General features: G+C 53.0%; 60 protein-coding genes across 60 annotated transcripts; 31 read left to right on the top strand and 29 right to left on the bottom strand.

The window, feature by feature from the left end:
* Positions 1-2,095: 2,095 nt before the first annotated feature.
* Positions 2,096-2,406, top strand: CGCS363_v009514 (uncharacterized protein; the record flags this gene model as incomplete). The annotated part of the gene is made up of 2 exons (XM_036641363.1): positions 2,096-2,146; positions 2,224-2,406. 2 exons carry the CDS (start codon positions 2,096-2,098, stop codon positions 2,404-2,406), a joined length of 234 nt encoding a protein of 77 aa, XP_036493091.1.
* A 1,962-nt stretch (positions 2,407-4,368) lies between these two features.
* sin4 (Mediator of RNA polymerase II transcription subunit 16) lies at positions 4,369-7,701 on the bottom strand (the record flags this gene model as incomplete). The annotated part of the gene is made up of 8 exons (XM_036641362.1): positions 4,369-5,615; positions 5,666-5,779; positions 5,835-5,954; positions 6,008-6,233; positions 6,285-6,724; positions 6,774-7,023; positions 7,078-7,432; positions 7,496-7,701. 8 exons carry the CDS (start codon positions 7,699-7,701, stop codon positions 4,369-4,371), a joined length of 2,958 nt encoding a protein of 985 aa, XP_036492713.1.
* A 2,684-nt stretch (positions 7,702-10,385) lies between these two features.
* On the top strand, positions 10,386-12,440 carry CGCS363_v009512 (NAD-dependent protein deacetylase hst4; the record flags this gene model as incomplete). The annotated part of the gene is made up of 1 exon (XM_036641361.1): positions 10,386-12,440. The coding sequence occupies one exon, from the start codon at positions 10,386-10,388 to the stop codon at positions 12,438-12,440; it is 2,055 nt and encodes a 684-aa protein (XP_036492714.1).
* Positions 12,441-13,889: 1,449 nt separating this feature from the next.
* Positions 13,890-18,935, bottom strand: hrp3 (Chromodomain helicase hrp3; the record flags this gene model as incomplete). The annotated part of the gene is made up of 5 exons (XM_036641360.1): positions 13,890-14,052; positions 14,108-18,227; positions 18,290-18,383; positions 18,442-18,468; positions 18,522-18,935. The coding sequence occupies 5 exons, from the start codon at positions 18,933-18,935 to the stop codon at positions 13,890-13,892; spliced, it is 4,818 nt and encodes a 1,605-aa protein (XP_036492715.1).
* Positions 18,936-21,356: 2,421 nt separating this feature from the next.
* Positions 21,357-23,292, top strand: RLI1 (Translation initiation factor RLI1; the record flags this gene model as incomplete). The annotated part of the gene is made up of 3 exons (XM_036641359.1): positions 21,357-21,816; positions 21,873-23,203; positions 23,260-23,292. 3 exons carry the CDS (start codon positions 21,357-21,359, stop codon positions 23,290-23,292), a joined length of 1,824 nt encoding a protein of 607 aa, XP_036492716.1.
* A 784-nt stretch (positions 23,293-24,076) lies between these two features.
* prp40 (Pre-mRNA-processing protein prp40) lies at positions 24,077-26,779 on the bottom strand (the record flags this gene model as incomplete). Its single annotated transcript, XM_036641358.1, has 6 exons — positions 24,077-24,262; positions 24,325-25,092; positions 25,144-25,260; positions 25,314-26,388; positions 26,437-26,585; positions 26,636-26,779. 6 exons carry the CDS (start codon positions 26,777-26,779, stop codon positions 24,077-24,079), a joined length of 2,439 nt encoding a protein of 812 aa, XP_036493424.1.
* A 614-nt stretch (positions 26,780-27,393) lies between these two features.
* CGCS363_v009508 (uncharacterized protein) lies at positions 27,394-29,349 on the top strand (the record flags this gene model as incomplete). Its single annotated transcript, XM_036641357.1, has 2 exons — positions 27,394-27,571; positions 27,626-29,349. 2 exons carry the CDS (start codon positions 27,394-27,396, stop codon positions 29,347-29,349), a joined length of 1,902 nt encoding a protein of 633 aa, XP_036493423.1.
* Positions 29,350-29,648: 299 nt separating this feature from the next.
* Positions 29,649-32,641, bottom strand: CGCS363_v009507 (uncharacterized protein; the record flags this gene model as incomplete). Its single annotated transcript, XM_036641356.1, has 6 exons — positions 29,649-30,229; positions 30,281-30,789; positions 30,839-31,557; positions 31,611-32,292; positions 32,357-32,387; positions 32,437-32,641. 6 exons carry the CDS (start codon positions 32,639-32,641, stop codon positions 29,649-29,651), a joined length of 2,727 nt encoding a protein of 908 aa, XP_036493514.1.
* A 26,243-nt stretch (positions 32,642-58,884) lies between these two features.
* Positions 58,885-60,032, top strand: CGCS363_v009506 (uncharacterized protein; the record flags this gene model as incomplete). The annotated part of the gene is made up of 3 exons (XM_036641355.1): positions 58,885-59,215; positions 59,477-59,718; positions 59,823-60,032. 3 exons carry the CDS (start codon positions 58,885-58,887, stop codon positions 60,030-60,032), a joined length of 783 nt encoding a protein of 260 aa, XP_036493418.1.
* Positions 60,033-60,108: 76 nt separating this feature from the next.
* On the top strand, positions 60,109-60,942 carry CGCS363_v009505 (uncharacterized protein; the record flags this gene model as incomplete). Its single annotated transcript, XM_036641354.1, has 1 exon — positions 60,109-60,942. One exon carries the CDS (start codon positions 60,109-60,111, stop codon positions 60,940-60,942), a length of 834 nt encoding a protein of 277 aa, XP_036493417.1.
* Positions 60,943-63,977: 3,035 nt separating this feature from the next.
* dpb4 (DNA polymerase epsilon subunit D) lies at positions 63,978-65,453 on the top strand (the record flags this gene model as incomplete). The annotated part of the gene is made up of 5 exons (XM_036641353.1): positions 63,978-64,301; positions 64,395-64,528; positions 64,655-64,773; positions 64,911-65,325; positions 65,381-65,453. The coding sequence occupies 5 exons, from the start codon at positions 63,978-63,980 to the stop codon at positions 65,451-65,453; spliced, it is 1,065 nt and encodes a 354-aa protein (XP_036493416.1).
* A 3,959-nt stretch (positions 65,454-69,412) lies between these two features.
* CGCS363_v009503 (Chromatin structure-remodeling complex subunit rsc7) lies at positions 69,413-71,077 on the bottom strand (the record flags this gene model as incomplete). The annotated part of the gene is made up of 1 exon (XM_036641352.1): positions 69,413-71,077. One exon carries the CDS (start codon positions 71,075-71,077, stop codon positions 69,413-69,415), a length of 1,665 nt encoding a protein of 554 aa, XP_036493422.1.
* A 14,558-nt stretch (positions 71,078-85,635) lies between these two features.
* dis3 (Exosome complex exonuclease dis3) lies at positions 85,636-88,641 on the top strand (the record flags this gene model as incomplete). The annotated part of the gene is made up of 2 exons (XM_036641351.1): positions 85,636-85,831; positions 85,886-88,641. 2 exons carry the CDS (start codon positions 85,636-85,638, stop codon positions 88,639-88,641), a joined length of 2,952 nt encoding a protein of 983 aa, XP_036493421.1.
* Positions 88,642-89,734: 1,093 nt separating this feature from the next.
* On the bottom strand, positions 89,735-91,431 carry NUG1 (Nuclear GTP-binding protein NUG1; the record flags this gene model as incomplete). The annotated part of the gene is made up of 2 exons (XM_036641350.1): positions 89,735-91,353; positions 91,404-91,431. The coding sequence occupies 2 exons, from the start codon at positions 91,429-91,431 to the stop codon at positions 89,735-89,737; spliced, it is 1,647 nt and encodes a 548-aa protein (XP_036493420.1).
* A 696-nt stretch (positions 91,432-92,127) lies between these two features.
* On the top strand, positions 92,128-93,134 carry GPP2 (Glycerol-1-phosphate phosphohydrolase 2; the record flags this gene model as incomplete). Its single annotated transcript, XM_036641349.1, has 3 exons — positions 92,128-92,234; positions 92,355-92,464; positions 92,632-93,134. 3 exons carry the CDS (start codon positions 92,128-92,130, stop codon positions 93,132-93,134), a joined length of 720 nt encoding a protein of 239 aa, XP_036493419.1.
* A 13,113-nt stretch (positions 93,135-106,247) lies between these two features.
* On the top strand, positions 106,248-108,102 carry ceh-14 (Homeobox protein ceh-14; the record flags this gene model as incomplete). The annotated part of the gene is made up of 2 exons (XM_036641348.1): positions 106,248-106,550; positions 106,603-108,102. The coding sequence occupies 2 exons, from the start codon at positions 106,248-106,250 to the stop codon at positions 108,100-108,102; spliced, it is 1,803 nt and encodes a 600-aa protein (XP_036492641.1).
* Positions 108,103-109,092: 990 nt separating this feature from the next.
* CGCS363_v009498 (uncharacterized protein) lies at positions 109,093-109,860 on the top strand (the record flags this gene model as incomplete). Its single annotated transcript, XM_036641347.1, has 2 exons — positions 109,093-109,205; positions 109,278-109,860. The coding sequence occupies 2 exons, from the start codon at positions 109,093-109,095 to the stop codon at positions 109,858-109,860; spliced, it is 696 nt and encodes a 231-aa protein (XP_036492640.1).
* A 193-nt stretch (positions 109,861-110,053) lies between these two features.
* LIP1-7 (Lipase 1) lies at positions 110,054-112,325 on the top strand (the record flags this gene model as incomplete). Its single annotated transcript, XM_036641346.1, has 7 exons — positions 110,054-110,365; positions 110,423-110,638; positions 110,700-110,866; positions 110,919-111,052; positions 111,107-111,728; positions 111,783-111,912; positions 112,014-112,325. The coding sequence occupies 7 exons, from the start codon at positions 110,054-110,056 to the stop codon at positions 112,323-112,325; spliced, it is 1,893 nt and encodes a 630-aa protein (XP_036492831.1).
* Positions 112,326-113,461: 1,136 nt separating this feature from the next.
* CGCS363_v009496 (putative carboxypeptidase) lies at positions 113,462-114,688 on the top strand (the record flags this gene model as incomplete). The annotated part of the gene is made up of 1 exon (XM_036641345.1): positions 113,462-114,688. One exon carries the CDS (start codon positions 113,462-113,464, stop codon positions 114,686-114,688), a length of 1,227 nt encoding a protein of 408 aa, XP_036492799.1.
* A 587-nt stretch (positions 114,689-115,275) lies between these two features.
* On the bottom strand, positions 115,276-119,392 carry wis4 (MAP kinase kinase kinase wis4; the record flags this gene model as incomplete). The annotated part of the gene is made up of 2 exons (XM_036641344.1): positions 115,276-115,805; positions 115,852-119,392. 2 exons carry the CDS (start codon positions 119,390-119,392, stop codon positions 115,276-115,278), a joined length of 4,071 nt encoding a protein of 1,356 aa, XP_036492800.1.
* A 2,643-nt stretch (positions 119,393-122,035) lies between these two features.
* Positions 122,036-123,457, top strand: CGCS363_v009494 (putative aminomethyltransferase; the record flags this gene model as incomplete). Its single annotated transcript, XM_036641343.1, has 1 exon — positions 122,036-123,457. The coding sequence occupies one exon, from the start codon at positions 122,036-122,038 to the stop codon at positions 123,455-123,457; it is 1,422 nt and encodes a 473-aa protein (XP_036492832.1).
* Positions 123,458-126,472: 3,015 nt separating this feature from the next.
* Positions 126,473-128,659, top strand: epp-1 (Endopolyphosphatase; the record flags this gene model as incomplete). Its single annotated transcript, XM_036641342.1, has 2 exons — positions 126,473-126,662; positions 126,747-128,659. 2 exons carry the CDS (start codon positions 126,473-126,475, stop codon positions 128,657-128,659), a joined length of 2,103 nt encoding a protein of 700 aa, XP_036492797.1.
* A 436-nt stretch (positions 128,660-129,095) lies between these two features.
* On the bottom strand, positions 129,096-131,120 carry ofd1 (Prolyl 3,4-dihydroxylase ofd1; the record flags this gene model as incomplete). Its single annotated transcript, XM_036641341.1, has 2 exons — positions 129,096-130,993; positions 131,057-131,120. The coding sequence occupies 2 exons, from the start codon at positions 131,118-131,120 to the stop codon at positions 129,096-129,098; spliced, it is 1,962 nt and encodes a 653-aa protein (XP_036492796.1).
* A 1,088-nt stretch (positions 131,121-132,208) lies between these two features.
* ustD (Cysteine desulfurase-like protein ustD) lies at positions 132,209-133,577 on the top strand (the record flags this gene model as incomplete). The annotated part of the gene is made up of 4 exons (XM_036641340.1): positions 132,209-132,324; positions 132,379-132,512; positions 132,559-133,464; positions 133,519-133,577. The coding sequence occupies 4 exons, from the start codon at positions 132,209-132,211 to the stop codon at positions 133,575-133,577; spliced, it is 1,215 nt and encodes a 404-aa protein (XP_036492652.1).
* A 228-nt stretch (positions 133,578-133,805) lies between these two features.
* On the bottom strand, positions 133,806-134,860 carry RPE1 (Ribulose-phosphate 3-epimerase; the record flags this gene model as incomplete). Its single annotated transcript, XM_036641339.1, has 4 exons — positions 133,806-134,072; positions 134,157-134,402; positions 134,494-134,620; positions 134,745-134,860. 4 exons carry the CDS (start codon positions 134,858-134,860, stop codon positions 133,806-133,808), a joined length of 756 nt encoding a protein of 251 aa, XP_036492830.1.
* A 1,049-nt stretch (positions 134,861-135,909) lies between these two features.
* Positions 135,910-137,556, bottom strand: vma13 (V-type proton ATPase subunit H; the record flags this gene model as incomplete). Its single annotated transcript, XM_036641338.1, has 3 exons — positions 135,910-136,522; positions 136,572-137,100; positions 137,259-137,556. 3 exons carry the CDS (start codon positions 137,554-137,556, stop codon positions 135,910-135,912), a joined length of 1,440 nt encoding a protein of 479 aa, XP_036492801.1.
* Positions 137,557-139,752: 2,196 nt separating this feature from the next.
* CGCS363_v009488 (uncharacterized protein) lies at positions 139,753-140,948 on the top strand (the record flags this gene model as incomplete). The annotated part of the gene is made up of 2 exons (XM_036641337.1): positions 139,753-140,809; positions 140,941-140,948. The coding sequence occupies 2 exons, from the start codon at positions 139,753-139,755 to the stop codon at positions 140,946-140,948; spliced, it is 1,065 nt and encodes a 354-aa protein (XP_036492804.1).
* A 1,118-nt stretch (positions 140,949-142,066) lies between these two features.
* On the bottom strand, positions 142,067-143,260 carry RPL9B (60S ribosomal protein L9-B; the record flags this gene model as incomplete). Its single annotated transcript, XM_036641336.1, has 5 exons — positions 142,067-142,120; positions 142,178-142,355; positions 142,411-142,666; positions 142,803-142,850; positions 143,215-143,260. 5 exons carry the CDS (start codon positions 143,258-143,260, stop codon positions 142,067-142,069), a joined length of 582 nt encoding a protein of 193 aa, XP_036492704.1.
* A 644-nt stretch (positions 143,261-143,904) lies between these two features.
* On the top strand, positions 143,905-145,060 carry vps26 (Vacuolar protein sorting-associated protein 26; the record flags this gene model as incomplete). The annotated part of the gene is made up of 4 exons (XM_036641335.1): positions 143,905-144,121; positions 144,199-144,671; positions 144,730-144,871; positions 144,927-145,060. 4 exons carry the CDS (start codon positions 143,905-143,907, stop codon positions 145,058-145,060), a joined length of 966 nt encoding a protein of 321 aa, XP_036492705.1.
* A 274-nt stretch (positions 145,061-145,334) lies between these two features.
* CGCS363_v009485 (Nucleoporin NUP120) lies at positions 145,335-147,707 on the bottom strand (the record flags this gene model as incomplete). Its single annotated transcript, XM_036641334.1, has 2 exons — positions 145,335-146,170; positions 146,222-147,707. The coding sequence occupies 2 exons, from the start codon at positions 147,705-147,707 to the stop codon at positions 145,335-145,337; spliced, it is 2,322 nt and encodes a 773-aa protein (XP_036492729.1).
* A 220-nt stretch (positions 147,708-147,927) lies between these two features.
* Positions 147,928-148,975, bottom strand: CGCS363_v009484 (Nucleoporin NUP120; the record flags this gene model as incomplete). Its single annotated transcript, XM_036641333.1, has 2 exons — positions 147,928-148,274; positions 148,327-148,975. The coding sequence occupies 2 exons, from the start codon at positions 148,973-148,975 to the stop codon at positions 147,928-147,930; spliced, it is 996 nt and encodes a 331-aa protein (XP_036493681.1).
* A 579-nt stretch (positions 148,976-149,554) lies between these two features.
* rhp51 (DNA repair protein rhp51) lies at positions 149,555-150,716 on the bottom strand (the record flags this gene model as incomplete). Its single annotated transcript, XM_036641332.1, has 3 exons — positions 149,555-150,366; positions 150,420-150,567; positions 150,624-150,716. The coding sequence occupies 3 exons, from the start codon at positions 150,714-150,716 to the stop codon at positions 149,555-149,557; spliced, it is 1,053 nt and encodes a 350-aa protein (XP_036492708.1).
* A 683-nt stretch (positions 150,717-151,399) lies between these two features.
* Positions 151,400-152,077, bottom strand: hsp30 (30 kDa heat shock protein; the record flags this gene model as incomplete). Its single annotated transcript, XM_036641331.1, has 1 exon — positions 151,400-152,077. One exon carries the CDS (start codon positions 152,075-152,077, stop codon positions 151,400-151,402), a length of 678 nt encoding a protein of 225 aa, XP_036492709.1.
* A 2,115-nt stretch (positions 152,078-154,192) lies between these two features.
* Positions 154,193-156,171, bottom strand: CGCS363_v009481 (Zinc finger CCCH domain-containing protein 45; the record flags this gene model as incomplete). The annotated part of the gene is made up of 4 exons (XM_036641330.1): positions 154,193-154,801; positions 154,855-155,369; positions 155,427-155,486; positions 155,541-156,171. The coding sequence occupies 4 exons, from the start codon at positions 156,169-156,171 to the stop codon at positions 154,193-154,195; spliced, it is 1,815 nt and encodes a 604-aa protein (XP_036492706.1).
* Positions 156,172-165,905: 9,734 nt separating this feature from the next.
* PRE7 (Proteasome subunit beta type-6) lies at positions 165,906-166,779 on the bottom strand (the record flags this gene model as incomplete). Its single annotated transcript, XM_036641329.1, has 2 exons — positions 165,906-166,593; positions 166,673-166,779. 2 exons carry the CDS (start codon positions 166,777-166,779, stop codon positions 165,906-165,908), a joined length of 795 nt encoding a protein of 264 aa, XP_036492707.1.
* Positions 166,780-167,361: 582 nt separating this feature from the next.
* STT4 (Phosphatidylinositol 4-kinase STT4) lies at positions 167,362-173,428 on the top strand (the record flags this gene model as incomplete). Its single annotated transcript, XM_036641328.1, has 6 exons — positions 167,362-167,544; positions 167,616-170,926; positions 170,975-171,593; positions 171,640-171,846; positions 171,897-172,184; positions 172,235-173,428. 6 exons carry the CDS (start codon positions 167,362-167,364, stop codon positions 173,426-173,428), a joined length of 5,802 nt encoding a protein of 1,933 aa, XP_036493641.1.
* Positions 173,429-174,221: 793 nt separating this feature from the next.
* On the bottom strand, positions 174,222-176,688 carry MTP7-0 (Metal tolerance protein 7; the record flags this gene model as incomplete). The annotated part of the gene is made up of 6 exons (XM_036641327.1): positions 174,222-174,466; positions 174,736-174,941; positions 175,042-175,140; positions 175,218-175,331; positions 175,436-176,086; positions 176,267-176,688. 6 exons carry the CDS (start codon positions 176,686-176,688, stop codon positions 174,222-174,224), a joined length of 1,737 nt encoding a protein of 578 aa, XP_036493640.1.
* A 2,774-nt stretch (positions 176,689-179,462) lies between these two features.
* On the bottom strand, positions 179,463-180,515 carry ade5 (Phosphoribosylglycinamide formyltransferase; the record flags this gene model as incomplete). Its single annotated transcript, XM_036641326.1, has 7 exons — positions 179,463-179,553; positions 179,610-179,708; positions 179,766-179,828; positions 179,885-179,906; positions 179,985-179,999; positions 180,052-180,113; positions 180,178-180,515. The coding sequence occupies 7 exons, from the start codon at positions 180,513-180,515 to the stop codon at positions 179,463-179,465; spliced, it is 690 nt and encodes a 229-aa protein (XP_036493645.1).
* A 6,542-nt stretch (positions 180,516-187,057) lies between these two features.
* Positions 187,058-190,279, top strand: CGCS363_v009476 (uncharacterized protein; the record flags this gene model as incomplete). The annotated part of the gene is made up of 2 exons (XM_036641325.1): positions 187,058-187,320; positions 187,654-190,279. 2 exons carry the CDS (start codon positions 187,058-187,060, stop codon positions 190,277-190,279), a joined length of 2,889 nt encoding a protein of 962 aa, XP_036493644.1.
* A 610-nt stretch (positions 190,280-190,889) lies between these two features.
* Positions 190,890-191,621, bottom strand: CGCS363_v009475 (6,7-dimethyl-8-ribityllumazine synthase; the record flags this gene model as incomplete). The annotated part of the gene is made up of 2 exons (XM_036641324.1): positions 190,890-191,283; positions 191,416-191,621. The coding sequence occupies 2 exons, from the start codon at positions 191,619-191,621 to the stop codon at positions 190,890-190,892; spliced, it is 600 nt and encodes a 199-aa protein (XP_036493643.1).
* An 814-nt stretch (positions 191,622-192,435) lies between these two features.
* Positions 192,436-193,128, top strand: CGCS363_v009474 (PMS1 protein-like protein 1; the record flags this gene model as incomplete). The annotated part of the gene is made up of 1 exon (XM_036641323.1): positions 192,436-193,128. One exon carries the CDS (start codon positions 192,436-192,438, stop codon positions 193,126-193,128), a length of 693 nt encoding a protein of 230 aa, XP_036493642.1.
* A 7,192-nt stretch (positions 193,129-200,320) lies between these two features.
* CGCS363_v009473 (uncharacterized protein) lies at positions 200,321-203,848 on the top strand (the record flags this gene model as incomplete). The annotated part of the gene is made up of 2 exons (XM_036641322.1): positions 200,321-200,841; positions 200,893-203,848. 2 exons carry the CDS (start codon positions 200,321-200,323, stop codon positions 203,846-203,848), a joined length of 3,477 nt encoding a protein of 1,158 aa, XP_036493649.1.
* Positions 203,849-204,683: 835 nt separating this feature from the next.
* CGCS363_v009472 (putative assembly chaperone of rpl4) lies at positions 204,684-205,808 on the top strand (the record flags this gene model as incomplete). Its single annotated transcript, XM_036641321.1, has 1 exon — positions 204,684-205,808. One exon carries the CDS (start codon positions 204,684-204,686, stop codon positions 205,806-205,808), a length of 1,125 nt encoding a protein of 374 aa, XP_036493648.1.
* A 268-nt stretch (positions 205,809-206,076) lies between these two features.
* CGCS363_v009471 (RWD domain-containing protein) lies at positions 206,077-206,821 on the bottom strand (the record flags this gene model as incomplete). Its single annotated transcript, XM_036641320.1, has 2 exons — positions 206,077-206,690; positions 206,755-206,821. The coding sequence occupies 2 exons, from the start codon at positions 206,819-206,821 to the stop codon at positions 206,077-206,079; spliced, it is 681 nt and encodes a 226-aa protein (XP_036493647.1).
* A 351-nt stretch (positions 206,822-207,172) lies between these two features.
* CGCS363_v009470 (Pumilio-like proteiny domain family member 6) lies at positions 207,173-209,328 on the top strand (the record flags this gene model as incomplete). Its single annotated transcript, XM_036641319.1, has 2 exons — positions 207,173-207,443; positions 207,503-209,328. 2 exons carry the CDS (start codon positions 207,173-207,175, stop codon positions 209,326-209,328), a joined length of 2,097 nt encoding a protein of 698 aa, XP_036493646.1.
* A 3,104-nt stretch (positions 209,329-212,432) lies between these two features.
* Positions 212,433-213,022, bottom strand: rpb4 (DNA-directed RNA polymerase II subunit rpb4; the record flags this gene model as incomplete). The annotated part of the gene is made up of 3 exons (XM_036641318.1): positions 212,433-212,554; positions 212,616-212,743; positions 212,838-213,022. 3 exons carry the CDS (start codon positions 213,020-213,022, stop codon positions 212,433-212,435), a joined length of 435 nt encoding a protein of 144 aa, XP_036492950.1.
* Positions 213,023-213,268: 246 nt separating this feature from the next.
* Positions 213,269-214,121, top strand: trs23 (Transport protein particle subunit trs23; the record flags this gene model as incomplete). Its single annotated transcript, XM_036641317.1, has 3 exons — positions 213,269-213,288; positions 213,590-213,715; positions 213,770-214,121. 3 exons carry the CDS (start codon positions 213,269-213,271, stop codon positions 214,119-214,121), a joined length of 498 nt encoding a protein of 165 aa, XP_036492951.1.
* A 207-nt stretch (positions 214,122-214,328) lies between these two features.
* Positions 214,329-215,286, bottom strand: CGCS363_v009467 (26S proteasome non-ATPase regulatory subunit 4-like protein; the record flags this gene model as incomplete). The annotated part of the gene is made up of 2 exons (XM_036641316.1): positions 214,329-214,919; positions 214,996-215,286. 2 exons carry the CDS (start codon positions 215,284-215,286, stop codon positions 214,329-214,331), a joined length of 882 nt encoding a protein of 293 aa, XP_036492952.1.
* An 823-nt stretch (positions 215,287-216,109) lies between these two features.
* CGCS363_v009466 (uncharacterized protein) lies at positions 216,110-217,289 on the top strand (the record flags this gene model as incomplete). Its single annotated transcript, XM_036641315.1, has 3 exons — positions 216,110-216,296; positions 216,353-216,611; positions 216,668-217,289. 3 exons carry the CDS (start codon positions 216,110-216,112, stop codon positions 217,287-217,289), a joined length of 1,068 nt encoding a protein of 355 aa, XP_036492953.1.
* A 192-nt stretch (positions 217,290-217,481) lies between these two features.
* TMA22 (Translation machinery-associated protein 22) lies at positions 217,482-218,259 on the bottom strand (the record flags this gene model as incomplete). Its single annotated transcript, XM_036641314.1, has 4 exons — positions 217,482-217,891; positions 217,953-218,040; positions 218,106-218,125; positions 218,193-218,259. 4 exons carry the CDS (start codon positions 218,257-218,259, stop codon positions 217,482-217,484), a joined length of 585 nt encoding a protein of 194 aa, XP_036492954.1.
* Positions 218,260-220,025: 1,766 nt separating this feature from the next.
* CGCS363_v009464 (uncharacterized protein) lies at positions 220,026-222,728 on the top strand (the record flags this gene model as incomplete). Its single annotated transcript, XM_036641313.1, has 1 exon — positions 220,026-222,728. The coding sequence occupies one exon, from the start codon at positions 220,026-220,028 to the stop codon at positions 222,726-222,728; it is 2,703 nt and encodes a 900-aa protein (XP_036492955.1).
* Positions 222,729-223,315: 587 nt separating this feature from the next.
* Positions 223,316-226,999, bottom strand: RME1 (Zinc finger protein RME1; the record flags this gene model as incomplete). The annotated part of the gene is made up of 5 exons (XM_036641312.1): positions 223,316-225,711; positions 225,762-225,885; positions 225,940-226,580; positions 226,647-226,742; positions 226,807-226,999. 5 exons carry the CDS (start codon positions 226,997-226,999, stop codon positions 223,316-223,318), a joined length of 3,450 nt encoding a protein of 1,149 aa, XP_036492956.1.
* A 7,320-nt stretch (positions 227,000-234,319) lies between these two features.
* Positions 234,320-235,648, bottom strand: etnk (putative ethanolamine kinase; the record flags this gene model as incomplete). The annotated part of the gene is made up of 2 exons (XM_036641311.1): positions 234,320-234,841; positions 234,905-235,648. The coding sequence occupies 2 exons, from the start codon at positions 235,646-235,648 to the stop codon at positions 234,320-234,322; spliced, it is 1,266 nt and encodes a 421-aa protein (XP_036492957.1).
* Positions 235,649-237,913: 2,265 nt separating this feature from the next.
* On the top strand, positions 237,914-240,177 carry NPR3 (Nitrogen permease regulator 3; the record flags this gene model as incomplete). The annotated part of the gene is made up of 3 exons (XM_036641310.1): positions 237,914-238,733; positions 238,787-239,183; positions 239,247-240,177. The coding sequence occupies 3 exons, from the start codon at positions 237,914-237,916 to the stop codon at positions 240,175-240,177; spliced, it is 2,148 nt and encodes a 715-aa protein (XP_036492958.1).
* A 789-nt stretch (positions 240,178-240,966) lies between these two features.
* CGCS363_v009460 (uncharacterized protein) lies at positions 240,967-242,565 on the bottom strand (the record flags this gene model as incomplete). The annotated part of the gene is made up of 1 exon (XM_036641309.1): positions 240,967-242,565. The coding sequence occupies one exon, from the start codon at positions 242,563-242,565 to the stop codon at positions 240,967-240,969; it is 1,599 nt and encodes a 532-aa protein (XP_036492959.1).
* An 11,326-nt stretch (positions 242,566-253,891) lies between these two features.
* CGCS363_v009459 (putative HTH La-type RNA-binding protein) lies at positions 253,892-256,258 on the top strand (the record flags this gene model as incomplete). The annotated part of the gene is made up of 2 exons (XM_036641308.1): positions 253,892-255,166; positions 255,230-256,258. The coding sequence occupies 2 exons, from the start codon at positions 253,892-253,894 to the stop codon at positions 256,256-256,258; spliced, it is 2,304 nt and encodes a 767-aa protein (XP_036492995.1).
* Positions 256,259-258,056: 1,798 nt separating this feature from the next.
* CGCS363_v009458 (uncharacterized protein) lies at positions 258,057-259,111 on the bottom strand (the record flags this gene model as incomplete). Its single annotated transcript, XM_036641307.1, has 4 exons — positions 258,057-258,267; positions 258,329-258,597; positions 258,699-258,918; positions 259,035-259,111. 4 exons carry the CDS (start codon positions 259,109-259,111, stop codon positions 258,057-258,059), a joined length of 777 nt encoding a protein of 258 aa, XP_036493680.1.
* Positions 259,112-262,330: 3,219 nt separating this feature from the next.
* CGCS363_v009457 (uncharacterized protein) lies at positions 262,331-264,448 on the top strand (the record flags this gene model as incomplete). The annotated part of the gene is made up of 1 exon (XM_036641306.1): positions 262,331-264,448. The coding sequence occupies one exon, from the start codon at positions 262,331-262,333 to the stop codon at positions 264,446-264,448; it is 2,118 nt and encodes a 705-aa protein (XP_036493747.1).
* A 2,089-nt stretch (positions 264,449-266,537) lies between these two features.
* Positions 266,538-268,615, bottom strand: clf1 (Pre-mRNA-splicing factor clf1; the record flags this gene model as incomplete). Its single annotated transcript, XM_036641305.1, has 2 exons — positions 266,538-268,207; positions 268,267-268,615. The coding sequence occupies 2 exons, from the start codon at positions 268,613-268,615 to the stop codon at positions 266,538-266,540; spliced, it is 2,019 nt and encodes a 672-aa protein (XP_036493746.1).
* Positions 268,616-269,347: 732 nt separating this feature from the next.
* Positions 269,348-271,273, top strand: prp31 (Pre-mRNA-processing factor 31; the record flags this gene model as incomplete). The annotated part of the gene is made up of 1 exon (XM_036641304.1): positions 269,348-271,273. One exon carries the CDS (start codon positions 269,348-269,350, stop codon positions 271,271-271,273), a length of 1,926 nt encoding a protein of 641 aa, XP_036493749.1.
* Positions 271,274-273,255: the final 1,982 nt, after the last annotated feature.

Raw genomic sequence — 273,255 nt, 5'->3', positions numbered from 1 at the left:
CCAAGGCTTGCCGGACTAGGGACTAGGGTGTGGCCAAAGTTTTCTTTCGAGGAGGTTACGGGTGTGGGAGGTCGTCTCTCACGCTCTCACTCTCTCACTCACTCACTCACCCACCCACACTCTCCCACCTTCATCTTTCATACTCACCAATGCAGGCCTTGCAGGGTTTCCAGCAGGGTTCCATTTCCAGCAGGGCCAATCGGCAGGGGGGAGGCACGGGGGCGGAGGCTTATCGATTGCGACGTACCTATCCGTGGATCTATTCTAGTGCCTCTGCCGTCAGGGGTTTGGAAGGGGGATTGGATGAGTGGTCCAGGGGACAGACGAAGATGCGATACATTCCTAGCCGACGGCTTTTAACCTCCTACAGTATGTGAGGTCTGCCAACACAGCGATGCAGTCGGAGGGAAAAGCAACCTCAGACGACTACCTACGAAAGAAGAAGAAGACGGGTCGCCGTGTTTGGTTAGTGCGTATCTCGTCCAGGACTCCAGACCGAGACTAATCTTGGTGACTTGATCCAACCTGGCATCAGACGGCCTTGTTGGACGACGGCATGCAGAGCTCTTGAGAACAATTTCCATCAGCCCAAGGCCTTCCTTCGTTCGAATGCAGGTCACAATGGATGAAAAATGCATGTACTTCGTTAATTTGACCACGCCCCCTCCCTGCTGTATTACAAGGGTCCGGATTCCCATTGACTGGCAGAGAATCAATGGGGAAGCACCTGCCAGCCGCTGCTGTTATCAAAAGCAAGGGTTCCGGGTGTCTAGCGCGGCATAGATAACGGTCAGAGAAGCTACCTACAGTCGATGCCTCATATTCTCAGCTGTCGATTTGTACGTGCCGTTTCTCCTGTTCTCCGAGTAGCCGACACGCCATGTGTATGATGTGGTCATTGCAGTCCCGAATAAAGACGACAATGGCCAGAACATCTCCTTAGTCGCTACGGGCGCAGAGTTGGACAGATCCGGGGAGGCACAGCGACATCTCCTAGAACCCTGAGACGACGCACCAGCGGGCGAAGCGCTGTTTGCAGCCGGATGGACTTCCTTGCCAAGTACACTGCGAGGGCACCGTTTCGCTGGTCTGGCCATGGCGGCAACTGTGAGGAGCGCGACGGCATCGGCACGAGAGACAAACACATTTCGGGTAGGGCTTCGGTTCGGGATGGGTATTCACTATTCAGGGACAGACGGGAGACGAAAAATAGGCTTTAGGAGATGCATGGAAAGTGAACCGTGTTGTGTATGACCATGTTTCTTGAGACGAAATATGGAAAAGTCGGCCGTCGTCTGGTGTCTGCCTGAAACGGGCGGAAGTTGAGCAATCTCATCACTGTCATGATTCGCCCAGTGTCTGAGTCCTCCATCATCTCCGTTCATCTCGTCCGCCTGCCGTATTCGAGATGGCACTGAGCAGAGCAGACCAAAGCAGAGAATCAGAAGAGCAATATCCATAACCACCCAAGGTAGTGTAAGGACCTACGCAGTAGGCAAAGCTCCCCAGCTCTTAGCTTTGCAGCTTCCCATCTGGACATGGAGCCCATAACGCCGGTTTGGGGAAGTGGACAAGGATGACAAGGCAACCTTCCCGCCGCTACCAACCTGATGGGAGACCGAAGGCAGCCTACGACAAAAGAAGGCAGGGGCACCGGCCGAAGTGCCCGAGTAACTGCACTTTGTCATGATAAGCCATCCGCGGCTGATTGGACGATACCGCTCCGATGAGAACGCGGCAGGTGCCCCGGTGCGTGACAGTGGGGGCCGGCCAGCTTCCAGTGGCATTCACCTTCGAACCTTCTTTGCTTTTCCTGGACCCCTGCCCATCCACGTCCCATCCATGCTCCGCCCCTGCTTTCAACATCACTTCCTCCAGTGTCTTTCTCCTCTCCTCCTTCTGCTGCGCTGCTGCGAGTCACAATGTCCGTCAGTCTGTCTCTCCTGCCCACCCAATCAAGGCGCGCAGGACTTGACTTTAACAGCGCGCTCTCTCGCCGTTGAACCGCGCACGAGACAGACTTCATGCCGTGGGACAACCAAAAACATATTCACTCGGCATCAACCGACTTTTCCACGCGGATTAGTCTCCGTACATGAACCAGCCCGCCGGCCAGCGTCTCAATCTCTCTAATGCTACGCCAGAGGTAGGTTTGCTTGAAACAGAAATGCTCCGGCGCCAACAGCGCCCTGTCTTGATTATCCATCTCACCGAAATCACCAGTGCTTCATCTCGGCCTGCAGGGATATCAACCCGCCCTACCACCTGTCCCACACGGACTCAAGGACCGTCGGCTGCACCAAGCCTCCCGGGCTTTTGTCCTGCTCTCCTCCTACTGGCATCAGTGCTGGCCACTCTCTTTCCAGAACAGGCATCTTGAGTGGTTCCTCGCCCTCGTTGTCGTAGGCACCTGTTGACCCAGCCAACTAGCGTTGCGCTGTGCCTGGCATACGATATGTACTACGTATGGGGGCTGTGGATAGCGCAATATTGGCTACTACTCTTCGCAAGTGCTGCCACAGTCAGCTCAGAGGCCGTGCGCATGTTGGGCTTGACCATCCCCCACGGCCAACTTTGATCTGCCACTGCAGAAGGTTTGATAGAAGACTGGCGTGAGCCATCACTATCATCTGTCGGCAGGGGAGATCGAACGGCCCCCTTGTCAGATCATGGAATTTCTCTCACTTTCTAGTCATACAGTCATCTCCAAGGGTGTTTATCTCCCCAGAGTTAAGGGGGCCAAATCCTACCTCCAGGAACCATCTCCGAGCCTGCCGTCACGTCATTCCACCGCGGCTTATGATCCGCGCCAGCAAATGCTCGCGACTCCGCCTCCCCAGGTGCTTGGCCATATCAACACCCCTCTGCTTCCTCGCGAGCCAGCCCTTGACCATCTCGTCAGCTACGATATAAGTTACGGGGACACGCGAAGTGTATGCGTCTCTGGTTGTCGACGACTGTCCCTCATAAACTGGTTGTAATCTGAAGATGGCGTTACTCAGAGAAGCGCTAGATGGCCGCATCTACAAGCACCAAAATTTGAGAATTCCTGAAGATACGCCAAATAACCAGCCGCTTCTCGAGATGGTATTACTATTATCGGTTTACATGCAGTTCGTCACTGCCACCACTGTGCGGGCACGGCCAGAACGTTAGATTGGAACACGAGAGCCACAAAGTCTTGAATACTTCCTCAAACAGAAGGCGGGTAGGCCCCAGTCATGCCGCCCCTGAATCCCAGAGCAAGTCTTGGAAATGGTTGGAAATGGGTAAACCTCCATCATCGACAGCAGTGTTGGATCTGGGCTTCGGCAGCTACCTTGCCTGCTCGATGAGCCGCTGCTGAACGGCACCTCGGAGTCGGCTAGGCCCGATGGAGTCTTGCAGACTTCCATCAGTCTGGCCCTTGCAGCTAGCTCGAACGCGCGCGTTGTAACCCCCCAGCAAATGCTTCGCAAGCAGTGTCGAATCTAGCCTTGTCCCGCCGACGAAGCTTGGTGGCCAACCTCGGACGGCGAGCAAGTTATCTCGGTGCTTACGATAATACTAACAAGGGGTTCTGTTGAAACGTTCTCGTCCATGTCGCCTGCATCAACCGCATTTCACGCGGAAGCGCGGGAGAAAGCCGCGTAATTGTGCTTACAGGTGAGAGCTAGCAGGATTTCGTAGACGATAGAACAATCCGGCCCTGAATCTAAGCTTCTTCTCTACTCTGCACTGTGGTTTGTGACATGGTTCATTTTACCCCTTTATGGCTACCCGTTTGCCAAAAGTATGACTGGCGAGTAACGAAGTCAAATTGCAGCTATGCAAGCATTAATCGAGCTGAGCCATAATGCCAGACGATATGTATCATTCTCTCCACCGACTGTACTATATCAGTTTGGGTAGGAGACCCTTACCTTCTTCTATATATTTGTGCACATGTATTTGGGCCGCATTGGAGAAACCCCCATCATTGCGGAAGGGTGAAGCGTCCGGCTTGAAATAATGGGTTATGCATTCTGTTGCTCAGCTCCATCTCTACCGAGGCTACCAAAAGTTGCTTATCGTCGCCATGTCAGTCTTGCACGGTGATGTTCGCATTATTTGCCCGTGGTCGGCTGTGTTCAGCATTGACAAGCGGTCCTCTGGCGCAGTGTCTTCCGTAGACAGATGGAACGATGTATGACGGCCACGACGAAAATCACCTCTCGTGAGCCCGACAAGTAAAGAATCTATCTAGTACATTGAGTAAACCTAGGCTACCCCTCGCTGACTGTATTATCTCTTAGACACTCCGGCTCCCAATGACTGCGATCAGACACCTGCCGACAGAGAGCCTGCCAAACAGGTAGAACCAACCACATTGACAACCCTTCCTCCAACTTAGCTAATCAAAGCCCCTCGCGGGAGCAATGCCCAGTGTCCACCACAGGAGCACTTCCGCTGCTGCGCCAGGACGAACGTGAAGCCGGGTCTCGAGCCAGAGGCATCTTCCATAATAGCAGCGCACCGTACACAACGCCTCCACTGCGGCGTCTTCGCCTCCTCGAGCTCCTTGGCGCCTCTGACCGGCGGACCGACCAGCTCGACGCGCTTGAATGCGTCGATGTACTGGCCCCGCGCCTTCCTGGCTGACAGAGAGCGGCGGTCGTCGTCAATCTCGAGGAGGTCAAAGTCTGCAAAGAAGAGCTTGGACGGGTCGGTCTGTGCGCGGTAGTTCTTGAGGTCTGTGTTGAAAAACTTGAGAAGGACTTGGAGGAACGATGGGGGTGGAGAGGAGGCTAGAAGCATGTTGAGCTCGCAGTGGAACTGAGCGCCCTTGATCTGTTGCTCGATGGCTTTTGGGTTCCCCTGAGCGCCGGCGGGGTTCTTGTTCGCTAATGCCGCGAGAGACGTCTGATAGGCCGAGCGGATATCGTTATTGAGCACGGTGAGGAGGCGGTCGAACTCTTGTACTTTTATGAGGCTACTTGATGTAACGCGCTGCATCTTTTGGTATGCCTTGTAAAGGACCGTGTGGAGGTTCTTGGATGTCGCGGCGTTGGGGTCGTTGGCGTTTGAAATCGCAGCTCGACGCTCGTAGAACTCGATGGCTCTGTTGGAGAGGATCTCGAGGTGAAGTATGCGGCGGCAAACGGCAGAGAGGAAGCCACGTGTAGAAGAGCAGAGGAGGAGATGGAGCGAAACGTCAGAGCGGGACTGTAGGTAGGCGCTCATTTCTGAAAAACGCTGCGGGGTGAGGAGAGCGAGGAACTGCGGATCGTCCAGAAGGGCGAAAAGAGAATCAGTGAGCCACGAGAGCAGGTCGAGAGACCACTTCGCGCATCCCGAGAGGGCATCGACGACTTCGTGCTCGTCCAAGGGGCTAAGCTTCTCGCGGATGTTGACCGGTGTGTTACTGGCGATTGTGATGAGGATGACGACATTGCGCGCGTTGAGAGCTAGCATCGCAAATTTGCTGCCAAAGGAGCGTGGCTGGAACATTCCCTTGTATCCCAAGTGATTGAGAATGCTCAGACACATTTGAAGTGAGCTGTTCCGGACGAGACTATCGTGATGGGTGTCTTCAGAGTAATCCACGGGAATCTTGAGCATGCGAACAATCTCGTTCATCCAGTCGAAGGTGAAGCCTGTTCAAGTCAGATGGCTCGGCAGGAGAAAGGAGAAAAGGCCCACGCACGCTTCTTTTCTGCATATGGCCTTGCAACGGCTAGGATATCGTCGTAGTTGATACTGTTGAAAGTCGCTGTTGACGCAGCTACTGTCAGGCCCGCCAGAACTGCGGAGTATTGGGCTGTCATACATCAGTCAGGGCTACAATGACAATATCAATGGCTAGATATCATTACCCTCTTGGTTGGAGTTTCCGATATCCCCCAATGGATAGTGCAATCTTGTCCATTTCACTTTCCCGTCGTCCTGTATCTTGACCAGGGAACAGTTGGTTGGGGACAGGGCTGCTTGTAGACCTGTAGGGTTGTGTAAGCCGAGGTTGCAAATAGGAAAAAGAGTCTGGGCTCACAAGGGGAATCATCCTGAAAAGTGAAGCCGACTTGGTGGAGAGACATGATGCGCTCCAGGTTCATTTCGTTGTAGATTTCCTGTAATGTGAAGCGGTCGCGGTACTCCACAGAGCCGTCACTAAACGCCAGACAGACGACTCTGCCGTATTGTAGACTATGGACACCGATGATTGCTTTGTTAATTACCACGGGGTCGTATTTCTTGAGGCGAGATGTGGGCTTGGGCTGTGCCGGGATTTAGCATTAGTCACTTTTCGTGTATGGCTCTATGCTTACTGTGGGCGCCGAGCCCGTGCTATTTCTCCGGTTTCCCAGCTGCTCAAAGGCAGGATGCAGACTTTGGGGTTGGTCGTTGATGACCTCCCATTTGTCAATGATGCTCTGTGTTTCTTGGTACGGGGTATTCGGGGTTGGCAAGTAAGTGCGGACAGCGAGAATGACGAGAGGAGCCCATCCCTGGCCAGTCAAATCCATAGTCGATGGCAAGATCTCCAGGTGTGTTAACTGTGTCATGGCGGAGTCAATCGGCGACGTACTTGATCCGCCAGGCAACCAGCTGGAGATGGCGACGTGCTTTTCTTGCATTGTCGGGTTCAGCGGCTGGCTCCCTGGGGGTGGCTTGTTGTCTGATTGTGACTGCGGTAGACCCCAGTGTATGCCCACCCTCACAACTTTCAGTTGCTTGGATGCAGTAGCCAGAACCACCCACAATGAGCCTGCATAAAACGTTAACGACTGCGGTGGTTATGATGCCGAGTTACTCACTCTTGTCGCTGTGAAGGGCAGCATGTGTGATCAAGTCGTCAGATGAGTTGATGCTCTCGAGCTCCAAGGTTGTCTCTTCAATCTTGTTGTTGTTCTGGGCCCAGAACATCTTCAAATTACCGTTTGCTGTGACGCACAGCAAAGCACTTTTTGACTGATTGGGGTGCCAAGGGCCATACGCATGGACGAAAGAGCTCTCGTATCGATACTGATTTCCATCCTTGACGGCTGGTCCATGACACACGTAGTACTGAGCATGAGCAGGACGTTAGCGGGGGAAAAGATGATGCTTCGAACTACTAACCTGCTTGCTTTGAGGGGCCAAGGCAAGCCAGTAACAACCAACGACAGCGTGAAGGTCGTCGCATGGCTCGTGGTCCCATTTCCGAGTGGCAAAGGGTCGGTTTAGGTTGATGGAGTAGGTCAGTATTGAAACCCGCCCTGTTGCGTCGATGACAGCCAGCTCGGGGCTCGCGGTCGATGCCCAAGCAAGATGAACAATAGGGCTCGATGGATTCGTGCTGACGAGTTCAACCTTTGTAGGCTCGCTGAGGCCCCATTCGCCATTGTCGGGGTGAGAACGCAGAAACCTGGTTTCCAGCGACCTGCCATCTGGAGAGACGGAGGCGATGGCGCCAGATCTCGACCAGGCTACTCCCCTAGTATTTCAGTAAGTACAAGGCTCATAGTTGTTACGAAAGTGTGTATAAGAGGGTGCTCACTGGCAACAGCCACGAGTTCGCAGTTCATCTATCCTCTGGCGCAGCTGCTTGGAGGGGGGGCGGGCGGTTTGGAGAGACAGGCCAACGCCAACGCCAACTCCTACGCCGACGCCGACGCCGACCCCGTCGCCGAACAGGTCATCGACGTCGAGCTGATCAACTTGCATGGGACCACCGTTCATGGCATTGTCCAGCATAAGAGGCATCTTTGCTTCAGTCATGAGGGCCTTTAGTCCCAATATTGACGTTTACGAATGCTTGTGCGTATCCAATCCAAAAATCCAACGTCGTCAACCACTAAGATTCGTCTCAGTAAGGCTGTAGGGTTGAGTTCAGGGCGACGACTTTACAAGCCGGCTGGAGGTCATCTTCCGGAGCAGTTGAGTGATAGAAAGTTTACCCTACCAGTTAGACTGGAACCGAAAATGCTGCCCGGAAAGTATGGACAGGCAGGCTGGATGTCGTCGTTTTGTGAGGTGGCTTCGAATTGGATGGGTAAGGTAGGTTGGCACGTTGGTAGGTCGAGTCGACAATCAGTGATTTGTTGGAACCAATGGGCGTAACGATTGACATGAACACACGCTGGACCCTCTACAGTGCAGAGGACCTTCCAGGTTGGCTGCTGGGTGGAAGGTACGCCAGCGGATCCTTACCTCAGCCTCAAATTCTCAGGATGGTAGAGTGGAGACGCGTCTTGCTTCCCACGGGATTGAAAGCTTACCTCAGCCAGCCACATGTCTGGTTGAGCCACATATGTGTCAGCCACAGTGAGGCTGAAGTCTACTCTCTAAGGTAAGATTTGAGGTGCGGTGCGCCCTGAGTGATGTGCATTGCGGCAGTCCACACAATCTCAACGCCGTGGGGAAACAGCGACCCGTGACGTCCGTCCGATGATCCCTGCAGGAAAGGGCCGGGCCCCCAATCGATTGTGACAGGGAAGGGCAGACGGACAGACGTGGACACGGGGGCGAGCAATGTTTCCGAGCAACGGGCGTCCACTCACAGTTCCCTCCAGGCTCCGGTTCGCCTGCCTTGTGGCCCTGTGGGCTGCGGTAAAGTACCTACTTAGACACTAAAAGGTACCTACGAATACCACCGCAGTCTGAACCGGTACTTCACAATGTGTTGTCACTTTTCGTGGCGCCCGCGACTCGGCCGCGTTTCAGCCGACCATGGCCGCCGCTTGCATTGTGTGATGACGGTTGAAGGACGAGAGTGCTCTGTGCATGGCACCGTCATATCTTACCAACTTACCCAGGGCCATCAAGAGACATGGAAAGAGTCTTCATACCATACACTCAATCATCACTGCCTAGACTGAAGCATGTTGGCAAATCTCATGCTCAGCCCATGAACGGATGACGTAGTGCTGGCCAACTATGTTCTGCGCGACTTTGCACGCGAGCATTGTTTACCCTGGCATTTGCGCCCAATTGATGGAGTTGAAAAATCTTGAGAGATCACGTCCGCGCATATAGCCACCTTCCACACACACGGAGGCTGAAAGGGACTTGTAAGACCTGGGCTGTTGTGCACTGGAGTAGCCAGCTGCATCTCACCGCTGGATCGACAGGCCACTTGTGACGGCCCCATACATGGCTGGTTGAGAGAGAAGATGTAGGAGAAAGGTCGAGTACGGGATCGAGTCATTTTCGACCAGCAGCTAGAAATACCTAAGCGGCGGGGTTGCTCGTCAGCAGCCGGATGTCGCATGATTCCCAAGGAACAAAACGAAGTAAGTGTAGGTATAGCAGTTGAGGGAAGAGGGGAACGGCTCAATAACAAGAGGGGAAGGGCGGTTGGGACTTAGCACAGAAGCAGGGTGTTTTGCAGATGGCGATGTATCTCTTCTGCAGATTGACGCAGAACGGTACCACGGACCAACGACCGGAAGGTGGAGTCGCTGTTAGATCTTTTTTCCTCAGTGTTTTTTTTTCTTCCCACCTCCAACATCAGAGGCGAGAACCAATGGGAAATTAAGCGACACTCTCGCTGGAGGCCGGAACCAAAACAAAAGGCACCTACCTTAGGTAGCTAACGTGCCGCAGACTGTAGTGGGAGCGTGCGCGAACAAGAAGAAGCGTGGCACCGAACCCAGCCAGAACCGCCAACGCGCACTAGCCACCGGACGGGTACTCCTGCCCGCCCGCATCCCCATCTGCTACGGCGCCGTCGCCGGCTCTTGTTCCTCGTTCCTCGTTCCTCTCGACTTTTGCTTTTCCCTTTGCCTTTCTGATTGCTTGTGTGATCTGAATCTGACAGTCATTCTGATGGTCGGGCTCGACCCTCTAACACCCCCCTTTTCCTCCACACTCTGCCTCACCGTAACTGCCCTCACCTCTGTTCTGCCCTCTCTGTCTCTCTCTCTCTCTCTTTCCGGCTCTTCCTAGCTTACTGGCCGGCCACCTTACTCAGTACCCATCGCACCCAACAAGATTGTTGTTATTGACGGCACCTCGCTGCGCTGCTTGCCCTACTTTATCTGCCCTGCCCAAGGTTCCAAGTCATCAGCCGCTCTCATTCCCGCCGCCGCTGCCCAGGTCCCAAAGGCCCCTTCCTTCCCTCCTCCCCCCTCCACCCCCCCTTCTCCCTCCGTGCCCCATCCATGTACGTCTGCGTACAGGTTGTACGGACAGGTACTTGTTAAGGTACCCTCGCCCGGATCCTCTCTCCACACCTTGTCTTTCTTCAACGACACTTCTCATCTCCCGTGGACAGCGAAAACCCTTTCAACCCTACCTTGTTGGAGAAAGGACTATTCAACCAGCATACACCTTTACAATCGCCATGGTATAGAACATTCTTGCTCATGACTTTCTTTGCTTTTATCAACCGTCTTCTCTCCTCCAATTCCTTGTCTCCGACCACCGATACCGACACCGACACCGAAATGGACGCACCTTCCTCCCCTTCAAATATGGGTGTCGACGCGCATCAAAACACCTCATCTCCCTCCGACTCGCCCCTTTCATCGCCCCTGTCGCTTCTCTCAAAGTCGCCCTCAATACCGTCATCCCCTGAAGCCGATCTCGACGCGTCAAAACGTTACCCTTCCCCGACCTCCTCCATGCCTTCGGGTGCTCAGTCACCAGTCAAGCTAGAGACCGCCGATGAATCCGTCCCCGCCATCAAGCTCGATGACCCTTCCGACTCTATTAACGTGAACTCGAGCGACGCCAACGAAGGCCAGCCTCCCCGAAAGCGTCGCAAGATCACACCTCCCAAAGAGCGCACTACCGAGCATCTTGACTTGGAGAGCTGCAGCGAGAATGACGAGAAATTGGCCCGCCTGGTCTCCGCATTGAAGAAGAGGAAGAAGATTGTCGTCATCGCCGGTGCTGGGATTTCCGTGTCCGCAGGCATCCCCGATTTCCGGTCCAAGAAGGGTCTTTTCGCAACTTTGCCCAACGATCACAAAATGAAGGGGTCCGGCAAGCATCTTTTCGACGCGTCTGTCTACAAACACGACTCTTCCACCGAAAAGTTCCACAAGATGATTTGCGATCTGTCCAACATGGTCAAGGCCGCCGAGCCGACGCCCTTCCATCACCTACTAGCCTCACTTGCCCACGAAAAGCGATTATTACGACTCTACAGCCAGAATGTCGACTGCATCGATACCAGCATGGAGCCTTTGAAGACGGCTGTTCCTCTCAACACGAAGGGACCCTGGCCAACGACCATTCAACTGCACGGCAGCGTTGAACATATGGTATGCTCCAAATGCGCCGACATCAAGCCTTTGAAAACAGAGCTTTTCGTGGGTCACGAGGCCCCACTATGCGAGGAGTGTGTTATGATTGACACACTCCGAACTCAGTATGAGCAGAGGAGGAGCCACGGCATCGGTCGCTTGCGACCCAGAATGGTACTCTATAACGAGTTTAATCCTGATGAAGAGGCCATTGGAAAGGTTTCCAGCGTCGACCTGAAGTCGCGTCCAGATGCCGTGATTGTTGTCGGCACTAGCCTGAAAATCCCTGGCGTCAGACGACTCGTCAAGGAGCTGTGTCAGGTGACCCGCAGCCGCAGGGATGGGTTTACCGCATGGATCAACACCGACTCGGAACCTCAACACAACGATTTCAAGGACTGCTGGGACCTGGTTGTCCGAGGAAAGTGCGACGATGTCGCTCATTGGGTCAGCTTGCCACGGTTCGATGAGCCTCAGAGCGGGGATAGCCCTTATCTTAGTGAGGAGGATGAGCAGCAACGTCGGGCTAGGCTTTTGAGAGACAACTTGCTGGTAACTCTCCCCGGGTCGCCCACCAAATCCGACTCTGGATCTGCAACCGAAAACAAGAAGCGCAAGCTTGTTGACCCCATCCAGAGTATTCCTACTCCAACAGCCAGTCCTAGAATCAAGGCAGCCGAGACTGGGAAGAAAGGACCCAAATCAAAACAGAGCAAGCTCTCGTTCGGTGGCCATCAAGTCGCATCAGACACCGATGTGTCAGCCAAGAAGGTCAAGAAGACAACGGTCAAGAAACCTCGCAAATCCAACGGCAAGAAATCTAACGAGCCGCCCAAGAATGCGCTCAGCCAGACCTTCAAGACTCAGAAGAATCGCGAACTTGCCGATATGCCTCAAGAGACACTCGCCGGCAAACTGGACAATCAGCATTACAAATTTGCAGAGGACAAGCTTGCTTCTCTGCTGCCACCTCTGCGACCCGAAGCCCAGAAGCCGGCCAAGAACATTTACTACCCTCAAAAGCCAGCCGCGGAATCTGCTCACGATGACAAGACACCGTCATCAAAGTCATTTGAGAACATCACACGGCCCGCCTTGACAGAGCGTCCGAAGTCATCGCCTGCCACCAGCAGCACGCTGGAAGGTATGCAGAGCGACATGCGGCCGGCAACACCCATGCATGAGCGACGTAAATCCGAGACCATTTCGCCTCAGTCTATTCCTAGGGGGATGGAGCAGCTGATGGACTGAAGACGAAAACAACGCCCACCTTATAGGTGCAGCCAATATTGATATTTGTTTACATTTTATGCATAGAGGACGGATTCGTCATGCTGGTACCGAAGCGTTCGGGCCACAACCAACGATCATTGGGATGCTGTTATTTTTATGAGAGGAGTTGGCCTGGAATATTATTACGCCGTTTTCTAGCTATGTACATAACGTCGACTCCTTGTACAAAGGCGCCCCTGCAGTTGAGGTACGAGCCATTATGATCTGGGTAGGACAGGCGGAGGCTTTCTCAGGCGGGCTCTCATAACCCTACCGACGTACAAAGAGGCGCAGAGAGCATGGACCAAAATAACGGAATAGAAGGCGTTGTGTCTCCGGCTGCGAGACAATATCGTTAATATATCACTTGATATGCACCTGGCCTTTGGGCGCTTTTCCGAGTTAATTCATATGCAGTCTGGTTTTGTTGGGTTCCCAATGGTCACACAGCACGGAGATGGAGATACTGCCCAGCAACAAGGGCTCTTCGTTGTCGAATATGCCCGGGGCGTGCGGTACGCTACATACGCCAACAGGTCTTTCTTTGCGCGTTCTGCGGATGTCGGCCTCAGGTGATACCTGACAACATCAGCGACTCTCCCAATTGCGTTGTTCTTCTGTTCCTTCATCCGACGACAGACGAACATGGCCATCTTCTCACGTTCACATTCGCAATGCAGATTCAACGAGAAGTATTAAATAGATTTGTAAGGCGGAGTATTCCGCCATCTCTTCGTGGGGGCTCTGCGCGATCGCGGGGCGTCTTTTCCACCGCCGACCCCGTCGTAGGGGTCCGCGCACACCCAATCTTGTTCACGAATCAGGGCTCTTTTGGCCGTCAAGATACCTAAACACATGCAGGTCCCTTATTTTTGTGCTCTCTGACTCCCCTCGCTGCTTGTAAATACTCTAATGATGAGGACATATGCTCTTTCCATGGGCTCGACAGGTCCAGCGTGACTCACGGCGAGTTCCGCTCTGGGCCCAACCGACAAGAAGCCGAGCCATGTGGGCACGCGAGCCCACGTCCAGTCGAACACGGCTGACAAGGCTGCTCACCGAGCAGAGACAAGGCCAACGTCATGTGACCGCGACCTCGACGCCTCTGATGCTTCTTCCGCGAATCAACGTTGTCACCTGGTCCACACGGTAGATGTGCCTTTCTCTCGTCTGCCCCCTATGAGACCAAAGAGCAGGAGAAAAGACACGATGCTTTCGCAAAACTCCAAAACGGGTCGTCCTGTACCATGCAAGTCCGGGTATGTTGTAGTTTATCATTCCCTCGCCTCGACAAAGATGCCTTCCTCCCTAAGTACCGAAACGCCGGGCCAATGCTGAAATAAACACGAATCATGACTTGATCGAAACTCTGCAGAAGGAAAATGCCATCCGCTTTTCTGTGTTGTTTTATCATGCGAGATCTTGCACCTAGGAGGCGGCAGCCGTGCCATTCGCCGCCACGGCAACTGGCTTGTCTCCGTTTTGCTTCTTCGCTTCTCTGTCCCGCAGGACTCTATACATGGCGCTCAATCGGTCGCCTGTCACCTCATTGCTAGTGCTGTCGACAGGCCAAAGATTCGCCAAGAATTCCCTATGATTCTGTTAGTATGTAGTGACTTGAAAAGCATCGTGTCGATGTCTCATACCAGAAGCGGTTCTTCAGCGAGTCATCGCGTTCCTTGACGAATTCGCGATCCAAAAAATTGCCAATGACAATCAACTCTTCGCCGAAAATCTTGGCCCGCTCCTTGCTAGACTTGACTCTTTCCTTTGTCGTACACAGGATAGCCTCAAAGTTTGCTCGAACTGGCTTAAGCAGATACCATAGCATGGCATCTGCATCCGTCTCCCGCTCCTCCTTGTTGTCTCCCATCCTGCGCAGCTGGTCCAACCGACGCAGGGCCTGGTTACGGCGATCGCTGTCGGGCTGATTAGTTCTTGGGGTGTTGCTCGAACGGCGGCGGTCATCGCCATGCCGGTTGTCGTCAGGTCGGCGAATCTTTTGGCTGCGTTCACCATCATCACGGTGTCTGCGCTGATCAGCCCTCGGAGATTGTTGCTCATCGCCATTATTCTTAGTACGGCGAGTCTCGTCCATTCTCCGATGCTTGGGAATGCGGCCTTCGTCATGCCCGGAGTGCTTCCGCTTTGAATCAGGTCGCGGCGTTCCTCGCTCTTCGGCATTGCTGCGGCTGCGATGGTGCTCGCCGTGGCTGCGTTCTCGATCCCTGTAAGAGCTGCTCTTCTTTAAAGCCGGTGGTGCAGGGGACGCGGCGGCGCTACCCACGTCACTGCGCCGGTGCCCGTTTGTCAATCGCTTGTTATTGCGATGGTGATTTTCGACAGTTCGGTGGGCCAGTGGGTCTGTAGAGTGCTTGGCCTGGAGCACAGAGAGCAGGTACTCCGAACGGCGCACCAGATGAACAGCACCAGGGGAGCTGACGCCCTTGTCGGAGGCCTTGTTCCGCTCTTCCTTCTTCTCAATACGGTGTTCTTCGAGGAAGAACTTGTCCCCCATGTCCAGCTGAGGGTCGTCTCGGATCTGCGTCCACGCGCCAAAACCATACCGGTCAATGCCAACAAGCAGCATGCCATCCTCTCGTGCGCCCCACTCGCAAGTGTAATGGGCAGCCTTAGTCGCGTCGGCGAGGCGAAAAGTCTTAAAGTCATCATTCTTCTGCAAGATTTGACGAAGAAGTCGAAGTTGCTGCGGCCGCTCTATTGCGGTTTCGGCGTTCATCTTGCGAACTTCGCCGAAGTCCACCAAAACTGCCTTTTTGTCCTTCTTGGTCAGGGACTTCCCGAGCTTCCTTTCGTCATCCATTAGGCGTGCGCTGTTCTCGTCGAGTGCGTCGCCACATCTCTTGGTGAAGTCATCCAGAATGGATTTGAGGAAGTCGCGGTCACGTCCTCCAAGTCTTGCTTCTTGAATGATCTCATCGCCGCGGTCTTCCATTGAGCCGTACCGAAAGAAGGCCTTGAGAAGATTGCGGGTTTCCTTTTCATTGAGTGGCCGCTTCGGGTCTGACAGTAAAGCACGTTGCTCTTCGGCCTCCTGCCGTTGTTGTTCTTCTCTCTGGCGCTTCTTTGCGAGGCGGTCCGAACGGTCCGTCTCGCCTCCATGCCGGTTTTTGATCGTAGCCCTCCGTGGTGCACTCTCAGCAGCGACCTTTGCGAGATACTCCTCATTCTTCCGATGGTCCTCCTCGGCTTTGATGACGGCAAGTTCCTCTGCAGGAATAATCTGGTCCCAGTCCAGTGTGAGATCGTCCACCTTTACGTCAGTGTACTGCATGAAATTGTCCCAGTCGATGCCACCGCTGCTCAGGTTCATCTTGTCGTCAACCTTGGTCTTAGTGACTTCAGCGTTCTCCAAGATGGAGTCAATGTCCAGCTGTTCAAGTCGTTCCTGGTTTCCGGTCTGCTCGAACATCTTCTGAGAGCGCATCTTGAGGATCCATTGAATATCTTCCGCAGAATTGGGGCCGTCGACCCTAATGCCTTTCTTGTTCATCTCGTCGCGGAAAGCTTTTCCATCATCGGTGACGCCAGCCTGAATAGTGAGATATTCAAGAAGTAGCTTGTTGCGGGCTCGCTCAAGGACTTCTTCCTCGACAGTTTCTTTTGACACAAGGCGGTAGATGCTGACTGGTTTCTTTTGGCCAATTCGGTGAGCACGGCCCATCGCTTGCAGATCAGCTTGCGGGTTCCAGTCAGAGTCGAAGATGACGACGGTGTCTGCAGTCATCAGGTTGATACCGAGACCACCAGCTCTGGTAGATAAGAGGAAGCAGAAATCCTCGCTGTCCTCGGCATTGAAGTGATTGATCGCCAGGCGCCTGGGGCCTGCGGCAATGGTTCCATCAAGACGCTGAAATTTATACCCTCTCAAGACCATGTAGTCGCTCAGGATATCCAGCATTTTAACCATCTGACTGAAGATCAGGACTCGGTGGCCGTCCTTCCTGAGCTTTGTCAACAGCTGGTCGAGAAGCATCATCTTTCCACTGCTGGCAATCAAACCCTTGATCTGGTCTTCACGACGGGTACTGCCGGCCAGCACTCTGTCTTCGGCACCGGCAAACATGTACGGATGGTTGCTGACTTTTTTCAACTCCATCATGATATTCAATAACGAGTTCTTCTGGCCGGTCGCGTCGGAGAGAGCAGCATAGTTTCTGGTCAAGATGTTCTTGTAGTACTCCAGCTGGACATCGGAAAGCTCAACGCGAATAATCTTTTCAGTCTTCGGCGGCAAGTCTGATTCGACAGTCTCTTTGGTACGGCGGAGGATGTAAGGAGCGATGGATTTATGCAAGTCTTGCAGCTTCTCCTGTGCGTCATTTCCTGCCAAGCTCTCGAGCTCCTCGTCAATGATGACTTTGCCAGGGTTCAAGAAGTCCATGAGTGCCGAAAGTTCAGCAAGATTGTTTTGAATGGGTGTGCCGGTGATCAAGATTTTGCAAGGAATTCCGAAGCTCACAAGTCTTTGATACAACTGCGATTCCTTATTCTTCAGACGGTGAGCTTCATCGACGAGGAGGGCCTGCCATTTGATTGTCGAGAGGAATTGCCAGTCTTGGAGAATCATCTCGTAGGAGGTAATCAGAGCGTTGAACTTGGGCTTTTTAGGGTTGCCGTTGACGATGAGTTCGTTTTCACGAATGGTATTGCGAGCAGTCTCGTTTCCGAGATACACGACATAGTTCATGTCTGGAGACCAATTGTCGAAGGTATCTCCCCATGCTGGAATGACACTGAGGGGAGCAACAATCAGGAAGGGGCCCTCTTGCTCCCGTTCATTGCGGAGCCAGCTGAGGAAAGAGACACTTTGAACGGTCTTTCCAAGACCCATTTCATCGGCGAGGATGACGTTGTTGGCGCGGGTCCAGTTGAGGCAGAGGAAATTCAAGCCCCTCAGTTGAAAAGAGCGCAGCTCGCCGCCTTTGATGTAATCAGGCTGCGCTTCCAGCTTCGTCATTCTTGTTCGCGTATCCGGATTCGACTCTTTCCGGTCCGATACCCATGAGCGCGAGGATCGGTCCAGATACTGGTCGATCTTGTCTTGGAACTCTGCGTTGATAGCAGATGCGGCTTCCCACGTACACTCGTCGTAGTAGCAACCCTTCCACTTGACGAGATATTCGTCGCCGTCATCGCCGTCTCGCACTGCGACAACTCTGTCTACTTTGGTAAAATCCTCCAACGCCTCTTCTTTTCGCTCGCGCTCCAAGAAGAATTGTTCCTTATTTTCGGGTGCGATGTCATCACCGAATCGGATGTAAAGTTCGTGTTCTACGACGGCTCTGTAGTAATTTTCGATCCTGCGGTAGCCTCGCAGACCGCGAAGTGTGTCTGTGGTCTCCCAAGTGTCGTGCATATGCGATTTCCCTTGCCACTTAATGTAGTATTCGAAGTCGTCTTTGCCGGAACTCCATGAGAGGTCGAGGTCGTCTTTTAGCTTATGCTTCAGGACCTTGTCGATGTAGGGAGAATCGTCAACGACGTCTGCAGCATAGTAATTGGGTGTGAGCTCGGACGCGTCTTCATCCTCATCGTCAACGTCGCTCTCTTCGTATGCTCCTTGCTGCACTTGGGCGGCCCGCCTACTGGACCAACGCTTCTCAGCGAAGACCACGTTTGGCTGGGCTTCTCGCTGGCGCCGTGCCTTCTTTTGCAGGCTTTTTGCGCGTGCACCGCCGTAGTTATCAGAATCGGAATCGGAGTCGACGGACGGCTGTCGCGCGGGAGTACCTCTTTTCGAAGCTGTCATGCCGAAGTCAGTCTAACGGTGCGGAAGGCATCGATGAGGAGGAGGGGCGTTTTACATTGTCTTGAGGTTTCTACACGTCTTCTCTTGATAGTCCTTCGGTTAGTAGGAACGACGTCGGAATCATCATCAGAGTCGTCGGAAGAATCGACCTAACATGGTGAAATCGTCAAGAACAGCCATCGAGGCGGGGCAGATTGAGGCACTCACCATCTTGCGCTGCTGTGTTGGGCGAGACTGAAGCAGTGGTTAGTGGAGAGACTCGTCTCATGGATCGCGAATCAACGTACGCTTCTTCTCAAGCCATACAGCTCTGGATTTGCTTTGATGTATTCGTCTTCTCTTGCGGCGACCTTGCGCTTTGACGGACGTTGAGAGTCGTTGGAGCTTGAATGAGCATCGCCAGCTCCGTCACTCTGGACAATGGATGCCGCGTCATCATCCATGTCAAAGTCTGCGTCATCAGAAGCATTATTATCATCACCGGAGCTGTCGCTCTCGGCAAAGTCGGGTGCTCCGTTGATGTATCCAGTCGAGTCGTTGGGATCCGGCGACGGCGACGATGAAACAGGTACTGCGGCATTATCGTGCACATCAGAGAGGTCACTATCGCTCTGGTGACCACGGGCGACTATTGGAGAGGGAGAACCGCCCTGCGGCGACCGGAACCCGTTTGTGGGACCGGGTTCGAGGGGGCTAGACATGACGATGGTCTAAGTCGAGGCTGCCTGCTATAGATGGAACGGCATTAGCCATGTGCCATAACGGTGAGAGGCATGGGCGCAGAAATAGCATAATGAGCCAGCTCTGGCGACAGGATATGTCATCATAGAACGGGGGAAAGCGCAATATTGATGGAGGAGGCACCCTCGTCGCATCGCAAAGACGCGATCGATGGAGACGAGGCTGAAAGTTGATGGCGGTGCCATTGTGCCCATCAGACGTAATAGATGCGCCGTGGCATGACTCCAGGGCATCAGAATCAGTCATGGGCGCCATCTTCATCAACCAAAACGATTCCAATGGCCACTAAGGTCATGGCCGATATGGATATCAAGATGCGAGCGCGCCAGCTCGAGGCTGAGATGATGGTTCGCGACGGGGATTTGGGCCGGCCGTTGCAAGGCCAGTATGGTGGGTGAAGAGGCAACTTACAAGTCATTAACATGTGGCCCCCAGGCAGCAAGTACCATTGATCTGTATCAGATGAGGTATTGAAGAAGGATATGGACAAGTGACGTTGCGTGGGTTGTCCAGAGCCTGGCGGGTGAAGGGTGGTGGTGGATGGAAAATGTACTGGTGGAGAGGCAGGAAAGAATTGAGGTGGATGCACGGGTGAGGTACAGGTGGTTGTAGCGCTAGCCGCACTGAATCACCCCCGAGAAAAGTGTCGCACATGGTGGCCTCAGGCACCGATCCGCTTGGGAGCCTTCAGCGAGCGGGCGACCCAGCCGGAGGGCAAGACCGGCAGTACGTACCTCGTTGCTATCGATAAGGTAAGCGTAGTCCGACTCTCGCCGGTGAATGAGCGAATGAGCGACAGGGGGTGGGAGAATGGGGGCCACGACCTCCAGCCTCAGCATCTGGGCTTCTATCAGCTCCATCAGCGCATCCCAGGCCTGTCAACCGCAACCACAGGCGCACGCGCCGCCGCGAGCGGGCATAGTTCACCGAGACTCGGAACCCCGCTAGCGCCGCGATTTCACCGCTCCCGTCTCGTTTCCCCACTCTCAACATCGCAACTCCGTTACTGCCGATCTGATAAACATGAGAGGCGGGATCGGACAACATTAAGGATCGGCTAGCTATCAGATTTACTTGCCGAGAGTAGAACAGACGTACTGACTCTAGTCTACGCTGTGACTTGATCGGTTGATGCCCACTGGATACCGATTTTCGAGCCTTCGCCCAAGATCAAATCCTAATGTCAGAAAGGTTTTTAGTACCTAGGCAGACAGTCGTAGAATCTGCCCTGGTATGCTGATAAGTAAGCTAAAGCAAAGTTTCAACTGGAAGGTTTGGTTAAGTTCTGAACAGAAATTAGTGTTTCGATGTGTTCAGAATCTGGAAAACGAAGAAGCGAAGACTGCGCATTGATCATACGACTTTCTCTTTCGCGTTTGTCTTTCTTTTTCTTACGGGTCACTTGTTTCTTCCTGCATGTGTTCGTTGTGTTCTACGAAATTCTTCTACGAAATTCTTGCTAAGCAAACAAAAACCGCCCTAGGAGACTGGAATGCAATGGCGGGCGTCTGCGCAGTCATCTTGGACAACCTAGTCGCTATGCCCTCGGTTGGCCAGGGTTTGGTGGACAGCTGCCAGATGGAGCGACGGAGGCTTCAGAAAGCACGTCTTCCGGCAGAAGCTCCAGACTACAGAGACTCGAGGCAATCGAGTGGATACGTTCTCCATGGTTCGATCGAACACGCACAGTTGGAGAGTGCATACATAAGGTATTCTGGCAGGTATTAGTTGGCAAATAGGTAAACAAGCGGTCAACGGTCTTTTGGACGAGTGCGAGTGCATAGGCACATTCTAAACAAGATTGGTGGATGGCACTTGCAGTGGTTGCTGAGCGCACTCTAGGCCTGGGAAGCCGGGCGTTTGGCCTCACCCAGCACAGTGATGCCAGGTGTTTCCAAAGTAGCGCAAGGTGCTGTTTCTCGCAATTTTGGTGTCCGATTACTTGGACAGGACCCAAGAACCCTCACTGGCGGGGTAGTGTGGCAGGTAGGGTATCGAAAAGTGCCCCGCCAAAAATTGGGCGATTCACACCAGTGACGGCGCACACAAATTGGATGACCGACTGCTTTTCGCTGCCGCAACCGTGTTTCTCGTCTCCGACACTTCGCAACAACACCAAAAATTCTCTTCTTCCGTCATCTCCAGAAGGCCAGGTCGCGACGCCTCGACAATCCTCGCCGCTTTGCCCGGTCCTGCAAATTTAATCCCGTCTCCTCCCAACTCGACCGACCGAACTTTCCCGCATTGCCTCGCTGCGCTACGCTCCCGACCTCCCCTCCTCTTTTTTTTTATTTTTATTTCCTTCGCGCGCAGAAAAAAGACTGCCCCACCAACCCTCCCATCGTTAACCCCGCCTCGACGAGTCGGGCACCATCATCACCATGTCGGACAAGCTCACCCGTGTCGCTATCGTCAACAGCGATAAGTGCAAGCCCAAGAAGTGTCGCCAGGAGTGCAAAAAGTCTTGTCCTGTCGTTCGCTCCGGCAAGCTCTGCATCGAAGTCAGCCCCGAATCCCGCATCGCCTTCCTGTCCGAGTCGCTATGCATCGGTTGTGGTATTTGCCCCAAGAAGTGCCCCTTCGGCGCCATCACCATCATCAACCTGCCCACGAACCTCGAGACCCAGGTCACCCACCGTTATTCCGCCAACAGCTTCAAGCTCCATCGTCTGCCCATGCCCCGACCAGGAAATGTGTTGGGTCTCGTCGGTACCAACGGTATTGGAAAGAGTACCGCTCTGAAGATTCTCTCCGGCAAACTTAAGCCCAACTTGGGTCGCTACGACAACCCTCCTGACTGGGAAGATGTCATCAAGTACTTCCGTGGTTCTGAGCTCCAGAGTGCGTGAACCGAGCTCCAGAAACTTGGCCTATCACATGCTGACCCCTTTCTACAGACTACTTCACCAAGCTCTTGGAGGATGACCTCAAGGCTGTCGTCAAGCCGCAATACGTCGACCAGATTCCCCGTGCCGTCAAGGGCCCCCAGAAATCCGTCAAGGCTTTGATCGACGCCCAGAGCTCCCTCGACAACAAGAAGGAGGTTTGCGACGTTCTTGAGCTCAACCATATTATGGACCGTGAGATCAACCTCCTGTCTGGTGGAGAACTGCAGCGTTTTGCCATCGGAACCGTCTGTGTTCGCAAGGCCGACGTTTACATGTTCGACGAGCCGTCTTCCTACCTCGATGTCAAGCAGAGATTGGCCGCCGCCCGTATCATCCGCTCTCTCCTCCGTGACGACGACTACGTCATCGTCGTCGAGCACGATTTGTCTGTCCTGGACTACCTCTCCGACTTCATTTGCGTTCTGTACGGTCGTCCTGCTGTTTACGGTGTCGTCACCCTTCCTCAGTCCGTGCGTGAAGGTATCAATATCTTCCTCGACGGCCACATCCCCACCGAGAACCTGCGTTTCCGCGACGAATCCTTGACCTTTAAGCTGGCCGAGGCTGCCGATGAGTTCGCTGCTGAGAAGTCCCGTGCCTTCAAGTATCCCAAGATGGAGAAGACATTGGGCAACTTCAAGCTGAAAATCGACTCTGGCGACTTCACTGACTCTGAGATCATTGTCATGATGGGAGAGAACGGAACCGGAAAGACCACCTTCTGCCGCATGCTTGCGGGCGCACTCAAGCCCGATAACAAGGCCTCAGTCCCTGAGATGAAGATCTCCATGAAGCCCCAGACCATCACTCCCAAATTCGAGGGCACTGTTCGTCAGCTCTTCTTCAAGAAGATCAGGGCCGCTTTCCTGTCCCCTCAATTCCAGACCGATGTCGTCAAGCCCCTGAAGCTGGATGACTTCATTGACCAGGAAGTCAAGAACTTGTCCGGTGGTGAATTGCAGCGTGTCGCCATCGTTCTGTCTCTGGGTATGCCTGCCGACATCTACCTCATCGACGAGCCTTCTGCCTACCTCGATTCCGAGCAGCGTATCATTGCTTCTCGTGTCATCAAGCGTTTCATTATGCACGCCAAGAAGACCGCCTTCATCGTCGAGCACGATTTCATCATGGCCACTTATCTCGCCGACCGAGTCATTGTCTTCGACGGCAAGCCCGGTATCGATGCGCATGCGAACAAGCCCGAGTCTTTGCTGACCGGTTGCAACACTTTCCTCAAGAACCTTGATGTCACCTTCCGTCGCGATCCCACCAACTACCGTCCCCGTATCAACAAGCTGAACTCTCAGCTCGACCAGGAGCAGAAGTTGGGTGGCAACTACGTAAGTTTCATCGTAAAAGAGCGTGGCTCAACCACATTTACTAACTGCGCATGTAGTTCTTCCTGGACGACGGAGACAAGACGAGTTAAAGAGGGCATCCACAAGGATGTTTTTTTCCCTCTGCGTCACAATGCATTCTTTGACACAGGCGTTAAGGGCGTTCAAAAGGGGCATAAGCGGCAGCTGGGGAGGCGCGCTTCCGGCGGTCAGGATCACGGTTTGGGTTTAGAGGAGGCCGGCGCGTCCGAGGACGATGACGCCGAAGGCTAACAACGGCGACGGCAGTCTATCCCCTGTTGTCTGGTCCTACGGAGAATGACGTGAGTTGATCCCGCTGCGTAGGGAAATCCCTCATTCGGGTCCGAGCCACTTCTTCCTCGGCCGGCACATTCATTTGGGACACCCAGACTCTGTAGATTGAGGGACAATGGATCAAGCAGGATGACTGCCGTCAGTCTTGTCATCAGCAATGTGCTGTGGCAAGACTCGTGCATATTTAGAACATGGCAAGATATATATCACGTAGCAAAATAAGAGGGAACAAAAGACCGTTGTTAAAAAAGCTAAGTATGTTTTTTATGCTATCCGAGAAGTGCGCACCTGCAGTTAGGTCAAACAAGAGATATACATACAGACTAAACAAATGCCGGGAATGCCCACTCCTGATGGTGGTAGCGGATGAAACACGCGAAGGGCGCACGGCAGAAGAGAAATGCCCGACGAACAGCGCGCCGGGAAATGCAGGGAAGAACAGGTGTGTCTGTAGGCGCAGCAGTCATCACGCTCTCACTGACGGCTGGTGATTTCCGATACGTACTCGAAAGTCACTTCTCACGCTGGTTAATTCCTCCTCCGACCCTCGTCGTGACTGGCTCAATCTTCCTCGATTTCGCCTTCCTCGGAGCCAGAGTGGACCCCAACGTCGTCCTTGTTATTCTTGCCCTTTTCTTCGTTGCTGCTCGCAGCAGCGGGGGCTGCGGCCGGGGGCGGAGTCCTGTTTTTGGTGCGTGTATCACGTTGGGGGGTGCGCTCACGGGGTGTTCTTTCTCTCCTCACTCTCTGAACCAAGGTTAGCGAGTCGTTCCAAGGAAGAACAAGCTTGCCCAACACAGGCGACGTACCTTTGAATCTCTGGAATCGCGACGGTCATCCTCATCTTCCTCGCGGCGACGCCGAGATCCAGATGGGCGCTCGTCCCCATAAGGGAGCTCATCGTACGATCCCATTCGTCGTCGGTAAAGCCTCTCGCGCTCCTCTTCCCTGTCCCTCCTTTCGCGGTCGTAGTGGCCATCATCATCGCGGCGGGAACGATGACGGTCATAGTCGCGGTCTCGGTCGCGCTCGCGATCTCTGTCCCGCTCACGCTCACGCTCCCTCTCGCGGCGGGGTGGTGGCGACAAGCGGCGGTCGCGATCCGAAAGAAGGCTCTCGGCCATGGTCGACTTGCGGTGGTTGCGCTCGCGCTCTGCAATGGCTTTACGCCTATCCGCCTCGTACGCGTCTGGCTCTGGGCTACGACTTCGCCTAGTAGCACGGCCACTGCTACGATGAGATCGCTCACCTCTAGATCGGGGTCTCTCACGGTACAGATCGCGTTCGCTAGAGTCGCGGCCACGGCGCCGGCGGCGGTCGCGATCAGCCTCTTCCTCCTTCTCACGGAGTCGTTTCATGTGCCTGTCAAAGGCTGAGATGCGCGCCTCTTCCGAGGTGACTGCCAGGAAGGCAGGGATATCCGCAAGGCGAGATTTGACCTTCTCGTACGTGTCATCCAATGTGATGGGGGGATCCATACGTTTAAAGTATGTCCGGAGATCATCGGCCGCTCTCCGCTGTTGTCGCTCGGACTGGCGCTCCTCCTCGAACCGCTTGGAGGACCGTCTCTCCTTGATCTGCACAAACATCAGCTGCGGCGATAAACGATTGGTTTGAGACAGCCTTACCCGTTCGAAAATAACCATAAGCGTTTCACGATCAATGTTAGCAGTTCGTCGATTCTTTTTGATAACGGCGTGGAACTCCTCAAAAGTAGTCTTGGGGGTGACATCAAACTGCTCATCCTGTGAAAAGGTTAGTGGGCCGCACACAAAAACGGAAGACACGGGCAACATACTTCAAGGACATCCCCGACATCATTCTTGGCACCGCGGATGGCTTTTTCCTCCTCTTCAACGAGGTCCCAAAATAGTTCCTGGGGTGTAGAGCCGCCTTGGCCGGCCATGTTCTTGTAGCGATCGTCGTTCTCAACGAGGGGGTGAATCAGGCGCCACTTTGTGCCGGCATTGATCTTGCCGTCTCTCCTGAGCTCATTAAGGAGCGAAAGGAAGGCGTCACGAGCCTTGCGCTCTTTACGGAACTTCTTGTTCTTCTGCTCCTGCTTAGAGTCGTTGAAAGCACGTTCCAAAGCCTTCATGTGGTTTTGGAATGCAATCAGGATGTCAAACTTGCTCAGGGTCATGTACTTCTCATCATTTTGGAACGGTGCCGTGGATGAAATAAGCCCTTGGGCGTCCGACCAGCGTGTGTAAGGCTCCAGGTTGAGCTTTGGGAGCAAATCAATCAAGCCGTCCATAGCGGTCTTGCGCATGGCGGCCTGGTTCTCCGTGTGCGCCTTCTTGAGTTCGATGATGTACTCCTCGAAGAGCTGACGGCGCTCGGATTCGTTATTGGTAGACCGGAAAATGGTCTCGCCTTCGATCATGGGTCGTGCCGTCTTCCACCGGGTGTAGTGCTTGATCTCGGGATGACGCTTAAGCATGGTCTCGAAGTCAGTACGAAGCTTCGTCAGTCTCTCCTTTGCGCGCTCCTTGTCTTGGACGATCATGTCATCGCAGTACTTCTCGAACGCTGCCTTGCGATCCTTCGGATCCTTTATCGCCCGGTACTGAGGGTCCTTCGCAATGGCTCGCAGAGTCTGCTCCCATGTCCAGTCGGGTTGAACACCACTACGCTTCAGCAGCTTAGTGAAAGCAGCTTCGGCTTCCTCCTGTGTGGCAAATTCGGGCTCATTGCTGGCGGGAACGAACGCCTTTGCATTTGTGTCGTTTTCATACGTCAACTGGCGCGATTCGGGGAATGTTTCACGATCACGGTCGCGATCGCGATGGTCGCCACGGTAAGAGTCATATCCGGAGTTGGAGTACCCACCAGAAGGTCCTCCTCGGTCGTAACCTCGATCATTCGTGGGGCTGCGCTTGTTAGCTAGCGAAGTGCATGGGGGTGGTTAATTTGCGTACGCAGATGTGGCCGGACCATTGGTAGCTCCCAAAGCCGCCTTATACGCCTCGGGCATCTCCCATGAGCTCGTCTTCGTCTCGGTGTTGTACCAGTACTTGCGACCGCCTTCGGCAGTATACTCCTTCCACGGCTGATTGGCAAGCGCTCTCTGTAGATCAATTAGCGATGGTCACACGTGTCGCAGGTCAATTCTGATACCTCAGCAGGCGTCATCATGTCTTCGGGTTTGGTCCATTGCGTGACCTTCGTCGCAGGGTTGTAGTAGTAGGCTCTGCCGTCAGGCGTGCGATGCTCCTGCCACGCCGCGGGCGGCTGGCCGTACGGGCTACCGGAGCCGTTCATGGCGAAATTGTCGTCCGTGGCTGATCCGTACAGGATCAGTGCGAAGCTCGACAGCTTCTTGTGTCGATTTTGATGAAGGAATGGGTTTGGAGATGATCTGGCAAGTGTCTCGAGGAAAAGAACCAGCAGGTCGTCACGCGGCAGGTACGAGAGAAAAGGCTGCGAACAATTTGCGAATGCACGGAATGCGCAATTTGGTTCGGGGCACGGACTGGGGTAGCTTGGAGAGTGAGGGATCCACTGCCCGTCCAGCTTGCTCCGTGTCCCCGCTGAGGTAAGCCAAACAGGGGACCTCCAATCCCATTCAGAGCCAATCAACGCTCTCAGTGAGACCGGCTGCCAGCACCTCACCTCGATACATCGGAGCTTTCACCGAGACCCTTTACCGCACTGCAACGATACTTGCGAGGCAACACCTCAACCGACTGTCTATCTTCTAATCGTAAGGAGTAAATCGTGAAGCTACTGCCGTTCAACACCGGAGCTTGACTAAGCAGCCTGTCCGGGCGTCTCCTATACCTCTTTATGCGGACACAGTTGTGAAACTGACCCTCACCAACGTTCCACGATTGAGCATGAGAAGCTACGTCTCACAGCACATAAGGTAGCCCGGCATGGCTACGAATGAACACAGGCGAGAGCCTCCCGAGGTGGAAGAATTCATCGAAAACGCCTTTCTCACATACATCATTCCTAAGGCAACCAATTTGAATCTCGAGGAAGCTTTCAAGGACGTTGACGACACCCAAGCTCTATTTGACTCCATTGAGCGAAGGGAAAATCTCTTCTTCGGTGTGTTTCTCTTTTTACAGATTGCAAAGGACTTGGAATACTAACTCGTTCAAGACGAAACGGTCGATGTGCTTCTCGTGCTTAGGGCACCTCTTGTCGACGAAAAGACACTGCGATCTCACTTCAATCGGCTAGCCATCTCACTCGAAACCCAAATCGTCAACAGTCACGCCGCAGATCGGGACCACCCGTCGACAGACATCATCTTCCAAGGCACAATCGAGGACACTTCGGATCCGTTCATCGTCGTTGATGAACCTGACGAGGGAAGCGAGAACAGTAGCAAGGAAGAGACCGAGGCCGATAACAAAGCAGAGGCCAGAAACAGGCCGTCGCATATCTACGCCGTCTGGAAGCTCCCTGTCTTCCTAGCTCGACCTCGTATCCGCCTCCAGGGCCCCTTTGCGGTGTTCAGCGCCTCCGCCGGCCTCAAGCCCGCCTCGGCAGCCGCGTCGGGGACCTCCACGCCGGAACGCACAGCAGGCCGCAAGAATGGCAGTGCGTATCTTCAGTCCGGTGTACCTTCGGGTCTCAATCTCCTGGAACCATTCAGCAGTGATCCGGGCTTGGGCGGCGTCGTTCCACGACTCTCAGCCCTGCGCGTCTCCCGAGTTGCCCCAGTCACTCAGCCCAAGGACCAGACGCGACCCCTTCGCGCCCTCAACAGCGTTCGTGTGCGCATCTTCCCGGCAGTTCATACTCGCGTGCGATTCTCCCGTCCAAACACAATGCCCACTTCTCCAGCACTCATCGCCCTCCTCGAAGTTGACTTCACATCTTACTTCGACTGCCCCGTCGAGCTGACAAGCATTCGCCTCTCGGTCGCAGATGGCGGCATGGTCGAGGACCTCAATGCTTCAGACACCTCTGGTCTTTCTCTTCCCATGTCTTGCGTGCCACACGACCACGTAACCTTCCTCTACCGCCTCTCGCCACCACAGCAGCTCGATCTTCCGTCATCCAAGAACCCAAGCCGCGATCTCGACATCCACATTGAGGCCACCGTCCAGAGACAACCTGGCCTATGCACTCCCCGCCTAACCATGACGTGGTCCACAACCCTCGATTTCACCCTCCCCGTCAACCCAGGCTTCAACGCGGCAATGCAACCGATGCAGCCCATCCAGCGTTCACACCGGCCTTCCCAGCTCTCCATCAACGGAATAGAGGCGGCGCAGTCCCTGGTCGCACCGGCAGTCAGCAGACCCGACTCCCTTCCGTCTCTCGAAGCAGCGACACGCTCAATCGAAGCACCTCTGCCGGAGCTGGGCATCACCATGACCTTTTGCGGTCCTGAAGGTCCCATTTACGCTGGCGAGGTCTTCTCATGGACGGTCTTCGTTGTAAACCGTAGCGCAGAGAAGGCAAACGTCCCGGCGGCCCCCCCACGCAAGCTGGCGCTCGTCGCGATCCCGAAGCGCAGACGCAACGAGGTCCGGCTCATGCGCCCGCCCTCAACCAGCGGTCGGGGCAAGACGGCATCCGATGCCAAGGAACTCGCCGACGCGGTGCTTGACGAGAACGTACTTCACGCGATGCAGCGGAACTCCGTCGTCGAATCGACAGAGGTTGTTTGCCTGACCGCCGACTCTCGTGTTGGCCCTCTGGCTCCTGGCGCATGCCACGTCGTGGAGATCAAGTTCTTACCCCTGAAGGAGGGCATCGTGGGCATTGAAGCCGTCAGGGTCATTGACCTTGGGTCTCAAGAGCACGTAGATGTGAGAGACCTGCCCATCATGTTCGTAGAGAAGCGACCGGAGGGACAAAAAACGGTATAAACAGACGAGGAACGGACATTTTCGATTAAGAGCAGCGAATCCGTTTTCCTCTTAACCCTAATCTAACCCCGATGATTGCTACGTGCCATCCTCTCGGGGGAAATGCAATGCAATGCTACCCGAATGCAAAAACCTTGGCTCCAAGTGATGCTATGGTATGTCATGTTTGTTCGTCAAGCTGATCCGATCCATCTTTCTTTCCCATTCCATCCACGACCCGGCAAAACGTTTCAAACCCACTTGGTATCTGTTTGCCTGATGATTCCATACACGCCTAAGAATGCAAATGCAAATGCAAATCATAACAAGTCGTCAAAGTCATCATCCCATCCTAGTCTTTCGTATATTGACTTCGGCTTCTCTTGCCGCGGCGGCGATGGTGGCGGGATAGTCGTCGCTGCATTGACCATTGGAGTCGCCGCCACCTCATCGTCTATTACATCTCTGGTTCTTTGGTTGCATGGCGTCGCCGGCAGGCCAACGTCCGGCGACTGTGACCGTACTGGATCAGGCCGCTCACGAATCACACTGGCGGGCACGCTAAAATGCTGAGACCTCGCAGGCTTCCTCATCATCAGTGGCGATGAAGGCGGAATGGCGTACTCATCATCACGCGAAGGTCCTGCAAATATGCCACCACGCTTGACTGGTGTGGCCTGGATAGCCGAAGACGGTGTGCTGCCCAAAATATTGATATGACCTCTTCGCGGCCCAGTCGAGGGAATTCTCGACGCGCTAGAGGGGGGAATGCTCGACATCGGTATCGACATGTTACTAGCATTTTTTGATTCCGCCAAGGCATCTCGAAAGCGGTGATTCGCCGGTGTAACCTTAACCTGAACTGTATCAAATAGAGGATGTCTTGTCGGTTTCTTGGATTCTAGGAAGAGTCAGCAGTGTAGAGAATCAGCTAGTAGAGGACAGAGCGTACTCTTAATCGAAGACAAACCACCCGAGGTTCGTTTCTCTGCGTCCTCCACTATGGCCTTGCCCGCTAGCTCACGGTTGGGCTTTCTGAGAGCTGTGATGGCATCCTTGAGCTCGGCCTCCACCATAGCCTTCTTTTGCGCCTTGGCATCATCCAAGGCGGTCAAGCTGTTACTCCTAGAAAGTAGGCCAATTCTTTCGACTGAGGGTCGTCGATCAATGTCGCTATTCTCGCGCTTGAGTCCCGGGAGATTGGCTGCGGTTGCGGATCTCAATAACGCAATCGCATTGCTAGGGCCCCTGGAAACGCTGCGACGAGACTGTTCTTTGAACAAGGCCTTCTCGATATTCTTTGACGCAGCCTTCAGAGTTGGCCGCTTCGCAACTGCACCAGGCTTCGCATCCGACTTGCTGGATGAGGGCTTTGTCTTGGGTTTTGGTGGAGCAATAATGACGGGGCCACCAAGCTTGCGATTGATCGAGTCACAAATACCAGGCAGTCGGGCCGCGAAGCTACGGGCGTTAGCATAGAAATCGGCGATGCTGTTCCACGAGGACTTACAAGGGCATAATGATATCGGTGCAGAAGTCCTTTAACGGGTCAGCGGACGCCTTCTGAGCCGGTGCGCCGTCAGCAGCCACAGACACCTGAGAATCCTCAAGAAGTCTCATCTCATCAGAGGCTGTCGACTGCCAGATGCACAGGCGGTCGGCGTGAACATCGGCCAGCACGGGGAAGTTATGCTTGCTGCGCTTCTTGGGCTGCGCCTCAGGAGCGTTCTCGGCCTCCTCCATCGGCAAGCCTGGTAACTGACTCTCTCCCTCTCCGTCAGCTGCTCGCAGCGGTTCCAAGGCAAGGATCTCAAGAATAAGGATCATTTGCAGCTGCGTCTCACGGGTCCTGAGAAGGGAAACATGAGACTTGATCTGAGCCGGAGTAATGGTTGCATCGTCGTTTTGAAGCTCCGGTTTGCTCGAGTCCCACCACTTGCGGACGTGGTCATCCTCGCCAGGGTACATGCCATCTTTGCCCAGTTTCATCTTTTTGGTTCTTCTTTTCTTGGACTTGCCTCCTTCATCAGAGCTGTCGACGTGGGTCTTCATCTTGGAAATTATTTCAGGTACTGTCTCACGGTACTTCTTGTCAATTTGAACCGTAGTCATGACCAGACTCTTGAGAAAGTCTATGAGGTCGTTCATATTCATGGTACCGTCGCAGTCGAGATGGAATGCGGCACGCGCTCGAGATAACGGCCCCTTTGCAAAATACGCCAGAGATCCCTGTGCCAGGTCAGCAATGTATCCGTCAGGTGGCGTCCAAGGACTTCGCCTACCATCGACTTGTAAAGTGCTTCCATGTATTGCGTCCTGACGTTCTCCATGATCTCGCCGGCCGTCTGCGTGGCGTTGAGCTCCCTAACCGGCTGCGGGATCGCTTCGACTGCGTCCAGGTGTGTCCCAATCCACTCGGCAGGCTCCGGCTTCGTCTCGACCATCTGGACTGAATTCATGCTTGGGTTCAGAACGCTGGGCGTCTGCGGCCGCGAGGCATTGTCGTCATCGGACCTAGTCCTCTTCTCCGCCCTCGTAGCTTCGTCAAAGGTCGACACGGACTGCGAGCGGCCTCTCTTGCGCACAATTGACTGCAGCGCCTCGATCGCCATCCTCTTCTCTTTATGACCTTTGTGTGTCCCGGGAGTCGTAGTCGGCAGCTCCTGTTGTGCCTGGAGCAACTGGGTCTGCCGCGCCTCCTCTGCCTGCCGCATGTGCGCGATGTGTTTTCCTGTTACAGTTGCGTTCTCGGCCAGCGCCAATAGGTCCGCCCGTGAACTGAGCTTGAAAATCGCGTACAGCGCATTTCCAGCGTTGGCAGCGCGTTCAATCGCGTAGAGGGATTTGGATGCATCGTTTCGTGCAATCAGGAGGCTCGGTCTGTCGGCGACTCGGTCTTCGAGGTCAAGGATCTTGATATGTGACTCGTAAAATTGGCTGGGGGGCAATTCGCCATGGGGTGCGCTAAAGTTGAGGCATGATAGAGGGAGACATTCGCGAGGGAGCAGCATGAGCGGTTGCAAGGTACATGGCTTCGACGTCATGCTCGACGGGTGCGCCTACACGCGACGGTCAGCCATTTACACGACGCGACGATACGCAACCCACGCAGACTGCAACTTGCCTTTATAGCAATGGTAGCCTTGAGCAAGTCGCCCATTGCATGAGAGGCACTACGCTTCCTCTGCACACTTGGCTTGGGCTGCGGCGTGGTTCCATGCTTGGAGTTCAAAGAGCCATCGGAACTGGGTGTGAGGATTCCCGATCTTTGACGCGACGCGTCTGAGGGCGGGAACAGCTTGGAGGAAGACATGAATTCATGGAAGGGGTATTGAGATAATAAACTTTTGAAAAGGTGCTCTTTAAAAAGACATTGAACTTAAGCAGAGATCTGTACGCCTGACGGATCGTGGAGTAAGTGAATTTGCAGCGCGCGCAGATTAATTGTGTACCTTACGAGAATGACATGGGGCGGACGGACAAGCACAGAGAAATTGATTGCGCCAGCCCCAGGCGGGAATGTGTGTGTGGCGCACTCATTTGCGTTTGCCCTTGCTGAAACCCCTGCAAATGTGGGATTTTTGGGTTTTAGCTACACTACTACCCTAAACGTTAATTAGTATTATTTTTTCGTTATTTTCTGTTATTTCTGCTATTATTAATTAATTATAGATAATATATAATAATTATATAGTATTATAAACTTAAATTAATACTATTATTAATATAGTTATATATCTTTTATAATAGATCTTATTAACGCTATATTTCTAGTTATATCTAAGTTTATAAATTATAAAGTTAAACTATTCCTATTAAAATTAAATATAGGTTTAATTATTAATTAAAGTAGTTTTAGATAGATAAAGTAATACTTTTATATTTATACTTTTTATAGTATATAGTATATAAATATAATAGAGAGCTATAGCTATAATTATAATATATACTAATAATATAATATAAATAGCTTAAGTTTAGCTAATATATTATAGCTTTTATTCTTCCTTATTAATTTTATTATATACTAATATATTAATATTAAGATAAAGAGATATAAATTAGTTAAATAAATAATTTATATATACTAAATAATATTATTACCCTTTAGTATAGAGTAAAGAGCTCTACTTAAAGAGCTTCTATTAGTTAAATTCTTTAATATTATAGCTATAATAAATATAGTTTAATATATAGAACGTACTATTTAGTATTATTATACTTTATTTATTACTATAGGGGATATACTAAAGCTATATTAACTAAAAAGTTCTAATAACTATAAGTTAATATTATTATATAAAGAAGTAATACTTAAGCTATTATATAATAAGTTAAATATCTATCTTAATAAGCTATAGATATTTCTTATTAATAAGTTTAATCTAGAGGTATTAATCTCTGTAATTTTATAATACCTAAAGGTGATATAATAGTAGAAGAAGAAGATTAGATATATTACTTTATAGAGAGATAATAAGAAATACTTAAAATATTAATAAGATATCTATAATATTAGAGCTAACTAGTTTATTTTTATTAATAAAAGTAGTGTTAATTACTATAATAGAGCTAGAAGAATAATATAATTACTAAGAGGTTTTTAATTTTTAAAGAGAAATATATTAAAGTAGGGAGAATAGTATTATATACTATTAGTACTTACTCTTAATAGTATTTTTTACTATATTATATATCTTAGCTATATAAACTAAGAAAGCTTCTTATATTAGATTAAATATTTAGTATTACTACTTATAAACTTATTCCTAAGGTGAAATTTAGTTTTAATTATAGATAATATAAGTTAGTATTATATATTAAAGCTTTAGATAGTATATAATACTACTAGTATTTATCTATTATACTTACCCCTATATTTATTAAATTATAACCCTATAGAGGTGTTTTTTAGTAACTTAAAGGTATATCTATAGTATTATTTTATATATTATAAGTAAGTAGATATAATAGATATATTCTTTAAGTAGTTTCTCTATAAAGTAGTTACTATTATTAGTTTATACTTAGAGTAAATTATAAGCTATTTTTAATATTATAGGATTAATATACTAAAAGAGGATTCCTCTAGTAATAAGGGAAGTAAAACCTAAATATAAAATATTATAAAGTTATAAACTTATAGGCTTAATAATAGTTTTATTTCTAAGGTATTTACTAAATAATAAGCTAAATATAGTAATAGTTTTATATAAATAGAAGAATATAATATAGCTATATATTATTAAAGTTATACTTCTATTAGCTTAACTATATATATATCTCTCTATTTAAATTATATTTAAGCGTAATAATTATATAGTAATAAGGCATATTAATGCTTATATACCTATTAATAATATTTATTATAGAGGTTATAGCTAGTATCTTTTTAGGTGTACTTAACTTAATAATATTGCTATAGCTAGAGGAGAAACCTATAATTATAAGAACTAGAGGAAAAGCTAATAATTATAGTTAAAGATAGTAGATAACTATATATAGTTTATATATTTATATATTATAGGGAGCTATTAATTAATAATATATAAAAAGGTATTAAATATAATAGATTTATATTATATAGTAATTATTTTTACTATTTAGCTTCTAGCTAATAGGATTTAGTAGTTAATAGTAGGAATAATTCCCTAAATAGCTTAGCTTATTAATAATATTAAGCCTAAAAGTCTGCTTCTATATAGCTTATTTACTAATAGTCTGCTAGTAAATAGTATATATCTATAGTTTATTTATAATTAATATATTAAGAGAGGTATTAGATGAGGATAATAATATAAACCTAATAGTTTTATAGTAGTTAGTTTACTTATAGAGGTATTACTAACCTAGCTAGTTATTTTATCTTATACTAATTAACTAGTAAAAAGTCTATATTATTATTATAAGAGACTAAGATAATATTTATTAGGGAATAAAAAAAGAGACCTATAGTGTAGCTTTATATATCTACTTAGTATACGTTTTATATAGCTCTAAGTAATATAAAAGTATACTAAAAAGCTTAATATAGTTCCTTAGGGTAAATATATTATTAGTTAAAAAGATCTACTTATAAGCTTAGTTTAGTGATAATATTAAGCTTAAAAGTTTACTACTATATAGATTATATCTATTTAATAATAGTTTGCTAGTAAATAGTATATATCTATAGTTTATATACTATAGATATATTAAGAGAGATATTAGATAGAGATTATAATAGTTATCTAATATATATATAATAGTTATTCTACTTTTAGATATATAATAAGCCTTAGGCTAATCCTTTCTGCTTATTAAGAGGTACTAAAAGTGTTTAATTATAATTATATAAAACTACTAGTTTATTTAAAGATTAGGGAAGAAGATACTTATAGGATAGTATTATATATATATATAGTATATATTTTATATAGTTTTAGTTAATATAAAAGTATACTAAATACTTAATATTTCCCCTTAAGGTAAATATAGGCGTACTATATAAGTAAGTTAATATACTTATAAGGTAAAAGGATAACCTTATATAACTAAGTAACTGCTTTTTATAATGATTTATTAAATATTCTTAATAAAGTTAATAATATTAATAATATATCACTCTTTATATCTCCCTATTTCTATATATATATTAGCTAGTTAAATATGCTATATATAAACTTAGTTGTTAAAAATAGTAAATAAATAAATAAAATAAATCTAAATTATATATGTTGGTCTTATAGGACTAGCTAGCTGGTAGGGTACTGTGGGTAGCAAATATCGTATTATATTAACTGCGTTAGTAGTAATATATATAAGGTTAACTGCGTTAGAGGTAGCAGCTGCAATTACAGCGTTGATCGCAGAGGCTAGTGCCTTACATAATCGCTAATTACGTAAGGCGCGCCTAGCTTAATTAACGCTACGATAGGCTGGCGTTACTAACACTAATAACTTTCTCTTTTTACTAGTATTAATATAGTTAATAGTAACTATAGTATAATTCAAAAAGAAGTTATTAAATAATATATAACATAAAAAGTAGTAATTACTAATAATTATAGTAATTACCTATAATTACTTATAACTTCTACTATAATAATTACTCTATAACTATTACTTAATCTTACTTTAGGCTAGCGCTAGTAATTAGCGCTACTTAGGCCTATATAACCTATCTCTCTATCTATATTATTACTAAGTTTATATTAAAGAAGTATATAAGGTATTAGTTAGGTTTCATTTTAGTAAAGGTGTTAGTAAGGTTATTATTACTATTAATCTAGTGTATTTTATATAGCTTATAGCGTTTATATAACTATTATAGAGCTATAATATTAATTATTAAATACTTCTCTTTTATAATACTTAGCTTAATAAGGTATTTATATAGTAAGTATAAGTTAGTATAGATAATAATAAGTATTAGAGGTAAGTTAAGCTATTTAGTGATTATTTAGAGGGTTATAGAGATAGTATAAGCTATATTAATACTAATAACTATACTATAGACTTTAGAGGTTAATATGCTTTAAGTAACTTATTTGCTCTTTATTAAACTGAAGTAGATAATATTACTATTAATTATAAACTTATTCTTATTAGAAGGGGTCTTATTAGTGAGAATAATAGTAAAACTAAGCTATGATGTTAGGTTAGTATTATTAGTAAATAAGCTATTAATAAAGATAAAGAGTTTAGTAGTTAATAAGTTAATAGGTATAAATATTAACCTTTATGCTAGTAAGGCTATCTGCTACTATAGTTATGCGTTAAAGGCCTTAATATTATTAGGTAAGGGGTCTTAGTATTAGGTAGTAGTTAATAGATTATAATATGCTTTAAGCTAGTAGATTAATATAATATATACTCTATATATATGTTATTTAACATATTACTTTTTAATAGTGTTAGGGGTAGTATTAGTATTAATAAAGGTAAGCTTCTTACTTTAACCTTTCTAGTAAAGGATAATAGTTTCTAACTTATTAATACTAATAATACTATTATTAAATATTAATAGTTAGTTAATAATAAGTTATTACTTAGCTTTTATTATAAATAAAGCTTTAGTTAAAGCTTTATCCTTATAAGCTGAGAAATTAGTATTAGTGAGGCTTAAAGTGTTATTAGTTTATATATTAATAACTATGAAGTTAAGGTTAATAGTAGAAAGGACTAAAAGGTAAGGATTATAGCTTAAAGTAACTATTTAAAGAATTTCTCTATAGTAATAGCTATATATAGCTTATTAGTAGGTATTAGCTTTAGTAATATTATAGAGCAGCTTAATAACTCTTATAATAATGCTTTCTAAGTATTAATTATAAATCTAAGTAGGTAAGTATATAAGGATTATTCTATTAAGCTTTATTACTAATTAGATATATACTTATATTATATTATAAAGCTATAAGATCTTATTAAAAAGTAATAACTATAAAGTAATAGTGAGGATAAAGTGTTAGCTTATATATTATATTATTAGAGATTATATTAAAATCACTTTTTTACTATTATTAGTATATCTTTAGATAATAAGGTAGGACTTCTTATAAGGCTTATTAATGTTCTTACTTTTAATCTTATTAACTATTTATAATTAGAAGATATAGATATTTATATGCTTAATAGGGTTATATATAACTATCTTAAAGATATTTTAATTAATAAGTCCCTTAATTTCAGCCTTATTAGATTACTTAAAGGGGTAGCTAGGCGTATTAATCTTACCTGCCTTATAGAGCTATATAGCTAAGTTAAGGTTAGTATATTCCTTATTAGTTATAAAGATTTTATTAGTAGTAAAGAATATAGTAGTAATGTTAATATTATTAACCTTTAGTGTGAAGTTAATATTAAGGGTAAGGTTAATATTAACTATTTTTGCTATAAGTATCTATTTTTATAAACTTTAGCGTAGCTTACTTAGAGGTAGTTTTAGGCGTTCTTCTCTCTTATAAGGTTAGCTATATTAGCGTAGTAATAGTAATACTAATACTAGTAATCCTCTTTAGTCTTTTTTTACTAGTATTATTAGTGCTTTAGAGGCGTTTAGTAGAGAGTTAGCGTTAATAATATCTTTATCTAAGTTATTATAAAAGGGCTTAATATAGGTTAATTAAAATATTCTTAGCTTATAAGGTAGGTTAAGTATATAATCCTCCTTATTAATAGAGAGAAGCTTATATAGGCTAGCTTAACTTTTATTCTCATGCTATATAAGAATATCTAATTATAGTAGGAAGGCTAGTATTAATAATATATTTAGGCTATTATAGAGGGTGAGAGTATTAGAGATTTAACGCTTAGTATATATATAGTAGAGTTTATTAGTAGCCTTTTATATAGCTTCTTAATACTTAGTAATACCTAGAGATAATGCTAAATCTTTAGTTACTTAAAGGTAGGCGCTAAAGATAAGTAGGGTTAAGATTAAACTATTAGGCTTAATAGTATTATTAATAGTCTTAATAATTATCTATAGGGCTTATTTATAAGGGATAGAAAGGTCTTTAGTATAGATAATATTATAAGTATAGTGTAGGGTAGTATAGTAACGTTTAACCTTACTGATATTATAGTAAGCCTTAATAGGGACTTCTTTAATAATAATCGCTAAAGTGTAGGTAGTACGCTTAAATTTATAGCTATAGAAGTTAGTGCTAATATTTATAGTAATAAAATCTAGAAGGCTTTAGTATATATTAATCTAATATATATATAGAGCCTCTTAAGTGTGCTAAGCTGATAGATCTTTAAGGAAATAAGCTATATTAAAGCTAGTAGTATTATTAATAATATAGAGTATTAATCTATTACTATTAAGATATATAATATCTATAAAGATCTTATAGTTAAACTTATAGTTATTATAAAAAGTGAATCTAAACTTTTTAGGTTAATTAGTATAGAGTTAATAATACTAATAAACCTTAGTTAAATAGGTAAAAAGGTTTTTATTAACTTTATACTTAGCTTTAGTAAGGATATATTAAAGTTTAGTAACTAATAAGTAGCTAAAATAGTAATAGAGTTATTAAAGTTTAACTTTACTGAGGTAATAATAGGTAATTAATTATTCTTATTAGAGAAATATTTAAGGATACCTTTATTTATAGATAACTAGAACTTTAAGGTCTTTTTACTTTATAATATTATTAAGGTTATTAAATATAACTTCTATCTTATTTATATTATAAAAGTAGTATAAGAAGGGTGTATTTATTAATATAATATAGAAGGTAATAAAACTAAGTAGTATAGGGATTTTAATAGATCTTAATAAGTAGATAGGGTTACTAAGGCTAAATCTAATAGTAGCTACTCTTATAATATTAACTTTAAGGTTTAGTATTAATTATTGAAGTATAAGGACTTAAGGTTAGCCTGCTGTTAAATATTTAGAGGTATTAGTATTAAGTAGGATACCTTAGAAGATTATTAACTTATACCTTCCCTTAAGAGAGAACTATAAGGTATGTTCTCTAGGCTTAACTATAGTATATTAATCCTACTTAGTGATAGTATAGAAAATAGTGTTATTACTTAATATATTAGTGATTTTAAAGCTATTAAAAGTAATATTAGTAAAGCAAGGAGTGAGAAATTATTAATTTTTATTATCTAAGCTTTCTGATCTATACTAGCTATTTTTAGTATTAAAGTTATTAATATTAAGAGTGCTAAAGTAGTTTAATATATCTTTATTATAGCTATTAATAGGAAAGTTATTAATATTTTTAATACCTTTATACTATACTAGAAAGTAATTAAAAGTAGGGGTAGAAATATCCTTATTAATATATATCTACTTAAAGTAGTTAAAAACTTTATAGTAATCTTTAGTAAAGTGCTTTATTAACTAGCAGCCTATTTTGCTATAAATATAGCACTTCTTTTTAGATTTAAGAAATATAAGTTAAAGGTAATATTAATTATAAGGTGCATATAGATAATAACTAAATTAAGAGCTATAGCTATAGCTATTATATTAGTAATTAGTTTAGTATTAATTATTAACTAGAGCTAGATTTATTATAAAGTACTTATAAGCTTAGCTTTATATTATAATGCTAATAGATAATTTAAGCTAGTTAGTAATGCTTTTATAGTCCTTAGTAGGGTTTATAAGAGCATAATTATACTTAAGTATATTTTAGTAAGTATTAAGGACTTAGTTATAGAGGGTATTATTAGAATAATAGATAGTAGAGAGGGTATACTAAATAGTAATAAGTTTATTAAAAACTATCTTAAGGTACTTTATTTTAGTTTTATTAAAGTTCTTAAGGATTATATAGTTAAGAGTAATACTACACTACTTAGAGAGATATACTTAATATAACTCTTTAGTTTTAAAATAAGCTTTAATTTTAGTAACTAATCTAATAAAGTTAATAGGTATATTATTATTATAAAGCTTATTATAGTAGTAATTAAGTGCTTTACTTTTAAGTATAATAGAGAAGGTACTTAAGGTTTAAAACTAATTAATACTAGCTTTAATATAAGAGTCCTTAAAAATTAAAAGCTTAGAGTTAAGGATATTATATATATTACTTCTAAATTATATACTATTATTATATAACTTTATAAGATCTATAAGTTAATAAGGGGATAGCTAATTAAGTATAGTGAGGTTAAGTATATTACTTTTATTAAAGTTAATATTAAAGCTTCTTAGATAAGTAAAAGTAGTTAACTAATAGGTTCTAGTAGAGCTTAATCTATATTAGATTAGTCTAAAAGATAGGGCTATATATAAAGAGGTGTAGCTAAAAGATACTAATAGCTCTAGCTTAATACTTTTAATATTATTAAAGAAGTTAATATCCTTAATAGCTTTCTTAAGAGAGGGAAACTTAGCTATTTTATTATTAATATCCTTATTAGATTAGTAGTAGAAGTTTTAATAAAAGGTAGTATAGATATTAGAAGTAATAGATTTACTATTTTATATAATATAGACTTTATTAGCGATAAAGAAGTTTTTAAATTCCTTTATAGTAGCTTTATTATAATAGTTAAAAGTGGATTCTAGTATATCTTTAAAATTAGTAAAAGCTTAACTTTAGAAAGTAGAACTAATAAAGCTATTAAGTTAGTAATACTTTATATTAAATAAGAAGTATAAAGCTACTTAACTTTAAGTAGTAATATTTAATTTTATATTAATATTACTAAGCTTACCCTAAATACTATAGTTAATTATACTATAAACTCTAATAGGGATAGAGATAAAGTAGTTATTAGCTAGAGGTATTAGAGGGGCTAAGGGAGCTAGAAAGTTACCTAGAGGGTTTCCTAGAAGGGCTATAGTAAATAATTTAGATATAGTTAAAGAGGCTTAATAATAGTTATTTAAGAAGTTATATAGGTTATTAAAGGTATAGAGGGGTAGGTATTAATATTCTTAATAGAGTAAAGTACTAAGTTAAATTATAGGTAAGGATTACTATACTATAGTTATAAAAAGCTTATTAGGCACTATAGTAGCTAAGGCTTATTTATTTAATAGATAATTTATTACTTTATTACTTTTATTTAACTTAATATAGCTTAATAGTAGTTAAAGATAGAGGTATAGGAGTTAGGAAGGATCTCTATAATAGATTAGGGGTTAGTTAACTATATAGAAAAGAGTACTAAAGGTAAGTATTAATAAGAAGGTAGGTAGGTTTAATAAGTAATATTATTAATAAAGTAGTAGAGTCTTAAGGATAAGGAGATAGCATAATAGTATTATAAAAGAAGTAAAAAAGCTATATAATAATATTATAGAAGGAGTATAAGTTATTAAGGGTAAAAGATAGTGAAAAATTCTCTTATAGCTAGTAGTTAGTAGTTAGCGTTTAGTGGTTAAATAATAGGAAAATCTTATAATAAGGTATATTATATGCTATATATATAGGTAGTTATTATTAAATAGGCTTAAAGTAGCTGTTTACTATTAATATTAACTTAGTAAAGAAGAAGGTAGTTAAAAGCTATTAAAAGTAGGGTAATCTCTTATTTACTTATTTAGTATGAAAACTCTACTTATAAGGGGTAGGAGGCTAAGTAAGGTAGTTAAGAGTAAGGTAGGTAATTAACTCTACTATTAATTATAAGTTAATAGGCTGAAGTTAATATTAAGAGTTAAGTATATAATAAATACTTTTTAAGTAAGAAGGAAGAGTAATTACTAAGAGCGTTTTAAGTAAAATAAACTATCCTTTAGGTTATATTATAACTACTTCTATTAAGTATAGGATTAAAAACTATAAAGGCTATTATTATGATCTTATTATTATTAATACTATAGGGAGATATTACTTAATCCTACTAGTATTAGTAATATTAGTATTAATATACTCTTCTTAGAAACTAGAGGAAGGTAAGTTTAAAGTAGCTTAAGTAATATAAGCTATCTTTTCTTAAAGTTATAACTGCCTTATTAGTATAAATTAATTAATTAAGCGTTTCTAAGTAGAATAGATCTAAATAAATATTAATAAGACTACCTCTTCTAGAGCCTTACTAATCTACAGTTAATTAATATATTATATAGTAGTAACTATAAAGTTAACTACTAATTAGTGTTAGTCTTATAGGACTAGCTAGCTAGTAGGGCACTATAGGTAGCAAATATTATATTATATTAACTGCATTAGTAGTGATATATATAAGGTTAACTGCGTTAGAGGCAGTAGCTGCGATTGTAGCGTTAATTATAGAGGCTAGTGCCTTATATAATCGCTGATTATATAAGGCGCGCCTAGCTCGATTAATGCTGCGATGGGCTGGCGTTGCTGATAATATACTACTAACTTTATTATTAAAGTTTTTACTCTCTTAATCTATTATTCTTAAGTATTTACTCTTTATCTTTATAAATTAAGCTACTTCTTAGTTTATATTAAAAGTTTATATATAAATATATTAGTTAAATCCCCTTATATAGCTATACTTAACTTACTAAACTTAGATATAAAATTAATAAGTTACTTTATAACCTCTATATTACTTAAGAACTATTTAATCTTATTTTTAATTATAAATATAAAACTTAATAGAACTTTAAGGTTTTTAAACTATTCTATATCTAATTCTTAAAGTTAATAAATATTAACTATTTTATCCTTAATATTTATTAATAACTAGTAGAAAGCTATATCCTATTTTATAATACTAAGTAGTATATTCTTCTATAACTATTTAAAGTACTATAAGATAAGATTAAAAGTAAACCTATCTCTAAGTATAACTAGTAATAATAATAGAATTAATACTTTAAAATAAGGTGTAGCTAGAGGAGTATTAGCTTTTATTAGTAGTAATATTAGAGCCTCTATAGAGAGCTTTATAAAAATAGATAGTAAAACTAGTAGAAGAGGTTAATAATATAGCTATAGATATTAATACTATATATATAGTATATAAAGTAGTAGTATATTAATTTAATTTATAAAGTAAAATCTACTTTTAGCTAATAATACCTAAAAAGTATTATTTTAAGTTACTTAACTACTTAATATTATACTTAATACTACTTTACTTATTAATATAGTCTTTTTTGCTATTTTCCTCTTATTAGCTAAGGTTTTAATTATTTTAAGCATTAAAGTTAATAGTTTTTTAATAGTAATATTACTACTTATAATCTCTAATACCTATTTAGCTATAATATCCTTAGATATTTAATAATACTTAAGGTTTACTCCCCTATTAGTATAGTAGTAATACTTATTATTACTATTTAAGTAGGAGTTATACTTAGAGGTAAGTAAATACTTCTACTTATATTATAGTTCTAGATAAGTAGCTTATACTTACTACTCTTATATATAAAGTTCTATTAGTATTAAGTTAGGTTATTAAACTAATATAGATTATATACTATATTACTTAAGCTGCGCCTTAGATAGTATTAGTTAATCTAATATAATATTATAGTTATTATTATCTATTTATACTACTTATAAAGTTAATATTATAAAGTAAAGTATATTAAATATAAATTAAGGCGTTTTAAGTATAGAGGATATTACTTATTAAACTAAAGTGCTTTACTTAATTATAGAATATATAAAGTGTTAAGATAGTAATATAAAGTATTAAAATAGTAATATTAATAGTATTTTAGCTTACTATTAATAAGTAATTATAATAGATATATAATCTTATAATAGACGCCTTAAATTATTTATACTTATTAATAGCTTTAGTTATTTCTTTAACTTAGTATTTTTAGTAATAATACTAATAAATTAATCTTAGTATATAAAGTATTATTAATAAGTTAATAGGTATTACTTAAAACTTTTTTTTAAAACTACTTCTTATCTAAACTTATAAAATAAGTTTATATCCTTAATAATAACCTAATAATCTTTATATAAATAATTAAACTTCTTTAGTAGTTATTTTATAATATTATAATTAAACTATATTATAAGCTTAATAGTAAGATTATAGGTCTTAAATATATAAGTATAAATATTAAAGCTAAACTTTAACTTAAAGCTAAGAGGAAATATAACCTTAAGTTAAATAGGAATCTTAAATTAATAAATTTTAAGTAGTAAGATAAGTTCCTTAAGGTTAAAAAGTTTATTAGTAATATTAAAAGTAAGCCTCTCTTAGTATAGTTTAACTTTCTCTTCTTCTATAAATCTAATATCTTTAAAGTCTTCTAAGTTTATTATATTAATTATCTTATACTAAATAGATATTTCCTCTTTTTTAGCTTTATTATTAACCTCTTCTTTTTAATCTATATTATCTTCTATATTAATATTATTTATATTATTTAGCGTTTTAGTTAGGGGGGTATTTAAAGCTTAGTTTATAAAAACTATATATAATCTACCTAAAAGTATATAAGCTTAAGTTTTAGTTAGCTTATAAATATTACTACCTCTTTAGGTATAACTATATAAGTTTATATTTATTCTTATTAGTAATAAGTCTATAAAACTCTTACTATATAAAGATATATTTTTATATTTATTTCTAATAGTTATTAACTTTATAGATAACTTTATAGATATTAGTAACTAAAACTAACTTAATTCCTTAAAAGTAATATATTTTAAGTTTAATTAAGTATATTAAGGTATTATAAACTTTAGCTTAATCTCTCTAAAGGCTAATAAAAGAAGGAATAACTTCTTTATAGCTATTATATAATTAATTATATATTATACTAATATATATATATTATACCTTTATACTATATTAGATCTTATAATATATATAATAAATTTTAAGCTTATAAGGACCTATAAGCTAGTACTATTATATATAATAAGATCTTACCTCTAAATATATATATTATGCTTTATATAGTTCTTAGAGCTATAGATAATGTTAAGATATAAATAAATTAATATAAATAGTATTAATTACTAGTAAACTGATTAAAAACGACGAAAATAATAATATTAATTAACGTTTAGGGTGGTAGTGTGGCTGAAACCTAAAAATCCCGTATTTGCAGGGGTTTCGGCAAGGGCAAACGCAAATGAGTGCGTCACGCGTCGCACGGTAAGGTACCTATTACAGTGCATCTCCAGCGCGTTTGTGGCCCGTGTGGAGCGCGGGAAGCGGCCGGGGCTAAAATGGAGGGGCACGAAGAACCCCACCTCGTCATCAACACTAACAACAACGACGACCACTTCACGATATGCCTGTATTCCACATACAGCAATAGCAAAGGCCAGTTCTTAATGCCGGACGGTCGTAGGTTCTAGACCTTGAACACCTCTTGAATTATTTACTCTTCATATAGCTACATCTTTTCAAGTCACGCATTGGTCCATTCTCAGTTTACAGAGAATCCCGAACATACTTAGGCATCTCTGGAGCCGCAATTGCCCTATGCCTTGATCGCAGAAGTCGCAGCTACTCTCAATCTTTATAGTCCGAATTATACGCTCTCAATGCCTCTTTAAAGCTCCATATTTAGTTCGGGTTTGCCTTCAATTTAGCCTCAGTACTTAGCTGCATAAGAGATTAGCCTCAAGAATGCTCATAATTTAGCCTCAATTTTCCCTGTCCCAAAGATATATAAGTCTGTGACTTATCCCTCTCATCTTCCGGAATTCTTCTTTTCTTCTTCACCAGCTTCTTTAGCCTCAGGCTAAGATCAAGTGTAGTATCTGTTCTTTTCAGTTTAGCCGCTGATACGTCTCTAAGGGGGACATCTTGCCAACCAGTTAACCAATTTTTCTCTTCCAGAGCAGATGGGTCTCTGTACTTGTGCAGGACAGTTTGTTCATTGTGTTCCCGGTATTACACTGCATCCGGGCGACGCGAATTACTTCCTCATCCTCTGCTTCCTCATCGCGCCTTCTCTAGCTCCGTCTAGGGACGTGAAGAGGGACTCGCCGCATGAATCGTTCATTCGGCCCACCTCCGTCGGTTCCAGCAGCCGAACACACCTTCTTTACACGGTTCTCTTAGACGACTTGGCGCGGAATCCGTAAGGCTGTGGCGGTTGAGCCCGCCGAAAGATTCCTACTTGATGTTCATCAGCCTTAGCCGCCCTAGCGTTGAAGGATGCCAGCAGAGCTGGTTGTCGAGAAGAGCTGGTTGTCGAACCTTACATGGCCTTGGCTGAGTGACACCTGTCGCGCTTGCAAGACTCACAATGATCCATCACCAAAACTCAACCGACTTCCGACACGTCAATGATTCATTCTTTCCCTCGGCTCGGGGCCGATAGAGCCGACGCATCGCCGGACCTGTAACACGACATCCGTAACCATCTTCTGACTAACACAGCCCACGCATCTCAGACAGCTGAATCAGAACCCAGGGGCGGGGGCAAAGCTTTAGGTCGGTAAATCAATCATCCCGAGAAACATGTCCCGTTTAACAGCCTAGGCAATTGACTTGGATAGTCGTGTGTGAGCCTCTCTCAGTCCACATTCGCCTACATCCCAGCCCGCACAGCCATCACGACGCCCCCGGTCCAGCCCTAAAACACTCTGCTCGGGATGAGGTGCCCGCCCGAGGTTTCCCACCAACCCGTTAATCTATTTTTCGCGGCGTTTGGAGCTTTGTATCTGTCAAACCGGAATCCACATCTTGGACCTTCCTCATCTCATGGACAGGTGAAACGACCAAGACCCATACCGATGGTCGAACAAACACGGTGTTTTCCCCCCTCATACCTGTCTCGAGGGCAAAACATCTTCGCAAAAAAGAGAACTGGATCGTGCAGAAATGTAAAGCTCGAGCCCCTTCCTATTCTCACATGGTCTGTTCTTCCCCAACCTCCGCCGCCCACACATGATGCATATGCATGCAGAAGGACAGGAATAGGCTCTCGCAGCCACTATGACACGATGCTTTGACGACGGGTACTTTAAATGGCAAGCGGCAGAGTATCCCACTTTCGGCCGGGTCATCAGGACCTTGGACTCGGAGCCGGTGACTTTCCCCCCCCCCCTGATGGCGAGCTGGTGGTGCCCTCGATAGTTTGAAGATTGACTGCTCCCTAGGGCATAATGTAGTATAATGGCGACATTATCGTTCCAAGATTGTAATCTTTTCATCACATCTTACGAAGAGAAGTGGAAAGGTTTCATACGCCATTTTCCCATGCTTCGTCGTCGGCATCCCCAGGGTTCGCCACCGTTTTACGAATCACCTCATCATTCGCCTCTCCAGGTTTGACTGTTCGATAAAACACCTTGCTGTGTCTCGAATCTCAGGCTTCTCCAGGGTTTTCGCAGACGTGTTGTGATCTTAGATTCGCGGGCTCTGACGCCTCCACCAGACAGGCATGTATGTACGTTGCCAAGAAACACATGCCTGATAGAACAGATCAGCTTGGTTCTGCCTTGAGATGTAATAAAGTTCCTTCTATTATAGTCATGTCTCCGAACTTGTCTACACGTTCCCGTTCTTTACCCTCCTCAGATGGGCGGGGATGCCCTTTGTCTCTTTTTCGCCCGAGCCATTCCACCATGGCTCCCGTCCACGACGGCCTCCTCTTTGCATAAATCACAGTAATCATGAGTGGCGGGGTGTTCCTTACGCATGTTCCAGAGATTATCCATCATAACCCGCTCAGTTGCCGTAGAGCAATATGTGCACAATCTTATCGTTCATGACAAGAATATCAAAGGGATTGTCACTGCTCAACAGGTCAATGTGAGCTGCACTGATGGATGCTGTTGGAATAGCCATGTGATCAGAACCGCAATCCAAACCCTGGAAATGTCGGCAGTCAATAGCAGACAAGCCGAGGCGGTGACATTTAGACGCCCATGAGACGTCATCTGTCGGCCCCGGGTCTTCAGCCGTTGACTAGCCGATCTTCTGTGGGCGCAGCCATCACCGCATCGTCAGCTGTGCAAGGTCTTTTTGCACTCGCGGATCGAGGAAAATCTTGAGACGACAGGACGACACGCCCAAGCAGACCACCACAATGAGGAGCTGCGCCGCTAGATATGAAACGCCAAAGAAGGATGGCACGGCGAGACCAGTGTTTCGAACTGTCAAGTTGAACCAGACGTCGTCTTTACTTCGCGGAGCCAAAAAAAAGCAAGCGGCTTTGGCTGAAGTTCACAAAGCATTGATTTCACGTTTGGGCGGTGGCCCAGGCGCAAAAGAGTCAGCGAGGGATCATTGTGTGGACAATTCCGTAGCAGGGATTTTCTCGGACGGACGACGTAGCTGAGTGCTAAGTTGGGGAGGAACAAAAACAAAAGTCAACAGCAGCATGGAGGCGGGATCTTTGGCTTCCGTCAATAAACTTAACGAAAACGAGAAGGTGGATTGGAAGCTTAACCATCTGGTTTCGTCCACCAAAATGACATATGGACGAACTCGACGATTTGTTTGCTCGGAAATATCTTGGGCGCAACCAGGGATCGAGCAAGCCTGGGAGCAGGAAAGCCGCGGGGCCGACCCGCCGGCAACACTCCCCTTTACCGTTCGCTCAAGCTGCCGTCGAGAATGTTGCTGGCATCTTGATTCATAACGGGCGTCCGCGAGAACTCGCCATTGGCCACGCCTCGGACACTTGTATCCCGGGCAAGTTGGGTCTGTAGAGGTTTTGTGTGTTTTTCCTTTTTCGCAGATCGAAACAATACCAGGCGCGATCATCACAGTGTCGAGTCATTTCTTTTTTTCCGACATCGAAGACACTTTTCTCATCTTCGGGAATCAACGGCGAGCTCCGCGATACCTCATGATATAGTCATACTGATGACAAGCTTCCGAGGCACCCATTGCGGAGCGTGGTTTCCGCAACCGTGACTCTGACATTTGATACGAGGAGAGCGGATTTCTTTCAGGAGCTCGTTGTGCTTGGGAGGGTGAAAGTGTTGACGTCAGATTTCTCTGGTGACTTTCCGCCCCCAGCCCGGCAGGAACCGTGGCATATGAGTATCACTGCGTTTATCTATATTCAAACATGGACAGTTTGGCTTGAGATCATCAACCTTCAACTGCCGTGCGCTCTGCGGATTGACTGAAGTCGGGACAAAAGTTCACGATGCCTCCAAGAGCCGGTGATCGGCTTGGACTACACCCGAGATCTGGATATAATGAGGGTGAACTCTCAGACGTAGGTGCCGCCGGTTCGGTAGCTTTGTCTGTTGCGATGGCAAATATCAAACATTAAGACGCCGTATTAAGTGTGCAGCCAAATATGAGATTCAATTATAGGTGTCATCGCCTCTTGACAATGTGACATCCGGAAAAAATTGGTTTGGATACCGCGGAGGTTTGATCAAGCCAGCCACTTACTTGCCAGAAACACGGAAAGGCTAGTCCAGATGACATCTTTCCAGCCCGCGTTTTGAATTCCTCTCTACCATCTGCAAGCATCTGATGTTCCCCACATCACAACCTTGTTCCTGGCTTTGCGAAAGAAAAAAAAAAGACAAAGAGCCAGGAGTATCCCGTCCTACTTGGCGATCCGAGTCAAATGCAGGAACAACACATCATTTCTAAATCCAGGGCAGTTCGAGTCATGATGCCCTCACTTTGTCGCTCGTCGTTGCGCACATAAGTCGCACTGAGACAACGCATCTCATGGGACCCATCTGCGTTAGATCGCCTGCCCTTCGCAAGCGCCCGCGCCTTAGCCTGCCCAGGATGTTGGTTGAAAGTCGGAGAGACACGTGGAGAGCTTCCGTACCGAGACAAAGACTTCTCACCGGCGGTAAGGGCACCTCCCCGGCGAATCAACGGGTCGCATTGGCCGTTCCGTTCGATCGCGGGGTGCACGGTCGAGGTCGAGCCTTTTGTGGTTCACAGCAGACGGTGAGCACGGAAGATAGCGACAGATCTGGCTATGGAATTTTCTGTAGTGAGAACGATTAAATCAACACGGGTGCACGAGCGAAGTTTTGATCAAAAATAGCAGGCAGTGTGATGTGCGCTGTCAGAGCAAGCCACTGCTTGAGTACGGCCGGCCGGAAGCTAGAAGCAAGCAATGTTCGAGTTCCAGCCGGTGGCCAGATTAGAAACACCGGTCTCGCTACCATCCCGGCGGTAGCTGGCGGTAGCCCGTAGTTTGGTTCGACGCGATTGAAAGTGCGCCTGCCTGTCCGTGGGCCACGCCGTTGTCGTTGCTGGCGTCAGTTCTGTCGACGGGTTGCGGTCATTGTCGTAGAAAGCGCCATGAGCACAGATGATGAGGCGGTGAAGGGCACTGTTGAACTAACAGCATCCACGTTTGTGATACAAGGCGGCGAAGTAAGGAAGAAGATACCTCATCTATTAGAATTCAAACAACCGGTATATGTGTTGGTTCAAGAGCACGAGGTATATGTCGATCTGTAAGGAGTATTGATGCAAAGCATAATGGGCGCCGCTGGGGGAGCGGGCGCCGTTCGCCATGCACTCTACCCCTGCGCGTCTGCATGTGCTGCAAGTCATTGCGTTGCGTGCGCATGGAGAGGGGTGACTCCAGGCCTCACAATTGTCACGAAATAGTCTTGTTGGCGCTGTCGTCAGCAAGAGAGAGAGAGAGAAAAAAAAAAAAGAAGGTGACTGCTCGGTGCCTTGCAGTAACTTGCAGTGCGCATCCTCTTTGCCGGGCTGGACCATGGATGATAATGATGGCCGAACGAGGGGAACCTAATGCAGGGAGCGAGGAAGCCAGACGGAGCCTGTGACGATGACAGCGAATCGATTCCCGGTGAAAGAGCGGTGAATTGGAGTTACTGCACACCATGAGTCTGACCCTCCACTTGCCCAAGCCGCAAAATGGTCAGCAGATAGCTTCAGAAAAGCCGCTAGAAGAGGCAGCAAGCAACGGGGCCGTTCCCAGTACTTGACAGCCCGAGAGCGATTCTTTCACGACGTGTCTGTGGATCGGTGAACACGAAGTCGGCACGGGGTCCACAGGGCAGAGAACAGAACAATCAGTCCAGCGAGTAGCGTCGATCCGAGCATGGGTGAGCCATGATGAGACGACAGCGACGGACCAGGTATTGGGGGCTATTTACGATGGGACTGACAACGGGATCTCCGCACTCTGCCGCAACACAACAAATCTGCAAGTGCCTCACTACGAATACTCACTCGCTCGGCTGGAGGTGGACACCGGTTTCAACATAGGGTCCCCATGGTAATTAGGTATTTGGAGTGTACCTGACGGCGCGGGCGGACATCTGACATATGCACAAGTCCACTGCGTATGAAGAGCTCAGGAGTGGATTTGGCTGCCATGGCCGGGTAGCATTCGTTTGCTCGGGTGGTGGTGATCCGATGCGCCGCTATCGTTACAGCGCACAGAAGGATTTGCACTGGTCCCAGGCAGGAATGCCCAGCATGGAGCTCGCCGCGCGCGCGGGAGGGGCAGTGAGGGACATGTTGATGGATGTGAGGTCCTCTGGATGAAACTTGACGGCCAGAGGGGGGTCGCCAGGAATGAGGGGAGGGGCAGGGCACTTACTATCGATGGCGCGTTTGGTTTATCGATAATTGTCCAGGGCTGATTGAGGCAAGGAGGTTATCCGTAAACGGCCTTGTCGCGGGAGGAGGGGAAAATCCCTTGGCTAGCATGGGCGAGGTGACACCAGGCGCCAAATCGACCAGTCGTGATGGGGGATTGTCATGTACTCGAAACCCTCCTGTTGGCCGGTGTCTGGTCTGCTTTGAGGCATCTCAGCAAGGCTCTGAAGGACCAGACTAAACCGGCAGCCAAGTACGAAGACCGGCCTCAGTCTGACCAGACTTGAGCTGAAGGGAGGACGGCCAGTAGGCTTTCATGATATCTCATGGAACCTCGACTGAGAGTGAATCCATCGAAGAGGTTTCGGCCGAACAATCTAGGTGACAGAAGTTGTCTTCCAACGGTGACCTTGAGCGGACGCTGATCAGTGCCCGCGCACGCACCCACCTAGGTACCTAGGGAGCCATCCATGGATGTCTTTAACGCTCACCGTTCACCGTACCCAAGGCTTGTGAGGGGCTCCTACCGCTTCTAGTGCCGTGTAGCGCACCGGTTACCGCTGGCCGGCTCCAATTGTGGCTTGGTCCATCTCTTCGATGTGCTCGGTGGCGTCTGCCTTCGACGTTGAATCGTTTTAACGAACTGATCACCTGTCCCTTCTCCCCCATCTTCAGCAGCGTATGTGTGTGCTAGTGTGCGATAGTTTCAGCAGACTTGTTTCTCCCAGCTCGACAAGTCCATGGCGTTCGTCTTCTCGTGAGCGCAGATCGAAAAGCAGGTACTTGGTGAGACCTTTTGCAAAAGAAAATTCGCTGCAAGCCAGTTCCAACGGCACAAAACCAGCCAATCCGCTTGTTTGATCTCGGTGCGGGAGACGAGCCCAGTGGGGGAGGGTATCATGGATAGACCCTCGACTTAAGCGTCAGTCAGTGCGCGACACATCTGGTATGCAAGGTACCAGGGGTAAAGAAGGTATGAGATGGGAGGACTGCCCGGGGATTCAGAACTAAGACAAAAGGCCTCGACGTAACGAACGAGAACTGATGACGGGGCGGCGAAAAAAGAAACCACCTTGGAGACAAGTTTGAGAAAGGAGCATCTGACCGCTGCTGCCGCTGCCATCAGCTGGTTATTACTTGATTGTGATGAGCCTTCAGAACCACACAAAGGCAGACGGCCATCGAACCGTTCCGTTTGTACCCGTGGGCAGCTCGAACTGAACCGAAACAGAACAGACAAACGAGATGGTCCTCGCTTTCCTTGGTCGCTTGCCAGAGTGCAAAGATGGACCGGCCCTCGGTCGGGCAACAAGTCGCTTAGCTCAGTTTGGGATCGATCTTCATAATTCTCCTCGAGGATAATACTCCGAGACTCAGCGGGAAGCTTCCGATCCTTGTGCTTCGCGCTGATACGCACTGTACGTGTGCCGGAGACTTTACCGGCACGGTCACAGTGCCGCATGTCGCGCACACTATCAACCGCCAGCGCCCAGGTATCGACAACGGTCATGGTCGCATCTTCCCGGCTTTGCCATCGCCAGCTTCAGCCCAGATTGGCAACTCGGTGGTCTGCGGTGCATGGCCAGAGAAAGCAAGTGACAGATTAGCTAGCGGTCATCATCTCCATCTTCATTCGTTAGTCCATCTACCGACCCAACTTCTGGCTTGCCCTGGTACGCCACGCCGGGCTTGCTTGCGAACTATCAAGTTCAAGACGATCCATGGTGGAGGAAGTGTGCGCGTCGTGGGACCGGACTATTGCTCGATTGAGATGTTGTCCGGTTCTGGCCGGGATTCGCAACTCGTGAGGACTCCAAGTCGGGGCCCGACTGTGAACTCCCCAGGCCAGACTCAGTTTGGTAGTACAGTGTCGTGGTTGATAGATGGCCCATCTGCCATGCCCCTTGCATGAGACCCGATGAGGGGCCTGATAGCGTTGAAGCGCGGCCAATCAGTTACCACCACGCCGAGGAGCGGAGAGTTGTTTCAGCGCAGCTCCTTGGGGCGAGGACGGCATGTCTAATTGGACTGCATACATGCTGCGTTGCGCCTCTCAGAGTGGCGCCGTGCAGCGATGTGCTGATTTCCCCGCGATGCGTTGTTTTTTGCTTTTTCTTTGCCCGTCGTCTCTCTGTTCCCGTCGCCTGACAGTGAGGTCGTGCTGGTACTGGTGCTGGTGGTGACGGAGGGAAACCGAACGGTTATCGAGGCTTGCTGACAGGATCAAGCATACGGATGCTAAAAACGAGTCGGAAATCCATTGAGCCGGCGCAGCGAAACGGTCGCAAGCTACACACACACACACACACACAATTAACGTCCACACCACGACGCTTGTAGACATGGCTGCTAGGCCATGCCATCCCATCCCGTTCCAGGCCAGCTCCCGAGCCCAGACCCAGCCCTCGGGCGGGTTCGTGTGTGGTGTGTATGGCTGGCGTCTATTCGTAGTGTCGTCTGGTGTGTGCCAGCCCTTCCTTGACTCGCTCACCGCTTCGGGAGTAAGACGTGGGGGACCCAGGCTACTTGAGTTAGGCGCCCCAAGTCGAGTAGCGACCGGCGCGATAGTTGACCGGTCACAAGTCTAGGTACTGCGCAGCCTCGCAATTGAGTTCCTGAAGCGATCGCGACGTCCAGTTCGCCATAGCCTGGGTGTAAAGAAAGCATCGAGGGATATTCAGTGGTTGGTCTCTAGCTTTGGTGTCATTATTCTCGGGTTTTGCAACACCGGAATTGGCAATGGGCGGGCGTAGTAGACAACCCAATGCATGCCGCTTCACTGCATTGCAGGACAAGCGCGGTACAGCCTCTGATGTGTGTATCCGGGCAGACTCTGCAGGACAGACAGCACGAGCTGTCATGATGTCGTGTCTCGTCAGATGGCTGCGACGTGCCTGATGGGTTGTATGGTGGTTGTGCGTGCGTTGCGGCGGACAGGACAGCAGGCAAGGAAACGTGCTGCGGGGAACCCGACAAGGGCCCTGGCGACAGACAAATTGCTTGCATGGAAGCGAGGGGTCGAGGAAGGGATTCGCGCAAAACGAGAGGTTCATGTTGCTTTGCGTTGTCCTGCAGGCGGAGAGCGTTGGTTCCAGTGAGGGGCGAGGTCAAGGCGAGGGGTTGCAGTTGCGGTTGCAGTCGCCGTTGTCACAATCGGAGTCGCCATCTGCACCGTTGCGTGCCATGGATCGAGCGGGCAGGTAGTCAGTCGTCCAGCGGCTTTTGGCCATCACGGGATGTTCCCGGCCATCCTCACCTTGCGGTCGGTGGCTAAGACGATTCCATTGCGCTGGTGTTGGACTTGTGAATGAATGGCCCGGCACAAAGGCAAGAAAGACGGCGTGCCACAGGTAAGGCAGGGCGAGGTACGTATTTGGGGGGGCGGGCGATGGATGACACGGGCGTTGAAGACGACGACCTTACCGCAAGTTGACGAGTGCGAGGTCTGTGGTAGGTATTGGGTTTGGACGGATCGTGGAATGGAATGTGGCTTTGCGGTCGGTGGGCGAGTGAGGTCAGACGTTGGATACGAAGTACGTAGTTGGTAGTGTTCGTCGAAGTAGAAGTGGAAGTCGAAGCCCGGGCCTGGAAGGGCAAGGAACCTATGCCGTACGGATGAGAAAGCGGAGTGGACGGGAAGCTGAGTAAGGTACCTCTACGCAGGGAGTTCCCAGCAAAGATACCTTACCCTTCAGATACCTAAGTCGAGCAGGGGTACAACATCCCAGCCTCCCACTGGTGACTGACTGCCTTACCTTTTTTTTTTTTTTTTTTTTTTTTTTTTTTGCCTTGCGCTTTTCCATACTTGAGATGTTTGACATGGCTTTGGCGCCGTTTGCCGGCCAGGGCGTCCTGACCGTCTTTCCCTCTTTTTATTCATCCTTCGCGGCAAGGCCTGTCAGGAACGTTTATCGTCCGAGTAAGGTTACTCAGGCCAAGACTCTTGTTTTGTTCCTCGGCACCGCTTCCTGGATTCCGTTGTTTTCTCTGTGTTCCCGTCTCGGCCTCCAACACACACAATGGAGTCTTTCAACAGATGGACCAAACTGTGCGCATGCAGGCCAGTGTGCTATTGAGCCCGAATTAGCATCATCCAATGCTGCCGTCGCCGGACCGAGCGGCGGCGCACTGCAAGTTGGGTTGGGTCGGGTTGGGATGGGACTTGATGGGCCTTACCTTACGGATACACGTTGTTGCATGCTGCATGGTCTGTCCTTGGCTGCAACTGCGCATAGAAATCTGCACGAGATCTATCTTTTTCACGTTGCTGCTGGGGAGGGCCGAGAGCTGGGCGGCGACGACGGGATTGCCTCTTTTCCGTCCAGCTTTCTTTTCTTGCGCCATTGTTCGTTAAACGGTTACATGCGCAACCATTGCTTTTTGGGCTGCTGTCATGCATGTTCATCACCACCACCACCACCACCACCACCACCTCCTCCTCCTCCTCCAGCAGCCTGCTTCACGTTCTGGCCCTGCTTTAGCTCTGTCCGGAGAAGGGGGGCTTAGGGCCTGTCATTGGCTGATCTGTTTAAACGCCATCGCTGTACCTTGCGTAGGAGCGGCCTTCAACATGCCGTCAGAAATCAGCAAAAGACCACATGGCACCATCCAGGCCATGCCATTGCGCTGTACCCAAGTATCTCCCAGCCTGAACAGCCTCACATCACCAATTCGGCCTCATTCAGGGTTGAAGATAAGGCAAACAAGATTTCTGTTGGGCGAAACTTGGCTGCCGTCTAGAATGATGTCTGGTTAGGCTCTTCATTTGACTCGAGTGCCTGTCGTGCACCTCACCTCGTTCTCGTCATCGGCATCCAGGCGGTAGCTGTATCGTGGGACCAAAATGCCAAACGGCGACAGCAGGGAACATGGCTTTGAGAAATATAGCCGAGCTGAGGGCGGAAGGGAAGGCTGATGGTTTGGTTTTGTCACCGAGGCTGCATCGCTGCCATCCACGTCCGTCCAGTCCAGTGAGTCCGTCACCCAAGTCGAAAATTAGAAACATGACCCGTCTGCCAATGGCCTCCCGTAGCAGCTCAGGTACAGCAAAACGCTATTCCCCTCCTCACCCCCTCTTTCTCCAACTCGCACCCCTGTTCTTGTGTCCTGTGTCCTGTGTCCTGTGGCCTGTGCCTGTGCCTGTACCTGTGCCTGAGTGCGCAAAGCCAGGCTTTTCCACGGGCTGCTTACGGCGTAGGTGTGTTGCTCAACTCTCACGGATAGAGGCGGGCGGGCGGCGGATTCTTTCAACAGCACACCAACTGTGACAAGACCAAGCAGCTTAGCACAGCTCCCACCCCCCTGCCTCCCCCCTCCCTCACCCCTCCTGGTCAAGAACCCCGACACATCTCAACCTCCGATGGCCCGCTTTGGATCCACGTCTCCACTGCCTTGAACTCCACGTCGCTTCGTGCAGTGCAGTGCGGTTCGTTCGTTTCTCACTTCCTCTAACCACGGACCACTTTCTCTTCCAATGACCACAGACACGACACACCTGGGGACAGAACCAGGAACAGAAACAGGAACAGGAACAAGAACCCGCAACTGACCACCACCACCACCACCACCACCACCATCATCATGTTGCCCCCCTCCACCCACCCACTGCTGCCGCCCGCCGCCCGCTCCGCTTCAGAATCTGCCAGACCGAGAGAAGGCCTCTGTTTCTCCGTCTGCAAGAGCTCTCTTCTGGCACTCTGTTTCTTCCTCATACTCGCTACCTTATTCTGAGGGCCTGCGCCATGGGAGCCCCCAGATGAGTCCGCCGAATATGTCTCCTGCGGGATTATTCAACACACATGCCGTCCTCCAAGCGGGTGCACGGGTGTACAGCTTATCCCTACAGAGAATTCGTACTCTGTACCCTGCCCTGTCATGTTTCCCTCTTGCTGGCTGTCCACGCCGCCATCTGCAGCCCAAGCCAAGGCCATACAAAATAGGGCGCCATTGTGAGTGTACAAGTGCACATACATGCCTGGATCGTCTGTCTACCCTGCCTAGGTACGCAGCAAGTGGTTGGGTGGACGGCTGCGGAGTGGTCCAAGGTGTCACCTCCCACCACCACACACACACACACCACACCACACCACAGTACCTACTTGCTGAGGTACTATGGTACAAGTCCTCCCCATGTTAGTGCTGCCGCAAGTGCCGCATCCAAGGAACCATGGATGTACCCTTTTCACATCTTTTCTACACCGCGCAGCTGCACTTCGTACATAACCCGGGGTCTCGTCCACCACTCTCCCCTTTGGTCTCTCTGCGCGAGCCTCCTCTCTCGTCTCCAGCCCTTTCCTTTCCGTTTTCTTTTGAAGGTCTCCAGCACTAACCGGCTCCAAGTGTCCTGCTTGGAGTTGTGGAACCTCACTCATTTCACCCAAATCCTCATCTTGACCTGGTCCCAAGGTCAACCCGCCTGAACCGTTTGTTACCCTCTCCTTCTTATTTCCTAGCTGTTTATTTCTATTTCCTTCTACTTCTCTCGCCCAAGTGGTCTTATTTCGCCTCACTCGACAAGGGAGAGTTCAGTACTCGACGTTGGGGACTTGTCCATGGCATAGGCGTTTACTTGCCACGCTGGAACGTAATCTTGTGTGCAGTGATATTCGAGAAAACGGAGATTCTACCGGGCTGGCCCATACAATACACGGAGGGACGAATGTTAATATGTCGACAATGAGATATCTTTTGGTTACGGCATGGCTCGCGAGTCGCTCAACTCCAAGCAGAGCATCCTTGCTCAACGCAGACGAGGGTATCGACAGCACCATTAACGATGAAGATGAACGACTTGGCAAGGGGAAGGGCAAGGGAAAAGGGAAAGGCAAGGGTAAAAGCAGAGACCAAGGTCCGTCTGTAAACCCAGAGCTGGAGCTTGCACCCGGCGCCAACACCGAACCCTTGCCCGCCGTACTTGGACCGGGCCGAGTTGGCGCACCTACCGACGGAACCATCAACAACGGCTTGGAAGAAGCCAAAGGTGGCGGAGGAACAGAAGGTGCGGTCTTGGAAAGAGCACCCAGTATCCAACACACAGCACAGCACAGCACAGCACGGAGCACAGAGCTTTCAATGTTTACTCTCAAGCGGCCGCTACACCTGTGTTTTATGTTGCTCTCACCTCAGTGAACGACCTCCGATCGCCTCAGAACAAACACATCTTTACTACATTACCCACTCTTCGGATTCCTCTGGACATTTCCTAACGTCTTTCATCTCATTTACGTGTATCGAACTTTGATGCTAACTCAACTCACAGGCGTGACAGCTGAGGAACCACCACCACCTCCCCCGCCGCCAGAGGAGCCTCCCCATCAAGAGCCTCCTCCGCCTCCTCCACCTCCTGAGGAGCCGCCGCCACCTCCACCACCTCCTCCCCCGGAGCAACCACAACCTCCTCCACCACCACCACCCCCTCCTCCGCAGACCACTCCCCAGGCGCCCCCTCCAACAACTTCTTCACAGATCAGACCATCTCCGACGACGTCTCTACTTGTTCCTGTACTTTCTACTTCACGACCGGTGGCTTCCGTTGTTTCTTCCTTTTCAACACCTAGCCTCCCCCGAGCGACCATACCTGTTCCTAAACCTCCTCCTCGCTTTAGCTCAACACCCGTTTTCTCTGTGCCGAGTTTCCCTCAACCGAGTTCACCACCGTCAAGGCCGCCACCGCAGAGTTCATCAACTCCTATCTTCGTTCCTCCGCAAAGTTCATCCACGTCTATCGTTGTACTGCCGCCGCCGCCGCCGCCGCCGCCTTCGCCTCCCACGACAAATCCACCGGTCCAGACGTTGCCGCCTGCTCAACCAACTGATGCCGGCAGCAGACCTCCAGTCTCTCCGGCGCCGGCTGCACCAAGCTCAACCTCGTTGACGGACCAGCAAGGTGTCATGACTGGCAACGCACAGAACTTCGAGGGCGACCGAAGCCTCGTCATCGCCCTCAGTACCGTACTCTCGGTACTTGGAGTTGCGCTCATCGTTCTCACCATTTGCCTATGCTACCGCTACCGCTACGGCCGTCTCCCTCTCGCCCCTTGGCGCAGACGGGGCCCATTCAGTCAACGCGGATGTACGCCCATTGACGACGAGGAGATTGAGTCTTGGAAGGCCAACCGAGCCATTGAGAAATCGACGACAATCGTCATTGACAAGCACGATCCGGCTCCCACTGTCCGCAAGCCGCCCAGCGTGATCGTCTACCAGAATCACCACCACTCGAACCAGTCTCGTGCCTCGTCCGAGATTTCCCCTCGGTCTCTGTATCACAAGCGCAGTATGGACAAAAAGAGTATGGATGTTCCGAACACTCCCGTCCTCGCTCGCGCGCCCAATGCTCGCGTCGGTCTGACTGACGACACAATCGAGGGAGACGCCGCCTTCCTCCCTTCACCGAAGCGCCAAAACTCGAGGCTGTCCAAATTGCCACCACTCTCACCCCGCAATGGTCACGGCAGACACCGCAGCTCCCGCAGCAGTGCCAGCGTCGGCAGCCTACGAGACCACTGGTTCGGCTACCAAACCGATGTTGAGCTCTCACCACGAGGCTCCATCGACCATTACGCCCACATGCCTTCATCTGCGCACTCTGATGGTAGGCACCAGCGGATCTACTCCGACTCCTCGATCCCTCCGCGGCTGTCTCTCGACGAGGAAGTACGCATGGGTGGCCTCTCCCCCCGACCCTATCTCCGGCAATCTGAGATTGGCATTGCAGTAGGCTGAAGCTCCGATTCGAATTCTTGCCTTCGCCGAGAAGTCACACCCCTGGCGAAGTGCCGTGTCTTACTACCTACGTTTTTTGCGCGAAACCCTCCAAACGATCGCGGCTACCAATACGCGCCGCACGCAACCACAACCCACATTCGTTTCAGCTCTTGCGCTATTCCCGCAGGCCTGGAAAGTGCGGGGTGCTATCATGTGAGCACTTGTTTCACAAACCGATGGATGGCAAACATATCACAATACTTTGTGTGTGCAACTTGGTACCACACGAGTGAGGTGGAGGTTACCCGGGAACGGCTTTTGCCTTATCCAAGAACGTAACCGGACAACGCCTGTTGCCACCGCCGCCGCCGTTGAACTTTTGGGTCTTCGATGCCTTCGATGAACCGTCTTAGCTAGGAGACTCTGCTAGACGCGAGGCACACATATACATCACTCCTCTCAAAATGTTCTTCTTAACTGAATGAGCATTCAGCAGTGCACTGCATGGACTGAGTCCATGGAGACGACACGTAGATGCCCTTGACGGCATCTCATTTTCCTTTGTCTTACGGAGCCATGATCTTCGAAACACCAACATCGGATTGGTGATGGACGGAAATACCCCTATGAATGGATTCATCACAGAAGCTGCAAAGGCAGCCAAATTTTCCTTAACTTCATGACACTAGGGCGCACACAAGTTGGATGAAAGAGCCCGATCGCAAAGAATACAATCTATACAAACCATCTTCTTCTACCCATGCGATGTCAACCGTGCCACGTCAGTGACCTCAGTGACCAGAATAACTTTGACCCTAGCCCAGCGAACCATCTCATCCTCGTGCAGGCATGGTATAGCATCATGGTGGCGATCACGGCATGCAAGTCATTCTTAGCTCCGTCCCGATGAGGAACTTGTTGCGTACCGTGAGGGGTTGACGACGACGACCTGTCGTCCCAAGTAGGCACAAACGCCTCCCGACGCCAGCCATGGCGCTGAGCACACCGCTACATCCATTATTAGTGAAACAAACAGCTCACTGAGAAGGTGGGGGAAGGTAAGATGGTGGATGGCTCCGACGTTGCCCAGCGTTCGTGAGGAAAGGCAATTCTTTCTTGGTATCGTGACCAAGGTTTCCGCGTTGTTGGTCCTACGCACGCACGGGAGAAGAAGGAGCGGCAAGCCACGCCTGCGACAGATGCCATCCCAGCATGAGGGATGCGATGACGGGCCCAATGTGAAACACCGCGCTTCGTCGTCAGATGGGTGCGCGAATGACAGCGGAGGTTGGCGAAGGGGCGACGGGGCGGGGTAGACAAGGGTTCACTTTGGAGTTGTAGAAAGAGAGAGAGAGAGAGAGAGAGAGAGAGAGAGAGAGCGACTTCCTCGGGAATACTAAGTTCGCCAAGCTCAGTTTGTGTATGGCTGGGCAGCAAGGCAGATGAGGGATTGTGGACGGCAAATCGTTGCCCTAGCCCAAGAGGCCGTCGAGCCAAGATTGTCAGCATCGTCGGAAAAGCTATTCGATTAGATACTCGATGCAGGTCCAGATCGGGGCATGCATGTGTGTGGGGCTGTAGTAGTTGACAGGTGCCTCCGAGGTTGAGTTTGCTTTTCTTCGGGGTTTGACTTCTTTTGACAGATGTCCTCGATCAAGTAAGTCTCTTTGGGGGGGGGAAGGTGGGCTGGCGTGATCCAGCCTTTGCCTGATGCATCCACGATAAAAGTTCTCTCACATGCGAGTTCGCGACTTCTTGGCGACTATTGTCTGCGAGAGCGGGGTGTGACGCCGATGGGCGGCTTCAGGTTGGTTCGTCCGGAAGAGCTTCGACCATGCGGGACAAGATGCCATTTTCTCAAGGACATGCGGACAGCAGCGATATTCAAGGTGGGTCCGATAAGGGGCACATGATGAAGAGGGTATCCCGCGCTCCTCGCTTCGCAGCCTTGAGGTTCGCGAAGATGCTTCTCGTTGTCGTTAAGTGCGACAGGTGCAGGAGGTAAAGATGAGATGGTTAAGCGAAGCACATGAAATTGTCGTTTTCCCGAAATCATGAAAATCATTGGGGGTTTCCATCGTGGGATGGGATCCAACATTTACTTGGATAAAGACTAGTGCCATTATTCGCGTCTGAAAAGAAGACATTCGTTTGAATAGGTACGAGAAGATGTTGAGGAGTGTGGAGGGCAGCAATTAGACAGTGAAATCAGTAGTGAAGTGAGAGGTGATGTTGTTCAGTGAGATGAGTAATCAAGATGGGCCTGGGGCAAAGGGAGATCGAAATGCACTTAACGCGTCCATACCTTACCTACTGCGGTATGCTCTGGGATAGTGGGGCACTCACTACCTTACCTAGGTAGGCACTCGAAAAGTCGCGTCTACCTTGCAACGCACGACGCGCCGGCGAGTCGTCAATTTGCTAGGTTGGCTGTACGGATACGTTGGCCGACGACGGGCGAGCGCAGTCGCAGCAGCCGGGTGCAGTTGGTGCAGTTCACATTGGCTCTCACTCCCATTGCAGTCTCCACCCGCCACACCATACCTTACCTTACCTTACTCTCACGACCAGAGCCTCCCTCGACCTCCCCTTTCCGTGCCTGAGTGACATTCTCACGCCCTCCACCTGCGGAAGCGATCGACGGCCATGCGGTTTGAGTTGAATTGAAGCTCCGTCTCTTTCAATTGCCAACAAACTCACACGTCCACCTCCCAACCCGACGCTGGCTCACGACAACCACGGCGCATCCCGCAAAGACACCCAACCTGACCCTGGTCTCCCCTGAGAAGCAACCCAGAGCAGCACTCAGCCCGTCCGTGGGTGAAAAACTTCAACTTCTCACCAATCCACGCCCGCGTTTACGCCTACGCCACCTTCTCTCACCGCACCTCCCGCGCGACATCATCTCGCAGAAACGAGCTGCCCGCGTGCATCGCAAACTCAATCCGTGCCTGGTCTTTTTCTCCGGTCACACAACCGCCACCCTACCACCGTACAACACCTCTCTCACCCACAACCCGCAAACTTCACCCACACAGACAAACTGACACAAAATGCCTCCGCGCAAAAGCGACGCCAGCCGTAGGAGCGACGTCTCCGCCGCCCGATTCGCCGTAATGGACGAGGACCCGGCCACCACCTCGACCACGGGACCGACTCCCGCTGCTCCCGCAACTCCCGCCGCCGCCGCTTCCACTGCTCCTGTCTCGGCGGCGCCCTCCAGTGCCGCTGCCGGAGCGAAGTCGACACCCGAGTCAGCCAAGGCGTCTTCATCAACACCTCTCACGATGACGACAGTCTTGAACGCTGGATCTGACAAGAAGGACTCTGAGAAGGCACCGAAGGAGAAGGCTGACAAGGATTCTCTTACCATTGAAGTATGTGCTCATTCTTCACGTGTATCTCGGTACACGGGAGAGGAAGAGACAGACACATGCAGAAGAATGAATACTAAGCTTACACATCGTCAGGACCTTAACTTACCCAAGTCCATCATCACAAGACTGGCCAAGGGTGTGCTACCTCCACAATCTCAAATCCAGGCCAATGCTGTCTTGGCAATGAGCAAGAGCGCCACAGTCTTCATCAACTACCTTGCAGCACAGTGCGTTCACCGAGACAACCCCCTTTGATGAATGTTCTTGAAAGATGTGTCCCGTGAAGCAAATGTGCCCCCGGCATGGGCTTGTTATCGTGGAAGGATCTGAAGGCTGACTTTGTGTGACTGAAGCGCTAACCAAAATACTGTCAATGCCAACAAAAAGACGGTTAGTGCTGAAGATGTGTTTAAAGCTCTTGAAGACATTGAGTTTGGGTTTCTGCGAGAGCCTTTGGAGCAGGAGTTTGCGAGTGAGTCAAACCCGAGATTCCACCTCAAGATACGAAAACGACCATCACTTCACCAACCATCCGAGCCTTAGCCTGCCTGATACTACCTAACACCTTCCCGCATATGCTCGAGGCTCAGCCGCTGACTGTCTGTCCAGAATTCAACCAGATACAATCTGCGAAGCGCTCCTCATACCGCCAAAAGGTCGCTGCCAAGAAGGGCGGCGCAGCAGCAGGCGCCGCGGGAGGAGTCGCTGGGGCTGCAGCCGCCGCCGTATCTGCGGATGATAGCATCATCAGCACTGCTTCTGCCGACGGTGACGCCCCTAGGGCGAAGAAGGCCCGCGTTGACGAGTCTTCCATGACCGTCGACGAGGCTGACGACGCCGAGACGGAGCCCGAAGAGGAGGCCAACGAGGACGAAGACGAAGACGAGGAAGCAGAGGAAGAAGAAGACGAGGACGAGGATGAGGGTGAAGGCAGCGGCGAGGAGACGCAAGACGCTTTGGAGGAGAAGGAGGAGGGCGATGAGGAGGATGTCGACGAGGCGATTGACGGCGACGAGAGTGATTAGTACGCGATGACCGCCACAGACCGGCGGAGGCATGATCGGTGCCTCACTCTGAAGCCAGCTGGAGCTGCATCCGGTGTTGGCGAAGCATGCGGCGTACGTGGGCGATGGCGTTCGCACGTTCATATAGACGGCCTTTCGTATGTATTTGTCAAAAGTCCTTGAAGCGGAAATGAAGCACTCATATCTGCCACATTCACGATCTGTTCATTTACTTGGTGTTATCTCTCTCTCCTACGCATCCACCCGATGCTGCTTGGCCACTCGCCCAGTCGAATGATCTTTTTTTCTCTCTTGCCTGTTGCCTTTCACATCTCTCTGTCTGCGCCCGATCCCGGGTTCTCGCGGACCCCCTTCCAAAAACAACATTGCTATCACGTGGGTTCCCGGAGTCCTGATAAACTTTCTCAATAGCCATGTCAGCTCCGCTTGAAAGATGGTAAACTTGCCAAGTGACCAGTTCCCAAAGGACAACCCCACCCCCTGCTGAGTTCCGTTCCTAGCTTACCTACAACAACAATAACGTTCAAGGAAACGGAGTCAAAAAGGAATATGAAAACAAAATAGCTTAACAACAGACTACCCCACAACCGAACTCCGGTCTCGTTCATGCTCAGTCTCGTGTCTTTTCTTCTTGCAGACTGAAAGACAACCAGCGAGTAACGCACATGGGACGATGACGATCTAGAAGAAAGCCGTTATATTAAAACAAAAAAGGCAGACAACCCAACTTCTGATTGGCGCCGCCTGGTCGTTGCCTTTCCGAACGTTTGGTTTTCCTCCCAAACAAAAGAAAAGCCAATCCATTGTTTCGTTTCATTCAGCCTGAAATTCACTTTTTCTTTTTCCACAGTTCGCCTCGACCTTCTCCTTTCGACTCCCTTTTCGTACATCTCTTGTGGTTTTCCTTTTCCCACGCGCCCTACTCTCCCCCAAGAGTTCCTCCGGCGATGGGGATGGCCACATGTTCAGGACATACACACACCACCGCCCCCCTCCGTTCCCATTCATTATATTTAACCCCCAATGGCGGGTTCAGACGAGACGAAACATCCCACACAAACCCGTCATACACCTCTTTTGGTCTCTGTCTCTCTGTTTCTCTCCACACCTGTGTCCGTGTCACCCGTTCTTTCTCTCGGGCCCTAATTACGAGTAGGAGCAAGTCTTCACCGCTACAAACAGACTCAAACCTTCGTCAGCGGTCTGGAATTCAATGGACGAAATACGATTTCCGGTCGGCTCCGAAGACTAGACAGATCATCGTTTCTGCATGTCTCAGCGCCAAATCTTCGTCGTCCTCGCAGTTCCCAGCCCTATTCCTTGCATGCTGCCAGATCCTCTTGGGGATTCTGACGACCCTATCGCAATATCTGCTGGCTTACTTCTCCAATGCGACGATGCTTTTCCCTCTCACCCAGGCGGAGACTAGACTTTTCTATATGCGATGAATAAATTGCCTCCTGTTTCCCGTCTGATGTAAGCCCGCCCATGCCGTGTGGAAGCGCGCCACATTGTGTCCCGCGCCCCGTCTTTCCCGACTCTCCCGCCGGTGGCGGATCCGAATATGCCGGGACGTTCCCGAGTATCTCGACTTTTTACGAATCTGCAGCGCCTATCTCTCTTTCTCTCCCAGCTTCTGATCAAAAGAGACAAAGAAGAAGAAGGAAAACCAGTTCGCGACGCTACTGTTCGCCGAGAACAAGATCCACCTGCCCGTCTTCTTCCACCACTCCGATTTCGCCCTTTCGGCCTTCAGGCTTCGGCCGAGAGTTTCATGGAGCATACTGCCATCGACCTGGACCGCCCAAGCCCGAACATGTACGAGACACCGGGGGGGTTCGAACGGAGGTCAAGCGCGGTGAGGGCAGGAAAGAGAGAGCGAGAAGAACCAAGTGCCAGAGAGAGGGGAAAAGGGGGGGGCTGGGAGAAGGAGGGAGGGCAGGGAAAAGCCCCTTGGTGCCACAGTCGGGGAGGGTGGGAAGACGAAAGAGGAAAGCAGAAAGTGACGGGGGGAGCTTAAAGAAAGCCGCAAGGGTAAAGGAAAAAAGAAATAAGAAAAAAGATTGGACGTGGGTGTGGAGGGGAGGTGGTTTAAAAAAACACGCTTTTTCGTCCCCTTTTTATCCTGAACCATCGAAGAATGGGAAGAAGCCAAAAGGAAGACGATGTTTATTACAGATACCCCACCGGGGCCGGGCGCCAAACACTATCATCCTCGTCTCACAAACGGGCTTTCGTCCCGATAACGAGCCTTTCTGGTTTAGGCAGACCACAAACTCAAACGACCAGATGGCACATGCGAGGAGGAGAAAGCTCCCCAGCCACCGGAGCAGGCTGTTACCGACACAGAAACAGGTGAGCACAGATGCTTCATAAAAATAGTTGCTACGGCGGATGATTCTTGTACAGAAGACAATAGAAAATTTCTGTGTTGTGGAAAAAGTCGTTTGGAATAGTGCTCGCATGCGCATTCGCAAACAAGCCTTTTCGGAACCTCGGGCAAGGACTAAGAGAAGGGGACAGTGAGATCAGGAAAACAAAAAGACCACTCGTTTGCATTAATTCGAGACTACAAAACCTCCGCGGAGGTCCAAGAACCCGTCTTCTTTCACCATCTTCAAGTACATAGCCGTAGCAGTTGCGACAGAATAGGTCGTAAAATAGAAGTGTCAAGAGCTTTGAAAACAAAACCAAGTGTTCGATCGACGCAGCTCCATGCTACCAACAAGACCCGTTTCCATCCATGCCATGAAATTCCCCACGAGAGAAAAAGTAGATGTGGGAAATAACGAAAACCATTGTTACCAGATGCCGCATATCGTGGCGCTTTTGACCGACCCCCCTCATAGGGCCTCCAAAGTGTGACGACGAATATCAAGTCTCATCACCAAGTACACAGCGCAGCTTCCTCCAATGCTGCGGTGTGTCGGCCGACACAAAGATAAAACAAGGCCAGTATGATTTGGCTGCCGACGTGCAGATGAAAAGGGGTCCTCGTCCATGTCGACTGCTCAAGAGCAAATGCGATCCTGCTACCCTGGGAAGAAGGGTATACCCCAGACCACGAGCAAACCTTAAAACTATATCGCGACTTATCCCCTGAGCTTTGTCGCCTCCGCGGTTCTTCGCTTTCGTGACAACCTTGAACCCAAGTCGGGGAAGTTCCCGGTCGTTCGGCACGGGCCATAGTGGTAACCTCCCACCCAGACAGCCGGGGGAACTGCCATTCGTCAAGTTGGAGGTGCTAGTTGCTGCTGTCCCTCAAAGCTAGATCTCGACTCGAAATTGTTGCAAGTGCTCGACTAGGCAAAAGATCGTGATCTCCCTTGTCAAGCCTGCCTACTATGGCTGGCGCTGAGTGATGGCGGTCGATGTCGTGAGAATGCCCTCAGTGTGCATAAGTCGTAGCCTGCCATTAAACTTGCTGCTGAGTCAACCTCCGCTGCTTCAGCCGCGCGGCAGGAGAAACGACGCGTGGACGGTGTCTTCGTATGGTATCGTATTCGAGAGGATGAGAGGGACTAACTAACACAGTGCGCGAAGCGAGTCGGCGACAAGAAGACGATGGTATCAAATTGAAGTCGAAATTGCCCGCGTGCCCACGGCGAGGAAACCGGAAATAACAAAAAGTCGGGGAGACAAGAGACAAAAACATGTTGTCGATGAGTGGTAATCAAGTCAAAAGAAATCGAATACAAGGCCAACCAATGTTGCAAACAGAAATGCATCCTCCTATGATGCAGATACCAGAAAGAAACGAACAGAGAACGCAGTACAGTGATAATCAATTCCCCTCCTGACCTGAGATGATGTGTTCCCGGATCCCCTGCGACTCCTCTATTCATCCCTTCTCGGCCAAAATGCTGTACGAAGACTGACAGGCCGGCGGCCCAAAAGCACATAGCCTCCACCTAACTGTATGCTTGGGTATCCTTCAGAGGGCAGCAGAAAAGCCTGCCAAACCGGCGAAAGTCAGGAGTCGCCGCCGCGTATATAAGAGAAACGAAACTAAGGATTGTTGCCAAAATACTGACAAAATGAAGAGCATAAGAGGGCAAGAAGACGATGACGTCGTGTTTCTGAAGTTCATTGGGGTTGGTTTGTCCACCACTGTGCAGGTGTCTGTTGATTCGACCACGCCTGCGTAACCGCTGGAGAACCTTGGTTCGGTTGAGGCATGTACTGGCGAGGAGTCTGGTCTGTGGGGTACATTGCCTGACCCGCACCGTAGTTCTGGCCCATACCCGGCATGCCAGGAAATTGCATCGCTGGCTGGACACTGCTCGTCGCGTGCCGAAGCTGAGGCGCTGGTGATTGTTGATGCGACTGCTGATTCTGTGTCGTGTAGCCCGAGTAGTTGTGCTGAGGCGTTTGTTGTGTCTGGGGCCACATTTGGCCGGACGCAGGATAGTGGTAGCCCTGAGCCCCCTGCGGCATATTGCTCGCACTCCCTGCTGCAGGCAAAGTCGTTGGCTTGTTGTTCTTTTGGGAAGATGGTTGGGCCATACCTCTCATCGGAGCCTGACTGATCGGATTTTGCGCGTGTATCGACTGGGAGTAAGGCGGGGCCGTCATCATCATTTGCGGGCTTTGGTTAGGCACAATACCAGACTGTGGCATGCCACTGGCAGATGTGTGGGGTGACTGCGTTGCACGCGTCGTCGGGGCTGCCGCGTCGCTCGTAGATACAGCTTGCGCCAGGTTGGAGGACTGGGGTTGCTCATGGGGTCTCCTCCAAATGCCCTGGAGATAGTCTCCACGCATGTCACGTTGCTGATTGAGCGAACGGTTGTACTCAGCAGCGTGGTGCGCCTGGGCGTGAACCTCTCCAATCTGGGCAGGGCGTGTTTGGTCCTGGTAAGCCGGGCCGGTAATTTCCTGGCGGGGACCGCCTTTGAGGATGCCGCTGTAATCACGAGGGCGGTTGTCACTGAGCTCTGATCCTAGTGTTATCACGGGCATTCTGGTCGTTGTTCCGGTTGGCGCTCCAAGCATACCTGGTTGGACGATCTGGGGTTGGGGGGCGCCGGGGAACTGGCTGGGAGTGTTGCTGTAAACGATTTCTCCGTGCGGACCTCCCATCATGACCTGGTTTTGCGCCTCGGCGGCAGCTTCTCTGGCCTTGGCGGCCCCGGGACGCTTCTCACCAGCGAGGTCGGCTTCGGTGAAGCCTTGCTTTCGTGCCTTGGTTTCCCAATAGTCGTCGCGGACTCTTCGGCCATTGGTAATGACGCGACTGCCGAATTGCCTGAACATGGATCGTGCCGTGACGATGGCAATCTGTCGTGACCGATACGAAAACGGTAAAATCTCCTGGCTGACAAGGTCGTCCTTTTCGGGCTGGCTGGCGATGATTTTGTAGAGCGATCTGTTCTTGTTGAACAGCAAGTACGAATCACGATATCCCAGTACTCTTGCGCACTCCGTGGCCAACATGAAGAGCTTGTCGCCACGGTTAGGGACCAAGAATGTCCGGCATTTGTATTCGCGACCGCCCAAAAGCTGCCCGTTGGGCATCACCTTCTTTTCTCCAAATTCATCGATCTCTCTCGGGAGGTATTCGTCACCGGCGGCGTTGAGCTGGTCGGTGGTGTGGTCTCTCACGGTCGGTAGGGCCTTCAGCGTGGTCTTCGTCGGAGTAGTCTTCGGCGGGGGGGAGGCTTGCGCAGGCGCGTAGGCAACGGCTTGCCCTCCTGGCAACGGCGCGGCCTGGTTTTGGGGAGTTTGCGGTGGTGGGATGGTTTGAGGCATGTTGCTAACGGGGGCCTGACCGGCAGTCTCGGAGGTTCTCCCCTTCAAAGATTTTCCACGTTTTCTCGGGTTGGAGTCACCTTGCGAGGACGCACGAGATGTTAGCTTGTATTGCGTTGCGCGCTGCGGGAAGGAGCCTGGAGGTGACACGCGCGCTTGATGAACAGCACAAGCATTCTGGGGTTGATCGCTAAGATTAAGAAAACATACCGGCACCGCCTGCAGGAGCTCTTTCGAGGAAACTGTCGGGGGATCGACTTCTTTTGATACCGCGGAGGCTGGCGTTTAGGAGGTCTTGTTAATAATCGGAGGCGTCAGCACATACAAGTCATTGTGGGATAGCAATGCAGAGACTGGCGCAGCCATGGTGCAAGACAGAGAGAGGCGTAAGCGACTGCGCCGGTACTACCTGTTACCGACACCGACGAACAGGGCCTCGCTGTGGAATGCGATGACGGCTAGCGGCAAGGCAGGCAGGCTGAGGCTGGGTAGAGGGCGGGGGGGAAGTGAAACTGGGGAGGGGGGGCTATTAAGAGCAAATAGGCAACATACCAGGTGAGTTGAGGGCAGCCGGATTGATTGTCGCACTATCAGCTCCGTTCGGCTGAGTGGAGTACATTGAGCGCGCAAAACGTCTCCCAGCAGCAGCAACAAAATTGAGGAAAGAAGGTCTACGACGACGTGTCTTGATATAGTTGGATTGCCTTCCGGCCGGGTCGCGGTCAAGGGCGACACTGAGTCTGGGGGTGGTGCGCTGGGCGATGCAGGGCAAGGTTATGCGTGCATATGGTTGGCGCAAACCTCTGATATGTCCCTGGCGGGAGGTGTCGAGTAATAACAGGTAGGGGGAGCGGCCTGGGAAGAAGTCGAATGGAAGCTTTCGTGCCTCTCCGTCTCGTTCGCTCTTCTTGCCGCAAGGCAGGCAGTGAAGGGGGGATGAGGGGTGTATAGCTAAGAAAAGTTTGAATTCAAGATGAAAATGCAAAGAGTTGAGTTGCAGCGCCGGTACAACCAAGCCGTAGAACTCAATAGAGTATGGGTAGGGTCTGTGTCCTGGCCGTGGGGTATGCGGCGGGAAGATTCCTTCGCGAAGAGGGCCTGTGTGAGGCCTGCTATGTAAGATGCGAAGAATCGTGTGGCGAGATTGCTGCCTCGGGCGGGTAGTTGTCGCGCGGCAAGTGAAGAGACAGAGACAGGCTCAGTCAAAGCGAAGAGGCAGAGAGGGAGAGGACAAGAACAAAAAAAAAAAAAAAAACAGTTGATGAGTGCCCCTCTAGTTGGCGACGGCGAGGGACGAGTGTGGGCGAGGAATGTAGAGGTCGTCGCCAGTGGAGATGCGCGAGCGCGTGGTGGTGAAGGAGGGAAGATGACGGATGGTTGGCTGGTGTTCGCAAAGATGCTGCGTGGTAAGGATAAGGTCGATGATGGATGGACGGAGAGAAGTGGGCGACTGAGAACGGCAAGGCAGGGTCGGCTGGTAGGTAGGGTGGATGAGGTGTGTTGTATCTTGCCGTCGGGTGGGTGAAGAAAGTACTTGAGCAGGTACTTTGTACTTTTGGCGTTTGGGGTCGGCGGGCAGAGTCCGCAGGTACCTGATGCTTGGCAGACTGAGGCAAAAGCGAAGGAACCTAGGTAGGCAAGGACTGCGTGACTGCGTGAGGATGGATAGGTAAGCAAGCCGCAGAGGAAGAGAGGCAGCACGGAGCAGCGACAGCGACAGCGAGGCGGCGGCGGCGTGGTCGGATGCTTGCGCTTGTCAACTTGCAGCCGTATGCCTTTCTGGGCGATTTCTGTGCTCGACAACCAAGGGTTTGCGCGAGAGTGTGTTAAGAGTGAGAGGGGGCGTGTGAGAAAATGCGAGTCCGCAAATAGTATGTGCAAACTGGAGACTACCGACGGGGTATCTTGCAGAAGAGAAAAACGTCGCCTTCCAAGTCAGATACGATGACGATGCGCTGGAGACGATGGCTTTGGAGGAATGAATCAGCAGAAGCAGGCTGGTTCTACGGTTGGGTTGTTGGATATGCGCCGCTCCTGTGTTTCCGACTTTTCCGAAAGTCCCTGCCTGTCCCAGGGCGTCGACGGCGAGGGGCCAGCGAGCAGAACAGAACAGAGCAGAGCAGGTGCAGCTTTACGCCGGGATGTTCGAATGTGTTCTGGAGTACAGATCTTTGATGTCTGATCTATGAAGCTAGAGTCGAGTCGACGAGGAGCTGGACCCCGCGATACTCGAGATTGCGACTGGTGATGGCGGCGTCGGATAGCGCGCAGCAAACAGGGTCGCATCAGGTGCGATGCGAGAGTCGTTGGTAGGGGCCTGGAGCTGGGTGATGTCGATGCCACAGCTGGAGCTAACACTAGAGCTACCGGGCTGGGCTGGTTCTCGCGCTACGCAGTAGGTACCTTGCCGAATACTTGACCGGGCTGGCGCATGCGCATGCGCAGAGGAGGTGCAGGCAGGTTGCAGGTGCAGATGTCCCGGCGCAGCGCGACGCAGATGGAGGAGGGGAGGGGAGGGGAGGGGAGAAAAGGCTGGGACTGACTGGAATGAATTGGTGGATGGATGGACGGTTGAGAGGGTGGGTACGTAGGTAGGTGTGGGTGGATGGACTTGACCGGGACAGGGCCTCCTGTTACTAGGATTGAGATTGGGATTAGGGACTGGGAAAGTCTGGGAGTGGTGGGAAGTGTGACTGAGAATGACGGCGACAGGGACATGGACCAGACGAATCCCAGAAAACGAGAAAGACGGCTTGCATGCAAGAGCCAGCCAGAATGGATGTTGATGGTAGACGGCGGCGGCGGCGGCGGCGGGGGGGGGGGGGGCAGAAGACGTGCCTCGGGTGTGGCGAGCACACTACTCTTTTTCAGGCAGCACGGGGTTGAGGGTGGTGGAATTAGAGAAGTGGCAGCGGCAGCAGACAGGAGACAGTCGAGACAGCGTCCAAGACGAGATGGGGGGGAAAGGCATGATCAGGAAAAATGAAGAAGAGAAAAAAAAAAAAAAAAAAAAAAAAAAAAAAAAAAAAAAAAAAAAAAAAAAACTCTTCTCCCCTCTCTCTTGCTCATCCTCATGGAAAGCAGCAGGGAAGTGGAACACAACGACAAAACGGACAGAAGATGGAGCCGGGGTATACCCTTGTCACACGGTTGCGAGAAGCCAGCCAAGACCAGAGACTGTGAGAACATCGACTTTTTTTCTCCTCGGAGACTGACTGGAACGCTGTCATGATCTGAGTGAGTCCAATGTGGACGAGGTCTGGTCTGCTCGGAATGAAGTGGGCAAAAGACGTGCATTGTCAGATAGGTATCTTACCAGGATGCGGAAAGTGCCTTAGATGCAAGTGACTGACTGCAGGAGTCAGAAGTGGAAGGCCAAGGCCAGGTAGCGTTAGCGGTAGCGGTAGCGGCAGCGGGGAGGATAGGTACCTTCCATGACCTCAGTCGCAGTGTTGCTCGCAGAAGAAGCACGAGGTACCTAGGTTCCGAGCCGTCAACCAATGGATCAAGCAGCATGACTACCTAACCACGATGGCACCTAGGCATGGTAGCGTATTCCCAGCTCATAACACGCCGTGATATGCAGCTGGCGCAAAAGAGAGGAGGAGTCAAAATATGGGGACCTTCCATCTGGGCAAGGGCACGGACACTGCGACCGACGGCGACCGCGCCAGGGAGTGTCGTGGTGCGCGTGGAAGGCGGCGACCGACAGGGCAGGGCAGGCGCAGGGTAGGGCGTGTCTAGTATCCGTACTTGCCATGCCATGCAATGCCTTGCCTTGCCTTGCCTTGCCTTGCCTTGCGCTTCACCTCGAAGTGCAAGTGAAAGTGAGAGTGTAACTGCAACAGCTGCAGCAAACCAAAGCAAACCAAATCAAATTAACCTAAGCAAAGCACCAGACAGACGCAAAAAGCTGTGAGCTGAGCGGCTTGACGTCGAATTTCCTGACCCCCCGCCGGTTTGGCGGAATTATTGCCATTACTCTCACCCGCTAGCACCGATCGGGCTCGGTCTGACGGCCGCAGTCTTACACGACGACCGCGACGACAGCGGCGGCCTGTTCTCTGCAGCAGCCATTCATACATATGTAATAAGCCGGCTGGGAGGGGCGCCGTCACATTCGCCGTCACAGAACGTGACTGACAGACGGAAGCCATCTTGGCCATGGCCAATGTCGAGAACCCAGCCTATCCGTACCTACCTTGCCTGGTCATGGTCATGGCCATGGGCTGGGGGGTGGGCTTTGATCGGAGACCAGGGAACTGGCAGGCAGGCAGGCCTTTAGAACATGCCGCGGACAGGCAAGCAACATGGCAATATGTCCGATGAACGAAGACGACGACGACATGACCCTACCTTACTCCACGCTCGGCATCGCAAAGAATCTCACTCACCATGGCTCTGCCTGCCTGCCTGCCTGCCTGGCCGGGCGTCGGCACGAGACAAGATACTTCCAGTGTTGCATCCTCCTCCTTACCTGGCATCCGCGCTTCCACCGACCGGTCAAACTCGCGATCCAGTTCAAGTCATGAACGCTCTCGCCGTCATCCTTTTTCCAGGGTTATTAAACGCGCAGTGTGGAGAACGCGCAAGACTAACGCCAACACCAACGCTAGCACCAGCAACAGTACCAGTGCCAGCGCCACGTCCAGATCTGACGCGGTGGCCAGGTATTATGTACCTCTCGTCATGGAAAGCATATGGGCATCAACGGCAACGTAATGCCTCAACGCCGATACTGCACTTCCGCAATCACCTTAAAGTCAGGTGCCCACATATTACCAAAGGCTTCAAGAGCTGATAGTTCTGAACAAATACGAACTGTGTGTCAGGCGAGGCTCTCATTGCAACGCAACTGTCACAGGGCACTCGTTCTCGTTCGGCCACTGATATCCGGATGTGACAACCAAGTCTGCCAATGAACGTTCGCCTCGACGTTGTACTCAACACCGCCACCACCCTTCATCTTCGTCTACTCGCGGCCTTCTCTCTCGTGCTACGAACGCTTCGGCGATATTCCTGCTACCGAAGGGTTTGTCAATGGTTTGTCCGAGGCCCTGGAAAGGCCTAGACTTCTCAACACACAAAACTTCATCCCCCTCCTCCTGCATTACCCTGGACCAACATCTGGCGCCAATCTCACATCTGAGCCCAACCAAGCTTCTCTCTACTGGGCAGCCTTCTCGAATTGGCAGCAGCCTCCACAAGCAGTAACAGATGTGGACGGTAAAGCTCACCGTTGGCCCTGTACGGAGATCCCTAGGTACAGGCTGTTTCTTGCCCGCCTGATCAACTTCCGGCTTGCTGCCTGCTGAGAAAGCCCACGGACCTGACAGCCTACGTTCTTCCTTCTCAACTTCCACCACGTCGATCCTGCGTCTTGCCTCTTGCTCATTTGCTTCAAACTCTGCACGTAAATGCTACCTCGAGAATCCTGGGAAGACAATGCTGCAAAATGAGCCCAAAGTGGATTTTGCCCGACGGCCACGAGTCTTGGATGACGCCAACCGAGGCCCGCTCCGATAATCACACCTGGGGGCTCGACATGAGTGTCGCGACTTAGACCCCGGGCACGCATTTGCCCTCGGCCACGGCGGGATTCTTCTCTCTAAGACTGACCTTGAATTTCGCTGTCTGCGGCCCGTCTGGACTTCCACTTAACCTAATCGGTGCCCCGACAGGGGCCTCAAGGAGAACCGTCCCCTGTTCCAGTCTCACGACACTGCATGAGAAAAAGGAAGCGGGCCACACTGCTGCGGCAGAGTGGCACACCAACTTGCGTAGATGGGGTGCGGGAACGATCACTCGACATTGAACCCCGGAGCAGCATCAGGCGGCAGCGGGCCAGACATGCCCACCACTTCAACATACCTACCACCGCCATCACCCGTACCTCACATCCATGATCCCAAGCGTTCCTGTGCTTATTGGCTTAGCAAGGGGCATGCTGCCATCATATGCCAGCTGGAGAGTGCCTCCTCCATATTTCAGTGCATCTGGACACAGGCACTCCAGGTAGATGTCGTCCGGTTCTGATACGAAAGACGGCAGGATCTATCATGGCATCTGGCCCGACGCCAAACTGGTATGTTGACATGCGACGTCTTGAACAGTGACCGAATGCCCTTTTTTTCTTTTTTTTTTTCTATTAGGATTGTTTCTCGGAATGGGCCTTGAGGGACGACAAGCTTCCCAAATTGTTCACAGTCAAACAGTCAATCCAAAGCTTCGAGCCGCACGTTTGCACGCCGCTTTTACGTGCGCGTTGCTCTGTACGCGAGATGACGGCAATCTGTGGATGACCTTTAACCGACAAGGCTCCCTCCTCGTTTCTACATGCCAATTCAACTCTCCATGGCAGCAGAATCGATATCATACATTACTGGCCGTAGCCAGTAATGTGAGAACTTCAACCCAAGGGGCTTGCTACAGCGCTAGCTTCGGTCTAAGCAAGCAAGCTGCTTTACCTGGCGTCCCAAAAGTGAATGATTCGCGGTTCCGAAGAGTCAACGGCTGAAAACTACGTTGCTTTCAAACTACGGCTCACCAACGTGCAGATTTTGCCGATTGCGCAACATCTTGCAACGGAAAATCAACCTGATTCGGTCTGGATATGGGCGCCCTTGTCTCATCAACCCCTTCAACAATCCATATCACTCTATCCGTCGGCGACATGGCCAACCCGGGATAGTGTTAACTGTCTGAGCCAGCGAAATGCACAAGGCCTGATATGGAAATAATCGCAGCTGGCGCAAACGGTCGGTGGAAGGTCGAGATCAGCGTCCGCCCCCTCGGGGTCTTCTGTTGCTTGTAACAGTTTCTGCAAGGCTGCCGTTTGGCAAATTCAGACCCACGTCAAAAAAACACAGGATGAATGTTCTGGCACTCCTCTAAAGCAGCGAAAGCATGCACTTGCTCTGCAAGTCTCATGGGTAGGTGCCTTCGAGTTTGCTGACCGATACTTCTGGACAGGCTTCGCTGGTCCATGCCATGGTGCTGTTGGCGAATTACTGACACGGAAACTTCGTCCCGAGAGGAGACGGATCTGTTCTTGACACATAGCTTCCCTCTAAGAATGGACCCAACCCCAGACTGACCAACACAAGCGTCAAAGTTCGGCAAGTGTCTCTGGCATGCCGGCGGCTGGCGCTGAAGCCAGGACAACTCCTTCGGCATGCCCCGTTTTGGGCTGCGTGCAACGACATGTACAGCGCTCGATTCACGATAACGAAACTTGTTGGTGAAAGAGGCCCCGTCCTTGCTCGACGCGGTTGGGACTGGTGAACTACCCTCGCCGCTAAGGCTGTGTGTCTTGCTTGATATTCGCTTTGTACGGATACTCCAGCTGAGAAGGCATGAAGAAGACGTGAGCAGGGCCGCGGAGTGGAGCGGTAAAATCCCCGACAATATTCTCTGGACTGACTCGCTCACTGGGCATGCCCCCGGTCAACGTTGTTCTTGGCGCGTCTTTCGCACAGACACCGTTCTTGTCGCCAGGAATATGATCGACCAATCGCTCTAGCCTGAGCTGCCATCGGCTGGAGGAGGACCCCCCGTAATGGCGCACGCGCTATCGACAACAACCCCTGTCGAACAATGTCCACACGCACTGTCAAAGGCGATCGAAACGGACGGGATCAGGATCAGGGAATTGTCTCCGCCAAGTTCCTTCTGTTAGCCGAACGTCGTGGCTCTCGCAGGGCGTCTGCCTCTAGCAAAAACGACGGCCTCGTCTTCGCGCCCTCGTACACGAGACAGAGAGAGATGACATGCGAGCCGGCCTCTCGCGCGCGACTCGCGTGTTCCTCACTTAATTGCCACAGACGAATGCTAATTTAGACTCAAACCGCTGCGCGTGGATGATACTACCACAACCCTCGAAGCAGCGGGCAAAGAGGTTTCTTGCATCAACTAGAAGGGAAACCCACGAACCAAGGGCATGTACAATGATGCTCATGCGCTGGAGTGAGGAATCGGGGCAGAACGGCGGGCGGCCACGCCGGGTGATGAAAGCCCAACGAGGTGCGTAGGGAACCGGAGTTGATGAGGCCGCTGCCCTACATGGATGGCTCTGACTCTGACACAGATGAGGTCAGCCTGCAGCCGCTATTTCCTCCAATATCCGCGGCTTCCCTCTCATGTAAAGCTGCCTGCCGCCGCAAGAGGACCGTTTCTGATAAAACGAGGAATAATGACCCCTCGTTCCAACATATCACGCGGGCATCTCTAAGACCTTTAGGGGCGGCCCATCAACGCCTCGGGTCGGGCTAGGCCAGAGACAATTCGTCATTCTCGTCGCGACGTCAAGAAAGCATTGCTTACTAAAAAGCCATAGCATCTCGTTCCCGGAGGGTAATGCTTCTTGTTGAACGGCGTACTGATGCAGGACCGCAAAACTGCGACCCGACTCCACGACTCCACGACTCCACAGCTCCTTCAAACTCTTCCAAACCTCGCAGGCCGGCTCCGTGTCGGCGCAACTGACCTTGTCATAAGATCCTGCCATTGCGATCTCCAGCAGTCACATAATCCGGGAGGAAAGGGTGAGGCCGGCGATGAGCTCGCCGTAATGGTAAGGTGGTACAAGGCCAGACGCGAAACACTGCAGCCAAGCAAAATGGACAATGTTCTTACGTTCGGGCATGACCGGGGTCTCGTTATAGCAAGGCTCCTGGAATGGCACTATATTGTCCTGCCGCGGTCTTCTTCTTCTCGCACCGAGCATTTTAGACTCCAGCTGTCACCTCGACCGGTCCATAAACAACCGACAAGGTTCCAGCTCACGGGTGAAGACTGGGAAACAGGACACAATATTGCAAAAGACTGACATGGTGCCACGGATCTAACCCATGGGAAGTCACATATGTGTCTACGATTGCCGACGGCCCAATCGTACTGGCCAATGTGGAGGTGCTGTGCGGACCCGACTTGTTGGAGATGGCCGCTCTCCCAGCCGCAGTGCAAGCGAAAGGGGAAGGAGGGACCGGCACGGGAATCCTCTGCAATCACATTGCCTTTGAGTTGATCTTGCATTGGCCGCAAAAGCTTCTCGACGTGCATCGTCCCTCATCAGGCGACAGCGGAGCATGCGACGGCTAAGTGTGCTTTTTTGACCTGCCAGTCGCATGGGTCTCCGCCGCTGGCTGGCCTCACAGACGTTTCTCAAGTCGACATCAGCCGAAGCTGATTGGCCCACCCGCCAAGATCCTGGCCTGGACAATATGAGAAAGCGCCACAGCTGAAACTCGGTGCTAACTGGGAGCCCGTCATCGATAATGGCTGCGAGGGAAATGAACCATGCAGCCGACCTACTTGGTTGTATCCTTATGACGCTCAACCAAGTTGGAACAGCGCCGGCATCAAGATCGCAAGATGGCACTTGCACAAACGGTGCCTCACTAGCTTCGTCTCGGCCTCTGCTCAACGACGGCATATTCGAAAAGCAAGAGGCCAAAAAGAATAACACGCAGCGGTCGAGAAGCTTCCTATTACTCGTGTCTCTGCAGCATGCTTGCTGTACTGGCGGGCGAGCCAGCGAAGAAGATGTCGACGGACGAGAAGCGTTTCAGCCGACTCGGCTTCAAGCCAGGATGTGTGTTTCTTGGCATCGACGGCGCGGAGGATTCGACATGACGGGTTCTGCTAAACGGGGATGCCTCGGATTTAAGAAAAGACCGATCAATCGCGAAAACACGATGTGGTTCCAGTCTGGTTTCCTCGCTCGTTTCGTATCTGGTCATGTTGACTATGCCTTCCTTCTCCATCTCTGTCTCTCTCGCCCCAATGTCGTCTGAGGCGCGTCGCAATCGCGCTACAGAGCTGAGCCACGCGTCTGCCCCTCCTACGGCTCGATCTGATAAGAAGGCGCGGGAAAGATGAACGAGGCTGGGAATAAGAAACAGGTGACCGAACATGGGCGAAATGGCATCTAGGCCATCCATCCAGTGCATCCAAGCTAAAGCAGCCAGGCCGCGCAGAAAGTGTGGGAGGCAAACGTGAAGCTGGCCAGAGAAGATGGTGTGCAAGGTTGAGCTTGGCTGGTGGACCGCTAAGTTAGTCGAGAGATGGCCTGGAGAGACAGTATGGACGACGGAGGGGGGGTGGACAACGACGACTGCGAAGTTGGCGGGGAGGGTAAGTACGGAAAGCGGTTGATGGAGGGGCAGCCTGGAGGACATCTTGGCTGTTGGTTCTCCCGAAGAGGCCAGGATGATTGGTTTGGGACGTCTCAATCACGGTGGCGCACTGGCCACGCTGCAAATCATGGGTTCAACGACGGCCCACCACTAAAAAGCAGTGCTTTTCCTCTTCGCACAGCATGTGCATGGCATGACATGGCATAGCATGGCTCTGCGGTTGGTTGACTGGGGGTGACCTGGCCAGCCCAGGAAAAGGCAGGATAAGGTGGTGTGGAGGTGTGGGAGAGGGAGAGAGTAAGAAAAAGGAAGAAGAGTCGTGTTCCTTGCCCACGGCTTGGGATGACTTCCTGCTGACCAGGTCGAGCTGTTGTGCGATGAGGAAAGAGACAGGCGGAAGAGAGTTTCCGCGGTCGAGACAAGAGACGAAGAGAGTTGAGAGTGAGATCGGGGGTGTAGTGTGTATGTGCCCACACCTCCAACATCTCGTTTCTCTCCGAGCGAGCCGTGCCAGGCCAGGCCAGACCAGGCCAGTGGCTTGCTTCCACGGGTGGGCAGATGGTATGTACTATGTATGGTCAACGTGTGTTGCGGGCGGCGGAGAGCCGCCGAAGCTGGCTGATGTTCCCGTGGATTCGCAGCCGGTCAGCAGCAGCGGGATCCGTTTCGTCTTAGTAGTATCCGTACGGAGCATTTGTGCTTTCGAGGCGCCAAGCAGGCGGCTTGGGTCTTCGTACGTGCTATCCATGGATGTATTTGCGATTCGCATGGCGCCCTGGCCAGGCTGTCCCGTGTTATCCTGCCCTTGCTGATGCTGCACTGGTGGCCCTTGCTTCCGGGGGCGATGCGATGGGAACGGATGGCCACGCTGCTGGTTGTGAAAGTGGTGGGTGTCCGGGACGAGCATGCTGCCAGGTAGGTGCTGCTGCTACCCAGAGGGCGGTGATGGGTGGCTGTCACTCAAGAGGATGCCGCCGCAACGGCACCCAATGGTCTGGAGAATGGGGAAGACAAAGATGGGAAGGGGCGCGCCCCCCGTCCGCCAGGGGAGTCGTCCTTCACATTGAGCCGGTGAGCGCAGGCTGGGGTGTCTGACAGTGGTGTCGGGGTGTCTGCGATTCTAGGCAGAGTCCGTGGGCGGCTGCTGTGCATCCTCCCGGCTGGCTGGTATGAGTAGATTGGGGTGTTGTGCGTTTGGTTGCGCACCAGGCTGGAATTGACGTGGTGGTGGTGATGATGGTAGAGCGATGGGCAGAAGGGAGCTTGAAAGTTGAATCCTGGTCAATGAGGCGAGAATGTTGTTGTTATGGCTTGGATATTGTCGATGTTGCCAGAAGAAGGATCTCTCCAGCCAAGATATGGATGGCGAGCGCCTCCCGTACGCAGTCCTCTGTGCTCTGTACGGACTTTGAAGATGAAAGAGCGGCAGACTTGGTTCGGTCTCCGTACGGATACCTAGGAAAGCTGAGGAACCGGGGTAAGGTAGCAGGACTGGAGACTGGGACTGGGACTGGGACTGGGACTGGCCCGCTGTGTTTCTTTTTTTCACGGTGCGGGAGCTACCCTTGGATCCTTGCTTACCCGCTCCTGCAGCAAACCAAACACTCATCGGTGCGGTGCCATCCATTTCCCATGTCATGTCCCATTGATTCTTCCATCCTCCCTCCCACCTTCCCAGGCTCCCTCCAAACTGCCTTGCTCTTGTTCCCTTCCCTCGACTCCTCCTCCGCCTGCTACTCGTCCTCCTCCTCCCCTCCCGTGCTTTGCACCTTGTTGGACCCTTCCCGCCCCTGGAATCTCACCCATCACTCTCTTCCTGCCCCTCCCCTCCCTCCATCTCGCGCTGGTGGGTAGTCCCCCCCCCCCCCCCCACGTCCACCCCGACCCAACCCAACCCAACTTGCAGAAGAGCATCGTCCATCTCGTTTCTTTTTAGGAACCCATCAGAACGAAGCCCTTCCGATCTCAGTCGCCTCTCGTTCGCAGCAAGAAAGCAGTACCGTAGCGGCTAATGTACACCGGCGCGTGTCTTACCGCCCGCTGTGGAGAACGGGGTAGCCACCACCAACAATAACCCCATGTGAACACCAACACCCCCCGCCCACTGTACATATGTAAGTCATTCCTTGTCCCGCCCCTCGCTCGACTGCCGGGGCCATTGTACATAGTAGTGCTGCGAGGTGCGGTGCGCGACCACAAGCAGAGAAAGTTGTCCATTCTTTGCTCTGATGCGCGCATTTCTACTATGTGGAGTACACTTTACCATGGATTCGATATCTCCAACGTCGTCCATTTTACGTTTCACTTCTTGCCCTGTGATTGCTCTGCCTCACGGAAGAGGAGGCCTTTGGATTCCTCGGCATACAACACCTTTCGTTCGGTTGCCATGTCCGAGCAACTACCGGTTGACGGAATACCACTTCACGACAGCGATGGACCTTGCTAGAGCCGTTTTGCTACACTTGATCCGCCATTGGCTGCAATACGCTCTCTTCCTCTGTCTTCCATTCGAAGTGCATTGTGAGAGGTGCCTATCCTAATCAACAATGGTAAAACAATCAAGTTTGGCCAACCTCCATAATTTAGCTCCCGCCTCCGCACGGATGCATTTGGGTCAGGACCAAGCCTTGCCTATCCAGTTTCGTCTTCATCTTCCTTTCTTGCACCCTATTTCAGACGACGGGCATCTAGAGGCAGTGCACCATCATGTCGTTTAGCAGTTGATCTATTCAATGCGCTGACTCGGTTTGCGGCGAATGCAACGGCTCTCGGGCCTCCCGTCATCTCCTCGACTGATGTTAGTCTTTGACACTGCAGACACCGATATCCCTAAGCTTTTCAGGGTCCCCAGCCAGCCCACAGACCCCTAGTTTTGGCTCTGCAATGCAGGAAGCCCGGGCTTCCGGCCGAGAGGGACGGCACCTCGAGGCTTGATGGCCGAGTGCCATTGCTTCAGAGTCAAAAGTAGTTTTTCCAACGTCGTCGACTCCCAGTTCGTTGCAAGAGAAAACATTATAAACGTTTTGGGCTGATGTCTCATCTCTTACAGCTGGAACCTTCGTTTCCGCAGCCAAAGTCCGTTTCTCAGACTAGCCAGCCACGAGTTAACGATCATGTCAAGAGTCAGCCTGATGCCGAGCGGAACGTGGCTCGTTTCCGTTATGTGCTTGCTTGTGAGATGGGAAAGGAACGGACCACAGCAGGCCACGCCGCTGACCAAGGTATGAGAGTGCCACCTCCGCTATGCCTGCGGCCAATCCAGGCAAGCAAGAAGCGAGCAATGGCAACATCAGCAGGGTGAAATCCTTTTCGCAGATCATATCATTACCACATAAGCCAATTAATAAGAAGCGCCTGATGATAAGTAAGCGTGGCTGATATGCCCACATTTCGTCCATTCACCGCCACAGTTCACTCTAAAGGTTCAAAGGGAAACGCTGCACGTTGTTCGGGCTGCATGCCTCGTGCGGACGGACTTGTTGGGTGGGGGTTCTGCGAAACGGGAGGTTGTTTCTCGACGTGATGGGATGAAGTAAAGCCTCGTTCGTTTTTTCTCTGTGCGACGGCGAGGTTTCTCTGTGGTAGTACTGTGAAGTGGTACGCGCTTTCTGCGCGCGCGCGATGCGCTGTGCAGGACGGGAACCGGGGAGAAGGGAGAAACAGATGTTCGGGAGCGATGCCGTGCGACGGTTCTGTCGGGGATGGCAGACTCGGGATTCCGGGGAAGTACCAATAGCATTTGCGTTGACGTCGAGGGTTCTGATGACACTGCGACTTGTCTCGCGTCTCCCCAGGCATGAGAGAACCCGATTCCGAGCTTGTCTTGCATTGGCGGCGGCGGCGGGTTCGGCTCGCCGCCTGGTTCCTTCACACGTATGAATGAATGCAAAGACGCGCCTGTTCAACGCGTTCTTCCATCAATTCTGCCATGGGAGGGGCCTTGGCTGGCTGCTCGGGTCTGCCACATCCGGGCTCCCATCAGAGATGACCTGGATTCTCAATGAGGCACGCATTTATGGGATGACGTTGTACCAGAATAGCCTCTGTCTCGCTCAGCTCCGGCGGCGAGATGCATCACGATATCAATCTGGGGAAGCACAGCAGTAGGCGTCATTCGGAATGGAAGGCGAGGCGAAGGGATTCTATGTGAAGTAGCGGTACGTGACTGGCGTAAGGTAGGTACCTAAGGTGCCTGTGGGTAGTGTTATCGATAGGTATGACAGTGTTGGCGATAAGCATGGCTTCCCGATAAGAGCTTGCAAGCGCCACAACGCGCGCCTCTGATTCGTTTGTCAGCCGCCCCGCGCCTCACCTACATCAATTTTCATCACCATCAGCCTCAACAGGAAGGGGCGACGACATACTCATCGCCTGCACCACCAACTCACCTCAACGTCAAGATTTCCACAGGGGAAGTACATCATGACGAGTCTCAAGCGCTCGTTTGAGGCGGATCCCTTTGCCGCGAACATCTCCAGCAAGGTCTATGTCCGTTCTACGAGGAAAGGCAAGGTTCAGAAGATTGTGAGGGAGGTCTACCTGCGTCAAGATATCCCCTGCTCATCTAAGCTTTGCCGGAGCTGCCTGCAGACGGCCCCCAGAGATGCGGCCAACAACAGTGAGTGAGACATGTCTGCATCGACATGAGCTGTACGCTGATAAGACCCCCCAGTCCAACCATTCGTCCTCTCGGACAAGCCCGCCGGGACCAAGGCGTTCCCTCAGGGGCACTATATCGTTCCAGACACCAATGCGCTCCTGAACGCTATGGATCTCTTCGAACAAGGCTCTGCATTTTACGATGTCATCATTCTGCAGACTGTTCTCGAGGAGCTGCGCAATCGCTCGCTACCGCTATACAACCGTCTCGTCGGCCTGACCAAGAGCGAGGACAAGCGCTTCTATGTCTTCTTCAACGACTTCCGTTTGGAGACATACGTCAATCGCAAGCCTAACGAGACCGTTAACGACCGAAATGACCGTGCTGTACGCAAGGCTGTCAAGTGGTACGCCGACCACCTGGCGCAAGCCAAAGCCAAGAGCGTCCCTGCCGTTGTCATGCTCAGTGACGACCAAGATTGCTTGAAGAAGGCTAAGACAGAGGGTGTCGCTGCCATGTCTCTGCGTGAATACGTTGGAGGCCTTGAAGATAGCGACAGACTGCTGGACATGGTTGCCGAGTCGCGAAACTCTGACTTTTCCAAGAAGCCCAGCGGGCCCTTGTACGCGGAATACTACAGCATGTCCAAGATGATGACTGGTGTCAAGGCTGGATTGATGCACCAGGGTAACTTCAATGTCTCTCCTTACAACTATCTGGAAGGTTCTATCAACGTCCCCGCCTTCCCGAAGCCTCTTATTGTGCTGGGAAGAGAGAACATCAACCGCGCAGTCAACGGTGACGTCGTAGTCGTCGAGGTTCTGCCCAAGGACCAGTGGAAGGAGCCTTCCACAAAAATCATTGAGGAAGAGGCCATTACCCGCGACGAGAATGCCGATGCCGAGGAAGCTCAGGACTTTGTATCTGAGAAGGAGCGCAAAGCGCTGCAAGAGGAGGTCAAGAAGACACAGAGCAAGAGCACCGAGGGCCGGGCACAACCAACAGCAAAGGTTGTTGGCATAATCAAGCGTAACTGGCGTCAGTACGTCGGACATATCGATCCGTCATCAGCAAGCAAGAGCGGCGGCCAGGGCCGTAAGCAGGACAACGTCTTCCTCATTCCCATGGACAAGCGCATTCCCAAGATCAAGCTGCGCTCAAGACAAGTCTCTGAGCTCCTCGGCAAGCGTCTGTTGGTCACAATCGATGCCTGGGAGCGCGACTCAAGACATCCTGTCGGCCACTTTGTTCGTTCCCTGGGTGAGCTCGAGACCAAGGCGGCAGAGACGGAAGCCCTTCTCCTGGAGTACGACGTCCAGTACCGCCCGTTCCCCAAAACCGTTCTGGACTGCCTGCCAAAGGAGGGTCATGACTGGAGGGTTCCTCAGAGCACGGAAGATCCAGGCTGGAGGGACAGAGAGGATCTTCGCAAACTCCTCATCTGCAGTATTGATCCCATTGGTTGCCAAGATATCGACGATGCTCTCCACGCCAGGCCACTTCCCAACGGCAACTTCGAGGTGGGCGTGCACATTGCCGACGTATCTCACTTCGTCAAACCCGGAAACGCCATGGACACTGAGGCTAGCTTACGTGGTACAACCGTATACCTTGTGGATAAGCGTATTGACATGTTACCCATGCTTCTCGGCACTGACCTCTGCTCGCTGAAGCCGTACGTCGAGCGCTACGCCTTCTCCTGTATCTGGGAGATGAACTCGAACGCAGATGTCGTCAGCGTTCGGTTCACCAAGTCGGTGATCCAGTCCAAGGAGGCCTTCAGCTATGAGGCGGCACAACTTCGTATCGACGACGGCTCCCAGCAGGACGACCTTACGAACAGCATCAGAACGCTTCTTGCACTGTCCAAGAAGCTGAAGCAGAAGCGTATGGACGCCGGCGCCCTCAGCCTGTCTTCTCCCGAAGTCAAGGTCCAGATGGAGTCCGAGACGTCAGATCCCATCGACGTCAAAACGAAGCAGCACCTCGACACCATGTCTCTGGTCGAAGAGTTCATGTTGCTCGCAAACGTCAGTGTAGCTACCAAGATCCATGAGGCCTTCCCTCAGACCGCCATCCTCCGTCGTCACGGTGCTCCCCCCAAGACCAACTTTGACGAGCTTGCAGACCAGCTGCGTGTGAAGAAGGGGCTCGAGCTCCGTGTCGACTCTAGCAAGGCCCTTGCCGACTCCCTCGATACTTGTGTCGACCCAGCCAACCCCTTCTTCAACACCCTTGTCCGTATCATGGCCACTCGTTGCATGATGAGCGCCGAGTACTTCTGTTCCGGAACCCAGGCCTACCCTGAGTTCCGCCACTATGGTCTCGCCTCCGAGATCTACACCCATTTCACCTCTCCCATCCGTCGTTACGCCGATCTTGTGGCTCATCGCCAGCTCGCAGCCGCCATCGGCTACGAGGCCATCCACCCGGCTGTCCGTAGTCGCGGACGTCTGGAGGCAGTCTGCAAGAACATCAATGTCCGCCACCGCAATGCACAGCTTGCGGGCCGCGCCAGTATCGCGTACTACGTCGGCCAGGCGCTCAAGGGCAAGGTCGCCGAGGAAGAGGCGTTCGTGATGAAGGTGTTCAGCAACGGCTTCGTGGTTCTTGTGCCGAGGTTCGGTATCGAGGGACTCATTCGGCTCCGGGACCTTGCGGAGACGGAACCTGACAGTGTCTACGATGCGGAGAACTACACGCTCACGACGTCGGGTAGCCGCAAGCTGAAGGTGGATCTCTTCCAGAAGGTCAAGGTCAAGGTCACTGATGAGAAGGACGAAGCCACCGGCAAGAGAGGTGTCAAGATGGAGCTTGTCAGCGCATGAGGTCTGAAACGGTTAAGAGCGGCATAGGAAAAGTTAACGGTGTTTTCTATTTCGTAATGTAACGTAGGAGACGGCATGGCGCCGCTGATAAAGGCTCGAGAAAATGCATAGCCCTCATGTTTTGAATTTTGTGACTTGAATCTCGGCAACCACCCTGTGCCGGTCAAGGTAACCCGTCTGCGCCTTGACGCCAGTCACACAACTGCCTACTATCCACACGGCAGACGTTTGTTTTTCATGCAAGCGAGAATATGGACCGACGTTGATTTCTTACTTTTGAATCCAAACAGCGCAGTGCTGTGTCTCTTAACCCCATCGCTCATCCCTATCACCACTTCTGCATGGCTTGAAACTGGAGCTTGACGCTTCTCTGCTCGAAAACAGGCAGTAGCCCCAATTTCGGAATCGAACAAAGTGCTACTGTTCGGCTAGAATAGTGTTCTGAAAACCGTCAAGGGCAGAGCGCGGCATCTTGTGAAGTTGATGGATTACGGAAAGCAACATCCTCTTGGTGTCAAATAAGCTAACTAGGGTTAGAATCCGATCTCACCCCTGATGAAGACGGGCCAGCAACCCATAGCGCACAGCGATGCTTGTCTCTCACAATAACGTGGATGGGTGGAGGGCGTCCAGGGAATCATGGGCGGAAAGCAGACAGGTGAAAAGCCTCCTGGATTTGGCTTTTCTAATTACAAGTGAGTTTCAGAGGATGTCACCATGTCCACCAGATAAGTCAGACCAGAACAGGCAATTCCGTGCTGAGAAATGAAGAGTTGAATGATTCTTCCCGTGGGCGGGCTCCGACCTCGCCCTTTTCCAGTGGCCGCTCTTAATCTAGAACGACAAATGGCTAGTACGAACATCACAACAGTCATTTGAACCCGGAGGCAAGGGCGGATGAGCATATGTGAATGAGGGCCAACGTGTTTTGATGGTCACTGCCCCTTTTTATTCTTTTCCCCTAAACCGCCCCAAACGCCGGGTAAATAGACGAGACAGCTAGGCCATGATGAAGAAAACCACAACGCATCTATACTCTTTTGATATCATGCTCCGCCCACACCCAAGATCTACTCATTATACCAACCAAGGCCTACTGCTCCATGGCATCGTCTCCAGCAGTAGCAGCCGCGCCTAGATCCGCGAAGAGGTCGTCAATGTTGAACTCCTTGGCCCATTCCGTGACGATAGTCTTCTGGTCAGGAGCAGCAGCGTCATCGGCAACAGGAGCAGTGGCAGCGGCATCCTTGGCGTCGCCCTGGACAGCGAGCACAGGTGCCTCAACCCAACCCTGGATGCGTCCGTCACGCCAGTCCGTAACCACAGTCATGGCAGCAGCGGCGATGTTGGGAACACCACCGCGGCCAAGACGTCCGCGCTTGCGAGCAACCTGCACCAGAAAGTCCGTCGTAAGGTCGCCATCGGTGCGGCTGGGCATGAGAGGAGGCAGGTCGTACACATCCGTCAGCTTCTGCAGCAGGTCCGGGGTCGCGGAGAGACGGCGCAGTAGCAGTGTGACGGCGGGAACCGGGTCGTCGATGTTCTTGGGGGGCACGGCGTTAAGGAGGACGAGGTGGGCGTGGGCGTCGGTAGAGTTCTTGAGCGACACGAGGCCAGACGAGGAAGTGTTAGAGGCGGAGGGGAAGACGATACCGGGGGAATCGAGGAGGGTAAGCTTGCTGTCGATCTTAACAGCGCGGATGCTCGTCGTGACACCGGCCTCGGCGCCGGCGGGGCAGGCCTTGGAAGAGCCGCGAGCGCCACTGAGGCGGCCCAGGAGGGCGTTGATGACGGAAGACTTGCCGACATTGGGATAGCCAATGACACCAACCGACACGGCGCGCTTGAGCTGTCTCGTCGCAGCGTACGACTTGAGAGCACGGAAGAGGTCTGCAGAAGTTTTTTGCACGGTGAGCTCCTTGTGGTTGAAGGTCTGCGCATTAGGCGCCGGGTTGGACGCGCGCAGGGGCAGAGTCGGGAAGTAGCGGCGCAGGTGTGTGAGCCATGCCTGGAGGGTCTTGGGGGGCACAAGATCGATCTTGTTGACGATCAGAATCAGACGCTTGCCGCCGTTGGCGGCGGCCATGACACTGCGCTCGACGTCGCGGGAGCGGGTGGATTCCGGGTCGCGGGCGTCGAGAACGTAGAGGATGACGTCGGCTTGTTCGACAACGTTCTTGAAGACCTTGTCAAAAGCCTTGCGGGAAGTCGCATTGCCAACAGCAATCTCGGCCGGGGCGTCCGAGTCGTCTGAATCCTCGTCATCGTCCATCTCGTCGTCGTCGACGTCGCGCAGGTCCTTCTCGTAGCTCTGGGCGGCGGCTCTGGCGCTGGCGAGCAGCGCAGCCATGGGGTTCGACTCGTCCACGTCCTCGTCCTCGTCCTCGACCATCATGTCGTCGTCCTCCTCCTCACCATCCTCGGCCATCTCGGTCGCATCAGCATCTTCAGCGGTAGCGACGCCGGTCTTGGCCGCCTTGGCCAGCTCGCGACGCTTTTGCGCCTCCTCGGCCTTGCGTAGCTTCTTCTCCTCAATCTCCTCGAGAATCTTTTCCTTGTAAGGGAACAGGTTGGGAATTCCCGGGTCCTTCTTGAGCTTGGAGCGCCATTCGGGGTTCTTCTTGGCGAGCTTTCTCTGTTTCCTCTGCTTGGCCGCCGACGCCTTCTCGATCTTGTGGCGAAGGCGGACGGGCGTCCTCTTGGACTTTGGCTCTGCGATATGGTTAGATGCAATCTATCAAGATTAGAAAGTTTCAACGTACTCTTGGGCTTATTGATTGATCCGGCCATCTTGGAAAGCTGTCCGCGCAGAAAGTCGACAAGATGTTGCGTCGGAGGACGTTGTACTTGCTGCCGGGTCGCGACGAAATTTCCTACATACCGGCTTTGCGGTGGCCCAGTGCTTTCAAAAATTTAGTGGGAGGTCGGTTTCTGCCGGGTCTCACCGCTCGTTATCTCTATCAGACCCCCACCAGAGCCTCTCACCGCCCTGAGCTAGTCCTATCATGGAAGCCCCGCCAACCCGAGGGGCTGCCGTCCAGCCCGTGCAGTTCGTTGCGGGTACCCCAACCACGATCAACGTGCTGGGACCAGTGGACCGCAAGCGCTGACGAGGCAATGTTCGGCGGGCATGTCCGCTGTAAGCACGATTCCTGCCCGCTAAAAAAAGGTGTAAGAGCGTGTGACTCTTGCAGCGGATTACCAGACTCGTCGACGCCGACTTGCACTGGTCGTTTTCCATGTCACACAAAGAGTCATCCTGCCTCATCAACTCCAACTGGCTTCATATCAACTTACTTATCGACCGAAAGTCCTGCACCTGTACCACTCTGCATATATTTGAGACGCAAAGACTCTGGCGAACGAGCGTTTTAACTTGTCAATAAAACTAGATTATCACTTTTACACGTCTCTCGCATACTTGAGTAAGTTTTCGTACTGCTTAGAGCCCATGATCTTGACATTGACAACTCCGAAGCTCTCAACATGTCGTACACAGCCCCTCCGCAACGCATCACCTTCGATGGTTTTCTATTCGATATGGACGGCACTATCATCGACTCAACTGAGGCCGTCGTCAAGCACTGGCAAACGTAAGTAGCCAAATATCATCGTCATCAACCAGCTGCCCCTTGCATCAACTCTCTCCCCTCTCGTCTCCCCCGGTTTAGAAGAACTCCACTAACACATGAACCCCCTTTTCTCCCTTGCAGAGTCGGCAACGAAATAGGTGTCGCACCCGAGGTTATCCTCGAAACGTCTCACGGCCGCCGGAGTATCGACATCTTGAAGATTTTGGCCCCTGAAAAAGCAAACTGGGAATGTGAGTCCTCAGATCTCCTCTGCTCGGTCCCCTTGCTTCCCACTCCACCGTCCTGTCCCATCCACCCACCGCTCCTTTACCCGCACAAATTCAGGTTGTCGTCCGAGCCACCGGGCAAGCAAGGGGCTTGTCAGGTACAAGAACAAAAGGCTAACTTTCCATCGCAGACACCCGTGAGATGGAGGGCCGACTTCCGAAACTGTACGGCAAGGACGCCGTCGAGATCCCGGGAGCGAGGGCACTGCTGGATGCCCTAATCAAGGAGAAGGCTCCCTGGGCTATTGTCACGTCGGGAACTGAGCCCCTCGTTGGCGGATGGCTCGAGGCCCTCGGCCTGCCCAAGCCCGAGCACCTCGTAACCGCCGAGTCCGTCGAGAACGGCAAGCCGGACCCAACCTGCTACAAGATCGGCCGCGAAAAGCTCGGTCTGCAAGACGCGTCTAAGCAGGTTCTTGTCTTTGAGGACAGCCCGGCAGGCATCAAGGCCGGCAAGGACGCTGGATGCAAGGTGCTTGGCCTCGTCACAAGCCACACCGTTGAGCAGGTTGTCAGCGCCGAGCCGGACTGGATCGTCCAAGACCTGGACTCAGTCAGGCTCATCGAAGTCAAGGGGGGTTCCATCGCCTTGGAGTTCTCCAATGCCCTGGTGTCGGAGGTATCAGCTGCCTGAGGAATGGAGGCTCTGCTAATGAACCAATAGACTAGAATAGACCTCTCTACAATAGATTACAGCATTCAAATGCTATTGCTCGTGGTGCCCCTCTCGTTCGATAGATCTGGACGAACTAGGTTGCTAAGGGGTGAGCGTGTCTGGAGCCAACTGGACCGATGGTGAGATGGCCCAGAGACAAGAGTCTACCTCTGGGTTGACTTCTCCTTTCACCTGCTCCTGGAAAGACATCATGGAACTTCATACAAAGAAGCGAGCGTCAAGCAAGCAGCCTTCCGCAGATCCGAGGATGGCAATTGCTTCACCAGCCAGAAGGATCTTGAAGGAACCCAATGTCTACTCAGGAACAGACAACAGTGTAACGACAACTGCAAGGCACCTTCCGAATGAACCCGGTCTGGGGTAAGTTGAGAAGGCCGCGGGCCCAAGACATGTGTCTCTTCGGTCCGGAGACGACACACGCCGCCTGTTGTGTGTCCATGGCGTGCAACCTCAGTGTCCAAGAATATCTTGCTCCGGCCGAGTCTGTGATGCACCAACTTTCATTTGATTGTCTCGAAAGTTGATTCACATGACAACTGCGAGATTGGTGTCCCGTTTACATCATACAGTGCATGAACCATACCTTGAACCCAGAACCCGAGCCGACGGGCCTTCGCAGGATCAGACAAGACAACCCGCTGGTTTAGCCCGGTTCTCCCCTTCGCCGAGCAGGAGATCAACTAGTCTCACGTATCTGAGTCCGGATGCCCCTAAAAGCAACATTTACCAACCGGCCAGCCCAATCGCCGCTCACGATGAGAGACAAGGGGCAAAAGCAAGCGTCCTCTCCAAGGATTGGATGCGTTTCACAGCAGAGTCGTATAAGGAACTTTACCAAGTTGCCGAATCCTTCCGGATGCCTGTTGTCCAACTTGTGCAGAAACTACACGATACCGACACCATGGTTGTGGCGCAACTTTGCATAACCGCAGGACGACATCGGTATTGGCACAAGAGAGAAAAAAAGTTAAGGAGAGACAGCGGGTTGACGAGTTAAGGGAGGCTGACTGCAAGCTGCGCTGCTGCAAGGCCCCGAGCGTACGACTGTTTTGCTTGTCAGCACGCAGTTTGCCCTGACTGACGGTCCGGTTACATGCAGGCCAGCAACGTGCACGCAGACGAACACGCGTGATGTGAGAGATGAGCCAAGTGACATCTATAATCAGCATCTTGCAGTATATCCTAGAGATCCTCACTCCCCCTTGGGTCCCAACCGGCGATGTGTGTAACGGTCTGGGTCGCACGAAAAGTCGGGCTGACCCCGAGTTGTTCATCTTCATTGGCGAAGGTTGGACAGCAGCGGAAAGTATTCCTCCCCATCACAGAGCTTTTTTTTTCTTTTTTTTTCTTTCGTCATCTCCAACGCCTTTCTTGTTACATCATTGGATCTCACCACTTGGTCCCGACGGCCTTCTAGAGTCAGCGATTGTTGGTTCCCTAGGTGGCTGCGCCTTCATTGGCGGTAGGCGCCCGACGATGCTATTTCGACACGTATCACGGCATACGCCAACTCCCGCACGGGGGAAGTATGCAGGAACAGCCCGTCAGACTAAGCCATGCCGGGCGCTGGCCGCGAGGGACGATTTGGTAGGTTAGGTATGATAAGAGGTAAGATTATTGCAAGAGGGGGGAAAAACAAAAGTGATGTTTTCCCAGTAACGCGGCTTGAATGTGGCTGAACAGCCCTGTCAGGGGCAATGAATGCCACCGGCAGTTGTGGGAGGCTGCAGGTACACACATTTTGGGCAAACTACCTTAGCTGCGTGAAGCCGCAGGCGGTGGTGGAGGCAGCGGTGGTTGCGCCAACGACAGACACCGCCACGCCTTCAAGTTCGGAGAAGGCATCTCCATCTGGACTGGCAGTCGTGTGCCAATCTCCATCATGGTGAAACGGAGATTGTGAATCATGTAGTTATCAAGCCCGCAGCGCGCCGCGACGCTTGCCTAGACGATGAGGCCGGGGGAGATATTCCCATATGGCCGGGCTGGGCTGGGCTTGGGCTTGGGCTGGGTTGTGTTGGGCGGAGGCTCCCATGTGGCTCGGTTTAGGGGTGGGCTAAGGTAGAGTCCGACAGACTGACAACAGACCGGACTCACAGCGCCAGGAGCCAGACAGTCGGGTCGATTGGACGGTCGGGAAACGAGGCTGGCTGTCAGGGAGATAGAAGGGGTGGAAAAACCACCTACACTACATAGTACTCATGAGCGACAGCCCGTGGTGTTCGTTTCTACACCATCTATCCGTACGGATACTTACCGTGGCGACGGCGACGGCGACGGCGACCGCTGCTGTTTCGTCGTCCTTGACTCTTTCGCTACGGTTTCACGGATGGTCTGGCGATATCCGTAGATGGGGGGGTGATGTTTTGGTGCCTTGTATGATACCATGATGTCCTCCCTCCCCCTCCCTCCCCCTCCGTGCCACTTCACTTCGCGCGGCGGCCGTAGGTTGTGCTCCGTCGGGACTCACTCGGCAGCGGAGCCGGACACAGCCTGACTCGAGATGACCATGTCGGGGAGGCTGTGCTAAACCCAAGCGAGCGAGAAGGAAATTGTGCAGTCGTAGAAGATGGGTCACCTGGGTTTGGTGGAGACGGACGCGCGCGCCAGCCCGGTCAACAGCGGGTGCAGCACGCGTCGTCTCTCGACGTTTTCCTTTTACGGCCGTGACCAGGACCCTTGACCGAGTTTAATGAGGGAAGCATGGGCCCGAGGCTTGCGGGCAGGGGCCGCGATGGAAAACCAACAGCGGTGGCCCCTTGTCGGCAGAAACGAATACAACTTGCCCTCTCAGCTCTGGAGTCTGTGCCTGCTCTCTCTCTCTCAGTCTCTCTCTCCAGTGCGTGCTCCACACGCAGGGGCAGGGTCGGCATCTTGTCCATCTCATCAGTCGTCACGGTCGGCGCCGCACGTGGCCGCCGGGGCCCGATTTTGATCCTAATCTCATTCTCCCCGTTTGCCGCCGTTTCCACCTTTTGAATCTTGATGAGGATGCCATGCCCCCATCATCCTTGTGCACTGCTGTTGTGTTGTTGGCGTTGGCCGCGTTGGTGGTGGTGGGTGGTGGCCTGTCTTCAGGTTGCAACATCCCCAAGGATCCAAGCCACGCTGTATCCGTACCGTACTCTGTACCGTACCTCGTATATCGTCATTGCCGTTTGTTGAAATCAATGCCCTTTGGGACACGCACCTGCACGTCCAGAAAGAAAGAACAACGACCGACTTGAGCGGTTGGGTGATAATGCCATCCATCCAGCTCATCAAGCACGGCCATCTGTCACATGTCCCTTTCTTGGCTGGGTGTCTGTATCTGTATCCGTACGGTACGTACGGCGCCAATGGCCCCTTTTCGTTGCATCGTGCCTTGCGCATGTACGTCAACAACAGACTCATCTCCCCTGTGCAGATTTGCCAGCCCAGGGTCATGACTAATTCAGCAAGCCCCCGTGTCCGCCATCCCGTCCCTAGACATCACGAAGATGGATGGCGTGTTGTACGGATGGTCCGTAGTTTTTTTTGCTGGTGTTACTCCGCCGCAGCGACCGGCGTTGTTGGTCTTGACTCTTGAGTGCTTCTGGCATTGTACCAGGTAGTCGGACCGCCCGCCCGCTTCCCGCATTCCAGAATGCCGCGCCAGTGTCCATTCGTCGCATTTCGCAGGTTTGTTCTTGTCTCGACGACATCGTCGTTGGTCAAAGAGAAAGGCAAATGATACCTACGTTGCTTAACATGCATCCCGGCCCCGGTACGAATCGCTGCTCGCGAGATGGCGATCTGGCGGCGGCCTGTTGGCCGAGTTGGAGACGAGACACCAAAATAGAAGCGGTAGCCTCCGGCCCAATCCCAGTCCGCTGAGCCCTGCGGTGGTGTGCTGGGTTTTGCCAACATCATCTCCGGGGATGGATTCTCTGTGTCGTCAAAGTCGGTTGAGCAGCCAGGGTTGATCGCGCAAGCCTGACATACATACGATGTCTTCTGGTTCGGGGTCCATCGTCCATGAAGGCAGGCTTAGGGTACCATGGGGCTGGTAACAGAAGAGATCCCGCTCCCGCCTTCGCCATGTACGTACAAGCAAGTCAAGGAGACGATGCACGCTAATGACGCCGCAAACCCACTGCAAATCTTGATGAGAGGCACTCCACGAGGTAGAAATCCATCTGACGAACAGCTCTGCCGCCTGCGCCTTTCCCTAGTTCACTGCGAAGAATATGTACTGCGTATACATGGATATTTTTGACTCGGATTTGGATATCTTTCATGTCTCCTCCCCCACCCCCGCGGGCGTCCTCAATGACTCAGGGAGTGTCGTTCGCCGCTTCCTGAATGTCCATGTCAGACCTGGAACATGTTGGTAGTCGCCATCAACTAGTACGGAGGAAAGCATGAAGAAGATAGCTACGCGACTCCGAGATGTTCGCCTCGACCCGGCTCGGTGGGATAATCTTCTGTATCGAGGCATACGCGAGCTATCGTACGTTGTCCAATCAGGCTTGTCAACTGTGCCAAGCATCTGGGACCACTGAGACAACGGCTCCTTTGGCTGATTTAGTTTCTTTGGCGCACTCGGTCTTTGAAGAGCTCCCAAGTAACGCTCCAGGCCGCTCCTCTCTTGCTCGATCCAGAGACTTTGGCACGTAGAACCAACGGCCCCGTTTGGATTTTGAGAAAAAAAAAAGGCCTTTGTGGGCATCTTAGCGCAGTGACACGCCGCGACTCCGCGTGGACATTTCATTGAAGCCACAGAGACTGATATCGATGCTTACATAACGGTCACAGAACACCTCCGAGTTCTGAGCAGTACTTGCTATGGTGACCACAGTTCGACGGCACAGTCAACCATACATGAATGCTACCGTGCTGTGCGATTTCGTGCCCATACCGAAAGTTCTTGAGGCGGCTTCGCTGGTGAGGTTACAACGCCTACGGATGAGCGACGGTCCGAGAAACACTCCACGTCACCACCCGTGGACATCGTCCTTGCCCTGCTGGCTCATATTCCCCCCCATCACCGCCAATCAAGCGTTGATTCAAGCGTTGCATGGTCCACATGAGCAAGGGCCGAGAACGAAGCGACAGACCGCAACTGATCCTCGCTATCGCCTTTATTGAGACGTGTTGGCCGACTCACAAAAGGTGATGGACACAGAAGATCTGGGTCAGTCGGTGGCTTTCAAGGTGTCCTATACGGGCACTGGAGCCTCCAGACTTGAATGTAGTGTAGAATGCCGCTGGATCGCCATCCGATAACCATTGTGAAGGCGTCAAACATATACCACGCTTCTCAAATGGACGGCTGCTCTCTCCTACCAAACTCACCGAAGCCCACTCTGAAATTCGCCGCCGGAACTCTATAGGCGAGAAGTCGGCATGCGCAGGATGTGATGTGTGCTGCTAGGATGTATTCCTTCGGAGTTTTGGCCGGGATCCTCAAGGTGCCGCAGACGTGCTGCCATCGGCAAGATCATGCGGGGTGTACGAGCCTGGACCGCCCAGCTGAACAAAACGAGAAAAGGCTGAACTGTGATAACACTCGACATGACGATGGGGTTTCCTGTTTAACTGAGGATCCATGCTGAGATGCCGCCACTCCAGTTCAGCGTACCTATCATCTCCCTTGCTTCTCATCTCCAGAGCCTGCTGCGGATAGAGGACGGCGATTTTGCGCTTTCGGCGTCGATGCCGCAAAGCGAGAACGACTGTTTCCTGGCAGGGGGCCGGGGGGGTCCTATAATGCACATCTTAAGAAAATCCAACAGACGAACCTTGGGGTTGGTCCAGGTCTGGCGACCTTGTCTCGCTCTTGGCACTGTAACGCCGACGGGCAAGCCAATTGACAGCATGGGCGGCAACCACCAGCCTCTGGGATCAGCCGCTTTTCAAACAGATGGCCGGGTAGCGCGATGTCACACTAGATTATGCCTTCAAGTCGGTTTTCGATACCACGGACGCTGGTGAGCGCCCATCGCCGGAAACCTGATCTTCCGGTGGTGGTATATCGAGATACCGGAAGATGCCGTTGGGATCGCAAATTAGCGGCTTGGATTTCATCTCGTGCTCGGGGAGGAGTAGCTAAAGTTCACCATGCTGTCGCATTGTAGAGCTGACGCCTCAAGCGAGACTGTGCGTGTTGACCCTGACACTGTCCAGTATTACCTCGAAAGGACTTTGAGCACGGAGAATTGGCGGCAGGGTGTGGTCACCGAGTCGTTCAATGCGGTATTGCGTGACGAGGCGGCAGACTTCCGCGGGCTGCATGACAGATCGCAAGCCACTTGGGTGCAGTCAATGCGCAGTCCGTCCCCGACCACTGACGCTTACTCTTGCTCTTGTCAGGTTTAAGCGGAACGGCTTCCCGCTGTAAGATGTTTGTCATGCGCAGCACGGGCAATGATGGACCTGTCAGTTGTGCGAATCGGGGGCAGCTCTGGAAATGGGCTTCCGGGAATAGCAGCAGTTCCCCGTGCTGTTGTACGACTCTGCAAGACTGACGGCTTAGCTCGAGGGGACTCTGTCAATCCTTTATTGCCCTGGACTATCCGTAGTGTTCTTGCAGACGGAAATTCAGTTGTCAAGCCCAGCACTGGTAACGCAGTTTTGCAGCTTAGAAACAGATGTACGTAGCTGACTAGTCGTGAGGTCCCCGGAGAGGCGGGGATGCGCGCATAGGATATCGCGACCTGAGGACGCTAAGACTGGATGTGGCATGAAATCCGTTACTACTGCTCCAGGCTCTGTCGCGCTCTTCCGATGTCACAACCATGATAGGGTCTCTGCCGGCTCAGGATCAACGTCAAGCAATTCCCACTCCTGGCAGCACATTCGAAGGCGTTTCTGTGACTCTCCAAGCAGAAGCCAGACCGCACAAGCTCTCTCGGCAAATGCTCATGATACGGCCGAGAGGCATCGGTGTGCTGGCAGCTCGAGTGCCTTTTGGACTGACCAAAGGGCTGGAAAGACCTCGGAAAGCAGACATGGGCGAGCTGAACGTGTGTATCATCGCCTATGGCTCGATAGAGCCCGATTGTTGCAGACCAATGGTGTGGGAGAAGCATTGGATGTGCGTGCTGCGGTGCGACCTGTTGTCGAGGTTTTCTGGCCCTGCGATCCGTGCATACGGCGGAGCGATGGCCGCACGGCGAACTTCGAAGGTGCGTTCGGAGCGTCGGAGGCCAACTCCACCCACATTTCCTCTGGCTCCACTTGTGCTCTTTGCACGGCAGACGGTGCATTCACTCATGGAGTGAAGTCGCCCGCCGGCAGACAGTGCGAGTGGATTTGGGTGAAAATGATTTGTGAAGCGCGCTCAGGCTAAGTTGCTGCACCTTTGTTAATGCAGAAGGTTGCTCGGCTCTGCGCGAAGAAACGAGGCATCAGCACCTGTTGACGGACCGGATCTCCTTGGTCGCAGCAGCGGCAGCGGTAACGACTGGAGGCCAGATGCAAGTCCAAGATTCACATAATTAGTGGTCTCCCAAGCCAAAGGCCAGGCAGGTCTCAGCCTGAAAAGGCATGGGCTTGATGCGTTTGGGCACCTCCGGCGTCGTCAAAGTTTGACTTGCTTGCGAGCCAACGCAACGCCGAGTGAGACACGCGGAAGCCAGGTGGGGGGCCCATTGAGCTAGCCTGCGGGAACAGCGGCAGGTACCTTACTGCGTACCTCGAGAGCGCCGTAAAGGGGCCAGCCGTCTCCTTCTGGGCGACCTCCAGCTACGGCTGGGCCTGTTTGGGCCTTGTGTTGCAAAGCAGGCAAAAGAAGAGCCGACGAGTGGTGACGACGATGCCCGTTTTGTCGTAGCAGGTCATCGTCGACGGGGGTCATGGTGATCGTTGCAGGCAAGCGGTGGCGAAGAGTGGAAAACGGCCGCGAAGGCTGGCCATTCGACATACGTAGTAGGTATCCCTCCCTCTTCAAGGCGGACGACGCAGTGGCTGGCCCGAACTTGCATCACAGCGTTACGTTTTGGGACTCGCTGAGGAGAATCGGGAAGTCGTAGGACCGTAAAGCACCCCACCAACTTGTCAGTTGATCACAGCGGACGGGGATCATGAGTGCCTCGGAGTCCTGACGGGGGGGGGGGGGGGGGGGGGGGAGAAAAAAGTTGTCGTTTTCTTTTTCTCTTTTTTGGCGTCGTTGAGGTGCGTTAGCGCGACCAAGCTCCAGGGGCAGGAGACAGGGCGACAGGGGCCGGTTGCGCCCACGAATCGCACGCGTCCAGTTTTGGTCAGGCAGGCTGGGGTGTGAGAGCAGAGATGGTCGGAGAGCGTGAAGGATGGGCAGAACTTGTCCCAATTCATCGTCGTGTGCGCATCCTTTCCGTCCAGACCTGGCCCTTCCCACAGCATATGGCGGACATGAATAACAGCCGGCGAGGGCAGTGATCGCAATGGTTGCTCCATTCGTCGCGTGGCAGCATGGGCCGTCATGTATCTTGACGGCACGGCGCCTGGGGCACACACGATGGAGGCATATCGGTAGCTACCATACGGCGGCTGAAAGCGCGCGCTGCAAGGTGAAGTGGTAGCCGACAGCGTGCGGCACTGGGTTGGAAGGGATTCGATAAGGCGGGAAGGTCGACCAGTGCAAGTAGGGTTAGGCGTTGAGACGGACTGGGGTCGTGTCCTAGCAAGCGAGCAAGGCCCAAATACGTATCCGTAGCTGATGTGATCCAGCTTGGTGGTTTTGCTTTGATCTGGTGCGGTGGTAACGCGGGCGGGAAGGGCAGATGACGGCTGGGCGGACGGGACGAGGTGACGGCGACAGTGGCACAGCTGGCGGTTGGGCGATGGGTGTGGTTGCCGTGAGTCCAAAGCATGGTGGGTGCAAGCGGTGGTGGTTATCTGAGTGACGAACATGCGTATCCGTAGACTGAGACTTGCAATGGTAGCGTGGAGATTGACAGTTGGGTAGTTCCCGTGAACCCATGGAAGTAAAATCCCAAGGCCGATCGGAAGTTGCGGCATTCCGAGACAGGAAGTGACAAGATCAGGATCAGCAGCAGCGGTGCAGAGAGATTTGCAACGCGAGTGGTGGTCGTGGGGAAGCCAAGGATGAGGCTGGATGGGTAAGAAGAAAGTTACATGTGGTGGAGGTGGTGCAGGCGATGGTGAGCGAGAGGCGGCTTGCCCAGAGCGGCAGTCGTGGGTGTAGATGAAGAAGCTATCTGGGGCAGTTCATCTTGCGAGAGATGACGATGGCGGTGACGGCGACGGTGAATGGAATGGAATGGAATGGAATGGCCAACGGTGGCAGTTGCACCTCAAAGACGTGATGGATGGCTCGACCCGTCCCGGCATAAAGAACAAAGAACAGAGAGGTGGTTTGTTTCTTGGGCTTTGTTTCGTTTTTCGGGTACGTCAAATAAGCGTTTTTTTCTGCAAACTCAATTGAAGATGATACTGTTTGTGGCTGGCCATCAAGGTAGAGGAAAATAAGTTAATTCCGTTGCTGCAGCGCTGGAAGTTACAAATGGAATATTTGACAATAGTGAAGCGTCACAGTCTCTCCAGGTGCCGAGTCCAAGACTCCAAGATACGTATTACAATGTGGGTTGGGTTATTCGTCCCTACCTTACCTTAACCGAACATCAGTGCTCTCTGTCTGTCAGTCTGAGATTGAGACTCGTACAAGCTGATGAGGCCATGAACCGTGGACGGGACGCACTGGTCGCAAAAGCGTCTTCTTGACCGGCCAGTCCGTGTCCACACTCGGTAGGGAATCCATCCGAACAAGTCCGTCTAAACACGAACGGACAACAGAAGTAAGTGTCTAAAAGCACCACGATTCACCGGACGACGACCAACGCCTGGTCCGTGTGATTGGGGGCTGTGTCAATCTATTCCACACTGTCTGGCACCGAGAGGAACAGCGGGCAGCAGCGGGCAGGCACGGGCACAGGCACAGGCACAGGCACAGGCACAGGCACAGGCACAGATACCTAAGGTAGGTACATTACATAAGGTGGACACTGGAAGCTGTCACATAAGCCCAAGCTCCCACGCTCCTTCCCTCCAAGGTACCCATAATTTATTTCCTCACCGTCTACCTTATCCACAGTGTGACCTCTGACCGGCAACACGTGTGCTCCAATGGCTAAGTAGGCAGGTAGGTAAAGCAGGTGGTAGCTACCACCTTACCTCGTTTTCGTCGCTGTCCGCGAAGGTGCCTGAGGTCACATACCTACCTCCTTACCTACCTATGTCCTTATCTGACATTACCCACTTGTGATCTCTACTGCGTACTCGACCACGGGCTTCACATCCTTCACCTAAGTGTTACGCACAGCAGTCGCCGAATCCTTTACCATGCTCAGATCCTCTGCCAGCACGTCAGTCAGCCAACGGCAACCTCATCTTAGAAGTCGCCTATCTACCTATACCTACCTACCGCGAGGTACCTGCCTATCTCACCTGCCCTTAGGCAGGTACGGATAATGAGATGTAGTCGGCACTAAGGTAAGTAAGGTAAGGTAGGTACCTAGGTAGACAGGACCCGACATCGACATGTCAACTCGCGGCGGCAACCACTGACTTTACTTTGGCCTTAGAACAGCCCTTTCAAAACATTTCGGCCCCTCGCTCTGTTAGCTTCAGCAAACATCTGTTCGCCAGCCCGCCAAGCCCATCGTTCTGTCCGCCGTCCGCCCAAGTCTTCCACCGCAAATTGGCCCTCGCCGTCCCGTTCGCCCTCAGAACCAAGAGACATGATGCTCCTGCTGCTCCTGCTGCTCCTGCTGCTGCTGCTGCTCAATTACAACCCCGTCGCACAGACTTCAGCTGCCCTGAGTGAGCCTCTCTCCGCTTCCCCGAATCAGATGATGCCATTGCGATCGTCGCTCTGGGCTTCTCATGCCCTACGAATATCCGTACCTGTCTCTATCGTGTGCGACCCTCCCCTTGTTGCCCCTCCTGCTTCAATTCTATCGACTCACATTCCGTCCCTTGTTACGAATATTCCACACAGTACTGCCTTGCCTTTTGACTCCCCCCGCCGGATATCGTCATGGCAAGGCTGCTGCTTCGCCCTCGCCTTGTCCCACTGCCCAGTTTAATCACTGCCCGCTCTGTCGGTTGCTGCCCTTCGCCCGGCCGGCGCCGTCGTGACTTGTCAACCTGCAATGTCTCGCCCTCACCCCTTTTGTCCGTCAGTCAAAACACCGCCCTGTCGTCCAGCCTAGCCACCATACGATGCACTGTCTGTATCTGTCACTCACTGACGGTACTTGCCCCTCTGCTCTACTTTCCCATCATCTATCTGCCAGAGGCCTCGTTGACGCCTACCGGGCTATCTTCAGCCCACAACAGGGGATTTGAGCCCAAACTTTTTTAGTGTGCCACCGGTTGACAGGGGGGCGTCGTCCAAACCCAGGGACGCAAAGACGCTTCAAGGACAAGGATCCGGGACTCAACGCCGGGGCCGGGACCAGGGGGTGTGGGATGCCATGGGATGGGACGTCGTGGCATGGGATGGCATGCTTAGCCTTGGGGACGTGTGGATGCCTCTGTGGATGTGAAGGGTTCACTCTCACTTGTCCTTCAGGTTTATTCAGGTGGGTGCAACCATCCCCCATCCTCTGAGCTGTGCTGTGCTGGACTGGAGCATAACCACCCACGTCTGGCTGGAGTTCGGCCTCGAGGTCGCAGTCCAGCTCATCGAACACGCGCATCCATGCACCACCACCACCACCACCACCACCACCACCACACATACACACACACACGCGCGCGCTCACTCGCTCCCACACACCTACCCACGCAGTACCTACTGCCGCCGCGGCACACAGACAACAACAGGTAGCGAGTCACCCAAAGTCACTCACCACCCGTTGTCCCCCCTCGGCTGACTCTGATTCTGACATGGACGCGGAAGCAGGCAGGAACCTGTCCGGTTCTTTTGCTCAAGCCCCTCCTCCCGCTCGCTGGCTCGGCCTTTGACATACCTACACACCTGCCTGCATACGAACACTTCACTTTCCCTACGCACTCGGCGGCGTCTAGCTGTATGTAGCTGCACACTCTTCCTCAGCCTGCTTGTGCTTCCGGGACTACATCGTCCTGTCTTCGACTATCCGTACCTACCCTGCGTCCCCGTCGAGAAACCTAGTCGTCCGGCATTGCATAAACTTAGTGTAGTAGCTTTCTTTGCACAGTCTGCACGCTGCATCTGCATAGCACTTCACTGGTATTGCTCGGGCCCTGTCATATCCTCCACTGCTTACCATGTCTCCTTGGCTTGTCAACCCCGGTCCCTTCTTGCCCCTGGTCCCTGGAGAACAACCCTCGCGGCCTCTGTCCCCTTTCTCTTCCCTCCTCTCAGGCCCCGGCCATGAGGGCTCGACAGACAGAAAGGTTACGCCCCCTTGCTCCCTTGGTCTCCCGACACCTCCACCCGAAGATGATCTCCTCGATTCTAGCAAGTACCCAGTGGGTTGAGGAACCTCTCTCCCCTCTTGCCGCTCTGAACCCACACCCGCGCCTACTCCTGGAGTTTGTGTGTGCGTGATGGGTCGAGAAGACAAATGATACTTCTTTGACCACCCCCCTCCTCGCTCCTCTTGTCATTGTTTTTTGACCCTTTCCTCAAGCCTCGTCTGTGCCCTTCCCAAGCCCTTGCCTGGACAGATCCATCATCTCGCCCTCAAGCCTTGGGAGACTTGAGCAGACCTTCTTGTCTCATCTCTTCCCGGATCTGCCTCATCCTTCTTTATATCGTCTGTCCCTCCTCATTCAATCTTAAAGCGGACAAGCTCCCCTCGATCTCTACTTCCGAGTCCCGTGCCTCCATCACACCCACGTTCCCTCTTGATATCTTCTTTTATCACCAGGCCCTCGGCCAACTCTAACCCCCAGTCACTCTTTCACTCTGCTCCATAGCCTGGCACCGCCCGCGTCTCGTTTCCGGGTCTCCTTCGTCTTTCGTTATCTCATAATCAACACGCACAAGCCGATGACACCTCCTGTGCTCGCTACACCTTTGCTCACCACACTCGCTACCCCTACCGTTATCACATCGTCCGAACGTCCCTTGGACTGTTCACCAATCAGGCTTTGATCGACATCGACCCGACAGCAACAATGAGTTACTACCAGAACTTCAACCAGTACGAGTATGCGGCGCCGGCGGTCTACCCGCATTGTGCGGCCAACTTTTACTATCCAAATCCAAACTTTGAGCACAATGAAATGTACAATCATATGAATATGATGGGCTCACATATGATGCCGGGTGTTGGTGGAAAGGCAACGGAAACGAAGCCCAGACTGGCCAAGGACGAGGTCGAAAAGCTCGAGAGCGTGTTTCAGGCAAACAACAAGCCCAACAGCAGTACGAAGAAGCAGCTTGCTGAGCAGATGGGAGTGGATGTCGCAAGAATCAACGTACTTGACTGCCCTTCCTCCGTGCGAGATACCTTCAACTAACTAGTCTCAGAATTGGTTCCAAAACCGAAGGGCAAAAGCGAAGCAGGAGAAAAGGCACGCAATGAATGAGGAGAAGGAGCGTCAAAAGTCGGAACAAGATGCCGAGACGAGAGACACCACTGCCGACACTGTCAAGGAGTACTACGCTTCCAACGATCAAGAGGAAGATCTCCGTCCATCCGCCGCGCCTTTCCCCCCTGTGAAGGCATCAGAGGAAACAACTTCGGTCACAGCGAGCCCGCCTGTCGAGGAAGCCGAACCTGAGACGGAAATGGAGGAAATGTTGCACGCGACAGCGGAAGAGACCGAAGCAGAATACACCTCCCCGGAGTCGCCCAATTGCCCGGCCCAAGATATCAACATCAGCTACTCCCTGACCACCGACAACTTCTTCCCGGACACGTGCGACTTTACGACGTCTCTACCTTCCGAGGCCACCTCACAAGCGCCATGCTTGACGATCTCAATACCTCAGTTCATGCCAGAGATTACCGATGCCACGAGCGCCTCATCGTACCAACACCTGTCCGGGTCCACTGACATGCATGGCATGGCATCTCATTACATGATGGCGAACTCTCTCCACATCGACATCAAGCAGGAGCAGATGCAGAGTGAGGGTGTCAACGGATTTGACCAGTTTTCCCCGGAATCCATGGCTCATTCCCCACCAGAAATCTCCACCACCGATTTCCGATTCAAGCCGCCCCCCACGATTGACATTGCAAGCCGAAGAAATTCCAAGCGTCCCGCTCAGCTCGTCAGCTGTATGCGCAGCCAGTCATACAACCTCTCGGGTCCCAAGACGGGGATTGAGATGTCTAGACGCATAGAAGCACCGAGCCCGATGCGACGTGTTGCGTCGGCCACAGGCAATTTCCCAAGAGGGATCCAAAAAGCAACTAGCGCGGGGCCGCGATCACCACTGTGCTTTGATCGTAACCAGGAAAACCTTCTCCTGCAAATGGCAGCCCACTCACCAGTGTCCAGAAGCTCGGTGGCGCCTCCAACTCCTAACACGCCAGTGGTGCCCACTCAACAGCAGAACATGCGTGAGGCAACAGTCTCGTCCATGTCTTCGGAGGATGACAAGAGCTACAGCGTACAGACCAATCTGACGGTTCCCCAGTACGCGATGGACCCGACGATGAGGACGCCACCTGACACCCCGGGGCTGATGACAAACATGTCGGGCTCTCTCTTCTCGTACGAGTACCAGGTGCCTGACGAACCTATACACACTCCCAGCTTTGGCACCTTCGATAACGAATTCGGACTCCAGACGAACGTGCCGACCTACGTCGCCCAGAGTTGCGGCAGCCAGCCAGTAACACCGTCCTTCCCGCACAACGCTATGGGACCGGCATTTTACTCTTCGTATGAGGGCGGCAACGCCGAGTACAATTGGTCAGATGCGTCTTCAATGGCGATCAAGCCTTCGCCGGAGCAAACAAGATCGAGGCATTACGCGTTTAGCAACATAACTGCTCAAGACTTCCAAAGAGAGTAGATGGCGACTCGGGCAACTGAATCTCGTCAGCTCAGCGATGTTTGGTTGAGCTGTGTATAAAATTGGCGTTTATACTTTGTGTTCGCATGGGATCTCAGCGACTGGCAGACATCATACCTGGCGCGTCCCTTGGTATACGCAAGCCTTTCATTTTTAATCAGCAACGTTTTCCTTTCTGACGATACCTACAACACCACAGAAACAATTTCTTCTCAATTAATGTAATGATATACATACGGCTGATGTCCTGCTGGCGGTGGCGCTGTTTGTTTGTGGCTGGGAGGAGAAATACGTGGAGGGGGAAGCGGGATGGATACCCGAGAGGGAACCAGGAGGAGGAAGACGGGAACAGAAAGAGCTGGAGGTATGGATGGGATCACTACATTGCGGACTGGTTCGGGGACGGGAATCCGGGCGTTGGACACGGTGGTGGGAGGGGACGGGAGCATGCATTCGGCGGATCAGGGTACCATACAAGGACATTGATGCGTATTTGCAAGAAAGAGGGGGAAGTGAAAGGATGTGGTGGGCGTTTCGTGTTCCAGCATCGAGCATCGAGCATCGGGCAAAGCAAAGCCAGAGTGAGAGGTCGAGAATAAAAAGAAAGCATTCAATCGTACTTTGGTCGGCTACGGTCCATTATTGAAGAAAGCAGCCTCGTATGGTGCGAGTCTGGGGTCTGGTCACGCACGTACTTGATATCTTCAGCCGGTGGGCAGCCGTCGGTCGGTAGTGTACGGAGTAGTACCTTACCTTACCTTACCTACCTAAAGGTGAGGTTGCAGCAGAGTTCATAATTGGCGAAAGAAAAGTCGGATCCCCACCCTTTGGGACTGGAATTCGCCAATGACACTGCACCGACGGACGGGGGCTCCCCTTACCCACTTGTGTTATCCGTGCCCAACACTACCTTAAGTAAGGTAAACACTGAACCGTCATCTGGCTCGTGTGGGGAAAGTAGCGATCTGCAACGACCTTCCTTGCGAGACAATGGAAGACACCGGCATTCCCTCCTTTCGCATTCCCAGCCTTCCACATGGCTCACTCATGGTTCATGGTTTTGCTGGCCAACTGGCTGAGCAGACGGGCGACGAGGAATGTGGGTGAGACTTCTCTCCAACATCCAACACTAAGTACATTGTAGACCGACCACATTTGGACTGACCGTCCGAGCAAAGAAGAAGATGTCTGTCGGGCACGCACCGACGCCTCCCGACCTGCCCTGGACCAGCGGGACGCGGGACGCGGAACACCGAGACCGGCGTCGCTCCCGCTCCGACCTGGGACTGGGCGGTTCCATTAACACCGCACGCAGTCCCTAAGGTCAAGGAAACAGGGAGCGAAGAGGCCTACCTGACTAATTCATTCGGAAGAATGACCACGCGCCCGGTACGTTTTTCTGGTGTGTGTGGCTCTGCAGCACTTCTTCATTCCCCAAACCCCATACCAACCCCATGTTTCCCCGCATTGGCCTCCATGTGTTCTCCCCAAACCGTCGCCTCACTACCGCTCATGACAGCCGGGCATCCACTCCCTACCTCGTCAACCCATGCCCATAACACCAAAAGAGGCCATCATAACCACCCCTTACTAGCCTTGTTGTGCTTGCGATTGGCTTCTTCCCCTTCGCTCCTCAACTACCGCCGAAGTTCCACCGTCATTGCACACCAAGTGGCCCCTCTTGCTTGCGGGGAGTTGTTTCTTGCCCTATTAATCCCTCTCGGGATGCCTCGAAGAAGGATGCACTTCATCGCTTGACGGCACCTTGCCTGCCGGCCTGACTACCTCTATCGGTGCCTGTCACCGCCCACTTCTCTTCGAGGTCCCAGGCCCCTCGTCGTGTAAACAGACCCGATGCCACTCGGTCCGATATATCCTAGTTGACGTTTTCTTGGCATCTTGCTGATGCGACGGGAAGGAAGGAAATGATGCTTGTCACAGCATGTCCATCATGGATCGATCGAGCTATAAGAAGAGTAACGACGGCCCTGGTGGCCTGTCCCTATCCGTATTCCCAGAACCACCACTCCACGGCGGCAAACCCCATCGACTTCTACGTCTGAAGAGGGTCTTCTCCACGCTTCTGGCCATGGTTTTCACTGCCTACCTGTTGGCATCTTGCCTCTACCTTCTCCCGGCCTTCTCTGCTTCCATTCGCTACAGGGATGAGGCCCCGGTGGTGGCTGTCAAGAATGGCTCCTATGCCGGCATCCACAGTGCTGAATACAATCAGGACTTCTTCCTCGGAATTCCCTATGCAAAGGTGATGGGCAAGCGGATCATGCGGCTTTGAAGCATCAGTCTGACATGGTCTTTACAGGCTCCTGAACGGTTCACCATCTCTGAGAGCCTAAACTCCGCATGGGATGGCACTCGTTCTGCCACTGAGTACCCTCCACACTGCATTGGCTACGGCGGTGACATGATCGGGTATCAGCAGTCGGAAGATTGTCTGTACCTTAACGTCATCCGGCCAGCTGGTTCATCTCCTGACGCACAGCTGCCCGTCGCGGTCTGGATTCACGGAGGCGGTTTAGTACGATATACCTTGCCACCTATAACACTGTGCCGCTGCGCTCATCACTAACACAAAACAGTACATGGGTGGCTCCGCTGATAGACGCTACAACCTCTCTTTCATCGTCGAGAACAGTGTCAAGCAGGGTACTCCAGTCATCGGCGTAAGCTTGAACTATCGCCTCTCCGTATTCGGTTTTCCCGGCGGCAAAGAAGCCGTAGATGCTAGCGCCACCAACCTGGGTTTGTATGTCATTCTCAACACCGCCTTTTCAAGACAAATTCTAATCGAGCCACAGCCGTGATCAACGATTGGCTTTGCACTGGGTGAATGAGAACATCGCGAGCTTTGGCGGAGCTTCAGATAAGGTCACCATCTTTGGCGAGAGTTCCGGTGCTGAGAGCGTTTCCGCCCAGGTCTTGGCTTACAACGGTTCGCTTCCGGCAGATCAACCAAGAAGATTTGGATAGGGCTAACTTTACATAGGGCGAGACGATGGCCTCTTTAGAGGCGCCATTGCTGAGTCCGGGTTCGGCGGCGTTATCCCTCGGTGGGCAGGCGGCTTCAACAACACAGATGCGTATCAAGCCAGCTGGGACAACCTTGTGACCAACATTTCATCTTGTGCCTCCACCGTCGGGACTCAGGAGTCACTTGAGTGTCTTCGCACCGCCTCCCTTGAAGATTTCAACGCTGTCTTGAACGTTACGGCATTCCCTTTTCCGCCTGTGCTTGATGGCGACTTCATTGCGGACTACGCCTCCAGCCAGCTTGAACGTGGCGACTTTGTCAAGGTTCCCATTCTCATCGGCTGCAACACAGACGAGGGCTCTGCCTTCGGACAGGGTCGTGGGCCCAATGGCGGAACAGTAAACACAGATGACGACTTCCGATATGCAGTTGGCACCTTCATCCCTGGCGGTGTCCAGGAGACTACCGGCCAGTCGGCCGATGAGCTGGTTGAGGAAGTCTTGAAACTTTACCCCAACGACCAAGCCCAAGGTATCCCCAGCCTGCAAACGTGGCCACACATCATTGAACCTGGTGAGGAAATTGCTGTGTTGCGGGGCTTGCAGCAACGCCGCACCGGGGCGTTCTTTGGAGATTTGTATGCACAACCCCGACCCGTCTCCAAAAGGTCTCACTGACGCTTTTCTCGCAGGACCTTCCAGTTCACGAGGAGGAGGGCCAACATCTTCTGGTCCACACACAATGTGCCTTCGTATGCCTATCGCTTCGATGTCACGGTCAATGGGAACCCGCCTTTCATCGGCTCTACTCATTTTGTAGAGGTGAGTTCGACCACATTAAGCTTCCTGCCCTAAAAGCTCCGAAGAGGCGCAAGAACCTCGGACATGGACATGAAATTGGACATGAAGCTAAAGGCATACAGGTCGCTTTTGTATTCTACAACCTCAATGGCGACGGCTATGATGTAAACCCATTCGGTGGCAATGACACCGCGTACACTGAAAAGGCCACAAGTCTTGCCAAGACAATGAACTCGGCCTGGATCAATTTCTTCGCTGGCCTTGATCCCAATGGCGCCCCTGAGCTAGTTTCTTGGCCTATCTACGAGACCGCCAGTGGCTCTGGGAGCGACCTCGTCTTCGGAATTAATGGAACCGAGGTCGAGACGGATGACTGGAGAAAAGAGGGCATGGACTGGCTGATCGAGCATGGCCTCACTGTCTACGGAAATTAGGTGGTTTTGGCGCGCGAGACCCTGATGAGGCATGAGGAGACCCTCCTCCAAGGCAATGCAAGCATGTAGGAAAGTAACAGTCATGATCTCCTCCAAGAACAACCAACAGCGTTATCCCTCAGTCAACCACCCTTTGTGTAGGCCAGGGAAACGCAGTCCAAGTGGTACGCCCCTGTATGACCGAGCTGTTACATGTGGTTCGATTCGGACTCGGTTCGGTCGAATGAAATGATGCTATGCTCTACACTAGGATACTTGTAAAGATTTCCCTTCGATGCGCCTCGAAGCTTAAACCATGAGAATAAACGACTCGCCTGGAGCTGAAACTGTGGATCTCTAAGAATCCGCATCGTGTTCCAGCCTACGTTCGAATGCCAAGGTTTTTCATGGCGTTATGCCCAGATTGCACGGTCTGTTACAACGCAGGTAGAAGCCATAGTGGTGTCGCAGGCCACGGCACATGAAGCTTTTGACTCTGTGGTGTGTGTCATCATAAATAGAAGAAGCTTTGCTCGCCGACGAGAGTCACTGTTCTCCAAAGTCACCATAGTCTCAAGAGGCGCTCAGCCACCATGCATGTACGAAAGGCAGGACAAGAGTCTAGATACGGATATCTGCAAGGAGATATATGGAAGGTGACAGGCGATTAAAGGGTACTCACAGGCTATGGCCACCACCAGGCTACCGTCGGACGCGTTGTAGGTCCGATTTTGTACTGCGAGGGAAGTCACTTGCGGGCCTCCGGGCCGGACGCCGTTAAGGTCGGGCCGGGATATGGGGCCGTAACCGACCCGGTTTTCTGATACCCCCCTTCGGCATAACGATCCGTGTGCGGGATAGACTTTCTGCCTTAACAAGACTCTATAAGATGCAGATTGCGCAACTTGTAGTTCACTCGTCGCAGGCCGAAAGAGCCACTCTCAGGAAGACTAGAGACTTTGGTGAGCAGACTACCGTGAACCGTTGACGCGGGCGGCATTGCTTCAAAACAGCACCTTTCTAATTCAATTGACTCCTCTTTTCATATGGACCCCGTCACATGCGTGATTGTCCCAGACCTTGCGGTCAACCACATGCCACTTATCCTGCATCATCTCTGACGGCCAAAAAGCATCTCACTCGAACTGACTGCCAAGATGCCTCCGACAATTATCCCAAAGGCCCTACCCCCCAATGCCAAAATCGCCTTTGTCTCGCCGTCCTCCCGCATCAACAACCTCATACCCACAGTCGTCGCCCGCTCCATAGCCCTCCTCGAGTCCCTCGGCTACTCCGTCACAGCTTTCTTCGTCAACGAAGGCGAAGATGCCGACCTGGTCTCAACCGACGGCGAGCCGGTCGTCGCCTGCATCAGGAACCGCCTGGCCGAGCTCCGCGCCGCCTTCAGCGACTCCTCCATCGACGCCGTCTTCTGCACCGTCGGCGGGTCTACCATGACGGAGCTCATTCCCTACCTGGTCCAAGACACGGAGCTCCACGAGCTGGTCAAGAGGAACCCCAAGATCGTCGTCGGATACTCCGACATCACGGTGCTGCACTGGTCTCTCCACGCCCTGACCGGCCTACGGACGTTCTACGGTCCTTGCCCAGTGACAGAGCTCGGCGAGGCCGTCAGATCGACTCCCGAATCCATCGCCGCCTTCCCTGACGTTGGGAAAATGCACAGCACAGAAGGAGCAGATGACGACGGCTACCTCCAGGACTTCCACCTCGCAAGCCTCCTCGCCGCAACCTCCCACCCAGACAGACTCTTCGGCCCCGTTCCCCGCTCAAGGGTGTACGCCCCGCTGCTACCGCCCTACTTCCTCTCCTCCTCCTCCTCCTCCTCATCATCATCCTCCTCATCCTCCTCCCAGGCCGCAAAAGCACCAGCACCCCGGCACGTCCTCCCCTCCCCCGCCTGGACCTGGCTCCGCCCGGGGCGCGCGGAGGGCCGGCTCTTTGGCGGCTGTCTGACCGTCGTGGCGCGCATCCAGGGCATCCCGCAGATATCCCCGGACTGGAGCGGCAGGATCCTCTTCCTCGAGTCCGCCATGGCCGAAGGCGACCTGACCAAGGGGAGCCCGCTGGGCAAGGTCAGACAGGCCGTCGCAGACCTGGCTGCCCGGGGCGTGTTTGACGAGATCGCCGGCCTGGTGATCGGGCGGCCCTACGGGTACGACTCCGCCCAGGCCAGGGAGGAGTATGCGGCCGTGTTCAAGGGGCTGCTCTGCCATGGCCGTCTGGCCGCGAAGAGGTTTCCCATCCTGATGAATGTGGATTTCGGGCACACTGCGCCGATGGTCACGTTGCCCATGGACGCCGCGGCGGTGCTGGACTCGGACAAGGACGAATTTGCCGTAACGGAGGCTGTCGTTGCCTAGGTGATGTTCTACCAGGTCTGGGGGGAAAGACCTTTGAAATCATATCAGCCAAAGACAGACGAGAAGCTGTACGAACTTCACGCCCCTATGGGTTCACATTCATCCGAATAAATTCAAGTCCAGGCAAGCAAGTGCCTTCGTGGGGGTATTGTATTGAATTATATGACATGACGTAGCGTCATGTCCTAGCCATACTCATGGTCAACCTGCCTACCGTACCTCCGCCTTTCCTTACTTTCCATTCATGTTCGTGTGTTCATCATGGAGAAACAATAGAGACGAGCCCTCCTTTCTCTCCCATCAACGACCGACTGTTGCTGTTCTTGTTGCTGTATACTACCTTTGAACCCCATGTCCAGAAAAAGCACAAAGGACCTCGAGGAAATGACTCCAAACGCTTCGCTGATGCTATTTCTGGGGGTTGCCCGGTACGATGGAAAAAAATGATCGTGTGCTGTTGTTGTAGAAGAAAATGTGTATGCCTAGGCCGCCAATATTGCGGTATTGGCTTCTGGAATAGAATCATCCGTCGTACTTTCCGCTTCCTCGACAGACGGGAGGTCAACGCCGAGCGGCGATCTCTGTTCCTAGTAGAAACCGTCGTTGGTGTTGCTCCTAGAGCTAGGTGTCGACTGAGCTGAGCTACTTGCATCACTAGGCGTAGGCGGCTCCACAACCTGGCTCTTGATCGTCATGATCCATTCGTGCTGGAGGAGCTCCACAGCAGAAGCCCGCTTCTTGGGGTCCCTGGTAAAGCACCTCCCGAGGAAGTCGATGCCCTGTGGGCTGAGTTGGTCGGTTGAGGGCAATTGGGGCGGGTTTCCTTGGGCAATGTTGTACATGATGGCCCATTCGTTGTCGAGATTGGCCCAAGGGCGACGGCCTGTGGCCATCTCCAAGATCACACAGCCCAGAGACCAGATGTCAACAGCGCCAGCTCTGCCTGGATTCTCGCCCTTGATAACCTCAGGAGACATGTACATTGGTGTTCCCGTCATCGACTTGTTAGGTTTCGTGGCGGTAATATCCTGTACGAGCGTCTTGCCTTGCCTTGCAATGACCTTGGCGGCGCCAAAGTCGACGTACTTGATAATGCCGTTGTGATCGAGGAGGATATCTGTATCCGTTAGCATGTGCTGTTTTGCAGTAGGCGATCGACCCACTCTCTGGTTTGATGTCACGATGGGCTATGCCGCTCTCGTGGAGGTACGCAAGACCCTCGAGTAGCTGCAACGCGTAAACCATAGTGACCTGTTCATCTTCAATACGGCCGTGCTCCAGCAAATTTGCAAGAGAGCCCCCTTGACAGAACTCCATGAAGATATAGACTCTGTCTCGGTGGACTTCGATACCATAATACGAGACGACGTTTGGATGGTCGAGAACCTCCAAGACGCCCATCTCGTCCTTGATCTGCTCGGCAATAGTCGGGATCAACTTGGGGTCCTGTAGACGAATCTCCTTGACGGCCATCAAGTGGCCAGAATCGAGGTTCATGGCAGCGTAGACATTGCCGAAAGTACCACCGCCGACGAAATGGCCCTGCTGCCAGCGCATCGTGATATTTGTCGCTGATGATGAGAGGTAAGCCAGGGATCGATCCACTTCGTTGTTTCCCTCGAGCACGCGGCCAAGCGCCTGCCTTTCGGCTTCCTTTGCCTTCCTGATCTCGTCTACTTTGTCGATCTCTTCCAATCGTTGTTCCGTAATTGCCTTGGAGGCTTCCTGGTCGTCGAGCATCCGATTTTTATCGAGACGCTTGAACTGTCCCACCAAAGCCTCGATGCGCTCCTTTTCTGCCTGGGCGGCCAAATTCGACCTCGCTCCCATGATATCAAAGTGAGAGATAAGAAGAGCCATGCAACCCGCCACTTTAGCACGAAGTCTTGCATACTCATCCTCGCCCAGGGCCAGGATGTGTCTTCCTCGCGTCATTCCCATGGCGAACTCAAGAGCCAAGACCGCCCATCGGAACGTCTTTCGATCCGATGCGATACAGTCATCGCAAATGAAGCTAACCCAGTCCAGGGCGAGCTTGGTGAGTTTCAGGTTGTTCATCTGTTTCCGGTTGCTGTCCATGACAAGAAGCGATCGCTGGCCGAATTCCGTTGCAAAGACGAAGCAAGTCTGGATGAGTTCTTGGACTTCTCTGCCTTCAGTCTGCTTGCGAATGATCTCGACACTGTCCATGAAGTTGTTGGACAGCTTGTAAGCAACGCGTCTGATCTCCATAAGACGGGTGTTCACCTTGTGGAGGTTTGACCGCTGCTCAACGACAAGGTCGACGTGCATGTCCACGGCGTCGATGAAAGCCTTTCTGGCATTGACGAGTCTAGCCTGAGCACCAGTGGCTACCAGTCTCATGTGCCCCTTTTTCAAGTCGATATTACGTTCCCTGACTGTGAGAGGCACCACATCGCCGAACCAATGCGGGTTACTTTCAGGCCGCAAGATCAAGAGATATGGGTCGGTAGGATCCTCGGCAAACTGTTCCGGAGAGCTGAGACCCAGGATGGAATGAATGGCATCATGCCTCTCGATAAGAGAGGCCGAAGCCATCACGAAGATGCCTTCTTGCTCGTAAAGGTCCGTGAAGACTTGGAAATGACCCGAAGAGATCAGCCGGTCGTAAAACTCTTGCAGCTTTTCCGGGGCAAAGGCGATGCTGAAATCTGATGCGTTTTCGTAGTTTTCGCTCAGCATCCTGGAGAAACGCTGCAACATTCGCTGCCTTACTCGGACGGAGTCCAGGCACTGCTTGTATCGCTTGCTCATCTCGGAAGTGCTTTCCTTTGGCTTGACCTGCAGTTCCTTCTCGAATGTCACACTGAGACGGTTAATGGCCTTGAATGTCAAGGAACTGAATTGCTCAGCAACTTCAACGTCTCCACCCAGAAGATGGCTACCGATCTCATTGGCAAAGTCCCATTCCTGGAACAATAGCTCGGCTTCCTTGAAGGTGTTCTTGTTGCCACTGAGCTTCCAGTTGAGCATTTTGAAGTAGTACTTCAAGGCATCCAGAACGACTTGGTCAAAGGATTCGTCGATGCAGGGTGGCAGCTCCCAACCGGGTTCTGGCTGTGTTACAGCAAGGCACTCCAGTTTGATCCGTATGGCCAATTTCAGAAGTAGCTGGAATTGTCCAATCATCTGGTCTTGCATCATAGGGTTTTGCTGAGCTGACTCCTTGACCTTCTTAGCGTAAGCAAGTCGCATCTTGATGATCTCCTCGATCAGGCGGGACGGAAAGCTGATCAACGTAAGCAGCTCCTCAATGTAGGGAGGAAGATGCCGCTTCTGGAAGGCGGCGAAATTCCGGATCAGCGTCTCCTTGGATTTATTGATGACGGTTGAGATGCCCGGCAACATGCCCTTATGAGCATCTTTGTTCTTCTCGTCGTCAAATTCCTCGTCGTAGAGAGACTTCAGACCGTCTTCCTTCATCAAGCGATCTAGGAATGAGGACTCGTCCGTGATACCGTTGCCGACAGGGGAGCGTTGGCGTGTCCGAGTGAAGTCCAACTCTTCGTTGCCGACCCACTTCTTGAGAATGGCGAGTTCTGTGTTGATGAGTTCGTTGGTGTTGTACCATGAGACGATGGATTCTGATGCCTCGTGGAAGAGTGGTGAGTTTGCGGACTGATGCTCAGCTGCTAGTGAGGTCCATGAGGGATACAGGCTCTCGCACTTGTCGATCTTCTTCACTACATCCTTCACTTGTTCGTACGGCGGCTTTCCCGCCTCGCTCTCACCCTTGACGGAAAAGTTGATGATCTCGTCCAGGGTGCGGTCCAGGGATGCGCGAGCCTCCTCTACCATTCGCCTTTGCACGGGCAAGTGCCGTCCGCACACCTTTGACCGAATTCCTAGCCAAAGCTCTGCCTTTTGCCCGCTTTTCCCCACTGCCGTCTCGTTGGATCCAATCAATCTCTTCTTCTCCTGCCTGACAACATCTCCGGTCAGGACAGCCTCTAACATGCCATGCCATTCCAGTCTTTCCTTGTTCATGGGATCTTTGAGGTCCTCATCGGTTGGTTGCAAGTCGTCATTCCCATAAAACATTATGGTTTCCTGGTCGTATCTGTCGTCGAAGGGTCCTTCGGAAGAGGGTGTCTCTCCCTCGGAGTCAGAATCCCCGCCTTGGCTCATTCCATTGGTGTAGCCGTCGAAAGGATATCCATCACCGTGATCCTGGCGCAGTCTCTGGACGTATGCTCTCTCCTGCTGGCGGAACCTCTCGCTGGGACGAGGTCGACCTCTGGATGATGCTCGAACGGTTTCGACGAAGGACGGAGGGGCTGTGGGTTGTGGCCTACGATGGGCAGCCGGGGCATAGGTATTGGAAGGAGTTCTCGCGGGGGCACTGGGTCTTTGAGTCTTGGTAGAGGCAGTGCCGTTGGCATATGTGCCGTCGCTATCGCTGGCGTTGCTTCGTAGACTTCGGGTGGTGCCACCGTTTGCGACGGCAGCTTGGACTAGGTTTGCCACGGAACCGACGTGGCCCTCGGAGTATCTGGCGAGGGAGCCAACTTCATCCTGACGCTCGAGGGCGTGGGGGTCATCGGGTTGGGATTCGGCAGAGGAGGCAGAGTTGTCAGAGTCGACGGCGATGGGGAGAGGACGCTGGGGCATGATCTTGTCTGGGCGCAAGTCGTCGTCGCCGTTGGAAAATCGCACAGCGCGAGGGGAGGGTTCGGTGAACATTTTGCCTGATTGTATATCGGTTGAGAGGAGCCCCGGAGAGGTAGGCGATGGGTTCCCAATACGGGCTTGGTCGGCCGGCGCGCCTCGGTCTGTCGCTCAGCACTGCAGCTACCTGTGGAGCCTCATCCAAAAGAGGCACAGCAGCATGCAATGGAGAAGCGACAGAGGCGGATGGCCCTGCGAGTCGACCGTTCGAGATTGAATTGAACGGAAATTAGGATGGCATGAGGCAACCGTATCCGTGTCGGTTGGGTGGGAGAACGGAGGACGACGGCGAGAGAGAAGGAGCACGATAGGTTGCAGTTTGGGAACCGGACGAAGCTAGGCCGAATGCAATCTTGCCTTTCCGTGCGGCAGCGCGAAGGTGAAGGTAGAGAGAGCGGGGGGGTGCGGCAATAGTTTCGGTGGCGGGGGGAGGGAGTGACCAGAGAGACAGAGGGAGGGAGGATGGGAGAAAAAAAAATATGGGCAAAAGAGGACCAAAAAGCGAAGAGATCACGATGTCGATGCAGCTTGTCGAGCCCGCTGCAGTCGAAATGAGCCCGACGTGAAATTTGATATGGAGAGGACGGAGCTAAAGGGACCACCTCAGAGACAGAGACAGAGGGCGCGAAGACGGGACAATGCTGGCGTGCGGCGATTGGCTGGTCGCGGGACAAACGTGTCTAGCACCACCACGACCGAGAGGAGACTCAAGCCCGCATCAGCATGCGACGGGCAAATCAGCGGGGGCGGAACCAACCTTTGAACGCTGACGAGCGCTGCCTTACCCATGAACCTCAGCAGACGGAGGAGGCTAAGACCGCTAAGGGGGGCTGCTCGGAGCACTATGCAGCGTTTGCTGTTACATACCTACCGTCCAGTACCTTGCCCAAGGTACGAATGCTACGCTGTGCGGCGCCGCCGTAAGATTGCTCCAGCGTGTTGGACGGTCGAGTCGGCCCCAGTGCTTTTGCGGGGGTGTTTGGTCAACGGCAGTCTCGAGCCGCTTCTTTAGGTACCTACCTTACCTTAGGTATCTAGATACCTTACGGTGGGTAGGTAGGTAGGTACGGTAGTGCTGGAAACGGTTCAGAGGTGTGGCTGCATGGCCCCTGTCCCCCGTTCGATGCTCCAGCCAAGTGTGGCCGTGGCCATCGAAGCTTTTGCTTTGCGATCGAAGACGAACTCGATCCTTTTTTTTTTTTTTTTTTTTTTTTTTTTTTTTTTTTTTTTTTTTTTTTTTTTGGCGGAGCAGATGTCTGAAAGCTCCAGATCATCCTACGGACTGTGGCGAGTGCCCACGCAATCCCGCCGTGGCACCTCACGAGCCTGCGATGCTCCCTGTAGTTCCTGATGTGGCTCCATGTGGCTGCTGCTGGCGAGACTCTGGCATGTCCGGCCTGCTCATCTCCATGCCACTGTGCCTCGGCCAACCCTATTCAACTCATCTTTTGATCAAAATTCTGTTCCGCTTTTCGATGCTGGACCAAGAACACGATCCGCCAAGCCAGTCAAGCTCCTTGGTGTCGCACGCCTGCATTAGCTCGCATAGCCCGAGCAAGTGCATCTGGTCGCGTCTCTCGCGTGTCCCCCTGTTTCGCCTTTTTTTTTTTCTTCCCCTCAAGTGTTCGTCTCTTTCGTAGGAATGCCGAACACTAACCGTCTAGACAATCGATTGTTAGGATGAATTGTATTGCCATTAGTCTGGCTTCATTTTGTTTCGTTTCAACAAGGTAACGACCAAACATAGTGAAAGCCCGGTTCGCTTGCGACATTCCCACGTGATGCCGAGTCTCTTACCCACGCCCCCGGAAACTGACGGTGACTTCATCAATGTCTAGGTAGGTACTGCGAGCAAGACTAGCCTTGACTTGTGGCCTGGGTATCGAGTGTATCTATTATCAAGGGGTGATTCAGGACCTCCTACAAACCGGAAATTGCGCAAAGGCGGCTCAGAAGAAACAGGGTAGTATTCATTGAGGGTGGGAAATGGTCGTGGTGTGCTCGCACTGAATGTTGACAGCCCAGCCCAATTTATAACGGGCCACTTCCGCTTCGAACGGTGGAACGGCAGCTGGGCACGGCCCCGGGAGTGGAGCATTGTCGGAGCCGCGTCCAGCGGCAAAGCCGCCGCCACTATGGGCATTTAGGTACTGAACGTGGGGATCGGGGTGGAGGAAACAAGCATGAGGACAATCATACAGCAAACAACTTTCGAAAGAACTTGCGATCCGTGTATTATGTTGGAAGATTACCACACAAACAATAGAATGGAAGCAACCAAGGTGGCGAGAGCGTCCAACAGCGATTTCTCCTGGGTTTCTGTTCATCTTCACCTGCAAGTCTTCAATGGATAGAAGTTCATCACAGACAAGCGAGGATTGAGACAGTCGACAAATTCTACTGTTCGGGCTGGAGGATGGCTCATCCACGGCACCATTCCGACATCGCCTTGGCAAACTCGCATCTTCGGATGGCTGCCGCAGCTCGGTCCGCCATCCGAGACGGGTGGACCCGCTTACCATCCCTATCGCATTCTTATCGATCTTCCTACCTCATAGGACCTCTACAAGCTCCCACCCCTTCGACCCCTCCTCGTCCGCATTCTCCTCTCCAGGAACTTTCCCTCGATTCTCCAAAACCAGTCAATTGACAACCAATATGACCAGATTACGCTTGATCGCCGCCGCCAGGACTGCGAGGCCGTTTTTGGCACCTCCCTGCCGCAATGGCAGGCCTCTCGCCCTTGCGGCCACCGCCGCCGGAGCAAACTCCACCTCGGCCCCGGCCCCGATGCCAGCGCCCATACGCTTCTATTCGGCGGAGGCGCGCAAGAACTGGAAGCAGAAGCTCGAGGCCTTCTCGAAGCAGGACAAGACCCCTCTGTACGATTTCCACCTTGCCCACGGCGGCAAGATGGTCATCTTTGGCGGCCACCACATGCCCGTGCAGTACACCGGTTTGAGTCTCGCCGAGTCCCACCACTTCACCCGCAACCACGCCTCCCTCTTTGACGTCAGCCACATGGTCCAGCACCGCTTCACCGGCCCCAAAGCCGCGTCATTCCTCGAGACCGTGACTCCCTCGAGCGTCTCGGACATGGAGATCAACTCCAGCAAGCTCAGCACGTTCCTGTGGCCGAAGACCGGCGGCATTGTTGACGACACCATGATCACCCGCCTCGGCGAGAATGAGTATGCGGTAGTTTCCAACGCTGGCACTCGCGAGAAGATCTTCAAGTACCTCACCGAGCAGACGGCCGACCTGCAGAAGCCTGAGGGCAACGACTTCTGGTGGGAGGTTCTTGAGGGCTATGGTCTGGTTGCCCTCCAGGGCCCCCAAGCGGCCGAGGTCCTCCAGGAGGTTATTGACCCCGCGGACGGTTTGAATCTGGAGCAGCTGTACTTTGGCAATACCGGGTTCGCCAAGCTGAGATACAAGGTCAACGGCGAGTGGAAGACGACTTCCGAGAAGGCCATGATCAGCCGAGGAGGATATACTGGGGAGGACGGTTTCGAGATCTCCTTCAAGTCGACCAACGGCGAGGCGCAACCGCTGGCCGAGACCCTTCTTGAGGTCGCCGGTCCCGAGAGGCTTCAGCTCGCCGGTCTCGGTGCACGTGATAGCTTGCGCCTGGAGGCCGGCATGTGCTTGTACGGCCACGACATCGACGACACCACGACGCCGGTGGAGGGTAGCCTCTCTTGGATCATTCCCAAGGAGAGGAGGACCAAGGGCGGCTTCCACGGCGCCGAGGTCATCACCAAGCAGCTCGTGCCTAAGAGCAAGGGTGGCTCCGGCATCGAGAGACGCCGCGTAGGCTTCCTCATCGCCGGCGCTCCCGCTCGCGAGGGTGCCGAGATCTTCACCAAGGACGGCGAGAAGGTGGGCGTCATCACCAGTGGCTCACCTAGCCCGACACTGGGCAAGAACATTGCCATGGGATACGTCAAGGAGGGACAGCACAAGTCCGGCACGGAGCTGGACGTGGTGGTACGCGGTAAGAAGAGGGCAGCAACAGTGGCGAAGATGCCTCTTGTCCCAAGCAAGTATTTCAAGGGACCTACACCTGCGCCGGCGTGAGAAAGTGCGCGCTGTCTCGGCCTGTATCATTAACAAAAACTTTCAACAAGATATCCCGGTAATTGTCACGACATGTTTCCTCGAGCCGAGGGTCTTGGCCTCGGTCTCATCGTCTTTTGTTTGCCTCGGGTAGGAGTATCCGACGTAGTCTAGGAGCCAAAGCGCCAATGCAGTTCAAAACAAACAAGATTTCGAAATCTGATAAGATCAAAGGCGTGATGACCAACAAGAGTTTCACAAGGCTCGGACTAGCTGTGTTCTTGATACATGTGGCCGCGAAAAACCATGGGAGGCCATCACGGAAGAGAAAAGCGATGGCGACCCTCAAACGAGCGGCTGTATGATCTAGCAACGATAGCCTGGTATGCGACAAACATGGCAGAGGTTAGCAGCGTGAGTCGACAGGATCGTGTTGCGTGAATGTATGTTGAGAAGAGGAAAAAAAGGGAAAGGCCAGACGAGCGCAGAAAATCTTTTGGTGTTTGGCTGATGGAGCTCGGACGCTAAGGCGGATCCGGCGTAGTTTCGGGTTCCGCTGGCTGCATTAGCTGGAGTGGGGACGGTGCAGTAACTGAGGTGCTTCACCGTGCCCCTTCTGAGAGTTGAGTTGAAGGCATCCGAGCCGGGTTTCGTTCTCTTTCGACATTTGAACTCTCTCCTGTCCGGCTACGCTTGCCCACTAGCAGCCGTTTTTCGATCTGATCTGAACACCCTTCCGAAAGTCGATGCCGATGCGAGCTGGGAAGCCGCGGATAGTTGACACTCGCGGTGACAGGCCGTCCTTTGCCAAGCCAAGCCCAGCCGGAAGATGCGAGGGCCCTAAGTCCGGCTCCAATTCGGCGTTGGGATGGACGGTGCAGATGCAAGTGCGGGTGCAAGTGCAAGCAATGGAAGTGCAGGTGGGTTCTGGGCGTTGTTGGTGTTGGTTGGTGCGTATTCGTTGTGTTGGTTGTACCGTGACAGGACCCCTCAAGATTCGACGAATCGAACCTGATCGGCATTCAGTCAACTGACCAACTTTGAGATGAGGCACAGCAACACCGAGCTGTTTTTCGGGCAAGACGACGCAATGCGGTTGGGAAATGTCTGTCAGCCCTTGCAACTTTGGCATCCCCCACTGTCAACCACACACTAGTTGCGCCGTGGACATGTTCTGTGCATTTTTCCAGAAAGGGTCAGCCAGCAGAGGCGAAGCATGTTGAAGGGGCATGACGTCAGTTCTCAGCCGAGGGATAGCACAAGCCCAACTCTGCTATATTGAACTTTGCAACGGCGTCTCTCCAGACGTGTAGCATGAAGAACTACCTTGGCACTTTCAAGCAGGAATATAGACTACAGCCTCTGAAGATCATGGATTGGTTGGTGGTGGAGACATCACGCGGCCCCAAGATGGGGGAGCGGGCAGATCAAGCGACGGGGACGAGCAAGTGCCGTTTGACTCGCGCCAACTAGCTTACCCCAGGATGCGGCGATGCGGGCTTTTTGTACAATTCAAAGAAGCATATGGTCGCATTTCTGATCTTACGACCACACGACGCGTGGGATGGGGCGGCAAAGGCGCAAGGCCACGAGGGCCCGGTCAGAGGTGCCGAGACCATCAGCACACCTACAGGCCTGTCTTTTTTGGTCGACTCAGACGTCGAATCGATGGATGCCGGGCACAAGACACACAGAACACTTGTGGGCTTGTGTGCCATGTTGCCTTTCAGTTCTGGAGGGATTACGGCCCCAGAGGGTGTCGTCGAGTGAACACACGTGTTGGCGTGCTGCGACTCGATTGGCTGCTTTCCCCAACATAGAGTTCTCAGCCTTGTGGATGGATATCAGCGTGTCAGTTAAGTGGGCGCGAGATGCTGAGCGTGGAGATGTGATGCGACTAGTAGACTGCGAAGAAGCAGCATTGCGTTGTTCAGTGAGGGGTGCCATGGACCTTGATGGCTATGTTTTGTCATGTTTCCGGCGAGGTGCACCACGATGTGGTGGTGGTGGGCGGGGAAGGGCGATGTCCTGCGTGTTGCGTCTTGCGACCTTTTTTTTTTTTTTTTTTTTTTTGCAAGCGTGGCAGACGACGGCGACGGCATGCGACGATGCGCAACCTGGATTGGCCGGAAGGATCGGACTGGCAGCACGTTAAAAGGCATGGGACGACGCCCTTCCCGCCTGGCGTCTGAGTCTAAGACGATAGCGCTTGTGACGCTCTTTTCCGCCTCGCTGACAACCATATTCCCAGTCACAGGCGGTCAGCAGCAACAGTGCCAAACGACGGCCAGCCACAAAAACATCATCACTGCCTTCTCCGGCCGTCAGATTAAAAGCCCACGAGCGGGCGACGGGAGGATCACCCCTCGAGTTCAACTGGTTTTTTATTTTAGGGTCTTCCCACCACCATACCAGACGCAGCATAGCGAGCCGGGACCTCCCCACGAGCTGTAACTCTGACGTGGACCCCTGGCCCTTTTTTGTCTTTTCTTGCGCCCTTGGTCTGGTGCAGAGGAAGGGGAGGGAAGGCAAGGAGGAAAGAAAAGGAAAAGAAAAAAGGGACGAAAGATACAAGCAATACTGCCGCACCCTTACAAGTTACGTAGGTACCACCACCCAATATTCTCAGCTTCCCAGGTAGCGTCCCTGGTCCCTGCGCCCGCCTCGCCCAGCCCCGGAGCCCTGAAAGTGACCCAGGTCACGGCCAAGCCAGAAAACAAGTCAAGTCCCTGTTCGGACCATTTACAGACCGTACTTGCTCTTCATCTACCTATTTTCTACGGGGACGAAAGAAGCTCGGGGAAGGAAAACCATGATTTAATAACCTTGAATCGCTCCCCCGTCATACCATACCGCAAATCCCGATTCTCCCTTCGCTCCCGCTCGCTCCCACGCGACCTGTCGCTCTCAAGCTCAGATTTTCGTCCTCTCTCTTCGGCTGAACGTTGCGCGCCTACCTGCCTACACTACACGTCAAAGCTACCCAGAAAAAAAGACCTACCCAGGCACTGCGCGCCGTGGGCCTGCCTCCCAGCAATGCGGTCTCTACCCGCAATAGTGGGCTTGCTGCCTCTGCACCTCGCCCTGCTCCAGCAGCAGTTCCTGCATGGCGTCACTGCAACGCCCGTCGTCAGCGGGCCGCAAAAAGTCATTGGCTCTGCGTCTGCGCTTGCAAGAACTCAGGAAGAGCCTCGCCGCTTGAGCGGGAAGTTTCTGCACATTACAGGTACGTGAAATGCAACCCGAGCACACCCAAATGCTCGCGATTGGGACAGAAATGGCTAACAGCTGCCGTGCGGCGATCCTACAGATTTCCACCCAGATCAGTTCTACAAAGCCCACACCTCAACACAAGAAGATATAGCTTGCCACAGGGGCAGCGGGCCTTCAGGCTACTACGGCGCAGAAACCTCAGACTGCGACTCCCCCATCTCCCTTGTAGACGCGACTTTCGACTGGATTGCCAAGAACATCGCCGACGACATCGACTTCGTCATTTGGACTGGCGACTCGGCGCGCCACGACAGCGATGAAGAAATTCCTCGAAATGCCAGCCAGGTGCTTGGCACGAATCGATTGATCGCCGACAAATTCGTCGAAACATTCGCCCACCCGGCCGATTCCACGCGCATGACCGTACCGGTCATTCCCACCTTTGGAAACAACGACATTCTGCCGCACAATATCCTGCGACCGGGCCCTAACAAGTGGCTGGGATATTACTCGGAGATCTGGAAGCGTTTCATCCCGGAGGAGCAGCGTCATTCGTTTGGTTTCGGTGGCTGGTTCTACGTTGAGGTCATCCCCAATAAGCTGGCGGTCTTCAGCTTAAATACGCTATATTTTTTTGACCGAAATGCGGGCGTCGATGACTGCCAGCAGCCCTCAGAGCCTGGCTTCAAGCAGATGGAATGGCTCCGCGTGCAGCTGCAATTCCTCCGCGAGCGTGGCATGAAGGCGATCCTGATGGGCCATGTGCCCCCGGCCCGCACCGACAGCAAGAAGAACTGGGACGAGACATGCTGGCAAAAGTACAACTTATGGATGCGACAGTACCGTGACGTTGTCGTCGGGTCTCTGTATGGTCACATGAACATCGACCACTTCATTGTGCATGATACTAAGGATATGGATATCGATGTCCTCAGCGGCTTCGCCGTTGACGATGATGTTGGTCGAGAAGCTTTCGAGGACGAACTTGAAATTCAGTCTGCAGCGGACTACCTCCAAGAGTTGCGAGAAGGCTGGTCGAAACTTCCGAACGTGTCCAAGGCCCTGCTCGATGAGGCTGACGCCGTGGAGCCAGAGAAGAAGAAGAAGAAGAAGAAAGGCAAGAAGAAGCCGTCCAAAGACCTGGGCGGTAAGTACGCCGAGCGATACCATCTTTCCCTCATCGGACCCAGCATTGTGCCCAATTACTTCCCCACCATTCGGGTCATGGAGTACAACATCTCTGGGCTTGAAAATGCGGCGGTTTGGACCGATTCCTTCACCGATGCGCTGCCGACGATCCAGCTGCCGACCGAGGATGATCCGATACACGAGGAATTGAAGCGTGATATGGAGGCTGCAAAGAAGAAGAAGAAGGGCAAGAAAGGAAAGAAGGGAAAGAAGGGCAAAGACAAGAAGCCGGACATGGGCGAGGATCCCAACCTGGTCGTTCCCGAGCCACCACCTGCAGGAACAGGGCCAGGCCCGGCTTACGACCCTCAGCCCCTGACGTTCCTTGGGTATACCCAGTATTTTGCGAACCTGACCTACATCAACAACGATATGACGCACGACGACGGCGCATCAGGCAGCAAGTGGCGCGACGGCATCCATAAAGACAAGGATCCCAAGTCCAGCAAGCCCAAGCCGAATCCCTTCGAGTTCGAGGTTGAGTACAGCACCTTCACGGACAAGATCTACGGCCTGTCAGATCTGACCGTGCGGAGCTACGTCAAGTTGGCTCACCGCATCGGTCAGGAGAGCGCCAAAGGCAAGGTCCTTGCAGAAGACTTTGAAGACGACAGCGAAGAAGACATAGAGGAGAACGATGAAGAAGAATATGATTCTGACGACGTAGACGAAGACGTAGAGACGGAGAAGAAGAAGAAGAAGAAAGGAAAGAAGGGCAAGAAAGGCGGCAAGAAGAAGAAGAAGCACAATAAGGTTTGGTTGCATTTCCTCAAGCATGCCTTCGTCAGGACGGTGCCGGAGAAAGATCTGAAGAAATTTTAGAGATTCGGAAATATGCCTAGAGGGAGAGAGAGAGAGAGAGAGAGAGAGAGCGTTGTGGGGTGCATCGTTGAAATTCTGCATCGTCGTTTATCGTGTTGCTTTTTGCATGATTAGATGAAGAGGGCGTTCAGGGAGCATGATCAAGGGTAGCGAAATTTGTCTTTTTCCTGTTCGTCTTCTTTCAGTCGAGCAATACGCATGTTTGCAAAATGAAGCATTTACATGGCTGCAACCTGGCGTGTTTGATTAGCGGCTTTTTTTGGCGCTGTCTTTTTCCGTAGCATGGCTCTGCGAGCTTTGGGTTGCAATGAGTAGAAAGAATCCAGAAATCATGTTGTCATTCATTACTTTTGGTCTACCGGCAAATTCCTACATAATCTGGAAACGGGGAAGCAATGTCGTTCTCTTTTTACATGTCGTTACGATTGGGAATGATTTAGTCGCTCTCGCTCGACTCTCCGGCAGGAGGGTCAGAGAAGCCGTCCCACTCGTCCTCCTCCGAATCCTCGTCATCGGACTCGGCATTGATTTGAGCCTCGAGGTCGTCGGCGTCGATGCCAATGGAACCCGAGATATCCCAGCGATCGCCCTTGGCAGCACGTCCAACGTACTTGACGAAGCGCAGAGTACCGCTGTCGCGAAGCACCAGCGTGAGCTTGTTCCACGCCGCAGCCTGGAAGAAGAGGATATTGTCATCGTCGCCGCTTGACTTGTAGATCGCCGCATCCTCTTCCTCCTCGCCATCGTCGCCGGCCATATAGACCTCGTGACCCCCAACCTCAAGCTCCTCTTCCGGCTCAGGCTCCGGCTTGGCCTTGGCCTTAGCTTTGCCCTTACCCTTTTTATCCTTCTTGGACTTGCCATTGGACTTCTCTAACTCTTCCTCCCCAGCCTGCTTCTCCTCCTCCTCCTCTTCATCATCCCCCCAACCCTTTGACGGGGTAATGCCGAGGTTGAACTCCAGACGCGGCTTGCCCTCGTGCCCTGTAGCGAGCGTGTAATCCAGACCGTGGCGGAATCGACGAGCGAGGAATTCGTGGCTCTCAACGACCGTGCCGGTAGCAACCTGTAGCCACTCGCGGAACTGACGCGAGGGGAGGAGGTTATCGAGGAGCTCTGTCAGGGGGTTCTCCTCCTGCGAGCTGCGTAGCTCGTCAGCGCCTGCAGGCTGTTGGTAGAGATAGCGGTGCTTGTGCGGAGGACGGGCGACGCGCCACGCCGACCTCTTCTCGATCTTGCTGCTGTCTTCTGGAAGCACAGCCTTCTCCTGAGACTCAATGTACTCCCTCAAACGGGCACTGAACTTCTTTGACAGAATGTTGGAGAGCGTGATGCTCGAATTCTCTTCAAAATGCTCTGTGATCTGTTCCAACGTGTCCGGCGTTAGGTACTGTGGGTTAATGTACCTGAGTAAAAACTCAAGGCCTGCCTCGTCAAAGCCGGCTGCCAGATCCGAGCCGGGCTCGTTGATCTTGACGGGCCGCGGGCGCGGGGTGTCGTGCTGGTCAGGGTTGCCCTGCAACTGCATGAGACCCGAGTTCTTGACCTGCTTCTCCTCGGCACCCTCTACATATCCGTCCTCGCCAATCTGGGGGATGTGGAACCAGCCAGAGATGGCCATGCGGATGCGGCCACCATCTTCCTCGAGCTGAGCCTTGGATTCGGCGTGGTAGACCTCCTCGACATCGTGGAAGGACTCACCCGGCTGCACGGCGAAAAAGGAAAGCTGGTTCCAGGCCGGCGGAATGACCTTGGTGTGATCCGGCGCAGGCGTCTTGGCAACCTCGCCGTCCTTGCCTTCGAGCTCGTCGACAGGGAACAGACGGAGAGCACCGCCCCACTCGGCCTTCCACGGCTTGTCTGGGTCGGTGAGGTACAAGATATAGCTGACCTTGCGGCTGCCAATCACGTCGTCGTGGCAGAGGAGGTAGCAGCCAGGTGTGTAAACGTTGATGGCCATGTCGGTCTTGCGACCGCTCAATGGGCCGCAGCCTGTGATGTGGGAGACATAGTTGCGGAAAGTCTCGGAGTAGATGGCATCGCGCAGAGAGAGGAGAGAGGGAAGCTTGGCGAGAGCCTCATCGTCGAGGCCGTCGAGGTTGGCGAGGTCGCCAGACTGGTGGATCTTGTAGATGTCGGTCTCTTTGGGGGTAAAGGAGACGTTTCCGCGGATCTCGTCGCGGACGGAGCGCAGGAGCTGGTCGTCGACAAGGCCGGTGATTACGGAGTGTTTGTACGGGCTCGACTTGGCGTACTCGTCGGTGTAGGACTCGAGGACGTTGGAGTCGAAGAGGCCCTTGCGGAATCGTGACTTTGCGACGTCGGCCGAGAGAGCTGTTGTAGGACTCGGTGTTAGTGCGACGTCATTTCTTGACAGAAAGGTGCTGGTTCGCTCACTCGTCTTGGATTTCTTCTTGGACTTCTTCTTGTCGTCAATCCGCGATTCGGCCTTGCGCTTCATCATGGGAAATCAATGGATCTGTGAGGGAAGGGAGGTGTTGCTGTGCGCGGAGGAGGAGAGACAAAAAAAAACAAAAAAAAAATTGTTGGCAACCTCCCAGACCATATCTGGGTCGAGAGCTTCGATCGGACGTGGGCTGAGGTCCCACATAAAGTTTTTTTTTGTTGCCCATTCTAGCAGCTGTTTTCGCGGCAAATCGTCCCATGGCTCGGCGTTGGCCCCTGCAGAGCACCGCAATGCGCCCTCCCGTCCACCACGGTGACGTTGGGTGCGCCCTGCTAGGTTTCTTAATTACACCGCTGCTCAGTCTGGTGGTCAGAGTCTTCTCAACGAAGAAGGGTGAAATGCAACCCGGTCACACAATTGGCAATGCAGATAAGCGCAGACGGGACGCACATTTGAAGGGGATCTTGTTTCCATTCAAATGCTTCCAGGAACTTGCATAACACCCCAAGCGCCGGATGCTTCGTTGTCGAGTAACAATGCGAACCGCCAGCCTTGACTTGTGAGTAAGTAGCCAATGCCATCGCCTGCAGCATATTGCTCTTAGGCGCTGGAGAATTCAAAACAGGCTGAGAAGGACTATCGCATCAGGAAGAGCCGGCCAACTTCAGCCAGCGTGAGTATGGTGTGGCCACCGAGCACGCGGGGTTGGGACGGAGCGCTTTGGAGACCGCAGCGGACCCATCGGCGAGCCGTTGCCAACCGCCGACGGACCCCCGCGTCCCTCAGTACCCCGCCGCCCGTCCTCTTGGTGTCATGCATCCCCATTCATTGGCGTCGATTGCGGCTCCAGGTGCGTCTTCTTGGTCATTAGTGTCTCGATTGGGCAGTTCGCCGGCATCTTGACCCAGCTTCTCCGCGTGCTTGCTTCAATTACAAAGACAGCTCAACCCCGCTTGTAAACCGATAGAGCTACTGCAAGTGTCCAATTCTTTAAGAGCTAAACTTGTCGAGTCCGAGTCATCCATCCAACGTCTTATCTCTCACGCACAGCAACTCCTCTACTTTACAAACACCTCATTGCAAGAACTTATTGTTCTAATCCTCTGGACACAAAAATTAAGCCTTGGAAGTCGAACCTGGCAATGTCTGCACAAATCGACATCGCGGCCACGAGAGCCAAGTTCCCTGCCCTCGGCCAGGACCAAGTCTTCTTTGATAACGCCGGTGGAAGTCAGACTCTTGGGACTGTCATAGACTCGTACGTTCTTGAACCCTGTGGCCGCCATGCACGCAACCCACTGACGCGACGCAGGATCCGCGACTATCTCTCTCAGACCAATGTTCAGCTGGGAGCCTCATACAAAGTTGGCCAGCGCTCCACTGCTCTCTACGGTGACGGCTACCAGGCCGGGGCCAAATACATTAGTGCATCCCCCGATGAAATTGGTAACAATATCCAATCTCACCCTTTGTATCTCAACTGACCAAGCAGTCTTCGGCGCTTCGACCACTCAGCTGTTCAGGAACCTCTCTCACACCTTTTCCTTCAGCAAAGGCGATGAGATCGTCGTCTCCGGAGTTGATCACGAGGCCAACATTGCATCCTGGGTCGACCTCGCCGCCCACCAGGATCTGGTTCTCAAGTGGTGGAAGCCAGACAACTCGCCCAACCCCAAGCTCACTGTTGACAACCTCAAGCCTCTGCTCTCAGACAAGACTCGCCTGGTAACCTGCACCCATGCGAGCAACATTCTCGGCACAATCCACGATGTGGGGGCCATCGCATCCTTGGTCCACGAAAGCACGCCAAGGGGTCTCGTCTGCGTCGACGGCGTGGCGTATGCTCCGCACCGGCCCATTGATGTCAAGGCCCTCGGTGTTGACTTTTACGCCTTCTCCTGGTACAAGGTCTACGGCCCGCACACGGCCATGTTGTACGCCAGTCGCAAGGCGCAGAATACCCACATGCGGTCGTTGGGACACTTCTTCAACCAGGGCGATACGCTCGAGGGCAAGCTAGGTTTGGCGGGTGGCAGCTACGAGCTGGTTTCCGCCGTGCCGAAGGTTCTAGAGTATCTCGGTACGCCGAAGTCGGACGGCTGGAAGGGGAAGATTGAGCAGGAAAGGCAGCTTCAGTCGACCCTCCTAGAGTATCTCAACGGCCGGGGGGATGTCACCATCTATGGCGAGTCAGATGCAGGTATCGAGCGCCGCGTCCCAACGATCAGCTTCAGAGTGAAGAACTGGGGCGCGCGAGAGTTGGTCGAGACCGTCGAGAAGGAAACAGACTTTGGATTCAGATGGGGCCACTTCTACTCTTATCGTCTATTGAAAGATGTGCTTGGTCTAGATCCATCGGATGGTATCGTCAGGGTCAGTATGGTCCATTACAACAGCTGTAAGTCTTTGCCAATGTTTTTTTACTGCAGAATCAGAGCTGACGCCGTTAAAGTGGAAGAAATCAAGAGCTTCGTTGCCGCCTTGGACAAAGCGCTGGCGCAAAAGAAGTGAAAAAAAAAAAAAAAAAAAAAAAGTCTAGTTGTATATAATTAGGATTAAGAAGACCAACGCATTTCCACTAGGGGAACGCGTTGTCCGACTTAGTTGTAATATGTACCGAACATAAAAACACATGGCTTGCTTCCTTTTTGTCCCCGCGCAAATATAAATCAACCAACAAAAAAGAAGCGCACATATCAAAGTCATAAACATCATCTGGTAGCCCGCCATATGCCAGTTTCAGAGCTTGCCGATCCTCTTCTCCACGGCCGACTTCAACATCGAAATGACCTCTGACGGGTCCTTTGCGCCAAACACAGCGCTACCTGCTACAATGACGTTCGCACCAGCATCGGCTGCCTGGTCAATGGTGCCGGCTCCGAGACCACCATCGACCTCAATGTTGAGGTCTGGGTACTTTTCGCGCAGGGCTTGAACCTTGGGCAGCTCAGAGGCCATAAACTTTTGCCCGCCGAAGCCGGGCTCGACCGTCATGACGAGGACCATCTGTGGTTTGACGAGTTAGTATCGACCTGCACGGAGAACCCATGTCGTGTAACATGCGCATCGGCGGGACCAAAGGAAACTCACTTCGGGTCTCTCGAGAGGGTCCTCGCTCTCAAGAATATCCCAGAGAACGTCAACTGGTGTTGCAGGCTTGATTGCGATGCCAGCATGAAGACCTTGCTCGTGAATGTAGCGGATCAGAGCCTTGGGATTCGTCGTCTCGTCGGATTTGTCCTCGGGCCTCTCGGCGTTGGAGGAGAAGGCGGCTTCGTAGTGGAAGCAGTAAAGATCGCAGCCGGCGTCCTTGAACTCCTTAACCCACTTCTTAGGCTGGAGGGAATCATAGCTAGTTAGTTGACTGCTGCAGTATTTTGGCTGCCTGGTGACCATTGTCACCATCAGACCTTGACTTAAAACTCACCTCTGAGATCATCATGTGGCAATCGAAGGTTCCCTTGCCGTCCTTCTCAGAGGGTTTAGTGACGTGGCCGCGGATCTTGCTCACGACACCCGGCCCAAATGTGATGTTGGGCACGAAGTGTCCATCCCTGTGGCACAGATCAGCTCTGTCGGACCTGAAGCTCTCGAGCGTCGTTCGAAGACAGACGTGCGTCTGGTATTTTGGATCTCGCGACGCCCTCGGCTGGTTTGGTTCTGGCGGGGTGTGTTTACATAATGTCAACATGAAGCCAGTCGGCTCCTTGAGAAATTGTGCGTGAGCAGCATGCGCCGAGGTCGGCAAAGTCGGCCGCCAGGATCGAGGGTGCAACAATAGCTTTGGGCGCCATCTTGTTTGTGTATGTTGGATGGTCGTGTGTGTATGTGATTTGGAAGAAAGCAGACGACTGAGGAGGGAGCGGTGTGGACGGATTATGTGTATTTTTGAGCGGGTGTGTGTTCGTGAAGGTTCTGTTGAGGGCGGGAGGGTTCACTGAAAGCTGCGACGGAACATGCGACCCTCGGAAGCTATGGTAAGGTATGGACCCTGAACTCAGGTCAGCTCTTTTAGCGGGGCAGAGCCTGGGTCACCGTGGTTTTGCTGGGTTGTTCCCACATTCTAGAATCTAGAACCGCTAATTATTGAGGGGTTGACGTCCACTACGCGGTGGGGTGGTCGACCCGCCGGGGGCACGTACCGCCCGTATGATAAGGTCCGGAGTACATAACGCCGCGGGGTCCCATCGGAGTTACAGGAGCATCTCTGGCGCACGCGAGGAGCTGTGCCTTAGAATAGCTCCACTGATCCCTCCCATTGGGCTGGCAAAGGCCGCGAGACGGGGGCCGGACGGGGTCACAGACGGGGCCAAGTCGGCAAAGTCTTGACGTTGGGAAAATGTCATGCTGGGCCACTCGGGCCATAATCCGCCGGGCGGGTTTTGCTCATCAGGTGCGCAACTGACCCCCACACACAAATCTCACGATGCGGAAAACAGGAAAAGCGACAGGCGAAAGGCGAAGGAAGGCCACACACACACACACACACACACACACGCGCGCGCGCACCACCAGCACCGTCACCCCCGCCGATAATCACGAAAATCACCATCATCATCAAGTCTTGGTACATCGTCATAATGCTCTGTTCAAATTACTACACGCCGTCGCGTGGTGTGCTGTCAACCTCGTGGCGTGATGCAGGGGCAAAGAAGAAGCACATCACTTTCTCGGCCGAGACCGTCGGCACGGCTGCTGGCAGCAGTCGGGCTGCGAGAAATAAAAGCGCGGCACACTCGAAATGACTCCTGATCCACTCTAACTGCCTGGATAATGCTGCCCGCCCATCCATTTATACTTACACGTGCTTTGGCCCATGGTCCCAGTTGTGCTGGAACCATGTTTAGCCGTCAAAGCTGTACTTCAACCAGCCTCCCAACGCCTTCAAGCTCTCCCACCGAACGTGTTCGTCTGCATCCCCCATGAGCTCCATGACCCTCGTCTTCAGGCCGAGCTTCTCCAGCTGGTACCTCTTTTCCGGAACCTCCTTGACCAAAGCTCCGACATCATTGCAAGCAATGGCCAACACCTGCTTGTCATTGTCCCATGGCCTCTTCATGATATCGGCAAGTTTGCGGGGGACTTGCCCGTTCTCATGCTCGAGAATCTTGCGCGCATTCTCGGCCCAGAAAACCTGGCTTCTGTGAGGCGGGGACCACCGGAGGTGGCCAGATTCAACTTCTGCAACGTATTCGTCAAAGGTAGTCTTCGTCTTGGTGTACTCCTCAAGAAGCTCCTTCAATTTTTGTAGATCTTCCAAGAGGTCGGGGTCGGTCAAGTGACGGCCACTGAGATTCTCGAGGAGTGCAGGCAGCCTTGCAAGCACTGCGGTAGGGAGGAGTGATTTCTGGTTCTTTTCGAGCAAATTGTAAAGGGTCGACACAATCAAACGTGTTGTCTTCTCCTTCGGAGACAGGCGAAGAAGCTGAGTGTACAACAAGACGATGTCGTACTCGCTGCCAACCGTTAGCTAAGAGATAGTCATGGATTTCCCGGGCACCGTACTCGTTCAGGTCGTCACCAATCTCCTCAGCCTCAAAGCTCAGTTGCCAGACAACCAACAGCACATGATATAATAGCTGAAGCCCAACTCCGCCACCGAGAGAACCCTCAAAGCCGGTGGATCTCGAAGGAGCATTACCACTCCATATGCTTGCGGAAGAACTGCCGTTGCTTCCAATGCCCGCAGCAGTCTTGAGGATGTCGATCAGAGGAGAAATTGTCTCGCTTCTTTGGTTCCAGAACTGTTGCCGCGACACATGTCCGAAAAGTAGCGAGGAATACTCCTGGACTGCGATATCTTGAAGACCCGCATCGGAGCTCTTGGCAAGGCCCGAGAGATATGTGAGCAGGACGGGAATGGCGTTGCGTGTCGCCTGGGATTCGTCGAGCGCGAGAGACATCAGCTTGGTCAGAGCAGTCGACGTGAGCAACGGGATCGGGTCCTCGGTATTGTTGGAGTGCGCGAGCAACGGTAGAAAGTGTTTGTAGGGGTCTGTATTCTTAATAAGAGCCTTTGCGAGTGACGGTACGCCTGTGAAACGAGGTCGATCAGGTTAGCTCAGATTCGATATTGTCCGCGTGATATGAAGATTAAAGCGCCGCAATCAATCTCGGAGCATACGATTCTTAGGTCAGAGGAGTTGGTTGCTAGGAAGACGGCTTGATAGGGAACAGTTGCGCATGACGTACTAGGCAAAAGGTCGGCTAGCAGGACGAGGACGAATTGAACGACGTTCGCCTGCTTTCCAGCAGACTCCAGCACGCTGGGCTTGCCGGGCTCCCCAACAAAGAGTGAGCGGTAGCCATCGAGATCGCCTTCTACAATGTCCTTCCTTGCCTCGGGCTTCTTCGCCTTGTCGACGGCGCGGATGCGGGCCAGGTGGTCCTCGGTGATGGTGCCTGCTCTAACAGCGCCATCCCAGGGGATAGGCCGCTGGCGAATGTTGCTCTGCAGCGAGGCCAGGTACGTGGGAGGATCGAGCGACATTTGGGGCGGTGGGTGGGAGAGAGCGACCCTGGCGGCTTCTAAATGGATGGAGGTGCGTCGCCGAGGGAGTTGAGGATGAACTGCGTAGATGGAATCGGCGTGCTTCGATAGGTAGTCGTCGCAGGTGGGAGCTGTCTGATGAACGTAGCAAGCACACTCGAGCCGCAGCCGCAGCCGCGCACGCCCACTTTTGGGTGCACTTTCCCTGCTGCAAGTCACAGCGTCAGCGACAGCGCTTGATTGGCTCGAGGTCCAGTTCTAAGTCAGCCACAGATGAGAGCTTCCTAGGATCCACCAAAGCTTACAAGTGGCCAGTCATACAGCTTCATGGGAAGCCAGCTGCTGGGGCAGGTGCGGCGGTGCACCGTCCACCTTGGAGACCTTTGTTCGTACCCAGCCTGTCCACTCTCACGGAGCTTGGCTTCTCGCCCATGTGCCTCCTCACACCTCCCAGGCTCCAAATAGCAACCATGATGTAGTCTGCCCCGACTTCCAGCCTCCCAATTTTATTTAGGGGCAGCACTCCTCCGCTGTCACAGTCAACTTCATCAAATCGGCAGGCGCTGCACAGTTTCCCCATGATTGGAATGGCCCACGCCATGCAGGAGACCTCTTTAGAGGCTGTCCCAGGATAACGCGGGAGGCGGCTCTAGCCAGGAACATACAGATACGTCGTCGATTCGAAGTGGGAGTGCTCGCGTAGACGATAAGCTGTAAAACACATCCCGTCGGCCTTGCGCAATCCGGAGGCCACGGACAGTCGACTAGTGAGATGCCAACGCGATGTCACGACTACAGCGACAAGGTAATTGTAGCGGCTGTCACTGCACCGCCGTCTGCCTCGCCTGCCATATGCGTCTCACAGATACTGTACGCACGGCTGAGGGCCTACCTTAGGGGCTTGGTGCTGTAGTGACAGCAAGGCGGGAGAGCGTGCCACGCCGCAGCATATCTCTTTCGCGAAGCAGGCGATGCCTCACATTCAGGCGTCTGAACTGATGGCAGCGAATGAGCAAGCTCACATCGCCCGATTCTACAGAGAAGAGTGCTGCCAAGGAAGGAAGGTGCAACTTAACTCGGTGTAAGGGTGAGAAACGGCAGGGAACACGCCGCTAGAGCAGGGAAACGCAGGGCGCCGGACGGGAAGTTGGAACTGGCTCCCGTCGTCACCTGTCTCCTGCGCTCTTTTCCTATCGATTGTCCAGCGTACCCCGTCCCCATCGTCGTCGCCCAGTGGACGGATCGACCCCTGCAGGTGAACAGTGGAGGCCAGGCGCTCTGAGCCGGACCAGTCACAAAAGTGAAGGCCATTCGTTTGCCAGCTCACACAGGCATCTCCCCGCACCAGCGCCATGGAACCACTTTAATACCCTCGCCTTTTCGATTCAAGACTCACCTCTCGGTGCCCGATCTTCAGGAACAGCGCCAGAATTTGTCTGCCAGCAGCTGCGACGAAATCGAGCAATCACAAGGGAGAAAGAGAGAGAGAGACGCAGAGAAGCCTTGCTCCAGAGCCTCCGCCCTGCGCTGCAGACTGCAGACTGGACAGCTAATCGGTGAGACCAGATCCCTGCGACATTTCGTATCATTCGAGGGTAGCATTGTGGGTGCCAGTGTCAGTGTCAGTGTGGATGCGGGTGTGGTGACAGCAGCGGAAAATCGAAGAGGTTGGACTTGGCCCCAAGAGAGGAGGTTGGGAATCCCGCGAAAAAAAGACTCTCTGCCCAAACCAAGTAATACTACGCTCCAGTTTGTCCGCTACCCTCTCTTAAAGTCACCTTGCCTGCAGATTTCGTTCTTTTCCCGATTTCTTGGTCTTTTCCCCTCTAGCAAAACTCTCAAGAACATTACAACTGTCGAGAGCGACCCTGTCGATAATACAGCAGCAGCTGGCTTACACTTTGCGGTCTGCACACTAACAGACTAGGCCGGCCAGCTCACTCGCCCTTCTCACATTCCACGCTCTTCTTTACCCAGCGATTAATACCTCATTATTTCTCTTGATCATTCCTCCTGCTTGCCTACCTACACACCCATCCACCGTAGCCCTCGCGGCGACGAGACGAGACAAGCTCAGCGACACATCCCGCTGCAAACGTCGGCCGCGATTTGCCAGTTTTTCATCCTGCCGGTTTTTTTTCTCCGGCTCTTCACATTCCTGGCCTACGACCACGCCGTGCTGCGCCTTCCGTCAGAATGGGCCGGAACAAACAATCGGGCGCGGCCTCTTGGGTCACCGCCGGCCTTGTTCTTTTGGTCTCCGCCCCCACTCCGATTCTCGCCCATCCGTATCCTTTGCAAAACATCGCCAACAACCTCTTTTACGAGCTTGGTGACAAGTTCATGAAACGCGACTGTGTCCAGCGATGTGGCGCTGATTCTCAGTACTGCTGCGGCTCTGGCGAGCAGTGCTACACCGTCAACAACATTGCTGGCTGTAGCACAGTCAATGGCGGCGGAGGCTATGGCATCTACACTACAACATGGACAGAGACGAACACTTTCACGAGCACAGTCACCACCAATTGGCCCGAGACGACAAAGGCGTCGGGAGGAGGCGGCACCGGCGCGACTTGCGTTCCTCAGAACGACGGAGAGACGGCGTGCGGCAGCATTTGCTGTGCCTCTAACCAGTACTGCGCCTACTCTGGCCAATGCGCCCAGAAGGGCTGGGACATCACAACAATCACCTCTAACGGCGTTCCTATCACGACACAGTTCTCTGCTCCTTACAGGGTCACCAGCACCGGGGCCACTGGCACGTTCGCATCGCAGACGGCAACGGGAACCGGAACCGCAGTACCAATCGCCGATGAAGGTACTGGCGGTGGCTTGAGCGGCGGCGCCATTGCGGGCATCGTCATCGGCACGCTCGCTGGTCTCGGTTTGCTCATGCTGCTCTGCTTCTGCTGCATTGCCCGTGGTCTCTGGGGCCTCATCTTTGGTGGCAAGAAGAAGGAACGCAGTCGCGAGCGTGTCGAGGTTGTCGAAGAGAGATATTCGCGTCACGGCAGCCGCATGCCTTCGGCCCACTCTCATCGCCCATCTCACGGCGGTTGGTTCGGCGGGGGCCGCCCCGCATCTGCCTCTCGTCGCAAGGAAGAGAAGAAGGAGGGCGCCAAGTGGTTGGGTCTCGGCGCCGCGGCCGCAACCATGGCGGCTCTGTTGAACATGAAGAAGGACAAACCCGCACGCAAGCCCGAGCGATCAACATACACCGACTCGTATTACTCCTACACGGGGACAAGTCCCAGTGAGTCTTCATGGGATTCTCGGACTAGATCGAATCTGACCTCCTACCTAGGCAGTTCGAGCTCTGGGGGAAGAACTCACCGAACGGGCCACACGCGTGGCACCCGCACTACGCGGCACTCACGGCGGTAGAAAACTGAGTTCTTCTCGAGACTCGTCAAGATGCATGTGCTTTCGAATGTCTCTTTGACCGGCTTTGTTTTTGAGGCTTGAACATGCTTCGGACGTACATAAATTGGTATTATTTCTCTACTTTCAACCGGCGTTTAAGGGGGAACAAATCATAATTTGGCTTTAGGTTGTTGAGTGTGATACCGGAAGGGCACAAGACAACAACACCACAGCATGAGAGATGAATCATTCGGCGACGAAGAGGAACGCTGATTTCAGAGACGAACGCGAGGTTGGAACGATTACGACGAAACTGGGTGGAATGATGGGTTTGGAGACGAAGGATACGAAGACGACGACGAAAAGGGGTGTGAGAGAAGATCTCTTGGACATGGCGGCCCTCTCCTTTCGAGCGATTCCGAAGTTTTTCTTGGCGTGCTTCCATACCACACACACATAGCCCCAGCATAGCATGTACGATGTCAGAACGATTTAAGTGTTATAGACGAAACTTTTGGTGGTAAGCTCGTAAGCTGACAAGCCACCGTAATGCATCAGACGAAAGGATTCCGTCATACTGAATTGACTTTGAACTTTTGCAAAGGCCACAATGTTTGCTCTGAACTTGAGTTTGGAAGCCATGTTCAGATGAACACACGAAACTCGGGCCAAAGTCTGCGATAATGTTTGTCCTGCAAAAGAGCGGGATGCTTTCCCGCATCGCCTAGCCTCTGGCGAATGCCGAACGAACTCTTGGTGGCCCAGTGAGGCTGCGCTCGCGCAGAATACCTTCTCGTCACCAAGCACCAGATACGAAGCGAGGGGAGTGTATGAGGCTTTTGAAGAGGTATCATTTCACCAATAAACGCCAATTCGTTTCATGCATATAGACTTTAGACAGGCAGTGTTCGAGTAAACCGCTCATAAGCGAGCTGGTGCGTCTTCTTGCTTTTTGATGGTATAGCCCTGTGCTACACTCACACGACACCATCTTTTTGGGTGCTATGCTGTGCCTGCAAATGATTGAACCCCGGCCACTCCTTGTCATAAGAACCCAGACCAGAACCCAGAAGTTTTTTTTATTTCCCGCAGAGACCGAGGGCCTCGAAAACACTAGACCATCACACATTACGTGATAATGTCGCGTTTACTGGTCCTCGACAATGTTGCCCTTCTCAGAGACGTACATACCGTCAAGGAACTAGATCAATATTAGCATGCTGGGGTTTCTGAGGGTTCAACTCAAGTTACAACATACCTTACGGATATCCTTGTTGCGGACCTTGCAGATCTGCTGGATGTCGGCAGCAGACTGGGAGACGGCCTCGAGAGAGTTGCCAGAGAGGACGAGCTCATCCTTCTGGGCCTTGGAGACCTCGACGTCGACACCGGCGCGCATCACAACGCGGCGGACGAGCTTCTCACCAATGAAGTTGCTAATTTGAGAGTCAGTACGACAATGCCTATGTGAAAGGATGCATTGATACATACCGGATCTCAACCTCGTACAGGCCAGTCTCGGAGTTCTTCTCAACGTTGACGTTGATGGGGAAATGGGCGTAGACGTAGCGCATCTTGTACTTGTAGCCCTTGGTGACACCGACAACCAGGTTGTTGATGAGGGTGCGGACGGTGCGGAGAGTGGCAACGTTCTTTCTTGAGCCGTGGTGGATCTCAATGTTGATGGTGCCCTTCTGGGGCTGAGAGAAGTTGACAGCCAAGTGGCTGAGATCCTTCACCAGCTTGCCTGTTCATCTGGTCAGCCCATGGCTTCTTCAAGAAGGCAGATACCCTCTCTGGCTGCGCGACGGAATCACTTCGGCTGCTCTGTGGCTGGCCAACAACGCGAAAGAGGGTGAAAAAGATGCATGTGTAAGACTTACCGCGGGGGCCCTCGACGGTGACGACGCGGGACTTGATGTGAACCTTGACTGTTGGAGAATCCAAGTCAGCATGCATTCAATTGCCTGCCACTACTGCTCCTTTCGAGCTCATCCACAGTCTAAAACTTTTCAACCCAAACACCCCCTCCGTCCCCGCCGATCCCATTATCGCTCTCCCTGACGTCGCATTTCCCCAGCGCGCGAGCGCAGAGCATGGCCGGCATTGAAGAGACGTAGAGATACAATAGGCGGATGCGGAGAGAGTATTTCGTGTCCCAAATTTCAGAATCCGGCGGAGCTCGCAGGGCCGCACATGTTGGCCGTGGACTTCGACGGTGGTGTATATGTTTGCGTGGCTTTTTTTTTCTCGGGAGTCGTTCTGTCGACGACAACGACAACGGTGTTCACATACCATCCTGGGGGATGTCAAGGGACTCCTGGGAGTGAATGTACTTCATCTTGACGTCGGGGGGGTTGTCGGCTGGGCGATTGGCGACTGGTCTGTGAGGGTATCGTTGGGCGTTGAGGGTCGGATCTCCAAAAAGTTTGCTGGGCGTAAGTCGAATTTCGCTGTGGGATTATTTTCGGAAGGTAGGGCTCGCGTGCACGTGAGGTGGGAGCGACTTCCCCAACTTAACTGGCTCGAGCGTCGACGTAAAGAGTGCAACTTGGACTACGAGGCGACGCCACATTGCGTTCCTATGGTGGGGCAGCCGGCCAGCTTCAGCCACATCTTAACCAGACTAACCTCTCTTGCAATGTTGACTGCCTGGTACTGTCACGTGTGGCATCTGTCCAATGAGAGAGGCCACGCCCGGGAGCTCCTCCCAGCCCACCTCCGATAGCTGGATGGGTCGGCGCAATAGCAGCAGCAGCAGCAGCAGCAGCAGCATCAAGTAATACCAAGCGACATTGAATGCACATACGTCAGCAACGCTATTCCTCCAAGACCACGACCGAATTCGATCGCTCCGGCCATATCAACCACGAAACTGATCCGAGCAGGAGGTCACCACAATTGGCTTGCCCGCATATATCTCAGCCATCAGGCATCCCCGAAACGGAGTAATCGAGCGGGATCCGGGTAACCACCGAAGCCAAGATGTCGTACTTCTTCTCGACCCCCGTCGACATCGACATCGTGCTAGAGGATGCCGACGAGCGGTCCATGGTCGATGTCAAGCTCGACAAGAACAGGCGCGAGAAAGCGCCTTTGTACATGGACGGCGAGTCTGTCAAGGGCGCCGTGACCATCAGACCCAAGGACGGCAAGCGACTAGAGCATACCGGCATCAAGGTCCAATTCATCGGCACGATAGGTATGTAACAGGTGATTCTGCTGATTGCGCATGTTTGCGCGTCATTGGAACATTCGAGACTCACATCTCTTCGATAGAAATGTTTTTCGACCGTGGTAACCATTACGAATTCCTTTCCCTCGTCCAGGAGCTCGCGGCGCCAGGCGAGCTGCAGCACCCTCAAACCTTCGACTTTAACTTCAAAAACGTCGAGAAGCAGTACGAGTCGTACAATGGCATCAATGTCAAGCTCCGCTACTTCGTCCGCGTCACAGTCTCTCGCCGCATGGCCGACGTCATCCGCGAGAAGGATATCTGGGTCTATTCGTACCGCATACCCCCTGAGATGAACTCATCCATCAAAATGGACGTCGGCATTGAGGACTGTCTGCACATTGAGTTTGAGTACTCCAAGAGCAAGTACCATCTTAAGGACGTCATTGTTGGCCGTATATACTTCCTTCTCGTCCGACTCAAGATCAAACATATGGAACTGTCCATTATCAGGAGGGAGACGACGGGCGCAGCGCCGAACCAGTACAACGAAAGTGAGACCCTGGTGCGCTTCGAGGTGAGTGGCTCCATTTCCTAGATATGCTATGCGGATAGATGTTGACTGTTGCTTGCAGATCATGGACGGATCCCCGTCCAGAGGAGAGACTATCCCTATTCGTCTCTTCCTTGGAGGCTTCGACTTGACCCCTACATTCCGGGATGTAAACAAGAAGTTTTCGACCAGGTACTACCTCAGCTTGGTTCTCATTGACGAAGGTAAGGAGACCGCGCGCATTCTGCAGCAGGCCAATCCTCTGCTAACCTCTGGAAGATGCTCGAAGATATTTCAAACAGTCCGAAATCATTCTCTACCGCCAAGCACCGGACGCAGCCCAAGGTCAAACTATGATCATGGCTGCTGCCCCCGAGAACCCCAAGCTGATGCCACAGCCCTCGCAAGCGTAGAGCTGTGTTGCAATGCTGCAAGTATGATAATAACCGGCGGTGGTCACGCACTTTTAGCATATGTCACGGCGTTTGGGGTAAAGAAGCTGGGTCTGACTGATACGAAAAATGAAATTATTTCTCTTCCATCGAAAATACCAAAGCCCAATCCATGCAATTCGTGAGGTATCTGCTGTATCCGAAGTCTTCTTATCCGGAATGATTCTGGTTATTTGTACATGCTCTCTGCCGCCATCGCCGTGCCTTGTGCGTTTGCCTTTTGTCATTCATCCATTTACAAAATGTCCATAGCGTCGTCCGCCTCGAATCCGAACTGGTTGTTCTGGATGGCAGCGATTCTGTCCAGCTCGTCCTGGTACTGCTTGCGTAAGTCTGGCAGCGTGACGACCTTGCGCTTGCCTTGGAAGTTGCCGTCCCTCGAGTTGGGAGGCGGCAATTCCTCTGAGAAGATCCAGGCTTGCTTCGGGTCAACGCAGCTCAAGGCGTTGATGAGCAGTAGGTACTGCTTCGTTACGGGTGTGTCCAGGATGTCCTCCCCAATGAACTTGTCACCCTCGCCGGCGAACTGCAGCTTCTGAATGCGATCCAATAAGACCGTGGCCGCGCCACGATAGTCGTTGTGCTTGATCCTCCAGGAGTAAAGTATTTGGTGGTAAGGGATGCCGCTCAGTACATCCATCGTCGACTTGCATCTCTGGGACAAAATCTCATCGATGGAGTCTGACAGCCCAGGGAAGGGTAGCGACATTAGTTCCTTGTTGTGATAAGATTCGCACATCTTGTCCACCAACTTGCGCAGGGACGAGTGCTGCATTGCCTTGTCCTTCATGGCAAGTAGGCTAGCGTGAGCAACATCGAAGCGCGAGAGCACTGTGGCTGCGTTGAACTGGCGACTAAGCATCTCGCTTCGCACCAATGCAGCTTCGGGGCTGGCGTGAGAGTACTGAATAGCCAGACCGGCAAACTCGATAACGTAAGAGTACGCCTTGGCCTTCTCAAACAGGGCCACGGTGTGACAATAATAACGGGCAGGGCCCTTGTTGAGCAGGTTCCATTCAGTGTCGTCCAGGAGACCACTGCTATGGCGGTCGACATCAATATCCTTCACACCTAATGTACATGTCAGCAAAGAACGAGGTAAGAAGAACGCCGCAAGCGTACTCATTCCAATGGCCGCCTTGCGGAAATGAATAGCGGCTGATGCAAAATCTTTGAGGGCAAGGGAGACTCGGCCCTGGATATAAATGGCGAAAGGCGTTTGGCTGCAGAAGGGGTTTAGCTCCAGGGCCAAATCGGCCCGTTCTCTCCTGATCAAGGAGCATTGAATGAGGGTAGGTGACACCTCAATGTCGCTGTTTGATGCGCACAAATCGTTGACAATATCTGTGATGCTCGAGGCCAAAAGCTCGTTCTTGCCATCGACGAAGCCCAGGAGGTGTCCTACATTGCCCTCCAAAGCGGTGATGGTTTGGGTCTCCTCGCCAGATCGCTTGGTGGCGCTTGGCGAGCCAGAGAAGGAGCCGTTGCGTTCGTGCTTGTTTCCAATAGGAACTGTGATCTCGGTTTTGGAAAGCCACCGAAGCAGCTCTAACCTGCGGAGGGACTCGAGCAACTGGCGAAACACGTTGCCAATATCGAATCGCTTGGATAGCATGTCCTCCTCTTGCTCCCAGTCGAATTCCATGTGAACCAGTAGTAAGATCTGACTGAAGACAACCTTCCACTGGAGCTCGATTGTTTCCTGAACAGCCTTGACAATCAGTTTTCTTCCAAAATCAGTGAGGGGCTGCCGGGTCTTGCGGCTTCCTGACTCTGCGCTGGCGGCGATCAAGGCAGCGAGGCTGTTGTACAGCTCCATCGTCACACCGCTGTAGTTTTGCCCCAGGCTTTCAATGACCTGCGCGCAATCCTCCTCGCTTACACTTCGCCACATGGCGGTGGTGTCGAACATGTACTGAATCCGCTCGTAATTCGTCCTCGGCGTCTCCTCAAAAATTTCAGGGCGCAGCGCCGCGTTGCAGACTTGCAGGATATTGTCAGAAATTGTGTCAACAAAGTTGATTCCCGTGGAAATTAGAGTCGCTGTCCGCTCTGATCCTTCGTCTGGGCGCGAAAGGTTATAGTATAATCGTTCGAGTGAGCTGCATTCTCTGATGGCAGACACAGCATCGGCACAAACTACCCAGGTCATATCTGTGTCTGAATCGAGAATCAGAGAGACCGCCTCGCCACGCTGCTTGTCTAGCTCGATCAGCAGTCTGTAGAATCTCCGCCACTGGATTTCGCTGCTCGCACGGAATTGCTCATAGTCCATGCTACCGGCTGAGTTGCGATCCAGAGATGCTGTAGAAGCGAGAACGGAACAGATAGACTCCGCCAAGCCCCTTTGTCCCCTCGATCCGCTGTCTTTTGGGGCTCCCAGCCCCTTCTCGTAGATTGAAAGGGCCGTCTCCAAGGTAGCTCTTGTGAAACGGCCAGGTGCCAAGATCAGCTCCAGCCATTTCTCAGTTGTATCTGTTGGGTCCGACGGGCCCGAGACCTGCGCTGCTGGATATGTCGTATCGATATGCACGGAGTTCCACTCAGTCTCCCAAGAATCTCCAATATTGTCCATATCGAGCTCCAACTCCTGGACCCGGTAGGTCATGTTATTCTTCCACAACGTCCACAACTGAACACCACCATCCGACGGGCTGGAAAGGACGAAATCTGCGAGGGTCCAGACATCCGACAATGACGGTGAAGACGGGACCAAGTGTGTCTCAGGGAATGCATCCTCTACGTAGACGGTCTCGGTATCATGAGCTTTGATATTCCAGAACTTGAACTCTCCGGCACCGATAGGCGAATAGGTAGCACACATCCTCTTACCGGCCATCGCCAACGAGCTGCAGCAGGTTTGATTGAGATGGATCAATCTGCCACTTGCCCATCTCTTGAGGGTTGCGGTCAGCGTTCAGGATGTCTCCGGTGAAAAGGATTTGTCCGGTCCGCAAGTTCCAAATCCGCATGCGGTGGTCGAGGCAGACAGTAAACAGGAAGGCGGCATCATCCAAGCCCAGGTCCGTGACCTGTATCGATGTGGCCGCGCTGGCGTCCATGGACATGTTGTGGTATCGAATAGAGTTGTTCTGCTTAAAAGGGAGGAAGTTGCGGATTCCCTGCGCCCAACCTTGGGAGTTATAGATCGTCTCTTTCCACGGGTTGCTGGCGGCTGTAGGATGTCAGGATGAGGAATATCAACAGCACAATAGGGTGGCACATACAGTCTTGAGCCTTGTTCTTATCGAGCCTCACAAGGCCACCATCGTAGAGGGAAATGACAACCTGATCGGGGCTTGCTGCGACCATTCGGTGCGGATGCTTCAGACCGAAGACCTTTGGCTGGTAAGCCTTGCAAGCATCGCCTGGACCAGTCTCAATCGCGGAGCGCTTCCTGAAAAAATCGGGTCGTAGAGTAAATGTGTAGAGAGAGCTAGACTCGTCGAGGACGAACATCGAGAGCGCATCGTGTTCGCGGGGGTCGGCGAAGGCGATGCAGGACGGTTGGATCGGTACCGAGAATCTGAAGTTGAGCGTAAGGGGCGCATCCGCCGCCTTTTCTTGGCGACAGGTATCGACCACACGAAGGCTCAATACCAAGCCGTCCTCGAGCAACCTCCAGAGGAAGCTGCGCGGTGCATCGTGCCATTTTCTGTGGTAGACCGACGAGGCAGCAGCGAGGTTCTTAAGTCGGAAAGCCACCTCATCTTCGCTCACATTCTTGCCGCTGTTCCCGTTGGTCAGTCTGCGGATTGCGCCTCTGCCGTTGGATGTCAGCGAGGGAACGCGGATATTGACGATAGACGACGTAGAAGCCGCTTCGAGGTTGAGACGAGTCTCTCGGTAGAGGTATTGCGTGTCTGCGGAATCCATCTTTCTTTGCGCGGACCTGATTCATCAAGACCTCTTACACCTTCGGGGGAAAGAAAGAGGCCGCTGGAGTCGCGAGTCGGGCTCGGCGCATCAAACAATCTGATGCTGCAGCAAAAGTTCGTCGCGATTCGAGCTGTTGGAATTTCAGTTTGCCAGGCTCCAAGCGCGTTGGTGGGGCTAGTCCCAGAACAGCAACCACCTTGTTTACAGTGTCGTTGGACAGTGCGATTTTTCAATGCACAGTACAACGTTGAAGCTTGTCCGCCTTTTGGACATATCCATGAAAGTCTTCATGTCACGATAGGATACTTGCGCGTCGAAAATGATTTCGAACTTTGTTCTGTTTACATATTCTGTGCCATAAATCTTGTCTAGCAAATGGTACATCTCGATACTCTCCTGTCGAGTAATAGCAGAATCACCACAACTCCAGGAAAACAATATGCCGTCCAACGCCAGCAACCATGCATGCCACCTCCTGCCAACTGGGGAGTGTATCAAACCTCACTCATGTGCGCGTAACCGAGTCGTGGCCCAGCTCCATACTAATACAACTGCCAACTGCTAAACAGACAGTACTCAGTCCTTCTCCAGGTCCTTGGGACTTGGGTCTCCAATGCCATCCTCATTGATCGCGAAGAGACAGTCACTCTCCGGCAGGCAAGGGCTGTCATAAATCTTGGCGACACGAGTCTCACCACGACCCTTCCTCAAGCTGATTCTTGTGGTACTGGCATGCGCGATGATGTTACCGCCAATGGGCTTCTTCGGGTCAGGGTTGAACATGGCGCTCGGTCCACCGTCAACCTGCGCAACGACCTGGTTGGTGATGACGACAGCGATTCCAAATTCATCGGCAAGACGCTGCAGGGTGCGCATAAATTTCGCAAGGTGAGTCTGTCTGGACGACAACTCGCCACGGCCCAAGAAATCGGTTCTGTACAGAGCAGTCGCGCTGTCGACAATGAGGAGCGAGAATCGCGTCTCGCACATCATTGCAGACGCCTGCTGGAGAAGTTGCAGCTGGTGATCCGAGTTGTAGGCGCGCGCGTACGCCACATTGTCCAGCACCTCTTCTCCAGAGAGGCCGAACCTGTTGGCAACGGCCAGCAGACGGACGGGTCGGAACGTGCCTTCAGTGTCGATGTATAAGCATTTGCCTTCACCACCCCCCATGTCGAATGGAAGCTGGCAAGTTACTGCCAGGGTATGGCAGATCTGACTCTTTCCTGTACGGAACTCTCCGAACAGCTCTGTCACAGACCCGGTCTCGATACCACCGGCGAGAAGTGTATCCAGCTGCTTGGAACCCGTAGTGATAGAGATGAGCTCACTTCGGCGTTGGTGCATTTCTGTGGCAGTAGTGAAACCCATTGGTACAAGTTTAGAGGCTACAGAGATGTCAGAATTAATACTTCACACATTTCCCTATGAGAATTCCAACCTTCAGCAAGGATCTTGGTGGCTTTTTGCTCCGAGATACCCTTGATCTGCTCCAGGACTCGACGCGGAGTGTACGCGACGGACTCCACGGTGTTGTAGCCACCATCAACAACAAGCTGAATGTCGCGCTTGGTCAACCCGGCGATTCCCTAGATACCAAGAGTTAACATCTTTGAGTCGGCGATGCCTCACAGTAAGGATATACCTCAAGAGCGGTCAGTGGCGTGGGCGCGCCAGGGCCAGTCATTTGGCTCTCGTCGCCCATATTGCTTTCATCAAATCCGTCAGCTTCGGCCATTGTGACTTGGAAAGATCTGGACTGCGCTTGAATCGATTGACGTGTGTGTAGACCACGATGTCGGAGGTGAGGTAAGGGTCCTTCGCGGCGCTGAGCTTGTGTTGTGTGGGCGACGCGGGTTTTAAGACGCGTCGAGGAAGTGGCAAGGAAAGTGCCACACCAACTCACGTGCGCTCTCCAGCTTCAATTAAGAATCGGACCCACTTGTTGCCTGGCTTTAGCGTCTCCACCACGCTAAACATCGTTGGCCTTTCACAGCTGACGGAAGTTTAGATTTGGAGCAAAGTCAATAATTCATCTGCTTACACGAATTCAGGCAGCATCGCCTGCTTGTGGTGTAGTTTGTCATTAGTAGTAGTCTATCGCACTCCACCGTCTAGACCTTCCCGTCCCCTTCTAACGGTCACGTCTCCTGCAATCTCTCGATTTGAATCTTTCAGGTTTCGTTTTTTAAAAAAAAGAATAACTTTGATTTCAGTTGCTATCTACAAGCCAGTAAAGAGCGCTTCCATCAATCTGGTGCTATGCAGAAGGACCGAAACACCAAGCCATGCTGTAGGATCATTAATGCAATCTCATTTGCGAAACCCCGGGATTTCTAGCCGTCATGATTGTTACCATTGTACAAGAATCGTAAAATGTTCGTAAAGAAGAGTTTTTTTTGGTCGAGCCGAAGGGCTTGCTTAAGCAATCTGGATGCGGCGGGTTTCATGCTTGGGAGCCTTGGGCACACGGATGGTGAGGATTCCGTCCGTGAACTTGGCAGAGACGTTGTCGGTCGAGACCTGGCCAGGGAAGTTGAAGACCCTGCTGAACTCGCCGATGCTGCGCTCCGAGACCCAGTACTTGGCGTTGTCGACCGGACCTTCTTGCTTGTGCTGCTGCTTGCCGCTCTTGTCAACCTCGGCGACAGTAGTGGCCGGTGTGGGCTGGGCGGTGGAGTTGGTTTCGTTGTCATCGTCCTCAACAGTGGCCTGGTGCGCGGAACGGGGGCGTTCCTGGCCGTCGGTGATGGCTCCGCTCATCTCATTGCTCTGCTGGAGGAGACCAGCGGGGGGAGTACCCGCGGTGTAGGAGCGCTCGACGCGACCCCGAATATGGAGGGTGTGGGGGTCGGTGAACTCGATGGAGACGTCCTCCTTCTTCAAGCCGGGGAGCTCGCCGTGAAGCTCATAGGCATCCTCGACCTCGCGGACATCGAACTTGGGCTGGAAGGTCGGGACGTGGTTGCGGTGGGTGCCGCGGGTGGTGCCGTTCTGACCGCCCTGGCGGGAATAGTTGTCGAAGTCCTCCAGAAGACGGAAGAGAGGAGTGAAGGAGGCGTCAGAGTTGTAGAAGTTGCGGGGGAAGAAAGCGGCCATTTTGATCGTATTGGGTAGATTGTGATGTGAAAGAGTTGCGCTTGGAATTTTGGTTGGGATTTGAGTTGTAAGCGAATTGAGTCGCAAGGTGCTTGAAAGTTGTTGTTGAGAGTGTGTCTGTGTGTCTATGTGTTTGTTTGCGTGTTGTTGGTATTGTTGTTGTTATTCTGATGCAGAATAAAGTCACCTAGATGGGGATCAAGTCGGTCGATTTATACACTTGAGGCAGGCACTACCAAGCCTTCGACACAGTTCCGGAATCATCGCTGAAAGGTAGCATGTCATCATCGCGAGGTCATTCTAGAAACAGCTCGGGTGCTACGGAAGAGACGCGAACGTGTATGGAAACCTGCTGGCAGGATTCTATGGGGTAAGCATATAGCGATGGCTTCACGAGACGCTTCGAGGTGCTTCTACATATGGAAGCATGTGGAAGCTTCCAGCACCTTCCACAACCGTGTTCCTCGCATCAAGGCTCACCTGGCAAGAAAATGCCCCTAAAAATACCATAATTGGCAAATTTCACATCATTTCATCATATGCTTGACCGTTCAGCACTCAGTTCTGCTCTGTAGTTCATCAAGAGCGCATTCGTAGTGATTGATGCTGTATGTACCCGACCTAAGCAGATAGATCCCGGGAGAATGTTCCCTGCCTTTCGTCGCCCGCCCAGGGTTTAGAGTTTCGGCGTTAGGCCGGGGCTCCGCTTGACTGCCGCTGTGCGACCTGTCTCCGCAGTAAGGTAAAGAAGTATCTGACCAATCATATATCCAGTTCCTGGATCAGACGGGCTCTCTTGGACCCCTGTACTGCTGAGGCCTGGACTGGGCGATTTCCATCTCTCACCCTCTCCACGTCTTCCTCTGCTCATCCGAGAGAGAGATGTCCTCCGGAGATGAGGGGTCTAGACCTTCCATTTCCTTCCAGTCGTCTCGTGACGCCGCTCAGCCGGTTTCAATTCGATCGTGGGCGTTTACTTAGTACGACCATTGGGACGGCATGTCCGGTGCAGACAGTGCAGGCTGATGACTGAGGCTTCAGTTGAGGAAAACGGGACCCCAAATACCCAACACCTACTCCAGCAACGAAAGGTATGAGTGGCCTGTTTCCAATGAGTGTGTCACATACACACACACACACACACACACACACACACACATCTGCTCTGACGAAAGCCGAGAGTCAATGTCAATGTTTGGCATAAGCCCGCCTTGGCCCAGAAATCATTCGAAACTCTTCCTCCGTCACGATTTAACGGTGCACCGGCGCTGCGATTAGCGAACCTAACCTCGCTGCACACACAGCGGCCACGAAAGCCAGACCAGTTTGGCCCTAGCAGCATGTCCAGGTCGAGAACGGCGTCCGGCGGCTCTCCAAATCTTCCCGCAGCAGCGCTTGCTACAGGGCCCGCATCTTGAGCGGCAAGCCGATCTGGACAATTGACGGTCAACATCGCGACATTTCCGGTACGTGCCCTGCATGCCAGCGGCGGCCTCTCCAATTAAACTTTGTCCTTGCATCTCGACTCTTTGGCCCTGGGTTCATCCCTTCCCGACGTCTAGGGTCAAGCCACAATGTGGATGTCGCCACTCCTGAGTGCCACAGTCGATCGACGACATGTCTTGGGACTGCGCAGCGCACAACCTCATCATCTCAATTTTTATTCTTTCTGGTAGTGCAGCAAGTCATTCATATCCCCAGGGAAAATCAGTTGGGAAAAGGCTGATTAATGCAGCATAGGGACGGGCACCAGCCTGCTGGCCTGGCCTTGAAGCCGGCTCACCCCGCGCCTTCATGTCTCTGTAGTTGTCCGTCTCAACAAAATGCTCCTCTCTTTTCGTGACTCGGGCCATGCCTAGTGTACATTGTACTTGCTCGTAGAATTAGACAGTCGGATTAGGTACATTGAAGACCAGTTTCGTATAGCCAAAAGTCCCATCTCTGCGCTCGTCATGGCCCGCATATGCGCTCGTCGTTGAAGCATGCTCAAAACCATCATCGTCAACCATAAATGTCCGATCCAAGATAAATCTTTCTTTCAGGAAATTCTTCGTGAGAACCACATCTACCGCCAGACGAATTCGTTCAAGCAAGAGATGGCTCGACCGGCTCAAATCACTGCTGGAACTGCGGCCTCATGGGCGGATATCCTGCAATCATCGCCATCCCGGGTCGCATGGCAGCTGGTACTGCCCCGGGGTTCGGAGGGCTCTGCACACGATTGAACAGACCGATTAGTCTTCGCCCAACGGATGGCTCCAACTCCGTACCGTCCCGCGCAATCTTGACTTCTCGGTTCGAGTTCCACGGGTTCCGGAGCCCACGTGTCCGATAAAAGGGCAATCGCGCGGTCGACAACCATTCCAGCTTGAACGGCTTGCCCCATGCCTTATTGGTCGTGCCATCTCCTTCCTGATTCCAACTCTTTCTGCTGCTCACGTCGCTTTGCTCCTCCTCTTCGTCGCCGCTCTCGCCATCTTCGCGCTCTGCTTCCCAAAAGATTGTTCCCCTGGCCGAGTCGTCGATGATCCTGCCCTTCGGCGCATAATCGGTGGCTTCGGTTGGGATGGCCTTCGGTAGGTCGGTATCGTTCGCAGACTGTGCCTTCGGAGCGAACTCGATCGCGGCCGCCGGGTCTTCATTGATAGACGATGTCATCCTCGCGTAACCGAAATACTCCCCTGACTTGTTTGCAGAGAACACAAGGTATACGTTGTCCACAGACTGCTAGATTGTCAGTCAAGTGCACCTTTCCGCGTTCCCGACTTTCTGCTTACCTGGAAGGCCCCGTTCAGAGTCTCCTCATTGTGGGATTGGGTGGCCCAGATACCGGTCCTCACGCTTAGCTCTAGGTCCTCAACAGTCAGGCTCTTCAGAACGAAGAACTTGTCCTTTTGGGGTGCTGCATCGACCGATGTAGCCGGTTTGGTCTCGGCCGACTCAGGAGCTGCCGCTTCAGTCGAGGCTTCTACCACTGTCGGCTGCACAGGAACATCGTGCGGAGTCTGGGATCCCGACGACGCCGATGGACCAGTCGGTGCCGTTACCCCGGTCGCGCCTTCTACCGTGCTCTTCCTGAGCCTACTGACCAACCGGACAGACTGGAATTTCGAATCGTGGAGTTTCTGCTGCGCCGTAACACATGTTGTTTCGTCCTTAAAATTTGCGAAAGCGCAGTTGCTCTTTGAGATTAAAAACAAGGATTCGAGTCCATTCGCTTCCTTGCAGACGTGGTGTACTAGGCTCATGAGGTCTGTCTGGGGCGGCAGATTTCCGATCCAAATCGCATGGCCTATGTTTTGTCAATGACTTTCTGCCTTGCCTGGCAGAGGGCAGTGTGAACTCTTACCGCTTTGTCGCGGCTTTCTCGGTGGCCCTCGAACGATGCCAGATCTTCCCTCGCCTTCCTCTATGCAAGTGTGAGCACCAAGACGCAATTGCGAGTCTTTCGGAGTTGACTGACCGGCGAGTTTGTGGTTTGGAGAGACGTTGGCATTAGATTGATCAACGCCGTTGATGGGCGGCACGATTCTCGGATCGGCGTGTGCGGTGTTCGTTGTCGAAAGGTACTGCGCCGCGACCATGTGGTTAGGCATGGCCTGCCCCTGGTGAGGATAGGGACCCGACGGATAGTAGTATCCTTGGGGTATGTGGCTGTTCTGCGGATGGTTCATGACCATCTGGTTCGGGTAGAAGCCCATGTTTGGTCGAGCCTGCTGCTGCGTCGGGGACAGTTGACTTGCATAGTAATGCTGCATTTGATGGTGCTGAGGCATGTAGTAGTGCGGGTTGCCCATCGGCATTGCTGCTTGGCCGGGATACTGGGGAGCCATTTGAGGCATCATGGACGGTGAGGACGCCGCAGGGCTGAATCGTTGCTGCTGTTGATGTTGCTGCTGGCCAGCAGGCAAATATTGCCCGTGTCTCATAGAAGCTTGAGGAAGCGCATTCGCCATGCCGTTCATGTTGAAAGCCCCGGGGCGGCCTGGAGCGGGTTGCTGTGCCATGTCGAGCTGGGATGAAAAGGCATGCTGCGGGGGTCCGTACTGTTGATGCTGGTGATACTGCGGCAGAGTTGCACCTTGAGCTTCCATTCTTGACTGTTCATCAAGAAGATATGGCGAGGCACCTACAGCGTTCAGGCCTTGGTGAGATTCCACGACTGGATACTCGGTGGCAGTGGGTGGGGGTTGAACATCTCCCATTTGTAAGGTGGTTGGTGCAACCTGGGACTCGAGTGAACGCCGCCCACAAACTGTCTCGCCCAAGTTAGCAAGCTCGCCGAAACCCACGAACGGTGCCAAACGGCGCCAGAAGCTGGTCCGTTATGTAGTTTATACCTTCCGCGAGGCACTAGTTCAAGCCGCTGGCTGCTAAGTTGACAACTCTGACTAAGGCGATCCCGGCAGGAGAATTACAGGAGAATTACAAAGATATGATGGATGTGTGCTTCGAAGCGCCACAGAAGAGATTGAGCTATTTGCGGAAGATGAGTGACTGCCCACGTTGTGGCCAATGTGGCTAGTTGGCACAGCCTTTAGGAGAAAGGGGGGGGTTTCTCCGTCAAAAAAAAGTCACGCTTCCAAGCGCCCCAGGGTATATGTGGCAGTAAACCCTGCTCAGGATGAAGAGCTGTGAAAGTGTGGCTCAATGGAAATTCCTGGAAGGTGATCAGCTCGTGTGGGCGGCCAATGCCGATGCAGAGAAGAGCCCGAAGCAGGGGGCACGGCGTAGCCTTGGGTGCTGGGGTAACGGGGGAGCTGCCGACGAAAGGACGGGACGAGGAAACGAGACGCGAGGGGCTAGATTAGGGAACTCCAGGCATGCATATCGTGTGGAGAGGTGCAGCTGTCTGGGTGGTGCAATCGCCACTAAACGAGGGCTGTCTCTTACCTGAACTTCGTGGAGCTGAGGCCAGGGTAGCTTTGCCGGCAGACTTCGCGGATAACGTGTCCGATGCTGGAAGAGTGCACGCGAGGCGAGGGACCAAGCCGAGCAATGTCAAGTTGAGGAGACTGCCGGACTCGGGCTCAACGAGTCAAGAGTATGCGCAGAGAGCAGTCTGAGAGAGAGCGAAAGAAGACGCGAAGAGCTAAGGTAGGCGTAAGGTGAAGAGCGTGCCGATCGAATAACATTCAGAATAGCTCAGGGGAATGTCTGACGAAGTGTTTCCTGGCGTGACCGTTAGAGACCTACTGCCATTGTCGAGTGACGGAGACAACACAAAGGCTGGCTTGAGCTCAGACGTCCAATGATATTTATGGAGGGAAAAGGGCAAGAGCCATCATGAGACCCGGACAGTTGCAGACGACCAAAGAAGATAGCGCAGGGAAGATGACGAGTTACCGGTTAGAAGGTGGCCAATACCCAAGTTCGAGGATCTGGCTAGTGCAGACAATGGAGATGCCAGGAAGTCCAGTTTTACCAACTGATTAGCAATATTGGGGTCTGGACGGGCAACTTTGGCAACAAGGCTCTTCGATGGGCCAAGAGAAAGTTTTTTTTTTCCTTGGTGCGGACCTCAAATGAGTAGTCGTTATGTAGATGGTACCGGACAGTCCTAGGATTCAAGACCGGGGGCTATCGAGGACGAGCCGGGAGAAACGGGAGGCGTATTTGGAGGAGCGAAGCGGACTGGTAGTACCGCGCTGGGATAAAGGCGGCGACGTCTTCTGCGACAGCGTACTGTGGTAGCTTGTATGCGTCCACGTCGCCCCCGAATGGTAACCGCCAGGAAGAGGCCGAGATGGCAGTGCCGTTCCACACCGAGCTGTTGAAGGAGAAGGGGATGAGAAGGACAGTGGACTGGCAAGGCGAGATGAGAGCAATCGGGCCAGGCAGTGGGTTAAGTGGCGTTCGACGAGGGGTGGGTTTAAGATCAACGAGGTGTAAGTGCCGAAACAGACGCAGACGCGAAAGCCGCTCGAGGAGAGCTCTGAGACGATTTTGGCGGATGGAAGCTGCAGCCATGCCAGTTCAACCTAGGTGGAACGGGGTCCAAGAAGGAGCAGCGAGGGGGTGATGATAGAAGAGGCGGATTGAGAGCTGCGGGTAAGGGGACATCCTTGAGGGTGGGAACGAACTGATGTGCATGGCCAGGTGCCCGTTCTGGAACGAGGAGCAGCAAATTGGATGAAGAAAGATGGGATTTTTTTTCTTCGGTTCTTGGCTGCCGCTCTCAGATGTGCAAGGGACACAGATATGGTCGGGTGGCCCTCCCACTTGACCGGGCCACGAACTAAAGTAGGCAAGGCTCTTTGCGACTTGTCCAGAGAGTGGTCGGTAAGGTTTCTTTTGATACAACTTCAGACATTATACAGCCAGCCAGTGTTGACGGGAACGGAGACGGAATGCCATACTGCTGAGTACGAGAAGAGGAAGACCAGAAGACTCGGTCGGTGTCCGGTGGGCAGCAAAATAGAAGAAACAGGACGGAGACGGAGAAAGAGAGTGAGTCGCGAGACCAGGGCGAATCGAGCAGAACGGAACAGGTGGACGCCCTCGATGGAGAACGACCCAGTCTTGTGGTTTGCCACTCGACCCGCAGGGCCATTTTCAATGTCGGGATCCAATTTGCTTGGGTGCGTGTAGTGCGAGCCGACCGAGCACCTAAAGAGACAAGCCAGTTGCTGTCGAGTACTGATTCCTACCTCCAATTCGGTGGAGGCCAACGGCACAGAAACAGAAAAAAGAAGACGCATAGACATGGAGTTTGCTTGCTTGGCTGTTGGGGGTTGCTCTCTCTTCTCCGGCAGCCTCCCAGCCACATCGAATCCAGCCGGATTCGCCTCCCGGTACGTACATTCGAGGTAAGGTACTGCTCGAGGTACATGACTTGTACAAAGAAAGGTACCTGCAAGCAAGCTACCCGCAATTGCAATGCAAGGTGCCAATTCAATGTTGCTGATACTGCTTGTTTTGGTTGCGTACCAACAAGTAATAGTTGCCGTCCATTGCCATCATTCGATGGATCGTCAAAATCGCCCTCACCTCGTCTTGCGACCGTCAACGAGTAAAGATATGCACCTGATCTATCAATAGACCATCGGGCCCCCCGGAAATGGGCATGGAACAGAGGACCCTTCAACAGATCATCATCTGCTCGTCATTGCTTTTTCCAATTGGGCTCCTCGGGTGCTCTTGCATAGCTGCGACGCAGGAATCAAGCAAAGTGATACGTCTGTAAAAGGAAGCCCTGGGATACCGATGGTGGCACAAACATTTCATCTCCTCTCACTGCACCCCTGGTAGTTGGCCCAAGCCTCATTTTAGGCTTTAGCTATCCGTACCTTGCCTGATCGACCCAGAGTCTCTGGCGTGATGTAATCAGAGCTGAGCTCGCCTGGGCTGGGCGTCTGGTATTGGCTTCTGCTTGGGCTCCCGACATTGAGAATCCGGGGGCGGCTATGCGCTTCGAAAAGCCAATGAACGGAATGATGCAGACTCCAAGGGCCGGAATTGATGATGAGCGCGATCTTATCCGCCAGAAACACGCGAGGTCTGCATGTACTTCGTGCTTCGTGGGTGGTCGATAGGCATTGGAAGAGGTCTCATGTCTCTCTTTCTTTCGACCTTTCGCCCGCCTCCATCGACCGTTGATCTCTCGGCAATTTGGAATAGTATGCCCAGTCGTCCACAGCGAAACCGCCATGCTCAGTGCCTCATTGTGCTCCCTGACGCCCCCTTTGGAGTCATGACGTATTTGAACATACCAGCCAACATAACTTTTGTTCTGAACTGGGTGGGAAAAAAACTATGGCGGATACGCGGCTCGGGACACGCATGGGCTTTCCGTCCGTCGTCTCAGACGAGCAATAGACTGGCCCAAGCCATGACACTACAGTTGTTCCTGTCAGGCCCAAACAAGGGGTCTATCGTGTTGCTGGAAGCAAGCGGAGGGCCATTTACGAATAGCGCGTGGTAGGCCTGCAAAGATCGGACCAGGTGGAGGGAGCAAAGACTGCATCCATCGTACCCCGCCGTAAGCAAGCGAGCAAGCACGCTGGACTGGTGGGATGGCGTGGTTCGGCAAGGTGCGATCTGGCAACAATGTCTCGATGGGCGGGAGTGTCAGGGTCGCAATGCTGCAGGAGGTGGCAGGCGAAATAAGATTAGAGGCTCGTCTCGCCGCGTACTGTAGGAGCAGGAGAGGAGCATAGGGCCAGGCTCGGGCTAGGACTTGTGACTACCTATGCTGCGGCGGTATGTCAAGCTGTCAGCCGCATGGCTGGTACTTCAGGGACCGTGAGTGTCGTGGTGGTGCGGGGGGACCGGTGGTCTAGACCGTTCTCCCCTTACCCAGAACCCATCTGGCATATCTAGGAGAAATTTCTGGCGCGGGCGGCCTGTCATTGGCCCTTCGCCCGCAGGTGGTCTGATGAGGGTGAGGGGTCCCAAGGCCAGAATTGTTTCGTTCCGGGATGCCTCGCGAACGGCGGCAACCGGTGAAGGCAGAACAGCAGAGGGGGGCTGGCTATCGACGTCTGATGCGGTTGATGGTGTGCGTGTAGTTGGTAGACACGTGTGTGTGTGTGTGTGTGTGTGTGTGGAAGTAAAAGTTGGGGACCGGTCGGAAAGAAAGATGTAGACGGCAGACCAGACGTCGACGTGTTGAAACTTGGAGAGGAGGCGAAGGCAAAAGTACGTGGAGTCATGTCCCGCAATTTTGGGAGGATGGCCGAGGGTATTGCCTGTGCCTGTGTGCCTGGACGTGATGTTGTGGGTGGTGGTCTGCTTGTGTTTGTTCCGTGTAAGGTGAGTGGCTGGGCCGAAGAGCAGAACCAACCTACTCTTTACCTAAGAAGAGAAGGAGGAGAAGCAGCAGGAGGAGGAGGAGGACGGGAGAGGTGGTAGGAGATTGTCGGGCGGCACACGGGGGCAGGTGAGGTGAGGGAAGGACAGCGAGTTGGAGCAAGCGAAGACCGGGGCGGAAGACAAGAAATGCGGTGCTCCCGCCGCCGGCCACCCAACGCTGCTGATTCGCGCCCGAGTCTGAGTGGACCCCACATTTTTCACGTCCAGGCCGGTGCAGGGCAAGGAACCCACTTCCATATGGAGTAAGGTACACTACACTGTACCTACCTCCATAGGTAAAGTAGGTAAGGTACCTAGGTAAGGTAGGTAGTACGCAGTAGAAATTCAATTGGAGAGGATGAGGACGGGACGGGAGTCAGTCTCTCACAGTGGGGAATCCAGGGCACTTCAGGTCTGGCATCTGGACCCCACAAGACGCCCCACGATCATAGATGAAAACCGTATCACACGCAGTATCCGTACATACCTAGCACAAAGGTGGTGGTGGTTACTTTACGCAGTATCCGTACCTTAGTGTTGTAGGGTGGGTAATTATTCGTCTGCCACCTACCTCAGCATGAACATGTGCGTCTCCCGTGCCGTTGGGCGACGTCTATCCCAATGTTCCTATTGGAAACCGGCATTTACTCCGGCTTCAACGCAACTTGTCTGTCTGTGTCCGTTCTGTCTCGCATTGTCTCGCCTTGCCCTGCTTTTCCTGACCCTGTCTTGGCTTGCCTTCGCTTTGCCTGGCCTTGCCCTGCCTTGCCTTGCCTTGCCTTGCCTTGCCTTGCCTCGACTTTGCCATTTCCTTGACACTATGGATACCCTAAGGTACGAATGTACATACATACGGCGGTAGGATCCTGACTGCCCGCCCGCTGCTCGCCTCGTCTTCCCTGAACCCTCCATTCCCCCCACTGACACCGCACTGTCGTCACTGCAATTGCCAATTGATGGCAGAAAGTATCGACTCGCGTACCGACGACGTACCTGACCCCGAAGCACCATCGCCAGTCCCCTGATCAGTCCCCCTCCCTCCCCCCCTCCTTTGCATGCAGCCAGTACGCAGTAGTAACCTTGGAGCCAGTGGACCCTGACCTGGCAGCACCAGTTTTTGACGACGTCCAGCCACAGAAACATGGGAATCTCCAAACTTTTCGATTTTTTTCCCTTGACATCCACTCCGAATATTGCAAACCCCTGCCGCCTTCCACGGAAGTCCCCAGTGCCTAGCGCTCAACCTATCTCGCTCCGTCAATCGTTTCCCCCTCCCCTCCAATTCATCCCACCATGGAATCCCTGGTTCCCTGTGCCTCCCCCCTCTGCCGCCCGCCATCTCGAATTCTCTGTGGCAAATCCCTCCTCTGCACCCGTCAGAACCGCGAAGCTGTCCTCGAAACCCTGTTCCTGACAATCCTGAACCTCAACGCTCGAGCTACACATGGACCATCGCCCGTATCCGTACCATCTGAAAAAAAAAAAAAAAAAATCGGATCCAATGAGCATCCTCGACTCCAACTTGCCTGTTCAGGCTTGCAACGACCGGATCTTTTCCTCCGTAGAGAAGCCAACTCCAAACCAACAGCCACTTCATTCGGATATATGGCTCGCCGAAATCATGGAATCCGCTCCTGGGTGAAGCCCGCCCATGTCGCCGGCCCTCCACTGACCAGGAAGCCGCCGAACCACCGCTGGGCTACCATGCATGCGCCGCCGAGGGATGCGGCTTGCCGGTCGGACAATTTGCCACACTGACCAAGCCTTCCTTGACCGGCGCCGATCATTAACCTATGTGCCCGAGATCTTCATCGCATCCTTCAAGACTCGTCACTGCCTGCACTGCTTTCGCATCATTATGATCTTGCCTTGTGATCATGCTCGGAAGCTCCTGCCAGCCTTCATCCCGCCCATGTTGCAACAGACGCCCAGGGTCTTGGTCTTCAGCCTGCCATCCCAGCCAGGAGACAAGGCCCAAATCTGTCTGTCAACACTCCTTACTTAGTATTCGAACTCCAGTGGCAATTGGAACTGGGCCCCTTTTTTTTTTTTTTTTTTTTTTTTTTTTTTTTTTTTTTTTGGCACCCTCTCACGCAACTCAATTATATCCATCCAACGGCCCAGTTGCATCTTGCGGCTGTAGAATAGCAGCACCGTCCACGTTAAAATGCGCTCACTAGCCTTCTATCATACTCGGCCGACCGACACCGAAGAAAATCAAAGGGTTGAGTATCTGTGTTTGCCCGTACTTTGCGGCGTAGGTTTTTCTCGCATTTGCGTCACCCATGAGACCCGTTATGACGACATTGAGGTCATCTCACTAGTAATCCTGGCTGTCTATAGTGCCCCCCTGCTGCTGGGTTGCTGGGCTGGCTAATGCACTCTAGTTGATGTGCGCCGGCGCATGCAAGAGGATTCATATGGCAAGTGGCCGAGAGCCTCCAAGCGGCGAATGAACATTTTTGCAACTTCGACAGCACGCTATGTAAGATCAATACGGATTTGCACAATACCCGAGGCGTCAGGAGATGGTTTCCCTCGTTTATGATCACCTTACAGGTGTTGCAACCGCTTCTCGTTGGTGGCATACTAGTGCACCCGATAATTATGTGCCGCTCACGTGCTCGCGGACGTAGCAGTGACATACAGTTACTATCTGATTTGAGCAGAGACAGCCCTAGGAGGTTAGGTTTGCGTTCGAAAGCCCTGCTTGGGCTCGTTCGCATCTCAAACCACATCCTGCCTAGTGCACCGAACATGTTTCTGGTCGTCAACTGCCAGGGCTTGGTCTGATGGTACACCCATACATTGCTGCCTCAACGATCGCTGTCCAGCCAGTAGTCCACTCGCGTCGTCCGGCGTCGACTTTTGACAGCTTCGCGCTGGACTCCTTCCGGCAAAACCTTTCGGTGGCGACATACCCACGTCGTCGTCAAGAACGTTCTGCAATGTCACCCGCCGGGTGATCCATGCATCCGAGACCATCACCCACGTTCGTGAAGGCCAACCAGTTGCTTTAGCTACTACCGGTGAGGAATGAGACGACGTCTAACTTTGGGGGGTAACCTGAGTTAGGGACTTGATTGCCAGATGCCCAATCATCCGGCTGACTTCCACAAGCATAGGAACCATGTCCTGGCAAGCCACACTCTGAGCTTCTTCAGCCACGTCTAGCCATAGTAAGTGATGATCCTCTGCAAATCTCATGCACGTCTGACGACGATGTGCGACAACCGGCCAGTGTGTTTCTGCGGTATGTTTCTACAACTCTTCAATGCTTGACACCTGGCATACGTAAGACTGAGCCGTATAGGTTGCCTAGAGAGCCTGACGGGGGCGAATCCCCTGATCTGCCGCCGCCCACAAAGAGAGACACACACACACACACCTTCGTCTTGCAACCAAGTCGGCATCATCCCCGCTGCCGGCGCGAGCCGGCGATCGGACATTGGTGCGGCGGCTTGACTTGTCAGATGCCCTTACGCACTGATCAAGCAGAAGCTCGTCCAGCCCTGCCAGGATTGGAGCGACGTCTCCAACACAAACCCGCCGTGCCACCGTCGCAACAAGGGGGGCAGGGGGTGATGAAGTTCAGCTGGTCAGGGCCATCCTGTGTTTTCGTCCCGTCGCCGCACGCCGGGTGGCAAACAGATAGCAAACCACCTGGTTTCAACTACTGCTGAAAGATGCGGCGGTGCTGTGGCTTTGTTGGGTTCTTTGAGGAAATTTCGATGAAGATCGCGTTCCTCGGGAAGTATACGTCCTGCTTCAACAAGCTTACTGCAGTAGCATGTTTAGGCTTCTTTTTCCAGTTACTTGTCAGCTGCGTTTCGTCTTTCCGGGTGTCTGGAGCGGTCTGCAATCCGCAACTCTGCATCGCGCGGTCGTGGCAATGATGGAAAGCTGCTCACCACATCCCCATCAACCCTGCGGCGGAGATACATTCGCCTAGTCCGAATGTTGGGCTGTCGTCAGACTAGACCCTAGTTGTGACTCCCCATTCTCGTTCGAACCGCGAATGAGCCGTCGAGATTCCTGAACGCCAGGGCCTTGTTGAGCGGGAGCACCGTTATTGGCTGTGGCAACTAACCTCATGTTCTACGACTCTATGCGGATACCTGCCGACTTGACTGGTCCAGCTAAGCCTCCGGAAACGCTGTTGACCCCTGAGCAAAGTGACAAGTCGACCGTGATCCTCAGAAGCATCGTCTGTGGCGCATATGGACCTTCCGAAAACCCGGCAACGACATGTCTCGTCCTCGTCAACAGCCCCCCGTGAGCTACCGAGACGTAAACCACGAGCGCCGAGACCGTTTATGGACGCCTTGATTCGTCTGTGACCCAAGAGCCTCGCTTATTCGGGACAGCCCGTCATCTGACAGGAACGACGGAACGCATCCAGTAGAAGACGGAATCCAGACTGCCAGGCATCGCCTATGGGCCCCTAGTGTTGAGCTGTGAATTTATATCTGTAGCGGACATGGGCCCAGGTTGCCGTCGCCCGTGAGAACGACGACATTGCCTAGAATGGAAACTAATGCGAGCAGCTTTCGACGACTGCAAAGGCTCTGCCCGCTACCTCAGTCTGCCGTTCAATTGATGTTAGGGTTTCTGACCGGACTGCGGATTATGCAGCAAATCCATCGTATTCGTACTCGCCTCCGACAAGCTGGGGGATTGCATATGAACCACAGACATTGCTGAATAGGCAGTTGCGTTGCTCAACGCCATTCGGCATGTTGGCGCCTGGTCGAAGCCCACCCAAGGCTGGCGCCTCCCCTCCATGGAAAGTCACAAACAGCCCGGTATGCGACTCAATTTCTGTTTCCACTTCACTGGCTGACTCGAGATTGATGATCAGGGGAAACTGCCACGTCATTCGAGAAGGCGGACGTTGAATACTGCTTTGGGAAGGACAAAGGGGCACTTTGATTGATCCATTGGTGATGTTTGATCAGCTGAACCGGCGACGATGCTGTCTGAAATTGCTACCTGCCTCGTGTTGTACAACTACCCCGATCCCGATCAGGCGACCTTAATCCTTCTTCAAGGGCAGAAGAACTTCCTCGACTCCATTCTTGGTGATAATCATCATCTGCAAATGATCACCGACCTCAATGTGTCTCTCCACAGCTCCGTCAAACGCATCCTTGACAAGGATCTCGGCCTCCTTCCGCTCCAAGGGAACGCGAGGACGCTCCTGCAGCTCGTGGCCCACACCGCTACCCGGGACGTACTGGTTCTTGAAGTTGACCTGGTTGTCGAGGAAGGGGGTGATCAAGCTGGCGGCAGCACCGCCAGCACGGCTCTGCTCGCGCTCGTAACTTCCGACGGGATCGTAAGAGAAGACGGCGCCAACGCCATCTTCATCGAGGCCGCCGAGAATTGCGTAGACGTAGTATGGGAAGAAGCGCTTCTGGTAGAGAATGGTGGAGAGGCGCTTTGCGCAGGCGGTGACACTCATGGGCTTACCGTGACGGTAACGGTAGATCTTACAGATGGTGTCGAGGCGGTCCTTGAGAGCTTCGCCGTCGGCGGCAAAGCCAACGACGGAGAGCAGAATGGTAGCGTCTTCTTGTGATGAGGTCGTTCCGCCGATCTTGAAGACTTTGGGGGTGTATCTGGAGTTGATGCTGTAGCCTGAAGTGCTACGGGTGTCGCCGGCCATGATGGCGTAGTCGGCACCGGCGATGGCCAGGGTCGAGCCGCCATTGTCGGTGTACCTGTTTGTGGAATCGATTAGCCCTCAGAAAGTCCAAATATCTGTAAGGGAGGAGTTTGAGAACGAGGGAGCTTTCTTACGGGTTGAAGCGGTGCTCTCTGAATTCACCGTTGGCGCTCTTCGGGGCATCGGAGAAGGAATAGTTGGGCCCGTTCATCAGGGGATTTTGGCTGAACATGGCAGCCATCGTTGCGGTATTATCGTGAGGAAGGAAAGAGAGAAAGAGGATTCGTTACTGTTCGTAAAGGTATCTCGTTTCGTCCAAGGCGTACGTGTATGCCCGTCGGTTCGTTGGGAATGCGGGGAATGTCGTTGCTGTGATGGAGGTCAAGGCTGCGACGATGATGATTGAGGTCGGTTGTAGTGGACTACGCACGCGTCAAGCTGGCAGCCTTGCCAGGTGGAGAGCGGGAGCTGCGAGCTGGTAATGGCAGGGGTAGCTAGTTGTTTTGTTGCTGACTAAGACTGGACGGAATTGAGCTGGCTCAGTACCGACATCTTGCCTGCGCCTACAACAGTAATTGGCGGGCGCCAGGGGAGGTAGGTGCAGGGATGAGTGGCTTTCAGATGAACGGGATATTATTTGGGGGGAAGCACGTAAGGTGCAGCCATCGTCACCGCGCAGTTGCAGCAAAGCAGGCAAAGGATCATACCTTCCTGAATACCGCTGCCACGAAAAGCTTCATTAATTAACAAATACTATTTATCACGTCTAGCCGGCGACGGTACACCCTCTTTAAAGGGTCTTCCACCCTTTACGGTCGCGAAAATGACCCGCGACATTCGGCAGCGAGCGCTCGAGAAGATCGCGTCTCTGTCCGCGGCCAGCTCCAAAACATCCTTCGATCGCTCCGATCTCGACAAACTGTGCAAGGCCACCCAGTCTTCTGGGAAGGGAGTCAATGGCTACTCGGCAAAACAAGCTTCCACGTCGCTGGGGAGACAGCCCATGGTACTAAGCCTTGGTTATTGTGCCGTTGTTCCTCAAGATCCGCAGCTAACACGTACCCCCTTATTCTGTAGACGATCCGCGAATTCGAGGTTCTGCTATCGTTGTGCAAAGCCGCCCCTGCCATCCAAACAAGCCAGAGCGCCCAAAAACTTGTCCACCAGTTGACCCCATACGTTCTCGAGGCACACATCCAGGTTTTCTTGCCGTCGCCCTTCTTCCGCAAGGTCGAGCCATCCCCGACCGAAGCACTCGCTTTCCATGTCACGGCTGCGCTACTCTCTCTCGGTTCCCAGTACGACGACTTACACGAAGAGGTCTCAGACAACATATGGGCTTTCGTGAATGCCTGCGATCATGTTGCGGGCCGCGTTGTACCCCCAGGGGCAGACGACGAGGACCCGAATTTGGAGGACGCCATTAGAACAGCGACGATTGCCGTGTCGCTGTTGGGCTTCCTTGATGCAGCCTCGGCGCAGGCGGACTTTTGGCGAGCCGGTGGCAGATACTCTCTGATTACACGATTCAGGGACATCCTGCAGCAGCCATTCTTGACTGCTGTTGAGACGGCTTTCTCGACGATCCGAAACTCGCAATCTGCAGACCGACATGCCAAAGAGTGGAAACGTTACCTTCGTCACTACTCTGCTGCCGGACGGCCCCTGGGAGCTGTTCTCTTGCAGCGTAGCTACATGTGGCTTCTAGTTGCTGGCACGTCGCTCCTCGTCACCGATGCATCTCTCTTGCGAGGCACTCATATTCTCGACCTGCTCATGTCAGGAGACGGTGCCTACAGGCCAGGCTCGCCTCGAAGCCCGGATGCTGACTACCGGTCTCTCGATATGTATACCGCCATTGCTATGGAACAAATGAACTACTTGGAGGCGACCGCTGACTATCTTCAACTCGGGTCGTCATGGCAGCAAAGACTTGCCTTTGCTGTAAAGTCAGCCACTCTCGTCAGCTATCTCAACTGCGCGTTCATAAATGAGGAGGTAGCTGACGTCGACAACCTCATCGGATGGCTAGAAGAGACACTTGCCGACCCCCTTCAGATGGCGGACGAAGCCTTGGCGGCGACTGTTCTGAGATCTATCGCGTTGACGTGCAAGGTCTCACCGACTTACGCTACAACCGCAAGCAGGCTTTTGCCTCGATTCATCGTCCAAAGCGCACCCCATGCCCGCACTGTTGCCGTTGCTTCTAAGAGTCTGGCTTACGTATTGAAAATGCTTTCTCACGATGCCGTCATTACAACTCTCTACACTCTCGGGAACGTGTTAAGTCCCGGTTCCGACAGATCCATGGCTAACGGCACCAACGGCGACTTGAGTATAGACGGTGCCAACGCCATTTACCCCAACAGGCAGTCAACTGGTAGCAGCATCTCTCTTGCAATCACCGGCGAGGAGGAAACAGCTATGGTCTATGGAAATGTCGTCCAAGCCATCTGTGGCATCGCAACAGCTTGTAATGATGAGAAGATCACTGCTTTGGCGCAAACGATGTTGTTGCAGAAGATCGACAAGGTGAACAGCAGTGTTGACGCTCAGATCATCAGCGGTGCCGCCGCCCTCGCGCTGCAAGGTGGACAGCTTGAATTCCGATCGCTGTTAAAGGTGTTCTCCCGAATTTGCCACATTGGGGTCGTCGATCACAAGGACTTCCTCCTGGTGGCTGTGATGAAGGCGAGGACGTATATATCGGCAAACTTGTACAAAGACTCACCTCTGTACGAAATTTACTGGGAGTACTTGCTAGAGAGCATCATCTCTATGGGCGATGTACATCAGTCCAACCATACCAAGGAGGCCGATGTGCAGCTAGCCGCTCGCGAGATAGCCGAGCTGTTGCACCCATTAGCTGTCCTCATGTCTACTAACGACCTTGCCTTCACCTCTGTCACCGACGATGATTCGCACTCCTTAGTCAGGGATGCGTGGTTCAACATTGTTGTCCATGGCTTTACGACACAGACCGACATGGGCAAGAGATATCTCAACGAGCTGCGGGTTATGGCTGTACATTCGCCACCACTCGTCGCCGAACAACGAGGCGAGCAGATCGAGAGTGACATCGAGCTAAACACCGTCTTGCGTCGCGGGATGAGCAACGACAGGGAGACGATGCAGAAAAGACAACTCACCGAATTGATCCCTAGCAAGACCACAGAAATTAAGGGTTTGAGTTACCGCAAGGTGATCTTCCTGCAGGCAGCCTATTTGGTTGAGAGCCTTCGAGCTGATGCCGGAGACTGCACAAAAGCTCTCTCATACTTCCTGGAACCCAGCATGCGTAAAGGGGAAGTTAGCAGTACCATGGAGGGCATTGCCGCCGCTGTGGTAGACAAGTATCTACGCAAGACTCTAGGCGGTGCCGATGCCACCTTTTCAGCCCAATACGCTGCCAGTCAGCTCGTTGCAATCTTCTGCGGCTGCTGCTACCGGATCGAGCGCGTTCAGCAAGCAGCCTTTAGTTGCGCTGACCGTATCATCAGCCAAGTACCATCGGCGTTGTGCCATAGATCCTCTCTCTTCGCTCTTCTGGAGCTTCTGTCATTGATGTGGTCAAGTTGCCTCGAGGCAGAAACAGACCTCTATGCCCCACGGTCAAAATTCACGTCCAGCCTTGGGGACGTGTCTGTTGAGCTGTCCGACGACTACAGCTTCAGACGCCACACTTTGGACATTTTGAATCGCAAAGCAAAACAATGGGTGTCTAGCGTAATTGCCATTGCTCCTCTCGACATCAAGGGGCTTCTTCAGACATACTTATCGGAATTTGATGACGAAGGCGCCTATGGCCATATTTCCCTTGGTCGTTCATTTGCGATCGAGCTCGGATCTCTCATGCCCTCGACGGATCAAAGACTGCAGTCTCTTGACCGCGTCGGAGATTGCAACATCAATACTGGCTCCGACTTCGTTGCCCAGTACACGACTCGCCAAGAGTACCGATACGGAGAGACGCTGCCGGATCGCGGTAACGAGCTCGTTAACTTCATGCAATTGAACCGTAGGGCGTCTTTCTTGCAGTCATCGGTTTCCTCCGCTAGCGAAAGCGCCAACGCCGCGACTGCGCTGGCACATGTAGAGGCTCGAATCAAGAGCAAGAAGACCACAGCGTTGAATGAGGTTCGCGACATCTTGCGCCGGGCTGCTGCCTTGCTCTGCCGCAGCGACCGTGATGAGTCCGCTGTCGCACACTACCTCGTCAGCATTCCATTTGCTATGTTTACAAAACAATCAATCAAGCTGGGCGTTTCTCTTTGGTTAGGGGTCATTAACGAGAACCCTCGCCTTGAGCCAAGACTTCTCACGGAGATCGCCCAGCAGTGGGAGGGCACCATTCATAAAGGGCTTGGCCTCTTCAACCCTTCAATGTCGTAAGTCGGCTTACCCACTACCACATCTTTTCACTCACCTTAGTATAGGCATCCCGATCCATTCTTCCTCAAGGAGGAATTTGCGCCAAGTGATCTGGAGGCTCTGGCGAAGCGTAAGCAGCAAGTGCACAACTTGCTCTCGCCACACATGCGCCTACTGCAATTTTTTGGAAGCCACTTCAACGCAACCCGACTGGGCAGTCCAGATGTTCAACGAATCTTCTTGCGTCTCCTCGACGTGACTCTAGATTCTATACGGACGTCGACACCTCATCCGATGGCGCGAGAACTCAGATTTCAGCTTGTGTTATTCGGACTCAAGGTGTTGCATGTCTGTACCACAATTGGCGCCATCGCGCAGTGGAGGCTGAAGGAGAAGTGCCTATCGGCTGCCCTAAGCTGGTTCAGGTTCGCGCCGAGGTGGTCCTTTGGCAGCAACATACTTCAGCTCAAGACGGAACTTCGCCTCTTGACTGATATCGTGGCCGCTTTAAAGAGCGTTGCTTTCATTGGCTCTCACGCTGTGGACAGCATCAAGTCGCTCCAGGCAAAGGAGCAACTGCTCGTGCTGCTCCTGGAGAGCGAGCTGACTCGATTGGCGGTGTGGGTGCATCCTCTGGGTGAGACTGGAAAGGCGCAGGCGTCAACTACAAAGGCTGCAATCGAGGTGCGTACACAACCGTGTATCAACGTTTTCATATTGACAATTTCAGACCTCCCTCACCCCCTTGGTCAAGGTCGCATGGGCCGAAGACCCCGCCATTGCCATTGAACTCGTCACCCGATTCCCCTACACCCGCATTCAGCGCGAAGTGAGATGGCTCTTAATCAACTTCCCCCAGAAGGCCATCTCGGAACCTGAGGGCTTGCCAATCCTTCTCGGCGGTTCTTTGCCAAGCGATGTCAATTTCCAACTAAAAGTATGTCTCTTTCCACGCTCCATCACATGGTCTACTGCTAACCATCGCAGTATCTGCTGTTCTGGTCGCCGGTGAACCCAATCACAGCCGCCACCTACTTTCTTCCTGCCTATCGGAACCACCCGTTCTTGATCCAGTATGCAATGAGGGCTTTAGAGAGCCACTCCAGCGATGTCACCTTCTTCTACGTGCCACAAATCGTCCAGACCTTACGGTACGACGCCCTGGGCTATGTGGAACGGTACATTCTCGAGACCGCCCAATTCTCGCAGTTATTCGCGCATCAGATCATCTGGAACATGAAGGCCAACGCGTACAAGGATGACGACGCCACAATCGTAGGTTACACGTAACACATGGAGCAAATCTAGCGCTGACCACTTCATAGCCCGATGCAATTAAGCCCACTCTCGACAAGGTCATGGAGAAGATGATTTCAAGCTTCTCTGACGTTGATCGGACCTTCTACGAACGCGAGTTCTCCTTCTTCGACGAGGTCACTGGTATTTCGGGTAAGTTGAAGCCTTACGTCGGAAAACCAAAGCCGGAGAAGGCACAGAAGATCGAGGAAGAGCTGCGCAAAATCAAGGTCGAGGTCGGTGTGTACCTCCCCAGTAACCCCGATGGCGTTGTCATCGGAATCGATCGTAAGTCGGGCAAGCCTCTCCAGAGTCACGCAAAGGCGCCGTATATGGCTACTTTCCGCATCAAGAAAGCCAAGGGTGGTCTCGAAGAAGTCAACGACATGCTCGAAGAGGCGAATAAGAAGGACCAGCAGCCCCAAGAAAACACGATTGAGGTGTGGCAGTCTGCCATCTTCAAGGTCGGCGATGACTGCAGACAGGATGTTCTCGCCCTGCAGATGATCGCTGCTTTCCGAGGCATCTTTCACAACGTTGGCCTGGATGTGTATGTCAACCCATACCGTGTCACGGCGACGGCCCCAGGTTGTGGTGTCATTGATGTGTTGCCCAACTCTGTCTCGCGAGATATGCTTGGGCGAGAGGCTGTCAACGGCTTGTACGACTACTTCATCTCCAAGTACGGCAACGAAGACTCGCTTCGCTTCCAGCAAGCCCGCAGCAACTTTGTGAAGAGTATGGCGGCCTATTCCATCATCTCCTTCCTACTGCAGTTCAAGGACAGGCACAACGGAAACATCATGATCGACGACGCGGGCCATATACTGCACATCGATTTCGGCTTCTGCTTTGACATCGCCCCGGGTGGTATCAAGTTCGAGCGCGCGCCGTTCAAACTGACGCAGGAGATGCTGGCGGTCATGGGCGGCAGCCCTCACCACCAATCCTTCAAGTGGTTCGAGGAGCTCTGTGTCAAGGCCTTCCTCGCATCTCGTCAGCACTGCGAGAAGCTCAGTCAGATTGTGCTTCTGATGATGGACTCTGGTCTGCCGTGCTTCAAGCCTGAGAGTGTACAGCACTTCAAGGAGCGTTTCGTGCTAGAGCGCAGCGAGCGCGAGGCGGCTGACTTTGTCAAGGACTTGATTCGGAGAAGCGCCAACAGCTATTCGACTGGCGTGTACGATCAATTCCAGCTCTTGACCAACGGCATTCCATACTAAGTTCTGGGGATGAGGGGCGGGAGGGAAAAGGCGGTGGGATACAGCGGCCTCGACATAAGGGCGTTATTGACCGTTCAAAGCCAACTAGTAACTACCTAGCAAGCGTCTCGCCCCTGTTTTCTTGTTGGTTGGTTTTCAAGCCTTTGATGCTGCTGATACACGCTCCTCACACGCCCGGGTGTTCTGTTTTCCATGGATTCCTTCAATCCTACACTACTATTGTACATGTGCGCCACAAATACGCACGCTGATAAATAATGACACCCTGCCTTTTTTGCCCGATGAGATTCCGGCTCGCCTGTGAGAGGTTTTTTTTCGCTTGCGCCTCGTCTTTCTCTCTCTCTCTCTCTCTCTCCCCCCGCCCCCCCCCCCCCCCCCCCCCCCCCCTCTCGCTCTTTGCTCCTGGATCATGCACCTGAAACTTGTTGTATGCCGGGAAAGGATAGGATGGGTCTCCAAAACATTACACGCCGGCCAGACCCTTGCCAACCGATCAAACCTTGGCCAGTGAAAGGCCATGCATAATGCTAAAACAAAACATGAAAAAAGAGACACCTTTAAACAAACCTCCGAGTTCAAATCGACGAGACTTCGTCGCCGGAGAATACCCATGATCCACCCAAGATGCTGCCTTTTTATTCTTTTCCGTCCCGTCCGTCCTTTTCTGTGTCTTGTTCTGTGTTGAGCCACATCTCCCGGGCCGCTACCACCATCCCCCCGCTTAGCTACCGTTCCCGGGATGATCTGCACTGGATATGTAGTCGGCGTACACCATCACCAGATCCAATATGAATTATTGCGTGATATGTGTGTCGACGTTGTACGTGGCGTAGTCGACGTGCACAAAAGCCCGGTCAACAATGGGAACCGACTCCAGGAAGTAGGTCAAAACCTCACTGAGATCGTGGCTGTCCTTGAGCGGCATGTTGGCCGAGAGGACAATGTCAACTTCGACGAAGAGCTTGTCGCCGGCATGGTAGGCGCGCAAGTTTTGGATCTGCCTGATGGACGTTGCGAAGCGCATGGTAAGGTAGAGCACTGTTGTCTTGGGTCAGCCCTGGCCACCGACAGAACGATCATGAAGTCTGAAGATCAGTAGCATTGCCGCCGCCCACATGCCCGAGATCCAGCTGCAGCAGTGGATGGCTGCAAAGGAAACGCGCAAAGGCGGGAATGAGCAACAAACAAACGGGAAACTTAGGGGGTTGGCATAGGTGTGGTATAGCAGGGTCCAATTATAGCAACTGTGGGGAGACGAAACGACAGGGGTAGCAGGAATAGAGAGCAAAGAGAAATCATGTACGCACAGAGGTTTCTTTCATCCGAAGTGGCCGAGAAGCCCGTCAGGTTGCGAACGTGGTGCATTGAAGTTTGGCTCCAATTGAAAATTACGACAGCGGAAAGCAAAAGACCGCCGAGAGCATCCAGCCACCATATCTTGGCATAGAAGCCGACGATGGGGAAAAGGATGGAGCCAGTGTTGAAAATGACATCGGTCATGGCATCGTCCGCCCTGCGTATATTGTTAGTAACCCCAGTTCAAAGATGTGCCGATCAGGAGTCGGCAACGTAAACAACGTTGCGACAAAGGAGGGGGCGGCAACACAACTCACAGGGCTCGAACGCTGGAGTTCTTGATCACACGGCACCAGAGCCAGCACAGGCCCTTGATGACGACGGTCCCGACCATGATGGCGATGGCCGGAATGCCTCTGTATATTCACGAATGGTTAGCGGTCGCACAACGGCGGAGCGGAGCTGGGGATGCGTAGCAGTGGATGCGACTTACAATTGGATGATTTCGTGTTCAGGCGACATGAGGCGTTGGATGGCTTCAAGAGCGACCTGGCAGAACGATGTGACCATGACGATGGAGAAGACCAGAACGCCAAGAGGCTCGAGACTGGAACGAGTCAGCACATGTCTCGCGGGATGTAACGCGGAGGCGAACGAGGGTGATGACAAAGAAGGGGTAATTATGGTATAGAAAAGAATATTGAGGCTCACCGTCGTCTACCAACAGGGTACGAGTGCTGGTCATTTTGGCTGGCAGCAATGAGTCTGGTCGTGGTCCACACGATGGCGGTGCTGAGGAAATCAAGAACGGCGTCGACCAAGCTGGCGAGAACGGAGACGGAAGGGACGGAGAAGACGACAATGATCTTTCCCAACAGCAAGATACCGTTGGCAATGAAATTGACCCAAATGGCGAGAGTGACGATAGGATCACTGCTGTCGACATCGGCATCCTCGAGCCAGGGAATTTCGGGCTTGGGGGCGTCTGCGTCTTCGGCTAAACCTTCCTCCTCGTCGTGGCCGTTGAGCGTTAGGAGTGGGGTGGACTCGGTGGGCCGAAAAATGTCCTTTGGCGTGCGTTTTACCTTTTGCTGAATGCTGTTTGCCGAACTGCTGTGCTCCGTGCTGCTGTTTTGGACTGAAGCAGTGCTGCCATAGCCGGGGCCACCGCGCGACGGAGGGGAGGTAGGAGTTGGCGACTCTTCGGTGATGGTTTGGGGCACGTCAACCGGACGAAATGCTGAGGCGTCCAGAGCTTGGTGGTACTCGTTGAGCAGATCGTGGGGTACTGAGGAATCCAGAAGCTGGTCGATGTAGAGGTACATGCGAATGAGGTCATTGTTTCTCTCGTAATATTCGCGTCTTTGGGCAGTTGCCGGAGGCGTCAGTCAGCATTCGATTCGATACGGACGGTTTTGTGTCTCTACGAATTGGTGGTGTTTGGACGTGGGCAAGGTGCATTGGCGGCAGACATGAGCATCGCGAGGTGAGGTACGGTAAGGTAGGTAGGTCTGTAGGTAGGCAGCCATGGCACACACTCACATAGGCTTTGACATGGCCTGTAGCTCGGCCTCGGTCTTCCAGTAGCGTTCCCATTGATAGCGCGGGTTGCTGTTTCCGATAAGGCGCATACTCCTCATCTGAGGGCCAAAGATGATCTCGCTCAGTCGGCGCTCCTCGGCGGCGGAGCGGCGGTGGTCGTCGTCCGAGTCCCTGTGGAGGAAGCCCAGCAGCGACTGGCCCTCGTGATCGTCCTCATCGTGGCCCAGCTGATGGTAGGCCGGGCTCTTGAGAGATTCGCGCAGAGTGGCCGAGGAGCGGTTCCTGATGAGAGTGACCAAGGCACCGCTGCCTCTTGTGGTCAAGGGATAGGGGTCGTGGTCGGGGTTGAGGACGGAAGGACGCTTGAAGGAACCCACTCGAGGGCTGCCGGAGCCATGAGGTTGCTGCTGGGGCGAGCTCATGTTGGCGGCGACAGCAATTGAGCAAGTAGGGAGCCAACAGGTGCGTAGTGGTAGTGGCAGTGGCAGTGACAGTGACGGTAAGTAAGTAGTAGTATGACGACGGATTGGAGGCGGCGGCGACTGGAGCGAAATTGGGGGTGGATAAGAGGAGAAGGAAAAGAGAAGGAAGAAGAGAGAGGAAGAGAGAAAAGAGAAATTCTAACCGGGCGCTAGATGAGGGAGAGGCGAGGCTAATAGATGAGATTGATAACCTCGTGGGGGAGACGCGCCGCGATGATGAAGATGGGCCCGGAGGGTCTGAGGAGGAGCAGAGACGAGAGCCAAGACTTTCAGGTCCAATATGCGTGCATGGTGAGGTACGGTACGGTACAGTAAGGTATGGTATGGTACCTAAGATCCCTTCCTTCGTTACCTTACCTTACTCCGTACGCCGTGCGCCGAGCAAAGGACGGGACTCAGAGCTCGCCTCGTCTGGAGCTTCCCAACCTTTCCCCGGGGGTGTGATTCGACGGCAAGGGACGCTTGGGGAGCTCGACGCCACGGGCTCTAGCAGACCCGACTAATGTTGTATCGAAGGGGTGGGCTGCTGGCGTTTTAAGCTGTCGCTGCGCCATGGGTAGCTCTCTCTGCCTATCTATTCTGCCTAGGTACCTAGGTTTCCACGCGTGCTGCCTCTCTCTTTTTTTTTTTTTTTCTTTTTTTTTTTTTTTCGGTATCTTCATTCTCTCTGTCTCTTTAGCTGTCTGCCCAACATAATTGCCCAGAGAGAGTGCCTACCGCATTGTCTTTCGCGGTAATATCTGCTCAACATGTCCACACACTCAAGGTTTGCCCGCGCACCCACACACCATTCCCACTCAAGCAAATTAGTTTCCAGATCCAGCAGCTAGAGCAAATGGGAAGTCCACCGTCCGGGACCCTCACCTCGCGCCAAGTTGCCATTTCAGCCGGTGTCGGCTCTCCGCAATGTCCACTGGAGAGCCTGTGTGTAGAGCCCCTCCTCGAAAACATTAGAAATCTCGCCTCCCTCTCCCCGTCTCTCTCTGCTGAACAGTTGCTGAGGCCAGACAGACTGGGTTGGACCTTTGGGCTGCCGGGTTTCGTGACTTCACCGCATAACCTGCTTGACGCCCCGGCTGCGGTTGTAAGGCGAGCCTTGAGAACGGTCCCTCCATCACTGCTCGTCTGCCTGAATGAGAAAGCCGACCTGACTAAGTAGTCCGAATTCTGCATGCACAGATCTGAAGAAACGGAAGCTCTACTCGACGCCAAGATTGGATCAAACGACAACTGTTTGCTTTTGCTCCTCTTTTTCCCTCCCCTTTACCCCTTCGTGACACTCTTGTGCGAGGCGCAGCTCGTCGGCATCGCGTATAGTGAGTTGACGTGCAAATCCAAGAGTCTCGAATGACTGGAGTCGTTTCTTCCACGTCAACATAGCCAACCAATGTTTCATAGAACAAATGCAACCAACCTTGCAACTTATCACCCGTGACTTTGTCAACCTACCTACCAAATAAAACCCTTCGTTGTATCCAAGCCCCATCTCGGCTTGGATACTCTATTCTGTCTATTCTGCACCTGCCATTGGCTCTAGTCGGCTCCTTTACATAGATGTCGACGTCGGTTTTTTTTTTTTTGGTTTTTTTTTTTTTTCTGTGGTCCCCCTGCTTGCAAACCTGCAGAAAACGGCAGAGCCGCAAGTCCATTCGACAACTCCTTTCAGCAACTTTTGGCGAAGTCGTCATTTGCTAATGCCCCTCAACCGGCTCCGACTCCCTCGCAGACAAAACCGACTGGTCTTTCTCATCCGACCCGCACAGTGATTCGCCTCGGCATTGGTTGCTGCTTCCCTCACATGCGAAATGGGATTCCGAGCCGATCGAGCTTGAACTACATCATCGGCAGCATGGGCTTGGATGGCGGCTAATGTTGCTTTTGATTGTCTCATTGCTGTGGCCGTGTGAGATAGCCACTGCGGTCGTCCCAAATCGTATATTTTGGCAACTTGTCATGCTTGGAGCCCTTGCTGTCCTCGTTATTCTTCATATCATTATTGTCATCATCCTCATTACTTCCATCGCCATTGCCCGCTGTGTTCACAAATGCATAGATGCCTTCAACCATCCACCTTCAGGTCTTCGGCAATCAATGTCGCTTCCCTCCGTCTACAGCGATGCATCGCAACCAGGAGAAAGTTGGGTATTGATTTCATCTTCTACAGTGATCACGTTTGTCCCTTGGCTTGACCACTGCTTTCATTGCCGCATGTCAGTTTTCATCGAGTGAAGCAGACAGGCGACGATCTCTATCTGTTGAAGTCCACGTTGTTTGTGCTTCTACGTTGGCCTCCTCTCCTATCGTTCATACGATTTGTTCCTGTGTCATTGGGTCTTTGCCTGATTGAATGAACCTGGCCGATGTCAACTCTCCCTCCCTTTCAAGCCAACCTTGTGCTTAAATTACTAACCCAAAGACCAGTCGAGGACTTGACTGGCTGGTATGTCAGAACAGAGGCAACACAAGCATGATGTGCGACCAAGGAAGTAGCTTTGCTCATCGGCGGAGTGTGGACCTTGTGGTGACCAGGAATACATCCATCTCATATCTGAACCAACCCGCAAGAAAGACAGAGGTAAATGAAGGGCACTTCCACAATACTGCTAATGCGCCTCGTGCGCACTGGCCTACCTGCTCGTGTTTCAGTCTTGATGAGACGCTTGTTCGCAACGCCCTTCTCGGCTCTCCCCTCCCTTCGGCGCGGATAGCTGACTTTACTGCTTTTTCTGCTGCTTCTTGGCCAAAACTTCTTGCGAGACTTGAGCTGTGGCCTTGACGATGATCTCATGCTCAACATCGTGCATCCTGCTGCTAGTGAGTCGAATGGAATGGTTGAAGACGTTGTTGTGGGAGTACACTACCTCTTCTCGAGGTCTTCCAATTTGTCGGTTCGGAGGACTTCAACCTCTTGAACCAGGATAGGCTCACCACGATCAACCTGGGCGATCACATAGTGAATCCTTCGAAATCTTGGTCAACAGCTGGGGTCTCTTTGGGGCACCACTCGGGGTTCTTACATGGCACCCGTTCGGTTGTTCTCCAATTTACCGGCCTTGAAATCTTCGTATGCCCTGCCAATACTGAGAGAGAGTCAGTTTATTTGCGATGTGTAATTGAAAGGTGCCAAGTGACGTACGCGTTGGCGCCATCGTAACGGCCTTTAGGAAGACGTTAGCAAGCACCCGACTGCAGCTACACCAGTCCGTCAAGATGACAACAAACGAGAAGTAACGTACCGGGCAGCGCTGGGTCTATCGCCATGGTCAGCAAACGTTAAATACCTGATGTCAGGAGGTAACATACGAAGGTTTATCACCGGAATGCCAGCCGCGGCGAGCGGATCCAGAAATGGCTCGCTGAAGACGCTGGGGGACTAGTAAGCATCGCTCCGCAACAATACAGCCTCCTCGGAGATGGGTATTCACGTACTGCATCCAGCCCGCGAGAACGACAAGATCGGGCTTGTCCTCGAGGACTTTCTGAGCCAACTCGGCATCGTAGCGAGCGCGGCCCGCTTTCAGCTTGGCCTCGTCCTTCTCGCCCTTCGCCACGAAACCTTGAGAGACGAGATTGAAGTAATCGTGAGGGATGCCGGCGTCCTTTGCCCTTTGCACTGAGAAAGCCTTTGCACGATTGACAATGACTTTGATGATCTTGCTATTGGAAATCTGGCCATTCTGAACAGCATCAATAATGGCCTGCAGATTTGTTCCGCTCCCCGAACACAGAATGGAGATGCGGCAAGTCTGGGCGTCGTTCGCTGCCATGGTGAAGTAGACGAGGCTGAGGAGAGGGTGGTTTGTGTAGGGGCACCAATAACAACTGATGGCCAAGACGAATTGGTGAGATGCGGAGTACGACGACAGTCAATTTGAGTCTTTGACTAAGAATGTAGGATAAAGGTAGGCCTTTGTGACTGTCTCTCCGACTTCTTGGGTCTTGGGCCTAGGGTTACTAGGTGGCTCCGCGGCGTTGTGTGTCGTCGTACTGGGAGATACTTCCGGGTTGGATTGCTCAACGTGAGGAAGGGGGAAAAAAAATAATCGGCGGTCCTGAGGGGTAGCGGGGGAGCCCCGCGATTGGCTCGTCCGCCAGCGAAGTTGGAGCGGCCGGGCTGGGGCCGCTGCCCGGGCCGTAGACGGGCCTCCGACCGAGAAAATCTGGAACTGTCTTTTCCAGCTACTCATTGGGCAGCCTTGATCCATACTGCATAAGGTAGGTAGTAGATGCGCCGTCCAGGTCCAAATCAATCAGCTCAGTGGACACGACAGGTTCAACAGACGGCCCGGAATGGGCGAGGCGAAGGATGCATCAGGCTCCGACGTGCTCCAGAGCACAGCAGATGAAGTTGTGAAATCCATGCGGATGTTCCGATTCATTGGATGGTATAAATGTTCACAGAAACACAGTGAGTTCGTCGTTGGAAATACCGGTGTCAAGTGAGACGGACGATTCGGAGCATTCTGCCCATGTGTACCCATGTGTACACATGGAACCCAGTTACTTGACTGAAGGACAGGCAACAGCGGAGGTTATTACCCCAAGGCGCTATTCATTCGCACCGGACCAGCCTACCATGCCACAACAGTATTGACATAGGGCTTAAGGTAAGCAAAGGCTTGGTGCGCGATTGCAAACACTCGCCATGTTGCAAATGCTGCAGGCCTTGAGTGCAAAAGTCAGAGGCAACATTCACATAATCGACAATACCTGTCCGTACGGATACACCAACAAGCTTAGCTATCCGTACTTATAGATGGCCTGTCAACAATTTTGCGTCGGCCCCCATTCCTCCTAGCAGGGGTCCGGAGCGCTACCCAAGCAACTCCATGCTCGATTTGTACCACACTTGCACACCTCGAGCTCTAGACTCAGGCACAAGACGATAGCTCAGAGCATCGCCAGGGGTTCCGGTTCATTCACGAGCCATCCGCGCACCATCCGCGCACCATCGTCAGATCTGTGATCTCCGACCCCTGCCAGCAGAAGCGCACGAGAGCGCCAAAGACGGACGCGAGAGGTCCGGGACCGTCGACAGGCTGCGGGGGGCAGCAATTGGAGGCCGTTTGACCGTCCATTGCACACCTCCCGAGTCCAGATGGGGTCGGGTGTAATGGGAATTATTGTCCAAACGCTAGGGCAATAGACCAGCCGATGCGGCCAGCCAAACCCAAAGTAGGTAGGCAGCGCGGTTTAGCTGGAGGGTGCCTACGGTATGTACCTATCCATCGTACGGGGCCTCAGGCCTGTCTGATATTGACGAGCATGCCATTGTTATGGCATCCAAGTTGCGGTGTTTGGTTGCATGTATTCCTTGGACGCGGTCCCAGAAAAATGCCATGGTCGGGTCGAAGGGTGACGGATGAGGAGGATGCGACCAGACTGTAGCTGGGGTTCGCAACGCAACACGACGCGTGAACAGAACAGACGAGACGCCCAGAAACCCTAGCCAGTGGCATCGTACGGGTGGATGCATTGCAGAGTCACGTTGGTGCAGACTGCAGTCACTTAGGTATCCGTACGCACCACGACCTCAGTTTGTTTACCTACCTTCCATTACTTGGACCACTTTTCTGTGGAAAAGACGGTGACTCCCGCCCGAATCACCGAGACCTAAGGTGCTAAGGTACTCAGGCTGAGTTGGAGGAGGTCGGCAGTTTGTCGAGGCGCCGGGCTTGGCTTCCTGTCAGACTCTGGAGCGGCGTCAATCACTTTGCTTCTTGCAGGATTTTTTCTGGGTTGGGGGATATCCGTTGAGATGGTCCAAATATGCGATACGAGGCAGTGTGTGCGGAAAATAGAAATCTGGAATGGGTCGGCGGCAAAGCCCACCTGATGGACTGGAAGTGCCAGGGTGCAGAGTTGTGTGTGTTGTTTCGTTCCAGGTACAGTGTCTTTTAACGCGCGATGAAGCTGGAGGTCCGGGCAGGCTGAGGTGCTTGGCCACCTGCTTGCTCAGCGATGGAAGGCCCGGGGCAGTGTGGTCCAGTCGCCGCGTCGTTCCTTCCCACATGCCTGCGCAGGTGCCGTGCCCGCAAGGCGGGTTACATAAGGCAGGGAACGCACTCATGTGTAGTACCTGACTGTAGCCATCGTATCGCACCGCACCGCACCGCATCGCATCGCATCGCATCGCGTCACATCATATTGGATATCACTGATCAGTACCTAGCCACTTTCCGAGTCAAGTTCGTGCAAAAACATGGAACCCGCAGCACGCACTACCTTATGATTCATCCACCTGCTAACATCTGGAGGTCCAATGCGTCATTGCCTCTGTTGCTTTGCATGCAACAACACCACGCCTTCCTGATACCTTACTTAGGCACAGCCAGGCGAGCGTTGCAGTTGTGAGCTTCTGGTCCACTCCACGCATGGAACAAACAGGTGCCACTATTCAAGCTCCAGGATTATCGGCGAGTCCTTCTGGGGCTACGAGCAGGTTCGGATAGCGCTGCGCTAGAGCCCCCTGGAGCCATCCAGTCCTGTGCTCTCTTTTGATTCGCGTGTCGCATTTGACCGAACTAGCTGGCTTTTCAAAGGTGGGCGGGCGGCCTGCAAAGTTGGTCGTTGGTTGTATTGGATACTTCCCCGAGTTTCTCTCTGTGAGGCTCTTCATGGAAGTAAACCGTCGCCGAAAACCACTAACTTGTTCATGGCCTCTGCTGCCTCCAGATCGAGATCACCAGGGCTACAGCCGGGAAGAACAGATTGCACAGGACAGAAGAAGCAACCAAGCCCGCTCCGTTTGTGCCTCCTCCTTCTCCCGCCGTGCTTCTCGGGCTGGGCATCTTCGGTCAACGCAGCCTAAAGGCCAAAAGGCTGCATTTGTACTTGAATGATACCTAGAAAATTGCCCACGGAGCGCGGAGACAGGGGAATTACCTACCTTCCATGCAGGCCCGCTCGGCCCTGGCTGAACTCCCGCCGTTCAATCGACAGTCGGTCTTGCGTCAACGGCGCGCCCCAGATCCCGAATTTCTGCGAGCGCTGAGAACGGCCGAGCTGAGGTCTAATCGCGTCTAAGCATTTCGCCATTCTGTCACGACCACAGCAGACAGACATCAGCAATAGCAACAGCAACAAGCCTCAAAGAGTGGCGGTGATCCAAGGTCGCAGGCTGGCCTGGCGTTCACACGCAACCAGCCATTCATTTCCCGGCACATGGCTTCGTTCGCAGCCACAGGCACCATAGGCAAGGCGTGCAGCCCAACGGAGCAAAAGAAAAGAAACTATGAGACATGGCACACTATTCAACGGACGCGGTTGTCACTGGCCGCCGTTGGATTTGGCTAGTTTATGTGAGTCTTCAGCGTCAATCCGTACCTACAATTTTGGATCTCTACGGAGTACGGGTAAGTAGGCATCGTTGAAGGCGGCGGCGGCGGCTCCGAGGCCCAATTTCACAACGCCCGGCCTCGCGACCGACGTTGCCGCCGGTACGAGGTCGTCCAGGCTTCCTTCCCTATGGACCGACCAGGATGCTCGCCCTACGCCGCACACACGCACACAAAGCCAGAACGTGAGGCAGTCCGCTGGGATTTGCTCTTCCATTCAAAGTTAAATTTGCCCGATCGCTCGACAACACAAGTTAGTCGTAAAGCTTGCTGGTGTTGTCTGAACATCTCCGGCTGCAGGGTTCAGCCGATGTCAACAGGTTTTCGCAGCAGGGCCAAAGAACGGAGGCGGGAAAGCTTGCAGGACGGGAGGTTGGGCAGGGTGGCCTGGTGCAGCAAAGAGCACCGCATGGAACGAGATGGCGGGGCTGCATGCTAAAGTACGAATACCGCACGGCGCTGGTGGCGGGAACCTTGAGGGCGGACGACGCTGTGCAACATACCTCAGGGTATCTTACGCAGTAAGAAGCAGTCCAGTCCTTACTTATTGGTACCAGTGGTGGTGGCATGGTAGAGGGGAAATGAGTGATTGTTCCAGCGGCACATGACGAGACTAGGCTGAATGAGTCTCCCCGTCAAAGGGTTCATGGCCCGAAATGTCACCCAGCCCACGAATTTTCCGAGCTAGAGGGAGAGACAATTGCGAAAACCTCCGGAGCTTTGGACGACGCTGTGCCGACGGGAGGCGGAGGACGGGGAGTTTGAAGGGGCAACCCAAGGCAAAGAAGCAAGCAAGTAAGTCAAGAAGCCGAGCGGTCTTCCACGCTCTGTCTCTGCCTGTTGCTCATCTACTGCATACGTAGTACGGATAGTCTGCGCTCATGATCAGAGTTCGGCATAGCAGCTGCAAACCACCGACCGCATCGCCCGGCCCACCGTGTGGTTGAGCTGGCTGGCTGATTGTCTCCGGGCCATCCCATACCATACCTAGGTGCCTTACCACTTACCATGCCTCCATCCATGCCATGCCGTCAACCTTCAAGCATCCCTCCCCTTGTCCACCATTCTCCACCCACACCCCCCTCCCCCCCCTGACCCTGAGCCCCTGGACCCAAAGATTTTTTAGCATTGCGTACCAAGGAAGGACAGACACTAAGAAAAAAGGGACAGAGGCAGGCAGAGCACACCTCTAGGCGCATGAGAATGCATGTTGTCGGCGGGCCGGCCACGAAGTAGTGGTCATTGGTGGATGGTTCTGGTCTTTGGAGAACGTGGACGTCGACAGAAGGCCCTGCCCTGCCCTATTGGCCTGGCACGTCTTCGCCAGAGCAACAACTACTGAAGTATTGATTGCTTGATCTCTACACCCTCAAATGGAAGTGCGTTGACAGAGCATTCACTCGTACCTATGGTGTCTACGTGAGCAGAAGAAGATCAGATCAGATTGGCTTGGCCAGGCTGAAGCCTCAAGCCTCAAGTCAAAAGAGAGACGCGACGCCGAGAGTCAGGGTCAATAGACAGACAGAAAGACTTCTTCTGCTCCTCCTCCTCCTTCTCTTCCCCCCTCCAACAACCCATCCATCATCCACCCCCGTGCCCCATCCTCTTCCCGACATCCCCTGCTGATGCTCGGCTTGCCTTAGCTGACCTTGCAGTCCACTTTACTACGGCCCATGTACATAGTACTGCGTACGGATACCCTCTTTCTGTTCCTTGCTGTGCCTACTTACTGATCGGATCGCCTCCTCTTGCTCCTCCTCCTCCTTTCCACATTCCCCCTCGTTCGCTCCAACCTCCCGTCGTCTGCTTCGTCGACCCTCGTTGTTGCTGTCATCATTTGCTGCATATCCCTTCGTATCGCGCCCATCCGGCCCACGACTCGAACTGTTCTTGTCCCTTTCATTCGTTCTTCATATCCTAATTACCCCATTTCCATCCCACATCCCCTAGTCAAGCCCGCGTGCTTACTTGCTTATCCTCGTCTCTGGCCTTGTAGTCCGCTCCGGTCTGGGCCCAACTCTCACCTTGTTGCATCTTTTTTTTATTTGCTTCTGGATAAAAAAAAGTTCTGGATGAGATCATACGCCTTTTGATTTTACGCCCTGGCATCGCATCGCATCGCTTCCTATCGCATCATCGCACACGCTCTTTGCGCGCAGTATAGACTAATATCCAACCCGTCACCGGCTCATCTCGTCCTGTCGCTCCGCCGACTCTTCGTTTCGTCTTTCGACCTGTGTTGGCTCGTTGCAGACCCCCTTCGGTAAGTCGTTGGCCCATTCCTCTCGTCATTCCTCATTCCACCACGGCTTTCAGCCCTCTAGCCCTTTGGACCACGACCCATTACATATTTGTCGTTTCCCCCTTTCGATTCGCGACAGTCAATCACGAAGCGCACGCGGGAGAATCAACCATTGTCGGGTCTGGTCCATCGCTAAGGCTGTCGGTGGCCACCCTGCCGAAATACCTACCACCTTCACTCCCCGTTTCCTGGGCCCACGCTGGGTCGCAGAGACAGAATTTCATCCGCATACACTCTCACAACACCTCTCTTGCCTCACCTCTATACATCCAATCCGGCAGAGCGAGACAATCAAGACAGGCGGACAGACATTCACAAGAACACAAGGCCCTTTGCATTCATAGCTGACACTTGGGTTCCTTCGCCCGCGCAGCATCTTCTCGCTTATCACCCTACCGTATCACGCTCCGCAGCGCCCACTGACACGAGCCACAACAAAGCCGACCCGAGTCTCAGCTTTTCTGTCGTCATCCCCTATCAGCTGACCCGCCTCGTATCGTGATTTATCCTATTTTATTTTTGTTGACAACGGTTCCGACTCCCAAGCGAGCGAAGGGCAACCACCCGAGGAGTTCCATCCTGAACGGCCCTCCGTTTCCTATCGACCCCCGCGTGTAAATGCGCGCCGATTAAAATCCCGCCGGGGATCTACGATTTGCCGTCGCTCTCTATGCCTAGATTCTCCGTCGCTTTTGGCAGGCGGCGATCGACCGTCAACTCCGAGGAGTTCCTCCAACATGGGCCGGTAACAACAGGGGAACAGCAGCAACAGCAATCCTCCTTCCGTGTACTGGAGAGAACCGAGGTTGGAGGCAATAAGTCGTTTGACGGCGGACACAGACTGCTCAAAGCGGCAACAACAGCGATTCCGCCCAAACACTACAACGACCTGTCTTTGGAGGACAACATGTTTGCAGACGTGAAGAACAATCGGTATGTGCATCCACCCCGTCTCCTTGCCCCATTCCATTTCCAGACACACATTCTCGGCCCTGGCAAGAAGCAACAAGGCGTGGGAGACAGAGAGAGAGCAGAAAGAAAAGAGTCCGAGCGAAGGAAAGGGAAGAGGGAAAGGAAAGAGAAGGGGACGAAAAAAATAATAGTCACTGTGCCTGGCATGCATTCAATAGCGGCATGTCTCGGACCCAGCGGTGAATTCCTGGGCTGTTGGCCATCGGCTGGTGGTCCTCTCTCTTCCCCCTAGTCTGCAATTCATTTCAGGGCCAAGGCAAGGATTGTGTCTAACGTCGACTGACTCAGCTTAAGGGGAAGTGGGTCATCCAATACCACGAAAACAACTTCGACAGACACCTCGTCGCGCCACAGCAACGTCTCGACCACACCGTCTTCGGCTGACCTCGGTGCCCAAGGCCCTCAGGAAGAATGGAGAAATTCGATTAAGAAATCTCATACCGATCTGCCGCCTCCTCCTCCAAAGCATAGTTCCGGCGGATTCCTCAGCAAAGCCGGCAGGACCTTTTCCTTTGGCGGTCAGAAGAAGAACCAAGCCTCCGTCTCTTCCGTTGACGAACATCCTCTGCCTCCGCCGCCCTTGCCCGCCCAGGTACTGGAGGACGACTCCAGCCGCAGACCTAGAGGCCTCACAGCTTCCACAGCCAGCACAGCCACTCCTCCTAAGCTTAGCGAGGAGGAATTTAACCTCAATTTTGGCAGTGACTTTGGTCATATGTTCAAGGGGTCCGGATTCGACAAAAGAGCTAGCCAAATGACGCTAAACGGAAACGACAAGTCCAACATGGGACCTCGCTCCCTCACCACCAACCGTGTCAACCAACCTCAACCTTCACCCATCAAGATTGACAAGTCCATCAAAGTTGAGGCCTCCCCTTACTCATGGAGCAGCCAGCACTCCAACGATAACCTTCTGCACGACGACAACATGTTTCGCTCCGGCCCCGGCTCTCCCACCAACACTGACCGCACATCCGTACCACCGCCACCAGTTCCTCGTCACGGCTCACCGCTGGCCTTCCGCAACAACGTACCGTCTGATATCGTGGAGGATGAAGACGCGAACTTGTTGAAGGACTCACTGGCTGCCAGCCGCTTCCTTGGCAACAGTCAACCCAGCAACCCGTCTCCACAAGGAAGGTTCCGCAGAAATGAAGACACATTCTCGACAGGATGGGATGAGACGGACAGTAAAAAGGAGGAGGAGAACATGTTTGAAAACAGCACGGCTCGCCCACCCAAGCCCACGCACCACTACAGCTCTGGCAGCGGCAGCAACCCGAGCCCGCCTCGAAACAAGGTCATGACTCCCGCCGAGTTCGAGAAATACCGCAAAGACAAGGAACGTCGGGACAGCGCCAGCGAAACCGTGAAGGCATCCAACGAAAGCCGAGATGACGATGACGACCAGTACGAAGATGATGAAGACGACATGGAGAAGGCGAAGTTGGCTGCCAAGCAGAGGAGGAAGCAGGAGGCGCACATGGCGGTCTATCGACAACAAATGATGAAGGTGACTGGCGAGCAGCCAAACCTTCCATCCGAACATGCTGCTCGTCCCAGCCTGTCAATGTCCCTCAGCACCCCCAACCTCGCCATTCCCCCGGGCCCCTTGACCGGCAGATCAGACGCATCCGAAGAGGAGGACGAAGAAGTGCCACTCGCCATCTTGGCCGCCCACGGGTTCCCGAACAAGAACAAGCCACCCACTCGCCTCATGAACATGGCATCGAACCCTGACCTGAGATCTTCGGTCCAGTCTCAGCCCCCTCAGCCTCAGCGCCCCGGGTCAAGCATGGGTGAGGGCACCGGTCCAAGAGGAACTAGCGGTGGCCATCTCCCCGCCTTTGCACGGAAGCTGCCACAGGATCCTTTCCTGGGTGCCGGCCTGATCAACGCACCCCCACGCGAATCTCTGACTTTCGGTGGTGGCTCGCCGGCTCCTGGCACGGCCCCGGCTGTTCCCATGGGCGGCCTTGTTGGAGTTATTGCCAGCGAGGAGCGTTCCCGGGCCCTGCGTAGAGGCAGTCCCAACATTGAGGCACAAAATGTCAATCCTTTCACTGGTGCCCCGGTCGACCCTGCCGCAGCAGTCCCGCCGCAGATGATGTACAGCAACATGAATGGTATGAACGGCGGCATGGGCCAGATGGGTGGCATGGGCATGGGCGGAATGCCCCAAATGCAGCAGATGCCTCAAATGCCCCAGATGCCCCAGATGCCCCAGATGATGCTCACTCCAGGAGACCAGGCCCAGATCCAAATGACTCAGCAGATGCAGCAGTTTATGCAGATGCAGATGCAGTTCATGCAGATGATGGCTACGCCAAACCAGATGAACATGAACAATGGCATGGCGAGGCCGATGAGCCATGTCATGACGCCGTCGATGAACGACAGCCAGCGACAGTCCTACTTTGGCGACTCTATGCTCGAGCCCCCCGGACTCGATTCCCGCTCCAGAACCATGAGCATGGTGCAACCCAGCTCGGCTTCGTGGATCCAACCCGGAGGTGGCTACACCCCATCCATTCACGGAGGCATGGGCGGCGGCGGCGGGTATGCGCCCAGCATTCACGCCCCAGGCCTTGGGTATGCCCCCTCGATAGCACCCTCGGAGCGAAGCAACGTGGGCTTACCAGGGCGTTACAGACCAGTGACGCAGGCTCCCGCACCCTTGGACTCAGGTCGGCGCATGTCCGTAATGTCGGGCGCTAGGGGCTGGGACGAACCGCCCAAGGTGATGCAGCACCAGCAACACCAGCAGGAGAACAAGACCACGCTGCAGAAGTCGAGCAGCAACTCTGACGATGATGACGAGGAAGGATGGGCCGCCATGAAGGCCAAGAAGGAGAAGAAGCGCTCTCTGTGGAAGACGAAGAAGAGCATTGGCAGCGAAATCGGAGCTTTAATTTCGTAACGGACATGGGGAAATGCAAGAGAAAAAGAAGGACGAGACCGAGGCTTCATGCGTGGGAGCATGGAAAAACAAAAAGACTGGACATATAAGACATAACCGCAAGCCACGCTCCTCACACGGGACTGTGTCTAGGGTTTTGCCATTTTTGAGAGGTGTGAGCCTCTCGAGACACACCTTACCCTTGTGTATACTTTTTAAGGGATCATCTTTTTCAGGCGTCGTTGTGGGAGTGAAAGAGCAGATGGAACGGCTCGGATTGTTCAATACTCAAAGTCATGATAGACAGCTCTTGGTGCAATAATCTAGTAATGTTGGAGAAACCCCGAGGCACATATCTCTTCTCGATCGCGTGTCTCAATCCAGTCGGCGCCGTCTATGATTGATGCCACGTCCCCGTCAATCAGATCGAAGTGAGGTAGCAATATTTCTCTTGGCCTAACAGGTAATGTGTTGGGTGAATTTCTGCCCATGATGTGTGGTAGCGAATACCCTTTTTGGCAATTTGTGCCTTGTTTTTTCCTCCTCTTTTTTTTCTCTTCTTCCTAAGCTGGTATCCGTCGTCTACAATAGTGTCCGCTCAAAGATGTGCATGCAACAAAAAGAGCCAGACTTACTCAATCTTGCCCGCGGTCCAAGCCTTACGCTTGACACCCAACTCGACCGCAGCAAGACCCCAATCCTCGCCGTGATTGTGGCCACCGGAAGTGATACCAGCGCGGGCCTGGGCCTGCTCGTCGTTCAGGACGGTGAGAACGCCAAAGATGACGGGTACACCGGTGTCGAGCTGTACGCGCATAAGGCCGTGAGACACAGCGTCGGCGATGTACTCGAAATGCATGGTCTCGCCCTTGATGAGGACGCCGACGGCGATGATGGCGTCGAAGGGGCCGCCTGATGTTTCGGTGGGGAGTGAAGTCAGGTCTGTGGTTGAGGCGCCGAGGAGGTCACCGGCGGAGGAACCGGAGCCAGCTTGGGCTGACTGGACTTGGGAGGCGGAGAAAAGCCTTGAGGGAAGAAGCATATCAGCGGCAGGCCCTATTGGGTTGGACAATGTTTTCGCACATACATTTCGCGCAGGCTCAATGTGACCGAAGAGGGATCCTTGGGTAGGGGAGGGGGCAAGGGCTTGAGCTTACCTCTGCACAGCGAAGGGGAGCTCCCAGGATCCCGGGACAGACTGAACGACGATGTTGGACTCCTTGACACCGCAGCCGAGCAGCTTCTCCTTGGCGCCCTGAACGAGGGGCTCGATGATGGTCGGGTTCCAGCGGGCGTGGACAATACCGATGCGCAGGGCGCTGCCGTCATGCTCCTGGGGGGACGGTCCCTTGATGCCGGACATTTTGATCAGGAGGTGTTCGAGAAGATGAGTTTAAGAGATGCTGTGGGTATAGTATGCAGGCAGGTGTGGTGGTGGTGGTGGTGGTGGTGGTGTTCAAGTCGAATGTACCGGATTGCGTGGTTAAGAGAAGGAAGCAAGGTAGCTTCTATGGCGGGGTGGATGATGCGAAAGGGAGGGGTGATGACAGCTGGGAGCTACCGACGTCTGGGTGCTTATGAAATGGGCGGGCCGGCTGACTGCTCGGTGTTCGGGTGCGTGCTCTCAGGGCGGGAGGGAACAAGAAGGCGGAACGGGACCTTGCGATGCGGGGCATGCGGTTTGAGGTGTTGCGTGCCTGGGAAGAAACAGCTGCGGGGCTTTGGCGCTCTCTTGGATCTTGCTAGGTGTGAACCCTGCAGCAAGGAAACACGCGCAGCAAGGGAGCTGCAAGCTGCATCCGTCTCCAGCGGGATGGGAAGTCAGGTCAGGCCGCGGGTATCCCGGCTGCTGCCAGGTGCAGAGGCTTGAAGTTGGCAGTGCCCATTCGCCATTTCCATTCTTGGAAAGAGGACTCGACTTGCTTCACTTACATGGTTCCTGCCTTTCCCTCTTCTTTCCCCTCCCTCCTAATGCCCTCTCTCTGGGTCAACTGCATAAACTCCAATGCTTCACTGCAATTGATCTTTTCACTTATCGTGCATCTCCCAGGCGCGATCTGCGATCGAAAACCCTGGCTTTCACAATACCAATCGAGAGCGAACCCGCCTGGGGTTAGCTTCTCGTCCATGTACACCATTTCGATCAATTAGACCTCTCTCCTTCGTTTTTGATCACCATGCCAATTACTCGGCTTCCTCTGACGACTGTACGCCGTCTAGGCTCTTCCGTTGTCATCGTGACCCCTGTATCGCTCGTCAAGGAGCTCGTTGACAACTCCATCGACGCCGGCGCAACTAGCATCGAAATCACCGTCTCGGCCAATGCCGTCGACAAGATCCAGGTCCGAGATAATGGACTTGGTATCGATTCCGAAGACTTCGATGCCCTTGGCCGGCGATCACACACCAGCAAGCTTCGGACTTTTGAGGAGCTTCAGTCCAAGAGCGGCCAGACGCTTGGGTTCCGTGGCGACGCACTCGCGGGCACAAACATCATGTCGAAACTCACCATCACAACCAGGACGGCCGAGGATCCTGTTGCGAACCTTCTCACGCTCAATCCTAATGGGGGAGGAATCTTGGCCCAGAAGCCCGTTGCCGGTCCCGTTGGAACGACAGTCGACGCCTCCGATATCTTTGCCGGGTTTCCTGTTCGGCGGCAGCAGGCTATCAAGGAAAGCAAGAGAGCCCACAGCCAGATCAAGGAATTGCTTTTCACATATGCTCTGACAAGACCTCGGATCAGACTCTCGTTGAAGATTCAAAGCAATCACAAACTCTCTTGGTCTTATGCTCCCACTGCTGGGGCCGATGTCAGGGAGGCAGTTCTCCAAGTCTTCGGCAACGAGCTCGTTTCTCAATGTGTCTAGAAGACATATAGTGGCAACACTTTGGAGGGTGGGGCGACGCGGAGCAGGCCAGACACTCCGGCCTCTATTCTCCGCCTTGAGGCTTTCATGCCGAAGCCCGACGCGAAACCAGCTGCGATAGCGGGAAAAGGATACTTCATCTCGGTTGATGCTCGTCCCATGGCCACCGCCAGAGGTACCATGAAGAAGCTCGTTGGGATATACAAACAGCATTTACGCAAGCATGTCGGGGCTTCACTAGAGAACCTCAAGACTCCATTCATCAGACTCAACATTGAGTGTATACTTGGCAGCTACGACCCGAACGTGGCCACGAACAAAGACGAGGTTCTCTTTGCGAACGAGCCGAAGCTTTTGGAGTTGTTTGAAGACATGTGCCAGGATTTGTATCAGAACTGCGATGGTCAGGCGGACATACCCGAGCAAAATGTTGTAGTTGAGTCATCAAGCTCTGGCCAGCGTGGTATGGAATTAATCTCGCACAATGAAAAAGAAGTATGATTGCTAATTCAGAGACGGCTATCAGGACATCTGTACAACCTAGAGGTCACACCCGCTGAGAAGGCCAGCGATATCATTAACAGACAGCTCGCAAGTCCCCCTTCAGACAGGACTTCTGCGGTTGGAAGTTCTGCCGCGTTTGTCAACAAAGCAGGCGGCTATCATGACCATCCAGACAGAAGTGCCTTGAAGTATACCACTCACCTAGCGGATGACACTCTATCCTTGGCCAATGAGAAGGCGTCTCAAACCAACAGCAGCGAGGCACAGATATCACGGCAAGATTCTCTAGAATCCTCTAGTGATTCTGGGCTGACTCAGTCTTTCCTCCGGTCGAGTTGGGACGTCGACATGGCAAGAAGTAACACTGCGAGCCCAGTGGAAGATACACAAGAAATATCTCTCAATCCACTGCTCTCAGACATTTCCGAGCTCCTGAGGTCGCAGAGAATGGAGCAAAGCCAGCGGGAGAAGCCAAACCCGTGGTCTCTAGCCAAAAAAGCAGCGAAGAAAAGTGGAGGGATTCATAGCGACCATTCGAAAAATTCGGCCGACATTGAGCAGAGTGAAGACAACACCACTGCCCCGGTCCTCAAAGAGTCGACTCACATCCCTAACGTTGAGAATGTCGTGCATGAGACGGAGAGCATGACCAAGCTGGTTCCCGAAGACCGAGAAAATGCCCTTGGTCAACTTTCTCAACGCCACCAGGCACTTGCTATGCAGAGGGAACATGCACATGAGGCAGATGACTTTGAGTCGTCCGGGTTGAGAACGTTCGATGCCCCACATGGTTTTCCGCAGGACCCAAGCCACACAGGCGCGCCGAGAATTCTGGGAGATGAAGAGCAATTCCAGCGACCCGGACTGAGACACGAATTCGATGATCTTCCAGACGATATTGCGAGGGATTTGGGTTTACACCGGCGCCGCGCACAAACACCACATCCACCTACGATTCGTGGCCAAGACAATCTCTTTGGAACTCCTCCGTCTTCTTCGAGCCCTCTGCACAAGCCATTTCGTGTACCTGCCCGCGCAGAGGTCGGTAGACAAGAACGAAGCTCTGCTCGAAGTAACCGGCCTCGATGTGCTCAAGGACAACCAAGCGTTGGGGATCGCAAGAGGAATGGACTTAACCAAAGCAAGCTTGCTTTCAATGCCACCAAGAGCTTGAAAAACTCACAGCCCGGAGAGTTCCAACACGCCGCTGCAGGTTGTAGTTCTAATGGAGATTTCGATGATAATTATGATGCTGTACCAGAGATCACCTGGCATTTGCGGCATAACAGCCCCAGTCCAACAGAGAGGGACATTGCTGATGCCATTGAAAGGTTGAACGCTCTTCGTCCCAGGTCCCACAGCATCATTCACAAGGACTTGGACCTTTCTGTCAGCCCGAGTCCCGCAGAGAGAGACATTGGCAGTGCTGCATCAAGGATGAAGATTCTACGCCATCAGAAAGACGCTTTCGAACCCCCAATCGAAGATACGACGTTCGAGGAAAGAGGGAGACCCCTTACCCGAGGGTTGACAACAACCACGTTGGAGATATCACCGCGTGGATATCTGAGGAAGAGACTGGCATCGAGGTCTAGGTCAAGGAACAAGACTCACAAGAGGATGAAGTCTGATTTGCTGCCCTTTGAAAGACCCTCCGAAGAGTTATACTTGCAGTTGAAATCTCTCATGATCGATCTAACCCAACTGCGAAAACAGGCCACCAAAGCTTTCGCTTGGGATCTGTATGTCTCCAGGGACAAACCAGAGTCGCCGGCATTTGATCTAGAGCCGGCAGAAATGGATGATATAAGTAACAGACTTCAGGAGATCGTGGGTGAATGGGCGTTTGACAAGTATGCAGTGGAGCTCGACCTCGAAATTAACCTGGGCGATTTGCTTTGGGGGGATGCATAGAATGGCTGTTTGACGATGATTTTCATGGAACACGTGCGTCGGACGGAAATATTGCACGGAATAAATTGTTCGATGCGTACTGGTAGAGTTGCAAGTCCCCTTATATAAGGGGCAGACAGATAGCATGCCAAATTAGAGCTACCGTACTTTATATGCCTATTGTGAGGTTATCCCTTGGCCGCATGTTAAATGCATTTTTTGTAGGTTGAAGGGTTTCAACAATGTCGTCGTCGCGTTTTCTCTGTTCTTACACTTCCCCATGAGGTGGGTTGGCCCACTGCTGTTCAAATACATTTCAATACGCGCGACATGTGAACCATGGTGCATTCAGTTCGACTCGACCAATGGAATCATACAGAGGAAGGATCTACGTGCAGACACTCACACTAAAAACACTTGACAGTCGATATTTGCGCACCGGTTTACCGACCCGCTCCGGACGACCAGGACGACAGCACTCAGCAAGACAGCACAGATACTCACTCCACAGAGAATCGTGGCCACATGTGAATGGGCATATACAGCCGCAAGTGAAACCACAGTACGCCAGCGGGAGTCACGTGTCACCGCCTGGAGAGCAGGAGCTAAGATTGGCAACATGCATCGGCCCAGTAACACGCTCGCACGCCATCTCCGCGTTGCCGTATCGTATTCCCACGGCTTGCTGCATGCCGTTCATGTACTGCCACCAAGTGTAAAGGTCAAGCCAAGTTAGCGACCCGTGACGCATTTCTTAAGACTGGCAGAAGGTAGGGGTTTTGGAGAGTGCGCATCGTATTTACGATGATGACCCGCGTGGATAATTCCGCCGAGGGGCGCAGTAGCCAAAGAGCTCCTTCTCTGCGTTACTCTGGAGCCTGGATCTCCAATAGCGGCGCGTAACCGGCCCCTGGGAGACAAAGCCTGTGGCCGGGCGATGTGGCTTGCCGGAACGGCGTATGTGAGAGGGGCCGGTGGTGTGGGATCCGTATTCTTCTGGGACTCTTCTCTGGCGTTCTTACTGACTTAAACCTTTTCGAGAGTAGAGGCTGGCCATGGGAAGGAAGACACCGGTAGAAACGGCTTTGCATATGTGTTGGATAATAACGCGTGGTGCTCTTTTTCTTCTTCTTCTTCTTCTTCTTTTTTTTTTTTTTTATTAATTAATTTAATTTAATTTATTTATTTATTGTTCCTTCTGACGTGCCCATCTTGCGTCGTCGTCGGAACCCCCATGTGAGTTAAAAGGCGTCACACCTTTGGCGGGCACGCAGGGCATCGAATCATCAGTTGAGAAAATAAAGTCCATATGTGGACATGGGTAGACGTTTCCAACGACATCTTAATAGGGCGACCATGGACTACGGAACATCGCTCGGCATTCGGCTCCGTGTATGCGAATGGAACTTGACTCGGTCATGGATTGTTGCTGTTGGTTTCCCTGCTCCGATTTCGTCATTTGGCTTGCGGGGCAACTGCAACCATGAGAAATGGTTAAAAGGGATGGACCATAATTGTAATCGTAAGTAAGGTGATATTCTCCACCTAGACTGAGATGAAGGGATCAAATGTTACTCTCCCACGGCAATCGTCACTGGGGACGGGGGGACGACATTGGGGAAGATGGAGGTCTGTCGGGCGGGGCGGCTGTACATCAGTTATTGAGTTCATAGTTCAAGAATCATATGCGTGCGTGCGTCCTATCCTAGGACGACAATAGGACTACGTACGAATAGCAATGACGGGCATGCGCGGGGAAGACTTCCGCGACCCTGCAGTGCCGGCGGAGTTCCATTTGACGCTGAAAATAGCCGGCTAAGGCAGGGACTTGAGCGAGAGCTGACACGGGGATTGGGTTGTGCTGGGAGAGCGGTTCGTATTACTGATGTGAAGGTCGGCTAGGAATAAGATCCTTAGGTACTCTGGTATGTCTCTTGCTGTGGATGCCGGTGAGGTGATTGGGTGAGACAGCGAGTTCGCTATCAACGTGGGATGATGACAGGAGATGTCTCCTGAGGCACGGCGTATGTCCACTGGCTGGAGCTGGACGGGCCCTTTTGTCCTCCGGGAGACTGTGCAGACTACGTAAAATGGTTGTTGCAACGATACCTACGCGAGAAGCGTAATTCAACGTGGAATGCTGTCGGTGTAAACCAGGCACTTGATACGTAGTTTGAGCACATTGGTTGCCGGGGCCTGGGTTCGTATGGATGAGGTGCCCAGCTGTGCGGATGGGGGTATAACAAAGCTGGTATTATACATGGAGAATCTGGCAATCACAATTGAATGCTGATGCATGTCGGCGCCTGTTTCTGGGTCTTTGCACACATTGACGCGGGGCGGTCGATCACTTTGCGACGCCATCGCGGCTTGGTGGCCGGGTGCCTTGGAAGAAGTCTCAAAAAAAAAAAAAAAAAAAAAAAAAAAAAAAAAAGGGGGCATGTCCTCGGGAGCAGGGCGATCTCGATGCGGGACTATCGCGGTTGCCATTACTACCTGCTACATGGTTAATTGCTATTGCTGTCACTGCCGCTGCGGTGTTTTGTCATGGCACCGGACAACAAAAAAAAAGATGACTGATGAGTGGTGGCCGGGGTTTCGTCTGAAGTCGTCATAGTTGTCCTGCCACCGTCTGGTTCAGCTGTGATCCCGGCAAGTGCTGGTCCATGCGCGCTGGTCCTCATATCCCTTCGATTGGAGACTGCGCGATGCGCAGTTGGTATCCCAAGACCAAGGTCCTTTAGAATAACTTAGACGACGGTTCGTTGGGTAAGGCGTGGGCGTGATAGCCGCGCACACTTGGGGGAGTCTGGCGTACTCGCCATATGAGACACGGCCGGTACAGGTGCATTGCGATGGCATTAAGCGTTATCTTAGCCAGAGACAAGAGTCTCAGTTTCGGGTCTCACACCAGCTGGCGAGAGTGGTACGAATGGGAATCTGCGTACTTGCCTCTTCCTGGAGCATGATGCGGAATACGGGTGCTTCCCAGCGGCACGTCATAGAGTGCCAGTGCTGGGGGTTCTTAGACGGGCATAGGTACCTACCTACCTTTAGCCAATTTGAGCAAATGACCCTTTTTTTTCCCCCTTCCCCCCTTCTCTTCTTGCCATGCGTCCATCCCGCCCCAGCAGTCGGGCCCTCTTCAATGTTACGCCGTCCCCCGGACAGTCTGCACTGACAGACGGCCGTGGGTAGGTACGGATACCTAGGTTAACGACAAGACCAAAAGAAGGGGTCTAGTCCGCAGAGCAAGTGTCGACAACACTAGGCCTGACCTGATGCTGGTTGAGGAATTCTTACCTGACATGACCTGAATTGAAATGGACCAGACGGGCAACGACGGGGCTCGGCTGCGCCTTACTGAGTGGAGACCGCATATCTGACGGGGGGGTAACGAGCGTCCAACCGGCAACTTTGGACTCGGCCGGGGGTCCCTTGGACCAGTGGCTTTTCTGTCCAGGGGGCGGGGAGCAGTGAGAGAAGGACGTGGGCGAAGGAAGTGGAGGACGGTGCTGCGCTGGTGAGCAGGCAACAGCAGATTCCATCCATCGCGGCGTACCTTACCTTACCTTAGGTAAGGTAAAATAAGGGTACCTCCTGGCAATCCAATGGCCTCGCGCCAGCGCACTGATCGGTTCTCAGTGTCGGAGGGGATGCTGGTCCATGCCCTGTCCTTCCCGTCTGCACCGAGGAGGAGGGAGCTGCGGAGACCCAAAGAAGGAGGACTTGACAAAGGACGAGGGATCCAAAGAGACCGACCAGACTGGTGTGGACGGGATGCTCAGCCACTGGGGGGGCCTTGGAGTGGTTTCGTTTCCGCGACGCAACTTTCTGGGCCAACGATCCGCTACTCGCTAGGTGTTCGTAGGTAACTTACCTCACCTTACCTTAGCTGGTGCTGCGGTGCACAGCACAACACACGCCTGGCAGCACAGCACACGGCACCCTGGCGTTGGCGTAGGTTGGCATTGGCAGGGGATGGGCATGGGGATACTTTTTGTTACCTACCTTAGCTGCTGTCTTCCCGTTTCCCTACCTTTACCCATCTTTTGCCCGTCTGCCTTCCTTGCATCTCGCCCACCCACCTACCTAACCTAAGGTACCTTACCTATTCGTACCCGCGCAACATCATCCCGTCCAATCTTTCCTGGCTGCGCTTGCGTCTGCACCACCACCACCACCACCACACCTCGCTTTACTCAGTCAGACACTCTCACACACCCGTCTGGCGTTTCTCCCTCGCTCGCCCCTCCTCGGATTCCTCTCCTCTCACCTTACGCTGTTTCTCCGACACCCCATCGAAACGACTTCTCCATCCATCCAGAATTGTCGACTCTGCGAACCGAACAGTACAGTCGATCCCAAAGCTCAACTGCATCGAGCGAACAAACCGAACATACCGACAAGACTGGAGGCCAGGCGAGGCGAGGCGACTACAGCGGGGCCCCAAGATGCCGAGATTCTAGAACACAATCTTGTGTTTCTCTTCTCTTCTTTCCTGTGTGTGCCTGTCGTCCATTCTGTCCCATCCGGCTTCAGCGTCAACAACACTCGTCCATTGCGACTTTATAAGCTGGTTCGAAACATGCGAACCCATCGCAGAGCCTCTCCACGACACCAGCCAGACGCTCCTCGTGCACCAAGACATGAAGCCTCTCCTTGCTATGGACACGGAAAACTCGCCCCTTCGCTACCACTCCAGGCTATGACATCTTCACGTCCGCTGCCGACCCCGAGTCAGACTGCTCGCTCGTTTTCCCGAGAACACCGATATCTTCCATCCCTTTCCGCCATGGACTCGGGCCGTCGGCGACCACGGCCACGACCGCCGCACTCAAGCTTCCCCAGCGCCGCCTCTAGCATTCTTCGCATGCTTCTCATCACTTTTGCCTGCCTACTTATTCAACCAGCCGCCGCCGTCTTGATCCCTTTCGACAACTGTCTTGACAGCTCCTACACACAGGCCGAGACCGAGACTGGCGTCCCTAATCTGCAATGGAACGCCCTCTATGTTGACGCTCGGTTCGACAACGAAGATCCCGCGCACAATCTTCAAATAATTGTCTGGGGAAATGTCACAGGCTCGTATACTGTCAAGACTAACGACACAGTCCCTAGTCCAAATGACCCCTCGTGGAATGACCCCTCAAGTACATTTGGCAAAATACTTGAAAGACCCGACGAAAAAAATCTCACGACTCTTCAGACCAGGGTAAACGTGTTAAGCTATCAGCCATTCTACAACAGAAGCGCGTTCTGTAACGACAGTCTTGTCAACGGGTCCTGCCCCCTGGCCCCTGTCTTTAAGACTGTGTAAGCTGCCTTCGTGTATGTCAATTTCCAACCAAGCTAACTAGACATCAGCGAGAGCCCGTGGGGTAATTTGCCGTCGGTAAACCTGACCCAGGACTTCAACTCTTCTTACGCCTTTTCGTCGTTCGCTTCGACGTTTCTAGTCCTGTACGGCAACACAGCCGCCACGCAGATCAGCTGCGTATCGGCAATCGTAACCCCTGATCTAGGCAGCCTTTCAGCACTTTTGCGCTACCTGCCACTCGTCGTTCTCCTCTTCGTCGGGTTTGCAACCATGTTCGCATCCGTCTTTAGCCCCTGGGGCTCGACAGATATTTTTCACTGGACGACAAACTACGGCCGAGACGAGGATTTGTTGCGCTTGGTGACACCGGGTTTCGGGGATTGTCTTCAGTACATTCAGTTTGTTGCGCTTACTGGTGGCTTGTCTATTAACTATCCCGGATTCTACCAGCCAGTTGTAAGCCAGGTAGGCTGGTCGGCACTGATGTTCAACGAAAGTTTCGTGAGCAAATCGCCAGGCTGGCAGGCGATCCAGGATGGTATCTATGTGACGAATGCCACATATGGACTTCACCGATATGCACAAATGATTGGTATGTCCGATGTCGAGGACATTTGGGCCGGTACAATGGTTTGGGTATGCGTCATTGTGGGAGCCCTTTTTGTTCTGATCCAGCTTGGCTTCTTCTTCCGTTGGGTATTTCGACTTATCAGCAACACTCCCGAGGAGGATCTCCGCGCCAAGAACATTCCGTTCTCAGTCGGCAATATCGTCCGGGTCGTATTCAACTACCTGCTACTACCAATTGTCGCCCTCTCGACGTTCCAGCTCGTTGTCGCCGGCCAGTCCCAAGAATTTGCCGTTGCGTTGGCTGTCGTCACTTTAATCATCTTGATCTGCTTCGCCGCGTGGTTGCTGTACTTGATTTTCAAGACCCGGCCGAGAGCAGTCCTGTTCGACGATCTGCCTACGGTACTCCTTTACGGACCTCTCTACAACACATACTCAGACGAAGCTGCGGCATTTGCACTGATACCGGTTATGCTGACGTTCATTCGTGGCATCACTATCGGGGCTGTGCAGCCAGTCGGCATTGCGCAGATCGTCATTCTTGCTATATGCGAGGTCATCTACATTTTGACCCTCCACGCATTTCGTCCTTTCCAATCCCCAACATCGATGAATGCGTACCACACCCTTTTCTCCGTTCTTCGTTTCGCTACCGTTATGCTGATGGTAGCGTTCGTTCCTCAAATGGGGGTGACAGAAGGGCCAAAGGGGTGGATTGGGTATACCATCTTGCTCATCCACGCGTGTGTCTTGGTTCTAGGATTTATGCTCAACGCCCTCCAGACAATCATCGAAGTCACCGCACGACTTCTTGGTGCTGGCGGTGATGACACCCGGGGTTTACAGCGAGGCGGCTTATCCAAGATTTTCGGCATGCGGCAGTTGCAGCGGCGCACTTCTCGACGAAACAATGGGCCTTCCCGAGCAAGTCAACTGTCAACTACCGGCATGCTTGACGCAGACGAAGCGTCGAAGACTGGTTATGTGATGCGTGGCGGTAGGCTAAGGAGTGAGTCGGCAGGCAGTGGATTTCTACTCAGAAGCCAGCACCGCAGCTCTTCCGCCCTTGACAGCATCGATCCCTATACCGGACAGATTCGGAACTTCGACAGTGGCAGCAATTTTACTCCGACAACTCCGGGTGAAGTCAGCACCTTCTCATTTTTACCGTCGCCTGCTGCTGCGACCCGGCCACCAGCTGCCGTGACGGTGGAATCCGCTGACCCTTATTACCGGCCTCCGCGACGTCGCGGAGATACACTGAATGGCTCATCCACCTCGCTGAACCGGCATTCAGTGGCCGAGTCGCGTCGGTATAGCCAAGCAGGCACACATTTAGGGGATGCTACTGCGGATCTTGAGGCCCAGCTTTCGAGAGGACCTACACCGGCCCCTCAGGCTATTAACTTGACGCCGAGGGCAGACTATTCGACGAGAGAGGTCGACTTTTACTACGGCGTCAGAGGCCCGGCGCTGAATTCGGAAGGGGTGGGCCGCAAGCTTGGAACCGGCCCAGCCGACCCTACTGGTCCGATGTCCTCGGCTGCTGGGTGGTTCCGCAATTTCTTTGGAGGCAAGACCAAGGAGAAGGGCAAAGGTTTTGAGGTCGTACGTAGCTCAAGGATGCCACCTGCTATGCGCGCAGCAGCCGACGCAGAGTACGAGGCTGAACCTCCACCGGAAGGTATACCTGTGGCCATGGGCGTCCTCAGGAACGGGCCGATCGAGTCTGATGACGACGAACCCAAGAACAAGGCGACTCAGAAGCATACCGATAACATGGAGAATGCCGAAAATTCAGACAACCTACTCAACGATGATGGAGTTTCAGTTGTGTCATCGGACTCGGAAATCGAGACGGTCAGCATTCCGAAGGTTTCTGACGTACCGCCTATGCTTCCCGGGATCGCGAGTTCGGGCAGTTTCAAGCTCCCAAGTCGAGTGGCGTCCAAGGCAAGCCGACAGGCGTCTCAGAAACACAGGCGCCAGTCAACGGAATCAGACATTCCTGAAATTCCAAGAAAAAGCTCGAAAAGGGATTCAGCCGTGCTCCGTGGACACTCACCCACGCCATCGTTCAACCTGATCCCGCCAACGTCACCCACGGGGCCTCTATCTGGTCCGTCTGATGGCAAGATGCATACGCCGGGCAGCTTAGCCTCGTCTCCAAACCCCGGTCGTCTTCCTTTTGAGCGTTCAAATTCTCACCAGAAACGTCTTTCATCCAACGGATCATCCATGGAAGAATTCAATATTCGTAGAACGCCAAGCACGGAGCGACCAACAAGTTACGGCGTGGTTGCACAACACAGCATCAGTCGAGTGGACCCTGGGTCGGACCAGCAGGTCGATCTCCTCGGCACCTCGGCAGAGCTCGTCGATGAACGAGGCCCTTCGAGCCGGAGCTCATCAGCGGAAGGACGGGCTCGTTAGCAGTACATCTCACTCCATTGTGCATTTCTTGCTTTAGTTCTTTAATTATTTTCATCAACACGGGGATCACTCAGTACACACGATATATAGATCCACACCGGCGGAATACTCCAAACCGCTGGTTACTGAGCAAAATGAATGTGGTTTGGGAAAGGAGTCCGGTTTGCATGATTTCAAGCGACGGCGTCACAAAAATCTGGACCAGGCTGGTATGTATTGGGCGGGCGGATGTTGTGCTTGAAAGATTTCTCAGAGACCTTGGGGAGGCTTAGGTGAGAACTGTATCTAGTCATTAGGCTTCCTCGCGAAGGTCAATAGTCCCAATGAAATAGCTCAATAATCGCTTGTGTCCTGGGCAACTCAATCTTGAACGGTCATGGGAGCAGGGCTTTTCAGAACCCTCATAGTTGCTAACGCAAACGCCCAGCAATTAGCAACTACCAGCTGAATAAGCTGTCTGACCCATGTCTCGGTCTAAAAATCCAGGTAGTGAAGCGGCGGCTTTCGGTGAATTCTGCTGGCCAGAACTCTGTGAACAAAAGTATTTCATTTGAGATGAGGTAATAATGTCAATGTCGGTCACCGGTGAAGCTTCGGTGTAGTATGGTTGGTTACTTACCTAGCTTGCCATCCCACTTGCTATCGATAAGATTGTGTGATAAGAATTTTTCGACAGGCCCAGTTGGAACCCACCACCAGCCCCAATGCATGCTCGCTCAACTCACTTCTCATCCATCATTCACACGATCTCTTTCTTTGATCCTGGACACATTGACACGTCGTTTCCCCTCCTCCAATCTCATTGACTCGGTCCAAAAGAACAACAATACCAAAAATGGCGCCAACTCGCCCAAACAAAAAGTCGAAAAAGAGAATCGAAAAGAAGCCTGTCAACCCCGCACTACTCCTCGCCGAGGCAGTCGCAAAGCTCCAAGAAGGCGATCTTGAGAAAGCGGCCGCGGCTGGAAAGAAAGCGCTCGATGGCACCGGCTCAGGCGGAGACTATGAGCTGGCGGCCATCAATCTTCTGGGACAGATCAGCATTGAGATGGGCGAGATTGACGATGCAAGAGCCTATTTCATAAAGGCCGTTGAGCTCGATCAAGACGGTTCTCTGGATGAGCGCATAGGCGGCGGACCCGAGAAGTTCCTCTGGCTGGCGCAACTCAGCGAAGACGGCGGCCAGGACAGCGTGAAGTGGTTCGAGCGTGGAGCATCGTCGCTCAGGGGCCAGATTCAGACGTTGGTGGACCTACCGAAGCGCAACGAGGAACAGGAGGCGCAGCTCGAGGAGAAGAAGAAGAAGCTGGGCGGAACACTATGTGCCGTTGCTGAAGTGTACATGACGGATTTATCATGGGAGGCCGATGCGGAGCAGAAGTGCGAAGCGCTCGTCACAGAGGCGCTATTGGTGGCACCCGATCTGGCGGAAACATGGCAGACTGTTGCCAATGTGCGGATATCCCAGGAAAAAACGGACGAAGCGAAGGAGGCTCTGAAGCGGAGTCTGGAGCTGTGGACTGACTTGCACCCCCTGGACCCCAACGTGCCCGACTTCTCCACGCGCATCAGTTTGGTGCGTTTGCTACTCGAGGTGGAAATGGAACAGGAGGCCATTGATGTGCTGGAGAGGCTCGTCGGTGACGACGATCAAAGTGTCGAGGCCTGGTACCTTGGCGGCTGGGCACTCTTTATCTTCGGCGAGAAGCAGAGAGAAAAGAAGCTGGAGAGCAAGGACGAGGAGGAATGGAAGGTCACATGGAGCACCTCGCGTCGCTGGCTGATGCGTTGCATGAACCTGTACGCCGCTCAGGATTATGAGGATGAGCGTCTGGGTGAACACGCCAAAGAGTTGTTCGCCGCAATCAACAAGGAGCTAGGCGACCCCCCGGCAGACGAGGAAGATGATGACGGTTGGGAGGACGCTGTCAGCGATGGTGATGAGGCTATGGAAGAGTAAATTACGAAAACGTCGCTCTACACAGAAGTCAATGATTAGATAGATACCTGGGGAACGAGGGACATCAAAGTGCGGCGTTTGGAGTCTGGCAACGAAAATGATATTGATAGAATCGTGTCTCCTCCTTTTCTAGAGGAAATTTTTCAATGAGGCATATAGATGAGGTCTACTACCCGAACCGCTTCAGTCCTCCTTAGATCCCACACTATGAACCCAAAACGCCAGTGTAATGCACCCTCCCCCCATTTGTAGGAACAGATGTGCCCCCTTACGCAGCTTCCACCTTGAGCTTTTCGACACCCTCGGTCAAACCGCCCTCATCGTCATCGTCATCAACTTTGCCGGCCAGGCCACGCTCCCAAAGCTGCTTCCCCGTCAGCTTCACTGGCTCCTTGACCTTGGCCTTCTTCAGCTCCGCGAGACGCTCCTCATCTTCCTTCTGCCGTAGTTCCTCCATCTCCTTGATGAAATCGGCACGCCACTTGAGGAAGGTCTCAGGCGTCACTGGGGTGCCCTGGAACTTCTTGTTTTCCTCGCGCTCGGCGGCGAGGACAGCCTCTTCGTGCTCCTTGTCCTTGGCCTGCTTGCGCTCCTCGACGAGGTTCTCGGCAGCTTCCTTCAAGGTCGTGACTAGGGTAAAGACCATTGCCATGCCGAGGTTCTCCTGTATCGTCTCTTCCAGCCCTTGGAGGAGGCGCTCCTTGTCTTGCGAGACGTTGAACCACTCGTGCGGGGCTGCATTGGGAGTGGACTGCAGGTCGAGCATCGGCGCCTCATCGGGGTAGGCTTCTGGATATCGCACCTGCAAGAGCATGGTGGGCGGCTCTTCGTCGCCGAGGACATCAAGGACGATTGATATTCTGTATTCGGTCTCCGAGACATCTGGCACCTGGGTTTAGCGACATGTGCGGCGAATGTGCCATGCTCAATGGTGGGGTAATCGAACCTGTGATCTCATCTGGAAAGATGGAATCGAGCACCTCGCGCTCTTCGACCTGCTCTTCGCGACCCATGATTAATACTGCAACCAGGGATCAGTCTATGGATGTTGCTGGGGAGGGATCGAGGTGACCTGGCGCACAGCTGGCAATGTTACGTCTTTGAGAGGTACGATAATAGTTAGTAGTAGCACGAAGCTGCTTTCTTAGTGGAGGCACGTACATGCATGGTAGTGGGGTTGATGATTGACTTGAGCTTAGCGCAGTGCTGACCGCCCGGCAATTCAAATAAAAATTTCAGATTTCCAGCACTTTGATGGGCGCTGTAAGCACCATCCGCCAGCCCATCCGTCCCAGTGTTTTCCGAGACAGAGAGCTCATACTTTGCGATTGCTTCTGTTCCCAGCACAACACTCGCACCTCACAATGGCTGCCAACGGTGTCAAGGCAGGCAGCAAGCGCAAGACAGCTCCCGCTTCCAAGGGCGCCTCTGACAGCAAATCGAAAAAGACCAAGTTCGAGAAGAAGGCTGCGCCCGTCGAGACCCCCGAGGACGACGAGATGGAGGATGCTGCAGAGTCTTCTGACTCTGACGATGGCGGAGTCAAGCTCAATCCCCGCGAGAGGGCGAAGCAGGCTCAGGCGAATGGCAAGAAGGAAGGCGCCAACTTCGACAAGAGCAAGCAGTTTGAGAAAGGTAGGCCACATAAGTCGGGACCTCTGCGATTGCGACTTGTACTTACAAACATCACACAGGACAAACTTCGAAGGAGTCCCATGCCATCCAGAAGAAACTCGCCCTCGAGCGCAAGGCCGCGAAGCCCCTGGCCGATGAAGTGCAACGAACCAAGAAGATTTGGGAGCGATTGAGGAGGAAGTCCCACGTGCCCTCTGAGGAGAGGAAGCAACTTGTCGATGAGCTCTTCAGCATCATCACCGGAAGGATTAAAGAGTTTGTCTTGAAGCACGACGCGACCCGCGCTGTCCAGACTGCGATCAAGTACGCGACAGCCGCGCAAAGGAAACAGATCACGAAGGAGCTACAGGGAACGTACGCCCAGCTCGCCGAGAGCAGATACGCCAAGTTCCTTATCGCCAAGCTGATCGTGCAGGCCGACGCTGAGATCAAGGAGATTATCGTTCCGGAGTTTTACGGCAAGGTGCGGAAGCTGATCAATCACCCTGAGGCCTCTTGGATCCTGGACGACATCTACCGTCAGATCGCTACGAAGGAGCAGAAGGCCATCATCCTGAGAGAATGGTACGGCCCAGAATTCGCCTTGCTGGAGCGCAATAAGGATGAGAAGCCGACATCTGATCTGTCCGAGATTCTCGAGGAGAAATCTAGCAAGCGCGGTCCCATCTTGAAAAGTCTTCACGACATGATCAACTCTTTGGTGCAGAAGAAGATGACGGGCTTCACTATGCTGCACGACGCTATGCTGCAATACTTTCTGAACATCAAGCCCGGCACCGACGATTTTACCATGTTCCTTGAGATGATCAAGGACGACGAGACTGGTGACCTGTTGAAAAACATGGCATTTACTCGCTCGGGATCTAGGCTGGTGGCTCTTCTCTTGGCCCACGGCTCATCCAAGGACCGTAGGAACCTGCTGAGGGCTTTCAAGGATAACTTTGTCCTGATGTCGGGTGACCCCTTTGCTCACATCGTGATTCTGACTGCCTTCGATGTTATCGATGACACGAAAATGACACAGAAGGCTATCTTCCCTGAGCTGATTGGCGATGACAAGGACAGAGCGACGGAAAACATCGTCGTTTCCACGACAAACCCCTTTGCTAGGGCGACGCTCTTGTATCTGCTTGAGGGCCAGTCCAGAGCAATCTTCCCTGCTAGCATGAACGAGGATCTTGCAATTCTGAACGAGGTGCACGAGATTCGCCAGACCACCAGTAAGAAGGATGCCGATATGAGGAGAAAGGAGTTGGTGGTTGCCATTTCTCCGGCTCTCATTGAGGCCGTGGTTTCCTCAGCACACACATTAGTTGCAGACCCCTTTGGTTGCCAACTTGTTGCTGACGTACTGCTATCTGCCGAGGGCGATAAGACGAAGGCCCTCGAGGCTGTTGCGGCTGTTGCCGAGGGTGATCCCAGCGCGGAGCCCATGGAGGAGGACGGCATTGTTACCCCGGTCCATGTCTCCCGCACACCATTTGGAGGTCGTCTGATCAAGACTTTGATCGCTGGTGGCAAGTTCAACAAAGAGACCGGCAAAGTCGAGGCTGTTGATCCACCATTGAAGTTTTCCGGTATCTTATACCCAGTGATCAAGGATTACATTCTTGATTGGGCCACGGGGCCGAGTTCCTTTGTTGTTCTCAACATGCTTGAGGCCGAGGACTTCAGCCACGCCTCCGAGTTGAAGAAGATGCTGAAGGCCCACAAGAAGGACCTCCAGAAGGCCGCAACGGAGGAGTCTGCGGAGCAAAAGGCGGACCGGGAGGCCAGGGCCCAGAAGGAGGCCGAGAAGATCGAGAAGGGAGCAAAGAAGGGCAAGAAAGGTGGTGACAAGCCTGTCGGTAATCTCGGCAGCAAGCTCTTGTTGGAGAAGCTCTAGGCGAGGTTGAATGCGAATGGGTTTGCGGAGCAAAAGAGAAACCAAAAGTTATTAATGTTGTTCAATACTCGCACGCATACGGCAGTGCGGCGACTCGGTGTGCGGACGGCGTCCAAGAGGTTCCCATAGCTGGGTGGCATCAATAGAAGGAGTTTGGTGGTTATCATCTTTGATCATTGAATGTCTCAGTTCCCACAGCGTTGCAGTTGGCTAACAACTTGAGATCGCCTGACTCAGATCTAAGGCCGGCGAAGAAAACGGGTCCAGATGCTGGCAAACTTCGTGGCTTTGGACAGTGTCTCAGGTATCTCCAGACGTAGAGGACGCAACGAGCGTGGTGCATTTAGCCTCCAAGTTTGTCCTACAGTCTGTTTCCGTCCATGACTACCGCCCTTACGTCGTTGAATGTTGTAGCGAGTTGACCTCGTCAACCACAAGAGCATTGATCCGGCAACAAACATATTCCTTACTCTGAACACGGCCAAGTGAGAGGGCCAACATCGTCAACGTCAACGCCATGAGCATGAAATCCAGCCCACGAACCGCTATAGACGGGACGAAAACCACTAAAGAGGATTCGTGAGTTGATTCCTGCAGTGTTGACCCGATGATCCGTCCTATCTTGGCACAGGTTCCCCAAATGGAGGCGATGAGGAAGCAGAGGCATGGCCAGTGAATGCTCGAGGTGTACAAGTGAATGATACGAGGCGGCGAATAATCAATCGGGTCTGATGGGATTGTCAAATCGCGGCCGTGGGTGGACAGTTCCTACCTAGGACGATAAGAAGCACAAGCTGGACAAGGACTCCTTCAGTCAGGGAAGGTAGGTAAGGGGCAAGTGACACTATCCCATCGTGCCTTCCTTTCATACCTGAGTGACGACACCAACCTACCGCCGTCCAATCCTCCCCGTCTGCTCACCTGACCCCTTCCATTTTGCTACCCACCTGAAAAAAAATCCAGCTAAGCGGCCTCCAGGCGCTGTTGGATCACGCCTGGGCGGCTTTTTCCAACACGTTGGCAACCCGATCGTCACTCTTTTGGCCCAGGTAATTTGGATCCATCACCACTTCACCCATTTCCACTTCGCTGCCGTCGCTCTGTGATGGTGGCACGAGGTGCTCTCATACTTTTACCAACATCAATTTCTTCTCGTTACTTGTAACTATTCGCTCACCTCCACTTATCAAGAACAGCAGCAACCAACATGCGGCTTGCCCTCATTTCGCCGCCTCAGGCCCAGCAAAAGGCACGCGACGTGCGCAACGCCTGCCTGGCCGGGGAGGATCTCTTTGAATGCCCTGGCGGTTTCAAGGGTTGCTGTACCTCCAGCCCTTGCGGTAGCAAAGTCTGCACGCGCAGCGGTGAAGTCACCGACAAGAAGACGACGACCATCGCAGCTGTCGCCCCGCCCGTCTTGGCCTCGTCGACCCTCATCATTCCAGCGAAGACCCTGCCCGAGAAGCAAGTCGGCGTCACCACCTATTTTCAAATCCAGCCAACTACTGGAGGTGGTTACTTCTCTGACAGCCTGACTCTGCCTTCACCCACAATCGGCACCGCGAATCCCAGCATCACCGCCACTCAGGCCTCTGTCCCAGTCATTTCGGCTACCGCACTTGCAACCAAAGAGTCGAATTCCCAGCTATCAGCTGCTGCAAAGGGTGGTATCATTGCTGGTGCTGCTGCAATCGTGCTGATCGTTATCGTTCTCTACTTCATGTGCGGCAAGCAGAGAAGGAAGCTGAGAAATAAGGATTCCATCGACTCCCTCGACAAGCATGGAATCGAGGGCGGCGGTGCTGCCGAGGAGGATGGGCAGACCGAGCCGGCCAGCCCCTCACAGCCTGATGGACCCCATCAAGGAAGCCACGCGAACGAGACCAGTGATGCGACCAGGCCTGAGGACGTCTTTGCATCTTTCGGAGGTAGATTTTTGATATTGATGACGTTCAAGTTCCTTAACTGACACCTCGTAGGACGATACGAAGAGCCCCAGAGTCGTTTCAACCGGGTCAGCGACATGAGCTCCAACAGCAGAATGATGAATCACCCCGTCAGCCCCATGTCTCGTGAGACTGCCTCTCTCCCAGCTCCTGCACCTCCAGCGTCTGCGGTTGTTGCTAGATCCGTTACCGCCAGCCCTGACTTCGTGTCTCGTCTGGGCACAGCAACCCCTGAGCTCCAAGGCCCCCCGCAGCAGGCAGCCATTGCCGAGTTGGCTTCTCCGGGACTCCCCAAGGTCGTCGAGATCCACAGCAGCCGCAGTGGTATCCAGAAATACAAGCCCTACCGTCCCAACGCAACAAACCTGTATCCGGTTGCTGAGACTACGCCCAGCTACCTTACGGGTACGTTGAATGCTACAAAGGAGGAGCGGTCTCGCAAGACGTACGTGAACAGCTGGAAAGAGTGGGAGTCAACTGCCTGAGCAAAGGCACGAGGACGCCCATCACTAAGACGGGGCTAACGACGTTGACGGCCTGTCAGGGGTAAGGATGGTCTGGAATTTTGCCGGCGTTAACGATACCCAGGAATTGCTTTTCTTACTCACTCGCCTGGGCGGGCCGGTTTTTGTCAGAATCAATTCGCAGATGAAGTTTGAGGAATCAGTTTGGGAACTAAGCTAGCCAGGAGACCAGCCTCGCAGGGTCCTTAAGTAGGCCTATTAATAATCGATCGTCTCTAGTCGTAAAACGCGTACCTTTTCATCGTCGCCTGTGCGTACTGCGCGAGAGTAAACATAGCTCGTGGCATCCAGCAAGGCAAATGCGCGCGCGTGCTCGTTACTGGTCAAATCGTAGGGTATTTAGGTATTCGACACATACGTACTAAAACAATCTGGTCCCCTCCAGTTTACGCCAAAACAAATGCAGCATGGTTTTCTTATGCAGAAAAAATCCCGCTCCTGTCCCAATTTTATTTATTCTTTCCCCGCCATTTGATCATCTCCCACTCCTCTCTCGCGTCCGTGTCTTTGGACGTCTCTTCCAGGGCGAAGCAGACAAAGTGTCTATTCCCGAGTCGCGTGCCTGCTGGCCGGGCCATTCATTGCTCCAAGGCCACAGCAATCCGGGATTGGTAGTGCGGTCGCTACCAGTGCGTCATCTGCTCTGTAGCTTGCTAATCTCGTCGAGGAGTATTTGCAGGTCGTCATCGCTGATCTTGTCCTGGAGGGACGGGATAAGGGTCTTGGCCTCCTCGGCGGTTTCGCAGCACAGCGAGCCTGCAAGAATGGTAAGTCGGGAGGCTGTCCATGGCGCACGATGACGGGACAATTTGCGTACCTATTTGCGCCCGCTCAAATTTGGCCAGCTGCTTGTGGGCGCTCAGCAGTCGCTCAACGGCTTCCACGTTCTCCTTTTGACGGAAACGGGAAAAGGCATCGAGGTAATTCAAAGTCTGGGTCAGCATCCTGGCAAGCGCATTAGTGATTGCATTATCTCAAGGCCCAATTCGGTGTTTCGATGGACGGAAAGGCCGTGCTGAACGGCAGGCGCATTGCTCACTCGGTCTCGTTGATGTTCTTGCGATCCATCTTCCGCTTGGCAACCAGCGCATTGATGACAAGGGAAGCTTCTGACAGCGTGAGAGTGTCCACGTGTTGGAATTCGCCGAGGTTCAGAACGCTCGACGCTTCTTCGCTGCCGGGCGGCGGGGGCTTCGGGCGCGACGTGGGTGCGTGATGGGACATGTTGGGCGTACCGTGAGGATGGTGGTAGGTGGCTTAATCGTCGATCGCGACCACAGGCGGGAAGAGACGCGTATAGTGGGCAATGCTGCGGGCGGTGACGGAATAAACGTTCGAAATCAGTATGTCGTAGAATCAGAAACGTCGGCGCGGAAGCCTTGGCTATATTGTGTAGTGTGATTGCGTGAGGCTGAAGGCTTGATGAGAGTTGAGAATGACTCCACTGGCAGGTAGTCGGAGTAGTGCTCCATGTGTGTTGCTTGCTTTCGGTTTGGTCCACCGGCCTTCGGGGCTAGTGCAGCCGCGGCCGCAGGGGTGAATTCCATTTTAGGGGTGTGGCTGTAGTGGGTGGCCGCTGTGTGGCAGTAGCCACCTTAGCAGAGGCCAACTGAGGTGTCGAGTTGACCACGGGATTGGCGAAAAGTGAGATAGATCAACATTGATGAGAAGAGGCCAGATCAGAAACCTCATTTCGTCAGAAGAGTCGCCAGCCGTGAGCTGATCGGAACGATAGTCATGTACGTGCCGTCCCGCGTCATGTCCTGGAGGAGTTGACTGACCTAGACACAGGACCGTATTCGCGCTCATCGTCATCAACAAAGCAGGCGGTTTGATTTACAACCGAACCTTCCACGATGGCGGCCTCAACCAGCTAAGCACAAATGACTATCTTGTGCTTGCAGGCACCTTCCACGGGTGAGCAGGGCCAGGCAACATTCATCTACCCCAATGAAGCTGACATGGCTACAGCATCCATGCCATCACCGCCAGGCTTCACCCTCTGAAGAACCAGCAGGCAGCAGCCGCAGCTGCTACAGCAGCAGCGGGAGGAATTCCTAGCCGCCCGGAGCCGCCGTCAGGGCTCGAGGTCATGGAGACGGAGAACTTCAGGTTGCAGTGTTTCACTACCATGACGGGCACCAAGTTCCTGCTCTTCACCGACACAACGCAAACCAACATTGATGTAATATTACGAAGGATATACGATCTCTACAGCGACTACGTCATGAAGAATCCCTTCTATCAGCTGGAGATGCCTATTCGTTGCGAGATGTTTGAGCGGAAGCTCCTGTCATACATTAGAGAGATCAACAATCGATAGATTGTGACTAGACAGGCGGCTTGTGTGACGAGGGTTATGGGCTTTTCGTACTTGAACCGGGAAGGGAATTTTCATGTAATGGCGTTTGCGGAGTACCAGGACCTTCTATTGAGCAGCATATGCCTCTAGGACCAAGCCAATATTCTATTTTACACACTCATGGTGATGACGCAAACAAACCATCGATCAGGGAGGCTTCAGTTCCGATTACGAGGTATCCATCCTGTCATCGTCTTTCTTGTCGTTCTTCTTGCTCGACTCGCCTCCGTCCTTGTTGAGCAGGGGGGCATTCTCGCCTTCCTCCTTGATATCATCCAGCGATCCCTTGCCCGCCGCATCGGCCTCCTCGCGCGCCTTCTTCTCCTGTCTTGCCTTCTCGTCCTCCATACTCATACGCAGGGCGAGGGCAAGTTCCGGGTCCATAGCCGGATCGAAGTCGAACTCTCCAAAGTTGCCGCCTCCGCCGCTCTCCATACCACCGCTACCACTACCACCTGCGGCGTCACCCAGCAGGATAGGGCTAGAGATGAGCTGGTCGCTGAGCAACTTGCTGCTTGGGGGGATGACGACAAGGTGGGAACCTTCGCCACCCTTGACACTTTCATTGAATGCTTGCAGCTTCTTCTGGGTGTCGTCATCGTCGAGGTCACCGAAGAGCACGAAATCGACCGAGATGTTGCCCTTCTTCATCTTCTTCGCCAACTGCACCAACTTCTTCTCTTCCTCCTCGATAGGCGAGCAAACAAAGACGATTATCCGTTGCCTTTGGGACTTGTTCTGACGGTGCTTGAGGGCGAGCTGCAAGAGGCACGGAGGTTAGCGGGGAAAGGCCGGGTCAGAGCATTGAGAAGGTGAATCATTCAGAGGCACTTACACCAGCGACTTGGATGCCCGTTGCGAGGTGTGATGAGCCCTTGATCTTGGTCTTGGTGCGGTGCAAGCCGTCGAGGATCTTGCCCTGGTCTGTCGTGAGAGTGACCAACACCTCGGGTCCCTTGCCCCCCATGCTCATGAGGCCGACAGAGGATTCGGGGTTGCCGTTGGTGATTGTCTGAAAAATTACATTGACGGCGTCGGCTTGGGAATCGAATCTTGTGGGCTGGTAGTCCCCGTTGCGACTGCTTTCGCTGTTGTCAACGACGACCATCACCGCTTCCAGAACCATCTTGACGGTGGTGCGAAGAGCAAGCTATCAAATGAAGATGGTGTACGGAGGGATTTGAAGGATCAAGTCGTGGCGACCGACAGATTCGAGACGGTGGGAAAACTTGTGAAAAAGTGTTGTGGTGAATGTGTTGATGAATGGTGTAGCTTCGGATGGCTGAGGGCGAGCTTGGTGTAAGGTGGGCGGGTGGGAGAGCTCCTGCGTAAGGCAGTTCAGCCTGGCGATACTGGTTGCGTCCATGTACTGGGTACCTGGAAGGTGCAGCTGGCTTGCCTTTCTTACAAGTACCTGGCTCGAAACATAGCAACACTACCGACCTAGACACCAAGCACCCAGATTGGTCGTTAGTGCTGTCAAAACCCCGTTCACCCTCATGTGCGAAAGTCCTCTTCTACAGGGGCTTTCCCATCAATACCGCTGATCACCCCTCAAACTCTCGCCAACACTCGCACATTGAAATCCCAAATACATAGTGTAAGCCTTCGTTTATGCTATAGACAAATGAGCCCTTCATACATCACCTAACTACTTCTCAAAGTTGTTCGTCGCTGTCGGCAAGCATCGAAGGTGGGATCTACACAGGGTGACAATCACCAAAACAGGCCAGAATATCCCGGCACCACTAAGGGAGTCCCGTCCGGGTACGATTATGTAAGACGCTGTCTGTTGGGTTTGTTTACTTCCCGGAGCGCTAGCCACTCACAACACGGCTTCCGCCCCCGTCATCTTTAGCTCAGCATCCTCCACGCTTTCGTCGCGACCGGGCTGTTATCTCATCGCCTACGACCATCGCGCAAAACCTTCTCGCGCAAATACTAGCATTATGCCTCCCGCACGATCAAAGAAGAGATCCTCAGACGATATTGATCAGTCTACTACAATGCAAAAACAGACGATACCTACCAAAACGGGCACCCCCCCTATGTTGAGCAGCAGTCCAAGCAAGAGGCAGAGGCTTGGAATCACGCTGGAACAGAAGCAGGCGATTATTGACAACTTGCAACTGGAAAGTATGTTCAAGACTCCAATGACAAGTCAATAAGCGCGTGTTTAACGGCATAAACAGTCACGGATCGCGCCAGAAGACTACGCGCACAGTACAACCAGCAGGCCCAGACTCTGCGATCACGCATTCAGATGCGTGTCAATCGCGTACCCCGATCAATGCTGAAGATGACCATGGCCGACTTGGTAGCTAGAGCCGCCGAACAGCAAAAGCGTCTTGAAGCATCTTCGCGCCCACCTCCAGTGCCTGAGAAGGACTTCCCTCCACGGTCAAGTCCCCAGAAGCTCGCACTTCCAGCGCGATCCACAAAGCGATTGAGGTTGGTTTTTCATTCTTCGGCTGTGCTGATTGATGTGCGCTAAACCATGAAAACAGCGATGCCATGACAGGCGGAGATAAGGAGAATGAGCGGATCGTAAACCCCAAAAAGAAGCACCGGGCAGGCCCTGCCGCGACTGCTTTGAGCTCATCTCAGATTCTGTCGCCAACATCGTCCAATACTCGATCCCTGATCCGTGACCGACCTCTATCGTCTCCATCGAAATCTCATGTTGGCCGACCGCCGTCATCTCCAGTCAAGCAGCACAATAGTGCTCGTTCAGCACTGTCTAACATGGTAGAAAAGGCAAAAAAGACCAGCCGCCCAGCCGCACAGCGTGCGTTGGCATCCTCTACGAATAGCTCAAACGCATCGGCCCCTGTAAACGCGTCAGCTCCTGCGACTACACGAACCAAGCGGGCCAACACGACAACAGCGGCCAAAGCACCTTCTCGACCGGCGACGCGGACAGGCAAGCGATTGAGCGACTCCAGCGAGGGTAGCACGGGAACTGTTGTCAAAAAGACGGCGGCTGCGGCGCCCACCACTACGAAACGGACGGTCATGGGTGCAATCAGGAAGGGTGTTGGCGCCGCGACGACCAGAAAGCCAGCAGCCCCAAAGTCGGCACCAGCGTCCACAGCAGGGTCAACCAGGGTGTTGCGGAAGAGAGCATAGATGTCGACCCCCTAGATGATGGTTCGTCGGGTACCTTTTTTGTTTTACTTTGGCGTTGAAGATGTCTTCATGGCGTACCTGGCAGGAACAAAGGGCGTTGGGCTTGAGGGGGTTGCGTGGGAATAACGACTGTGAGAAATGACACTCAGGCATAGTCAATTGACATTGTACGCTCTCCGATGGTACGACGCATTACGAGCTCGACTTCTTCTTCTTATCCTCCACCAGTTCAATGTTGTCCTCGGGTATCTCCTTGTACTTCTCCAGCAGAAACTCCTCAATCTCGTCGCTGACGTCGCCCTGCACGACAATCTCCTCACCACCGCTCGGAGTTTTGGTTACGGAAGAGCCGGTAGCAAACTTCTTCCCAAACTCCTTGGCGACCTTTTTGTTCTCTAGTCCAAAATGTTCCAAGCCAGACACGGACGTGACGAACTTTCTCTTGTTGCGTTCAATTCTCTTGATCGTGACCGTACTCTTGGCGAGCTTATCGGCTTGCTTCGCCTCGGCGGCCTCGGCCTTGGCAGTTTTCTTTTGGGCGTCTTTAGCAGCTCGCTTCTGGGCGTCTACAGATAGGGATGCTGTTGCTGCCTCGAGGGCCTCTGTTATAATTCGTCGTAAGTATCGTATTATGTCGCTAGACTGGTGGTGTAGTATCTGTACCTGCAGACCAGATTCTCTGATACAGCTCGGGTTGGTTCTTTTGGAGCCACTCCTGGCACTTCTTCACGGTGCCTCCATATTCGCAGTACTATATTGGTCAATTGGGATGAGTACGTCGGACGCCCTAAGGGTTGCCATCGTTCTGAAGCGTACCTCGGGGGGGAGAGTGCAAACTAGACGTGGGGTAAAGCAGGTCAGAATTCGCGCCTCGAGTGACATTACAATGCGCCTGTTGCTTACCGCCGCAGTAGATTACGTGGCGACCTTGAGGCTCGCCTGAGGTCTCTGACTTGTCATTGTCGGCCATAACGCAAGAAAGGGCCGAAGCAGAGCAGGAAACGGAGATGTAGAGAAAGAAAGCGCTCGCGAAGTGAAGCACGGGGTCGAGGACGGAAGTAGACGCGTGCCTCTCAAGTCTCTTCCAAGGACGGCCGACTGCGGGGTTGATCGATGGCGGGGCATGCATGAACTGCCAGAGCAGACCACCTTGCGCTGATTACCTAAGTGACGTGGCTTGAACTCCAGCCATAGACCACGCTGAGTGGGGTAACCATCCCAACCGCCAAAGTCAACCTCTACGCTTGCCTAATGCCCTCGGTTGCGTCGAGCATCGGCTCCCATCCAGCTTCTCAGTCGTTGCCGCACGATCCTAGGCCGCCGTCTTTTGATTCCTCATACCACCAGGCCAACATCGTAGCTGAGCACGCTATGGCGAATGTACCACGCAGCATTTACATTGAAAAGATGTGTATGCTGCTGCCGACGCGAAAATCGAATACAGAAGTCAGGACCGAAAGTTCATCAAATTCTTGCATACCCAGTCTCAACTAAATCCATGCGCCAGTCAATAGTTTGTTCTCCGCAAGGCCAGCTTAGAGGCCCTTCGATTTATGGCTCGCGGTTGGCCGAGTGGCCTGCCTCCAATCCCCGTCGCATCTAAGCGCCGGGTTGATATCCAGCATCGTCATTGGCCGGTGACTCGACAGTCCGCATCTCCAGTGAGGATGGCTCCCACCTCCCGCCTCTTGAATTCGCGCGCGCCAGCCAGTCGCTGCTCACCCATCCCATGGTCGGCCTCTGTGATCCAAAATTAGACACGTCTTCGAGCTCACTGATTGGGTCGAAACATTGCTCGTGGCTCGATGCAGTAGCCCTTTCGGATGGAGATGGGCTCTCTCGTCTTCCCATCACCGCCTTCTCGCCCTCCCATGCGCCGGCAACACGTCCATTTCGGGTCACTGCAGCCTCTTCTAGCAGGTGTGCTGCATGCGATGCTACGCAGTAAACGCATTGCTTCGAAAATGCTGCGCTGTCCCTCCGTTGTGGTCGCATTTGGCCATGCCACTGCCCCATCATGCGCGTGTGCGTGGAAGCCAAGGCAGCGTGCTTCGCAGCCCACTCGTGCGGACACCATCTTCATTAGCCGCCTCCAGCAGTGAAGAGCAAGGTCTTTAACGAGACTATATCACTCGGCGATGGCCAACCGTGGGGCCTCCTATCCTTTCCTCCCCTTCTCTCATTACTTTCACCACCGCCCCATTGTTGTCACAAACTTAAGAGCTTCATTGACTGAAGCGGCCTGTCGTTATTTTCGTTGTTCTCTCTTCATTTCCAAAGCGGCGCAGGTCGTCAAACGATTGTCTGGTATTACCGAACGTCGCATTTTGCCTATATTTATACCGTTGCAGTACATCGACCCGCAAGTCTATATCAGGATATCTGACTGCATAAGGGAAGATGGCTGAAAGCGGTCAGTTACAACCATCAACATATAGACCTCCTTCACCTTCGCAGGCTCGAAGGGCAGGGAGGTCGCTTAATACTATAATGGAGGAGGAGACCGAGGAGACTGAGGTTCGTCAGTATGCCACCGACAACAGGGGACTTCGAGATCCGGCCTCAAAGCTCAATATTGAAGCCTGGCTGTCACCGCTGAGTGATCACTTTCCCACTCCACGAGGCTTCCACTTTCTCTCTGCACCCATCTTGCCGTCCTCGCCGTCAACGACCTCAAACGACGAGGGAAGCTCTCCATCTACAAACTCGAACCCCTGGAACAACCGAGCAAGCGTCATGACGGACGTCACAGAGTTCGACGATCTATATGATGTCAGTGATGAAGATATGCAACCCGCGCTTCGAAGAATGCCCTCGCGTAAGTCGTCAATTAGGAGACGCAATTCGATCCGCAACGAGGTCCCGAGGCAGTCCGCAGGCGGGGTTCGCAGGGCTTTACCTCCTCTCGTCATTCCTGCCGGTCGAAATGCATCCACCGAAGATTGGTCTGCGGGCCTCAAGAAAGCTCTCGCATCCCCAGTGCCGCCCACGCCGCCGACCCGAGTCGAGATGTCTCCTGCCGTGGTGTCTTTCATGCAGGCTCAGCAGTCGCAAGAGGTCCCCACCATCTCTGCACCGCCGTCACTAGATGGAAGTCTGAGCTCTGAACAACTAGCACACATGTCGGCGCCTCCGACTCCTGTCATCGGCAGTGAAGGTGGAGACAAGAATGAGGAAGATTGGTCTGGCGTTCGACTTCAACCTGGAGCCCTGGCGACACTACATGCCCTTTCTGGGGATAACGATAGCTTGCATGAGCACGAGGGTGAGCACACCGAACAAGTGATTGAGCTCCCACAAGAACCAGTATCCGAAATGCGCCAACAGCCTCTGAGAATCGTTACGAATCTCCGCCCGCGGCCACAACGCGTGGCTGCGCTCTCACCCAGCACCCATCGCCGGTCTCTCGCCGATCTCACCAAGCTCGACATTCCCTCTCCAGGGGGCTTTTTTTCCGGTCTTTCTCCACGAACCAGAACTACCTGGCACATGCCTTCCAGATCGCCTGAGGAGATGATGCCTCCCACATCCACCACGGCAGAGCAGTTCTACCGCTGCCCATGGAACATGAACGCCTCCATCCCCCCTCTGCCGATTGCACAGCCCAGGCTCATCGCCAATGAGAGCGATGAGTCTGTCGAGCAGTTCTACCGCAACTCTCTGCCCTCGCCCAATCTGATTGTTGAGCAGGTTGTGGAGGTCAGGAACGAGGTCCCTGACGAAGACGACATGCCCACCGCTAAGCCAATCGTCCCGACGATCTTCTCAACTACGTCGAACACATTGGCCGAGCCAGCTTCGCCGGAGCTTGATGATGCGCCAACTGAGATTGTCACCGTCTATGACCCGGAGTACGCCCGCAAGCAGCAAGAGGTTGCTCTCTCCAATCTCGACCGGACTGAGATGTGGCTCATGGCTCAGCGCGCATACCTAAAGCCAGTCGAAGTGGAAAGCGATGGGGAAGACAACAACACAAACCTCGATACCATACCTGAGGTTGTGGACGAAGACGCCGAGAACCTGCCAGAACCAGAAACCGTCACTCTTCCTATGAAGAAAACTGTTCGCTTTTCCGAGTTTGTGGCCAAGACCAACATCCCCTGCCGTCTGCCATCCAAGCTTCTGAGGCAGGAGTCCGCGTACTACCGTGCTTTCCAGGACTACGTCATCCGCTCCAGCAGACAAGACGTCTTCGTCCACCAACTTCCACGCTTTGAAGCACTGCAGGCTCAGCGTGTCTGCCTCCGGGAGTTTCACCGCAATCAACTTCTGGGCAAGTACCAACTCAGTGTCGTCCCCCAGTCAGCCAAGAAACGTCTCAGTGCCAACGTCGCCCGTGGCGATGACATTCTCATTGATGACCCCGAAAAGATCAAGCGTGAAAAGGAACACGAAGCCATGTCCCAGATGGCCATCTCTGCATGGCATGTTGCCGCCATCAGAATGTTGAACGGTGGGAAGCTGATCTCAGCTCCTGTTGCTAAGCGTCTCGCTCGCGTCTCGCGCATGGCGCCTGGTCGTGATGGTGTTGCCCGCGACAGAGCTCGAATTCTCGATCTTGGGGGACAGTCTACGTGTGACTGGGCATGGCACTGCGCGCTGCAATATCCCAACACCAAAATTTACACTGTCACAACAAAGACAATCCGCCAGCTTTCCAACTCCAACGTCCGAGGCCCCCCCAATCACCGCCAAGTGGCCGTCGAGAGGCTTACTCGCCTCCCCTTCAAAGACGACCAATTCGACCTCATCTCGGCGCGTGAGTTGCACAGCATCCTCAAGTTCGTTGGCGAGAATGGTGAAGACGAATGGGAGACGTGCCTGAAGGAGTGCCTGCGTGTCCTCAAGCCAGGTGGCTATCTTGAGTTTTCTGTCCTCGACTCGGACATTATGAATGCCGGCCCTCTGGGCTTGGCTAAGAGCGTCGAGTTTGGCTTCGACCTCAAAACGTTGGGCTACGATCCCAACCCTACCAAAATGTTTCTCGGGCGGCTCTCACGCGCAGGCTTCGACGAGGTCCGCCGGGCGTGGATGTGCCTGCCCGTAGGCGCGCGTCGCCCTTCACAGCAGCAGGGAAAGCCCCTTCCTTCGCTGCCCGCCCGGGATAGCCCGACGGGCCAGGAGGTGCGGACGGTGACGATGGAAGCCATGGTTACAGGCAGCACCGACGGAATTGCCAACGTGACGGGCATTGTTGGCGGTTGGAGCTGGGAGCGCTGGCTGCTGCGCTGCGAGATGGAAAAGGTCAGCGGTGAGCTGCGGCTTGCCGACATGGTGACGGAGGGCGCAGCAATGAGAGAGGCCGGCAAGAGTGTTGAGGGCGTCGCAGCCATTGTCGAAGAGGGCAGAAGCTGCGGTGCCGGGTGGAGGATGTTGAGCGGGTACGCGAGGAAGCCTAAATCCGGCACGGGGCTCATTTCTGTCGGCATTGCAGCATGATTGTTTGGGGCTCGGGGTCACCGCTGTCGAGTCTACGCAAAGAACATGTTTGTTCTTTACTCACTCTTTTCCTTATTTCTTATGTGCAAGGGGGGCGGGGAGGACCGAAGTGGAATCAACGAGACACGAAGAGACGGATTAACGTTAGTTTGGAGATGTGCGTACATACGGATGATATGGGTGTAATGCATGAAATCATGTGCCGGGAACCGGCTGCTTTCTCAGTAAAGATGGGGTCGGCGCAAAGCCAGCGCATGCAAATGAATGATGTTCAATGACACCAACTTGCACGCGCTTTCTGTGTGATTTATGTGCAATTTTGAACAAGATGGCTATAACCGAATACCAATGGCTCGGCAGGCTTTTGTGTGCGCTGCGAATCACTCACTCATCGACAGACCTCTTGAGAAACGGTAAAAATGGGTTTTCAATTCTTCAGGCCGTTTTGGCCCTTTGGTATCGTATCATTAGATGTTACGCTAAATCCAAAAGTACTGCAAAAACTAGGGGTATTTGGGAAACAACGATCCCAGCCTTTACACGACACATGAATAAAATCAACTGATCTACCCAAATCCCAACCGGCGCTATGGGTTGATATCCATCTTCTCGCCAGGAGGCGACATTGGTTTTACGTTTATGGTATCGCTGTCGCCCATCCTCTCTCTGTCCTCCATGCCAGACGATGTTGAGGGAAGCAGCGACGAGTCTCGGGGTGTCTTGGCCGACGAGGGTACAATAACGTTAAGAACGCAATCATCCAAATGCTCATAAAATTCCTGGGCTGTGCCGAAGAAGCCTTGGCAGATGGAACATTGAGCGCCATCGCCGCGAACATTGCCGGATCCACTAATGATTAGTTTCCGACTGTTGGGTGGTGTCTGTTCCACGTTATGGACGGATGTCAAGTGTCGTTTGAACACGTCGGCTCGGTTGAACGCTTTCTCGTACGCAGTACCCACTCCGGGACAAAAGGGGCATATCATGGTGCCCTTATAGTGTGTTAGGGCATGCCGATTCTTGTCATACTTCCGGGCGAAGCCCTTGATATGATATTCGCAAGTCTCTATCGGACATTTCTCCGGCCGCTCCTCCTGATGAGTAAGCATATGTGCTGCTAGATCCTTGAACACTCTTCCACAATCAGGATGAGGACATCGCGTTCGATTGTCGAGAGTCTTTGTTGAAGGACTACTCAGTTGCGAGGATACCATGGGCTCTGCCGGTGCGATCAGCATCGGAACAGACGGCGGAGCTGCTGCTATCATAGCAGGGCCAAAGTTCGGGGAGCGGATTGGCGGGGGCGGGGGCGGCGCCTGTGTAAAGTATTCCGGCGGCGGTTTGTAGTCCCCCTCTTCACCTCCACTGGACTCGTCGTTGTCTTGGATGTCGACGGATTGCCGCACTTCTCGCATCCAGTCCTTCAAAATGGTCATAGGCGGCCAGTCACCGCTGGCCTTTCCACCTCTGTGCGGATTGAAATGAGCTCTGCGAAGATGCGCTGCCGCGTTATAATAAGCGCCGTAACGCTTTTGCGTGACGCAAGCCTTACACTTCGACAAAGGAACCACTGGCTGAGGCAAAGCCGAGCTGTAACTGTCTGGCTCGGTACACACCCAGCGCTTTACCAGGGCAGCATGCTTCGCGTCGGTGTGTCTTCGTAGCTCATGCTCACCGCGGAATCCCTCCGGGTACTCGTTACATTTGATGCAATAGACTCGACGCAGTGGCGGTCGTTGATATGTTGGACGTCCTCTTCCGCCTGCGACTGGTGACTCCAAGGGCCTCATGGGTCCACGAGGAAATGTTGGGCTCTCCCCAACTGTATGTCGACGGCCCAAAGGGTCCATTGCCTGTGGAGATGTCATGTAATCCAGCCCTCCTCCGGCAAATAAGTCTCTTTCCGGGAGTGGGGCCGGGTTCGGGATCCAGGGGTCGCCTAGCGCTCGGGGATCGTGCATCGGTCGCCTTGGTTCGTCTCCGGGCTTAACCATTGGCGGCAGTACAAGAGAACTGGCTCTTGCAGGAATCCTTTGCCTGAGAAATCCATTAAAGACGGCCGTGCCTACCGTATCGCCGTCTCCAAGGTGCATCAAGAAATCCGCGGAAGACGAAAATCCGTGCTGCGCCCACAGATCTTTGCGTACAACCATCAACAGGGCCTCCACCACCATTCTGTCGCGCTCATCCATGCTGTAAGATTGCTCGTCCAAAAGCATCGGCCCCGAGCCGACAAAGATGGTAACTAGAAGCTTGTAGACACTGTGCATTGCTTGTGCGCCGGAACTTCCTCTCCACGTAGTTGGCGTTTGCACTGCAAGACGCCTAGGCAGAAAGGACGTCATGTCAATGAAGATCGTTCGTACAACGCTGAATATACATAGAGATATGAAAGTTGCGAGCCACGTCTTTGCGTCTTGAGGGCCTTTCCTCATCGTTACACCTTCGAACGCTTGGAGGAACTGTGCCATACAGTTGTAGAGCAAGCGATAGTGTGCGTCGTGGTCGATCTCGTCCGCAAACAAAGCTCGATGAGGCGGCCCGCCTTCTATACGGATGGATGGTTCGGGTTGCTGGAGATCCCAGAAAATGACTTCCCGCAACAGGAGTTTTGCTCGGTACAAAACCGGGAACGCTGCCTCTTCCATCTCTCTTGTCGCTGCAATCAAGCCGCTGGTTTTAAGGAGGTGGAGAAAGTTGTACGATGTTCCACCTCCATTCCAGCTTGCCGTCAGAACGCTCAAGATCGGCGGTGGACGCTCAATTGCTTCTCGAGAGTAGTTGGAAAGGGTAGGATTTGTCAGTGGTAGACTGGCAAGCTCTTCTGTCCACCAAAAGCCGTCGTCGAAGTCCAGATTTGCTTTTACGGCGTGGAGTATGTCAGGAGGTATTCGATAGCTATTTTCGAGGTGTTCGTTCATGCTCCTCCTCTGCGCAAGTGGAGACGTTATCGGAGTTTGGGTTTGCCTGGGTGACACGGGAGCTACGGGGCGTTAAGTTCAGCTGCAGGATTTTGGCATGCAAACAACTGACCTGAAAGCATTATGTCGGAAAAGGCCTCCAATGGCCCACGATGACAGCCAATAACTCGCCAAAACTCGCTGCTCGGACTCATTGGTTGATCGGTACAATAGTAGCAAGGCTCACTGGAATCGCACTGTCAACCGTCAGTAAACTTCCACCCGGCGTCTCCAGGGCCTCGTGTTCTTACTGGCTCTTTCGTCACCATGCAGCGCAAACAAGGCCCGGAGTCCTGGAGTAGCCTGAGCTCACCAATGGACTGCAACCGAGATTGTCCCACCCTGCTGCGCTTCAGAGGTGGAAGTAAAGGGTCGACTTCGGAATCCACAGAACCTCTTCCAGGCCCTGAGGGATCGCTGATAAGCGAGTAGGACTGTAAGGTATCGCGACGGTCTCTCGGCTGACCCGCAGTCGTCAGGGATGTTAGTTGTGCACCGCTTGAGGGATTTGGCAGTTGTAAAGGGAGTAGTTGTTTGCTAGCCTCGGGTCCCCAAGGTCTCGTCGTCGAGTATTCGGGAAAAGGAATGGGCGGGGTGTTGCCAACAGACATGCCTGAGTCCCTATGGACATGAATGTTGTGTTCTCGCGCGTGGGCATCTCGATCCTCTTTGTTGTAGAAGCCGTATATGTAATGTATGCAGCGCTCATCCCAGCATTTGTAAGACGGAGCTCGCGATGATGGTGACAAACTATCCCTCATCCTCCAACCGCGAACGACTGGGTCATAATTTGCCAGATTGCGATCGAACCAGGCCGCATAGCCTGCGGGTGCCTCATCGTACAGCGACCGCCTGAGCGCCTCCATCATACTTGGGTCTGAGAGATCGTGGCCTGCGAAAAAAATTAGGCATTTGACAGAAAAGGGTACTTAGGGGATGCACTCAAGCAGACACCTACCCTGCTCCAAGCAAGCAGTCTCAATGCATTCGCATCGATACTGCAAAGATCTTGCCTCTTCCAACTCGGAGACGACTGGTATACTGCTCGAAATTTCTAATGAAATTTGTTTAATATTCGGTCCGTTCAGGTCCATAAAGGCTTGGGGAATGGAACTTACGGTGATGATCGGAGTATGTCTGCAACACGCGTAGCTTATGGCGGAGCATGTCAAGCTCCAGCCTGACATTTGGGCCATACTTGGCGGGCAACAAGGCGGCAAGTCTTGCTTGAATCTCTGCTTGCTGATCAAGAAGCTGCCGGATGGCAGTATCGACGGCCGGGTCGGGGAGATTGTGAGGATCGGCCGCCATTCCTCCCGGGCCTCGAAGGCGTCCTCCTCCAGCCGACGACGAAGACACTACGTAAGTGCTCGATGTCAAGGCAGGACAGGGCTGACTGGCAGTTAGAAATTACAGCAGTGCAAGAAACTCTCAGTCTCGCTGGCGTCGGAAGAAATGGCTGGATTACACGTCGCCGCGCTTTGCGTGATTGCATCAACTGGCAGCTTTGGACACAGATTTCATGGTCTCGCTTCAGCCGTTGCTGGATGTGCAGGCACTGCGAACAGGATTTGCGTCCTAAGTCGGGGAGGCTTGCGGCTGCGAGCTGGTCGAAGGTCGTGGTGTCTTTGCTGCTGTGGCTGTGGCTGTTGGTGTTGCTGCTGCTGTTGTTGACTTTGTACGAGGTCAAAATGGCCAGAACAGCAGATGGTCGGGTTCATGGCTTGTCCATAAAGCCCACCACGCCCGCGGCTCGAAATTCTTGCTTGCTTGTTCCCAGTACGCGCAGATCCCTTTCTCGGGCAGATGAATGATTTGCCTTTTGGGTCTGTCCAGTCCAGAATTTGCCTCCCTCTCGCCGGGGGTTGTTGCTCAGGGTTAAGGGAAGTGAGGTGAAGTGTGTAGGTATGGATGCTGGAGGGGTCGAAAACGAAACCACACAGCAATAATACCGGCGCTTGCTGGGTAGGGCAAGGGGGTCGGAACCGAATCGGACCAGGCCCGGTTTCCAGGTCCCCTAGTTCCCGGTGTTCAATCGTCAGTTGAGAAAGTGCGTCGGCGTTGGCGAGTGAGGTAGGGTAAGGCAAGGCAAGGCAAGGTACGAATGATATGCGGTCTCCGGTCTTGTTTCCGATTCAAGCTTTGTCCTCCACAGTGCTCTCTGTTATCGGGACGCTTTCTATCATCAAGACGAAGGTTGGATGCAGCACAGTCAAGTCATGACAGGAAGAGAGGAAGAAGAAATTTTGTGAAATTAAATAAGACCCGAAATTCGCTCCAGCGATGTGGTGGTTCGCCGTGGTTGCATTGAATAGCAGGACCGCACCGCACCCGATGAACACTCTGCTGGGCTCCTCCCTCATTGGGGTGATAGCTCTTTTATTAATAATGGGCAGGGTTGATTTGGGGAAGTGGGGCGCGTGGCTAACGGCGATGATTAGATAGACGACAGCGAGCTTCGTACTTGCTAGTGGACAATGGCGATGGCCTGTTGGTAAAGTCGTAGGCAGCATGTAGCAAGTAACATGGCAAGGCATTGCATGGCATGGCATGGCATGCAGTGGGTGGAATGTGTGGAAGAGGGACGGACGGGGACTGGGACCGGGATTAGGATTGGGATTGGGACGTGGATTGAGGCCGGGATGAAGGTTGAGGGGGACGGGATGGTGGAAAGACAAGGTCCCCTACTAAACAGCTTGAGCCTGAGCCTGAGCCTGAGCATGAGCCTGAGCTGCTGAGGCGGATGGGAAGGTAAGGTACCTTAGATACGTAGGTAAGGAAGGGCATGGATGGATGAGGTTCCTGGAGCGGCGACAGGTCCGGCCAGGATCTGGGCAGGTGCAGAGACTGAGAGGACGCAGACCAGACGGGCTGCGAGGGAGGAGGGAGGGAAGGTCCGGACGGACACAATACGTAGGTACCTACCTACCTACCTGACCTCCATGCCTCTGTTCCTTCCTTCAGTCAGTCAGTACGGATACCTTACTGCGTAATAAAGTGGCTCTGTCCGTTCTCACTTCCGTGTCAGTAACTTCAGAACCTACTTACGCAATACGAATACACCCGCTAAGGTCCATACTTATACCTTAGGTATGCAAGAAAAGGGTACCGGGTTCATCTGTTTTGGGGGACGCTGGCACCATGTCTTTTGTTTTGTTTTTTTCCTTTCCCCCCTTGGTCTGGTCATTCTGCCCTCCGGACCTGTCTGCTTTCTACCAGTCATCGGCCGTCGCTTCACGGCCTTAGCTCCGTTGAGGGTCTCGCAATATCGCGCGCCTTGTTCGCGACCTGCGTCTTCCGTCATGGTTCATCCCCACAGAGCGGGCTATATAATCCGCACAGTGTCTTGGCTGCAAGTCTGCTCTTTGCCGGTTGGTCGGTGTGTTGGTCTGTCCAACCAAGCTACTCCCACCCATGGCAACTACGAATACCACGGTACTTCGCCTCAACCTAGCTGAGCCAAGGTGCAGGCAAAGCAGGCACGCAGCTAGCTAAGCTGCGTATACTAAACAAAAAGAAGCCAGACATGCCTGCAGCCGCTACTTCTCTTCTTTCGCTTTTCACCTTCCATCTTCATCCCCGAATGCAAATACATAAGCATTACCGGCTCACGATTGTTTATTTTGCCACGGGAAACCCTTGAGCATGCACCTCTCCCGCGAGCCACTGGCGCAAGCAAGCAACCCCATTTCGATATTCCCGGCAAGAGGGGCTCATCGGTCCCAAGTTTGAGGCGCGGTGCTGGTTGGCAACTGGGTTCGAATACCGGGGCCGTTGCGGATGTAACTGTCGACAGAGGCAAGTGTTGGTAAGTTTGCCGCTTCAAATGCCTGCCGGCATCGTTACCGTTACCTTCTCGAGCAGCCAGGGCATGGAGCTGATGAACCACTCAACTTCTCTCGATTCTAGTGACCGCCCCTCAATCCTCTGCCCGTCTCTCTTTCTACATCCAGAGTACATTCAATCCCTCAAATCCTCTCAAACATTTGCGGCGTCCTGTGGGGAGCTCGGCCGCCATCCGACCGACGTTTATCCAAGGTTCTCAATGTACAGTCGTCGTACTCCGTGTCTGCGCGTCCGATCCTCGCACCCGCAGACAAATCATTCAACCGGGCCTAAGGCTTGCCTTGCCTCGCCTTGCATCGTTCTGCGTCGCCGTCTGTTTCTTGGCCCAGTCTCTCAGTCGGCTCATCTCTTGTTTTCCTCCACTCGCTGTTTCCAGAGTCTTTTTCACCCCTCTCACATACGACGATCTCGGTCTCCAGCCTACTACAAAACTTGCCTGAGCCGGCTCATGATGAGTATCTGTCGGCTTATGACGCGACCGACGAGCTGTCTTCGAGGCGACGCGAGCCGCCAGGCTCTTGGAACTCGGACAACACGCAGGCCCTGTACGCCTTCCGCCTCTTATCAGCTACCCCCATGCCCTCTCGCTTCGGCCCTACCTCGCCCGTCATATTACCATAGGCCCCCATTTTTGGACCGTACCACCCTCCAACTCGCACAGGTCATGCATGGTCCACAGGGCAGGTATCCTTACTGTACGCGGTATTCACACACGCCTCCAGACCCTGTCATCTGGCATCCCACACCCCCGGCTCATCCCAGCTTCTCCCCTACCTCGTTACATTAGCCACTTGCTTGGCTGGTTAGGATGTTACTTGGTAGCTCTTCTCATAACTCTCTGTACCCTCCGTGCAATTCCCACGCCTGAAGTCCGACGGCTGTTTGTTCCAATGATGGCTACAGCGGTACTACATCAACGAGATCTCAAGCCACCGCGGACTGCGGGGGTTCGAGGCGAGTTGAAGGGAAGCAACGACCGTTGGATTTTGAAAAGGAGGGTGGTCAGCGGCCGCAGACGCACTCAATCGTCGTTGGCAACTACCAAGCCTAACTTCCAGCCCTTCAGCGCGCGCCCTCTCAGCTACTCCCCTCGTCCTTCATCGGTAGGGACTCCTGGCCGGCTCGAGTTTTTACCGCTTTATTTCCCGTCCCGAGAAGTGGAGGCACTGGGAGGAGCAAGCAGAGAGATTCCTTTGGACGACTGAGCACCGTGGAGAAACAAACCAGAGCACTCAAATCCCCCGTCTGACAATGTTCATGGGGTCCATGAGCCTGGGTGAGCGCGCTGGCTTGGCGTCTACGTGGGGCCGCCTGCGCAGTCTCCGACCCTCCGACCGCCGGCCGCTGAGATGCTGCTCAGGCCAGACAAGGCTCGACCGGAAAACACCAGACGAGGTCAGGTCAAACGGACGCCTGGCCTCAATGTCTGTTCGCTGTGCTTCGTCTCGAGCCAGTCCGTCTGCTCGTTGGTCGACTGCTGACGTCTGTCACTTTCAGTGGCAGCATACCAGCAAACACACGGCATGCCGCCCCTCCTCTTCGTGTGAGGCTTCAGCTGGATAATTGTCATATAAATGGGGAATCTTCTTCTGACTTGCCTGCACAAGAACGGCATTTATATAGTCAGCTTTGCCCATCCGTAGACCGGCAGTCTTGGCTTTGTTCCCCCAATGCGCATGCTTGCGCTACTTGGGCCTTGCATGCTTGGTTTTCACTCGGGCTGGAACGGTTCTCGAAGCATCACGCAACTACAGGGGAATCCTTCCATGTACACTGGATTGCGACATTCTGCCTTGCTCGTCCGCTCACTTTTCCACTGCGTACCTCAGCAATAGCTCTCTGCCAGAGGGCGAGATTCATACGCATCCATCTCCCTCCGAACCACTGTGCCTTGCTGTGTGCGTGGCGTGCTGCCGCGACCAGACCCCGTACCTAGATAGCACCGGAATAACCATACCCTCCTTACGAATTCACACCCACTTCCACATAAGCCCACGCCCACACGGACCAATGCTCCACGTGGGCCACAGAGTCCGTGGTTCGATGCTGGGGGCCAGTCCCGGCAGAAACAAGCATGTGCCGAGTCACCGTTACAACCTGCAGATAGCTGTGCAGGCGAGGTTGAGGGGGGGCCACAGCTACAGCTACCCAGCTGATTGAAGGGTGCTTAAAGCAGCGAGACGCGCGCGATGCCTGCATCACCGTCACACGGCGAATGGGGTTGGGCAGTGGCCAAAGATCGAGGTGGGAGCGGCGGTTGGCCAATGCTGTGTGGGCTCTTCCTATCCCCCCCTCCATGGACCATCACACCTTCTTAGCCCTGGGATGGAAGTCAAATAGTCATCGGCCTTCGAGACGGACGGAAGATAGGACAGGCGGCATTAGCACCTCGAATTCCATCTACAGCATGGTTGTGATTACGGTTCCTTCGCACTGCAGACCCCGGCTCGCGTTCGTGCGTCTCGGGTCATCTAACACCATCAAGACAGCCGAAAACTTTCATCCAGAATATGAGTACCTGAGGCGATCTCCCAGATGTTGGCCACGGCAGAGACGAGAGGGGAATGCTACCCATGTTGTGAGGGGTTCCAAGTCGCGCAGTGAAGGCTGCGAGCGACTATGGACACGGAGAGTTCGAAAATACTCAAATGTTCGCGGCATGAACTGCATCTACATCATGGGTGTACCATGAAAGATTGGTACGCGTGCCCGTTGCTCGTTCGCCGCGCCGCATGAGCTGCGTCTGGCCAGAAAGTCAAGACGCTCCCAACAGCAGCGGAGTCGAAGTTGCGTGTTCAAAGTAACGAAATCGACAGCACATACGCGCAGATGGAAGGAAGGAAGAACACCAAGCCAAGAGCGCCTCGCCCATCCGTCCGTCACTACCCATGCCATACTTCATGACGGGACTTCTCCTAGCCGCTCGAATCCCAGTCGATGATATTTGAGTCTTCTCCCTGCAGCAACCACGTACTTGAGCACTTGTCCTGTCAGCCGGATTATATACCGCCCAGATACAGAGTACCCGGTTCTGGGTTCATAGCAAGCACACCTTGAATCGACATCCCCCCCTACCGCAATTGAATTACCCTCAGACCAATTCCTGGCTTCGGTTCGGTTCGGTGGGGAGGAGTTCATCCTCCTCGCGAGTCCCATTCGTCCTTGGCCCAGTGGCCAGAATCCTGATCCTTGGATTTGGTACCGAGTAAGAGCATGTTAAACCAAAGCAAAATTACTCAATCAAGCCTTCTCCGTGCAAGATGTATTCATCTCCCCATGCCTGGCAGTAGTACTTGAGCCGGCGACAGTCGTTCTCCGACGCCCGACGTGATCAAGTCAGGCCGACTTCGCCAACCTCAGATCCTCCTCCTCCTCATGAGACGGAGACAGAACTCGATTTCAGAGCTGTCCATCGGCCCGCTGTTTCGATATGCTCGTACCACGCGCGTCAGGAGCAGCACGGTTGGCCAAGCGGCTCATGCCTCCGAAACGAAACCTCTGCTTTGGATGGGATGGAAAAGCCGGAACCGCTGCCCCATTCCCAGGCTTCCCGGTCCATCTCTTCCTCGTTCAATCTCATCTTGCTTGTTAGTATTTTACCTCCTCGGTCTCCTATCCTCCTCCCACGTCACGACTCGACTCGACCCGATTTGACTGACTAACCGTCGGCTGCCTCTCGTGTGTACTTGTCACTTACCTTTCCACTCGGCTATCGTCGCCAGCGTATCTCGATGGGGAAGTGTGGCCTATGTCAGACCAAGTCTGCCTACGTGTCTGTTATGATTGATGCTGCTATATCAAAGGCCATTACACTCAGCTTTTAGCAAACCTACCTTTGTCAGTGCTTTTACCTAGGTTGGGCAGTCGGGAGTAATCATTGTGACGAGGCGGCGGGTGTGGCAGCCCCCCATCGTCCTTATGTTGAGAGAGACGGGGAGCGATGCGTACTTGAGTGCGGGAGGTTGTTGCTCTCTTCTCCGCCGACCAACATCAGCCTGAAAACCTTGCACGCCATTCCGTCGTGGGTTATGAGGCGCAATGATGAATGACGGTAGAGGCATAGAGAGTATGTGCGAGGCCCAGACCAAGATCTAATCATCTTGTGCCGTCTCCAAGGTGGTCAGTGCAGAGGCTGAAATAGGTGATGGGTGGGTTGAATTCACATGTGCCTACAATCTGCCTACGTCGAGCCCACATATTGAATCACTTGTTATTTTTTGCATCGATGTGCAAGTACTTGCTATATTTTGACTCCTGAGATGGATCGCTGCCAGTTTTTGGTTTTTGTTTCTCTCGGCCGTCCACCTTTCCCCCTCTTTTCTTACCCCCACCCATCTGCTCGAGTCGTGCACACCTACTACGTAAGGTAGAGAAGCCCCAGTTTTCGCCCTTCTATCCGGATGAACCCTGGACAGAGCAGCAAAATGTATGTTTTTTGGTTTGCTAACACTCGAGATGTGGAAATAATAATAATACTGGGACTCGTCTGGCTCATACTCTCTTCTTCTATCATGCTCATGTGTACTAACAATGGGAGGATAATTATTACTTAGATTCCATCTAGTCCCGAAACGCCCCGGAGCTCATTCGAGGCCTTCGTCGAGCTCATGTTGAATGACGCCGGCCCGTGTCAATATCATGCTTCGCTCTCGTCGATCCATTTCTGTTTCGCAGTTGAAGTTTATATACAGAAATCCTTGCCTAAAGAAACTCCGTTTTTGGCGTTGTTCTTCGCTGATGCCCGTCATCAAAGCCTCCTCGTGACAGGAAGCCCTTCATCATTACTTACTCCACTTGTTCCCATCGTCGCTCGCGCAGAGGCTTTTCCTTGTTGGCTGCGGCTCTGCTGCCATCCCTTTCTTCCTTCCAGGCCCAATACTCTGCGAGACGCGTCTCGGCGTAAGATGCGTAGTCAAAGTCGATCTCCGAGATGACAGCTTGGATAAGCGCCCAGATGCCCCAGTAAAAGCCTGGTACGCCACGGAACAGGTCTACCTCGTCGTTGAGTTTCTTTACTTCCGTCTCCAAGTCGATGATGTTCTTGCCAGGCAAAATCTTGAAGTAGGCGCGGACATACTCATCGATGAATTCACGACGCTGGCTTCGGCTAGGCAGCGCGCTGTAGTCGCAGTCAAAACCGCCCCATTCGGCGAAGTGGTTGGCGATGTCGAATGCAGCTGGCGACGGGGTTGCGTACTCGTAGTCGATGAACGTGACCGAGACTTGATCCTTAGCGCCACTCGCAGCGTAAGTCGTCGGTAACACAATGACGTTCCCGCTCAAAAGGTCGCAGTGGGCAAACACAAGCTGTGAGCCGGGACTAGTTAGCCAACAATATTCCACAGAGCGATTCAGGTGAGTATTTCTTACCCCATCGACCCCCAATCCAGGGCGCTGGCTGAATTCATTCACAAGCCATTCTAGCTCGTGCTGTAACTTGTCCTGTCTCTGTCTCTGTTCTAATGTATCCGTGGGCAGGGCCAATATCCATTTCTGCATTACGGTCCAGACATTCGGCGTTGGCTTTCCGGGCGCGGCATTCTCAATCATCTCGTCCCGGTCTAGGTGGCTGTGGTCTCCATTTTCCCTGGCGATGCCGTTCTTCGATGTCGGATGCGTCAGGCAAGGGACAGTGGCGTGCCATTGAGCCAATCTTCTGGCGACGGCGGTGTAGATGGATGGCTTCCTGAGGTCCTCGGGGGCGGTTACGCTGCCTTTGACGAAGCGATAGAGCATGCCATTCTTGAAGCGAGCAAGCAGCTCGGGTGCCAAGCCATACTTCATGAGAAGCTCATGGTTCTGAGCCTCGCGCTCGCGATCAATGAGAACGGCGGTTCCACTGCCATAGGCCCGCAACAGTATAGCCTCCCTGTCCACCTCCTCCGTGGACCACCCTTTTCGCTTATTGATGGCTTTGAGCAAGGTGTTGGTGATGCCGTCGGTGAAGCGAACAAACTCGATCTTGTCATCGGCGGTGTCCCAGTCTGGTCGAACAGTCAGGATCAAACGAGTGGCGGATTGCTGAGAGTCTTCGCTATCGTAGGGGAGGGGGAGGAATGGAACGTGGGCAGACGTCAACCCGTTCGGGTGGCCGTTGCTCGCACCTTGGGTCATGGCTGGACCGTCAAGGTTGTTGGTGATGGGAAGGAAGGTAAATGTCGAGAGCCCAGACAATAGCGGGAGGGCAATGGCTACAAGGTGACCGGTCTTCGAGGGTGATGGTCTACGACAGCTATGCAAATCGTCAAAGTCGAGCCAGGTTGCGTTAAGTTCAACGACAGATTGCGAATAGGGGTGTTGAGGCGGTCTGAGATAGGCAAGGGGTCGCAAGGGAGGTCGATGATTCGAGGGAGGAGCCGACAGGAGGCGGATATGGTAAGGGCCAGATTGACAGAAAATGTGCCAACAATTCGAATTGATGGGGGCGTGAAGAGTCGAAGAAGGGGAGAGAGGGGGGAGAGAATATTGAGACTGGGGAGTAAATGGTGGACAGGTTGACAGGGAAGGGGCAGGACTTTCAGTATTAAAGTCGAGAACCAGTTGTCGTCTTTGGCGCGAATCGAGTCAAGCGGAGCACACGACCTGTTGCCTTCCTCGTTGCGGAGCCGAAGGTCGAAAAAAAAGTCGTCGCTAAGCCAGGTAGTTTAATGAAGATGAGTTCTCGTTGGGGGTGTGGTTTTTGGCGGTGGGCAGTGGCTATCCTCCTTTGGTCGTCGGTCAAGGAAAGGAAGCAAACAATAACGCAGGCAGCCAGCCAGCCAGCCAGGGAATAGCTGATACTAAGGTAGCAGGTTCGGTAGAGTTACAGAGATGCTGAGAGATGAAAAGGCAATAGGCAGGACATGTGAAAGCCACTGGGACCGCCACATTTTCAATTTAGGGACTCTACTGCCCGTAGGCGGGGGGGGGGGGGGGGGGGGGGGGGGTGGATTTCTTGACCCGTTGCAGTGTTCGTAGGTACCGACTGCCTACCTTACCTATTGTCTTTCATGTGTGTTGCAGCGACCCCAACGCCAGCGCCAGAGCCAGATTTGCTTCCCAGGGGCGCAATTGATTCAACGATCCCGTATTTGTTGGCCTTTGCGCTGGACGCGTGGCACGAGCGTCAGTCTGTCGTCGGGTGAGAGACAAGCGGGTGGGCGAGGCGGGGGCGAGGCGGGGTCCAAGAGCTTCTTTCTCTCTCTGCTCTCCCCCATTGCTTTCTCTCGTTTGCTCGTGTGCGAGAGTGTGCTTTTTTTCCTTTATTGGAACGGTTTCCCCGCCGCCACCAAAGCTGCCCGGAAGTATTAGTTCTGGCTATTTTCCAGGGCCTTGCAGCTGCTGCTACCTGTTCTTGCATGCAGTGCGACAACCAACCACGAGAGCCTGGATCGCCCGGGACTGGACGAATTAGACAGCCACTTGGCCATATCCTCCCTCGGCATTGGCCGCTTTCTCCCCCGACCTGGATGATGGATCGTAAATGACCCCCAAAAGTTGGGGCTCCCATGTCGTTCTTTCGTCATTGTTGTAGCCGAGCAGGTCTCGTCATGTCACCTGTCACCTGTCACCACTGCCCGCCCTAGCACGCTCACCGACTACATGTGTCTCTCCTCGAAGCATTTCATATGTCGCTGCGCTTGTCTAGGAGCTCAGGCCAGTGTTTGGCAGGAAGGAGATAAGGAAATTCCGCGATACAGCCTAGCTCGAAGGTATGCGTGGATACTGCGTAGTACTTGGAGATGGGGGCTTTTTGGAGGGGGGGACTCCGAGACATGTGACGGCTCTGGGTTCAGACCCGCATTGGAAGACCCTTTGACAGTGTTTCCGCCTGGGCACACGAATAAACTTCCTCGAAAGTACCAGCTGGAGCATGCTACCACTGCTGCCCACCGCAGAAACCCTCACATGGGAGCCTCAACCCCACTCTAACATCGAAACGGCGTTCAGCCACATGCGCTTAGACCATCCTGCGCTTCCGCCCTCGCCGCCAAGCAGCAGCCTCTCGTCTATTGGCCGCGCGCGTTTCCGCTCTTGCTCACCCGTCCATTCACGGCGGCGCATCCCAACTAGATACTGTCGCACGTACAATTGTCCATCAACATCCATCCTTCCGTCGTTACGTACAAACATCGGATCGCGCCCAGCCAACGACCCTGCGCACCATTTACTCGTTGCAACCCTGCCGACGAGCTGCATTTTGGGAGGATGGGATGTAGATTGCCTGCTTGCCGCCTTATCTAGCGTCGAATTCCTTGGTGTCCGTCCGTTCCAACCACGCGGCTGGAATATGACGATGCCTGCTGGACCACTCCCACGGTGCTCATCATTGACAGCTTAGAGCCGTTTGAATATCCCTCCAAACGAGCCATTGTCCCCGTGACACCGATTTTTGCCGACATGGCGCAGCCCGTGCTCCCGAACCCCTCCAACTTTCTAGCCGTGGCGCTCGTCATCAACCGATCTCGTGATGGCCCCAATTTCGTCTTTCACTACCCGCCCCAGGTTCTGCCCCCAAATAAATCAAAGAGCCACGAGCCGGCAGATACCGCCGCGGATAGCGATGACATTCTGCTTGAGCGTCTAAATCAACCCGCCTCGCTTGACGCGGATGCGAACGCGGACGATCTGCAGCAATGGACCGCGGGAGATGATCACCTGATCACCGACGAAGGCACTCAGATCGTGCCCTGGGAGCATGTGGCTGGCTTTCCTACGAAAGATCTCGCCAGTATCTTAACCCCCGGAAGAGCCTATCACAAGAAACTCTTCCAGCTGTCTCTCGACCCACTGTACTGCGTCTCTTATCCCATCCACGTGCCCGAAAGTGGTAGCTGGAAGAAAAAGAAAAAGAAGAAAGGGAAGCCGGAGAGGGCCAAATCTGTGCGGACGGAGGAGTCGGCCGTCTTGGTTGACTATGAACCAAACGAGGACAATGACGAAACGCCCACTGGCGCCGACGCATCTCAGACAGAACCAAGAGACGATGAAAAGCTCCAGCCGGAGGAGGTGGATGACAAACGCGCTTCCATGACCATGTTCAACCTGGTCTTTATTCTCAACCCGAGGAAGCAGGAGGCCAAGGAGCTCATCGACACTCTGTATCTGAACATTATTAAGAAAGTGAACAAGGCCTACAAATACTGCCAACAACACAGTGAGTTCGTGTGGAAAGAGTCAAAACGCATCTCTGCATTGAAAGATAAGGGCCGCGAAGACAGTAAGTTGAACGGCAATTGTTTTTGTGACATCAATGCTGACGCCGTGCTGTAGAACGCAAGATGAGCTCCTTGTGGAGCGAGATATTAGCAACCTCGTCTCTCGCCGCCTCCGTCCAGGACATTTATGAAGCCGTATCTCAAAACAAGATTGCGGCTCTGCAACTCGACACGACAGCTGGGCCCATCACACCCTCCGTTCAGATTCCCGTGCCATTCTACGTTACCGACCTCCACCAAATCGGTCAGAAGGAGTCCAGAGGTCTCTGGCTGACAACAGCCAACTCCTTTACAGGGGAAGACACCCTGGACGAGCCCGGCTTCCTGGATCGCAACTTCGCATTGCTTCTAATGGGGGATGAGAAGAAAATCATTGCTGAGCTGCAGGCAGACCCAGACCCCAGCACAGTCGCCATGGTCGAGTTTGCTCGTTTGTCAAAGCCAACACAGTCGTGAGTCGACCCCCGCCCAATGCCTCGTAGCATTCTTTTTTCAAGTCTCTGATCGGAATATAGCTTCTATCAAGTCGGTCAAAGTAACGTACTGACGCTGAGCCAAGTGCGTAAGTACGCACAACACTTCATCTTTTGGCGCCGCGCCATTGCAATCCCGCCTCTGCACGCTCGTGATATCTACATCATGTCTCCGAACTGTGACACTCGCAACCTCCCCAGGGCTAGTTCAGAGTGGCAAAAGACATTCCCCCTGGCGCCGCCACTAACCAACTTCCTCGCCGAACTGTCCTACGCGCCGCGCCCGTACAAGCATTTCTGCCCTAGCAAGGCGCATCGCCCAACGTACTTGGCCATGCTGGCATGGCTGATGCGTGGTGCTTGGGTCACCCAGCTCTGCACCTTTGCATACGTCATCGTCTGGCCCGAGATAATATACGAGGTCGAACACAAGCTCGAGAGTGATGAGCTGCGCAAGGCCGACGACACCAGCTCTCTCAGCACCAGCAGCGGGGCGCGCAGCAGTAGTTCTGGCATCTTGAACCCCGTCGATGAGCAGTCCGAGACCGACGGGGCGGCAGGGGCGCACGTGCCGACGATGAGCGAGCAGGTGGCCGAAAAGGCCCGGCTGGAGCGCATCGCGGAGAAGACACAGCGCGAAGCTGCCGAGAAGGCCACGGCGCATGCCCGCAAGGTACTGCCGGCGGTGACGGACCACCCGTCAACCAATGACGCGCCGCACCTGGCGCGCATGGTGCCGTACATCATTGTCGACGCCAAGAAGGCCACGGGCAAAGACTCGCTCTACCTTTCGGCCATCGGCAAGCGCTTCAAGGATCCAAAAGTCGCCAAGGCGTGGCAAGATTTTTGGAAATACTTTAATGGGCAGACGGCGCTCGAGAGAATCGCATTGCAGGAGGACATGAAACGTAAGGAGGCTTGGAACCTGTTGACAGCGATGAGCGAGCATCTTCTTTGTGTGCGGCATTGGTAGAGACCATGCCGGCTCTGATATTCGACCCTGACCTCGTCTCGTCTGCGAGGGAAGTCTTGGGCGGCCGTCGGCAAACGCCTATACAGAAGTCATACACAACTACGAAGCCCGTGATGGGTGGAGCCAAGTGCAAAAAGTCACTAGCTTAATTATGGAAATATGAAAAGAGGGTATCATTGTATGGATGCAGGAGGAAAATGTGAGGTAACACACGCGCCACTTACGTGGAGAGGTCGGGACGTCACGCCGAGCATGGTAGATACAAAACAGACCGGGTTGACAAACGTAGGCATATAAAGAATACCTTAGCATTAAGAGGAGAGAGAGAGATGATGCTTGCGAAATAAAAGAAACGAGCTGCCTGGAATAAGAAGCGAGACCGCCCGCAAGATGAGGAGAATATAAATCTTGCAAATGCCCAACCGAACCCCCCAGAGGTATCACGACTGCCAGTAGATAAATGCTCGGTAAACCCAGGAAAGAAAAGGCAAGGAAACAGAGCGTAAAAGAACCAACGCAAACCTTTGGTAAATCCGCGTCATGTTGTTGCCCCTCCGCGCGCTTTCCGCCGTTGCCTACGTAACCGCAGATCCTGCCAACGCCGCTGCCTATGATCCAAACCCCTATTGACCAACCGAAGGATGCGAAGCCCACACAAGTATAAAAGTATGAGAACGAATCACACAACTGCATCTAGCTTAAGCCAGCTATAGGCCTCGCCAGTAGTAAAAAAAAAAAGGAAAAAAGCTGTCGTTCAAACGCCGTCGTCCCAAGATGCCACCCACGACACTATTGTGTCAAATCCATACCGAACTCGTCCTCTTCCTTGAAGTTCAGCGAAACAGGTCCACCTTCGTCGTCGTCTGGGTCGTTCCAGAACTCGCTCCCGGCTCCCAGGTCGTTGGTTAGGACAGCAGCTGCATCGTCCCGTGGGCTGACAGGAAGGCCATCGGGATTTGTAGAACCGTTGAGAGGTTCGCCGCGGTAGTCGGTGTGATGGGGAACCCTCAGCCCAGAGCCGCTTGCGCGTGAGTACCCCAAGTCATCGTTCTTCGAAATTGCCTCCATCAATTCCGTTTGCATGCGCTTCTCGTCTTCCGTGAGCTCGAACGGGAAGTGGCCGCCGAGTTCCGCAATTGCGTTCATGAGCTCCTCCTGCTGCTGAAGCTTCAAATGCAACATCCACATCAGATCTCTGGTCCAACTGACAGCGCCGTTGAGAATATCGCCCTTATTGGGGCCCTTGTCCTTGTCCTCAATGGGCAGGCCGGTCGTAATGTTGCCAGTCGTGCCACCAGCTGCGCGACGTGCACCGGGACCAGCAAGACCCGAGGTAGCTTGAGAGGGATTCGAGATGCCTGTGAGGGTGGGCGAGAGCGGCGTACCGTTCTGAATCATCTTGCGAATCTTCTCATCTTCCAGACGGTGCGCAGGCACCAGTCTGCTGAGGTCTTGGATTCTTTCATTGATATTATCTCGTCTCCTTCGCTCGACTAGGTTGTGGGACTCACGGCGCCGCTTGCGCTTCATTTCCTGTGAAGACACAGCAGCGGGCTGAACACCAAGCTTTGCGGGCATGGAAGTGCCCCCTTTCATCATTACTTCGTTCAGTTGAGCCAAGCCGGGCTGAATGGGCGACGAAAAGCCCGAGCCGTAAGATGCCGCCATGCTTCCAGTTGGTGTCTGCATCCACTGGCCGGCAGATGGCGACTTCTCATGCAAGCCTTGAGTTCTGATTGACTGTGAACCAAAGCCAGTGGTCTCAGGCACGGAGTGCATGGTCGACTTAGGCGTCATTGGGCTTCGGGTGTTGGAAGAGCTCTTCCGCTGCATTGCTTGGGCCATTCTGGCTCTGTTCTTGGCGTTGAGGTAATTGGCATCGGCGCTCTCGGCATTCATGTCTGATCCGGTCAAAGGCGAGCCCGAGTAAGAAATTGGCGAGTGTAGCGATGTACCGAGAGACTGGGGGTGGTGTAGCTGACGAAACTGCGAGTTATTGTAACTGTGAACGAATGGGCTCTGAATAGGGTCACCATCGGGGGTGTTGGAGTAACCGTTGATATGATTCTGATCCATGCCATGGTGAGAGCCGTAAATCGTCTGGTTGAAGCCCATGCCCATATCTGACATGCCGCCGAAATCTTGGCCGTGGCCGTGAATGCCAGGCTGGGTGTCGGTCGGACTGCCAAGGCCATCGAGAAGCTCGTCGTCGCCGAAAAGGGCAGAGCCACTCGAGAAGCCGTTGGAGTTGTTTGCAGAGTTTGAGTTGAAGTTATTGGAGTAGGATGATCCAAAGTTGCCGCCCATGGCAAGATCATTGGGATCGATGCTTCCGCCGCCAGCTCCGCCGTGGCCACCGTTAAACTGGCCGAAGCCGTGTTGTGCCATTTCGTGTCTTGTTCTCTCGAAGCGCAGTGTTGACTTATCGTGATTCAAGCGTGTCGGTTCCGTGATTGTCGGAGGCCTCGTGATACCTGGAGCTGCTCACACCGCCTGTCGTGGAGCAGAAAGGCTGAGCCGGCCGTGGAGGCTATGCAGGTCGTCGAGATGGGAAGAATTAAGGGTAACTTCGACAACTGCAAGGGGCCGGAAGGTTAGCGGTGCAATCCAGAGGCGTAAATGCAGACACAGTCATGCGTGAACCCAGGCTGCGCAGTTGCGCAGTTACGCGGGTCGTTGTCTTCGTTTCCGACAGACACGAGCGTAGCGGTTGGACATGCGGATGTTCTCCACACAAACAATGGACAGCCCCGAACGCCACCGAGGCAAGCGGAGTAAAGTAGGCAATGAGGGCGGGCGCGCCAAAAGCAGGACTGACTCACCGACTGGGTAGGAGTAAAACGGTTGAAAACGTACGGTATTTGCAGTCGACAGTCGCTTCTTGTCACACGGTGATTCAACGAAGCGTTGCAAAAGATGCCGGGACGGCGGCCTAAATAGAGCAGACCTGGTAGGGTGCGCGAGCGATTTCCAGCTAGGTGACAGTCGAGAAGGCGGGTGAGAGAAGACAGTGCGAGTGTGGGCGCTAGGGAGAGAGACAGAAAGTCAGAGCGAGGCGAGGGAGATGTTGGTCACTGTCTGTCGGTCAGTCGCAACGGGCGTCAAGATGTTAAAAAAGGCGATCGCCGCTTGTTTCGCTGGTGAAACAGAACAAATAAGAAGAGACGGCGTTTGGTTGTTGCACCTGAGAGAGAGAGAGAGAGAGAGACAGATGAAGGGAGAAGGAGGGAAAGTTGGCTGGAAGTGGTTGCGATGGAAGTGCGGTGTCGGGGACCCGAGGGTTTGTACGTAGGTAGGTCAGGTAGGTAGTGTGTGTTGGTGTAGCTGCCTCGGGGCTGGGTTGGTCTGGTCTGGCGAATAGTTAGTTGGCACTTTTTGGGGTTTGGATCGTGTGTAGGTAGTGTCAAGCAATGGACGAGGTGGTTTGCGGACACCGTCGCCGAGGCAGAGAGAGGGGCGGGCAGGCGGGCGAGTGAGCGAGCGAGGGGTGCAGAGGTCGGGTACCTTGACCTCGCCCGTACTGTGTGTATAGGTACAGTAAGGCAAGGCAGGGTAAGGTACCTAAGGTACCTAAGGTACCTTAGGGAACCCAGATGGGTAGGGTCGCAGTCGCAGTACTTGGGGGTGGGGTGAGGGGAAATGGGGCGCCGCGCTCCCTCTCTGTCTCTCTCACTTTCTGGCTTTCCCCGTCACACATAATCCTCAAGCCAGTGTGTCCAGGCGGTCTCCTACGTCAAGGGAGGACACGACTGCTCTGGAATGTGAGATGGAACTGGCCGTGAGTGATCCAGGCTCAGAGACAGGGGTTCGCAGAGGGGAAGGAACCAGCGAGGGTTTGCTGGGATGCGATGCGACAACACACCTGGGATCCAGGACTGGGAGAGGGAATGGTGGGCAAAGAGGTATGACAACGCCGGGGATGGGGGGCAAGGAATAGACAGGAATGAGTCGCAGAAAACAGGCGAGAGCAGAGCGAAAGCAACACGGATGCTGACTTAACTTACCTTGCTGTCTACGGGTAATAGTGCGGTGGTGGGTAAAGGTGTATGTACGCCGCGGCTGTTGTCCTTTCGAGGTAGCAAACGCTTTGGCTCGGCTGCTGCGCAGTGTCGCACAAGTACGAGCGAAAAGGTCGCAGGTAGTCTTGGGTTTGCAGGGGCACCTTAACTTGACGGACGCCGATACTCAAACTGAGGCGATGAGAGTGAGAAGAAGAGCTGTCGAGTTGTGAGTAGCGGACGGGAGACTGCGCAAGGCAAGTCTAGTATGGCGTGGTAAAGTAGGTATGTAAAGGTGAGTGAGCACCGAGACTGGTTCGTGACCGCCGGTTCGGACGGGTCGGGGTTAAGGCGAGGCAGTCCAAGTCAGCCGTCTCGATGTGAAGTCGGTGTCTCTCCTCTGTCCTAGCTCGACGTCAGCTCATGTACTTGCACTCGGCAGGATTTTGGACGTTGGGCGACGTACTTGGGACGAGATGGTGTTAATGCGCGGGCAACACCGTGGAGCGTGCGACCATGGATCCAGCAGCAGTCTTGCGACCAGTCAGATGTCGCGTCTTCTGAAGGGGTATGGGAGAAACGGGGAGAAGGAGAGATAGACCACTCGAGCCGAACAGAAGCCAGAGTATATGGCCAAGTATAATAGATGGTTGGCGGAACAAGCGGCTCTGAGGCTGAGTCGTGACGGTAGGGGGAGCGAAGGATGGATGGGTGAGCATGGACTGGGGTTGCGGTTCCAGCGTACGACGAGCTATCCGTATGTACTTTGCAGTGCAATGGAGGGCAAAAGGCAGGGCAGGGCAGGCAAGAGCAGAGCAGAGCAGAGCTATCTGCTTCGACGGGAGGGAGATACTTGGCCAGCCTTGCGTCAAGTCTCCGAGGGCAACGACTGCATGGAAGACTGGAAGAAACGGGGGAAATAAGTACGTACTTGGTTGGACGTTGGGGGCTGTTTGTGATAAGTGCTCCCCAATTCGGTGACGGGACGTAATAAATGGGGTTTGAGATCGGGGTCGGAATCCGGGTCAGAGATGCAGTGCGCGTGTGGTGATCCCTGCCGGGTGTTATTTTTATTGATGTTGTTTGCGCTGCGCAAGCTGTGTCTTCCGGGGCGGCGGCAGTATTGGTATTGACGTTGATGTTGTTCTTACAGGAGACGGGACTGCCGCTGAAATTGAGTTTGCTGGTCTTTGGTGTTTCTGGAGCAAAATGCCCGACGGGCATACAGGTTGGCCTGCAGTGGAGAACCTAAGGCCAGGCAGGTAGATGTGGAGGTGAAGGCGACGCCGATGGTGACGGGACGCCGGAGCGATGTCTCCAAGAAGAGGCGGGAGGAAGTTGGGACCTGACCCGGCGGCTGTGTCGGACAGCACAGTTCGCTCAATCAACGTTGGTCCAAAGTCAACTCCAAGCGTCGTGGCGTCTGCAGAGCTTCTTTCCTTTTTTGACGTGGTGATGTTGTTCCAGCCCAGCTTGCCAGCGCTTCAGTTGATTCCGTCACTCTCTGGCTCCCAGCGTCTCGGTCTGTCTCTCGCTGCCTAGGTACCTTAGGTAGGTAGGCACCTTAGCTAGATACCTACCGTAGGTAAGGTAGGTGGGCTGTATTCGTACTGGGCTATGTAGCACTCGATGCAGCGTGGTGGTCTGTGCATAAAGTCCAGAACCCCGGAGGCATTGGATCAATATCTGGTGAATGGCTGGAGTTGATGTGTCTTCCTGATACTTTGAACCGTGTCAACGACAACTCTGCAATCCTTGCCCTTCTCTGAATCATTTCTTGGACGAACGTACCTCCTCTTTGCCTGCTACCCGGTCGGGTCGTCGTTGCTCTCTGTCGAAGAAGTGGTGTTTTCCGGGAGATTGTCTCTTCTTTCCTCATCCTCTCCCTCGGTCGCTGAAGGGAATCGCGCTAGCATTTATATCAATGCTGGTTTCTACTAATAGCCACTACATCATCTGGTCGAGGCCTGTCACTTCACCAACATCTCCTGACTCGTCCCATAATCCGGGGGTGGCACACCTTACCGTTTCTCGCCGGAGCCTTTTCGCTGCTTCTTGGGCGCCATCGGGACTTGATGGAGGGCACCCGGGGGAGGGGAGGGGGGCGAAGGAGGCGACCGGCCGGACCCCGTGATCCCCCCCAGTCAGCCAGCTAAGACATCAAGACACCAACTGGTCCCGCGCCGGCCGCGGCGACTCGCGACGCCCATCGGGACCTGCTTAATGATCGGCCAAGACTAAGTGGTCATGCCGTTCAAAGTGTCTAGCTCGGCCACAATCAGACACATCACGAATTCGCCAGGACGGGCCTATCCACAGCTCTCAGACGTGTCGGCCAGGAACCCGGTAAGCAAGAAACGCCTCAAAATGCCTTGGACTCGATTATGGGATTCGTCTCATTCACATTGCCCCTTCGGAAACCAGTTTCCTCCGCCAGAAAACACCTTACCCATGCCATGCAGCCTCGGACACCGCTGCTGACAGGACGATATCCTGTACAATTGACCTTGGTTGGCTTGGAGAGCTTGTGTACTCGTGTACAGCAAAACTCATCCTGCCAGGGAAGGCGCTGTCAGAATGCATGCCGTCCATCTGTTCATGCCCGAAATGGTTTGTCCCGAGCCTTCATCGATGGCATCATGTTAAAAGCGGAAGACTCGTGGGCAGTCAAAAGCGGGCGCGGCACGTTCAAGCTTCACCGCCTTGAATTATTATCTCTAAAAATGCCGCCCTTGAGAGAAAAGTCGGTGGTACGGATACGTGATGTATCGATGGGTATGCTTTGAGGAGGGGGTTGCACTCGCCCACACTCCAGGGCCTATCGCTATGTATCAATCCATGCCGGGCACCGCATTCAAATCTATGTCTAAGTCGTCTGCTTTCTTCCACGGTAGTACGGTACGCAAGGTATGCACGGCTGCCAGCAAATGTCGGAGCTGCGACGGGGGATCACTGTCACCAGTCCGTCTTCCCAGTCCGCTTGAGTCTGTAAAGGATGCAACCGCCAGTGGACCCTGGAGGGTGGTGAGGGTGAAACAGGCTGCCAATCATGTGCGATGGATTAGAGCACTTGGAGCCAAGAGAGACCCGATAACGTCTCTGAGTGGCGTCCAGTCTCATTGGGGAAAGCGAGATACGTACCGCGAGGCCGAGCTGCGGAAGGCTGCTGCCGTTGATTGGCCTCCTGAACTTGCAACACCCGGAACCTCTAACTACAGGTGTCCGCCTGCACAGCATTCTGAGACACTTCCAAGCTTACCTTCATCATCTCCCTTGGGCAGACATCTACCTTCCAACCTTTGCTTGCCTTTCCTCCCCGTGGGTGCCAGCTGCCGCATCAACTCCTTTCCAACCCCCCCCCCCCCCCCCCCCCCCCTTTCGATTCCAACGTTGCCGCTCTCGTCTTCGACTTGCGTTACGACGACGACGCGGTGCGGTACGCGCGGACACTAGGCTTCCAGAATCCAGCCCACGTCGCATCACAACTCGAACAGGTGGTCATCCTGCAGTCCGTCGTACGCGCCCCCCGACCCTCCCTTCTGCTACTGCCCTGTATATCAATCAAGCTGGCCATTCTGACTGTGGAGAAAGCTTCTCGACCGTCCAGCTGTCGCGCTATCCCACTCGTCTACTCCCCCCCTCCAGCAGCAGCAACGGAGACGACCCCGACGCCGCCCTTCGCCCAATTACAATCGACATTCGAAACGACTACCGGACACGTTCTGGTATTCGAAAACCCGTCACTTGACCATACCGTGCTCGAAGTCGAAGAAACACCCCGCCATTTTGCGCCCACCTGTCTGTCTATCCGAGACTGATTGAGCGGACGCTACCTGCACCATTTGCGTCATCGCTTGTCTTTTGCGACTCTGAGCAACCTTCCAACCATGGCTTCCTCATCATTTAGGGATTCGATCAACTCCCTCGGCTGGTCACGACGTGATCAGGACGTGCCTGTGAATACGGCGCAACAGAGCGGCCTCATGTCGTCCATCAAGTCGCTGAATCCTTTCGGAAACAACAGCTACATACAACTTCCAACCACTGAGGGAGCCGGCGCACCTCTGCCTGCTGCTAGCAGGAGAGAAGAGGAAGAAGGGTTCGCAACGCGTGAGTCACCATCTCCATTCCTCCTCCTTGCACAGCTTGGGCCAAGCTCGAACTCCCCTGCAGCTAGTGTACACCATAGCCCTGTATTCGTGTCTTGGTTTGCCATGTGAACAGGCTGGGTGCTAGGTTATAGTTCCATGCGTCCTTCTGTTCCTTCTTGCCAAATAAACTGACGTAGCTGTGTTTCCTAGTGAGTCGATGGGACCGTTTGCTCATATTTGGAGCCTGCAACTTGGGCGCACTTGCCTGCTTCGTCATCTGCTTCGCCCTGTTCCCAGTGCTGTCGTTGCGGCCGCGCAAGTTTGTAATTCTGTAAGTTTCCAGCCTCGACATTCCCCTGATCTGCCATCCGGGCCCCTCGAACCCCACGTGTGTCTGCACAGCCTGGCTAGCTGCCGGCGCGGCAGATCGACGTGAGGTGGTTGGATCGGGACACAACATCGCCTGGTGGGGGTTTTCACGACTCTGCATCTTCCCGCCTTTTATGCCAGATGATCTCGCATGGCGAACTAGGTCTTCGAGCACCTCACCCGGTGACAGAACGGCGTGACTAGTGCTTTATCAAGAATTGGATCTGTTTTTGATGGTGTTTTAAATATGTCCATGGGTTACTAACATGATTCAACTTCTTAGATGGACTCTTGGCTCTCTTTTGTTCCTGGCGTCCTTTGCGGCCATGATGGGCCCAACAGCTTATGCGAAGCATCTTATCTCCGGTCCTCGCCTGCCCTTCACCGCGGCCTACTTTGGATCCTTGGGGCTTTCTCTTTACTTCTCACTGGGTGTAAGTTTCTACCGCGCCTTACTCTACCGCTGACTTCACTAACGATCCATAATAGCTGCACAGCACTTTCCTGACCTTGATCTCGGCGCTGATTCAGCTGGCCTGTTTGTTGTGGTATTTAGTCAGTTATTTTCCAATGGGCTCCAGTGGCTTGCGCCTTGCCACCACGTTTGGGGCGAGGAGGGCAGCGGCATGGATGTCGGGCTGAAAAAGTTCCTGACGACTAAATGATTTGCAATACCGCGTAGTTCTATATAGTGCTCGCTCGGGCTGTCAGCTGCAATCGAAAATTCTCTGATCAATGGACAAATAATTCAATTTAAGCGATGAATAACAGATCAATGTCTGGCGCATTTTAGCAAATTTCATGGCATGCATTATGGCGAACACACAAGTTCAACTCGGTTGTTGTATTTGATGTTTCTAGCCACCGCGGGTCTAGCTCCCAGGTTCCACCGTTCGGACTTGCGCCTGAGGACAGCAAGCTTGCCCATCCCGTATCTCAATGTCATAACATAAAAATTACGGACGGATATAGTCAGCCTACGAGTTATAGAGACTCGTAGCGCGTTAGTCGTTTATGTGCTTTCTTTCCTGGGAAAGTTCCTCGCAAACCCAGGGTGGCACGACAATGATCGACAGATGGCTGCAGTCTGGTAAATGCCGAGAAGTCGGGAGGGATCCCCCCAACCAGGCAGAAGAAAATTGGTGTTGATTTTGACATCTCAACATCTTCCCGTAGATGCTGTAGTACAATCAAATAGGCGTGGGTGGGAATTTCAGTGCCCGGGCGAATTCGGCACGTCCAGGAACGTTCGGGGGCCGAGTCAGTCTATCCCATTCCCAAATCCACAGGGATCTGGCTGTGGAGAACGAACATGTGAGGAGAAATGTTGGAGCTGTGCCGATAAGATAATTATACGAATAGCCTTGAGCGATGGGCTAGCTTCGTTGTCGGGAGGCGTCTGGAGGCGCATGTGCCATGCTGTGTCTTTTAACGGCACCGGCAGAGAAACGCAGAGCCAAAACGACGGATTTGCGGCTAAATTCAGATTTTACTGCATGAATCAAGGTGTGACTGCGGCTTTTGCTCTTCTCCTGCTTTGTCCATCTTCTTGTCCTTGCCATCTTCATGATGCCGTCTAGTTGGCCGAAGTGTGGTGGGACCGGCCGGCTTTCCGCAACGACGACGCTGTGCGGACTACCGCACATTCTGTCCCGAAAGGAAGGATCCATTCCTTGGACGTGCAACACCCGCCCCGCTTTCTCTGCGCGCTTTCTCGAGAGATGGCTGTAAGGCCGAAGCGGGACTCCTTGCACCAGTGAGCGAAAGCAACGGGCTAGCGTCAATTGTTGCTGAAATACTGAGCTGAGGCAGAGAAGGTTGTCTCTCGGATTAGATGGCTGTTGGTAACTTGTCCGTTGCCAAATACATTGTCCAATGACTACAAGTAGATGTGCAAGGAACTAAAAGGGGGCGAGCGAGCTGGGTTGTTACTGGGAAACTTGGAGAAGGGAATGGCTAGTCAGGAAGACGTTTTGCTTTAGCTGGCACAGGATGTCGGGTGCTTGTGTCGACCATGTCCGAGATACTCGAAGATGCAGGTCTCGTTTGCAAATTACCTTGGATAATGCGGGCGCCTCAAGACACCCATGTCTTTTCGCACGTTTAGTAAAGCACTTCTCTTCCTGCATGGACGGCCGGCAAGCCGATCCTTCAAAGCCAGGGTCCATCCAACAAGGAAAGCACTGGAGAAGCACGGCACGGGGTCCAGACAGGGCTTGCGCTGTGGCGATGGTGGCGGTTTGCAGCCATTCATGAGTTGTGGCCGTCATGAACTTCTGGGTTCGCTTGCTGTGGCTGTGTTGCAGACATGCTGAGTACTGTATGCTTTACTTTGTCTGCGGTCTTGAGGTGCTGCTGAGAACACAACCGAACGAGCACATTCGTAATTCATGACAGAGTGCATCAGTTGATCACACCAGGGACGAGACCGTTTTAGGTAATTCAAGTGCGGTGAACGGAGTCGGGCGGGTGCTGGAGTCTGGTAAGAAGGGAAAGTGAAAAGAAGGACAAAATAATAATAATAATTGATGCAGTGTGCCAGGCCAGGGTCCCATAGCCGCGGTTACCCTCCCTTCTCCTCTTCTTCCCACCAAGTATTTTCGGCCATGTCGAGTGTCGAGTGGAGGATGGACGAATAGATGGCGCGGTAAATGGATTTATGGATGACGGGATCCGAGGCTGGTCAGGGTATGCCGCTTTAGGGTGGACACAAATCCAGCCCTCAGCCCTGAGATGTTGCTGGCGTGTGGCGGCCGAGGGGATTTGGATTTGTTCAACGGGCTTCTGGATCTGCATTTCCTCCGAAGAAGGTACGTATTTTCGAACCAGGTTCCGACCCGTCACTTGGCTGGGGTATCATCTACACAACCAGTCGGGGGCTACAGCAATGCATATGAAGTCGGTACAATTTGGCATGGTATGAAGCAAAAATGAGGGCGAACTCTTCTCAGGCATCACGATCCCGAAACGAAGAGATGTGCTTTGCGTCTTCCGTTGGCGTCCGGCGGTCGGGACTAGGCCGACAACAAGATCATGATGAGTAGATAGATGCCCCATGACGCCAGTAGGAACCGAGGGGAAGGACAGCCAGCAAGGTATCCGTAAGGTAAGGCAAGACAGGGCCCGTTTTTATTTTTGTCGAAACCCCATCTGCCCGCTCGGTTGGCGCATTGCGTTGCGATGCGGTGCGGTGCGGTGCGGTGCGGTGCTTTGCATCTGTAAGTCTGGTAGCACTTGCATCGCATCTCCATACGGCACACGAGCGAATAGGCCGCGAGCTGGGGGCCACACAAACGAGACAGATGAGGAGATGGAAAAGCCTTCCTTGGAAGACAAGCCATCGCAACTTATATTCGCGCATCCCCACCACGGCCGCCACGAAGCCAAAGGAAACTTTGTGGACTCATGCAGAAGAAGGTCACAGTCGTCCGTCGGAGGATGGGCAGGATGCAGAGAGAGGTACGAGACTGAGCGACAAATGGCGACGGGCAACAGTAGGTAGGGAATTGCAGAAATATTTCACCATCTTCACTCCAACGCAGCGAGGGGTAGGTAGGAGAGAGGGAGGAGGGGCGATAGCAGGGCAGCCTGAGGCGTACCTTAAGTACAGGGCATACCTTACCTACCTTTACCTACCTTTCCCAACCAGGTACCTACGCGCCCCAAATGCGCCCCCAAGGGCCTCGCACCGTAGATAGGTACCTTACCTTAGGTACCTTACTTACGTAGGCACCTACCTACCTACCTACCTGATGGGTACCTTAGTATGCAGGTAAACCTCAGCGCTGGCCTGGACCTCCGTGTGCCCAGGCAGTCACCCTCAGAGGCTTCCGCCCGCCGGAGTGATTGTGGTTACCTCAGGTGGTAAGTAGGTATGGTCCCCGGGCAGGTAAGGTAAGTAGGTACCTAACCTACCTTTCCTTCGGTAGGTAGCCCGACGTTTTTGCTCTGGGCTTCCATGTTTAGGTAGGTAGTCCGTCTGTTTGTCCAGGAATTCAATACGGTGAATTAATTACATTGCCTGACCTGACCATGCTCTTCCACACTCCCGACTTCCCCGTGGGCGTGTAGAACCAGGGAAAAATCCATTTCTCCGCTCCCAGGTCGGTATTAGGTCCCTTCCCGCCCAAGCCAGGCTGATACTACAGGCCAGTCACTCAATCAGTCAGTCATTTCTGTCCGTCTGTCACGGTCAAAAAGTCCAAGTCGCTGTCACTGTTAGCACCGTTCACTACCCTCTGTGTTCCCCTCCCACCTCCCCGCTAAAAATAAAAAAAATAAAAAATAAATAAAAAAGTCAGGTCGACAAGCTGCCTCCACCTTTACCTCAAGTGCCAACCTGGTAGGTAGTGGCTTTCCCGAGAAGAAAAAAATTCATTCACAAAAAAAAAAACTCGGGCCTCAGATTTTATTCTTGTAACCTTTTCCTCCCCCTTCCACAGACAGGCGCACAAAATCTCCCCTCCCTCTCCTCCACAAACTTACCACTCTCGGTATTTTTCGTGGTCTCTTGTTCCTTTGGACCTGCTGCGCTGTCCTTCTGTCCGCTGCATATCCTACCTACCTACCCACCTGCGTACACAACTGCCAGCGAGAGAACCCCTCAGTCCGACAAGCCCTCCTCCAATCGAAGCTTTGAGTTTACCCGTTCTTCGCAGCCAATTTTCTTAGATCGCGGCAACCCGAGGACGACTTGCTTTCTTCCCCTTGAGCCCACCAAATTCCGTTGACTTCTACCCAACAGTCTCTTACTCGGTACGATTACCACCGCTTGTTCACGACCCCTCCATACCTTTCTCCAGCCCCCGCGCCTTCGCACTGAGTACAGTTTCGTCTGCCTGGCTCTGTCGGAGGCTCGTTTCCTGCCCTCCCCGCACCCACTCTCTTGTGTCGGCAGCATCTTTCGCCTTGCCTGGATCAGAAAAACCACCTTGTCCTAACAAACTCTCTCGCCAACAGTAAATCGGGACCTGTTCACGACGTCAATCGACACCAATATCTCCGCTAACGACACCTCAGTCTGTCGTTCGACGCCCTTTCTTCAGACTACACGGGGAGGTTGGTTCGCCTTCTCTGGTCTGTCTCCGCTCGAGGAGTTGCTGGTAGACCTCGGTTCACCAACGCATAAGCCATTCAGAGGCTATCTTTCTGGGGCCTGGCAGGATTCGATCTATAGATCATCTGTCCTGGTCCGATATACCCCCAACAGTCTTCCAAGGCATGCCCATTTCTGAACCAGCCTTACCACGAGACACAATGGCTGCTCAATTTTCTTACGCTCAAGCCGCCAAGGGTCAGCCTTCGGCCACCCAGAGCACCGAGAACGTCAAGGACTCAGCAAACGGCGAACAACCCAACGCTGAGCCCAACGCCGTCAAGACCGCCAACGCTGAAGAAGAGACGTCGAGAAATACGACCCTCAAGGCCCAGCTGGCCTCTAAGCAGGACTCTACCTCCGCACCAGCCGAGGTTAACAACACCACATCTTCCGCGGCCTCGGTCGCCGACTCGCGACGTGACGATGAGGATGCCGCCACCGAGAGCTCGACCCGTCGAAGTGACAAGAGCGTCAGGTCAGCAAGTGCATCCACTCGCGTGACCGACGAAGCCGAGCCGAAGAAGGGCTCTAAGAAGCCAAGAAAGGGCAAGGCTGGTAAAGAGTCGAGCGAGGAGTCCAAGAAGGATAAGGCCGCAGAGCAAGAGAAGGAACTGCCCAAGATCGAGTTGGTTGAGGCGCCGCTTCCTTCGGTCAACATCTGGACGCAAAGGAAAGAGACCCAAGCCGCGAAGACCACCATCACCCTGCCCGCCCAACCCGCTCCCTCTCGATCAGACTCTGGTGCGGCGCCCACTGCCGACACTTGGCCCAACAGCCAGGAGTCTAAGAAGAAGAGCAAGATCACTGAGAGCTCTGACGCTACAAACGGTGCCGTCAACGGCACCAAGGCTCAGCGCAAGGTTGACGACGCTACTGCTAGGAGAACCGGCGCTCGTGGCTCCAGGCTGATCGAGAGAGATAACCGAGTCACCGAACTTCCTCCGCCTGTCAACGACGTTACCTCGTGGCCCACACCGGAGACGGCCGTCAAGGAGGCCGTCAAGGAAGAGAAGCGCAAGCCCGCCGAGAAAGCGGAGCGCCCAGAGGCTGAAGATGAGTCCGGTTCCAAGGGACGGTCCAAGGACAAGTGGGAGCGCATCGATTTCGTGCCTAGTGTGCAGTTCTCCACTCCTATTCCCTCGACAAGAGGTGCTCGCGGAGGAAGAGGCGGTGCTCGTGGTGGCCGCGATACCACCTCTAGAGGAGGCCACGGTGCTGCTGGCGCCGCCGCTGACAAGTCCGCGACAGCCCCCTCCAAAACCGGAGGTGAAGCCCGAGAGCGTGCCAGAGATGGTAACGCCCCTGCCAGAACCAACTCACAGCCTCCTGCTGCCGCGAAGCGAGCTTCCATGGACGTTACCAAGGAGCAGCGCAAGGCTTCCACACCTGCTTCTGGCGAGCGTACTAAGGACTCACAGTCGAATGCAACAAACGTAAGTCCAAATTCCATGGTGTTCGACCGGTAAAACTTTTGCCATGTACTAATTACGAACCAGGAACAGGCAGGACCTGTCCGAGGCGAGGGTCGCGGCGACAGAGGCCGCGGTAACTTCCGTGGCCGTGGCGGACATCCAGGCAACGTTCCCATGCACGCTCAACAGTCTTCACATATGAGCAACGGCAACTCTTTCAGCTCTCAGGGGCCTCCCCGCCAGTATGCCAGCCCCCCTCTGCACCAGGGTAACAACTTTGCTCCCTCCTACGGCGGTTCTCAGTCTCGAGGAGGTCGTGGCGGCCGCGGCCAATCTAACGGTTCAGGACCTTTCCGTGGAGTTGGCGGCTCCAACGCCAACCGCGCTCGCCAAGTTCAGGCCAACATGGGTCAGCCTTCCTGGGACTACCAAACCATGCCTACCCCGCAGTCGGCTTTTGGATGGTATGAACATCTCAGACACATTGCCATTCCTCAACTTGAGTATTATTTCTCCCTGGAGAATCTTCTCAAGGATGATTTCCTGCGCAAGCACATGGACGGCCAGGGTTTTGTCCCGTTTGACCTCGTGCTTGGCTTTGGGAGAGTACGCGAGATGGGTGCGCATCCGGACGCGCTCCGCATGATTGCCTGCGAGTGCGCACAGCTGGACTACGTTATCGGAGACGACCACGTTGAGCGCGTCCGTTCTCGCACACACTGGCAGAAGTTCGTCTACCCAGCCCTGGACCAGCGTGTGGAAGCTGCGCGCAACGCGGGACCTCAATACTTTTACTACCGCTCCTTTCACTCTGTCCAATACACCCCAGGCATGATGGGTGACTACCCCGTCACCTCCCCCACCGGATACACAAACGGTGTTGAAAACGGATACATGCCTTATCCCACCGATGCTGCAGCCGCCGGCCACCCCAATGGTCAGCTCTCAGCTCATGTTCCTGAATTTCAACCCAGCGGTTCCGCTGAGGGCTCGGCCTCTGCTGATGCAGAGACAAAGGGTCAGCCCAATATGAATGGCACCGCCGAGACTCAAGGCAGCGCTACATTGACCAACGGAAGTCATGCACAGCCTGCCGAAGTCCTTCAGTCCTAGTTGGAAGAAGAGGTCGATGAGGCTCGTGGTAGTGATGCGAGGGACGGCAGCAGCACAAGCAGCAGCAGCACTCTTCCTAGCCCATCACAGCGCGCGCATTTGGTGATGCGCTCAATGGAATCTATCAACGACATCCCGTATCCTGAGTTTCGCATACGCACACTGTGCAAGAGGCGGGACGCCTTCCCCGGCGTCGGTGCAGGCGTTCTTGCTGAAGATATCCCTAGCAATACCTCCGACACCGCTTGCGGCGTTCCCGGTGGTAACGATATGATATCCCTTTACCGGTTCTGGTCTCATTTCTTGGCTCGGCATTTTGATTTGGAGATGTTTGAGGAGTTTCGGGCTTGTGCAATGGCGGACGCAACGGGAGACATGGTCAGCACAACTGGCCTCAAAAATTTGATTGCTTACTACGAAACAATTCTCTTGGAAAATGAGAAAAGCAACTGGCCCCTGGGCGATGTCGAATCTCGTTATGAAGAAGCAAGAAAACTCGTTGCCGGGATTGGCAAGCCTTGAGAGGCGAGTTGGGTCGGAGACACAAGGCAGAGATGTTTGATGAATTACGTACGCAGTGGTTGAGGAATCTTCTCTTACAATGCCTGCTACACACGACGGGATTGAGATCATCCGCCACAAGATCGTGGTATACTGTCCATTCCCGAGTATCGTTGAGTCCATCACGTTTCTTGGTAGCAGGTTTGAGCCTGCCCGATCTTGGTGTCTCTGATGACAGACGATTGGAAAAGTTGGTCGTCTTCTTACGATCGGGAAATTTGCGGAAAGGCTCCCTGCAGGATGCTTGGCGACAAGCTCGCGAGGGCTTAGTTCAGAAATAATGAGAGGGCGGAATAATTCAGGTGGGCAAGAAGCAATACCTTGCGTTAGGATATGGCCATCCTCGCCATACATTCCTGACGGAAACACACTATGACGAGACTCTCTTCTCTGGCGTACTGGGCATGGGCTCGACACAACGGACGTCAGCGGCCTGCTTTCATTTCTCGGTTTCTTTTGCCTCAAGGAGGACACTTGTCTCCCCTCGCCTATTGCCGATAGACGAAGAAAAAAGTTTCTTTTTACTGCACATAGCTTCTGCATGATTTTGGGAAATCAAGGGACATGAATTGCATTCGAGCGTTCAAAGAGGGATTGGAGGTAGTGGTTCAGGTTCTAGATTTCTCTCTCTCCCCATCTCTCTCTTCTCGCTCATCAGCATCGCACGGGAACGAAGGTATCAACTCCATAAGCTGTAGAGAGGTAGCCTTTATGTACGAATAGCGCAAAGCGGGGGAAAAAAAAAAGAAAAAAAAAGAATAAACATGGAGTGTTTGGCGTTTACACGAGTTGATTAGTTGCTCAAAGCTCCTCGATATTCGGCGTGTTCAAACCTTCCCAGCGACTCTTGTCTGGGACCGCCATCTACTCTCGGCCGTGTTCTAGGACGGACTACTGTACATTCATTTCCGTGATTGCTGACTGGGTCACACAGAGCCCCTCAAAGCCCCCAAAGTCGAGACGGATGATGAAAGAGTAGGAAGAAAATACTGGGAAGGTCCAGCTGGTATGCATCAGGAGCATTTTGTTTCCGTCGTCAGATCATATTACTCATTACTGATTGTCATACAAGAAGACAGCCTAGAGACTGTCATCGGCCCTCATCTTTCGAAGATGCCAAAGAAATCAAATGAGACGAAGAATTATGTACCGAAACTCCAAGCCCTTTTGTTTCCTACATGCCGTCTCCCATTCATTGTTCATGCGTTCTCATGCTCGGTGGTTTAACGTTGTCGACTTAGAGGGCCATAACAAGACCGACGACAGCAACCACACCGGCAAGACCGTTGGCCATGGCGGTCGGGGCAGCATTGGATGGCGCATCAGTGCCGGAGGCGGTTCCGGAGGCAGTGCCGGAAGCCGCAGTCTCGGTGCCGGTGCCGCTGGCCGACTCGGTCTCAGAGGCAGAAGCGGAGCCAGTGGCAGTCGTCTCTGTGACGGTCTCGGTGCTTTGAGGTGGTGTTAGTGGGAGGCGATGACTGTGACAGGCGTGGAAGAACAAGAACTTACGCGGTAGTAGCCGCGGACCCGGTGGCGGTGCCGTTGGAGCCGATGATGGTGGAAGTGTAGGAGTTGCCCGCAGAGTCGGTGCCGGTGACGACACTTACACTGGGAGTAGGCACGACGTCGGTGGTAATGGTGGTTTGGCTGGGGGTGACTGTGGTGGTCGCGACGATGGTGCTTCCACTCTCGTCGGTCGTGGTAATTGCGATCACAGTCGGGCGAGGAACTGTGACAGTGACCGTTGGCCTCAGCGAGTCGATGGCGGTCTCGAGGGCCTATTGAGGAGTCAGTCAGTGTTCACATAATCTAGGGAAGGGTGGGGATGCTTAAGAGAGAAAGAGTTGCGCCGTTTGAGGAGCAGCACTACTCGACATACCTGGTATTGGCTGCTGTAAGCCGTTGGGACAACGCTGGCGAACCAGGAGGGTGCCTCGGTGGCTTTGAGAGCCGAGTAGATGACATCCTTGACGTCGGCGGTGACGCCGGCAGCGCTCGCAGCTGAGCCGACGGCCGAAGTTAGGGCCTCCCACTCGGGTTGGGGGATGTACTGGGAGATGAGGGCGTCGGCGGCGGAATTGAAGGCGGCAAGGTCGGACCTAGACACGCCGTGTTAGATGCCGTAGGTACGTACGTGCGGGCTTCCGCTTGGGGAGGCTTCCGAGCGAAGTGGGGACGGGACGGGACGGGAAGGGAAGGGGGCAAGGTGGCTTACTCGGGGTCCCGAGGACGGAGGCCGGCGGCGGCAACGAGGTTGGCAGCAAGGCCCAGGGACAGGATGGCGGTCTTCATTTTGCTGGTAGTAGGGTTGTTCTTTTCCGGGGTATCACGGGGTTTTCTTTGATGGTGGAAAGGACGGCACGACACGACCGGTCGAGAGAGGGTATCACTGGCTGTAGCAAACAGGACTGGGTGAAGAGAGAATCAAAAAGAAAGGGATCACAGGATCAGCCGGCCAGGCCCATTGTTTAAATACCAAATAGCAGAAAACCTGGTGATGCGGTCAAGCACAGAAATGACGCCGTACGCGGTGAAGCTGGGCCGGGTACGACCAGGCCAGAACGAATTGGGACGCATTGGCATGGCGACAGCGGTTTGTGGAAGCGAGTTGTGAGTTGCGCGTCGGGTTCTGTGAGGGGACAAGGTGGGAAAATCTTGGTGAGGGCCCCGGTCTGCCTTGGAAAGCGGAGGTTGGGTCGAGATGCTGCCCTTGCAGTTGCAGGTCTTGCAGCTAGCCAGCTCAGCTCAGCCCGGGGCCCATTGAGCAGCACCAGCATCATCAGGAGCATCAGCTCCAACACGGCCAATCACCAGCAGCGGTATCGCTAGAGCAGCATGCGGGCAGAAGAAGCTGTGGGAGCACAATGGGATCGGAGAAAAAAAGAAAAAAAAAGAAAAAAAAAAAAAAAAAAGCAAGGCAGCAGACCAGCTTGCTGGAGTGACGTTGATGTATCGATTTCGCCTTTTGCTTGCGTGTGCCATTGTGTCCGGTCGAATCATGTCGCCATCGGCTGCATCGCACAGCGTCCATGATTGCATCCAACGGAAACACGGGTGATGGCATTGTGGTGTTGGATCACTTGAGGGCAGGAGAGGGCAGGGGGGATGATTGGCGCCAGGTTGCGTGTTTGCCGGCCAAGATCGTGAAATGGGTTGACGGGGTTTGGGAGGCTGGGAGACATAAACAAGGGCGGTGGAGGGATGCGGTTGACGGGTGAAGCCCAGTGACTACGGTATTGCCTTGAGATACCTGCTTGGTGGTCGACCTACCTTCGGCACCGTGACCTTAGCCAGACGGTCCCACCATGGGTCGCATCAAAGGTGCACCACGCTCATTGGCTGGCATCGTTTGTAGCGAGGGGATCAATCTGACAAAGGACCTTGTTTTCTTGAGAGATATGTACGGATACCTCGATACCTCGACACCTCGACAACCGACTCCTCGACTCCCGACTCCTCGACTCCCGACTCCTCGACTCCCGACTCCTCGACTCCTCGCCCGCGACAGTTCACTCCCTCGGGCCTCCATGCACCCGTCCCATCAGCAATGCATCCAGGCTCAGCCACACACCACTTATACTAGTAATGATGGCAATGTGCAATGTGAGCCACACTGAGGTTGTCGGTCAGTCAGTCAGATGACCATACCAATCGCCACGAGCGAGGTGTGCGCCACGGTGCGGTTCCAATGGGCCTCGAAAAGTACCGTGAACGAACGGAGGCCACTACGTCACTGAGTTGAGGCAGGCTTCCCCGCCACCCCTCATCGGTGTCCAGTTTTCGCACATGTACGTACCTTGAGGCAGCTGAATGTGAAGGCCCTTTAGTTGGACGACTTCGGAGTACTCTAGCTGTGCTTCCATTCCTGCTCGGCGCCCACGTTGCTTGCAATCTATCTGGGGCCCTGTACGGAGTATTTACAGATCATTGATTACCGCGCAATCACCAGCACACATGTTGTGTCAAAGGGAAACAGATGTCCTAGCCGGCATGTCAAAAGACAAGTGAGTGCCAGCAACGGGCATTCCGAATTGCCCATGTCAAGCCCACCGGGGCGGAGCTGTCAAAGACTCACCCGACTGATGTTGTCCAGCGTCCCGTCAGATTGGATTGGCTGATGGCCTTCTGTTGAGGTCTCAGTAAGGTACCTACCTACCTAAGGTAATTTGCTAGCCTCTCTGCCAGCGCTCGGCCCATTTGTTAGGCTCATTCGCGGGACGGCGGCGATACCTGAGTGGCTGGCGAGCCTCCCATTATGATATCATCTTCCACCGACGGGACTCACTGGTCACATGGAAACCACCGTTCTGCGCAGGTCGGTGGAGGGCGCTGCGTATCCCAGCTGCACCGCCAGGAATACGGGGGGCCTCCTACGGAGTGCTCTACTGCGTACAACCTAAGGCAAGGCCAGCGGCATAAGCAAAACCATGTGCGCGCAGAGACGTTTGCTGCAGGTTTGGGGCCTCCAGAGTCTGTCTGTCTTCTTTGACCGTCCATCACCTCCACTTGCTCGCAACCAAGACTCGGTAAACCACACATCGCCCTCGCCTTGCGCCGACGTCCTTCGGCCTGTCGCATGGAACACCCGTCTTCGCAGCCACTTAGATGGGCACTAAGCCAGCGTCGTTGCGCACTAGGCAGCCTGGCTGGCGTCCCGCTTGATACCCAAGCAGTCAATCAGGGCATGGGGCCAATTCCGGCATGAATGAAAATAGCCAGAAAAAATAAAACCAAACACCACGGGGGAAAAGCACACTATTTTCGGTCTCGGGGCCATCCATTTTGCCTGGATTGGCCCAACAAGTGTTGAAATCCCAAATGACTCTGCAAATAGACTGCCTGGCTGCTTCGTTTAGATGGGCGGGCATATTCCCTCCCTCAGCGACGAGCCGGTATCCAATGATGCTCCAGCTGTGCTGCACTGATCTGGATCCCGCACACTCCGTCCAGTGCCTGCTGCAAGTTGCAATGCTGAGTCGTCAAGCACTTGCATCCATGTCCATAGGTGGTCACCCACAGTGTCCCAACCCTGCCCGTCCTGCCCGTCCTGCCCTGCCATGCCCTGCCCTGCCCGGTCTGCGTGTTTCTGGCTGGCTGCTCTGCCTGAACTGTTCAGCATTCCACGCCTGATTTGCCTTTCCTTCCCGTCCTGCTGGACCCTTGCCTCCCCACCCACTTCCACCACTTCCAGCCCTGGTTCCCCCCGGTCTGCGGTCATCATTTCTTAGGCTCCCCTCCTCCCTACCTAACCTCTACTCTCCGTGACTCGCCTGTTCATTCTTCTGTCCTCAACACTTCATAAACGCAAAAGGACTGTCAAAGCGGCAGCCTGACACACAAGACCAACATACCGACATATCTTCCATCAGCACTGACGTCCACCCGTTTTGTGATCAATCCTGCAACTCAACTTCGTACAACTCCCACCAGACCCATCTTATACCCCGCGCCAACACAGCCAACCTTTTTGACGGACCTTCTTGGCTCCTTCACCTTACCCTCTCTGACGGCATGAGTTACGATTACGAACCTCACCGCACTCGCCGCTATGTCCGCGAGGAGCGACGTGAGGAGAGAGTCGACCCCCGCTACGCCGACGACCCCTACCTGAGGGTTTACGAGTCTCGCGAACTGGTTCCCAGGGCTCGGGAAAACAGTGACCTCTCGGTCGAGGAGGTTCGCCGGGACTTCCCTCCCCCAGGATACAGAGACGCAAGGAGAACCCGTTCAGCCGAACCTGGATATTACGACGATTACCGGGGTCACGATGATCGGGACCGTGGCTACTACGACCGCGATTATGACCGCCGCAGCAGGAAGGCTGGCAGCCTTTATTACGAGGAGGAAAAGAGATCACGCGAGCGTGTTCTCAATCAGCAAGAGAAGATTCTAGCCGCTGTGGCCGGTGCTGCTTTGGCTTTCGGTGGCAAGGAGCTCTACGATCGGAAGGAGGCCAAAGACCATGGCGGCGACGTTGAGCGCAACTACCTGACATCCGCTGCTATTGGTGCTGCCGGCGCACTCGCTGGCTACCAGGGTGCTGAGTTCTACAATAAGCACAAGGAAAAGGAGGAGCGAAACGCCACGTACGTCTTGCATCGTGGCCGCGATGGTAAAGTCACCGAGTACTACTCCGATGATGAAGGCGGTGAGAAGGAGAAGAAAGGATCAAAGTCCTTTCTCGAGAACGCCCTAGCAGCCTCTGGTCTGGGAGTCGCTGTCAAGGCTCTCACGGGCGCTGCCGGTGGTGGTCACCACGATGACCGCCGCAGCGACACGAGAAGCCGCCGTGGCAGCCCAGACTCTAGAGGTTCTCGGTCCAAGTCGCGCGGTCCCGGTGGAGAGGCTGCGAACAAGATGCAAAAGGCCGCCATGGCATCTCTAATTGCTGGAGCCACCGAGGCTTTCCGTGTCGCCAAGGAGCCCGGTGGCTGGAAGGGCGAGAAGACCAAGCGTATTCTCACTGCCGCTGCTGGTGCGGCTACCATTGATGCCGCGCAGAGCGGAGAGAAGCAGAGTAAGCTGGGCTTGGCCGAGTCTGTCATTGGCGGTCTCGTAGGCAACCGCGTTATCAACGGATCCAAGCGTAATATCGAAGAAGATCGCAGGACCGGCCGAAGCAGGTCTCGATCTCGCGCTCGTTCCGACGGCGGGGGCGGCGGACCAGGGCTGGCAGCTCTGGCCACGGCCGGACTAGGTGCTTTCGGCGCAAAGAAGGCCATTGAGAACGTTCGCTCTCGTAGCCGCGGCCGTAGCGCCGATTCTTACGACAGCCGAGCGTCCAGCCGCGACGGCAGACGTCACAGAAGCAGAAGCCGCAGCGTTGTGGACTCAGCTCGGAAGAAGCTCGCCAAGATCGGCCTTGGCAGTGATCCCGACGACAGAGAGAAAGACAAACATGCTCGGGACGACAGTTACTACGACGATCGAAGCTCCCGCCGCGGCCTGAGCCGCAAGTATTCCGACGAGTATGATGACGGTTACGACAGGGGCTACGCCCGTAGTACGCGCGATGGATACGATGACGATAGATCGTCTTACACGAGCGGCCGGCGTCGGGACCGCTCCCGTCGCAGGGGAGCACGATCGGACGCAAGCTCAGACTCCGACCTCGGGGATTCTGATGATGATGAGAAGCGGGCAAGAAAGATGAGAGGTAAGCAAGTGATCACAACAGGCCTTGCGGCCGTTGCCACCATACACGCAGCACATGGGGTCTATCAGAGTATGGAAAAACGCAATGCACGGCAGAAGGCTGTGAGGGAGGGCCGGCTGAGTCCAGAAGAAGCCAAGAAGCTCAAGACAAAGGCAATGCTGCAAGATGCCGCCTCTGTCGGAATCGCAGCTCTTGGTATCAAGGGTGCCTGGTCTGAGCTCAAGGAAGCCAAGGAGATGACGCACGAGTGCAAGCAATTTCAACATGAGAAAGCCGTTCGACACCAAAAACGAATTGAGAGGCAGAGACGGCTCAACGGCAGTGATGGCGGAAGACGCGGCAGGGCCGATGACTGGTATACTTCGTCTTCTCCGCGGACAGATCGTTATGACTACGGATCTGTCTACATGGACGGGAACCCTTATTCTGCGGGTCCTTTGCCAGCGCCTCCTGTTGGTTACGACAGGAGATGAGGGAAGTCCATGAGAAAACTGCCCAGTACAGGCACAGGGCTGCAATGTCGATCAATCGATCGGGCATCCGCGTTGCCATCCCATGAGCAGCTTCCACGCCTCCGCACACCACTTGCCAACGACACACAACATTCTTACGACTTTCAAAATGGTATCAAAATTATATGACGACTTAACGACATGAGCACAAGACATGATGACACACCAGTTGCGCGTCAAGGAAGACAGGAGAATCTTTGGATGGGAGCAACAGATGTAGAACTGGCTTTCCACGAAAATCTTCACATCAGCTGCCTTGCATTGCGTTCACTCAGATAGATGGATTCCCCTTCTCCCCTTTGTTGCAGAATCTACACATGGAATTTCTGTTGTACTACGAACTATAACTGATTATCATTTCAATGTGACAGACCGTCGCCGTCATTAATCGGCCAACAACTGCCAGGCGTTGCGGCGCTGGCCGCGCTTCTCCTCTCGTCAGTCCCCACGGGTGGCTGTCGAACCAGTCGGGAGAATCTTCCGACATGGGGTTCGGGCAAAACGAAGACATGAATGGCCCCTTCGAAACCACGATCGAGACCGATCGCCAGGGTCCGATTGGGGCCAGCTGTGCTGGTCAGGAGGAGTGTGGCGAGGTTTCACACTGACTTGCGGAGCGAACAGAGCCTAGAACGCTGCGGGAGCTGACCCCTGTTCCTGAGACAGTCCGGACATTTTCACTAGCGCAGAGCGGCGGTGAGGGATGACGACGTTGGAAAGATTGGGGAAATGCGGGATGATGATATGACGGAAAAGACGGCTTTTAGCTTACAGTCACTCAAGCCAACACGTGCATTCTTGGGAACGGGGCTATGGGAGAAACTTTGGTTCCCGGCCAGCCCAATCTACATGGATTGATTTGCGATGGGCCATTCCCATGCTCTCTCTATCTGTCTTTTCATTTCTCTCTTTTTGTTTCACTCTCAGCTCTCTCTCTTTCTCTCTCTTTTCTGCTAGGGCTGGCTTCTTTGGTTTATGCTGTATACAGGGATGGTTATGTAGTTTCCGATTGAGCCATGAGACACGACTTCCACCCGCCGAATCCTTTGTCAATGTCGTCCACTGCTAAGTACCGTGTGAAAGCAAGCGATTTGGTGGCTGTTTGACAAACGGTCAGCTCCGAGACATCCCATCCCGCGTCTCCTGGACGCGAAGTTGGCGCCGCCCCGCGAAGAATTGCCTGATCGGCGTGAGGCATGGCCTGCTTCTGCAGCATGTCCAGATATCATGGTGTGTGCTTTCCGCTTCCTCTGCCCGGCAGATCGGTCGGGAGCTCTCACCAATGAGGGGCGGGCGGACCCGGTATGAAAATGCCTAGACCGAATTCGTGTCACGCTACAATGATATATGCGCCGTTGGTGCTGGTCTTGTTCTGCTCGAACCGCGACACACCAGCAGAAAGAATTCAAGGCAGCCAAGAGATATGGTTTGAAAGTCTTTCTCGCCAGTTCGGATACCAGCAGAGGTGATATACATCACGATACGAAACCCAGGGGTATCTAGCACTTGGAGAGCTCGCGACAGCCGGCCTTGAGGTGTTTAGTGCGGCGTCGTCATGGTGTCGCATAGGGTGCAGCTGAGGAGCTAGACTGGCGATGACATCATGCATGGTGAAGCTCCACGGATTGTGGTCCCATCTGTTTGAGTGCCTGCCGTTGTGATCCTCCATACATGCCCCATTCCAACACTGAGGTTTTGATTGGCCACACTGTGTCATATGACTGGGTAATGCATCTGCAGCATCTCGATGAATCCAATGGTTTTCGTAGCCAATGAGTGATAGTGGCTCTAGATAGATGGTTCACTCGTAGCAGTCCGACCTCGAGCACGCCGCATCTTACAAGCTTCTTACACGAGCTTCACAAAATAAGGCTGGCAGATGGGTGTTCCCGTGGTCTGAACTTTGAATTGATTAGGCAAATACATGAGACGAGACATACTTTGTCCGAACCCGTCTTTGGTAGAGCCAACGATTTGAAGTTTATCTTGACTTCGAATGATATCGTTGGCACAGGTATGATACATGGTCGAAATCCCCCCTAGCCAGCTTTCACGTCGTGGCGTCTGCCCCTTGTTGCTTCCAGGCCTGCGCCATGGCCAGCAAGTTTGACAAGTTTTGTGACTGTTTGTCGTCTGCCGGGAAGACGTAGTCGATGTACTCCTCGAAGCTGTCATCCTCCAGACGTCTTCTGCGCTTCGTCTTGCGCGGCATCAGCTTTTGCACTTTTTCCACATTGTCCTCAGCGCCGTGCATTCGCTCAAACGACAACCAGGCATTGAGAAGTGTCACGCTCTCCTCCTTGAGGTCCTTCTCTCGCATGCTCTTGTGCGCACGCTCGAACACCTTGCGCGCTCTCGCCTTCGCTACATCGCTAATCGGCGATTCCTCCTCCTCCGCTTCCTCATCTTCCGGAATGTTAAGCTCGAAGTGGGCATAACTGATCCAGACCTTGACATGGTTCGTCTTCTCGAGGAGACGCTCGTAGAGCTCTCTCGTACGATCGTACTCGCCTTCCTCTTCCTCAAAGTCAATGTACGCCTTCCACAGGAGCTCGGGCATGTCTAGGACCATCTGGTTGACGGCCAGCTCAAAAATAGCCCTCGTCCGGTCTAAGTCATCGAGGCCTCGCTCGAGCTCGGCAAACTTGATCCATGTCTGGCAATTGGCCGGGTTCCACTCAATGTGCTTTTCGTACAGCGTCCGGCACCGCAAAAATTCAAAGAGCTTGAGTTCTAGCTCAATGTATCCCCTGAATAGCTTGTCTTTTGGACACATGCCGATTGCTTGGCCAAGCGTCTTCCGAGCGCTTGTGAGCTCGCCCTGTCGGATTTCGAACTGGGCTTTGAGGAGCCAGATCTTAGCAAAGGTGAACTTCTTGTGAGGTATGAGCTCCAAGCACACTTTGTAAATCTGCCGAGCTCGCTCAACATCTTTCGCCTGTAGCTCCTCAAAGATGGCGTAGTTGATCCAGAGGTAGATATAACGCCTCCAAAATCGCTTCTCCTGTGCAGGCGGCACCTGGGCGACGGCTCTCTCATACACATCTCGCACACTATCCAAGTCGCCCGCTGTCTCCTCAAGCCTCGTGTAGTCAAACCAAGTATCGTAGTTCTTTGGGTTTTCCTTTACTTGGTTCTCATAGAAGACGCGACGTTTCGAGAGCACGACGTCTTCAACGCCATCTCTGTCCCCGAACTGCTTCTCAAACGTGGTGTACGCTTTGTGCAGGGCCATGGACTTTGAGCGGGGGAGTCGGTCCATGGCGTATTTGTAAATCGCCCTGGCCCTTTCATACTCTTTCATCTTCGCTTCGAAGCGAGCATAGCTGACGAACAATTTCTCGTCGACAAACTCGTCTCCCAAAGCCTCGACGGCTATCCCGTATACTTCTCGCACCATGTCGCTGGTCCCGAACTCTTCCTCGAACCGTGCCCACTTGATCCAGTTTCTAGGTTCCGGATGAACCTGTGTGAACTTCTCGAAGATGTCGCGGGCTCGGTCGTATTCTCCATATCGCTTTTCCAGCTTGATGTACGCGCTCCAGGCGGCTTCGTCGGGTTGCCACTGCATCCAACGGTCGAACACGCTACGGGTCTTTGGGATCTCGCCCAGCATCTCCTCCATGTAAACGTATTTGTACCATAGCTTGTCAACGCGTGGGAGCCGAGCGACGGCTCTGTCAAACAGATTCCGAGCATGAGAAATATCGCCATTTTTCACTGCCAGACTGTTAGTGATATTGTCCCATGCGAGCAAGGTCTGGCGGGCTCGTACGTACTTTCTGATTCGCAGTATCTTATCCACAATGGAACGGAATTAGGATGCACATCGAGTGCTCTTTCGAAAATGGACCGCGCACGACGAAACTCCTTCTGTTCCAGCTCCCACTGCGCATATCGCATCCAATTATTGAGGTTCACTCGGTTGCGCCGGACATAATCTTCAAACTCCCTCCGCTTTCGTCCCTGGAATTCGTGGAGCTCCTCCAAGTCGGCAAAACGTTGGGTAGGAGCTTGCAACGCGACCTCCTGACGGTCAACCGCCTCGCGCAGGAGTTGCTCCGCGGATATTTGCACCGGCGCGGGAGCCTTGTTCTTGACCTTCGGAGGTCCTCTAGATGCCTCCATGACTTCGGCGGGTGCCCAGGAGGCTTCGCTTGCGAGTATTCTGGTGATTACAGGCGAAGTTGTCGAATCAATGGTGTTGCTTGGTACGCGTAGCCGTGAATTCTGATTAATGTGAGAAGCATGCGCTCCTGAAAATCCCGAGAACTGGCTGTCGTTGAGCTTGTTGCTCCACACGGTGTTGTTGCAATTTGGCCAAGGTTGGACCTACCTGCAGGCAGGCAATGAAAAAGCACACTCATTCTTATCGGATAATCAGCCACCCCGATAACGAAGTGGCTGGTGGGCTCTGAAGACCGCGTCTGCCAGCAATACCTGACAGTACTGATTGAAGATTTCAAATTTGTAAGAGGCTGTCGACTGTATTATGTCGTTGGAGCGGAACTACTGCAAACATATCCATCGACCAGCTATCTACTGCTGCAATATTGGGGAAGGTAAGTGCATCTCCCCAGTTTGTTAAGGCACCTAAGTTAGGGGTGAGGTTGTTGGTGGTTGTGAGTACCTTCCCCTGCGTCAAACTCCTGCACCTGCCTAAACTAAAGTGGGCCCGATCACTCAAGGTAGGTAGCACAGGCACGAGTTCGCCTCTAACGTAGCCTTGCAAGGCTCACAGGAAACAACTTTTCGTCACAGCAAATTCATCATTTTCACGGCGCCAGACTCTCAGTACGCGTGCTGACTTGCAAACGAAGACGCGCGACGGACGCGGCGAACGCGACGACACCTTTCACCATGGCTACCCTTGCAGAGGAGCTTTTCAACGATTTCGCTGACTCTGGCTCGGAGGCCGACGAGACCCAGCAAGATGGCAATGATGCACTGGGTCTCGACCTTGCGCACCAGACGGTCAATCACAGCTCGTCAAACGATATGGACTTAGACGCAGATGATATCGAAGCTGATGCAGATGACGATGTCATGGCTGGCGTGAGTAAAGGCACCGTCGACACTGTCGAGGACGCTGAGGATGCCAAGTCCAAGGTCGAGAAGATGCAACTAGGCGGCGTGAGCGATGTTCGCAGTGTTGCCAGTCTCATGCAGACCCTGGAACCCGTTATAGAGGTTAGTAAACACCCACTGAACACGTCTGGCTCTATTGAAGCAGTGTTTACATCTCGTTTTCGGAGAACTAGCCCTGACTTCGTACCTCGAATGCTGCAGAGAATCGCACACTATCAGTCGCAACCTACCCCGACTCAGCTCATCGGCAATATCGAAGATCACCCCGAATACCATCTCCTGACACAATCGAATAGTTTGTCAACGCTGATCGATAGCGAAATCGTTCTCGTCCACAAATTCATTAGAGATCACTACTCGATCCGGTTCCCCGAACTCGAAACGCTCATCACCAACCCGCTAGAGTACGCCAAGGTCGTGGCCATCTTAGGAAATGGTCCCCTGGATTCGGAGAACATCAAGACTTTGCAGCATTCTACAGACAACCCTCTTAAGGCGTCACTTCGTTCGGTACTCGATGGTCCATCCCTGATGATCGTGACGGTGGAGGCCACGACGACCAAAGGTCGTGAAATGTCGCTAGATGAACTCATGCGAGTGCAGAGAGCATGCGAGATGGTGTTGTCCTTGGACAGGGCGAAAAAGACTCTTACAGAATACGTTCAGTCGCGCATGAACCTTTTCGCGCCGAATTTGACTGCGATGATCGGATCTTTAACTGCGGCGCAGCTGTTGAATGCTGCTGGAGGGCTGACGAGTCTGTCCAAGACGCCCGCATGCAATATTGCTGCCTGGGGGTCGAAGAAAGGAGCCGGTGCAGCCGGTCTGGCTACCAACATTGGCATTCGTCAACAGGGATTTCTCTATCACTCTCCTATTATTCAAGGCATTCCCAACGACCTCAAGAAACAGGCCATGCGCATTGTCGCAGCAAAGCTTCTACTCGCTGCTCGTGTAGACCGAGTTCACTCTAGTCCCGACGGCTCGACAGGTGAAGAGCTCAAGGGTCATTGTCTCGAGCGACTAGAGAAGCTTACGGAACCACCACCAAACAAGGGCCCCCGAGCGCTTCCGGTCCCTGACGATAAACCATCGCGCAAGCGTGGAGGGAGAAGAGCTAGAAAGGCCAAGGAGGCTACGGCCATGACGGAGCTACGCAAGGCGCAGAACAGGATGGCATTTGGTAAAGAGGAGAGAGAAGTCGGTTATGGCACGGGAGAGGGCACTGCAGGACTTGGTATGATCGGCCAAGCCAACGACGGCAGAATTCGCAACCTGCAAATCGACCAGCGGACGAGGGCAAAGCTCAGTGCCAAGAACAAGGGTTGGGGCGGCGCAACTTCGCTGAACGGGGCAGCATCATCCCTTCGAGGGTTCGGGCAAGCAAACTCCAACATCGACCTGCGTGGCAAGGGTCTCAGGACGTCAGGTGTCGGCACGACGCTTGGTGCGCCTACGGGCACAGCGTCGTCACTGGCCTTCACTCCTGTGCAGGGTCTAGAGCTCGTCGATCCCAAAGTCCAGGCTGAACTCAGTCGAAAGCGGAAGGCCGAGGAGGACCGATGGTTCAAGGGAGGAACCTTCACGCAAGTTGCTGGCTCGTCCAATGGAGGCTTCAAGAAGCCCGACCTGCCTCCCAGCAAAAAGGTTGATACTGGTGCAGGTAAAATGGGACCTCCACCTCCGCGGAGCGGCTGAGAAGTCAAGCCATAGCAACGTGGAAGGTAAAACACCAAGCATGTCCATGAAGTCTATCTCTTACCCGAAAGACTGATCCCGGCATTTGGAGGGGTGTGCTGGCAATGGGGTCCGCGACAGGTTTGGCTGGGCCGGCACGGTCGGCGTGCGGCGTTCTTGGAGGTTTGCTATTCGGAAGGGGGCCGTTCGACATGGAGAATTGGAACGGGAGCTTTACCGTTGCACGTAGGTTTGGAGAACATGACGTCCCTGCCACAGACGTATTGGTTGTTTCCTCTCGGCACCTATTTTCAAAGTTGAGATGTAAGATTCTTTGTAACGGTAATCGCCAAAAGGTTGGTCCAACGTTTTCTAGCGCTGCCTGTGCTGCACCAGGAAGCTGTCATGTACGTCGCTACTTGTTGTCTTCTTGTGATGTATGCTTCCGTGCGGTCATGCCACTCTGGCCCATGAGTGAATCTTTTTTGTCCCATCTTGGAGGTCATCACCTTATCACACCAAAAAGCGTTGACGCTCGCCCCTCCGTAGCAGGGAAAGAAGAGAGACTTGGAAACCGTCGGCAGGTTGAAAGTTTAACTAGACTAAAGGCCGTGGTGGCGTTTATTAACCCTTGGTCTATTCCTGTTATGGTTGGGGCCAACGTGAGGGGAAGCTTGCAATTGCTTGCCACGATCTTGTTGGTCCAGTTCTCTAAGTCTACGCAGTACAGTCAATGTTCTAGGTCTATTATGGGGATGAGGATACCATCCTGGTTACTCTCCACCGAGGGTTTAGCTATTTCGGTATGCGGAGAAGCTTGTTGCCCTCCATCTGAGAGAGGGGGCATTGCGTTCCCAGCAAGCGTCTGAAGGCAATTGCGCACGAGACGATGTTTAAAATTCTGTAAAGGGGTCCGTGAAGGCAGCATGGCCGAGGTGAAAAGGGCAAACCCATGGAACATGCAAAAGTCAGGCGCGAAGGGGAAAGAAGAAGAAACAGGACAGCCAGCCCCGTCACCAGCGCACTGGTCGCCAGCTCAAGCCGCCACGCGTTGCGACGGCGCCGAACCGTCGTCCTTGCGAGCATTACAGATCCGGGGTAGCCATGAAACAGGACTCTCAAGCCCTTCACTTATAGCTTTGTCCGGCTGCGATTCTTTCTTTCGTTGTCGTATTCGATTGGCCTTGGGTGCACCGGACTGGATTCCGGGCGACCGCAATCCGTTAGATCGAGGTTGTAACACCCAGAGTTTGTCTAGACAGGTCATGTACGCGAGACACCTGCATAGGACCTACACGTTGATTTGCTTGATACTGGATACTCCCGCGGTTGCGTCTAGACGGCGCTCTGGCTCGAGTCTCTGCCTCTGTCTCTCTACGGCAGCGGCCTTGTGCCCGGGGAAACGGCGATCCTTCAGGTGGGGTTCGCCCTCCGTCGACAGGCGGACGAGCAACAGTAGGGTTTTCGGCGATTTTCCTCCGCGGTCGAACGAGCAGCGGGGCCGGACCGCATTCTCATGGCACGATGACGTATAGGGTGCGAAGTACGGGATTGTGTTCCCTGGGCACGAGGGGGCACATGCAGGACGGACAGGGGGAGCAGACGAGAGTGAGGAGTGGGGATACCTTAGGTCATCAAGTGGATTATCCCCGCCTCGCCGAGAAGAAATGGAAGCAGGCGGCGGCCGATAAAACAAGAGAGAAGGGGAGGGGTTTCTGCCGAGACCCTGAAGCATGCAATCGGTGCGCCCAGAGCCCTGAACGAAAGAAGCACCATGATCAACAGGCGCTGCTCCTTCATGCTGTGGCTCAGGGCCTTCCTTAGACAACATGGACGTCTTCTTTTGCAGCGGCAGACCCCAAAATGCCATGCTTTCGCAGCTCGCTTTGATGGCAGCTCCGACATTTGACTTTGTGGCTGCAGCTTGCACCCATGTCGACAGAAGGTCCAGAACTTCAGGGACCAAAAGATCGTCCTGATACCCGCAGGGAATGTCCCTGTCG

The sequence above is a fragment of the Colletotrichum siamense genome (genome assembly GCF_013390195.1).
Source record: "Colletotrichum siamense strain Cg363 chromosome Unknown KSG_Cg363_contig06, whole genome shotgun sequence".
Taxonomy (NCBI): domain Eukaryota; kingdom Fungi; phylum Ascomycota; class Sordariomycetes; order Glomerellales; family Glomerellaceae; genus Colletotrichum; species Colletotrichum siamense.
Note: the sequence above shows the minus strand (reverse complement) of the source record. Positions and strands in the feature narration are given on the sequence as shown.